Source organism: Cervus canadensis, chromosome 18 (genome assembly GCF_019320065.1).
Source record: "Cervus canadensis isolate Bull #8, Minnesota chromosome 18, ASM1932006v1, whole genome shotgun sequence".
Lineage (NCBI taxonomy): Eukaryota > Metazoa > Chordata > Mammalia > Artiodactyla > Cervidae > Cervus > Cervus canadensis.
This window is the reverse complement of record NC_057403.1, coordinates 62698417-62900430: the sequence shown is the minus strand read 5'-3', so window position 1 is coordinate 62900430 and position 202014 is coordinate 62698417. Positions and strand designations below refer to the sequence as shown.

General features: G+C 41.4%; 4 protein-coding genes, 1 non-coding gene and 1 pseudogene across 6 annotated transcripts; 4 read left to right on the top strand and 2 right to left on the bottom strand.

Moving 5' to 3' along the window:
- Nucleotides 1-23896: 23896 nt before the first annotated feature.
- On the bottom strand, nucleotides 23897-142655 carry GLG1 (golgi glycoprotein 1). Its single transcript, XM_043437732.1, has 26 exons — nucleotides 142185-142655; nucleotides 66808-66840; nucleotides 64929-65015; nucleotides 60701-60916; nucleotides 54412-54615; nucleotides 53448-53519; nucleotides 51927-52110; nucleotides 48964-49178; nucleotides 46596-46717; nucleotides 45013-45114; nucleotides 43055-43208; nucleotides 41954-42091; nucleotides 39696-39782; nucleotides 38382-38444; nucleotides 37554-37667; nucleotides 36617-36705; nucleotides 35574-35691; nucleotides 33896-33988; nucleotides 31409-31546; nucleotides 29955-30078; nucleotides 28970-29112; nucleotides 28677-28778; nucleotides 27657-27764; nucleotides 26239-26359; nucleotides 25532-25638; nucleotides 23897-24396 (listed from the first exon to the last, which is right to left on the bottom strand). Exons 1-26 carry the CDS (start codon nucleotides 142632-142634, stop codon nucleotides 24229-24231), a joined length of 3552 nt encoding a protein of 1183 aa, XP_043293667.1. The 5' UTR covers nucleotides 142635-142655; the 3' UTR covers nucleotides 23897-24228.
- LOC122421587 (40S ribosomal protein S3a) lies at nucleotides 54833-55705 on the top strand. The gene has a single exon (XM_043437734.1). The coding sequence runs from the start codon at nucleotides 54847-54849 to the stop codon at nucleotides 55639-55641; it is 795 nt and encodes a 264-aa protein (XP_043293669.1). The 5' UTR covers nucleotides 54833-54846; the 3' UTR covers nucleotides 55642-55705.
- On the top strand, nucleotides 69062-69168 carry LOC122421776. The gene has a single exon (XR_006263593.1). It is a non-coding gene; the product is annotated as a U6 spliceosomal RNA (small nuclear RNA).
- On the top strand, nucleotides 104274-104968 carry LOC122420411 (annotated as a pseudogene).
- On the top strand, nucleotides 113806-123544 carry LOC122421588 (60S ribosomal protein L7-like). The gene is made up of 2 exons (XM_043437735.1): nucleotides 113806-113810; nucleotides 122838-123544. The coding sequence occupies exon 2, from the start codon at nucleotides 122865-122867 to the stop codon at nucleotides 123489-123491; it is 627 nt and encodes a 208-aa protein (XP_043293670.1). The 5' UTR covers nucleotides 113806-113810; nucleotides 122838-122864; the 3' UTR covers nucleotides 123492-123544.
- Nucleotides 142656-161853: 19198 nt separating the features above from the next.
- RFWD3 (ring finger and WD repeat domain 3) lies at nucleotides 161854-195143 on the bottom strand. 2 transcript variants are annotated; one of them, XM_043436475.1, is made up of 13 exons: nucleotides 195010-195143; nucleotides 190037-190613; nucleotides 185114-185316; nucleotides 184244-184314; nucleotides 178169-178360; nucleotides 177978-178069; nucleotides 173678-173792; nucleotides 172954-173176; nucleotides 170436-170586; nucleotides 169480-169656; nucleotides 168625-168839; nucleotides 167176-167387; nucleotides 161854-164270 (listed from the first exon to the last, which is right to left on the bottom strand). In XM_043436475.1, exons 2-13 carry the CDS (start codon nucleotides 190609-190611, stop codon nucleotides 164127-164129), a joined length of 2370 nt encoding a protein of 789 aa, XP_043292410.1. In that variant the 5' UTR covers nucleotides 190612-190613; nucleotides 195010-195143; the 3' UTR covers nucleotides 161854-164126. The 2 variants fall into 2 exon arrangements, with proteins under 2 accessions (XP_043292410.1, XP_043292409.1); XM_043436474.1 differs by having other exon boundaries at nucleotides 194947-195095.
- Between the last annotated feature and the right edge of the window lie 6871 nt (nucleotides 195144-202014).

Here is a 202014-nt window from a genome sequence, read left to right as displayed (position 1 = left end):
GATTGCTGGGTCATATGGCAGTTCTATTTCCAGTTTTTTAAGGAATCTCCACACTGTTCTCCATAGCGGCTGTACTAGTTTGCATTCCCACCAACAGTGTAAGAGGGTTCCCTTTTCTCCACACCCTCTCCAGCATTTATTGCTTGTAGACTTTTGAATAGCAGCCATTCTGACTGGCGTGAAATGGTACCTCATTGTGGTTTTGATTTGCATTTTTCTGATAATGAGTGATGTTGAGCATCTTTTCATGTGTTTGTTAGCCATCTGTATGTCTTCTTTGGAGAAATGTCTGTTTAGTTCTTTGGCCCATTTTTTGATTGGGTCATTTATTTTTCTGGAATTGAGCTGCAGGAGTTGCTTGTATATTTTTGAGATTAATCCTTTGTCTGTTTCTTCATTGCTATTATTTTCTCCCAATCTGAGGGCTGTCTTTTCACCTTGCTTATAGTTTCCTTTGTTGTGCAAAAAGCTTTTTAAGTAATTAGTCCCATTTGTTTATTTTTGCTTTTATTTCCATTACTCTGGGAGGTGGGTCATAGAGGATCTTGCTGTGATTTATGTCGGAGAGTGTTTTGCCTATGTTCTCCTCTAGGAGTTTTATAGTTTCTGGTCTTACATTTAGACCTTTAATCCATTTTGAGTTTATTTTTGTGTATGGTGTTAGAAAGTGTTCTAGTTTCACTCTTTTACAAGTGGTTGACCAGTTTTCCCAGCACCACTTGTTAAAGAGGTTGTCTTTTTTCCATTGTATATTCTTGCCTCCTTTGTCGAAGATGAGGTGTCCATAGGTATGTGGATTTATCTCTGGGCTTTCTATTTTGTCCCATTGATCTATATTTCTGTCTTTGTGCCAGTACCATACTCTCTTGATGACTGTGGCCTTGTAGTAGAGTCTGAAGTCAGGCAGGTTGATTCCTCCAGTTCCATTCTTCTTTCTCAAGATTGCTTTGGCTATTCAAGGTTTTTTGTATTTCCATAAAAATTGTGAAATTATTTGTTCCAGTTCTGTGAAGAATACCGTTGGTAGCATAATGGGGATTGCACTGAATCCATAGATTGTTTTGGGTAGTATACTCATTTTCACAGTATTGATTCTTCTGATCCATTAACACGGTATATTTCTCCATCTACTTGTGTCCTCCTTGATTTCCTTCATCAATGTTTTATAGTTTTCTATGTATAGGTCTTTTGTTTCTTTAGGTAGATATACTCCTAAGTATTTTATTCTTTTTGTTGCAATGGTGAATGGTATTGTTTCCTTAATTTCTCTGTTTTCTCATTGTTAGTGTATAGGAATGCAAAGGATTTCTGTGTGTTGATTTTATATCCTGCAACTTTACTATATTCATTGATTAGCTCTAGTGATTTTCTGGTAGAGTCTTTAGGGTTTTCTATGTAGAGAATCATGTCATCTGCAGAGTTTTACTTCTTCTTTTCCTATGTGGATTCTTTTTATTTCTTTTTCTGCTCTGATTGCTGTGGCCAAAACTTCCAAAACTATGTTGAATAGTAGTGTTGAGAGTAGGCACCCTTGTCTTGTTCCTGATTTTAGGGTAAATGCTTTCAATTTTTCACCATTGAGGATAAGGTTTGCTGTGGGTTTGTCATATATAGCTTTCATTATGTTGAGGTATGTTCCTTCTATTCCTGCTTCCTGGAGGGTTTTTTTGTTTTTTTTTTTAATCAGAAATGGATGTTGAATTTTGTCAAAGGCTTTCTCTTCATCTATTTAGATAATCATATGGTTTTTATCTTTCAATTTGTTAATGTGGGGTATTATATTGATTGATTTGCGGATGTTAAAGAATCCTTGCATTCCTGGGATAAAGCCCACTTGGTCATGATGTATGATCTCTTTAATATGTTGTTGGATTCTGTTTGCTAGAACTTTGTTAAGGATTTTTGCATCTATGTTCATCAGTGATATTGGCCTGTACTTTTCTTTTTTTGTGGCATCTTTGTCTGGTTTTGGAATTAGGGTGATGGTGGCCTCATAGAATGAGTTTGGCAGTTTACCTTCTTCTGCAATTTTCTGGAAGAGTTTGAGTAAGATAGGTGTTAGCTCTTCTCTAAATTTTTGGTAGAATTCAGCTGTGAAGCCATCTGGTCCTGGGCATTTGTTTCCTGGAAGATTTCTGATTACAGTTTTGATTTCCGTGCTTGTGATGGGTCTGTTAAGATCTTCTATTTCTTCTTGGTTCAGTTTTGGAAAGTTATACTTTTCTAAGAATTTGTCCATTTCTTCCAAGTTGTCCATTTTATTGGCATAGAGCTGCTGGTAGTAGTCTCTTATGATCCTTTGTATTTCAGTGTTGGCTGTTGTGATTTCTCCATTTTGATTTCTAATTTTGTTGATTTGGTTCTTCTCCCTTTGTTTCTTAATGAGTCTGGCTTACTGTTTGTCAATTTTGTTTATCTTTTAAAAAAAACCAGCTTTTAGCTTTGTTGATTTTTGCTATGGTCTCTTTTGTTTCTTTTGCATTTATTTCTGCCCTAATTTTTAAGATTTCTTTCCTTCTACTAACCCTGGGGTTCTTCATTTCTTCCTTCTCTACTTGCTTTAGGTGTAGAGTTAGGGTATTTATTTGACTTTTTTCTTGTTTCTTGAGGTAAGCCTGTATTGCTATGAACCTTCCCCTTAGCACTGCTTTTACAGTGTCCCATAGGTTTTGGGTTGTTGTGTTTTCATTCGTTTCTATGCATATTTTGATTTCTTTTTTGATTTCTTCTATGATTTGTTGGTTATTCAGAAGTGTGTTATTTAGCCTCCATATGTTTGATTTTTTAATAAGTTTTTCTCCTATAATTGACATCTAATCTTACTGCATTGTGGTCAGAAAAGATGACTGGAATGATTTCAATTTTTTTGAATTTACCAAGGCTAGATTTATGGCCCAGGATGTGATCTATTCTGGAGAAGGTTCTGTATGCACTTGAGAAAAAGGTGAAATTAATTGTTTTGGGGTGAAATGTCCTATAGATATCAATTAGGTTTAGCTGGTCCATTGTGTCATTTAAAGTTTGTGTTTCCCTGTTAATTTTCTGTTTAGTTGATCTATCCATAGTTGTGAGTGGGGTGTTAAAGTCTCCCACTATTACTGTGTTATTGTTAATTTCCCCTTTCATACTGGTTAGCATTTGCCTTACATATTGCGGTGCTTCTATGTTGGGTGCATATATATTTATAATTGTTACATCTTCTTCTTGGATTGATCCTTTGATCATTATGTAGTGTCCTTCTTTGTCTCTTTTCACAGCCTTTATTTTAAAGTCTGTTTTATCTGATATGAGTATTGTGACTCCTGCTTTCTTTTGGTCTCCGTTTGTGTGAAATATTTTTTTCCAGCCCTTCACTTTCAGTCTGTATGTGTCCCTTGTTTTGAGGTGGGTCTCTTGTAGACAGCATATATAGGGGTCTTGTTTTTGTATCCATTCAGCCAGTCTTTGTCTTTTGGTTGGGGCATTCAACCCATTTACATTTAAGGTAATTATTGGTAGGTATGGTCCCGTTGCCATTTTGTTGTTTTGGGTTTGAGTTTATACACCCTTTCTGTGTTTCTTGTCTAGAGAAGATCCTTTAGCATTTGTTGAAGAGCTTGTTTGGTGGTGCTGAATTCTCTCAGCTTTTGGTTGTCTGTAAAGCTTTTGAATTCTCCTTCATATCTGAATGAGATCCTTGCTGGGTACAGTAATCTGCATTGTAGGTTATTCTGTTTCATTACTTTAAGTATGTCCTGCCATTCCCTTCTGGCCTGGAGGGTTTCTATTGATAGATCATCTGTTATCCTTATGGGAATCCCCTTGTGTGTTATTTGTTGTTTCTCCCTTGCTGCTTTTAATATTTGTTCTTTGTGTTTGATCTTTGTTAATTTGATTAATATGTGTCTTGGGGTGTTTCTCCTTGGGTTTATCCTGTTTGAGACTCTCTGGGTTTCTTGGACCTGTGTGACTATTTCCTTCCCCATTTTAGGGAAGTTTTCAGCTATTATCTCCTCGAGTATTTTCTCATGGCCTTTCTTTTTGTCTTCTTCTTCTGGGACTCCTATGATTCAAATGTTGGGGCATTTCACATTGTCCCAGAGGTCCCTGAGGTTGTCCTCATTTCTTTTCTTTTTTCTTCTCTGCTTCATTTATTTCCACCATTTTATCTTCTACCTCACTTATCCTATCTTCTGCCTCTGTTATTCTACTATTGGTTCCCTCTAGAGTGTTTTTGATCTCATTTATTGCATTATTCATTTTTAATTGACTCTTTTTTATTTCTTCTAGGTCCTTGTTAAACATTTCTTGCATCTTCTCAATCCGTGTCTCCAGACTATTTATCTGTAACTTCATTTTGTTTTCAAGATTTTGGATCATTTTTATTACCATTATTCTAAATTCTTTTTCAGGTAGATTCTCCATCTCCTTCTCTTTTGTTTGACGTGGTGGGCATTTTTCATGTTCCTTTACCTGTTGAGTATTTCTCTGCCTTTTCATCTTGTTTAGATTGCTGTGTCTGGAGTGGGCTTTCTGTATTCTGGAGGTCTGTGGTTCCTTTTTACTGTGGAGGTTTTACCCAGTGGGTGGGGTTGGACGATTGGCTTGTCAAGGTTTCCTGGTTAGGGAAGCTTGTGTCGGTGTTCTGGTGCGTGGAGCTGGATTTCTTCTCTCTGGAGTGCAATGGAGTGTCCAGTAGTGAGTTTTGAGATGGGTCTATGTGTTTGGTGTGACTTTGGGCAGCCTGTATGTTGACGCTCAGGGCTTTGTTCCTGCGTTGCTGGAGAATTTGTGTGGTATGTCTTGCTCTGGAACTTATTGGCTCTTGGGTGGTGGTTGGTTTCAGTGTAGGTATGGAGGCTTTTGGATGATCTCTTATTACTTAATGTTCCCTGTAGTCAGGAGTTCTCTGGTGTTCTCAGGTTTTGGGCTTAAGTCTCCTGCCTCTGGATTTCAGTCTTATTCTTCCAGTAGCCTCAAGACTTCTCCAACTATACAGCACTGAGAATAAAACTTCTAGGTTAATGGTGAAATGATTCTCCACAGTGAGGGACACCCAGAGAGGTTCACGGAGTTACATGAAGAAGAGGAGAGGGAGGAAGGAGATAGAGATGAGCAGGAGGAGAAAAAGGGGGACTCAAGAGGAGAGAGACAGACCTACACAGTACTCTGTTCCCTAAGTGTTCTCTGTAGCCCAGAACACCCACAGAGATTCACAGAATTGGACTGAGAAGAGAAGGGGGAGGGAGGAAATGGAGGTGATCTGGGGGAGAAAGCGGAGAGTCAAGAAGGGGAGAGAGTGATCAAACCAGTAATCACACTCATGAGTAAAAATGGGTACTGAAGGTTGGATTCTTAAATGTCCAAAATTGATATCAAATACTGAAAAACAAAGATTAAAAAATCTAGAATAGAGGTTAGACTCTTAAAACTACAATATTAAAAACAAAAAGAAAAAATTTAAGAAATATATATGAAGTTCGCTTTAAAAATAGGGTCTTTTTTTTTTTCAAGGTTATAGTGGGTTATGAAAATGAAAATTAAGGTGTAATAGAGGAGTAAGAGAGGACTTTTAAAAAAAGAAAAAAGAGAAAAAAGTGTTTGTTTGTTTTTTTAAATAAAAAAAATTATAGTAAAAATACATCTAGGAATTCCTCTGGAGCTGTTGTGGGCAGTGTGGGTTCGGTTCAGTTTCAGATAGCTCCTTGTTCCAGCTTACACTTCTCGATATCTATAGGCCCCTTCCAGTGTAGTCCGTGTTACCTACAGGGATTTTAATCTGTTGCACCGGTCACTTCTGAAGCGGTTCCCTGTGTTTATTTGGCTTCTGTTTGCCGGTCTCTTCAGTGTCTCATTTCCGCCCTGAAACAAGTTGGCGGAGGTGGTCTCTTGTTTAGGTTCGCTTGTTCAGTCCTGCTGTGGGGAGGGAGGGGCGCTGCAGACAAATGTCACTGGCGTGTGTGGGGAGCACTCGCTGTGTTCCGGCCACACTGGGTTTGCCCCCCGCTCGTGGCGTGTGTGCTTTCCCGGTCTACACAGCTTAGGCTCCAGGCTGCTCTCCAGGGAGCGGGCCCTGAGTTGGGTGCGGTTCCAGTTTTCAGGTACTCCACAAAAGCACAGACTTGGTTGAGCCTGCGTTTTGTGCCTTCCCCAGCCCGAGCAGCTCAGGCCGCCAAGAGCTTGACGAGCGCACTCTCCCCGGGTGCAGGGCGACTTCTCCCCTCTGCAGTCCCAGCCTTAGTTTCTGTGTGTGCCTTGTGTCAGTTTTGGGGAGCTGGTCTCTAACTGTGACCCTCCCGGCGGATGTCAACCATCCAGAATCTCAGGAAGTCTTTGGTTAGAAATTGGAAGCCTGTTTGCAGTTTGGTAGGGATGCCGTCTCTGGGGCCGAGTTTGCCCCTTTCCCCTCCCCCCTGCCTCCAGCGGGGGATGGGCCCGTCCGCTGCCAGCTAGCTCTTCTCTGGAATTGCTCAGTCCTTCCTTTGTTCTGCAAATGAGCTGGCAGTGTGTTCAGTTCGCAGGTTAATTTTCTCTCTCTCTCTTGCTATCCCACAGTTTAAGTTGCTATCTCACGTTAGCTCCCTCCGATTGCCCTCAGGGCATTCGGGCCTGGTCCTCACCTTAAGCAATGCTGCCCGCTCCTCTCCGTTCAGCCCCCACTTGCTGGTGGCAGATGTGAGCGTCTGGGGTACTTTTCTGCTAGGAGTTGCTTCTAGGCATGTAATCTGTGGGTTTTATTTACTTTCCCTCCCGGTTAGGTTGCCCTCTGAGATTCGAAAACTTCCCCCAGACCCGCCAGTGAGAGGGTTTCCTGGTATTTGGAAACTTCCTCTATTAAGACTCCCTTCCCAGGACGGGTCTCCGTCCCTAACTCTTTTTTTTTTTTTTTTCTTTTTTTTTTATTAGTTGGAGGCTAATTACTTCGCAACATTTCAGTGGGTTTTGTCATACATTGATATGAATCAGCCATAGATTTACACGTATTCCCCATCCCGATCCCCCCTCCCACCTCCCTCTCCACCCGATTCCTCTCGTCCCTAACTCTTTTGTCTCTCTTTTTATCTTTTATATTTTGTTCTACCTCCTTTCAAAGACAATGGGCTGCTTTTCTGGGCGCCTGATGTCCTCTGCTAGTGATCAGAAGTTGTTTTGTGGAGTTTGCTCAGCGTTCAAATGTTCTTTTGATGAATTTGTAGGGGAGAAAGTGGTCTCCCCATCCTATTCCTCTGCCATCTTCAGGCCGTTGATTTCTGCAGATGCTGCTGAGACGGCTGAGATGGTGACAGCCCCGCTGGACAGTGAGTGAGTGAGTGTGTGTTTTTGCCTCCGTTGGGGCAAGTGCCCAAATGTGATCCCCCGTGGTCCACCACCCAAAGACATTCTAGTCCAGGGAGTAAAGGCTCTTGGACTGACAGCCACTTTCTTTTTTGGAAGTCACCCTAGTCTTCTTGGGTAATCGCTAGCAGAGCAAATTGGGAATCCGGTCTGCTGGACCGGTCCGACCTCCGAGGCAGGATAAGATCTCAGCTCTGGGTGGGATCTTTGTCTTTGAACCTTCCCTGCTAGTCTGGACCAGAAGAGGAATCATTCACTCCATCCTCTGAGGAGCTCACCACCCACTCCCTCTCCGCGCTTCCTATCACATCGCCCTGTTTTCTTTCCTTTATAGAACGTGTCACTATGGTAGATCAGAGTTGACTGTCTTTCCAAACTAGTTGCAAAGGTTAGTTTTCATTCCAATCCTAAAGAAAGGCAATGCCAAAGAATGCTCAAACTTCCACACAATTGTACTCATCTCACACGCTAGTAAAGTAATGCTTAAAATTCTCCAACCCAGGCTTCAGCAATATGTAAACCATGAACTTCCAGATGTTCAAGCTGGTTTTAGAAAAGGCAGAGGAACCAGAGATCAAATTGCCAACATCCAGTGGATCATCAAAAAAGCAAGAGAGTTCCAGAAAAACATCTATTTCTGCTTTATTGACTATGCCAAAACCTTTGACTGTGTGGGTCACAAGAAACTGTGGAAAATTCTGAAAGAGATGGGAATACCAGACCACCTGACCTGCCTCTTGAGAAACCTGTATGCAGGTCAGGAAGCAACAGTTAGAACTGGACATGGAACAACAGACTGGTTCCAAATAGGAAAAGGAGTACGCCAAGGCTGCATATTGTTACCCTGCTTATTTAACTTATATGCAGAGTACATCATGAGAAACGCTGGGCTGGAGGAAGCACAGGCTGGAATCAAGATTGCTGGGAGAAATATCAATAACCTCAGATATGCAGATGACACTACCCTTACGGCAGAAAGTGAAGAAGAACTAAAGAGCCTCTTGATGAAGGTGAAAGAGGAGAGTGAAAAAGTTGGCTTAAAGCTCAACATTCAGAAAACTAAGATCATGGCATTCGGTCCCATCACTTCATGGCAAATAGATGGGGAAACAGTGGCTGACTTTATTTTCCTGGGTTCCAAAATCACTGCAGATGGTGATTGCAGCCATGAAATTAAAAGACGCTTACTCCTTGGAAGGAAAGTTATGACCAAACTAGACAGCATATTAAAAAGCAGAGACATTACTTTGCCAACAAAGGTCCATCTAGTCAGGCTATGGTTTTTGCAGTGGTCATGTATGGATGTGAGAGTTGGACTGTGAAGAAAGTTGAGTGCCGAAGAATTGATGCTTTTAAACTGTGGCATTGGAGAAGACTCTTGAGAGTCCCTTGGACTGCAAGGAGATCCAACCAGTCCATCCTAAAGGATATCAGTCCTGGGTGTTCATTGGAAGGACTGATGCTGAAGCTGAAACTCCAATACTTTGGCCACCTGATGCAAAGAACTGACTCATTGGAAAAGACCCTGATGCTGGGAAAGATTGAGGGCAGGAGGAGAAGGGGACGACAGAAGATGAGATGGTTGGATGGCATCACTGACTCAATGGACATGGGTTTGGGTGAACTCCAGGAGCTGGTGATGGACAGGGAGGCCTGGCGTGCTGTGGTTCATGGGGTTGCAAAGAGTCAGACACGACTGAGTGACTGAACTGAACTGAACCCTTGCACATGGTACCTAAATTTCATTCATGACTATGTTCTAGGCACTTAGAAGTGTGTTTGGCACAAAGTCCAGGAAAAATGTCTGAATAGACAGCAATCTAACGGCACAGGCTCAGCTGCGTTGGGGGCCACACTCGCCAGTTCCCATTCTTTGGATTCAAGGGCATCTCACCACACAAGGCAATTTTGTTTAATGGATGGCTTCTTGTGGCCAGGCGTCATGCTGGGTAATGGAGTTGCTTATAAAACCACTGTCCTATTTTCAAAGCGGAGAAGAGAATCTGGGAACTGAGATAAGGAAGACACACAAACATCTACAGAGTCACTCTCCATGCAGTGGGCACACGGCTGGGGGAGAAGCCCCGCTCCCCCCCCTACTGTTGCTGTCACCAGACTTGACATCTAGCCTTCAGTGACTCCTCGGTAAGAACCTGGTACTGTGCGTGTCCACCACGTACTTGTGAGCCCATGTCTGCGTGGAAACCGGGGCTCTGCATGCATTCCAGTTCACACCTGTGGGGACGGAGCGAAGCAGCCAGTGCCTTCAGCACACCAACCTCCACCCACAGATCATGCTGCAGTCTTGCAGTTAAACACCTGTATTTCACAGGGTCCCTGCAGGACAGAGTCATGTTACAGGTGGCTCCTGTGCCAGGCACTGCTCCAGTGCCCTAACTGCCTTGCCTTGTTGAAACTTCATCACAACTGTGTGAGTTGCAGGGGTCCCCAACCTCTGGGATCGAAAGCCTGATGATCTGAGGTGGAGCTGATGTAATAATAGAAATAAAAGTGCACAATCATTGTGATGTGCTTTAATCATCCAGAAACCATCCCTCCTACCCCAGTTGGTGAAAAAACCGTCTTCCATGAAACTGGCCCCTGGTGCCCAAAAGGTTGGGCATGGCTGAATTCCTGCACCTGTGAGGAAAATGAGGCCTATAAAAGCATATTCTCATGTTGCAGATAATGAAAACCAGGCCTCACATGTAATATTTACATGAAGTAGTAAATATTCAAGTCAGTGCTAAGAAATGTGGTAGAGACAGTGGTGGTACATTAGGACCACCTGGGGAATCTAAACGTGTATCGTCAGAATGAACTGGAATCAAGAAGGCTGAAAGACACATCAGGACAGTTCCTGGAAGTTCCAGGAACTTCCCTTCTATCTAGAAGTAGCAGTTGTGTAAAGCTTTGTGGATGATGTAGGGCTTGAGCGGGTTCTTAAAGAAGCTCTGTTCATATAAACCATAGGTGGCGCTGTGGCCTACGAAATGGGGTGTCCTGGGTTTAGCCAGCCCCTCATATGGAGGGCACTACATGGAGATTAGATAGAAACCCGTCAGACTAATAAAATCTCCGAGAGGTGATAACGCAGCATGGTCCCTAGAACACAAGAGCGACTGAGGAGTGGCTTCTTGGGGTGCTGCCTCCCAAAGAGGGGTGGGACCATCTCTCTGCTGTTCTTACCAGGAGAGGCTCTGTAGAGTCAGGGACCCTCAGACAGGTGGATCCCGGGCATCATCTGACTTGAGCCCCTCAGAGTCAGAGCTGAGAGAGTGGCTGTGCTGGTTGGTTAAGGGCACAACTTCGGGCTGACCTGGCCTGGGTCTGGATGCCAGCACTCCTTGGCGTATGATCTTGTGAGGTGTTACCTCCCCTGGGCCTCTGTGGGAGTTACCAACAAAGACTATATATAAAGAGAAAGAACCGACGGATGTGTATGTACATAGCGGGAGAGATTTATGTTGAAGCGACTCACAGGAGAGGGGTGCCGGCAGGTCTGGAATGCACAGGGCAGGCGGGCAGGCTGGAGACCCAGGGACCAGCTGCTCTTGGGGCCTCCAGCTCCCAGGCAGTGTGGAGACCCAACTGCTTCTTCCTCCACAGGAACTGTCTTCAACTGAATGGATGAGGCCCACCCAGGTACAGAGGGTAATCTGCTTTACTCAGAGTCTACTGATAAAACTGTTATTCACATCCAGAAAATACCTTTACAACAATGTCTGGACTGGCGCTTGATCAAACATCTGGTCACCATCTTCTAGCCAGGTTGACACATAAAATTAATCATCGCAGCCTTCAATTACTTGCTTGTAAAGTGGGCAATGACACATTTTTGTTTGCTTTTGCAGACTCAAACAACATGTATAGACTACTTGGCCCAAAATCTGTGAAACATTTCGTGCCACAGATACTTTTACTCTTGCAAAGTGAACCGCACCGCCTGGCACCAGAGGGTTCAGGCTGCGGGAAGTGGGGGTGACGAGCCAAACTAAATGACCACGGAGGCTGGTGACACGGTCCGAGAGCAGAGATCTGTGCCACGCCTATTAGCCTGATGCCTGTGGTGGGCGCTGCTGGGAGTCCCTAGGGGCCCTGGGGCTGATGCTTTGAGTGCCTTAGGACTTCTTATGAACTCTGTGGGCGTGGTGGAGACTCGCTTGCTCAGGGGGTGCCCTGGGAATCCAGTGAGCTTGTCTGCGTTCAGTGAGCTGCACAGGTATGGATGACCGGGGAGCAGCTCCACCCCGGCCTCCGGTGATCTTGGCTAACTTGGCTTCTGTGCTTTCCAGCTTTTTCCCTGCATGGCGCTGGGTGTTCACACCTACCATCAGTCACCTTTCAGAACTCTTCCCTTCCCCTCAAAGTGTGATGGAACCATTTCACGGCCGCTCCTGTGAACACGCTGGGACACTCGCACAGTTCTGTTGATGGTGTTTGACTGAGCAAAACCTGTTTGCCTCCACTGGGAAGCCCCACCCTGAGAACCTCCTGTCAGAGGAAGAGGAGACTCTTTCCTGAGCTGTTTCTCGTGTCTCTTCTCAGGAAGAGCTGAGTGGCTACACCCAGCCTTCTGAGGAAGACCCGATCCCCCAGAAGGCTCTCTCACCCCTCCCTCCGTCTGCTCACCAGTGCCCAGCAGGTCCTCCAGTCCTCTTCATCCTCTGAGCCCCAGGACATCTGCCCACCAGCCCGCTTCTACTTAGCGATCTGTTTGTCTGTTAGCAGACTCGTGTTTTCTTTCCTCAAAGATGCAACTAGAGCTGAGTGAAACACACTGAATACAAGGATGGAGAGCTGAATACTCTCTAGGAAGTAACTAATAAGAGAGGCCCAACCATTTCAACATCTTGATTGTACAACTAGGAGACAGTACTGATGGAGGCTCTTTGAAGTTCAAACCGACACCGGGATCCACCTACAAACTGCTATTACAGTTTTCCTTTTTCTCCACAGCTGAGTGAGAGCTACAGAAAACTCTCCACTCTGAGCCACGAGCCCTGCCCAGCTCTCTCTTCGCTGCTTAGAAGCAGCAACCAGAGGGGCCCCCCGCATCAGGCTTCTTCTGAATGCAGGTTCCTTTAGCGCTTTGGGGATTTACTGCTTTCCCTGACAAGAACAGCGGCTGGGGCAGTGGCTCCTGCTGGGTAAGCAAGCTGCTGTGAGTATGTTTTGAAAAACAGATGCCAAAAACTCGCACGTTAATGTTCCTAGCAATATTATGAAGCATAGTCAATAGGTGGAAACAACAGACGCCCAATCAGCAGATGAAATACACGATATCCGTACAATGGAATACTATCCAACAATTAAAAAGCAATGAAGTGTGGGTTCAAGCTGCAACATGGATGAACTTTGGAGACATTAAGCTAAGTGAAAGAAGCCAGATATAAAGGCTGCAAATTCTATGATTCCACTTGTGGCAAATGACCAGAACAGGCAGATCTATAAAGACAGAAAGTAGATTTACAGCTGCAAGAGACGGGGATAGGACACTAGGGAGAAAGAGGGGTGACTGCTGCTGGATATGGGATTTACTTTGGGGGTGATGAAAATGTTCTCATAATCGGTTGTGGTGATGATTACCCAACTCTGTGAATGTGCTAAACACCACTGACTTATACCTTGCATGCGTGCACGCTCAGTCACTTCAGTCATGTCCGACTCTTTGTGACCCCATGGACTGTAACCTGCCAGGCTCCTCTGTCCCTGGGATTCTCCAGGCAAGAATGTTGGAGTGGGTTGCCATGCCCTCCTCCAGGGGACCTTCCTGACCAGGGATCGAACCTGCAATCTCCTGTACTGGCAGGTGGATTCTTGGGTAAAGAACCCCAACTTCATACCTTAAAAGAGTGAACTGAAGGGAATGTGAGTTAAATCTCAATGAAGCTGTTTTAAAAAAACACTAGAGGCCAGTCTCTGCCCCCGGGGAGCAGGTGGATTGTGTTCTGTGGGCACCAGGCATGGTTTTCTGTGGGGCAGGGGCCTGAGATGTACTTGCAGAGCCTACAAACCATGGCTCTCTGAGAGAGCTGCAAGACTCTCTTACAGGAGAACCTTTGGTTCCCTGATTTTTGTTTGACATGAATCTAGTGCTCTGCCCCTCAGTCCACCTTCTCTGGAGTAGGAGTGTTTCAGAAGTGCTCAAAGGAAATGATTTTGATTTGTTCATTCATTGTTTGTCCTCTAACTCCCTGCAGAGGGCTGGTGCTCAGGAAGATCTTTAGGGAGAAAGGCAATCGGGAGCCCGGGAGAGCCCGTGCCTGGCTGACTCCATGTACCAGTGCCCCTCCCCACCCACGTTCCTCACGTGCACACTAGTGGGGCCAGGCCCCATGACACTGGCCCTCCCCTGCCCCACAGCCGTGGACTTTTCTAGAGTTTAGCTGCTCCCTGGAACATTCAGGCTGAATTTCTGAGGGGTCAGAAGGAGGGACCTGTGGCATAGCCACAGTCAGTAAACACCTGACAGCAGCTACTGGTCACGTGCGGGAGGCCTGCACAGTAATCAGTGAGGGCATCGAGATCTGAGGATCTGAGGACTTCCTGAGTGTGGAAGGTCTGCATGGTAATCAGTGAGGGCATCGCGAGAACTGGGGATCTGAGGACTTCCCGAGTGTGGAAGGTCTGCATGGTAATCAGTGAGGGCATCGAGATCTGAGGATCTGAGGACTTCCTGAGTGTGGAAGGTCTGCATGGTAATCAGTGAGGGCATCGCGGGAACTGGGGATCTGAGGACTTCCTGAGTGTGAAAGGTCTGCATGGTAATCAGTGAGGGCATCGCGGGAACTGGGGATCTGAGGACTTCTCGAGTGTGAAAGGTCTGCATGGTAATCAGTGAGGGCATCGCGGGAACTGGGGATCTGAGGACTTCCCGAGTGTGGAAGGTCTGCATGGTAATCAGTGAGGGCATCGCGGGAACTGGGGATCTGAGGACTTCCTGAGTGTGAAAGGTCTGCATGGTAATCAGTGAGGGCATCGCGGGAACTGGGGATCTGAGGACTTCCCGAGTGTGAAAGGTCTGCATGGTAATCAGTGAGGGCATCGCGGGAACTGGGGATCTGAGGACTTCCTGAGTGTGAAAGGTCTGCATGGTAATCAGTGAGAGCATCGCGGGAACTGGGGATCTGAGGACTTCCCGAGTGTGAAAGGTCTGCATGGTAATCAGTGAGGGCATCGCGGGAACTGGGGATCTGAGGACTTCCCGAGTGTGGAAGGTCTGCATGGTAATCAGTGAGGGCATAGCAGGAACTGGGTATCTGAGGACTTTCTGAGTGTGGAGGGTCTGCATGGTAATCAGTGAGGGCATCGCGAGAACTGGGGATCTGAGGACTGGCCTTGAAGCAGTTTTGGCAGGAGTTGATAGGAATTATGTGAATGGGAAAGACTAGAGAGCTCTTCAAGAAAATTAGAGATACCAAGGGAACATTTCATGCAAAGATGGGCTCAATAAAGGACAGAAATGGTAGGAACCTAACAGAAGCAGAAGATATTAAGAAGAGGTGGCAAGAATACACAGAAGAACTGTACAAAAAAGAACAACTGTACACGACCCAGATAATCACAATGGTGTGATCACTCACCTAGAGCCATCCTGGAGTGTGACGTCAAGTGGGCCTTAGGAAGCATCACTACGAACAAAGCTAGTGGAGGTGATGGAATTCCAGTTGAGCTATTTCAAATCCTGAAAGATGATGCTGTGAAAGTGCTGCACTCAATATGCCAGCAAATTTGGAAAACTCAGCAGTGGCCACAGGACTGGAAAAGGTCAGTTTTCATCCCAATCCCAAAGAAAGGCAATGCCAAAGAATGCTCAAACTACTGCACAATTGCACTCATCTCACACGCTAGTAAAGGAATGCTTAAAATTCTCCAACCCAGGCTTCAGCAATATGTAAACCATGAACTCCCAGATGTTCAAGTTCGATTTAGAAAAGGCAGAGGAACCAGAGATCAAATTGGCAACATCCAGTGGATCATCGAAAAAGCAAGAGAGTTCCAGAAAAACATCTATTTCTGCTTTATTGACTATGCCAAAACCTTTGACTGTGTGGGTCACAAGAAACTGTGGAAAATTCTGAAAGAGATAGGAATACCAGACCACCTGACCTGCCTCTTGAGAAACCTGTATGCAGGTCAGGAAGCAACAGTTAGAACTGGACATGGAACAACAGACTGGTTCCAAGTAGGAAAAGGAGTACGTCAAGGCTGTATATTATCACCCTGCTTATTTAACTTATATGCAGAGTACATCATGAGAAACGCTGGGCTGGAGGAAGCACAGGCTGGAATCAAGATTGCTGGGAGAAATATCAATAACCTCAGATACACAGATTGCACCACCCTCATGGCAGAAAGTGAAGAAGAACTAAAGAGCCTCTTGATGAAGGTGAAAGAGAGTGAAAAAGTTGGCTTAAAGCTCAACATTCAGAAAACTAAGATCATGGCATTCGGTCCCATCACTTCATGGCAAATAGATGGGGAAACAGTGGCTGACTTTATTTTTTTGGGCTCCAAAATCACTGCAGATGGTGATTGCAGCCATGAAATTAAAAGACGGCTACTCCTTGGAAGGAAAGTTATGACCAAACTAGACAGCATATTGAAAAGCAGATACATGACTTTGCCAACAAAGGTCTGTCTAGTCAAGGCTATGGTTTTTCCAGTGGTCATGTACGGATGTGAGAGTTGGACTGTGAAGAAAGCTGAGTGCCGAAGAATTGATGCTTTTGAACCGTGGTGTTGGAGAAGACTCTTGAGAGTCCCTTGGACTGCAAGGAGATCCAACCAGTCCATCTTAAAGGAGATCAGTCCTGAATATTCATTGGAAGGACTGATGTTGAAGCTGAAACTCCAGTACTTTGGCCACGTGATGTGAAGAACTGACTCACTGGAAAAGACCCTGATGCTGGGAAAGATTGAGGGCAGGAGGAGAAGGGAACGACAGAGGATGAGATGGTTGGATGGTATCACCAGCGAGATGTACATGAGTTTGGGTGGACTCCGGGAGTTGGTGATGGACAGGGAGGCCTGGCGTGCTGCGGTTCATGGGGTTGCAAAGAGTCGGACAAGACTGAGCAACTGAACTGAACTGAACTGATGGGGGTGCCAAAGCCCTACCCCGCCATGGGATCACTTCCCAAGTGAGACCATGAGTTAGTGAAACTGGGAGTGGGGCTCTGAACCTCTGAAGGGGCCTGCTCTGTTCAGTCCTGGATACAGCTGCTGCCCAACAAGTGGGGCCCTGCCTGCTGAGTGGCAGTGGGAGCGTCAGGAGGCCCCGACACCCACTCAGATCCCTGGAGGAGACACCTCGCCTTCAGGAGTCTAGGAGGCGTGAGCGAGGGCCAGCTTCTCCCCATGAAGGCCATTTCAGGAAGCTCCTCCCACCCATGAGGCAGCCTGACCACACTCGGTGCTTACCCAGAAACCAGACAGTGCAGGGAAAGGCAGACCCGGGTTCTAATCCCAGCTCCAACTCCGCCTCTGGCTGGCTGCGTGATCCTAGGCGAGAAAGTTATTCTGCTCTGAGACCCAGTTTCTTCATCTATGAAATAGGGCAGATATTTTAAAGTCATTTCCATAGCTTTGTACAAACAATGTTCATATATTTTTAAGTTTGAAATTTTTAAACTTATTTTTAATTTAAAATTCATCTAATTAAAACTAATGTAAGATTTATTTAAATCTTTAATTATATTCAAGTACATATTTACCTTTTGGAACACTTATTCTTCCATGTAGGATTCCTTTCGTGCAAGTCTCATAGCGATAAATTCTCTCAGCTTTTGTTTATCTGAGAACATCTTTACTTTAAAGGTTATTTTCATTAGGTAAAAAAAATTCTATGATGGAAGTTTTTAAGACCCCAGGGCTTTAAATAAGTCTTTTCACTGTCTTCCGATTTCCATCGTTTATGAGCGGTCAGTCATCAGTCTTAAGGTAAACAATACGAAGGTCAGAAAAAATTTTTTTTCATGTCAAGGTGTCTTTATTGGTTGCTTCAAATTATTACAAAGTAAGAACTGCTGTTGGGCCCCTGGTCTCAGTAGTAGAGAGAGAGCCTTAAAAACCTAGAGACCCAATTCTCCAAAATGCTTCTCTCAGAAAGTGTGTGTTGGCTAAGTTTATCTTCTGGTCTAGGATTACACACTGTGCTTAGTTATTAAGTCTCTCCGTAGTCTCCTTTAATTTGGAACAGTTCCTTAGTCTTTATCTTTCATGACTGAGTGAAGGGCAGTAATTTTGTAGAACATGGCTTGGTATGGGTTTGTCCAGTGTTTAATCACGAGAGATTCAGGCTCTGCACTTTTGACAAGGCTGCAGAAAGGATGTTGTGTTCTCAGTACGTTATATCAGGAGACATGAAATGTCCATCTGTTCCATTCTTCTTGATGTTAATGTGGATCACATGGTTTAGCTGCATTTTCTCCACTGTAACTTATTGTTTTCTCTCTGTATTTAACAAGTAATTTGAGAAGACACTGCTGTGCTGCAGGTTGTTTTGGGCAATGGAGGTGGGAACAAGGACCAAGGTCAGAAGCCCCCACTGGAGGTCTGTTGGGTTGGGCAGACTCTTGGGGTCAGGCCAGTGGCTTGTGCCCAGAGCTGGATGAGGGCTGGGGTCTTACTTGGTCACACAGGTCCCAAAGCCTGTGTGCCTGGTCAGAGAAAAAACCCATGGCAGGGGCGCTCATTTTGCTGCTAATCAGCTGTCTGAGAAGTTGCCTCCCCACCTCTGTGCCTCACTTTTTCATCCAGGTGAGAGAGCTGGATGGTCTAAGCGTCCCTTTCTGGCCAAGACCCTTTTGTCCTTAGCTCCTTTTGAGAACAGAAGCTAAATGCCTCTGAGCATTGAAGTTGGCCAAGGAGCCTTTACCCAAAAAACCACACACAAAAAATGTGGGTGCTGCACGTGCTAAGTCGCATCCAACTCTTTGTGACCCCACGGATCATAGCCCGTCAGGCTCCTCTGTCCATGGGGTTCTCCCCTGTGGGGATACGTGACAAGGAGCCTAAAACACAGCTCAGTCCCCCACTCACACAAAGCCTGGGGCCCTCCAGGACACCCGTTCAGGGTTGATGGCTGCCCAGAGCCCCCTGGACAGAGGAACAGTCACAAGTGAAGTGAAGCTGCTCAGTCGTGTCCGACTCTGTGACCCCATGGACTGTAGCCTATCAGGCTCCTCCATCCATGGGATTCTCCAGGCAAGAGTACTGGAGTGGGTTGCCATTTCCTTCTCCGGGGGATCTTCCCAACCTAGGGATTGAACCCAGGTTTCCTGCACTGTAGGCAGACGCTTTACCGTCTGAGCCACCAGTCACAGCTGGGGCTCAAAATGCCTCTGCAACCCCTCTGTCCTTGCTTCTACTCTTCACCCTCTCACAACCCCTCTGTCCTTGCGTCTACTCTTCACCCTCTCCCACCTCCACTCTACACTCAGGCCCACCATCTCCTAAACAACAGTTGCTGAAAATGGACTTGAGGAGTCCCGAGAAAAAACCCTGGGTTCCAGGTTACCCGACCTTTGGAACTGAATGACCCATTTCATTACTCGAATACTGGTACAGCCATTACTACTTCAAGAAACCTTTACTATCTGCAGTTCTTTAAGCTGTTACTTATTTTTAACACCTAGATGCAAATTAGCGTTGCTGAGCGCACAGGAGATAAAGACCAGACGCGGGAAGGGTGCCGTGAGGTCACTGACCCCAGGACTGGAACGGGGAGATGAGCACTGCCCGAGCGTGGACACAGCAGCGCCCGGAATGTGAACGGGGCCCAGCTCTGGGCCTGAGCGGGAGGGCAGCCGCCAGACGCCAGGTGCCATCCTGTGCTGCATCTGCAAGAAGGTCCAGGCATGTGTTCCCCGAGGAAGAAGCCTCGTGACATGGCTTAAGCACATCCGCAGAATGAGTAATTCTGGACACACGAGACTGAGGGTCAGAAAACCCGACATCTGGCTTCCACCTCTCCTATGAAAGGCCTGTGGTCCTACTCTGCTTGACCTAAGTAACCAAGGACAGGGATGTTCGAACAGTAAGTTTCTGAGCATCAGTGGCAAGTTAACAGCCAGCGCTCACCACTCTGGAGACTTCTACCAGCATAGCAGGTGTTTGAGGAGGGTCCTCCCAGTCACCACAGAGAAGATTTAACAAGTAAAAACCTGCAAACTCTTTATTAAATTCTCCCATTTCATCTGTACAGAAAAAAAATGCACATTATGTTCAGAATCTCGGTAACATCTCAAAATTACACAGCATGAACATGTAAAAACAAGGAACTGCCAGGATTTCATACATAGAAAGAAAAACCATTTACAAAAGAGGCTTGTTAATTTTACTTTTTTTCCTTCTTTCTTAAAAAAAAAAAAAAGTTAAAGGCCTAAGATCTCACACAGCATTTGCTGGACAGTCTGTCTTCCAGCCTGGATTGACCTGGAAACACTGCGTGGGGAGAGGACGTTCAGTAAGCCTCGGGCTGCCAGCCCTCCTGTCAGTCACTCCCTCTGACCAGGGAACCTGTTCAAACCACCAAGCGTGTGTGGCACAGGGCCTGCTGGGCTCTGGGGTCCAGGTGTCAACTCTGTGTTGGGGGGAAGGCAAAACAGAATATAGAGGCACTGTCTGAATTCCCTCCTTGCCCAGGGAGACTCCTCCGCCGCATGGCTGCCCACACCCCTACCTGTGCACTGTGGCGGATCTCGGGCAGGAGGACGGGAGAGACCACCACCAGGATCCCATCCCCACCAGCCCGAGCACAGTCCCACCTCTTTGCTCCAGCAAACAACAGCCCTTGGGTCGCCTCGGTGATCTCACTAGATGACGTGGAGGGGCCCATCACTCTGAAGAGTCAGACTGGGTTTGCTAATGACTTCTCTTTTGTCTGAGGTCTGGGCATGAAGGGGGATTGGGCCTTGAACTCGACTGCCCTGCCTGACATGTGACGCTGGTCCTAGGGGAGAGGAGGACCGAGGGGAGTTTAGCTGGAGATAACCAAGCAAAGATGAGAGAGAGAGACCCACTGATCAGAACATCAGCTCCGGCCCCTGATCCTCTGTGAACTGAAGACCAGTGGGGGAGTGGTGATTCAGGAGTGGTGTGTCCCCAAAGACCCATGGGAAACTCGGGGCACTGGAATTATGCATTTTATAAAACTACTTAGGTGCTGTCCAAATGGTGAGAATAAATAAAAGGAGTTTTGAGATTTTTCAAATTCCTAAGAATTGGAAATACAAGTAAACACACCAAAATGCACATGATTCAAAAAACCCTATTCTTTTTATTCTACGGCCCAAACTTAGTTTGAATGAGTCAGGCTATGTTGGATGGCTTCTAAGGGTCCCTACTGCAGGTTCCTTCCCTGTACGTGCTTGCATGGAATAAGCGATATGTGGAGAAAACTTACTTTTTGGTGGGGGAGGGAAAGAAATGGGAAAAGCAGAGGTTTTTTTCCTCAGAGGAACTTACGACCAGCTGAGAAAGGAGGTCCCACAAAGCAACCAATCCTTCCATGGGTAACTCACACCAGTGGGGATCTTTGGGACAGAAGTGGTCCCACAAGCCTGGGGGTGGTGCACACAGGAGTGAATCTTCTCCTGGGAAGGGGGAGGAAAGTCAGCACCCTGTCTGATGAAATTTAAACGGAGGCTGCAACTCTTCACTACGAGTTCCTCTTGGTACCTGACCTCAGGAAATGGCAAGAGATGAAATCTGATGGCAATTTCCTGTCACACCTTCTAGGAAAGCAGTCTCCCTCCTTCTCAAGCATCCCTGAGAAGAGTGAGCACAGGATGTGAGACAGTCAAGGACTGCAGTGAACACCAGTCAACACCTGCTGACTCAATCCTAGAATTCCCCTTGCCTCTTAAGGATGCACTGGCTCAGAACAAGCTGATGGGGTCACAGAACTGGGCCTGTAGGTGGTACCAGAGTGTGAGGGAACGCTAAGGCTAGGGGGGCTTTCCTGCTGGAGTGAACCCAGCCTGTCTCAGAGCATCTTGCTAGTAGACTTCTCTTGGGACAGCAGCAATAGTGGAGGAAGGCCAGGGGCACGCAGGGCAAGACCTCACCCCACAGCCACCTTCTGAGTGAGCAGCTCCGTGAGGGGGAGCAGTCGGCCTCATCCTGGGCGTTCTGCTCGGATTTCTGACTTCCTGTGCTGCAGGGCCGCCAGTCCAGAGAACTGACCTCCCGGCCCCTCTGGACTGCTGTGAAGATAGTGAGTCGGCATCTCTGAGACACGAGTGAGTGGACAAGGCCTGATGAGTGCCCTGGCTACTGTAATCTGCAGCAAGGGCATGGACCCTTGGCCTTGACCCAAAACCGTACCCACTGCTGATGTAACTGTTCCTGGATGGGCTAGACATCAGGAGATGAGACAGCATGAGGGCCGTCAGCTCCCCGACTAGGGCCATGGTTTCTTCTTGCCCAGTTCTTGCCTAGCTGATTTACTCAAGAGTGACCTATGAAGCCAGGGACCAGAGGTGGCTCAGAGCCTGTTTCTGTCACACTGAATGAGGTACAGAATGGATGCAGCTGGGCCGTGGTTTCTGATGGATGTATGAAACTGCTCAGTCATAGGAAACGACTCCAAGTTGGATGGTGAAATGCTTTCTGGCAACAAGCGATCAGATACCAGTAGTTATCCCTTCTATCTATTCAGACAGATCACTTCTCAAGGTGACAAACGTTTCAAAAATCAAACTCTTTTTTTTCACACTTCAAAATCCACTGCAGACAGCTGAGATCATCTCTCAGTCCAGAAAGAAGAAAAGCATCAAGACGCAGTAAGCTGTGGCGATATTTTACACACATGGGGAGGGAGACAGCAGAGATGGAGAATGGAAGCCCCCCATCAGATGGGAAGTTTTTCTATCCTGTGAAGCACGTCACACACGTCAGTGGGGGCCTGTGTGCATGTGACCACCCCACTCCTCGCTCTCAGCACCCGCCCAGAGCACGGGAAGAGACCCAGGAGGTGCACCATCCAGAGTAGCTCCATTCAGTGCAACACGGGTGGAAGGAGGGGTGGTGCTCCAACTCCAAGAGGTTCAAGTGTGATGAGACAGAAGACCTGCAGGACAGCTGCTGAGAATCAGGAAGACCTTAAGAGAGGACTGAGGGGGCCCGGCAGCTTGGAACCGCCCTTGGTGACTGGTGGTGCCTAGGCAGGGGGCGTCTGCAGCTGGCGTCTGGAACCCACTGCCTCCAGGAAGGGTAGCAAAAAGGAGAAAGAAGGAAGCAAACCACAGTATTCAAATATATGTCAGTCAGGGTGAGACAAGGAGTCACCTGGACCAGCTGACCCATTTGTCCTGAACACATCCGGGGAAGACAGAGGGGGGTGGGCCCACAGCGCATGTGGGCAGTGGCGAGGCAGGGCGGGGCCAGGCAGGGTGCATGGTCTATATGGACAGTTTTAGGCACGTGATTTATAATACTTTGTGGACGTCTAACAGGTTAATAAAATATATATTATATAAATATATCTCCTACTGTACACGCTGCCCTCTTGTGCAGCCACTGGATTCCGTGCCCCAAACTCAAGCCCAGGTACCCCAGGCGGAACCGTGATGCCGGCGTGCCTCCCTCTTGATACTCCAAGCCTGTCATCTCTACACTGGAGGGCCGAGGGATGCTCAAGAATATTGTTTCCACAAAGCTCAGACTCAGCAAAGACTGATGAATCATCCGAGTACAACATTTAGCCAATGCCTACTACCGTGGGGGTATGCAGTCAACGGACAGGAAGGAGAAACGGAGAAAAAGCCTCCATCTTTTACTGGAATCATGCTCCACGCCCTCCGCATGAAGAGGCATGAAGGAGCTGGTCTGGGAAGGTGGCCCTGAGCCTGTGCGAAGGTCAGGTGGGACTGCCATCCCTCTCTGAGACCAGGCTACATCTTCAGAAGCCACTGTCTCTGGCCTGCACTGTTGCCTGAAACATGAACCAAAGTGAGCCAATCCCGCCCCCACCCTGCTTCCTGCCCTGACCCCCTCCCCCCGGGTCACGGGTTCCCCTGGCAGCAGAGGACTTGGGGACGCACTGCCACCCGAGCAGGGTCAGTCCAAATGCTGATGAGCCCTGCACAGGTCTGGAAGGCAGGCCCCAGGGCCCAGCCTCTGCTGCACAGCAGTGGACAGACGAGCTGCTCACACCCCTGGGCCCCGCTCCAACCCACCCGCCCTCAGCCTCAGGGGCCCACCAACGCGAGGAGACGGCAGAGCGACGCGTGGCCGTGGGTCCTGACCAGCAGTGGCTCTGCTCGGGTAGGAATCGGAAGGCATCACTGTTTCAGCAGAAGAAAACAAGACCCAGAGTGGGCTGGTCAGTTGTTTCCCGCTACTCGGTGAAGTCCATGGCCCTGATGGGGCCAAAGGTGCTTCTGAGAGGTCAGCCAGACATCCCGGTTACTGCGTGCTGGGTGGTGTGTCTCCCCTCTAGCGTCCTGCCTTCCTTGTACACCGCCACACAGAAGAAAGAGCCCCATCGCTCAAATCAAGCCTGGAGGAGATGTGTTACTATATACATTTTTTTTCTTTCTTTAAAAATTTCTTTTTTGGTGTTTTTTTAAAAAAAAAAAAAAAATTCAGCTGAGTTGCAGGTCAGGTGAGTTGGTTCCGGAAGTACTGGTAGGTCCATCGGGATGAGAGACTTGTCTCTGAACAGGGAAGCCCGAGTCTGCCGACAGAGGCGATCCCCAAGGCGGCCGGCTGCTGCACGAGTGGTCGAGGAGGAGGACACCGCGGGCGCGCGAGGAGTCTGCGGCGGACGAGGCGGTGGGCACGCTGCTCTAGCGTGAGTGTTGGGGCCGCCGCGCAGGAGGGCGAGGTGAGGGGGTGCGCTATACAGGAGGGCTGTACAGACGGGGCGCCAGACGGGCAGTTCCTCTGCGGCTCCAGGCACCTCTACCTGTCCTTGAGCTCTCGTGTCACGCGCTTGGTGATGCGGCCACACATCAGGCCGATCAGGAACAATATGCAGATGCTCCCGCTGATCACAGACAGGATGTAGTTCTTGGACGGGGAGGTCATCACTTGCATAGCGAGGTCAGAGAAGCCATCCGCCGGGGCTACCTGGAAAACAGATGGTAGCATCGCCCTCAGGGAGATGTGGGCTGGGGCGGTGATCACTCGAAACTGCCTCCTCGGTTCCTGCCGTAACTTGGGTCACTTCTTTTGGGGGGAGGGGAAGGTGAGGGGCAAAACAGTCAAACACAGAGCTACAACTGGTTTTTCCTGATCATAGTGCTATATACGGCTGCTGCACAAGATTAGAAAATGCAGACAAATACAAAGAGGAGGCGGACTCTCAGAAGTCAGCAGAGCGACCACCGTCACCCGTGTAGTAAGAGCCCTCACACAGAGGACCTAACCACGTGTGGCAAAGGGCTCAACACGGGTCAATCATTTAGTCCTCACATGAGTCCGGGCATGTGGATTTCATGACTCCCACATCACAGGGGAAGACCCAGCAGCCCAAGGGGTGGCAAGGGGCCAACTGATTTGCACAAGGACACAGTCCTTAAATATTTTATTTTCTTCGCACGCTGCTGCCTTTTTAAAAACAGGAAAGCTGAGGTTGTGGTGGATGCTAACTCTGTCTTGACCTGTTTCCACTCACCATCAGCATCCCCTCCCCCACCAAAAACACCCTGCAGATATGACTTATGCTGACTGAACATACTCAAACCACCCCCCAGTCATGGCCACTGAGAGTCTGACCAGCATTCAGGCTCAGTGCTTTCTCCAGTGGCCCTCCGTGGCCGCCTGCTCTGGCAGAATCAGGGCCAAACGGCTCCCCAGGTGTGCACGGATCTGTTCTGCTGGGTCTCAGCTTAGCCTGGGGGCCCAAGAGGGTCCAGACCAGAGAGGTCTGGGCGCCTTCTGCACCCATCCGTGTACTGAGAGCGGCACGAGGGTCTTCAGATCGAAGTGATCTGAGCACCAACACGTGCCAACAGAAAGCAAGCAGTGGGGTCAGAGAAGCAATCCTCAGCGTCTCGGAAGCAGAAACCAACGAGGAAAGAAGAGATCAACGCGTGTCTCAGCGGTCCCATCTGGAGATGACGGCTCCAGGCCCACAGAGCCCAGGAGTGCCATAGGTGCACCGGGAGATGTTTGCAAACACACTGACTCATGACAAGGACAAGGGTGTCAGTGAAGCAGCTCAGAGAAGATGGCACTTCAGGAGATTCTCGAGGTTCATTACCTTTGCTGCGTAACTCCACATTTCAATCCGGTCATTGAGACGTTTTTTGCACTCTGGTTGTAACCTCACCCGCTTATCCTCCAGGGCCTCCATAAGGCAGGACATTTCTGTGCAAGGAAAGGGGTAGGAAGAGTCTGAGGCTGTACGGAACAGAGATTTCGGTAAGGCTGGAGAGAAGGGTCCCTAACACCAGGGAATTCAGATCTGGAGGCTACCCAAAGTGAAATCCCTTCAAGGACACTTAACCTAAGAGCTCACATGGAGAAGAACGTCTAAGATTGGCTCTCCGGACTCTCTCTTAAAACCTCTTGATTCTCAGAGGACACATGTGGGTCAGAAACAGCCATACCCTTGCCCAGGTTCCACCTCACACAGGGCCTGACCTCGGAGCCACTGAGGCAGCTGTCAGAGCCATTCGCTGGACCAGGCAGGGAAGAGGGCAGTGATGATGCTTTAACTTTTGCCTCCCTGGTAAGGAACTCAACTTTCTCTTGTCGAATTTTTACCTTTAGTCAGGGCTGTATCACTGTATACCTGCAGGATCACTCCTAAACTCACTTTTCACAGAGCATCAACCAGGCCCCCAAGGGTGCCGTCGATGGTTTAGCTGCAGCTACAGAACAGAGTCGCTGTAACTGATGTCTCAGCAGGATGTCTGCTCCTCCCAAGACAGCTCAGAAAGGGCCAGAGTGAACACAGCAACTTACGACGCCCTCGGCCAGGGGTGATGGCCGCACAGTGGTGTTTAATGTCCAGGGCACAAGCTGTATGAAGAACCGGGTCCACGAAGATGTCTGCCTTGCTTTCCTTCAGCATGTTTAACACTTCCTAAGGCAGGGGAGATCACAGAACGCACTCTTATAGAGGACACACAGCATATCTGTTGTCCGTAAATACTTCATGTACAAAGTCAAGAAGGGAAGGTTAAGCCAACATAGGCCACTAGGAGATTGGTGGCAATGTGGTGAGGATGCAAAGAACAGACATTGTTAGCATCCAATTTAATTCAGTAAATATAACTCGGGGCCCGAGTGTACGCAGAGCTGTTGGCTAAGCAAAGCAGGGCAAGACTAAGATCAGAACTGGGCTTTGGCATTCTGGTATACCATGTTATTAAATACTGTCGGTGTTTACACTGATTTAAAGCAGTTCTTGTTTCTATAGAACTCTGGAAATGTGAAGACTGAAAATCAGAGTCATAAGCTATATTGAAATTCCCCAACAGAAGAGCGCGTTTGTAAAACGTCTCACTTTATCTACATTACCCTCAAAAACAAAAAAAGAACTGATAGCACCTAACTTCTACTGTGGGAACAGTTCTTATGAGTTTAAAGATGTTCCCAACAACAGGAATACAAACGGAACTGAAATCAACTCTGCAGACACTGTTGTTAATGATGAAACTGCAGCAGACAGACAGTCCAGAAGTACTTTCTTATGTAAAAAGTAGTTTGCTCTCAACAGACTGTAAAACACCAATAAAAGCAAAGCAAAAAAAAAAAAACAACAGTATTGTTCAAAAAGTCCTCCCTGAAGTTAAATGAAATCATTTGATGAAGAAGTGTTTGCATGAAAATACACTGATTTAGCCCATGTGGAATCAGAAACATTTTTAGCAGTTGAAAATATTTGTACACAATACTCACACTGATTCAACATTATTGAAACACTTTTCCAAAAAGAGATAAAGCTTTTTACAAAAGATCAAATATATATAATTTTGCGTATCAATTTCATAAGACAATGTATGTTAACTATCATATTTTGATAAAATTTTTTATGTGATGTTTCTGAAATGAACTAAATTTTTAGTTTCATTGACTTTTATGAACGTAGTACCCTTTTTGGTATATTGGAATTGACATTTTTCTTCAGCATAGCACTTAAACACTGGTCTAGTCATGGAGACGAGACATATTCACAACTAATTAGTAGGCGTGTAAGAATATTTAAGTTATAGGCAATTAAGGGTCAAAAGCCAAATGAGTTTGGTAAGAGGAATAGACAGAATTCTTGGAAGGCAGGTTTCGGTTTTACCACCGAGATGTACAGTCTACAGCTTTCAGAGGAAGAGGAGGAAGAGGAGAGGAAAGCGAGAGAGAAGATGGAGACTGACGGTCGCTACCTTCTTACAGCCCTCTGTCTTGATTTTGAGCAGGTTGACCTTGAGGCACTCCTCCACCTGGCCGGTCTGCTCCTGGGCCGCTGCTTCTTCGGCACACAGACTGGCGATCTGCGCGGGACACACACAGGGCAGAGGGCAGCCCGGCTCGCGCCGGGCTCCTGGGCCTCTGCACCATCAGACTCACGGTCCTCCCACGGCTGTGCCCAGGCGCCTCTCAAGCGGGTTGCTGGTGGCTTTCACCCCCCTCCCCCACACGGCATGCCGGGCTCTGTCCTCCTCCACAAGGACTGGCAGAGAGCCGAAAAACCCGTCCACACACGCATCTTCATGCTGTCAACCTCCAGGCCTGAGTCAGACTTCCCAGGACTGGTCACAAAGACTACTGCCTGATTCCTCAAGAAGAAGGTCAGATAGCCAAGTAAAATCCTAAAAGCAAACGCTTGACATTCACAGAGCTTCAGGGTAAACCAGGCTGCATAACTTGGAAACAGAAACGAAGGGGTCCTGACACAAAGCCTGCAGCACAGATTAAAAATTTAGCCTACTTTTGGATAGCTTCATGAGTAAGCTTCTTTGAAATACCTTTAAAACTCATATCCATAAAACTGATGTACGGTGAACAAGGTTCTCAACATGGCCTTTTCTAGCTAGGAAGTCAACTTCCAAGAACAGGCCCTTCATTAGAGGTATTTATTACAGGAGCACTTCCATTTTTCTGGCAAGTGTTGGGTGTGTTCTGGGTTGACCACCGGAACAAGGAGAGGGAAGACCAAATTAGACATAGACAGATATAATAAACCTCATGTTCCATAGAGAAATATGGAATCAAAATTGAACAGTGGGAGGACTAAGGCCAAGTCAAATTCAGTGTTACAAAGAACCAGGAGCTCCAACAACGGAGAGCCCAGAAGAATCCTGGACTCAGGGCCGAAGGGAAAGAGTTAAGTTCTTTACTCTTTATCTCCAGTAAAACCCTCCTGGCCAGCTCTGTTCACAGCAGGTTCTGTACCCAAACCCTACCTCGTCCGAGCAGTGCAGCTGGAGCTGGGGGTCGAGTCGGTAATCCAGAGCAGACTCCTGGATGATAATCCGGATCTGGTCTTCACAGTCTGAAGAGAGGCGCTACGCGTGACAAGGGAGAGTACACCAGCCTGTTAGAACATGTCAGCTTTCCACTTGGGCCCTGGCTTGGGGAAGATGTGAGAAAGGGCTTGGGCAAAGTGGCAGTAAGCTAAGGACCTCCAAAGAAAATGCCGTCGGAACTAGTGGAGGCCCTGTAAGTACATCTCTGTGCAAAGCCCAGGGCAGCTTACCTGGTCTGCATATCTCAGCTTGAGGCAAGAGATGACTTGACCTTCTAACTCTGAATCATCCTTGGCCTTCGTCAGGATTCCATGACAGAATTTAGGGATGTCGGCTTTGCAGGCTTTCCTTAGCACAGGGTTTAAGCGGTAATCTAGAAGAAAGGAATAAGCACATAACAAAATATTCCACCTGGATTCACCAATGTTTTGAGATCCACTTACCCAAAGGGGGCAGGCATATTATGCCAATGACCATCAATAAACCATTAATTTCTTCATCCAGTAAATGTTTAATGGGCTCCTTCACTACACTATTTCATTATTTATTTATTTTTATTTGTTTTATTTATCTCCCGGTGGCTTGGAGGACCTTAGTTCCCCGACCAGGGACTGAACCTGGGCCGCACGAGTGAGAGTGAGAAGCCTAACCACTAGGCCACCCCGGCAACTCCCTCACAACGCTATTTTAAATCCTCAACATAACGTGGTGGAAGGGCAGATGTGGAGAATCCTACTTGCCAGCAGCTCTGCAGGGTCTGTGGAGACCAACATTCTAAGCAGTCCTCACAAAAATCATGCAGACATCAGTAACCTTCCCCATAATATATGTATTCGAAAACACTGAGAAGAGAATATCCAACTCAATTTGACCATTAAGTTACAAGGTCTTGCAACTTGGAGATTAAATTTCTCTGTTCTGAAACAGATCTCCCATGTATTCTCCTGCCACGTGCATGAGGTTTTATTCAACCTCCAGACTTTTTCAAACAACTCTAGCCCTAACTTGTTTTGGATGCCCTGTAAAGGCAGGTTTCCTGTGTTTTCAGCTTCCTCTTCCCCATGACTCTGTGTTCCTCTGGATACTCTTCAGAGAAGAAGTCATTTTGCTTATACATCCAGACTCTTAACAGTCACAAGCACCAAAGCCCCTTTAGTTTGATTAGGCAAGCGCCTCCCCAGCTCTACCAGTGGGACCAGGAAAGCAAGACGGCACCTGTGTTCTGGGTGATCTGGCGCTTGGTAATCATCTGTTTGCATTTGGGATCCATCAATTCACTGTTTTTATTTTGCTTCAAGCACTGCAACATAGTTTTGGAATCTGCTTCTGGACAGAACCTCTGCCAAAAAAAAAAAGTTTTATAAAAGTAGTTAATTGCCGAATGTGGCAGTTGACACCACATTTATCACTCTTACACCTTTTAGGGAGCTTATGATGGAGCCTAAAGGTATCACTTGGGACAAGAGAAACGGCAAGCCTGAATAAGCACCGAGCCTCCAGATCCCTTTTATCTATTCTCTACTGTACTTCTCACATTTCTTTCCACTTCCTGTTTCTTATTTTGCACAGGACTGACTCCCTACTTACATGGCTATGCTACATTACACAGCATCTCATGAGCTTACATATTGCTGACACATGAACGTAACACTGCGCTAGGTGACCATGTGGCCCTCAAACCGTATCCACCCAACTCCAGTGGGAGACTCAGGAATGACCCACCAAACAACGTGAGCAGGGATGTGGGGAAATGACCTTCCTGGTTCATCCTTTAACTCAGGGGCTATTCTCCTACCAAATCCTGTGGGCCAGATCTTGTACACTTGCTAGTGTCCTTGAAGTCAGAGATTCACTTTGACTAGTGATAAACTCATCTCTATCTGCTAATCTACAGTCCGTTAATTATGGTCCACTGGTCTTAATATGGGGATGCGGGTTGCTGATTGATTTTTAAAAAAGGCATCAAAAAATCTTACAAAGCTCCCTCAAATCACAGCCTGACATTTCCATTTTTACAGAGGGCTCAATTCTTCCAGACCCACCTAAAGAGACTTCTTACTTTCACAATTTTCTTTACAGTCTGTTTGACAGGGTGAGAAGTATCGCTTTATTTTAAAGGGAAGTTGAAATAATGGGTTAGCACTTTCATCTCTTTGTACGCGTGCACAGATCCAGGAATGACATCTCGTCACCCCTGCTGCAGGGGACGTTCACTGGAGACGTAAAAGAACCAAAAGAACTTGGAGAACAAAAAAGCTGCTGATGGTGGTAGACAGATAATCAGGACATTTGATGGTGACTTTCTCAGTAGACCTCCACCAACTGCCTCACAACTCATCATATATTCAGTGGGCCTCTATCTTCTTGTGTCTCAGGTCAAAGTGAGGTCATTCATCGTGGCTTAGAGGTTCTCAAACTGGAGGTGCCTTGGAACCCGTGGATGCTTGTGAAAACAGAAGCCAGCACTTGCAGAGACTGACAAGAGGTCAGGGTGGGGCCTGAGACTCTAAGTTCCCAGGTGGTGCTGGTGCTGCAGGTCTGGGCCAGAGTTGGAGAACCACGGCCTTAGCTATGTAAAACAGGTTGACACTGGAAGGTTATGTGCATTAGTCTGAACTGTGAGGAAGCTCGAGCAGCTGTCACTGTGGCCCTGGTTTCAGACCCCTCACCTTTATCATCTGCTTGCAGACCCTCATGAGCGTGTAGTCCAGCTCTGGGTCCATCATCTCCGTCTCCTGCAGCTTGAACACTTTCTGGTGGCAGCGCGCGCTGAGCTGCTTCTTGTTTTCTTTCAGACACTCAATAATCTAGGGCGTGAGAGTGACGGACACGTGAAGAGGTGGGTCAGGGGTTGGTAATCACACTTCCTGACTGAGGCATTCAGTCCTTATGCATCCCTCGTTTTTCTATCCAGGCATCCTCCAGCTCTCATTTCTAGGTAACAGGAATCAGGATTTCCTCACAAAGGAGAATTAGATTTACAGATCTACAACCTCGGGGCTAGAGGCAAACCACATGAATAAAAATGATGGCTGACGAGCAGGCTGCACTGGAAGTCTCTGGGGAAGGAAACCTCTCAAGATTCCTGGTTTCTTCTCCCTTCCAGGGCTGTTTCTTGCAAGATTTCTTTTGGAGCATACATCAGGCTCTCTGCCTTTCCCTGGAGCAATAACACTGACTCGACAGCAGGCACAAGTCAGGAAGTTCAGCTCAACTCATCATTTATCATATGGGAACAGAGCATTAGATGCCAGCTATGAACCAGATCCAATCCTTGCCCCTGAAGGGTGAGGGTTAGGGATGGCGGCAGAGACTCCAAGTCAAGGACATGCAGCCCCAAGTCAAGAACTGGAGCCACCAGAAGACAGACAAGGCAAGGAAGCTTTCAGCCCGGGAGCCTCCGGAAAGACAGCAGGTCTGTCAACACCTTGATTTCAGGTATCAGGCCTCAAAAACTGTGAAAGAATAAATTTGTTTTAAGGCACCCAGTTTGTGGAAACTCGGCAGCTGTACAAAACTAACATTCAGACGTAAGATTTACAGTGGACCTCTCATCAGAAACTATGCAGGGACTTCTTCGGTGGGCCAGAGGTTACGACTCCACACTACCCACGCAGGGGGTGCAGGTTCAATTACTGGTCAAGAAACTAAGATCCCAAAGGCTGTGTGCATGGCATGGCTTAAAAAACAAAACCAAAAACCCAAACAAAACAAGAAACAAAACTATGCATAGAAGAGTGTGGAGTGAAATAAAGCACCGTAAGACAAAAACAATCCACCAACCCAGAATTCTATACCCAGCAAATCTGTTCTTCAAAAATGAAGACGGGGGAAAAAATGAAGACAGACTTTTTCACACAAGCAAAAACTGAGGCAACTCATTACCCATACATGCACCTTGCAAAAAAGAAAACAAAACTGTTAAAAAAGAAGTTCTTTAGGCAGAAGGGAAAACATACAGGTCAAAACCTTGGATCTACATTAAGAAAGGAAGAAAAAAAAATGAAGGAAAAAAAGAAAATGATTTTTCTTATTTTTAGCTGATCTGATAATAGCCTAGTAACAATGTATTGGGGGGATCATGGCATATGCATTATAAAATGAATAATGTCAAAAGGGATGGGTAGAAGGAACTGTGAGTGCTCTTTATGAAAATGTTATTAAAATACATACATTAGGAAAAAAAGAAAAGAAATGACAAAATCCAACTGGTGGTCTCTCTGAAGAGCAGAACGGAAAGCCTAAAATGATAAATTATGAATCTGGGAAACAGAACTGAAGAACTACCTAAGCGTAGTATAGAGAGATCAAGGAAGGAAAAACGTGGAAGAAAAATGGACATGGAGGACAGCTCTAAATGTCTAACAGGAGTTCCAGAAGCAAGGATAAGAAAGGCAATTTTTGAAAGCACAATGTCTGAGAATTTCCTTGAACTGAAGTAAGACATGAATTCTGAGACTGAGCCAACAAGGATAATAAAAACAAAAACCAGATCTAAGTATAGCACAGTGAAATTACAGATCATTAAAGATAAAGAGAAAACTCAGAGGTAGATTAACTACACAGAACAGACTGACATTGATCTTTGCATCGCTCACGCAGATACTAGAAGACAACGAAGCCATCATCTCCGAGGCTGAAGCACTGTGGCAATGCCACGAACTAGAAGAGGTAGATCCGACATCAGAAGAACATTAAAACAAAAACACTTCACTGCATCTCATTCCTGATGATTCTGGCTAGGGCCCTGTTCTGTGATTTAGAGGGAAAAACAAAAAACCTCCCATGGTGGTTCTTATGTGACCTCCAGTTAAGAACTTCTGTGCAACAGGATCAAATGAGAGAATAACTAATTTTGGAGGTGCAGCATATTGGGAAAGCTATAGACAGGAGGAGGCATTGGAAGGATCACTGGGAGTTTACTAGGCAGGCAAGGTGGGGGAGGACAAGGTAACCAGAAAGAAGGAAGAGAATGAATCGGTGGCAAAGAGGAATGAAGGTGAGCAAAAGTACTCTGCTTGGGAAAAGTAGCCTGGTGTGGCTTAAGAAGGGATGATCAGGCTGGACAGGATGGGACCTATACCACCAGCAGAAAATTATTAAAAAGATACCTTCATACTACTTTTACCATCAAAAAATAAAAACCAAAAAGTTACCTGCGCATTTCCATACTGCACAGTGGAACAGTGGTTCTTGATGTCACCTTTGCAGGCTTCATACAGATCTGGTTCCAGGCGGATGTCCTCTGTCTGTATGAGAGAGCCAGCATGGAAAGTGAGCTTACTCTATGCTGGTGAGATAAATGTTCTACACATTTGTCGACTGGACCTCATCTGGTGGCCATAACTGCTATTCAGTTAAGCGGCAGCAGAGGCCACTGCAATAATGGGAGAAGGAGGACTGGATTTCAGTTTGGCCACTATCTAGCTTCATGGCCTTGGACTTTCTTTGCAAAATGAAATGCTACCATTCTACTCTGATCCCTTCACAGGACTGCTGTGAGATGAAATAATGTAGTATGATGTGGAAACCACTCTGAAAGCTAAAATCATTATATGGAAGTAGGATTCTACTTTTATTCTTGTTATTTTACTGAAAGAGCCAGGTTCACATCTAGGGACCCAAAGTTTCTATTATAAAAGGATGCGCAGGCCAGTTCCACTTAAAACATAATTATCACTGAATCACTACCTCTATATGTGGAAGCCTGGTCATGCAACTTTGGGGATATTGGTATTCTCTGGTGTTCATTACTAGTTATTGCTTAGACTGAGTCTTCTCAAGAAGACTCGAGAGTCCCTTGGACTGCAAGGAGATCAAACCAATCAAGTCTCAAGGAAATCAGTCCTGAAAGATAATCAGTTCTGAATATTCACTAGGACTAATGCTGAAGCTGAAACTCCAATACTTTTGGCCACCTGATGCAAAGAACTGACTCACTGGAAAAGACCCTGATGCCGGGAAAGATTGAAGGCAGGAGGAGATGGGGACAACAGAGGAAGAGATGGTTGGATGGCATCGCCGACTCGAAGGACATGAGTTTAAACAAGCTCTGGGAGTTGGTGATGGACAGGGAGGCCTGGTGTGTTGCAGTCCATGGGGTCTCAAAGAGTCGGACACAACTGAGCAACTGAACTGAACTGAGGTGAAACAAATACAATTCAAAATACAAAACATAAAATTAATACATATTTTTAGCTCTCTTAACATGGCTTGGGCCTCACCTCAAAAATAAAGTGGAAGGTGTCCTCTCACAGTGTACACTGTGGGCGCCTTCCCAACACCCACGTCACCTTGATCATCAGTAAGCCCATCAGTGAGTGCCTCCCCTGATGGGGGACGGGGCACAGATCTCAAACTACACAATCCAATTGGAGAGGAGGGCCTCTGTTTCATGCAGGGTCAGTTTTCACTTGTTCTGTTTTCCTGCTGGAAATGAATACTGGAGCAGGTGGCCAGGTCTTGTAGGCAGGCGTCGTGAGCCATGAGGGAAGCCAGCTTTAACAGTGAAGCTGGTGCCCAAGGACAGCAGAGTGGAGAGGGAGACCTTAACTTTTGAGGACATTATTGATGCAATGATTGGCATCACATGCTCAAAGCTTGTCTTACAGCTGGGCTTCCAGTTACATGTGGTAAAAAATACTTAATCAAGTTAAAAAAAAAAAAAAGGGAAATGAGAAGCTGTCCTCTGGTAAAACTTCAGCACGGCGCAGCTCTAAGTCTTAACCATCACGCTTGTGGCTAAAATCTTCCAATTTGCCCTCGCCCTTCACCCAGCTCTCTAAACCCTGCCCTGTGGTTCCTGGGACCAGAGGCTGTGCTCCCAGGCATTACCATCTCCAGCTCCTCCACCCGCAGCTGCTTGCGGCACTTCAGGGACACCCTGTGTTCCTTGACTTCCTGGAGAGTATCGTTGCGCACGGTGGTGCTCAGGCAGATCACCACGTCCACCCTGCGCAGAAAGAAGAGGCCTGAGCGGGGCTGGAGCCACACAAAAGAAGGCCGAGAACCAGGCTGGGGCAGGGCCACCCCAGCCCTCCAGGGCCCAGGTACCCCTTTACCATGCTCTGAATGCCTTTCCTGTTATGTCTCACTCTGTTTTCAGAGCGCTCAATGCAGCAATTTGACTGTACACATCACAAACACTGGGCCCCAGCCCAAATGCTGACAACATCCCTGGCTGGCGGGGGGGCCATAGAGGGGACGTGTGTGCAAGGACAGTTTAACGCTTGTTTTGTCAAATATGTGTTACTAGAGAGGAATGCCACTCCACTCGCAACTCTGGACAGTGTCTCTGCTACACTGTGAAAACACACTCTGAAAAGGACAGAAACCTCAGCAAAACGGGAACCCGGTTTATCTGAGGGGAAACGCGTTCCAGAAATTCACTTCTGCGAAGAGCAGCATGGAAGAATTCGGGAAGCCATGCCATCAAAGCTCATCGTTCTCCTCATTAGCACCTAGTTCTCAGATGAGTAAGTGTGTGTTTCTTTACTACTCTCTCACTCAGGGAAGGCCCGTGTGGCTTCCCTGAAGAGATGATGTAATGGGATGATGCCCGAGGACATCAGCTAACCTCCTGTTCACACTGCAACCTGCTCATCTAAGTACGCAAACCTGTATCTGCCTCAGCAGTTAGGTGGTCTGAACATGGAAAAATTAAAAGTCTCTCCATTTCACAACTACCACCAGGTGTGGCTCTCAGCTGCCATAGACAGGCTATGTCTAGGCAACCCCGGGGTTCGGCCGTAATACCAAAGGGGTGTGCAGGAGGTCAATCTCCCAGACAGCAGTCGGCCGCCTGACATCTTAGCTACTCATCCAGTAGCCAAGAGGGACCGCAGGGAGGCAGAACAGATCAGTTAAAAGCTACATACTTCTTCTTTATGTTGGGGCAAAGTTTCAACACGTCCTCCTTGCAGGCCATTTTAAACTTGTAAGAGAACCGAAAATCCTTCATCTGCACCTGAATAAGAGGATGGAAAAGAAAATCAGAAGCTCTGTGACAAGGCCTCACCGGCAGTGCTGCATGTAACTGTGCTCATATGCTTTTTGCAGCAGCCTGCCTCCCGGCCAGCACTCTGCCTCCCTCAGGCTCCCTGGCTTGCTGCTGAGCGGCATGCCGGGAAGCGTGATCTTCTGCTCCCAGGCACCCCGGCTTCCAGTCACAGAGAGGTGGGGCCTCTCCCCCGAGGTCTCTCCACGGCATGATGCCTCACTTCCTTGACACTTCCATTCAAACACCTCCGTCTCAAGTCCCTTTTTCTCCATCACCCTGCAGGCCTTATGCTGCTTTATTTTTCTTCACAAACTCAGCTGAAACTATATACTTATCAGTAAATGTCTTTTTGCATTTCTCTCACCAGAATGTACCCAGGTCACCGAGGGCAGGGCGTGTCTATTCTTCCCCATCTCCCAGTGCCCGAAGTCCAGAGACCCTGAGAACCACTCGGGGAAGCAGTCGGGGAGGCAAGTGCCCCAAGAAGAGGTCAGTTTTTCAAAGATGACTAGATTTCATCCTCCTGGGAAGGATGTGCTTGCTTTATTAGAAATACTTCACTTAGGCCTGGGGTAACTACGAAGACTATGGTTTAATCTTCTTATTCAAATGCCAGACCTGGGTAGCATGATTTAAAAGAAAGAAAGGCTTAGATCCTAGTGTACTGATACCCATCTGAACTGCTGCACTAAATGGGTATTTGGAAAAAATGACTTTTCACTGAAGAGATGCTCTGATGTCCTGAAAGAGGAAAGGGGAACAGGTTCAACAGCCTAATCGTTGGAGACAAAAAGGACGTGCCGGGCACTACTGACCAGCTGGAAGTGGGTGACTCCGACGGCGCACTTCTCGTTCATATCCTTCTGGTGTTTGTTCTGAATCAGACACTCCATCAGGTCCCCAGAGTCTATCTGGTTATCTGCCACATCCTGGGGAAGGCAGTGCATACTTAACACTTCATTTGTAACCATTCCTGAACAAATCCTGCATCCCAGCCCATGAAAAAATGCAAATGAGACTGATTCTAGAGCCATTACAAATAAGGCACATCAGAAATTATGTCCAAATAAGCCTGAGAAATGATGAAGGACCAATGTTCAGTGAAATAAAATTTACACAGCAAGTTGCCCTGCATGAAGCTCTAATAAAAATGCGTACTATGCAGTTCTTCTAACTCCTTTCCTTATATGGAGCGGGCAGCAGGCTTGGGGATAATATCTAACATTGAGTATGCTTTACTCCCACAATTTAGGTAGTTCAGTGAGTCATAAAGTAATAGAATTCCCTCAACATCAGGTAGATGGAGATAGCTGAAAGGGGAAAGACACCCTACTGTTAACAAATATTGGTTGTGTGTATTGAAGGCAACTCAGTCCTGCTAATGGGGTTCCCCTTTCCCCTTTCCTTACAAAGGGCATCTTGGCCAAGTGCTGCCAACCACCTATCTGGTCATCCATGAGGGGTCAGCAAATAGGGCTTCTCTGAATGGTGGACCCCTCCTGACGTTGTTTACATTTTCAACTTTAACTTGTTAAAGTTGGTTATCACTCAGAAACAATGTGGGCATTTTGAGTCCAACACACGTGGGGGCCAGAGCCCCAGTGAAATTGGTTCTAACCCATGTTCCTCCAGACATCACTTACGTGGCAAAAGTTCTGAATGATGGGCTCACAGGCTCTCATCAGCAAGGCTTCTATTTGAATATCCTGTAGAAAATTAAAACATTAGTAATTCTGCTTTAGAAAGAGCCAGGGGTGGGGGAAGGAGCCATTTCTTTCTCTGCATCAGTATCATCTGACAGGTAAGTAACCCAGTAAGTATATTTGGGAACTTTTCCAGCATTTCAGTGAGAGAGCCTCAGTGTGAACAGAACAAAGTTCTATGCTCCTCCTCTAATGTTCCTTCATGACACTTTGGAAGGCGAGTTTTCCAGAGGCAGATTCTCCTTGCGCTTCAACAAGAGGGAAGGCAGGATTAGAACAGTGGAGAGAAAAAAAAAAATTTACAAATAATGCTAGAGTATACAAAGCCTTTGGAGTTTCTCCCCAGAGCCAAGTAGTTCAAAAGGAAAACAGGAGTAACTGGCATTGATCACCCGGTCATCAGCCCAGACGACAAACCGCCGCCTCCTGGGAACCCGTGCTAACCGCCTTCAAGGGAAGCAACGGCTGCGCAGCACCAGCTGCTGAGATAACTTGTCCTTTAAAGAGCGGCACGCCCCAGAACGTCCTCATTAGCCCACAAGGACGGTGAGGATGAGACAGGAGCTGACAGCAGATAAAAGAAGGCAGCACGCTTTTGAAAAATAGAAGCGAGAAAAAAAAGACCCTGAGAAATATAATTTTACATATTGCAAATTCTGACAACTTAAATAGTTCTAAAAGGCTAATAAACAAAACAGCAGTTCCCCGTTTCCCTGATGTCAGACCCTACAAAACAACTTAAACATTTTTAACTGCCTCCCCTTCAGTGATAATCTCTGTATTTTGAAATGGTATGCCTATGCTTAGAAGGTTTTTTAAATCTCACTTTTTGTATTTTAGTGGGTTTTAGGATGGAACAAAGAAAAACACATGTAATCAATCTTCCATGTTTAACTGCAAATCCCAGGCTTTTATTTCAGTGAACACACATTACCAAATGATCTAACTGAAACAGCTAAAGGATGACAGAATAGGAGTGCTTGGGCTATCCTTGAATGTGACTGATACTGGTCTAGTCACTGTGTTAATTCTGATTTATGAAGCAGATCAAAGGGCTAAATGCTGAAGAAATGAGGAAAGGGGTTCAGGAAGCATCACAATACTCTTCTTGATAAAGCAAGCAGACAATCTGACAAAGTTGCTTTTGTTCTACAGAGAAGCTGCTCTCTCAAGAGTCTAGAAACAGCAGAACTAAGAAGGAAACAAAGGCTGCTAACAGGGCACTTTTCCTTCCACAAGTTGCAAACTGCTTACCTCGGATTCTAACTCAGTGAGGTTGCCGACTATATCTCTGCACTCCACAGCTAAGTCATCGAGATGATCCTGGAGGCATTCAAGCTCCTGCAAATAAAAAGGCAATCTCTTAGCATTTGTTAATTATATCAGTGATCAAGGGGAGATGAGATACCAGATGAGATACCTTCCTTTTCAGAGGTCTTTTCTTTTTAAAATGACTTCACTGAACAAAATGCTAAAGCTTTATTTGATTCCCTAAATTGGGATTGTTGAAAAGATAATGAATGATCTGATGTATCAGGGTGGTTAAGAGGGTCAAAGGGGTACAGCAACCATGCAAATCATTCAGAAGCCCAAACTGGTGAGTCCACAGAGAGTCAACATTCAGGTGTTCTCAGAGTCTAAGGATCTTACAGGCCTTCACTCCACTCCATCAACACCCTGCTAATCTGTATTTTCATGATAATCGCCGGACAAAATATTCAGTGAAAGAGATGGCATATTTTAAGACTCTTCATGGGCAAAGCAGGCTGGGGACACAGGGTCTAAAACACAGTAGAGAATGAGTAGCTCCTGCAAATCAAATCTGGAATTCTAACCTTGCCCGCATAAAAGGTCCTCGGAGGGCACCTGCACAACAGGTGAGCACACTAGAGCTTGAGTGTCTAGAAGCCACCCTGCCTGGGCTTTGGGAACGGAGCTGGAACTACCTTGTGACATCAGTCTATCATTAAACCTAGAGGTTTTAAGTTTTACACTTAGCCTACTTTCCCAAAGCACATGAACAGCTATTTCTCAGCAAAGGGCTCTGTTAAAGGATCAAGTTTAACCTCCTGACTATTCTGCAAGAATCTGTTTTGGAATCAGAATGGAAAGGGAGGAGAAGGAATGCAGGAATTATACAAGAGTCAGAAAGGGAGTGGAGGGGTGGGGGACCCTAAAGGAAAATGCATAAAACTTTTGGGAGTAGATAAGTGGCTAAGGGGAAAATCCCATTTGTGAACTCACTTCCTAAGTTTAGCTCCACAGTCACGGGCTGTAATGTGGTACAGCTTTCTCACCGTTCCTTTACAGAGGGTAAGAAAGGAGACTGTTTCGTGGGATTCCATATGACCATATCCCAGCTTCAGTAGACGGAGGCAGCAGAAAGCTAAATTATAAGGCATTTTCTAACAATAAACTCGACAGAATTACAGTAGGCCCAGGAAACAGATGGCCAAAAATGATATTCCCAGGCCAACAGATCTGAGTAGGCATTATGTTGCTTTTAAAAAATGTCCAATTCCTGCACATGTGACTTTTTATTAATTTAATCCCAGAGGGTGTTTTGGAGTGGTACAAATGGAACTGTTCCTGCCTCCTTCTAGTATTAATGGGGCTTTAAACCAGTAGCTGTTTCTCACTGCTTGGTTCCTTCACCTTGAGATAAAAGATAAGCAATCTTCCCACTTAATTTGCTGGAATGCAGTAACATATCTTACATATCTTCTTTTTTTTAACTAGGCACAAAATCCTAAACAAGCCACTTATAGCACGCACCTGATTGTTGGGACTAGTCCTTTTCTACACTTTCCTGAAGAGGTTATAATAAAATGCAACAAATGCCTGGCTAGGGTTATGAGCTCTGAGCAAGAAAGTCAATACACTTCATTTCTCTGAACATCAACTGTTATCAATTACTAAGTGGGAAATATAATTCCATTCCTACCTCTCTTTTAGATCTGCAGTAGGGCAAGCACATACACTATTCATGCATATCAGTATTTACATATCAGTGTACATGTTTATATCTTGCCTTCCCTCAAAAGGACTTAACGTACCTTATAAAAGTAAGAAAAAAAAAGGCAAGATAAAATAAATTAAAAATGAGTAAAAAAAAATAAAAAAAAAAAAACTTTAAGGAAAGTGGAATGAAGCCAGTAGCAAGTCAGTACACAAAATGCCTACAACAAAATCTTACACGCTTGCTAAAGGCAGGCTAAATCTTTGGCTTAAGGCTTTTTAAGAGGCAACACGAGGAGAGAAAACAATCAGTTATAAAATGTAATAACCATAACATTAAACCAAACTAACCGCTTAGGAGAAGTACAATTACAGAGACCAAAGAGAACCTTTTCCTCAGGACTTCTCATAGACAGAACGACGACTAACATAACGCAGCCTGTTTGTGAAGCTGCTGGAGATGAACCCTATGGTGCTTGCAGCCTCCATACAATGTCACCGTGAACAGCATCACTATTGTCCTCACAGGGTAAGCAGGCAGCTCCGCCACCTACCTGTCCAGCCTCTGTTTTTTCACTGCACCACTTTCCCAGATCAATCAGGCACTTGTCTTGGAGGGCGGGATCCAACTTAACATCCATGGCACGCTGGTGAAGGATCCTCTGGACTTCAGCTCGGCATTCCCGTGAGAGCTGTATGAGAAATAAGAAGCAAAATACTAACCAAATGACACGAGATATAGAAAATCTATCATCAGAAAACTGATGTAACTTTACAGTTATCTGAACCAAACTTTGTATCTCATCTCTTCCAGAAGAAAAAGTAAATGTTCTAGGAGGCTTCTAAACACCTTTACCTCTTGGAATGTGATGCTACATTCAGCATTTTCTAAAACACTTATGAAACACTCTCCTTTTCTCAGAGGATCCTGATAAAAGTGAGCTAGGACCAAATCACTACACTGGACACATGAAACTAATATAATATTGTAAGCCATATGTCAATTAAAATGCGAACTGGATTTGTTTGGATAAGGTAGAGAGTTTTTTGTTTAGCTAAATTAATGTGCCACTACCATATGAACGTAGACTAGAATGCTGGTCCTGATTTAAGAGAGAATAAACAGTATGGGCCCAGCAGGCAGCAAATGTTGCCAAGCACACACAGATATCCCAACAAGAGGCAGCACTTGTTGCTGCCTCAAAGGGCAGAGGAATACCAAGAGAGGGGGGAAGAGGCTGCAGCCCCCCAGTGCACTGCTGGAGAGGCCTCATCAATACAGGCATTACGGGTCCTGCCACCAAGAGCAGACGCCTAGCCCTCTATGTCTTGGCTAGGAGCTTATAATGGGTCTTTAAAGCTACATAAAGTTAGGGTAGCAGCATCTGTCTACTCGTCTACTTAGATTTTGGTAACATAAAGAAAAATTGGAAATGTCCTCTCACTTTGTTAAAAACATAAAATCAGATGGGAAGAAGCTGGTAGAACAACTCGATGTATACTCACTGCATGAAGAACCTTCAAGTAATAAAGTAACCCTCCTCGCCAGATACACTAACAGTTGTCTTAGGAGGAACAAGGATCACAACAGTTTGTAGCACACGAATTAAACAAAGGACCGACAGGAAGAAATGAAGGCAGTGTCGAGCGCATACCCTCCTGCCCTGCTCCTCAGTGCGGTAGGCGTGGCGGTACAAGCAGGAGAACACAGCCCCGGGGGGCATGAGCTCACTGGTCTCATTCCAGCCGTGGGTGTGGCAAAGACGCGACGCGTCTCCCTGGCATTTGCGGTACAGGACAGGGTCCAGCCTGTAAGGTTAAGAGTTAAGAGACAATTACTCTTACTGTACTGTCACTTCCTCCCAGTGACACGCTAAGGGGTTTTGCAAGGTGCTTGTCTGCATACCGGTTGACAATCACTTCTAGGGTAATGGAGACAGCAGGTAAGCACAAGTATATTTCTGAATTCTGTTCTTCAAGAATACACAGTAGTCAATCTGGAGAAGTTTAATCCTTAAAACAGAAGATTTAAGTTCTACCTCAAAGATGGTATCTTGCAGTGTAAGGCACACAACATTACAATAACAGACTCGGTATTAACATGCCCTGGTTGAAAATCGACAACAAGGGTTGTAGCTATCACCAGGCAATTTGCAACTTTTCCTTATCATTTTATTCCAAGTGTGAGTATAATTCAATCCTACTTGCTATACTAGATTCATTAAGATCAGAAAAGGACAAGATAAATAATCTACTCAAATTCCCTTCTAGCAGTTTCCCATGCAAGGTAAGGCAGCTGCATTCTTAGTTTACCTGGACATGTTTATCAATTTAAAAAACTTTTTTGACAGTTAATTTTGATTCTGGAGACAGTGGGTTAGGTGATGAGCCAGTTGCATTTCCAAATCAGACCAGTGGATATTTCATTCTGTCTACACAATAATGTCAAATTTGAGGGAGGGCTACTTAATGGGAGGAAAAAGGCTAATATTCAATTAGCAGCTTTAAAGATTGTGAAGCATGGGGTGGGAGGTGGGAGGGAGGTTCAAGAGGGAGGGGACATATATACACCTATGGCTAATTCATGTTAATATATGGCAGAAACCAACACAATATTGTAAAGCAATTATCCTCCAATTAAAAATATAAAGACTGTGAATGTGAAGCATCTTTTGATCATGGATGCAGGAATTACAGAAGAGAAAAAACCAAAAGACATTAGAAACCAAAACCCAAAGACATAATTTTTTAAGGTAATAGACTCAGTAAACTCTTTGCTATTTCAGTTTAGACAGCATGAGTAAGCATGGGGAAATTCCCACCCCACTTTCTGAAGTCCTTTCAGGAGCTAACTTGAGGAAACAGAAACACACTGAGTCTTCAAATAATCTCTTTTCAGTAAAGTATGTGGGTAAAACATATTATTCACCAGAAAAAAAAATAAAAATGACCAAAGCACAGCAGCTAAAACCAACTGAATCAAGAAGCAGCTCAACTCGGGGGGCCAGGAGGAGCAGCCTGGTCCAGAGGCAGGAAGGGAAAATAAGGTGCGGAAAGAGTGAGAGACTGCAGCCAACACAACAGTTATTCTGACCATGACAGGGAGTCCTCTAGTTCATTGACCTCCCTCCCCCCTTTTCTAACAGGATGAGAAGAGAATCAAGTTGTCATTTATTGATAAGAGCTTCTTAAGATAGAATAAATTCAATAACTTTGAATTAGTCACAGGAATAAAGTAAAATCCCATACCCAAGACAAATCAATAAAAATTAAAAATCACTGTTCTCTTCTTAGAGACGTATTTGAAGATGCTTCCACTGCCCCACAGGTGCCCAAGTTCTTTCCAGAAGGAGTCTGTGATATCAGAACACATGACCCTGACTGCCAATATAGTAACTGGTCGGGACACGGGGACGCCTGCAGGGGCTGGCTCTGCCTTTAGAGACTGTTCTGAAAGCAAGAAAGAGGTTTTTCTGGAGATCAGAGTGCCAGCTATCCCACAACTTAACAAAAACAAATTACTAGTGATTATTTTTTTAAAAAATATGAAGGATAGTGACTATCCAGGAGAACAGGCAGAGGCTTACACTTATTATGGCTTCAGAATACTCACTTCCAGTCTCGGGAGATGAAATACTGCAGCTCTAAGAGACGGTGTTCACAATCTTCCACCATTTTCTCTGTGTATAAATGTTCCATCAGGCACGAGAGGATCCTGGGCAGCAAACAGGGGTGAAATTGGAATGAGGGACAGTCCTGGCTCAGAACTCTCACACTAATACTTCCCTGTCTGCAGAAAAAGCCACTCAGCTATTTTCCTAGGCAATCAGGAACTTACTTTCCCAAGAATCACTCAAATTAACTCAACCTAACCGTGACTCTGCCTTCTATCAACTTCAGAGCCACTTAGCACTGAGGACTCAGCTTATACAATATCTGTGTGCAGCTGCTTTATAATGAACTGTTTATCATGAGAAACTTCCAACCATACAAGAGTAGAGAATCATATTATATCCATCTTCCCCTCCCATAGCTTTATCAATCTATGGCCAAGTTTGTTTTAACCCTATACCCCCTTAGATGATATTTTGAAGTAAATCCCGGATACCCTATCATTTCATTTGTAAATACTTCAGCATGTTTCTCTATAATATGAAAACATAATACCTTTATCCATCAAAGAAATTACTTTAAAAATCCTTAATATAATGAAATATCCTGCCAGCTTTCAAATTTTTCCAATTGTCTCATGCCTTTTCACAGGTCTGTTCAAATTAGGACCCAGAAAAGGTCTACATCCTGCATTTAACTGATAGTATCTTAAATCTATTTTATCTACAGGTGTTCCCTCCTCCCTCCCTCCCCGCTGCCTCCTTAACAGTTGACAGAGTTATTTTCCTATTGGTAAATAGTCAGTCTTAACAGTGTTTGTCTACTTCCTCCAACCTCCTTCCTTGTGGAAGAAGACCTTTCTCTAACATCTTACCCCAGCATGAACAGCTGGAGGGTATGCATAGCAGAATGATGAGAAACATGGACTGCATTTGTTTCACACAGTTGGGTACTGCTGGTTGCAGGCTATAAAGATTTTTGCAGAATGGGAAACCTGTTCTTTCTTGCAACCTGGTTTTAAGACCTGTTTGCATATCATACTGAATAAAACAATATGTGAAACTCCAATGATTTATCATAGCATTTTACAGCTTTCCTAGATCTTGGATACAACTTCAGAGTTCACTGTGTCCACAGTGAACCATTCCAACCACCACATTTTGTGTTTTATTTCAAGTAAAATTAATTACTCTCTAATACTTGTCAAGAAGCCAACGTATATGAGTCAATGTACAAATGGAATGAAAAGTATACGGCCAAACAAAGCATGTGTCATTTTATCCTGAGAGTTCCTCTTTTATCTGACCATTAAGCAGAATGATTTGGTGACCTAATGTCTAAGACTGTATGTTCTCAGTCACTGTCAACAGACATCACGACAAAGCTAGGGCGAGGTTCTCCACATCACAGGTGAGGCAGAGCCCAGGTCTCAGCCCCAGTACCAGTCTTAACAAAAGCTGGTATGTGTTCCTGTTTAGTGAGGTTTCAGTTGTTGAACCATCCGAAAGTCATTTGAGGATATGTTCCCCATGTTGCGCTGCCAGATACAATATGTGGATAAATACCACAAATAAAATAACCTACATTGGGTCTCCGGATCTTATGTGTTTGCAGGCTGTCTGTATTACAGATTCACAAGCTTCATTCAAAGCTCTATCAATGCGGTAATCTGCACCAGGGTCAGTCTCCTGAATCAGTGTTTGAAGCTGGGTTGAAAAAAAACAAGAAGGAAGAAAGAAAGTCACTTATACATTGAGGGTGAGCAGTGTCGTATCTTTAATCAGTTCTCAGTATGGTATATCACAATGTACTCTTAACAAAGTACTACGATTGTCACTGGCCAAGCTCAACAGCTCTGGTCAAATATGTTGCAACTGGTTCCTCTACTCTGCAGGATTATAACTCATTGTAGGGATAGCTTGCCTACCTATACGAACGATCCCTGGATATTTGCAAAACAAAAGAACCTTACAATATAAAAGCTGCCCCTTTCCTCACATCTGTTAATCAAATTATCGTAAATTTAATATTCAGTGCCAAGCTGAGTGGAGAAGAGTAAACAGAAGATATTTCCAGTTAGAGATCTGATTTGGTCTTAAAAATCTAGAATTTGAATTTTGCTGCAAAGACACTGGTATAAAACAAGTATACTCTGGTTCATTAAAAGGAGATTTCAGTTATAAGAAATATCATTTATAGAAAATAAGAATATAATATTACTTATAATTTCCTATTTTTTCTCAACTTTTTTTTATATACCCAAGAGATAAACCAGAGCTTGTCTATCACAAGTATACAGAAAAATATTTGTCATTATGCAGCTGAAAATGAGAATATGTTCTTTAACATTTACTTCTGCTTCCAACCTTTGTCATAAAATAAAGTGAAAGCATCAGAAGATGTGCCTCAGATTCTTTTTTTCCCTGTCTTTGAGGAGAAAGCAACTGGGGCACAGAAGAAAAAGCTCTAAATTAGGGATGAGAAAACCTGAGTTCTATTAATAGTCTGGCACTGCCAGATATTAGCTTTGAGAACAAAGACAAGTTGATTAACCTCTAAGTTCCAGTATTTTTTAACTGTGGAGGATTATAACAAAGAATAATATATAGAAGGTTGTGTAAGCTGCAAAGCTTTTTACAGATTAAAAATAATCATTATTACTACAGATGGGCAGCAGATGGTGTTTTGGGGTGGAAATCTTAAATAACACAAAGCAAATTTGAAAACTACAATCCTTCTGCTTGGGGCTCCCTTTGTTCCAAGTTAAAGAATTGGAGACCTTTTTGTGTCATGGATTTAGCCTCTGTAGGAGCCTTCTCTAATCCTCACACATTTCACCTACAGTCTTACAGAGGCTCACACGAAAGCACTGACCCCATCACATATCTGATCAGAGAACAAAGATCAAAAGAAAATGAAAAAAGAAAAATCCCAAATCTGTCTGTTCTCAAAGAAGTCAACAAACAAGATGAGAGAAATAGGAAAAATTTCCAGTTTCCTGGGATGGAAGTTATTTATACCAATTCTTTGTGGCAATTTGAAGAAGCTACAAAATGCAGTGGTTGGTCAGTAGGAAGATTATTACTACTGTCAAATGACTACCAATTTTATTTATTTATTTATGCTGATGAAGACCAAAATATTTACATCTTTTTTTGAGAGACTGTTATTAAGCATCATGCAAGTCTAGAAGTTTCTCTAAGAACTGTATCAATTAAATATCCATGACTGACAGGCCAACTCTGAGCATTCTCAGTACATGCACCAGACTGCAGGTTCTAAAAGACGACAGTGAATGCCCGACAGAACAGGAGGTTAACAGCTCAAGGGATCACCACCACACCGGAATCAGTGACAGCAGTGGGGGATGTCAACACTAAGAACGTGAATGGTTATGTGACTATATACCTATTCCTTCCCTGACTGGTTAGAAAATCCCGAGAAAATGCTTCCAAAAAATGATTAGTCTAGAAGACAAACAGCAGTCTCTTTGATCTAAGAGAGACTGGGCCCAGATTTGTTCAGTCACAGCTGAAAAGAATTTAAATTCATGTTCACAGAGTATTTGGAAGGGTATATACTCATTAACAATTATTCTGAAGCTTCACAGTTTGTTAACAGATCACTAAATCAAAGCCACCAAGCAGAAAACAAAGAAAATTAATGGTCAACCACAGACAAGTGTGGAAGACTACTGTATCAAGGAAGGAAACTTTGAGAAACAAATTACTGCAGAACATCCCTCCATCTGACTGAGGATAGATAATGAAGCAGACAACTAAGAACATTTTTTCCCTTTAGATCATCTATCTTCAGTTTTTGACTAGTTCTTAATACCTAAAGTTCACTGTGATGACACAGATGATCCAGATAAATTAGCTCAGGAAGAGGAGGTTCCTCAGCTGATAAAATGCTTTAACATCAAAAACGGCAGTAGAAAATGGGTCGTTACCGCTTGCTGGCAGTTCATTCCAAGGTTCCCTTTCTCCCCCCGAACCACTTTCATCAGACAGTGCAGGGTTCGCCCTTTCCGATGCAATCCAGAGCAGTGGTGCTCAATCTCCCCTCGACAGCTCAGGATGATCTCGGGGCTCAGAGAGAAGTCTTCCATCAGCATGCGGCGGTAATCCAACATCTCCCCCTGGCACTCGCTGCTCACCTGTCGCCCTGTGAGGAGGCAAGTCACAGCATCATGGACATCAGGATCAGAGACCACTACACATGAGAAGTACAAGTTTACCCCTCGACTACAATACACAGTCATGCTGTCATCCAGACTGAAAAGCAAAAGCTTTATCAGCATAAAACTCCAAGGACCAGGGTTTACCTCGTCAGTGTCTTACACAGATTTATACTACTGAACTAATAATGCATGTGTTTTGCCAACGGAAGTCTTATCAATATAAGATAACTACTAGGGTGAAAATGAAAGCCAGGAAAATCCCTGGCTTACAGCTTGTAAGCTTGTGGAAAAAACTTCACTTCAGATACTCACTATGGCTCCTCAACTCTTCCTTGAGCTGTCAACACCATCTGCAAAAACTTATTTAAAAAAAAAAAACAAAAACAATTTTACTGAGGTATGCTGCCATGCTGCGCCCAGTCACGTCTGACTCTGTGACCCCATGGACTGTAGTCCACCAGGCTCCTTTGTTTATGGAATTCTCCAGGCAAGAATTCTGGAGTGGGTTGCCATTTCCTTCTCCAGGGGATCTTCCTGACCCAAGGGTCAAATCTGCATCTCTTGCATCTCCTGCATTGTAGGTGAATTCTTTACCACCAAGGTATAAATGACATATAACAAACTACACTTTTAAAACATATAATTGGTAAGTCTGACATACATATGCATCAATGGAACCATCACCACAATCAAGATACTGAACGTATATCCATCACCTTCAAAAGTTTCCTCATGTTCCTTTAGAATCCCTCCCTTTCCTCTCTACCACTTACCTCATGCCCAGTCAACCACTGCTTCGCTTTCTATGACTACAGATTAGTTCACCAGTTTGCAGTTTTTAGAAGTTCATGTAAATAAGGTTCATATAAATGGAATAAGACACTATGAACTCCTTTTTTAGGTCTGACTCCAGACTTTTTGAGATTCAACCATGAATCAACAGTGTGTTCCTTTTTACTGCCAAGTAATATCATCCTATTATGTGGCTATACTACAATTTGTTTATCACCTAAACCACTTATGGACATTTAGGTTATTTCCAGTGTTGGGCTATTACAAAGAAGCTGTTATGAGCATTCACGCACAAGAGTTTACTTGGACATGTGCTTTCCCATCTCTTGGGTGAACATCTAGGAGTTAATGGCTGGGTCATGAGATAGATGTATACAGAACTTTTTAAGAAACTGGCAAACTACTTTCTAAAGTGGCTATACCATTTTAAATTCCCACCAGTAGTGGAGTTCCAGTTCTTTCACGTCCTTGCCAACACTCAATATGGTCAGGCGTTTTAGTATTAACAAGAACACTGGAGTGGGTAGTCACTCCCTTCTCCAGGGGATCTTCCTGACCCAGGGATCGGACCTGAGTCTTTTGCATTGCAGGTGGATTCTTCACTGTCTGAGCCACCAGGGAAGCCCAACGATCCATATAACTTCTATGAAGTATCTGCTCATATCCTATGTCTGTGTATTTGTGGAGTCTTTCTGTGTTTCCTGTTAATTTGCAGTCTAAGAAGATTATCTATTTTTTTTTTAAATACCAAATTAGATGTTATACTGTTTTATGATATGCCTTTACTAGTCAACAATCTCCACCTTTACATTTCAGGAAAATTTCATCAAATACCCAGACCATAATCAAAATTCTCCAAATTGCCTTCAAAATGTCCTTTGTTTGGTAGTCACTCCAAGACCATGCACTCTCTCTGGTTGCTATTCTACTGGCTTTTAAGTTTAGGAGATTTTAACTACCCAGATACCAAAAAAAAAAAAAAAATTCACCACAAAGTTCTGAGCTTTAACAACTGATCTTTTCCCACCTAACTTTTAATCACTAGTCAATTGTCCCAGCATGATTCATTAAGCAGCCAGAAACTTCATTTTTATAGCTTATAGTCCATATTAAAAAATTTAAAAAAAAACAGTATTTCTTAATTTTTTAGTTACGCCATGCGACATGTAGGAGCGAACCCTCACCCCCTGCCTGCAATAGAAGCACGGAATCTCAGCCACTGGACCTCCAGGGAGGACCCAAGAAATGTTCTTTCTTAATGACCCTGACCTCTAAACATCCTTCTTGATTCCTTTGTCAGGGATTCAGTCTTGGACTGAACAGACTCTGAGTCTGACCTTATGAGATAACCCTTTCTTCCTTTACTGTTTAATTTCTTGATAAACACTGTTAGACTAATAATACTACTTATCACTTATCATATGCTAAGTGCCATGTCAAGTGACCTCGTTCAGTCCTCAAAAGAACTCCTCAACACAGGCAATGTATTTTTGCTTTACAGATAGAAAAATGAGATTTAGACAGATTAAGAAACAAACAATGGTCACCCAGCCAGTTAGTTTGTTGAAAGAGTCATAATTTGAAGTCATGTCTCTCTGACCCAAAGCTCTCGTGCTAAATCATTATACTTCCCTGACTCTCCTCAAACTGCTGTGCAACAAATACTTTAAAAATTAAAATTTGAATCTGAAAAAAAAAATTAAAATTTGAATTTGAGAAATAAACCTTAAAAAAAAAAGCTGGGACGTAAAAAAAAACAGACTTTAAAGCCATTAAGAGGAAAGGCCTTCAACAAGACTTAGGGCCTCCAAGCCCTCAGCCTAGAGTTCTGCTTGCATAGATAGACTCTTGAGTCACAGAGACAGGTGTACTCAAAAGAGCTAACACAGGAGGAAAGATCCAAAAAGGAGCATAAAAGATAAAAAGAAATGAGCTCTCACCTCTATGCACAGCTGACTCCAGACACATCAGAAGGTAGGAGAGCCTGGCTTCCCGGGACCGGGGAAGGTTTTCCACGTTGCACCGGTATTTCTTCAAGTCACTCTTACAGGATTTGGCCAGTGAATAACTGACTTTATAATCCTGGGCAATCAGCTTCTGGCGGGTTGTTAGTGCTTCTCGACACTGAGGAGAGAGCGCAGCAAGAGAGCTGTGAGACTGCTCACATGGTCCAGCCGTTCACATGTACCTCTAAGATAAGCAGAGGCTCATGGCCAGGTACAATAAGCAACTGCAGTCGTTAGCAAAATGTCTGTGTTTAAGTTTGGTTAAAATCGAGCACAAGTGTGTAGAGTGGCAAGAAGGAGCAATATGTGAGTGGGCAACTCTGGAATTCTATGGTGAGCTGCTGATTCCTGCAGCAATAGCAACCATCTAAACACATAAATATTTGGTAGATTCTCATACATCAACTTGACAATATTCTTTTCCTCTTCAACAAATATCCCTAAAGTAAATTTCACCAGAATGAAAGTGGCAACTGACATAACACTCTGGACGTTCCACTCTGTACTTTTTAAACATAATTATTCAACAGTAAATGTGAGAGTTGGACTATAAAGAAAGCTGAGCACTGAAAAATTGATGCTTTTGAACTATGGTGTTGGAGAAGACTCTTGAGAGTCCCTTGGACTGCAAGGAGATCCAACCAGTCCATCCTAAAGGAGATCAGTCCTGGGTGTTCATTGGAAGGACTGATGCTGAAGCTGAAACTCCAATACTTTGGCCGCCTCATGCGAAGTGTTGACTCCTTGGAAAAGACCCTGATGCTGGGAAAGATTGAAGGCAGGAGGAGAAGGGGACAACAGAGGATGAGATGGTTGGATGGCATCACCAACTAGATAGACATGGGTTTGAGTAAACTCCGGGAGTTCGCGATGGACAGGGAGGCCTGGCATGCTGCGATTCATGGGATCGCAAAGAGTCGGACATAACTGAGCGACTGAACTGAACTGAAATGATATAAGGAACTGAAATTAAAAATAGTTTCAGCTGCACAGGAAAGTAAATGACAAGAAAGCAAGGCCCAAAATAATTACTTTTAAAAATCATAAGAGTCTTGCATGCATTGAGGGACAGAGGACTAACAGTAGTGAGAATGCTTAATGAGACAGCTGCTGAAAAATTCAATTGCTAATCACCTATGAAGCACATTGGTTTGGTTAGTCAAAACTTCCTGAGTACACAGAGATGGGTTCATTGTAGCTTTGATTAAAATTGATTTTACTTCCCAAATTGATTCCCCATTGACTTCCCAAAGTCCAGATATCATGAGAAGCTTCACTTTTTTGTTTAAATGTAATATGCTTTAGTTTCCTACTAAAGGCCCAGTATTTTATCTCTGAAAGGTTAAGCTGTACCAGTATTTTATATTTTGGTATGAGTTTATGTTGTTTGAGAGGATTTGAGAAAGGTTTTAAGAAAATGAATAAAATGCTGATCTGTTTCAAAGAAATACTTACTTTTTCACTCATGGACTCTTCAAATTTATGGTTAAAGAGGCACTTATATACTCTGCCTTCACCAGCTTGTGTCTGTAAGATGGAATACAACACCATCACCATCATCACTAGCTAAGTAGTTATGCTGGGCATAATCCATAATCTTATATAGGACTTTCTATTAAATTATTATAATGCTGACTATCTTTGAACACATGATTCAGCCACTTACAAAATTTAGCAGCCTTTGAAAGAAAACAATGATCGGGATAATTATGGAAAAAAAGTTTCCCATGGCGTTTGGCTCCTGTCACGTGTTCCCAGATGTACTCTTAATTAGTGAACCAAGAGAAGGGTCAGTGAGTCTCCTTCTTATAACTTAATGTTAGAGTCAACAAAACTCTGGCAGTGGCTCTGTTCAGTGGTTCTGATATGTTAATTCACAACAGCAGACAGAGTGGGAACATACACAAGACACTCTCAGTCCTTTGTGGTAAAGATGGAGATTATTTCTGACTACAGGGTTAGAAAGTTGTTCTACAGAGTATGCAGCGAGTAACCAAGGACTTGGTTTTAAAAGATAGCTGCCTGCTATTTCCTTCATCTCAGCCCAAACTACCTCAACATAAATATGTAATATGGGCAAGTTTTAGCCATGGAATATACATGAATGGGATTCCCTGGCAAGATAGGATTCCTGTATGTAAAATAGACTTCCATGAACTGAAATTGAGACGTGAGATAAAGTAGAAAGAACAATGCAAGGGAGACTGAAACCAAGTATTCCCTAGATATGACCTACGGCCTACGCAACCAGTACCCAGATAACTTCCTGTTTTCCTGGGACCTACCCCACCTTCCATTTCAGTGGCTTTTCTATATGTGACAGTGTTGGTTTAATTTTGGAATCAAGTATTTAAAAAAAAAAAAAAAAAAAACTAGGAAGAAAAGGAAGCAAAGAAGAACAGTGTCTGAGCTGACTCACATTTTCACAAAAACGTTCCCGATCATCTCGGCAGGCAAAATACAAATGCCGGTCTAAGTGAAAGTCGTCTGAGGACAGCTCAGCCACCCGGAGAATGGCTTTCTTGCAGAGTTCAGAGACTTGGATCTTAGGGTCTCGTTCTTCCGCTTCCTTCACCAGGCCTTTCTCCAAGCATGATACCACCTCGCCCTGTGAATGTGCGTCCTAAAATAGCAAGGATACATCATTTTAAAACTCTCACCAAGATGAGCTTCAAAATAAACATCATTTGGTTAAAACAAACAAGCAAAAAACAACAACAGAAAACCTCAACACAGAAGTTTACCAATGTTCTACTGAGACACAGGGTGGGGACCAACCTCACTGTGGAAGTTACAGAGGATGTCCTTGATAATCTTTGGTAAGAATGTTAATACTTGAGAGCTGAACTGCACCATGGCGGTCGGCAAGAACAAGCGCCTTACGAAAGGAGGCAAAAAGGGAGCCAAGAAGAAAGTGGTTGACCCATTTTCTAAAAAAGATTGGTATGATGTGAAAGCACCAGCTATGTTCAATATAAGGAATATTGGGAAAACATTGGTCACGAGAACTCAAGGAACCAAAATCGCGTCTGATGGCCTCAAAGGTCGTGTTTTTGAAGTGAGTCTTGCTGATCTGCAGAATGATGAAGTAGCATTTAGAAAATTCAAGCTAATTACTGAGGATGTTCAGGGCAAAAACTGCCTGACTAATTTTCATGGTATGGATCTTACCCGTGACAAAATGTGCTCCATGGTCAAAAAATGGCAGACCATGATTGAAGCTCACGTTGATGTCAAGACTACCGATGGTTACTTGCTTCGTCTGTTCTGTGTGGGTTTTACTAAAAAGCGCAACAATCAGATCCGGAAGACCTCTTACGCCCAGCACCAGCAGGTGCGCCAGATCCGTAAGAAGATGATGGAGATCATGACCCGAGAGGTGCAGACAAACGACTTGAAAGAGGTGGTCAATAAATTGATTCCAGATAGCATTGGAAAAGACATAGAAAAGGCTTGCCAATCTATTTATCCGCTCCATGATGTCTTCGTTAGAAAAGTAAAAATGCTGAAGAAGCCTAAATTTGAATTGGGAAAACTCATGGAGCTACATGGTGAAGGTAGTAGTTCTGGAAAAGCTACTGGGGACGAGACAGGTGCTAAAGTTGAACGAGCTGATGGATACGAACCACCAGTCCAAGAATCGGTTTAAAATGCAGACTCTTAATGGTGACAAATAAAAGATCTTATTTGTGGAAAAAAAAAAAAAAAAAAAATACTTGAGAGCTATAAGCAGAAATACCGATCCTGGGAAATTTAAGTCCATTCAGTTTGCACTACAAACAGAAACCTGACTTTCAGAGCTTAAAATGTCAGAATTTCTTTTTTTTTTTGTGGCTGCACCATGCAACATGTGGGATCTTAGTTCCCCAATCAGAGACTGAACCCGCATCCCCTGCAGTGGGAGCATGGAGTCAACCACTGGACCATCTGGGAAGTCACAAAACGCTGAAATTTTAAAGAATCTGTTCTTTTACCTCTAAGAGCTATGTATTTCTCAAATAATAGTGCTTTAGTCAAGTTTAAAAAATAAGACAAACCACGAAATTTAATGAGGAAATATGCTACAGAGACCCTCTTTCTCTATTTTCTATTGTCCATAAAGACCCCCACTTTTAGAGTAATGTTCACTTTGATGTTTCAGATTTATCTTAATGTGAGTTAACAAGATTACCACTAAGTATACAAACTGCTTTTGAGAGCTTTCCTTAAACTGTCCAATTATCTTTAAGTATACATTGCATCAACCCCACAGCAACCACAAGCACTCATTCACTCCAAACATGAAAAATTTTCCCTAAACATTTTCAGAGTCCTAATCTTCTATACTCAGAATATATGCTTCAATAACTTGAGAGGTATATCTATAAATATAGCAAACCAAAGCAACAGAAAATAGACACACATATACACACACAGGCACATAAAATCTCATTATAGTAAAATACCACATTTATGAGGTCATCTGTATATAAGACTCCTAAAACTAGGTAGGGAAACACCTTATTTTACTAAAATTTCAATTCAACAAGAACTACGTATTTTTCCATTTTGCTGTAATAGGGTTTGTTCCATATCTAAGTACTTTCTAGAAAATGTTCATGCTCTCTGCTAATACACCTGTGAAAAGGGAATAAGAGCTGTGATCCCTAGAGTGCAGTTGAGTAAACACAGTTGCGGAACATCAGGCATCTAGCTAACAGTCCACCATTGGTTTTTTTTGGACCCTGGCATTCCATGAAACTGCTACAATTTCTATGTGGGTTATGTGTATTTTTCCTGGGGAAAGTTCATAGCTTTCATTAAATTTCAATCCAAGAAAGATAAGGAAGCACACTACACTGGCATATTCTTGTGCCTTCCTATTTTCTTTCTATACCTCAAGCTTTGTCACTAGCTTGAAGATTCCGTCCAATGCTTAGAAATCTGAGATGACCAGAAAGTATTATTAGAGTAACTCCGAAGGGAGAAAAAAAACTCTGATGGACAACTGGAAAAAAGATGAGGAGAGAGAGGAAAGTGGACACAAACCCCAGAAATGCAGGCTTATTTTTTCTTCTCAATTTATGAGTGACACTCAAGTTGGTCTATGCAAAGAGATGACTCACTGGAAAAGACCCTGATCTTGGGAAAGATTGAAGGCAGAAGGAGGAGGGGGCAACACAGGATGAGATGGATGGGTGGCACCATTGACTCACTGGACATGAGTCTGAGCAAACGCTGGGAGACAGTAAGGACGGGGAAGCCTGGAGTGCTGCAGTCCAGGGATCGCAGGGTCGGACACGACTGAGCAACTGAACCACAAGTCTGTCTAACCTTGTGCTCACTTAGAAGTGCTCTACCTACTTCCACTTCCCAAAAGTAAAAACAAACCTGGGATGACGAAGATTTGGAGACACATCAATCACTTATTATTTACAGTTTACAAGAGATTGATACACATGATTTCATAGTATAAAGCAATGTCTTATACCAAAGTCGAGTAGCTCATGAAACACCTTACTGAGATGGTCACTAGCAATTAGGCCACAATCATACAGGAGAGACTGAAAATAACAGCACGCTTGTCAGTTCTCCATTTAGACCTAGCCTTAAGTTCTGGCTTCACAGGGTAAAGAAATTATTTCCCTGCAATGAATCTAAATGCTTCTCTGTACGCTTAGGGTTCACAACTGTTTAAACATAGCAGCGTCACCATGTGAGACCCTCTAAGGAATGTGAAATGTAATTTTAATTACAGCAATTATAGCACCACATACTGGCATTAAGCCATAACATCACCTCCATGAGATGTTTTCTTTTATTATTATCATAACTTTAGATAATTTTTTCAAATAAAAGATTTTTCAAGAATTCTTCTCAGTTCCCCAGAGTCTCTGAGCTTTCCAGGTCAGCCAGATTCAGTTACAAAACTCAAATATATGCAAATATTTGATAAAGAAGACTGCAGGGTTATTACTGAATACAAATGAAAGCAAGGGACTGTACACCAGCACATAATCTACAAGAAATGAAGTTACTTTGGCTTAGATGTTAAGAAGGTAACTTGTTAATATGCAAGCTTCACATATGCATATCAAATGATCCTATAAATGGAGTTACAGTGAATTTTTAAAATTCTACTGTGGTGAGACAAATGTCAGGCTTAAAACTAGTATACAGTGTCCATGTAATTGTTCAGCAGTTCGGTAGGTAATATTTTGTCTTCCATACACCTTGTGCTTTAAAAAAAAATATTTTCTTGGAAGACCAGAGAGTGACAACACAAATCAGAAAAAGGGGCAAGAACTCAGTTTTCATTTCTGCTATTAATTATCCTCCATTTCAACATCTGTGATTTTTTTGTGACCTACCTGCCTAGATAGAGACAAAAAGAATATCTGAACTATTCACAGTAGTTGGTTTTAAAAGGAGAGAATGACAGAATGATACAACTACTGAGTGAAAAGTATAGAAGCAGTAATAAGGAGGCACATGTCCACAATAAGTTCCTGTACTGGACGTCACACTCTGCTTTCTCTTCAGATGATACGAGTTATTTACATTTACTTTCAAAGATCTGCTTTTTCTTTTTAAAAATAATTACTTAAAAAATATTTATTTAGAAAATTCCAAGTTTTATTAAATATATAGCCTTTATTTTTAAATTTTACATATAATAATATTCTGAAAAAAATATAGTTTTGAAATCATGACATTTAAATGTTCATACAAAAGGCAGTGTACTAACAGATTAACCATGACCCCTCTTCTCTGACTTTTGGAGGTCAGTTGAAAGCCAGTCACAGAGGAGACTGCAAGCTTCAGGGCAACAAATTTAAAACTGATGAGCATGTTCTCTTCTGTGGTCAGAACCTGATTTATTAATTTTCAGAATAATTTTCTTATCTAAATAACTTGACTTCAGAGAAGTCAACTATATTTAGAAAAGGCAAGGGAGGGCTGCAGACAGACTGCTATCATTTTTAAACTTGGCTGCAGCATTAGCATGAGGGGCCTGGAGAGCTACATACAGGGTCACAGAGTGTCAGACATAACTGAGCGTGCATGCGTGCGTGTGCACGCACACACACACACACACATGCGGGAAAGAACATACTTTTTCAGAAGTCCATCTAGGGTGCTAAGGTGAGGGCCTGGCATAAAGAGAAATTCATCTAACTAGCAGGTACAACAAAAGATGAAAATTACAAAAATGTGCTTTTGGATGCCCCATGTAACATTTTTTGTTATTCTTAACAAAGCCGAAAAAGCAACACTCACTGTCACACCTTTGGGCTCTGGCACTAGTATTTTCTGCCACTGTTCAAGTCAATACCGATTTAGTAACTTAGTAACTTATACATGCAGCCAAAATCAGGTTTTATCTGGACAATCCAGATTGCTATTGGGAAGCTGATGAGCAACTATCTTGGTGGGCAATGGGGAAGAACTACTACAGGGAGAGGTGGACTGTAATGGTCTGTTCTACAGCATGGACCACTGACCACAGGTATGACAATGTGTCATCATGGACTCCTGAAAAGTGTGTCTGGAACACTTATGTGACGATTTTTAAGAGTGACATGGAACTGGATATTAATCCTCAGCACTATAAATAAAGTCACCGGAGCTTCTGAATTATCAGGGTGACTTAAGTGCTTTTGTGCCATTTCTAAAATGTGTTGGGAAAGCCAAGAATCAGTCTTCTTCATGGCCTCTCATGAGCTGCCTGGAAGCTGTATGCCAGCGCACAGAGCTCTCAAGACCAACTCAGGGGCCCTGGGAACGGGCCAGAGCCATGCGCTGGTGTGGAGCAAAGGGGACTTGGTGACAGCCAGACAATGGCCAGACCTCAAAACCTCATCTGAACTGGTGTGCGCAGCTCCAGAATCCTACCACCACGTCCCGGCCGAGGATGGAGGCCTGCAAGCAGGGCTCTGAACAGAGGGGCTTTGCTCTCACACTCCCTAAACAGCAGGTTAATGAGCAGCGGCAATTAACAGCTGATGCCATCCACAGGTCTCAGCTGCCTCTCCCACCGACACCTACTACTTCTCAGGAGCTTTCACTTCTGCTGAGCAAACGGATTAGGCACAAACCTCCACTGTGACCTTCTGGACCACAGACCAATGAAAACAAAAGAAAGATCAGATATAATTAAGGAGAAAGAAGCTAGGGAGTTCTTTTCTTTCCTGTCTTTACTAAAACTAGTTCTGACACAAAGATAACACATATCCTATTTACAGAGTACCTTTCTTTTGATAAGCTAGAAGTACCCTTCACATATTTTAAAATTTTCTACTATTTAAATATGCTAACTTTTGTACTGGTGAGTTTATTAAGTAATTTTTTTTAGACAACAGTGAGGTATATGCTAAGAAAGGTTAGAGAACTTGAGTCTCTCCTAATGCAACTACTTTTCCCTCAAGACTACAGAAAGCTTTTCCAGAGGAACGTTATAGGTAAGAAGTACTAGCTGGTTTTGCATTTTGAAGATAACACTAATCTTAGCAGATATTAATTCCTCTACTTCCCCACACAGTACTGAAACATTTGGTTACAAACAGATAAAGTGCATCCACAGGCAAACTAGCCTTAGGTACCAGGGCTGTCTGGACCTCAACTTTGAGCCCAATGCCAGCTCCAAATCTTCTCCATGCCAGTTATACAAAGCTGCTCACTCATCAAATCTGTAAGCTCCCTCTGGTGAAGCCAGTGAAGTAGGATACCTTTTCTCCAAGCCGAACGCTCCCACACTTCAGCACGTTGATGTCGTTTTTACAGTCGTCCATGAAGCCGCAGATGAGCCGGTAGTCACTGAAAATGATGGCCGTCATCTTGGTGACGTACTGGTGGCACTGGTAGTCGGTGATGTTGCCTCGGTGATCCACCAGGCAGGAGACCAAGTAGCCTTTCCCAACTGGCTCATCGGCACACTCCTTGATCTGCTCAAAGCAAAGTGGCTGTTTTACGAAAGCATTCTACTCTCTTACCAAACAACCTTTACAAAAGAGACAGTGATATCTTCTTGTTTCTTCTTGAAAGAAAGAAAACACTGAGAAATGCTTTAGTTGTGAAGAAAATAGTGTGCTATGTTATTAAGACTTCTGCACTTTCTAGGAAATACCTGATTAATGTGTTTTGCAAGAAAATACATACATAAACAAATGGGTAGGTAAAATCCAGGTTTAAATGAAGTAAAACAGCTTTTTAAAAAAAATTTCAGTTTATTGAGAAAATTTCTTAAAATGTATTTTATTGAAAAGAGTTTTTGACAGCTCTTTTTAAAATGATTCTACTGAGAATTACCATTACCCATGCAAAGAATGTGATAAGATTAATCTAAGGCATAGGTCTGAGAAACAGGTGCAGGACTAAAGTCCAGTTGCATATCTCAAGCCAACCTACACAGCAAACTATTACTGTTAAATAAACCTAATTAATAAAGGGGGGGGATTGTACTATTTTACCTCTCAACATGACATTAATGTGTTCTGAATTAACTATGGGTTTGGGCTTTTTTTTCTTCCCCCGTAGTGCTAGTGTACTTAGAAAATAGGTAAGAGAGAAGGAAAACATGTGGGGGATTTAACTCCATAAAGAGGCAGATTATTTACTTTCCATTTTTAACGTCTGGCAAATAAATTTCAACTTAATGTGTCTCTTCAGTTGTCATCAACAGCAATTTGTAAATAACACTGAAAGCCTAACTAATGGAGATGAGCAGAACTAGAGTAGAAAAGAAAGTGGGCATGTTTTTTAACTGAGTAGACTCCCAGCGTCACCACTGCGGTCTGAAACAGAAACACGTTTAAAAATGATGTTCAGTGCAGTCTGGCAAGAAGTCTAGGAAGGGGAAGGCCACTGCAATTCTAATTTGGGCCGTTCAGACATATGATCTAGTGGATCAAGCACAAAGTGGCCCCACATGGGTAGTGTCTCTGCAAAGTGCATCCAAAACCACAAGTGCTAAAGAAGGAAATTAGCCTAAAAGTGTTGAAGTTCAATCATAAAAAGTGAAATCTACTTAAAGGGTTTTAAGGTTGAATTATAAAGCACAGAGGGTTGTTTGGAAAACGCCTACTACATTTGGAGAAATTAAAAACAAACAAAAACGGCAGTTTTGACAAGAGGAAGCAGCCAAATGTAAATGTTTGTTTTTAATATGAATGAGAAGGGAATGTTTTGTTGGTGTTTTCTAACCAACAGAGACCATTCTCCACTCTTACACCACCTCTGGTAAATATGTGCACTTGATAAGACAAATACAACCTCCTTTTCCAGCAGGCACAGGGTGAAGGACACACCACACACCAACAGTCCTATAAGCCACTGGGTCTCTTCATGTCTAACCCCAGTATTAAACTCAGAGCAAGTCAAAGACTCAGTTCAAGAGAGAAAATCCTGTTTATTTTCAAAGAAGCAAACTTGGGGAATTAAACAGCCTCACACTGGCTTCTACAGGCAGCAGAGATCTTCAACAGTCAACAAGCTGAATGCAATTCTTTCCGTTTAACCTTGGGCTCTTTTTTTTTTGATGATGCCTAAGAAGAGGGCCATAAATGTACTTCCAAGAAAAGGGTTTTTTGTTTGTGATTTTTTTAAAAAGTAAAACAGAGGTAAGTTTCAAAAGTAAAAGGAGAAAAAACTGCTTAAAAATCTCAGTGTTTATAATTCAACTAATGAAAAAAGCCCTGCATGAAAAAAAAAAAAAAACAGGACTTGTGGAAGACACCTGGGTTTTTAAAACAATGAAGAGCAAGTATTCAGACAGGGTCTATTAGGCAACCAATGGTTTAAAAATCTGAAGACTGCTAGACATTTTGAATTGAAGCCTGAATAAGAAATTAAATGTATATTTAGCTTCAATCACCTGAGATTTTACTGAAACACAGAGATGTTGTACCTATTTGTATTTTGGTCCACCACCAGTTACAACCAGATGTGGTATCTGAATTAAAATTTTATGCTTTTTTCGAACCACTGTATTGGAGAGAAGTTTAAAAACAACAACAACAAAAAACTTATAAGAATAACAATGTAAAACAGCATTAAATCATCAATGTATTTATGAATGGAAGTAAACTCTGACGTGGCTGGGGAACAGATTCTTAAGGAACCATTAGAAAAATGCTACAGTCACTCTACTTTTGACATAATCGAAGAGAAAAGCAGGCAATATCTGACTCAATCATGGAGAGTAAATAAAAAAGTCCAGTTTGCAGTCTTCAGTATTTTTATGATGTTGTTTTCCTCCTTGGAAGAATAACTCCGAAATTAAAAAAGAGGGAAATGTAGAATAAAATGTTTAATTTTTCCTGATAATTAATTTTTCTGACTCCAGTATGACTCCCTCTATAGAGGGTGAAGTACCCCTGTTATATGAATCTGTTATAAAACCACAACATCCTCCAAAGATTACAAGAGGGCCATAATATAGCACACACATTACAAGGAAGCCAGTTTTATTTACTTCCTTATTTGGCTATGCCCAGGCAGCATGTGGGATCTCAGTTCCCTGACCAGGGACTGAACTTATGCCCCCTGCAGTGGAAGCACAGTCTTAACCACTGGACCATCAGGGAAGTCCCAACAGTTTTACTTTATAAATACAGACAGATAAAACCGACAAAGGGTGAAATTACTCTGAGGAATCTGCGTACTCTCTGAGCTAAATCTTCACGTGGCACTCAAACTGGTGTGTGTAGTTAGCCACACAGTGAGCCAAGGGAGTTTGAGGCACGTAATACTGAACCTAAACGCTGAATATCAAAGTTTTAAAGTAGGCTATTCTATTCTGAAGCCCCAACATATGTGAAGAAGGGTCACTGCTTTAGAAGAATAAAGCACATCTGATGCAGCAGTAGAAGGTCTGAGGAAGAAACCAGTTTCTCCAAGATCCCATACAGCGCCAAGTGAGGTACATGAGCTGAGGACTCCCCTGGTTGGAGTAGGATGCTCTTAAGAGCTCAGAAGAAGATGGTCCTAACGTAAGTCATCAACAGGGTAGTGAGGGGACTTCCCTGGGGGTCCAGTGGCTAAGACTCCGAGCTCCCAATGCAGGGAGTCCAGGTTCAATCCCTGACCAGGGAACTACATCCCACATGTCACATCTAAAGATCCCACAACAAAGACCCAGAGCAGTCAAATAAATAAACATATTTTTTTTAAAAAAAATAGGGTAGTTTGGGGACAAATCTATATGATGCAAGACCTCTGATTATTAACTTTGAGATAGAAAAGCAGCAATTATTTCCTTTGTGATTCTTTCAGTATGTAGAAATCCCCAACTTCATGAAATTTCTACCACTAATTTTATAAAAGAAAATAAATTACAATGTTCAATACCACAATTTTCACTAATATCATTTGATATTTATACTGAGCCAAGAGAAATAATAGAAAAATATCACCAATTAGCATACATGCAATATTATACATATTTTCAGTAATTATTTTTGTCTTTATATGCAATATCCATTTATAACAATATATATAACCTTTTCACTAAACCTTTCTAATGCTAACTCCTATTATTTGGAGCATATGCCTCTGTGGTTCAACTGGCCCAAGTGCACAGCCAAAACACTCAGGACTGCTTACGAGCCTCCCGGGTAAACCACCGTGACACGCCCCAGTCATAAGCAGGCTGTACAACGTGTGAGAGCACTCACTGAAGATAGGAGTGACTGTACTCTCCATCTGGGGACAGAAAGAGCCTGATTTCCAAGCTGCCTGAATCAACAGCAGCCTACTGAGTGCAGATTAAGAAAAAGAAGTCTAATTACACACCCCCCTCAACCCGAGTCTATCTCTGAACCAAGATATATGTGAATTCCAAGAAAAGTAGAGTAACGGAATCACTCGTTTCTCCCTCAATGACTGGTCTGGTCAACAGATGTAATTTTCTCTTTCAGGTCATTAAAGATCCATGAAATTCTTTCTTTCACTACCTACCTCTGATATTGTAGATTTGCAAACTTCTCTGGCCACAGATTCAAATTTTGGATCTGTAGTTAGGTTCAGCTTATAATTCCATAACAACTAGGTACAAGAGAAAAGAACACAAAAAATAAACAAACAAAAACTTAGAATAGCATGAAATTTAACATTAATGGTTACTATAAATGATACAGTTCCATTATACAGTCAGATAAAGCATATTTACACTTCAGTTAATGAACAAAAAGTAACATTAAAATGTCACTGTATTTACAGATAAAAGAGAAAAATGTGGAAACAAAATAAAGCACTACCATTCAAACATACACTTTTTTCTATTTTTACTTAAGGACAAATTTTTTTAAGTCAAAAACAATTAAAATGAAAATCCCTGATAAGAGTTTTTCCAAGAAAATATAAATAGGTATACATGCAAAATTCTTCTTAAATCAAAAAGTCTAACGCAGAAACTGAGAACTGGAAGGCTAAGTTGCAGATTTCACAATCAACCGTGCTTTTCACATGCTTTTTATGAAGGCGTGTCGTCCAGAGTCTAATTTCCAAGTGTATCTTTCTTTATTTCTCTAAAACCCTCAACTTGACAAGTACATGATAAGTTCTGTTTTACACAACTGTTTCAACGGTTCAAACTATGAAATCTCTAAAGCCATTACTATTCACATGTGAGAGCTCAATATTACTTTATCTTTGCAGCTTCAGTTAAAAAATTTCAATACATGATTCAATTTCTGGAAAGTAGCAAAAATGAGCTCTTAAACTCTGCTCAGATGGAGAAACAGAGCAGGAGCTTTCTATGATGTAGGACATGGAGAAGCCTTTTTCTCAGACTGCTTCACTCCATGACTAAAGAATACAATCACTCATTCACTGATTCATTCAAACATCTGCTTAGCACTTCTGAAGACGTATCACACACAGTCTAATCTGAAGGGCTTCGCGGACTATTACAGGAAACAGAAGCAAATGTTTGAACACATACTGAGTTAGGAAATGGAGGTTAAAACAGGAGGAAAAAGATAGACTGTATCTTTTTTTTTTAAAATAGTTTTTGAGGTTGTGTTATATTTTAAAAACCTCACCCCCGTTCATATTTTCTTCTACTGTTTTTGTGGTGTTTTACTTTAAATCTCTGTCTTATCTAGACCTTACCTAGAATAAGTCATCAATTTAAGCAGCCAATCTGCTTCTCTGTTCTTGCAATCTCCCATTCAAAATACCAAATAATGAGGAGGCGGAGTGATTTCTTCCAGTACTGTCAGATATATAACTACTCCTCTTTGCAGACACAACTCAAGTATCATCTCCACTATTAAATGTTTCTGGACATCAACCCACCAGGGCAAAATTCACTTTTGTGTCCCCACTGTACTGTAACAGGCTTCTACCGAAGCATTCAGCACTTTCTGCACAGATGTGATTTCACATCAATTCCTTTTAATATTAGATTTTAGACAATATGTAGATACAGATACAGATATGACACTGAATGCATTAATCGCAGTTATCTCTGGAGCTCTTATCTGCCAACTCGAATGTCTCCATCTTCAAGGTGTTTAATTGTGTCCAGTTTCTTTCACAGTGTCTGGCACACAGTAGATGACTGCATGATGACTAAATGAAATAACTTTAAAAGACAAAACTCTAAAATCGTAAATTTGACATGCAAAGAAACAATTTCATATGGTAGCTGTAACTGAAGAAAAAGTTAAGTTTACAAATATTATTTGGCCAAGCCTGCTGGTTTCTACAATGGAGGACTATTTGTAGATTTATCATGGCCCTTAGATAAGGTTAATTATTCTCTTGTTAAGATTAAGTGCATTTAAGAAAACATTATAACACATATGGCGAATTATGGAAAATCCATACTTACATGATTGCAGTCTGAAGAAATTTCATTTTCAGGCTAAAAGAAAAAAAAAGAAGAGATGATGTTAAAAAAAAATCCTCTCAAGTTTTTAAATGCCACCAATAAACTCAAAACAAGAAATCTGAATATCCAACTGATTGTATTTCCTCAATAGGAGGAGCAGGTTTTTAGACTGCTGAGGAGAATATGCCAGAAGAGGAGATGAGACACGGTCCCTTTGCAATCTATGGTACAGCCTGGAAGTTGGGGAAATGGAGAGGAACGTACTAAAGAGAGAAAGCAACACTGACAGAAGGATCCTTTCACGATACTTCGTAATTCTGAAAGCTAAAGAGGATCAGGCACAATACAGGTGTTCTTGCTTTAAAGAAAGTTAGCTATCTGAAAAAAGCAGGCTTACTAAATAGAGGGCAAAAAGGGTCTGCCAATGACGCACAAATTAGTCTCATGTCACCACCAGGGGAAACGAGGCGGTGGGCACACAGGGTCTCCCTGTGCTGTATTTTTAACCGTAGAGTCCGCAACCTTGCAGGTCCATGATTAAAAATATAATATTTAAAAAACTATTTCTATATTCCCGTGAATACATTTGCTCATAAAGCCAGGCACATACAACAGAGAATAAAGGAACTTCATTTCTGTGACAAAAAAGTAGATGAGGTTATGCTTAAAACTGCACAGCTTTGCCGTACACTTCTTTAATTTCCTTGTTCATACTGGTAAAGGAGACACAATTGTCATGCTGCACACAATAGTAAAGTTCTATTTACTTTGAGTTTCCACAGCTTTCTAACCAACTCAAGCGAAGTCAATTCTGTCTCCCCTCTATGAAATATTCCTGACAAAGGTTGTAAATGATGCCATTTTTCAAAATAAAAAGATTCTCCCTATTCAAGGAAAGAAATAAGGCAGTACAGAAAAGAGAAAATGTTAGCAAACTAAACAGACACACCTAGCATCACTTCAGGAAGAAAAAGGGTTTCTAAGGAACTATTCATTCCACTATAGTATTTAACAGGCATTAATTCTAACATACAAACTCATTTCTGTATGTACATATAAAATATTAAATTAGAATTGACTTAGATTGCTAGGCAATTGTGAGATTACAACACACCACCTCTGAACTTTCTCCCTTCTTGTCTAGTAAGAATAGACATTTTAATGCCTTTCTGAAGTGTCTTTCTGAGTCTCAGAAATCTGCCTCCATACTGTGAGTTAATCTAGCTTAATTCTGTTCCCTTCATTTCAATTCCAAGTGCTTAATTTATAATGCTTAACAGTTTATTTGAAAGAAAGCTTTCTTTTGTTTAGGCAGTTTTCTATCTATCCCCTCTTCATCTATACTTTCCACTTTTCCCAGTCAATCAGCAATTCTACCTCTTCCTCAAAGCCCATATGGCAATTAACATCACTAGCATCTCTACTTGTGTTCATTTCCATTAAACAATAACTTTGGTTTAAAGAGGCATTCTTGAAAGAAATTCAGAGCATTGGAGAATTTTCAAAGTAGTCAAATAAGGTTTAAGTTACTCATGGGGAAAAAGTGCTGCCGTGTTTATAGTTCACAAGACTTACATCAGCAAATCAATGGCTGTTTTAACTTCCTGCCTCCCTACAGTGGTAGACCAGATTATTTCCCCCAGTCTTCCACTCTTTAATAGGGTTTGATATCCTTTGCCCCTTATCCTTGTAACTCTGCACGGCCTCCTGCTGTGGACTGAGTATACGCCCTGCTCCACTGATGTCAGGCCAGGCTGCTGGCTTGCTCTGGCCAGTGAGACGTGAGCAGGCGTGTTGCGAGCAGAGGCTTTAATGTGCTCGGGTGGGCTTGTACTCTCAGGCTCTTGCCATTCCCCACGCGAAGAGCATATACAGAGAGCTGCAAGGACAAGGACATGGACAAGGAGAGACACGAGAAGCAGAAAGCCCTTGAAGTTCTGAGGGTGTTTGTAATGAAGAAAAAAATGACTAACAAGCCTATCAGGAAAATGAAATAATAAAAATTTCAAAACCTTTAAGTTGTCATTAACTGCAATGATCTAATTTAGTGAATCATATTAGTAAGTACACAGTACTGCACCTTTTACGAAGGAATGACGCAGTCCACAGAGATGTAAGTGAACTGCAAATCTGAGACCAGTGTTTGGTTTTCTCTCTCTCACTGTCTTGATTTGCAATTGACAATATTTTTTTTTCTTTATAGATTTAGTTTTTCTATTCACAGAGAAGATGACAATATAGGAATGCTATGAGAGTGCTTGCTTTGGCAGCACATATACTAAAATTGGAACGATACAGAGACGATTAGCATGGCCCCTGCGCAAGTATGACACACAAATTCATGAAGCGTTCCATATTTGTCTATTCAAAAGTCTACAAGCAATAAATGCTGGAGAGGGTGTGGAGAAAAGGGAACCCTCTTATACTGTTGGTGGGAATGCAAACTAGTACAGCCACTATGGAGAACAGTGTGGAGATTTCTTAAAAAACTGGAAATAGAACTGCCGTATGACCCTGCAATCCCACTCCTGGGCATAAACACCGAGGAAACCAGATCTGAAAGAGACACGTGCACCCCAATGTTCATCGCAGCACTGTTTATAATAGCCAGGACATGGAAGCAACCTAGATGCCCATCAGCAGACGAATGGATAAGGAAGCTGTGGCACATATACACAACAGAATATTACTCAGCCATTAAAAAGAATTCATTTGAATCAGTTCTAATGAGATGGATGAAACTGGAACCCATTATACAGAGTGAAGCAAGCCAGAAAGATAAACACCAATATAGTATACTAACGCATATATATGGAATTTAAAAAGATGGTAACTATAACCTTATATGCAAAACAGAAAAATAGACACAGATGTACAGAACAGACTTTTGGACTCTGTGGGAGAAGGCGAGGGTGGGATGTTCTGAGAGAATAGCATTGAAACAAGTATGCTATCAAGGGTGAAAAAGATCACCAGCCCAGGCTGGATGCATGAGACAAGTGCTCAGGGCTGGTGCACTGGGAAGACCCAGAGGGATGGGATGGAGAAGGAGGCGGGAGGTGGGGTCGGGATGGGGAACACATGTAAATCCATGGCTGATTCATGTCAATATATGGCAAAAACCACTACAATACTGTAAAGTAATTAGCCTCCAACTAATAAAAATACATGGGGGAAAAAAGGGAATGCTATGAGAAAAAGATTATGATGTTAAGCCACTGAGATTCATTGAACAGTTATAAAGAATTTTAAGTGTAATTACAAATAATTACTCTCATAAATTTTAAAAAGCCTATAGAATTAAAGGACAGAGTGGTTGTTCAGAAGAACAGAACAGAAACCTGAAAAATACAAAATACAAAGTAGTAAACCCATAATACCAGCACAAATTAACTCTAGAGAAAGTATTTTAAAAAAAAAAGGAAAAGAAAATGCTACAGTTGAGCACTCAGCCATTTGATAAGAAACGAAAAGACAGAAATCTCAAGGAAAAAAAACAGATGTGGGGGCTCACACAGGTGTGGTTCTGAGCCTGCACCATTGCCATGAGGTTACAATTGAGTTACTTCATCAGAAAGCACATCTACTTCTGCAAATCTGTACACACAGATAGGCCTGATGATCTTTAACCTTAGGACATGAAGAGTGTGGGGACTAACACTGGAACTATTAAGAAAGGAAGAGGCTGAAGATGTTTTTCCTTTTATTAACAGTGAAATAATAATCTAAATAAAATGATCCCAATAAATCAATCAAAAAGTAAATACTGAATACATATGAAGTACCCAAAACTGTGCCAGGGATTGTTGTGGGATTACAGAGTAAGGCACTGTCCCTAACCACAGGTAGTTTACAATCCTGCTGTAGAAATAAAATGGTGAGTTCAAGCAAATGAGCAAAAGCAGACTTGAGCTGGACCCAAACGCTTAGACAGGCCCAGGGGCTGTTCCAAAAGGGATGCAACTGAGACGATTCCCTGGAGCTCAGGAAGAAAATAATTGAAGCTTTCTCTTTTGAAAAGCTCATCCTTTAATTTATACTTTCATGTTTTTGTAATATATGTTAGAATAATTGATATTTTATGAATAACACATATCTACTAGGGTAAGCTTAGTAATTTTTTCAAATAATAAGAACATGATGAAGACAGAAAACTGAGCGCTGAAGCCTCTTCTAACCAGTTTAGGAGTCCTCCACTCAAATCCACCCCTTCAAATCAGAGGCAAAGTGAAGGCGCCTAGCCTGTGGAAGCAGCCAATTAGAGGCTAAGCTTTGCCACAGAATTAGCTGCTCTCTACTACTCTGGAGATAGAAATCTGGACCTCAAAAAGTCTCCTACATCAAGTGTTTCCTCATTGGAATTTAAAAAACTGTTCTCTTAATAATGGAAAACTGGGGGGAGACAAATTTACAAAAACTCTCACAAATAACTTTCTGTTAAATTAAGGATCAAATTTTGAAGAAGAGCCTGCTGAAGCAGCAGATGTTGGTGTCAATTAAAAACATCATGAGGAATAGAGGCAAGGGAAAAAGACGACGTGAGGCAGCCCCGCCCCAACGGCAGTGATCAAACAGAAGGAACACAGTTCATGCTGGGTGAACCATGTGGGGGAGTCCGCCTGGGCACTCTCTGCAGCAAAGAGTGCTGAGAAAGCCGCCTGACTCCAGTAACAAACGAGACGCATGTAGCAGAACATGGTGAAAGTTGTCACTGGATGGAGCCAGGTGCTACATTTACTTCTTACAGCAAGATGGGTGGCTATAAAGAAAAACGGTACCATGTCCAGTGTACAGAGAAAGATACTGACATTCACAGAAATCGACTCACATAATCAAAGGCACATCGCCAGAAGGCAACAGAAACTGAAGTGTACTTACGGATACTACATGGCAACCAAAGCTTATTGTGGTGCTTTCTGTGAGCACAGTGATGGGGGGCCTTTGGGAGGAGCACGAAAAGGAAAGGTAGACAGGGGACTTTCCTGGTGGTCCAGTGGTCAGGACTGTGTGCTCCCAATGCAGCGGGCCTGGGTTTGATCCCAGGTTAGGGAACCAAGATCCCACATGCCTCATGGCCAAACAAACACCAAACAAACAAAACAATAAATCAAAGCAAGGTAGATAGGGTGAAGGAACGGAACAAGTGCTCTAGACTGATTTATGTGAGGAATTCAGAGGCCAGCAGCCTGGGTAGAAACTGGTAGTTAGATCAACTGTGGATCAGGCCTGTGGCTTCCCCAGTGTCTCAGTGGTAAAGAATCCGCCTGTCAATGCAGGAGACGCAAGTTTGCTGCCTGGTCAGGAAGATGCCCTGGAGAAGGAAACGGCAACCCACTCCAGTATTCTTGTGTGGAGAATCCCATGGACAGAGGAGCCTGGGGGGCTACAGTCCATGGGGTTGCAAAGAGGTGGACACAACTGAGCACACATGAAAGGGGATCTGGATGAGCCCTTCAAACAACCACAACAGGTTATAAAAAACTTTGATTAGTTCATCTGACTTTTCTAAATCAGTGATTCAAATGCTTGGGATATTGCTATATTTTTAATCTCCTAACTGGGGTAAGTAAGACAAACTGAAACAGTTGGTTTTAAGGTTTAACACCCCTAACCCTTCCTCCAATTTCTGTAAACTCAGAATGGGCTTTTAGGGATAGAAACTGTGTGTGTGTGTGTGGGGGGGGGTGTTGGGGGGAGGAAACCCAACAGATTAGCAGTGGTGTTACCTACAGAAGCTCTGTGATTTTAGATGTGTCACTTCTTCAGACCCTAGAGGACAGGCTTTGGAATAAAACAGGGATTTCATCACCTAGGATTCATGACAGACTCAGGAGTAAGATTGTCTTGAAAAATAACACAAACCTCTGTGCAAGTATGTTTTCATGAGAAGAGAATCCACAGCTGTGATCATCATCTCAAAAAGATCCGTAAGTAAGTCAGAGAGAGACAAATATTGTGTGATTATTGCTTATATGGAGAATCTTAAAAAAAAAAACAAAGACACAAGTGAACTTATTTACAAAACATAAACAGACTCACAGACTTAGAAAACAAACTTATGGTTACCAGGGAAGAAGGGTGAGAAAGAGGGATAGTTAGTGAGTTTCGGATTGACATGTTCACACTGCTATATTTAAAAGGACCTATGGTATAGCACGGGGAACTCTGCTCAGTATTATATAAGAACACAAATGGGAACAGACTTTCAAAAAGAATACATACATGAGTATGTGTAACTGAACCACTTTGCTGCACACCTGAAACTAACACAACACTGTTAACCATGCCCCAATATAAAGTAAAAAGTTCAAAACCCAAACACGAGACAGGTTTTACACGTTACTACAGCAGTCTTCAGAATCATCATCAAAGTTTATAATCAAACTCATGATGCACTGCAATACTGCTGACCCTTGAGTGACATGGGTTTGATCTGTATGGGTCCACTTATATTTGGATTTTTTTAAAATAAATGTGTACTATGGTTCTTTTAAAAAGAAGCATTTATCTAAGATGATTGAGATTCTCTCCAGCTTTCTGAGTCTATAAAACCTGAGATGTGGAACTTAAAAATAGCAGTATTTGTTGAATTCCACATCTTTTAATGCAGGTAATTTGATATTATAATTACAATTTCCTACTGCTTTATCTTAATCATTCTCTGCTGGTCAAAATCAAAACAAACAGGTTTCAGAATATACTGCTGGAAAGGTTGAGTGTGAATGTTCTCAATTAATTCAACCATCACATTCACTTAAGAGGATGATTTTTACAGAGAGTACAAGTCTGGGACTATGATTTCCCCAAAGGCAAATAGGCTGAGTTAATGAGTCTGGCAGGAAAAACTAAAGGAGTCACAAAACTAACTTGGAAGTTGTCCCAGTTTCTAAAACAGAAATGCTTGGGAGTTAGACTGTGTCTAAAACATGAAACATTCTATAATCACATCTACTCAAGTTGAACTACCCACCAGATCATACCTGATACTAAATGAAGTAGCAATAGACTCCATGTATTAATCACCAAGAGAAAACAAATCAGTAGTACTTCTGCATTCATGGCCTTGCAAAAATCCGAAGGCTAGGAAACAGCCTGATGCCTCCTTCTGATTAGGAACATTCTGAGGCAGCAGTAGATAAATTCTTCTTCTACAAATTTATTCATGAAGGACCCAGTAAACTTCCAATCATATAAGCAATTCATTTATTAACTAGGCCCAACCACTTCCTTCATGCCCACCAAAAAAGCAAACTGAAAATACAGCTGGTGATGATTAGATAAACTCAGTCTTTTAGTCTTGGTAAACCTCCCCTGCACAAGTGTAAACTGAGTATTTACCCTCAGTCAGATTCATAACTAAATTCCTCTTAGTGCCTTTATTCTGGCTCAATCAGAATTATTTTTTATTTGTACCCAGGGATAGCTGCTAAGTATTGTTTTACCAAAATAACAGTGATCAACATAGGCTTTGTGCCCTCCAGCAATGCTCTGATTCACTAAAGAGCTTTGCTTTTATATGATTCTTTAACATTCATCCATTTTTTCAGAAAGGATTTATGAACAGGTTCAGTGGAAGGTAAAAAGAAAGGAAGACAGAGTTACAGATGGCTGGCTCTCAAGTACATATGATAAGGGAGGTAAAACATGAGTCTATACCTAACCATCATACAAAGTTGAATGTGGAGTTGAAGGAGATAACATTTTAAAGAATGAAAGAAGTACCACACCCTGCGTGAGTTAGGATGACAGAAATCAGACAGACTAATAAAGGAGGGAACAAATAAGTGCAGTCTAACAAGGTGATTTGGTGATATGATACTGTGTGTAGGTTGAGGCAGAGGTGAGGGGGCGATGCAACACAGAACACTAAGGTGATGAGGAGTCAGAGGGCAGAGATCTGAGCGCGGAAGCAGGAAGCACTGTGGGGACCATTCTGAGGCGATGGTGAAGGGCTTTCCTGGTGGCTCAGTGCTAAAGAACCTGCCTGCAGCCGATGAATACAGACACAAAATCCTTAACAAAATTCTAGCAAACAGAATCCAACAACATATTAAAAAGATCACACATCATAACCAAGTGGGCTTTATCCCAGGGATGCAAGGATTCTTCAATATCTGCAAATCAATGTAATACACCACATTAACAAATTGAAAAATAAAAACCATGATTATCTCAATAGATGAAGAGAAAGCCTTTGACAAAATTCAACAACATCCATTTATGGTAAAAACCCTCCAGAAAGTAGGAACAGAAGGAACATACCTCAACATAATAAAATCTATATATACAAACCCACAGTAAACATTATCCTCAATGGTGAAAAATTGAAAGCATTTCCCCTAAAGTTAGGAACAAGACAAGGGTGCCCGCTCTCATCACTACTGTTCAACATAGTTTTGGAAGTTTTGGCCAGAGCAATCAGAGCAGAAAAGGAAATAAAAGGAATCCAGATTGGAAAAGAAGACGTAAAACTCTCACTATTTGCAGATGACATGATTCTCTACATAGAAAACCCTAAAGACTCCACCAGAAAACTACAAGAGCTAATCAATGAATATAGTAAAGTTGCAGGATATAAAATCAACACAGAAATCCCTTGCATTCCTATACACTAACAGTGAGAAAATAGAGAAATTAAGGAAACAATTTCATTCACCACTGCAAAGAAAAGAATGAAATACTTAGGAACATATCTACCTAAAGAAACAAAACACCTACATATAGAAAACTATAAAACACTGGTGAAAGAAATCAAAACAGACACAAATAGATGGGAGAAATATACCGTGTTCATGGATTGGAAGAATCAATATAGTGAAAATGAGTATACTACCCAAAGCAATCTATAGATTCAATGCATCCCTATCATGCTACCAATGGGATTTTTCACAGAGCTAGAACAAATAATTTCACAATTTGTATGGAAATACAAAAAAACCTTGAATAGCCAAAGCAATCTTGAGAAAGAAGAATGGAACTGGAGGAATCAACCTGCCTGACTTCAGGCTCTACTACAAAGCTACAGTCATCAAGACAGTGTGGTACTGGCACAAAGACAGAAATATAGATCAATGGAACAAAATAGAAAGCCCAGAGATAAATCCACGCACCTATGGACACCTTATCATTGACAAAGGAGGCAAGAATATACAATGGACAAAAGACAACCTCTTTAACAAGTGGTGCTGGGAAAACTGGTCAACCACTTGTAAAAGAATGAAACTAGAACACTTTCTAACACCATACACAAAAATAAACTCCAAATGGATTAAAGATCTAAACGTAAGACCAGAAACTATAAAACTCCTAGAGGAGAACATAGGCAAAACACTCTCCGACATAAATCACAGCAGGATCCTCTATGACCCACCTCCCAGAATATTGGAAATAAAAGCAAAAATAAACAAATGGGACCTAATTAGAATTAAAAGCTTTTGCACAACAAAGGAAACTATAAGCAAGGTGAAAAGGCAGCCTTCAGAATGGGAGAAAATAATACTAGCAAATGAAGCAACTGACAAAGGATTAATCTCAAAAATATACAAGCAACTCCTGCAGCTCAATTCCAGAAAAATAAATGACCCAATAAAAAAAATGGGCCAAAGAACTAAACAGACATTTCTCCAAAGAAGACATACAGATGGCTAACAAACACATGAAAAGATGCTCAATATCACTCATTATCAGAGAAATGCAAATCAAAACCACAATGAGGTACCATTACACACCAGTCAGGATGGCTGCTATCCCAAAGTCTACAAGCAATAAATGCTGGAGAGGGTGTGGAGAAAAGGGAACCCTCTTACACTGTTGGTGGGAATGCAAACTAGTACAGCCACTATGGAGAACAGTGTGGAGATTCCTTAAAAAACTGGAAATAGAACTGCCATATGACCCTGCAATCCCACTTCTGGGCATACACACTGAGGAAACCAGAACTGAAAGAGACACGTGCACCCCAATGTTCATTGCAGCACTGTTTATAATAGCCAGGACATGGAAGTAACCTAGATGCCCATCAGCAGACGAATGGATACGAAAGCTGTGGTACATATACACAATGGAGTATCACTCGGCCATTAAAAAGAACACTATTTGAATCGGTTCTAATGAGGTGGATGAAACTGGAGTCTGTTATACAGAGTGAAGTAAGCCAGAAAGAAAAACACCAATATAGTATACTAACGCATATATATGGAATTTAGAAAGATGGTAACGATAACCCTGTACATGAGACAGCAAAAGAGACACAGATGTATAGAACAGTCTTTTGGACTCTGTGGGAGAGGGCGAGGGTGGGATGATTTGGGAGAATGGCATTGAAATATGTATATTATCATATGTGAAACGAATCGCCAGTCCAGTTTCGATGCATGAGGCAGGGTGCTCGGGGCTGGTGCACTGGGACGACCCAGAGGGATGAGATGGGGAGGAAGGTGGGAGGGGGTTCAGGACGGGGAACACATGTACTCCCATGGCAGATTCATGTCAATGTATGGCAAAAACCACTAGAATATTGTAAAATAACTAGCCTCCGATTAAAAGAAATAAATTTGTATTAAAAAAAAAGAAAAAGAAAAAAGAACCTGCCTGCAATGCAGGAGACATGGGTTTGATCCCTGGGTCGGGAAGATTCCCTGGAGAAGGAAATGACAACCCCCTCCAGTATTCTTGCCTGGAGAATCCCATGGACAGAGGAGTCTTGGTCATGGGGTCTCAAAAGAGCTGGACAAGTCTTAGCAACTAAACAGCAACAATATATGGTGTGTCTGTGTGCTCGGGCACTTGGTCGTGTACAACTCTTTGTGACCCCATGCAGCATGCCAGGCTTTCCTATCCTTCACAGTCTCCCAGAGCTTGTTCAAACTCATGTCAAATAATGGTTTGTCTTAGTCCAAATTAATACGTTTTGCTAAATACAGTGTAGAGAGTGGTGATTCAATTTATTATTATTTACTTGTGTGCTTCCCTTGTGGGTGGTGGGGTAACAACTGGGAAATAACGTGCAATTACTTTTTTAAATAATCTTCAAATATTTTATTAACTTTGAAGAAGGAATAAGAACAGCTACTTAAGAAACTGAAGACACTTAGGCACTCATCTATTCATAGTTTTTACATAGCTCAAGATGTTTACATCAAATGGGGAAAAAAACAGTAGTGAAGACCAGTATCCTATAAACAGGTAAGATTCAGAAAAATCCATCTCTAGAAAGCAGGTCATATGGACTCATAGACTTCACCGGATATAGAAGAATCAAACAGCAGCAACATAAAGCCTTCTGTTGAGGACATAAAGGTAGGAGCCAGGCCATGGTGTCAAAGAAAAGATCTTCTTCCTCCTAATCTAAATGTTTGCTTCCAGTCTGGGTTCAGAACAAGTTCCTGATCATTTGAACTGATTGTTAGTCAAGCTCCCTGTCGTGTTTGCTTCCTTGGTTTCCAGTTCAGCCAGTTCTTGTAATTGCCTGTTGCTCAGGCCTTTGCATTCCAACTGTTTTCCAATCACTGTGCATTCTGTGCAAACAAGGCAGCAAATTCCCTAGCCTCAATCTTCTCTTCCTCGTCCCCAAGAGCAGACACATGACACAGCTGAATGTGCCCATGTTTTCAGTCTATCTGGTCATTATTGCCTTCTTAGGAGGCTCGTGCTTCTGAGATATATATATATATTTCAGTTCAGTTCAGTTACTCAGTTGTGTCCAACTCTTCGCGACCCCATGGACTGCAGCACGCCAGGCTTCCCTGTCCATCACCAACTCCTGGAGCTTGTGCAAACTCACATCCATCAAGTCAGTGATGCCATCCAACCATCTCATCCTCGGTCGTCCCCTTCTTCTCTTGCCCTCAATCTTTCCCAGCATCAGGGTCTTTTCCAATGAATCAGTTCTTTGCACCAGGTGGCCAAAGTACTGGAGTTTCAGTTTCAGCATCAGTCCTTCCAATGAATATTCAGGGTTGATTTCCTTTAGGATGGACTGGTTTGATCTCCTTGCAGTTCAAGGGACTCTCAGGAGTCTTCTTCAACACCACAGCTCAAAAGCAGCAATTCTTCAAAGCTCAGCTTTCTTTACAGTCCAACTCTCACATCCATACATGACTACTGGAAAAACCATAGCCTTGACTAGACAGACCTTTTTCAGCAATGTCTCTGCTTTTTAATATGCTGTCTAGGTTGGTCAAAAGACTAGCTTTTCTTCCAATGAGCAAGCATCTTTTAAATTCATAGCTGCAGTCACCACGTGCAGTGATTTTGGAGCCCAAGAAAATAAAGTCTGTTTCCACTGTTTCCCCATCTATTTCCCAGGAAGTGACGGGACCGAATGCCATGATCTTAGTTTTCTGAATGTTGAGCTTTAAGCCAACTTTTTCACTCTCCTCTTTCACTTTCATCAAGAGGGTCTTCAGTTCTTCATCGCTTTCTGCAATAAGGGTGGTGTCATCTGCATATCTGAGGTTACTGATATTTCTCCTGGAAATCTTGATTCCAGCTTGTACTTCCTCCAGCCCAGCGTTTCTCATGATGTACTCTGCATATAAGTTAAATAAGCAGGGTGACAATATACAGCCTTGACAAACTCCTTTGCCTATTTGGAACCAGTCTGTTGTTCCATGTCAATTATAATGGTTGCCTCTTAACCTGCATACAGATTTCTCAGGAGGCAGGTAAGGTGGTCTGGTATTACCATCTCTTGAAGGATTTTCCAGATTTACTGTGATCCACACAGTCAAAGGCTTTGGCATAATCAATAAAGCAGAAGTAGATGTTTTTCTGAATTCTCTTGCTTCTTCTATGATCCAACGGATGTTGGCAATGTGATCTCTGGTTCCTCTGCCTTTTCTAAAACCAGCTTGAACATCTGGACGTTCATGGTCAGATACTGTTGAAGCCTGGCTTGGAGAATTTTGAGCATTACTTTGCTAGTGTATAAGATGAGTGCAAGTGTGCACTAGTTTGAGCATTCTTTGGCATTGCCTTTCTTAGGGATTGGAATGAAAACTGACCTTTTCCAGTCCTGTGGCCACTGCTGAGTTTTCCAAATTTGCCGGCATATTGAGAGCAGCACTTTCACAGCATCATCTTTCAGGATTTGAAATAGCTCAACTGGAAATCCATCACCTCCACTAGTTTTGTTCATAGTGATGCTTCCTAAGGCCCACTTGACGTCACATTCCAGGATGTCTGGCTCTAGGTGAGTGATCACACCATTGTGATTATCTGGGTCATGAAGATCTTTTTTGTATAGTTCTTCTGTGTATTCTTGCCATCTCTTCTTAATATCTTCTGCTTCTGTTAGGTCCATACCATTTCTGTCCTTTATTGTGCCCATCTTTGCATGAAATGTTCCCTTGGTACCTCTAATTTTCTTGAAGAGATCTCTAGTCTTTCCTATTCTGTTGTTTTCCTCTATTTCTTTGCAGTGATCACTGAGGAAGGCTTTCTCATCTCTCCTTGTTATTCTTTGGAACTCTGCATTCAAATGGGTATATCTTTCCTTTTCTCCCTTGCCTTTCACTTCTCTTCTTTTCTGAGCTATTTGTAAGGCCTCCTTAGACAACCATTTTGCTTTTTTGCATTTCTTTTTCTTGGGGATGGTTTTGATCACTGCCTCCTGTACAATGTCACGAACCTCTGTCTATAGTTCTTCAAGCATTCTGTCTATCAGATCTAACCCCTTGAATCTTTTTCTCACTTCCACTGTATAATCGTAAGGGATCTAATTTAGGTCATACCTGGATGGTCTAGTGGTTTTCCCTACTTTCTTCAATTTAAGTTTGAATTTGGTAATAAGGAGTTCATGCTCTGAGCCACAGTCAGATCCCGGTCTTGTTTTTGCTGACTGTATACAGCTTCTCCATCTTTGGCTGCAAAGAATATAATCAATCTGATTTTGGTTTTGACCATCTGGTGATGTCCATGTGATGAATATTCTGTTGTGTTATTGGAAGAGGGTATTTGCTATGACCAGTGCGTTCTCTTGGTAATACTCTGTTAGCCTCTGCCCTCCTTCATTTTGTAGTCCTAGGTCAAATTTTCTGTTACTCCAGATATCTCTTGACTTTCTACTTTTACATTTCAGTCCTCTATGATGAAAAGGACATCTTTTTTGGGTGTTAGTTCTAGGAGGTCTTGTAGGTCTTCATAGAACCATTCAACTTCAGCTTCTCCTGCATAGTAACGCAGGTTGGGGTAAAGAGTTGGATTACTGTGATACTGAATGGTTTGCCTTGGAAACGAGCAGAGATCATTCTGTCATTTTTGAGATAGGACCCAACTACTGCATTTTGGACTCTTTTGGTGACTATAAGGGCTACTCCATTTCTTCAAAGGGGTTCTTGCCCATAGTATAAATATAATATATATATATATAAATATATTTATAATATATAAATTTCATTATATATAAATATATAACTATAAATATATAAACATATATGTATAATGTATAAATCTAATTATATTTATATATAATTGTATATATATATACAATGTATATATACAATATATACACTATATACAAGATATACAATATATACATATATACAATATATGTATAAATATCATACACAATTCATATATATATATTTTAAATATAAATTTATATTTGTAATAAATATATTATATATTTATATATGAAACACATATTTCATTTTCTGAAAACCCTGGCCAAGCTTGACTACTACTGCATCCACAGGGGAGGTCATGGCAGCATTCTTCAGTTGGGACTGGTAGGAGACTAGCAGTCTACACTTTGCACATCTCTTCCTGCATGTCCTTTAACACCTCTGGCCTCTAAGGACACACAGGTGTCTTCATCTTGTGTTACAAAGCTTGTGGGTATGTTTGGCACCACAGTCACGTAGGCCAGCCCTGGGGACTCATGGGTAATTTCTCTGCCAGTCCAGTGCCAGGACCATCTAGCAGCATGAACAGCAGACATCAAGGGGCTTCTCACTGTCATCACACGCCAGCCCCCACCCCTATTAGAGGTGTTGGAGTGGACTACTGACTAGAGCAGTAGGTGCAGTTCAGAGACACAGCCCAAAGACACAATACGAAGAATAATGTAGAGTTATTATATACACTTCTATAGGAACATGATGCAATTTAAAGGGATAGTAGATAAATAGGCAAGGTCCCCCCACAAATTAGAGCCCATTTATCCCTGCTTCTTGGACAGTCAGGGTATTAAGATGAGGTCAAGACTTACTTTCTTGTACCTTTAAAATGAAAATAACTTCAATGGTCTTTAATCATATATATATATATATATATATATATATATATATATATGTATATAATATATATAAAATAGCAGCAATTAGCAAAATGGGTCTGCTCAAGTTCAGATATTACTTACTCATATAGAAAAAATATTGGCAAAAGACTTGCAGCTTTGTCAAGTGCTAATTCATTCACCTTCAGTGAGGTTTTAGCCCTATTTTTAAAATATGAAAGCATAATAATGTAGCTCTTTACATAAGAGCCCCCCCAAACTGATCAACTCCCGACTCACTGATAGAAGGATCCATACCCAAGAAGATGCTATGTCTCAAAATTTAATTCAAGAAATCAAATTACATCTTATTTTTACTTAAGAAAACTCTACACTAGTTAAAAATAACCAAATGGAAACACTCAAAATTAGTCAAATTTATCTATCTTCTGTGCCCAGAGCAGGGAATGGCAGATATGGATATAACAATCTAGTTACTGAACACAAAATGCATCACTGCATTATGGCCAAAAGGATACATATTTGGTTCTGGCTTTACAAATCTTAAAGTTTCTTAGAAAACATAAATTACAAAATCAAGTAATGTTCTATACCCTAAGAAATACTGTGAACTCCTTCCCCATCTCCCCCCATTTTACTACTCTGAATTAGAAAGAAAGGTACCTATAAACTATATGAGATAGGTCATCCACCAAAGATGTTTAGAGATACTTCTTTTCACCTATAGAGCTCACTCAATCTTTTTCATCAGCTCTCCATGTGGGACCACTTCACTATGGAAAATGAACAAGTTTTTCTGGAACGAAATCATCTGCATGAGAGCCTATAATCAGCGAGGAGGAAAAGTTACCGCCTACTCACTCATTTTTTTTCTCCCTAGAAGACTTAGAAATTTAGAATCCAGTTTGGTCCTAATTTTGGGGGAAAGAAAACAGAGTCAAGCATTCTATCAAATGCTTGGCCAGATCCCCCTTTAAGCCCCACGGGAAAGAACCTTAGACAAGTGTGTCAACATGGCTTCCAGCCTCAGCAGGCACACAGCTGTAAAGAGATAAAAGACCTTGTTTTTCATCGTCCAGTTCCATGGATAAAGTCAGTTTTGGTGCCCATGTTACAAAAGTGACATGTAGAGCATTATCATTCAGTCCTCAAGTGATAACATCTATAAATTATTCTGTAGACAATTCATCAAAAAGGACACACTCCGCTGAACTGTGAGGGCGTAATACCACTACTACTGCTATACCACCACTATAAAAATACAGCATCAAAATTCTTCTAAAATGGCTACTCACAGTATTTTCATTACCTCATAAAAATAAACACCATCAGGAGATCCCCTCATTTCATCATGTTTGAGAGGCAACATGGTAGGATGAACTAGGATCCAGAAAAATTTAAGCTCTGATTCCAGTTCTGTTGCATATTCATAGTATAACAAGCCTCGATCAAGTCACATAATTCTTTAGGCGTCAAATTTCATGTCCACAAAACAGGTAACTCTTACTTTCACATACTTCACAGGGCAGTGGAAGATAATACTGGCCTTTCCATCTCTGCACATAATAAAATCAAATAAACACCAAAAGCAACATAATTCATGGAGGCAAAGAATAAGAATTCAAAATCTATGACATACATATTTGATTACATCTGTATATATTATCTCTGAAAGGACACATACAAATATTTTTCAGTATACAACCTTTTGTACTTTTTTATTTTTGTACCACATGTAAAAAAGAAAAAAAGGAAAACCAAAGATAATTCTATTTTAAGACAAACATTTTTGAAAATATTCAGAATATATCTTCATGTTTGGGGCAAAAAGGAAGTTTAATGACATACTCTTCCCAGTCCGTATTTTTCTTTTTCCTCTTCCACTGTCTATTCCAAATCAGGTAGTGGTAGGGAGGAAACAGGCAACATCCATATCCTCTCTAGAGTGGATCAAGTCCCCAGATGATAATATCCCATTCTCCAGACTAGGATGATGGAGATCATAAGAGGGGGTTGATAACTAAAACCAATTCTGTCAATATAACTTAGGACTGTAGACCACCTATGTTAAATATACATAATTGTTTCAGAAAATCTTTGTCTAGGAAGTGTTAAGTCACTCAGTTGTGTCCGACTTTTTGTGACCCCATGGACTGTAGCCCACCAGGTTCTTCTGTCCATGAAATTCTCCAGGTAAGAGTACTGGAGTGGGTTGCCGTTCTCTTCTCCAGGGGATCTTCCCAACCCAGGGACCAAACCCGTATTTCTCACACTGTAGGCAGATTCTTTACCATCTGAGCTACCAGGGAAGCCAACAAAACTAAATTAACACTGTTTGATTCAAGGAATTCCTAGAGATAAATCTGTCAGAGACTTGAATATTCTCATCCAAGCAAACAGCCTATTTACAAAGCAACAGATTATGTATCATGAATTCAAATACACTCAGACCTTACAACAGTATCTTAAAAATTTTGATCATCACAATTATTATTCTTCAGAAGAGTATTGGGAAATCTAATGTCTAAAATACAAGGTCTTGATTTCAGGTCTCTTGAATCTTAATCTACACTAGAAACATAGAAAAGAAGGATCTATGACTAGAGGCAAGTTCACTATTTCAAAGAAAATATTCTAAATTCTGACACGTGATATTAATACAAATGAAATGCCTCATGGACCACAGAAAAAGGACAGACCAAGTAACCAGTAAGTGAGCCTCAGAAAGGACCTAAAAGCATTTTCCCAACTGAAATCTTACTAAATAATCCACATCACAGAGCTTGATTGTGGAAAGGCTCTCTGCATTAGGGAGAGCATAACTGTATCTACTCAGAAGCAAGAGCTAGTATCTAACAACCCCAGACATAGTTTTCTTTCAGTTTCAGAAGAAGGAAAAAAAAAAGACTGGGGCGGGAGGAATAATAGAAAGTCAATTTTGGATTGCTCTTTCTCTAAATAGCTTGCTTTTGGTGCCAAGGAACTCTTTTTTATCTTCTACCAAGACTCTCTATGATCTTTATTTTCACCTCAGTATACAAGAAGAAAAGCTTCAAGCGCTTATATATAAGACTTCTCTCTGTAATATACACTAAATAAAATTCACAAAATGCAACATTCTAACATGTATTTAAAATGAATACTTTAACTGTAAGCTGTACTGTACACACCTTTATACCTACTCTGAATCATTTGTCTGGTTAAGAATCTTACAATATTATGAAAGTGGTGGCTACTTATGCCATTAACATAAAGAATTCAGAAGCAAAATACGTGATCCATGACAGATTTTTTTTTTTAAGTTTAGTACATAATTCACACGAAGATATATATCATCTAATTAACTTACTAAAAACTTTTCCCTGGTGGTTCAGACGGTAAAGAATCTACCTGCAATGAAGGAGACCTGGGTTCAATCCCTGGGTCAGGAAGATTCCCTGGAGAAGAGAATGGCAATGCACTCCAGCATTCTTGCCTGGAGAATTCCATGGACAGAGGAGCCTGGCAGGCTACAGTCCATGGGGTTGCAAAGAGTCAGACATGACTGAACAATTAACACTAACTAACTAAAAACTTTTAACCAGAATTTTAATTTTTAAACTTTATCTCAAAATTACCAAATACACATTTTAAAACATACAATAATATGGGATAGTTCAGGCCAAACAGCAAGTTAATAAAGTTTGAAAAGAAAGTGAAGGTATTAATATTTCCTTTCCAAAAGGCTTGACACTGAACAAATGACCTCAACATCCATGACTTACCAAGTAACCTATTAGACTGGTTACTAAATTGTTCCTGCCTCCAAAACAGAGAAACAGGCTGAAAATTGACAACTGAAAATTGACTTCCCTAGTTTAAAACAGTCTCTTATACGTTTATTTTGGCAGCATTAAAAATGCCTAAGTTTCTCTGACAGCTCATGCAACTCAATAACAAAAAAACAAATAAACCAATCAAAAAATGGGCAGAAAACCTAAACAGACATTTTCTCCAAAGAATAAATACAAACAGCCAATAGGCACATGAAAAAAATGCTCAAGGTTACTAATTATTAGAGAAATGCAAATCAAAACTACAATGAGATATCACCTCACACCAGTCAAAATGGCCATCATTAAAAAGTTTACAAATAACAAATGCTGGAAAGGCTATGGCGAAAAGGTGTATTCCCTCCTACACTGTTGCTGGGAATATAAGCTGGAGTAGCCTCTGTGGAAAACAGTATGGAAGTTCCCCCCCAAAACAAAAATCAGAGATGCTGTATGATCCAGCAGTCCTACTCCTGAGCATACAGCTGGACAAAAATATAATTCGAAAAGATACATACAAGAAAAGAAAAGATACATACACCCTTACGGTCACTGCAGCACTATTCACAACAGCCCAAACATAGCAACAACCTAAATGTCCATCAACAGACGAATGGACAAAGACGTGGTACATGGATACAATGAACTACTACTCAGCTATAAAAAAAAATGAAATGATGCCATCTGCAGCAACCGGATGGACCCAGACATTAAACTAAGTGAAGGAAGTAGGAAGAGAAAGACAAACACCACGTGATATCACTTATACATGGAATCGAAATATGACAAAGAACTTATCTACAAAACAGAAACAGACTCACAGACAGAGAGAACAGGCTTGTGGTTGCCGAGGGGGAGATGGATGGGGGAGGGAAGGATTGGGAGTTTGGGGTTAGCAGGTGCAAATGATTATATAGAATGGATAAACAAGGTCCTATTGTATAGCACAGGGAACTATATTCAACATCCTGTGATAAACCATAATGGAAAAAAGAATGGAAAAAAGAATGTGTGTGTGTATATATATGTGTGTGTATATATATAAACACACAGAGATATAACTGAATCAGTTTGCTGTACAGAAGAAATTAACACAGAATTGTAAACCAACTATACTTCAATTAAAAAACGTTCCTAAATGTTTCTGGCTTTATTTTGCTTCCTTGCCCCCCTGGACGTGGTAGTACCTCAGTTAAAAAAAATAACAAAAAAATTCCTAATAATGTTAAGTTACCTCTTTAACCTTTACCCTGTTTCACCAATAGCTTATTCAATATAATTATACATCTTCTCTAAAAATCCCAGGGAAAAAAATAGAAAAAATGAATAGCAGATTCTTTTTTCCAAAGATGACTAATCACTTTCGCCTTTGAATTTGAGATTAAGGAGATCTAGCCTACATAATTAATTGCCATGAAAATAGATCAGACACAACAAAAGCATCTCACATCTGTGTACTGGCTTAAGTTATAGTTTCCATTAACGACAAAATTCAAAACTTTTCTTTCACATTTAGCTTTCTTTTTGCATGGTGAGTAAAGCAGCTAAGACTGTGAAATTTGTTCATTCCTATTCCTATTGGGGCTTCCCAGGTGGCGCTAGCGGTAAAGAGTGAAGTGTCCGACTCTTTGTGACCCCATGGACTATAAGTCCATGAAATTCTCCAGACCAGAACACTGGAGAGGGTAGCCTTTCCCTTCTTCAAGGGGTCTTCCCAACCCAGGAGTCAAACTGGGGTCTCCTGCATTGCAACCACCTGCCGATGCAGAAGTCGTAAGAGATGCAGGTTCAATCCCTGGGTCAGGGAGATCTCCTGAAGAAGGAAATGGCAACCCACTTCAGTCTTCTTGCCTGGGAAATCCCGTGGACAGAGAAGCCTGGCAGGCTACAGTCCATAGGGTCACAGAGAGTTGGACACAACTGAAACGACTTAGCACACACAAGCACACTCCTGTTTTACCAGTTAACTCATATGATGATTTGGGAGAAGTCAATCATTAATCCCATCCTATGCCATTATAATGCTCTAAATTTTAACTATGATGAAAAGAGAAAAACACATTTTTTCAAACCTTTCTCCCACAAAAATTAGAGCCATACCTATGTAAAGTCATCTGACAATTCTGATAGTATAATCACTACCTCACAACTGCTAACATCTGTGAGAAATACCCACTTCTTATCAACAGAGGGATCATTTAATTTGTCTCTGATAATCAAAAGTTGTATTATGATATATATAAAATATTGATCTAATCCACTGAAGGCAGCTTAAATTTGCCTTTTAGAACAGAAAAACAATTCAGAATGGAAAATCCAAAGTTTTAAATCAATAAAACTGATATCCCAGTAACAGTTTCTGCATGAGAACTGGAGGTCTTCACTTGATCCTCTATTCTAAAAATATCTGTGGCAGGATACCTGTATTCAATCTGAAATTGAATAAGAATTTCAAATCTACTTTCTGATTCTTATTTGGTGCAACCATGACATCACAGAGCATGCAGTGAAACATAATTTTTGGCTCCAAGTTGTACCTATCCTGAAATTCTCCCTAAAAATATTGGAATCCTAATAAAATAAATTCTTGGTTGATCACTGCTGCTGCTGCTGCTGCTAAGTCGCTTCAGTCGTGTCCGACTCTGTGCAACCCCACAGACAGCAGCCCACCAGGCGCCCCCGTCCCTGGGATTCTCCAGGCAAGAACACTGGAGTGGGTTGCCATAAAACCCCCGCAAATCTCTGGCAGAATTTTTCTTCTTAAAGACAACTTACATTTAAGGAAATTCCTGGAAGGCAGTAGCTACATCCTGGGCTACACAATATTAGGCACACACTGGCATTGTACACACATTTGTTACTTGGTTGACAGAAATTCTATTTGACCTCTAGCCTTCCAAAGCTGTCAATCACTGGGGTCACAATGAAATGAAGAGCTCCTCCCAAAGGTTTTCCTTTTTGCTGTTTTCGCAGGTCTCTCGTTTTAACATCATCCCTAAGATGGCCCCAAATTAACCCAGAAGTATGAAATGACTTTAAGATGGACTAGACAAGAAAATATTAAATAAGGATGTTAAAGAGCACTATTCTCAGAAACCTAAATCCACTATTTTGGCTTCTTGATGGAACAGTAAGGATGGACAAAGAGCTATCAAGAATTACACTTCTGGAGTTCCACTGCATGCCTCTAAAGGAATTCGTCACCATTATTTAATTAAATCCAATACCTTCAGGAGAAACTGCTCATCCTACATGTGAAGCTTTTACAAACGACTAAGAAAAAAATTTCATACAAATAAACACCAATGGATTAGATCTGGAGGAGGGATGGAGGGGGAGGGGGAGAGAACTAAGGGCAAAAAACGATCATGTCCCTAAAACAACACGCAAAAATAATTCAAGAGGGGAGAGGAAGCAATGGCAAAGTCATCTTCTAGACAGAAAGAAAAACCCGTTTCCTCAGCTTGCTTTCCAGCTGCTTAGAAAAGACATTTCTTGCAAGCTTCTACTGAAGTCTAACAATTCATTTCTAATTTCATCCCATGTTCCACTCTGTTCTTCACAAATTTCACTCGGTCTTTGTGATCTGAGTACCCTGAAAATCTAAGTCAATTCTATACAAAACTTAAAATGCTCTTTATCTAACTAAAATTTGCTGCTAAATAAAAGAATAAAAAGGAACTTTACTCTTTTGTAAAGTCATAGACTTTTACTCTTTTGTTTACTTACTAAACAGGAAATTGCCTCTACCTGTGTTAAACCCACTGTAAATAGACATTCAATTTGCTATTCGAGTACCAATTTTGTTTTATGGGAAAACTGTAAATTATTCTTCTACAGAAAATGGAAAACTTTACATAGGGTATATGGGAGTGGGAAGGTAAAAGCCAAAAGAATCTTTGTTTTAACCTTAATTAGAAAGGAATTGTAAGAGGAAATACCGACTGTTACATTTCTTAAGAAACATCGTAGAATCCACTGATTTTTTAAAATTGTGTAACTTTTATTAACAATAAAACTTTAAAAATAAAAATAAAGTTAAAAAAAGTTGATAAAAAGAATTCTGAAATTTGTTAAAGACAATATTGTTACTACAAGTGTGCTAGGTTTATTCTTGTGACTCTAAATGGATGAGAACTGACTACACTTCCTGTTAAGGTCTGATCTTACTTAGAATCTCTACAGATTCTTGACCCAAACCACAGGGCATACTTACACTACCTAAATTGAGGTTGACTGTACTCAGTGTAGGTGGTATCGAGAGGCTGATTTCAGAGTTGGTAACTTACTGGATGGTGAGGGAAAGAATGAAGGATGATGGCTGCTCTGCGTACAGGCTGGGGAACAGAGCGGGCGGTGGGACCTTCACTGAGAAGTGAAATCGAAGCCCAGCAGGCGTGTATGAGCTGCCTGTGGGCAGCACTGCAGGAGTGGTTAGTTAACAACACGTGTCTGGAGCTCAGAAAGGAGGCTGAGGCTGGTGACAGAGATGTGGAATCACTGCATTTAGGCTGGTCTGAGTAGGAACAGAACCGTGACATTCAGGCCCCCAGCAGAGGAGAAGACTGAAACAGGTAACCACAGGCCGAAAGGGAAGCCACAGAAATGTTTTCAGAAGGAAGTGGCCACATATTGATGATTCCACTTACATAAAATGTCCAAAGATGCAAATTTTGAGACATAAAGTAGGTTAATGGAGCCTAGTATGGGAATGAACAGGGATTAATTATAAATGGGCATGAGAAATACTTATGGGGTGATAAAAATGTTCTAAAACTGGTTTATGGTGATGATTACACCACAAATGATGGTACAGTTGCTAAAAAATTAACATAAACTTGAAATGGGTGGATTCTAAGATATGCAAAATACACTTCAATAAAGCTGCTTTAAAAAAAAAAGATCAGGTTGAATACTACATCTTCCACATGATGTGGCTACTGTTCCTAGTATGAGACAATGTTTGTGAGATTTATAAGATGGTTAGACAACATCAGGGACTCAATGGACACAAATCTGAGAAAACTCCAGGAAACAGTGGAGGAGAGAGGAGCCTGGCATGCTACAGTCCATGGGGTTGCGCGGAGTCGGAGACGACTTAACGACTGAACAACAATAGTAAACAAAGCTATAGGCTCCTGCACCAAGCCATCTGGAACCCCCTCACTGATATCTAAGCATGTACTCTAATTTTAAAATGAGAGAGAGATGCTGTATTTACTAAAGGTCAGGGCAACCCTCTTAAGTTCAGAAAGTAAAATTTGATACACATGTACAGAGAACAAAAGTACTATGTAATAAGGAGATGGTCAATTCCCAACCAGGTACATCTGAAAATGCGAAGGGATTTGTTTCTTTATCACTCCAACTCGGGAAGGGGAGCAACGCTAGCATTTAGAGGGCAATGTTTTAATTATGATTCACTACTTTTAAAAACAGAAGATCAGAAAAACATACTGGTCTTCACTTAGACTTAACAATAGCTGCCTCAGTGGTTTTGGGTCAAACAGTTGTAAGCAGGTATTCAACATTTTTTAGGAATATAAAAAATACAAAAAAGGCTGTGTATACTAAATGTTTTTCAATGTATGGAGAGTACTGCACAAGGAGGAATAATTCCTCCAAAATACCAAAAGCATTCCTGTTGAAAAACACTGATTTAAACCATAGTCCTATCAAAAGCACCTGCTGATTCTTATTTTAGAAATTCAAACATGAGGCATGTGCATTACCATCAAAATACTTCACCATGTTCAAATTAAAAATAGAATTCCTCAAAATTTTAACTGAAAAGTCACACATGACTATTAGTTGTTCAAATTATAGAAATAACATAACATATTTAAAGCTATATGTAATTTTTCAGTTATTTGTCACTTAGCTTGAACCAGCCTTATAAATTTCTCTCTGAGCTTTCCTAGACATATACCCTGAGGAAGCCAAAATTGAAAAAGACACAAGTATCCCACTGTTCACTGCAGCACTATTTACAATAGCTAGAACATGGAAGCAACCTAGATGTCCATCGACAGATGAATGGATAAAGAAGTTGTGATACATATACACAATGGAATATTACTCAGCCATAAAAAGGAATGCATTTGAGTTGGTTCTAATGAGGTGGATGAACCTAGAACCTATTATGCAGAGTGAAGTGAGTCAGAAAGAGAAAGATAAATACCGTATTCTAACGCATATATATGGAATCTAGAAAAATGGTACTGAAGAATTTATTTACAGGGCAGCAATGGAGAAACAGACATAGAGAATAGACTTATGGACATGGGGAGGGGGGAAGAGAGGGTGAATGTATGGGAACAGTAACATGGAAACTTACATTGCCATATGTAAAATAGATAGCGAACGGAAATCCGCTGTGTGGCTCAGGAAACTCACACAGGGGCTCTGTATCAGCCTGGAGGGGTGGGGTGGGGAGGGAGACGGGAGGGAGGTTCAGAAGGGAGGGGATATATGTATACCTATGGCTGATTCGTGTTGAGGTTTGACAGAAAACAAAATTCTGTAAAGCAATTATCCTTCAATAAGAAAATAAATTTAAAAAAAATTCTGAGCTTTAAATACTTTTTTGACAGACCAGGCAATAACATTTATAAGCACTTCATTGCAATGTGAAAGTTTTATATTTTCCTTTGAGTCTTTACAAATTGTAACCTCAGAAGCTGCCTCAAGATACAACTAGAGTATACTGTGTATCTTTCCAGTAAAGCATTACACTGTATTAGAACCTGCTAATCTATTCCTGGAGGGTGGAATTTTGTCTATTCCACATACTCAGTGCCCAAAACAATTAGCACAGTAAATGCTTGATAATATGTTTCAAGAATAACTATGAATAAATAAAGTTGTTGAAAACTACAGACATACTCTATATGATGAACAAAACTTAGCTGTCTGCCTTTACTTTCAGAAGAATTAGCTAATTTTCTACTGGAAAGCCTTAATGGTGACTTTGTAAGGTTACAGAAATGCTTGGATGAAGGTTACAATGAACTAAACGGCATCCCCAGCATAAAGAGACAAAGAGGCAGAGGGCGGTCACTTGGAGAACTCAGCACACCTACTCAACAAAGGACAAAACACAGAAGTGAGCAGAGAAGCAGTTACCGCCTTCTCCCCGTCTCATTCTGAACTCTTTCTGGGGACTTCCGTGGTGGTCCAGTGGTTAAGAACCTGCCTTCCAATCCCTGTCAGGAAACCAAGATCCCACATGCCTCGGGGCAACAATGTCCCTCTGTAGCAACTGAGATCCGAGGCAGCTAAATAAATAAATAAAACAAAAAACAAGCCACGTGTAGAAATAAGCAAGCAAACTCCTTCCATCATAAAGAACTACAACTTTCAGGCCATCTTTCAACACCTAAAGATTAATATTTGCAAAGTCTTATCATTCTGGGTATCTCAGGGGAGCGGGGTGTCAGGAGAGGAAGAGATTATCATCAAAAGAGGAGACAGCTATGGAGGGAACAAGCAATTAAGTTTCAGAACTAGCACTGAAACGTTTATCGACTGCATTCTAAAAGGTATATATTTTCCTTTCTTGCAACAGTCATTCAGAAGTTTCTTTCTGAGGTTGGGTGACAGAGTCCGTAAAGTTTCCAGTAGTGTTTGTGTTTTCATAACGGTCAAATGTTAAAGCAGGAAAAAGGGCTACAAGACTCAACTGATAGGATATCCTGGAATCTTAATACACATCCTGGTCAATACGCTGGCTTAAAGAGATAAGCACGTGGGGAGGAGCAGCTCTGCTTCACGCCGGGCAGTGTCTCCACGGGGTGTGGGTCTCCTCGTGTGGCAGCAGTCAGACCATATGGTGCTGCTTTCACTGGCATCAGCAGGACAGAAGCTGCCAAAAACTGAATGTGCTATTTTGGTCCGTAAAATGTGATAATTCCCAAATTTAAAACATAAGCATTTGAAAATTAAAAATGATTTTTTAATTTTAAGATTTCAAAAATATTGGACTTTCATAACTCGAGGCTCCACTGGGTAACAGCTCTCAGCCTTTGAAATAAGACAAAGATTCAAGCAAAGGTCGAAAGATGGGGAGTAAGCTTGGCAACAATTCTTTTGAAAAAAAATTTTTTTTAAAGATTTAAACAAAATCTCTCCATAGTTCTATTATAAACATAAAGATGCAATGTACAGAAACAGCTTTTGGAATACTACGCTGTGACAACGTCAAACAAGGGCAGTTGATGTGAGAAGCTGAAAGATGGTTCACCAATGTGATGGATTCTCCATTTTTCTCTAGCCACTCCTCCAAGTTTTTGCAGTCACACACTTCCAATTTCTTAAATAAGCTGATCTAAAGCTTGAAGTTAGAACAACCTTGGAAACATTCATGTTGAATCCATAGACAAATTATTTAACCCACAAAAATTCAGCCCTGGATCTGAGTAACTCAGTTCAAGATTCTAAAAACAGTTTCAAATGCTATATTGAGGCTGCTAACATTGATTCCAGAAAAGCAACTTTTGAGCTTCTACACTTGTTTCAATGCTGCCCAGCCCCCCAAGCCTGCTCCTTTTTCATAAATTAGGTTAATTATATGTAATAAAAATAGCTTTCAGTTTGGCCTGAGTTGAGAACATGGATTTTATGAACTGCTTTATACAAGGCAAGAAAAAAAAAATGTGTGTGCCATCAGTTTATTGAGGAGAGGGTCCCTTGAAGCACTGTGGAGGGGAGGAAGTGAGACGGGGAGCCAGGCAGGACTGTGAACGAGCAGGTGGGTTAGCCTTCTGGGCAGCCGGAGTGCACTCCCGCGGGCACCTCTGGAAGAACATAGAGATCAGACCTCAGGAGTGGCCTCCTCCAGGAGTGAGAAGGCTGAGGACCCTGACTCACCAGTTTTTGTCCGCCACTGGCGAGGGGCTGCGGCCAGGGGTGTTAACTCCCAGGCCCCTCTGGCCCCTTCCACGTGAGTCAGCCGTGTTCCCAGGGCCTCCACCGGGGTTTGAAGAAAGCCGCCTGCAGCTAGCACTGAGACCGTGGGGGCAGGGGGAACACGGACAGGGCTCTGCTATCCTCTGCTAGCCAGCAGAGAGGAGGACCGCCTGGGCGTTAGGGAAATCTGAACGTGTAACAGCATCAAAGGCAAGAAGAATCTTAACATAAGGACCACATTGAGTCAAAACTAGGAGAACTCCATTTTCCTGCCCATTCAGTTCCCTGAATGACAATAAACATGAACTATGCAGATGAAGGTGAATCACAACCGCAAATACCATTCACTGAAAGAGGGCTTTCGTCCTCCTCAAACTGCAAGGAGATCAGCACCTGCGAACTCCCGGGCCTCCTGAATCCCCGTCCTGACCAGGCCTCCGGCGGGGTGATGAGAGCTGAGTCCCGGCACCACCGCGGTCACAGAAGCCGGGCTTCTGCCGTGAGAAAGACAAAGGAGCCAAACAGAGCACAGCGGCCGGAGGCGGCAACTTCGGTCTGTTCTCTCACACTTGCTGCTGTGATGTCTCGAGAACGTTAATGCCTAGAAGTTGTAAATTAACCAGAGGACTATGACAGGAGGATCTAAGAAATGCTTTTAGCGTTTTATAGGACTGTACTGTCTCATCCCTTCAAATGCTTTTTTTTTAAGTAAAAGAAAATACAGCTTTAAAGGGTCAAGTGGTTGATTTGTGTGCACATACGTGTTTGCGGGCACAGGCTTGCCTTCAGGTGTCATGCCAAAAGCTATCATGATGTTATACAGGTAACTTCAAATGTATGAGGTAAATCATGTACCAGGAGAATTACTGGGGAGAGAAGAGGGGAAGTATCCTTTTTAAAATACTTTAATCTACAGGCTGTTAACAAAATTTTACCCAACCACCCAAGTAGGCACAAGAGAAGTCAGCCTACCTAGATAGACTAGGAAGCAAGTTACAACTAGAGGAAAATGGCAAAAAAAAAGAGAGGAAAATGGCAAACCTTTCCAGTTCCTCTTTTCTATATTTAATGCTTCTGAGGAGTTAAGTTTTAACCAAAGAAGTCTTAAGTGTGTATAGTTTAACCCAGAGCTATGATCTAGTTTGGGGAGTGGAAATGGGCTATATAAAAAACCTCCTGAGCAATCGAAAGCAAATGGGACATTTACTGGAGTCTTAATATTGTCTTTTATGGGATGGATCACCATGTTTTCTTTGAAATGTCTTGATTTGGAAGATATGAACTCTGCTTAAGTTATAGGTTCTTTTGCCCAAGCCACTGTTCAGTTTCTGCCTTGGTTCTAAGTTCCTTTACCAGTTCTGGAAACATTTTAGTTTAGTACAAACACTAGCTTGTACACCAAGGAATTAAACAGCATGTGGAAGAAGACTTTAAGAATAGCTGTCATCTGAGCTGGGCCTTGAAAGATGAGGGGAAATTTCAATAGATGAGAAAGAAGAGAGACTTCCGGCTTAGGGGACAATGCTCAGTTCTTCACAAAGCCTGGGTTTCTCTGAGGTAGCTGCTGCAGACAGTGTCCATGGAGAGGCATAACATACTCTATTTGGTAAATGTCGATCAAAAGCAGCCCTAGGGGAATATGTAAACACATAGTTTTAGCCTTGTTTCAGTAAAACTTTACTTACAGAACATACAGCCACTCTGTGAACCCAGGTTGGTAAGTCTATCTTTCTGACAACGCCATGCTGTCCTGATCCCTTTACAGTACATCTTTATAACAAGTGCTGAAATACAAGTAATGCAGACCATCCAATTCTGTTCTTTTTCAGCGATCTAAGCTACTCTAGTTCACCTGCATTTCCATATCAATTTACTCAGCTTGTCAGTCTCTATCCCCCAGCCCCTCAAAAAGTCTGCTGGGATTCTGATTGAGACTGCCCTGAACTTATCTGAGGTCTTCCACATCCAGGAATAATATAATACTGTCTGTTTCTGTTAAGTTGGAGCTTTACTGTTGTGGACAAAGAATACGGCCTATCATTCCAGTAAATAGCAAATGTGGCCACCACTAAGCTATCAGCCGCTGCAGCACGCACGTGCACAGACAAACACAAACACACAGTCTGCTATAAGGGAACTCGGGACGGAGGGAAAACAGGATCCGGGCCCTACACATAAGATGCCTATTTAACGAATAATCTCAGTGAGCCCAAACTCTACCATATCCTCATACACAGAAAAGCAATAAAATCACTAATTTGAAATGTCTGTTTTTTGTGATTGGTAGTCCATCTTTTGATGTTCAACATGATTGCTTTTTAGCAAAAATTCCTATATATCCTGGCATCTTGTTGAAGGTGGAAAAGAGAAGTGAAAGAGCAGACTCAAAACTTAAATTCAAAAAACTAAGATCATGGCATCCAGTCCCATAACTTCATGGCAAATAAAACAGCGGGGGGGGGGGGAATGATTTACTTTCTTGGGCTCCAAAATCATTGCAGACAGTGACTGCAGCCAGGAAATTAAAAGACGTCTGCTCCTTGGAAGAAAGGCTATTACACACCTAGACAGCATATTAAAAAGGAGAGATGTCACTTTGCCAACAAAGGTCCACATAGTCAAAGCTATGGTTTTTCCAGTAGCCATGTACAGATGTGAGAGTTGGACCATAAAGAAGGCTGAGTGCCAAAAAATTGATGCTTTTGAATTGTGGTACTGGAAAAGATTCTTGAGACTCCCTCGGACAGCAAGGAGATCAAATCAGTCAATCCTACAGGAAATCAACCCTGAATATTCATTGCAAGAATTGATGCTGAAGTTGAAGCTCCGATACTTTGGCCACCTGATGCGATGAGCCGACCCAGTGGAAAAGACCCTGATGCTGGGAAAGATTGAAGATAGGAAGAGAAGGGGGCAACAGAGGATGAGATGGCTGGATGGCATCACCAAATCAATGGACATGAGTCTGAGCAAGCTGCAGGAGTTGGTGATTGACAGGGAAGCCTGGCGTGCTGCAGTCCATGGAGTCGCAAAGAGTCAGACATGACTGAGCAAGGAAAACAACATCCTGGCTCCTGCCTTACCTCTCTGGAACAGTCTCTCAAAGCTATCTAAGAGGCTGTCTCCTGGGTTCTAGTCCTCGGTAAGCCCCCAAAATAAAACACAACTTGCCATTTTTAGGTTGTGCACTTTCCTTCAGATGACACTTTGTTTGATCAAATTGATTCTCATGGACTGTGTTTTAAGGCAAATTTTAATATCTCCTAACACATGTAAACAAAGCAGAGCTTACTCTTTGTGATACCAGCTCCCAGATTCTCCTGTACTAACTGGGTGTCAATCAACTTAGTGCCTATACTGTGAAATAAAGCTCAAATCCTATGGCAAGACAAGAAAAAATTAAAACATAAAAAATTTTCTCTGCCCTCTGGCCTCCTCTCTCCCCCACTACTATGCATTGTGTATCTGCATTAAGCATCAACCAAACCACCCGATCGGTAGAAATACCCACTGCACTGAAAAGAGTCAACAAGACAACTCCTTAAAGGATAACACTCCCTCCTGATGGTCTAAGGAGCCATGCTTAGATCTGCATTGTGTAAACTGCCAATAACATGTCATTTCACGTACAGTCCTCTGTCTAAAAAAGCTCACAGTTCTCAGAGCCTGCTGAGACTTCTTCCCAGGATGTAATCCTCAAATGTAGCTTGAATACAATTTTCCACTTCTTTCATATACTGACTACTGATTAATTTTCATTGTCACACTAACTACCTGACCCCACAAGTTAAGGGCTTGGTTTCATAAGACTGCTCTTACTTCAGATGTCAGTCATGACTCTCAGGTCCCAAGGACACTTGTTAATTCTTCTGTCTGACTTGGCTACAAACTTAGGGGTTCCCATGACCCCCTCCTGAAGTTTAATAATTCTCTAGACCAAATCACAGAACTCAGGAAAACACTTTATGTGCATTTAGCAGTTTACCATAAAAGATACAACTCAGAAACAAAGGGAAGAGTTTCCATGCCCACTCAAGACATGGCATCTTGTTTGTTCCTGGCATCTTGATCTGTTCACCAACACAGAAGCTCCGCGGGTCTTCTAGTTTGAGTTTGTAAAAAGCTCAGTCTCCAGGGAGACATCCCATTCCATCCTTGGAGGCTGGCAGGTCAGACTGAACGTTCCAAACTTTCTAAGCACTCCTTCCAATGACCAGCCCATCCCAAGGCTACCAAGGGGCCCCCTCTTAAATCACTTCATTAGCATAAACTCAAGTGTACTGAGTGGGCTTGTTATGAAGTAACAAAGGAAATCCTATTACTTAGGAAATTCCAAGGGTTTTAGGAGTTCGGTGCCAGGAACTGGGGATAAAGACCAAATATATTTTTTCTTATACCACACTCAAATAATGAGGAGGGAAATCTGGTTTCTTATATAAATATACCACTAATTTACCAGCGTGGTAAATTAGTGTATGAGGTGGATTGCTCAGTCTCTACAACAGCATTTTTTTAAAAAAATATAAACTAGGCTGGGTCACTTCAAGCACACAGGGACCCAGAAGAATATGAGTAGCTTCACTCGGGATTTGCCTTCAGTGTCCCCAGCAGGCACACTTCAGCACAGTTAGCGTGGGCTACAACTAAGAGAGAATCTCCATTGTCCCAGCTAACTCACCAAATCCAGATTTTACTGCCTCTACTGGAAGAGAGGAATTTTCCCTTTTAATTTGTATTTAAGTTCATGCTTGCGTTACAGGACCTGTGTTTTATCTTTGTTCAAAATTTGATTGTCTGACAGATTCTAGCTTAACAGTATTAGCAATATTCTGGAACATTCCTTTTTTTTTTTTTTTGGCCAGGCTGCACAGCTTGCAGGATTTTAGCTCCCCAACCAGGGATCAAATCCATGCACCCCCTCAGTGTAAGCACAGGCTCCTAACCACTGGACTGCCAAGGAATTCTCTGAAAGATTTTTTAAAATACAGACTCTACAGCAGCTTCCATTCCAATTCTTATTATACTGTGGCATTATTTTGGTCTTCTTGTAGCTGTCAAAAGCTGAGTTTTCACTGTATATCTAAATTCCATAATTTGGTAATAGCTTTTATAGAAGCACCCATCAGATAATACTTGGATTGCAAGGAGATCAAATGAGTCAATCCTAAAAGAAATTGGTCTGAATATTCACTGGAAGGATTGATGCTGAAGTTGAAACTCTGATACTTTGGCCACTTGATACGAAGAGCTGACTCACTAGAAAAGATCCTGATGCTGGGAAAGATTGAAAGCAGGAGGAGACAAGAGAGGATGAGATGGTTGGATGGCATCACCGACTCAATGGACATGAGTCTGAGCAGGCTCCAGAAGTTGGTGATGGACAGGGAAGCCTGGCATGCTGCAGTCCTTGGGGTCACAAACAGTCGGACACAACTGAGCAATTCAACTGACTGATCTGATAATAGTTGCATGCACATATACAAAGATGCAAATTATCAATCTAGGTTTATTATGGGATTATTAAAAATCCTCAACCATGGGAATTCCCTGGAGATCTGGTGGTTAGAACACCCCGATTTCACTGCAGTGGGACCAGGTTCCATCCCTCCTTGGGGAACTAAGATCCTACAAGCCAAAAAGTAACTTCAACTAAAGCATATGCACACAACATTCTCACCCACGGCAACATAGTTTACAACAGTGGTAAACCTCAGTAACAGAAGTCTTTTAAGAACCAGATACAACACAAAACAGTCCTTTAGAAGAGATACTTGGGAATTACTATTCGCACAAACATAATCTTATCGCACATAGTCTTAGGGAATAAAAATCAATTGGCACAATTCCTTAGTACTATTTAAATCCTACTTTGTTTGAAAATTAAGACAGAATTTCTTTAATAAATGGTTTTCTACACTTTTCTAAATATATTACTGCTAAAAATCAGTTGGTCACTAAAAGTCATATGGGACATCATTAAATCATGATGAAAATGAATAGTCAGAAAAAGAACTGTCATACCCAAGAACTTCAGCAAAGTGTGTGAATAAAAATATCTCTTGACAGATGTATCTTATTAATTTCCTCAGCTTGCAAATTCAATGACATCACTGTTTTGTCACTTTAACTAGCTCTCTGCTCAATAGTGAACCTACTAACAGATACCCCAATAAAGATGAGATGCTAATATAAAAAGATGTAACTTCCTTCAGTTTATTTTATAGGATTCTGGGGTAAAATGGAAAAAAATAATTTAGAAGACCAGTTATGGGGATTTCCCTGTTGATCTAGCGCTTAAGACTCCACACTCCCAACACAGGCGGCGCCTGAGCCCTGGTCAGGGAACTAGACCCACACGCAGCACCTAAAGCCTGCAGCAAACTAAGACACGGCTCCGCCAAATCAGCAAGTTTAACACACAGATGGGCCTCAGCACTCACAGCCTGATTTTCACACACTACACACCTACGTACCTAAGAGGTTTGTACATGTTGATTTTAAATTCTATACTTACCAGCTGGCAAACTTGTGACCTATGGAGTGGAGTTACTAACAGCCCAACAATATTTCATCTTTGGCAGTATCATTTCTTAAGTTTTATCTTTGTGAAATTATTAGAATATTTTATTGGGCTTAGAAGGGAAAAAAGAGAGTGCTAAATACTAGAAGTATTTCAAATTTAATTTATTATCTTCTGGCCTAAAACCAGTCTTCCGTATGTTCAATTATAAAAGATGAATAACAACATGAAAGAGTGTGCATAAATGTTTGACTATATTATTGAAGGCTGTACCTAAAAGGTTAAGTTAGGATTTTATAATATTTGCTAACTCACTGAACACCTGCTTTATAACATGCAAGTTTAACTTTAACCAATATGACTTTTATCCTTGCATCCATGGATACACATTCATAAATTTGAGTACCTGAGAACCTCAAGACATTTTTAGAGGATGTGAAGAATCTGCTTTCTCTCTTGGGCAAGAGTTGGGGGGTGGGGAGGGACTTGCTTTTCCCCTTAAGAGTTGAGGAAAGTTTTATATATTAGTTACTTTGGCCCCACTTTGGGACTGGAGTAGTCAGAAGAAAAGGGATGTCCCAAGAGAGGTAGATAAAATACGGTTGACTCTGGATCACCTCAGAGGATTTAGAGGGGCAGACCCTCCTCATTCTTCTCTATCCCACCTTTTGGCTTTCTGCTGTTTTCAACGTTTAAAAAACAACTCTCTCCTCCTTAACCTTTACCTTCTTTAACCCTCCATCCTCTCTTAGTTTTTGGACAGTGACACAAGATTATGTGTCAACCCAACTGGGCCAACAGGTGCCCTGATAATCTGGCCAAACATCATCCCCATCCGGGATTTAGTCTGATCTCCTTGGCTTCTGTGTTTCTAATGACCTGACACTTTTGAGGAGCCCGGTCAGGTGTTTTGCAGAATGTCCCTCAATTTGGGTTTGTGTGATGGCTTTCCTCATAGGATAAACTTTTGTTTTTTACTTAAAAGATAAATTCTTTCGGGGAAGAAGTGCCATTCACAACACGTCACATCAAAGGCATACATGCTAATGATGCCAACTTTGGTCACCTGGCCAAGGGGGTGCACAGGACTCCCCTCCACCTTTTCAGTCCACTCTTTGGAAGCAGTTCCCTGAGTGCGGGCCACACGCAGGAGGGGAGTGGGGAGTGAAGCTTTACCTCCTGGAAGAGGAAGTATCTATATAAATTATTTTTAATTCTTCTGTATAAAAGATCTCTCTTCTTTCCCATTTATTTATTTAATAGAATCAGTTTTTGTCCCCAAGTCAGCTCCCCTTTCCACCAAGGCATCATCATTCCCCAAGTAAGCAACCCCCACACACCCAATGGAACTCCGGGTTTACTTCCAATTCCTTTTTCTCCTGCGAGTCCCCTAAATTAGTTCTTTTCCTTAGTCAACTGTTTTCCGTAGTGCTTCCCTCTCCTCCTTTCCTTGTGTCTTTGCTTTAGCCCAAATCCTCATTTTCTAGATGACAATCTCTGAGCGGGTCTCTCTTTTTGGCCTCCATACCTTGGTCTGCTCCAATATGCCTTTCACATATCATTCAGTCATGCTATATGAGACAAAAATTTCTGGAGAGACAGAAAGAGTATCCTTGATTTGTATGAATACCTAGAATGTAGAATATGGCAAGATGCTGCGTGCTCAGCCATGTCCGACTCGTTACAACCCCATGGACGGTAGCCCACCAGGCTCCTCTGTTCATAGAATTTCCCAGGCTAGAATACTGGAGCGGGTTACCATTCCCTTCTCCAGAGGATCCTCCCGACCCAGGGATCGAACATGTGTGCCTCTTGTGTCTCCTGCAGCACTGGCAGGCAGGTTCTCCACCACTAATGCCACCTGGGAAGCCCAGAATGTAGAAAGTACATTAATAAATGATTATTGGGGAAGTGGAAGATAACAACAAAATTTTTCTTCACCAGTTTGGTCACCATGCTAGAAAAATAAAAACATCCCGCAGAAAATTAAAGAAACAATAGAAATATTTAAATGTTAATTATTTTAAACAATACATACTGCTGAGATTTGAATGAAATATATATATAATACAGGAAGAATGTAAATGTCAGAGGACAGTTTTAGGTGCTGCAAAACTATAACTAACTAAGAAGCTAAGAAAAGGAAAATGTCCCTGTCCAAGAAAAGAATCCAAGGAAATCTTTCAGACTCCTCAATGGTCTCCTCAAATCTGGAGTTTTGAATTTGCTACAGGAGAACATCTTGACTAAAATTACATATCCTGTACCACAAGGATCCAATCTCTTGACCTATGAGCTAGAGATACTGTGATGGAGCTTTTCCAACTATTTTAACATATGAAATAAAAGGTGGTAACAGTGGCAAACAGGGTAGGGGGTACAAAGGGGACACATCTTACTTCTGTTGAGAAAATAAAGTGTGACTTACCCAAATGTCATTTACTTTTCTTTGCTTTTACAGATTGTTAGTAACACTTCTGACTAGAAAAGGTTTAAATTTATTTTTAATATATGGAAACATGATTGCACAGAGACTGAAAATTTTAAATCAGCGAAACACCAAAGCTTTACTATAACGTTCTCAGAAACAGCCAGGACCTACAGTTGTCGTGATGGAACCCTGGCCCTGCCTCTGACCGAGAGGGAGCAGTGCGCTCGCCAGGCTGCACGCCTGCTCCTCATCTCCTCTGCTCTGAGTTTCGGTGGAAGGAACACAGTAAGTTCAATTACCTGTAGCAAGCAATCTCCTTCAGCTCCAGCCTGGCTCCCCACGACTGCAGTAAAGTTTACAATGCCAACTCTTTGAAATGTGAAATAAGCAAACTGACAAGTATCTCTTTATTCCAATGAAAGAAGTGAGTTCAAAACACCGGTTTCCCAGGACATAGGGCTGTTTTTGATTTGGGTCACTCAGAAGTAAAACTCCCGGGAATGATCATCAGTGGTTCAGGGACGTGGATGATGACAAACAATAAAATAAGTGCAGACAATGCGAGCACAGATGGAGGTGCCGGGAGAGGCTCCTGGGCCACCTTGCCGCCGCAGGGAGGCTGTGCGGGACGCCAGCCCAGCAGTGCACAGCACCAGGGGACCCGGTCCAGCTGGGAGGACGGGCCCCGGATCGACTCAGGCCCAAAGCCAGCTGGTATACCTCATCTTCAGTTATATGAAGTCAACTCTCTTTTTACGTTAAACTCGTTTGGGCCTTTTTTCCCCTGGCTGGCAGCGCAGAGGCCGCACAGTGCCTGGAGTTACTGTAAAAGACGTAAACCAGCAGGAGTTCGTCAGAGCTTGGGCAGCTTTCCTCAAAAAGTCCGGGAAGCTGAAAGTCCCTGAATGGGTGGACACTGGCAAGCTGGCCGTAGGGAGCATAAAGAATGTGCTCCCTACGATGAGAACTGGTTCTACACACGAGCTGCTTCCACGGCACGGCACCTGTACCTCCGGGGTGGTGCTGGGGTTGGCTCCATGGCCAAGATCTATGGGGGGCGTCAGAGGAACGGCACCATGCCCAGCCACTTCAGCAGAGGCTCCAAGGGCGTGGCCCAGCGGGTCCTCCAAGCCCTGGAGGGGCTGAAAATGGTGGAAAAGGACCAAGGTAGGGGCCACAAACTGACGCCTCAGGGACAGAGAGATCTGGACAGAATCGCTGGACAGGCGGCAGCTGCCAACAAGAAGCATTAGAACAAATGATGTTGGGTCAATAAATTGCCACACTCGTGTTAAAAAAAAACAAAAACACTCGTGTGGATAGGACCTCCTGTTACTACAAGACAATCACAACTCCTGACATAGTGAGGAACATATACTTTTTACTTAAATCTCACTCTGATAGAGGCAAAAGAAACAATAACTTACTACTCTTTAATCTAGTCCACGTAATAGAACTGCCATATGACCCAGCAATCCCACTTCTGGGCATACACACCGAGGAAACCAGAACTGAAAGAGACACGTGCACCCAATGTTCATCGCAGCACTGTTTATAATAGCCAGGACATGGAAACAACCTAGATGCCCATCAGCAGACGAATGGATAAGGAAGCTGTGGCACATATACACAACAGAATATTACTCAGCCATTAAAAAGAATTCATTTGAATCAGTTCTAATGAGATGGATGAAACTGGAGCCCATTATACAGAGTGAAGTAAGCCAGAAAGATAAACACCAATACAGTATACTAATGCATATATATGGAATTTAGAAAGTTGGTAACGATAACCCTATATGCAAAACAGAAAAAGAGACACAGATGCACAGAATAGACTTTTGGACTCTGTGGGAGAAGGCGAGGGTGGGATGTTTTGAGAGAACAGCATCAAAACATGTATATTATCAAGGCTGAAACAGATCACCAGCCCAGGTTGGATGCATGAGACAAGTGCTTGGGGCTGGTGCACTGGGAAGACCCAGAGGGATGGAGTGGGGAGGGAGGCGAGAGGGGGGATAGGGATGGGGAACACATGTAAATCCATGGCTGATTCATGTCAATATATGGCAAAAGCCACTACAATACTGTAAAGTAATTAGCCTCCAACTAATAAAAATAAATGGTAAAAAAAAAAAATCTAGTCCACGTTTATTTAAAGTTGTAATGACAGCACAGTAAAGGTCTCTCTTTTTTTTTTTTTAAAGAAATGCAGTAGTATTATGTACACCATACGTTAAACGCGATGAAGTTACCCAGTGAAATTTAAGGAGATAGGAAAAAGGAACATGGTACTTTTAAGACTTTTTTTTTTTTTAATATTCTGGCAAACGGGCCTGTTTACTTCCAAAGCACATTAACAGCAACTTCTGTCTTATATCTTCCAAAAGTAACAAGACACATTTTCATACCCATTATCTATTTAATCTCAATGGGATCTGTCAGCCTCCTAAATTACATTTTTCAACAAGGCCTACAAGAGTTACTAAATTTTCACCTGCTTACTTGTTAGTCTCATTTGTTTTTTAACAGGCAGATGGCAAACTACTAAGTTTAGATCTCAGTATTAAATACATTCTATTAACAGATCCCTGGCTACAGCTGTAGGGCACCGAAACACTGGAGGGGATTTCAGAGACAGATTCACGGCAAAACAAACAAAATCAGAGTTTTGTGCAACTATTGCAAAGAAAATGCCTACCTCTCTGGAAGGCCCATAAGCTGATGACATGTAATTAGCTCTGGAAAGAAGTCATCAAATTTGTTTCCTTAAAGACAAAAACCAACCAAGAAACAGAATTTTGCTGCCGTTGGTTTGTAGCAATTGCTGCTACAACTACTACAAGAATGCAAAAGCCAAGAGAGAAAACAAAAAATAATAAACAAAAAGACAAGTGCAGGAAGAGAACGTGCTTATGTTTTCATAACAATGGTTCTAGATCTACAGCCTGGTAAATACTAACATACTCAATTTTGTCATTCAAAGCATTCTGGATTATTCAGTACTTGGAATAATTCCAGTTTGACTTTATCGTGACTTTCTCAGGTGACAATGAAACTAGACATAATTCACTATGCAAAATGGAAAATATCAGTGTTGACCTTAATTATGATAAACCCAAGTACTATGCGTGAGCATGTTACAAGGCGCACAGTAGTTAAATCACGTAAGGGACAACAGTCTCACTTTTTACAGCACAACTACATTTATTAATTTATTTCTTCTATCACCTGCGTCATTTATACAATATGAGTAGAGACACAAGTACCAGCGACTAAGCATCCGTTCACCATTACACGAGCTTGATTTACCTTCTCCCAAGTCTCTGACACACTGCTCTAAAACATTTGCTTTGCTGTTCAAGAAAAAACATGTCTAACTTGAGACCACTAACCTCAAGACCCAAGACTCACAGCAACAGCCTACTGTAAGTTACCAAAATATTTGATCTTCGTACAGTATTTAAATACCTTAATTCCTAGTTTGTGTAGTCCAGAACAACACTATAAACCACATTCTTTTTTTTTTTTGGTCATGCTGTACAGTTTACAGGGTCTCAGCTCCCCAACCAGGGACTGAATCCAGGCCATGGCAGTGAAAACACCAACCACTAGACCAGGGAACTCGCATAAACCGCATTCTTAAAGAGGAGTGACAGACAAAGGCACTTGTTAAGTGTCAAGAAAAACTGTTATTTCCTTAGCAACAGAGCTTGTAAATACAACAGAAAATAACTGAAGAAAATGTGGGTTTTGGTAGAAGGAAACAAAATAATTACATCAAATTCTTTTACATCTCATCTGTAGATTTTGACTAGAGAATGTCAAATTACTACTGCTTTGCTGTGTATATATAAGGCAGCTTAGAAAAATGACTCACTATAAAAAAATTGAACCCTAAAATAAATATCCTTAAGCTACCTTCCAAATAGGGTTGCCGTAAATGTTTTAATGTTACGTTTCCACTAAGCATGTCACACCGAGTATGAGGTGGGTGATCTTCTGTCATCCAGGCACTGCAACAGCCATCAATCAGTGTCTTGGTAACCACTTTTTAAAAACACACCAAGGCTGAATTTCTACACTGGTAACACTCAACTTCCTAGAGCCACAAATATATCTGACTAACTCAAAAACCCTAAAGATAATAAAAATATTTTGTTTCGTTGGGGAGGGGTATATGTTTAAACTGAAATGCTACACTTGACTTTAATGACTCTTACGTTTCCCCTCGTAAACTATGGCTCCCAGCTATTAAGCTACTGCTTGATCAATAGTATCCTGAATCAAGTATACATAAAAAAGCTTTAAAAAATATGTAGGGGTATAATCCATTTCTGGTAATGGTAGGCTAGATTTTTTGGAACAATCCTCAAATTATAAACAACTAAAAATGTTGGAAGATAAAAATCCTCTTAAAAAAAATCTTCTAAAAAACAATAAAGAGGTAACAAATGAAAATGAAGGTGAAAGTGTTAGTCACTCAGTTGTGTCCAATGCTTCGCGACCCCATGGACTATACAGTTCATGGAATTTGCCGGGCCAGAATACTGGGGTGGGTAGCTATTCCCTTCTCCAAGGGAGGTTCCCAACCCAGGAATCGAACACAGGTCTCCCACATCGCAGACAGATTCTTTACCAGCTGAATCACCAGAGAAGCCCTAACCTTTAGAATAATAGAAAAAAATGATCATTTATCATTTTTATATTAAATACTTTATGGAAAATATTTTATGAATAATGTAGGGTAGAATGAAATGAAAATTCTATCAGAAAGTGAAAAATTATATTAGAAATCTTAATATACATTTTAACAGAATAAGCCCAAATATTTAGTCTATATTTTCCTGAATTTGAAGGTATACATATACCCAGATGCCTATCAACTGTTAATCACAAACCTAGAACATATCCACCATTCCAGATTTCAAAAACATCTTTAATAGATTCTAACTTCTCATTGGTTCTGATTTTTTTTTTGCACTTGCATCATGAAAATGTAATAGTTTTGAAAATTTGATACCTCTGACAGAGGATGAGATGGCTGGATGGCATCACCGACTCGATGGACATGAGTGTGAGTAAACTCCAGGAGTTGGTGATGGACAGGGAGGCCTGGCGTGCTGCGATTCATGGGGTCGCAAAGAGTCAGACATGACTAAGCAACTGAACTGAACTGAAACTTGTTGAAAATAGGATTGACTCTGATTCATCGTTGCAAAACATTTTCATTTATACTGAACAAGAGAACACAAATGAACAAGAGAACACAAAGACAAAAAGTCTGTCAAGAAGCCATAGGAACTAGCTGCTCAGCAGCAACAGTGAAAGCCAAAACCGTAGAAAGAAAATGTGCTGCAAGAAAAAATATTCCAAGCTAAAATACTAGACTGCGATTGATTTTTTTAAGGCCACAAATCCTTCTCATTTGTCTTTTTTTAAATTGGAGTATAGCTGGTTTACAATGTTGTGTTAGTTTCTACTATAAAGCACAGTGAACCAGTTACACGTACACATATATCCCCTCGTTTTTAGAGTTCCTTCCCACTTAGGTCACCACAGATCACTGAGTATAGAATTTGCTGTGCTATACAACAGGTCCTCAAGAGAGGGAATCTAATCTCTCCATTCTTTGGAATGCGGGCTTGGCCATCTGACTTGCTCTGGTCAATGAAATATTTCAGTTCACTTCAGTTCAGTTGCTCACTTGTGTCCGACTCTTTGCGACCCCATAGACTGCAGCACACCAGGCTTCCCTGTCCATCACCAACTCCTGGAGCTTACTCAAACTCATGTCCATCGAGTTGGTGATGCCATCCGACCATCTCATCCTCTGTCATCCCCTTCTTCTCCCGCCTTCAATCCTTTAGGATGGGCTGGTTGGATCTCCTTGCAGTACAAGGGATTCTCAAGAGTCTTCTCCAATACCACGGTTCAAAAGCGTCAATTCTTCAGTGCTCAGCTTTCTTTATGGTCCAACTCTCACATCCATACATGACTACTGGAAAAACCATAGCCTTGATTAAATGGACCTTTGTTGGCAAAGTAATGTCTCTGCTTTTTAATATGTGTGCTATTTAGGTTGGCCATAGCTTTTCTTCCAAGGAGCAAGCATCTTCTAATTTCATGGCTGCAGTCACCACCTGCAGTGATTTTGGAGCCCAGGAAAATAAAGTCTGTCACTGTTTCCAGTTTCCCATCTATTTGCCATGAAATGATGGGACCGGATGCCATGACCTTTTGAATGTTGAGTTTTAAGACAGTTTTTTCACTCTCCCCTTTCACTTTCATCAAGAGGCTCTTTAGTTTTTCTTCACTTTCTGCCATAAGGGTGGTGTCATCTGCATATCTGAGGTTATTAATAATTCTCCCTGCAATCTTGATTCCAGCTTGTGATTCATCTAACCCAGCATTTTGCATTAAGTACTCTGCATATAAGTTAAATAAGCAGGGTGACAATATAGAGCCTTGACGTACTCCTTTCCCAATTTGGAACCAGTCCGTTGCTCCATATCTGGTTCTAACTGTTGCTTCTTTACCTGCATACAGATTTCTCAGGAGGCAGGTCAGGTGGTCTGGTATTCCCATCTCTTAAAGAATTTTTCAGTTTGTTGTGATCCACACAGTCAAAAGTTTTGGCATAGTCAAAGAAGCAGAAGTGATGTTTTCCTGGAACTTTCTTGCTTTTTCTATGATCAAATGGATGTTGGCAGTTTGATCTCTGGTTCCTCTGCCTTTTCTAAAACCAGCTTGAACATCTGGAAGTTCACGGTTCATGTATTGCTGAAGCCTGGCTTAGGGAATTTTGAGCATTACTTTACCAGCGTGTGAGATGAGTGCAATTGTGCAGTAGTTTGAACATTCTTTGGCATTGCCTTTCTTTGGGATTGGATGAAAACTGACCTTTTCCAGTCCTGAGGCCACTGCTGAGTTTTCCAAATTTGCTGGCATATTGAGTGCAGCACTTTTACAGCATCATCTTTTAGGATTTGAAATAGCTCAACTGGAATTCCATCACCTCCACTAGCTTTGTTCATAGTGATGCTTCCTAAGGCCCACTTGACTTCACACTCCAGGATGGCTCTAGGTGAGTGATCACACCATCGTGATTATCTGGGTCATGAAGATCTTTTTTGTATAGTTCTTCTGTGTATTCTTGCCACCTCTTCTTAGTATCTTTTGCTTCAGTTAGGTTAATACTGTTTCTGTTCTTTATTGAGCCCATCTTTGCATGAAATATTCCCTTAGTATCTCTAATTTTCATGAAGAGATCTCTAGTCTTTCCCATTCTATTGTTTTCCTCTAATTCTTTGCATTTATCACTTAGGAAGGCTTTCTTATCTCTCCTTGCTATTCTTTGGAATTCGGCATTCAGACATATCAGAAATAGATAATTGATACCTAGACCCAGCAAAAATATCTTTTAAGAGTAGGAGAATAAAGACATTTCTAAACAAACAAAACCTGACAGCTGGTCAGCAGGAGACTCTCACTAGAAGATATTTTTTTTAAAATGTAGGCAGAAGGAAAGTGGTCCTAGACGGAACCTTAGAGATGTAAGAAGTACTGAGGAGGAAACAAAGCACTACAGGTAAATCTATAACAATTTTGCTTCTATAATACATAGTAATAGTATCCTTGCCAGCAACCAATTCCAAACATTATGATTTATTTATGTGAGACTTCTGGGTATTTTTTAAAAATCATCCTAGGTACAACTAGGGTTTAGAATCACTGACAAATTAAAAAGCTTACGTCTGTATATTTATTGTTGGCATTAATCCCCACCTTCCTCCCCTTTTTACTTGGCTTGCCTTTTTTGAAGTTACTGACTTGTGACTCTGCACTAACATTTAAGGTTTTAAAAAATGTATTGTCTCTGTAATACAAAGTGGCTTACTTTTGGATGTAAAAAGGCCTAAATAACAATTAGTATATAATTTCTAATTATTCAACATTTCCCATCAACAGAATACTACTATGAACTCACAGGTACTTCTCAGCTGCAAACACCCAAGAAAACCTCAAGTCAGGCTAAAGCTAAATTGGTTTTCTGGTTATTCTACAGTATATTCTACAGTATATTCAGCAAAATTGTAACCAACACAGAAGACCAGGCTGCAGGCCATTTGTTAACAGACAGCAGCAAATCAGGATACTGGGCTACTCAAACTGTTAACTGCTCATTTTCTTAAATTGTTCTGTTACTAAATATGGATGATGGTGCTTATTATCTTCCTAGTTGGTACAGTGCGAAAGAATCTGCCTGCCAATGCAAGAGAGGTGGGTTCGATATCTGGGACGGGAAGATCCCCTGGAGAAGGAAATGACAACTCACTCCAGTATTACTGCCTGGAAAAACCCATGGCAAGAGGAGAGTGGCAGGCTACAGTCCATGAGGTCACAAAGAGTGGGACACGACTGAGCACGCATGCACACTTATTGTCTAACTTAAATTACAAATCTCAGAATTAAAATAAACCCCCAAATAAATCCTTTAAAGGATTTTAGATCTTCAATCTTTAAAGGATTAAAGATTTCCAAAATAATGAGTTTGGCTGCAATATCCAAATAAGAAGGGGTGGAATCAATATAAGGAACAAGAAAACAGTGCACCTAACAAATAATGTAAATGAATAGAATAGATGAACCATGCTTTATTGATTTTATTATTTTATTTACCACTGGGGGGGGGGCCACTGCCAACTATAATTTTGTCATAAAATTTAAGATACATGTGATTTCCAAAACGTTAAGGTAAGGAACTTCCCTGGTGGCCCAGTGGCTAAGACTCCAATACAGAGAGCCGGGGTTCAATCCCTGGTCAGGGAACCAGGCTCCACGAAACACAACCAAAAGAGCCCGCATGGTGCAACTAAGACCCAGCACAGCCAAATAAATAAATAAAAGTATTTTCTAAATGTTAAGGTGAAAAATATGTTTTAGATTCAATAAAATATGATAAGTGACAAAGCATTATAACCAAATTTTTTTCTTCTAAAATTCTTTAAAACTTTTCTATTCAAACTGCCAACCAAACCAACCACACCACCCAATTTAACATCAAAATACAGCCTCAAAGAAATAACACACTCTATGAAGTAGGCAAAGACTACTGGGCCCCCGCTGGCCACAGCTAGACAGCCTGAGTTCGGCAACAGAGACCCTGCACAGCCAAAAATAAATGCACAGAGTAATACACACGTGATATACTGAACAATGAGAAAACGTTCTGCATGTTCTGTGAAGAGACACACAGTATTTGAGGTTTTGCTGTACAAACAACCTCCACAATCGTGTAGTGTCTTCTTTTAACCTTTTGAAAACTGGAAAGACAACTCTTACCTCCAGAGACACAAAACCAGGTTGTGGGCTGGATTTGGGCCACGGGCTGTAGTTTGCAATCTTCAGTCTAAGATACTAATGAGCATGAATAGGTGCTTCAAAAGACAAGGCTGTGAAGAAATTAGAGAACTAATCTACTCTAGATCTTAATTTAATAGCTATTTGGTAATGCTTTAACAAGACCTGCTAAGCCGAAAAAGCAAAGAACCTTACTGAAGGTTACATTTTTCACTTAAAATGTAAACTTTGACAAGGTTTACTCATGATCCTGAATGAGTACCTGAAGACATATTCTATTTTTATTTTTTGGAGGAAGTCATGTACTGATTCTAATTTAGAAAAACAGACATTAAGATCTTACTGAGGGCAAATCATTTTTTTCCAATGACTTATCATACTTTATACATGGGACCCTACTCTCCATAAACCTGGGCTTCAATATAAACACACAAAAATAACTTTCAAAGGATCATCCTAGTTTTCTTTTGCTGATACCAAAGCCTACGGAGGTTCTGATAACCATCAAGAAGGAGAATTAAGTCTCCAGGACTACTAAAAAGCTAAGCCTAAGGCAAGAGTTTTTGTATTTGTGCTGCCTAATATACCAGCTTATCAAAGGGTAAATAAATTTACTGCTGAGTTTTATACAAATAGTGTTTTCAGTAGCTATTAAGAGAAACTTAGAAACTGGATGCCAATTCAGGAGATGTCTGTCAAATGATCCAGACGTGTACCCTAAGCTCTTCCTATGTAGAGTATAAGAAATGGAATAGTTCAAGAAATGAAGTATGTATGTCCTGCCATATCAGTAAACAAAGATGTCAAAGTCATCAGCATGAGCTGCTGAGCCCTGAGGAAACTCAGGAAGGAAAAAGGGTACCTGCCCTCTGAGAGCCATCAGACTGCAGTCACTCCCTAAGGTGAGCCCCAAGGAAACTCAGCAAATGAAAACACAGATCCTGGCCCCAGCGTGGTGAGGTGCATATCAAAGGAACGATCAGTGAGCCCAGACTCTCATCTTCCCATACATAGAAAAGCACTGAATTCCTAAACTTGACTATCTGGCTTCTTTTTTTAGCAGTAACCTTTTACTGTTCCGCCTGCCTTTTGTTGCAGAACTCCTATATATCCTAGCTCCTCCCCTCGCCTCCTCGGAGGGGTTTCTCAGAGCTATCTGAAACGCTGTCTCCCAGGCAGCAGCCCTCATTTTGCCTACCAAGTAAGTTAAAATTTAACTCCCAACTTTCACATTGTGCAATTTTTTTTCAACAGGTAAAACTTTTCCAAATTTAAGAACCAGACCCACACAAGTAAATCTATCCTGATACTGTTTGAATCACAAAGGAAATCAACACCAAAAAGCAGGTTCTAAAAATGTCTTTTAACAAAAGAACTCTGCAGAGTTAATACTGGCCATGACTGTGGACCCAGAAATGCAAAAGAAGCATAGCTTTCTAAAAGACTGTAATCCATAACAGAAAAACAAAAGTGAACATTATAAAACACAAAGGGGAGAATCAATAATTTGCTTGAAGTATTCTGACCTCACACTAAAACATTCTTATAGCCATGACCTAAACTTGCTCCCCATTCTCTGTTAAAGCTAAAAAAAAATGAGTAAGACATAATTTTGTGGGGCTTTGTAGGTTCTTTTCATTTCGTTTGGTTTTTGTTTGTTTGTTTTTAACTAATCAGACCTAAGCAGCAATGAATTTGATCTCTTTTTTAAAAAACTGTTTGTTGATTACTCAGGATTGATAAATGAGCCTGAGACAAGAAGGAAATAGACCAAAATTGATCTCACTAGAGTAGGTAAAAGCTTTCCGCAGGACTTGGCCAAATAATGCCGCAATCCCAAAGCCACTGCCTCGCATGGGTCCTGTCTGTGGCGCAGCACAGTCTGCTCTGCAGGAGTCCACGCTCTACAAAGTCCAGCTTCAGAGCAAATACAGTTGTGTTTTATGAGAACTAAATATAAGTCGTTTGTAAGAAATCAATAGACAACGTCTAACAAAAAAAGAACCTAGGTATTCTAATTAAAAATCAGATAAATACAAGAATACAAGAACTAAAAACAGTTCAAAGTAGGGAAAGCTAAAATAGGATTTAACAGTTCTACATTATAAACTTGGTTGTACTCTGATCTTAATTTTTATATATTAAAACTCTGTATGTACTACTGAATAAAAAAAGAAGGGGAAGAAACAAAATGCGCATGCCTGCCAGGACACAGGCATCGATGCAAGCAGGGGAGAGCTTTCTGGAGATGCACTCCTATTCTACTCTGCTGTGCTTCGGGATACACAGAAAGCTATCCGGTCCAGAGATGCTGGTACTGCTTTAACTCCCCCAAAATACTGTTTGCAGGGATTATCCTGAATCATCCAGCTAAGACAAGATTTACGAAAAGATCTCTAAAACAATGTTTTTCCAAGATAACATAGTCTAAGGAGGCATTTCAGTTATCTTTAACTAGCTGAAAACAGGTAAATGTGTCCTGAAAGTTCTGCATTGAAGAGCCAGCCCTTAATAAGGGCTTCCCAGGTGGCTGAGATGGTAAAGAATCTGCCTGCAATGACGGGAGACCTGGGTTCGATCCCTGGGTTGCGAAGATCCCCTGGCGGAGCAAATGGCAACCCACTCCAGTGTTCTTGCCTGGAGAATTCCTAAGGACAGAGGAACCTGGTGGGTGGGCTACAGTCCATGTGGTCACAAAGAGTTGGTCACAACTGAGCAATAAGCAAACAGCACAGCACAGGTCTTAATAATCCACATAAATGAGTTGGTATCCTAAATCAGAGTATTCGAGGCTGCCCCAGGAATGCTGAATAGCAATACTATACCAGGTTTGAGATAGCAAATGCATAAATTGTTTTAAAAACTCAAGAGATCTTCCAGAATAGTTGAATCTTATGCTGCACCACTGTTCCAAACAAGTATGTAAATCCTAAAAAGCTATAAAGATGCTAAATCAAACAACTAAATTGAAAACGTTGCTTTAAATGGGATCAAGAACAAATCCCAGGGACTTCCCTGGTGGCCCAGTGGTTAAGACTCCATTCTCCCAAAGCAGGGGACACGGGCTTGATCCTCGGTCAGGGAACCAAGAGCCCACATGCTGCATGGTGCAGCCAAAAAAAAAAAAAAAAAAAAAGAACAAATCCCAGTGAGGTTTTTCTGGGCTACCAGGAAAATGAGAGATCCAAGGGTGGGGTAAGAGAAAAGCAACCGTTCATCATAGGAAGTCCATGAGAAGCAAACCACACTAAGAATAAATTCAATGAGGTTTCTGTTTGTTTTTTAATCAGGGACCATTTTGTCAAATTATAAGTACAGTTAATAAATTTTGTTTAGCTCTTTTTTCTAACGAGTGACAGGCCTGTACTTCATTCACATCATTTGCAGAGATGTACATGATATAATCTTTTCCAAAAAATTCCAACTAAGAATTACTAATTAAGAAAAATAATTATGAAGCATATACAATGTTTTGTGACTTAGAAGCAAGCAGCTAACCAATCTGAGATAAGGAGATGTTTCCTGTTTTACTTTACCATGCTCACTTGTAGAACAATTCAGTTAGGCGAGAGATTTTTCTGTCAGGTCACATCACCCTGTAGTAGTACCTGGCAAGTCCTTTATTAAGAGATTTTTGAAGAGATCAACTAATGTTTGTGAACAACAAAATGTACAAAACTTCAGAGATGTTTAGTTTGTTTTGAACTTATATGCTGTTGGTGCAACAACAAAAGCCAACAATACTGCACTTGCAGGAATATTATCTCCAACAATAAGAAACGACGTATGTGTGTGTGCTGAGTCCCTCAGCCAACTCTTTGCGACCCCGTGGACTGTAGCCCAACAGGCTCCTCTCCATGGAACTTTCCAGGGAAGAATACTGGAGCAGGTTGTCCTTTCCCTCTCCAGGCGACCTTCCTGACCCAGGGATCAAACCTGTGTCTCCTGCACTGGCAGGCGGATTACCACTGTGCCACCTGGGAAGCTGAAACTACCTAAGTACAAGACTATTCACTGCAGTATTGCTTATAACCGCAAAGTCCAGGAAAGAAACACTCAAGCACAGGAGAGTGGCTGAATAAACTAAGGAAGACTGCTATGAATTGATATATACAAAGTATAAACTAAAAACTGAGACTGGCTACTCCAGCAATGGGAAGGAAAGGGTGGGAGGATGCGAATGGGGTACAAGGTGTAGCAGGGAAGCAATTCTAGAACCATGTTTTTACTGACTCAAAATTTTAAAAATAAGAATGAGGGGAGGCAAAAATGCAATCCAAAGAAAAGCAAATGAACCTAACTGGATTTCAAATGAACTAGCATAACCATAGGAGAAGGGAAACGGAGGAGGGAGGATTCACTTGGGTTGCTTATGAACACTGATTTTTGACTTTATAGCTTCAGTCCAATGACAAAAAGAGCTACAAACAAATACTGAACCCTGGTTAGTGGGTTTGCTTTCTCATAATGACATAGTTTTAGCATTCTGAAACTATTTCAGTGTCTTATATGATTCAGCAATCAAATAATTTGTAGAAAGAACTAAGTTTTACACTGTCATAAAAGGGAATTATAAATATGGAAAGGGAAAAAGCTAAAATGAACCTTGTGGTACAGAAGGCATCAATATGAATCTAAATCAACTTTGAATGTGTTGACTTATGTATGTACACATAGACATGAAGAGATGTCTGTATACACACATGTGTGCGCATACATATACCTCTGTGTACATGTGTGTGCATACATCTATACGCATGCATGTATATAAATGCACACACACATCCTCTGGCTCTGTCTGCTGAAGCAGTGACAGCTGAGTAGCAATGAGCACATCCAGCATCCAGACCTTGGCTTCTAAAGACCATTCTCCCCAAAAAAAGAAACAAAAGTTCCTTACAGAAGTGGTTGATTCCAGGTCTGGGACTGAAAAAGTACAAGATGAGCCTAGAAAACTTCTGGTTTCTGGTCTGACAGGGAGAGAGCCTGGAAATCATCATTCCCATCCTCACAATGAGAAAAAAGCTGAACAAACTGAAAATCAACAACTCTTCTGAAATCCACCAGACCTGAAGTCACAGGGCAAACCCCTGTCCCAAAACTGGAGGTGGTGAAAACAGGAAACCACAGTTTACTGGAAGCTAAAGCCCAGGAGCAGAAGCCCAGAAACTGTTATTGACAATCACACTGGTGTGCACAGAAATGAACCTTAGCATATTTGGTCAAATGGTTTTCAACAAGGGTACCAAGATCATTCAACGGGAAAAGGACAGCCTTTCAACACATAATGTTGGAAAAATTTAACATCCTCACGCAAAAGACTAAAGTTGGATCCCTTATCCTACAGCATGTACAAAATTAACTCAAAATGGAGCAGAGACCTAAATTTAAGAGCTAAAACTATAAAACTCTTAAAAGAAAGCATAGGGGAAATACTTTGCGATGTGGAATTTGGCAAAGATTTCTTGGATATGTCGGCAAAAGTACAAATGAAAGAAAAAAATAGATAAACAACACTTCATCGAAATAAAAAACTTCTGTGCATCAAAGGACACAACTGACAGAGTGAAAAAGCAACCCATGTGATAGGAGAAAATGTCTGCTAACCTGACATGAGTTTAATATTGGGAATTCATAAAGAACTCCTACAATTCAACAACAAAATGCAACCTGACTAAAAAAAGGCCAAAGGACTTGAGTAGACATTTCTCCAAAGGCGGAATACAAATGGCCAATAAGCACATGAAGATGCTCAACATCAGTGAAAAATCAGGGAAATGTAAATCAAAAGCACAATATCACTTCACATCCATTAGAATATTATTTTTAGGACTTCCCTGGAGGTTCAGTGGTTAAGACTCCATACTTACAATGCAGAGAATGTGGGTTCAACCCCTGCTCAGGGAACTAAGACCCCACATGCTGCACAGCATGGCAAAATACACACACACACACACAAACACACACATATATATATTTATGTATAATTTTAAAAATTAAAAAATAGGAAAGTCTCTGGTGATCCGGTGGTTAGGACTCACTTTCACTGCTGCGGCCCAGGTACAAGCCTGGTGGAGGAACCAGGATCCCATAAGATCTGCGATGTGGCCAAAATAATAATGTAATAAACAAGTACACAAACAAGTGTGGGAGAAGATGTGAACAAACTAGAACTTTGTCCATTGCTGATGGGAATGTAAATTGGTGGCAGCCGCTGCAGAAAATAGTATGGCCATACCTCAAAAAATAGAATTATCATACGATCCAGCAATTCTAAGCCAAAAGAACTGAAAACAGAGTCTCAGATACTTGTAAACCTATGTTCATTGCAGCATTATTCACAAGAGCCAAAAGGTGGAAGCAATTCAAGTTGATTGATGGCTGAATGGATAAATAAAACATCGTCTGGACATACAAATATTATTCAGCTTTAAAAAGGGCAATTTTGACACATGCTACAACATGAATGAAACTTGAAAACACTAAGTGAAATAGGCCAGACACAAAAGGACAAATACTGTATGCTGCTGCTGCTGCTAAGTCACTTCAGTCATGTCTGACTCTGTGCGACCCCATAGACGGCAGCCCACCAGGCTCCCCCATCCCTGGGATTCTCCAGGCAAGAACATTGGAGTGGGTTGCCATGTCCTTCTCCAATGCACGAAAGTGAAAAGTGAAAATGAAGTCGCTGAGTCGTGTCCGACTGTCAGCGACCCCATGGACTGCAGCCTACCAGGCTCCTCTGCCCATGAGATTTTCCAGGCAAGAGCACTGGAGTGGGGTGCCTTCTCCGCAAATACTGTATGACTCCACTTATACAAGGTACTAGAGGAGTCAAATTCAGAGACAGAAAACAGAATGGGGGTGCAGGGGCTGGGGAGAGGGAGAGTGGATAGTTAGTGTTTAACAGCTGCAGCGTCACTTGGATGATGAAAAGTTCTGGAGACAGACACTGGTGATGGTTTCAGAATGTGAAGACACTTAATTCATTTTGAACTGCAGATCTAAAAAAAATGTTTTAAGTGGTAAATTCTATGTTATGTATATTTTACCACAATAAAAACTGGGGAAAAGTGGATGGCACAGTTTGGGGTTGTTTTTGAACTTGTACATTGAACTGGTACAACAAAAAAACAAGCAGTTTGGTAGATGCCAAGGTTGAAAACAAACAGTACAAAAATCAGATACTCCTTGTTTGCATTAGTACAGAGAAGCTTAAAACAATTAAGTTTCTAATTACTCATAGCCAATATAATGCTACTTTCTCTCTTCATCCGGGACTCACTGAGCACTCCAAGAGGCACTGGGCTCGCGGGCCTGCAACAGCCGGGCTGCTGTGAGCGGGCACACGCCCGGAGACTGAGGGGCCAGGGGCCACCACAGACGCGCAGTCGGCTGACGGCCTGAGAGGGTTCCGGCGCTGCGCGGCGTCCTGAGACACTGCTAGCGCAACAGAGGAGGCTCCCTCTTGGCGATCCTGACGTTTTGTATTCTTAAAGCTGTAATTCTTTACAGGAGCTACTTATGGTGTTTTTCCCAACTGTTCTGGATCTATTCCAGAATGGCATATATACCACTGTTTGTCTCCTTTCCTACAGGCAACTCAGGTTGACTAAACATTATTTGTGGGGCACAAAGCCCCCGATGTTTGGCTCCACCTCAAAACTACCTTGCAATATACTAAACAACATGATGACTATTCAGTAAGTGACTACATAATTATTTTGGACAGTAGGGATAACATCTCTATCTACTTTCACTGAAATTTAACTTAAGAAGGAAACAGTTCTGCAGAAGGAAAAAAGAAGAAAAGCAAAATAACCTTTACTCTGTGGGACATAAGTTAAACCTAAATGAGGAACTTTCATGGTAACTGGTAAATTCTGTGAAATTCAGAGTTATAGCCTTTAAGTTCTCCAAAAAATTACAAATCATGTTTTCTGACACCAAATTGATTTTATTCTCCTTCTCCTTTCATTCTTCATGAGCATTTATAGTCACCTTCTTCCTCGCCAGCATCTCCTCTCTTTCACCTTCTACTGGCTCCTTTCTCTTTGCCTTTAAACTGAAAAGAATTTCCTTAACCTTGAAAAATATTTATTTAACTGAGACGCCCTCTCTTCCAGATACTCTCACCTGTCACTATCAAACTTCTGAAACAGACTAATAGAGTTTCAGATAGTCCAAACTCCGGGTTCTACAGAATCTATCTCTGCTTCACAAAAAACCCATGCTCCTTTCTCGTCATTAAACCTTCACTGTGTTCTATTTACCCTAGTGACTACTACCACCTCCTTATGAATGTCCCTTTCCTCGGTTCCCACAACTAAAATTCTCCTCCTTGGCTTCCACAATTAAAAACTCTTCTAAATCTTCTTTTAACTCTCAACCATTCCTTCTGTTCCCTCTAATTCTCTCAACAAGCCTCTTCCCAACCCTCAATTGTGAGCATTCCCCAGGGCTCAGTCCTTGGAACCATACTCTATTTATACATTCTTTAAGAGGGCTCAACCATTTTCATACCTCCAACTATAGCTTTTTTAAACTGAGTAACTAAAATTTAGATTCAGCTCAAGATCTATTTCCAAATTTACACCCTCTTACTGGAAATTGCTTGAAATGCCTGGCTGTCATTTCAAATTCAACACCAGCTAAGAATTACGTAATTTTGGAGGGAGCCTAACAGTTAAAGACTTTAACCTCTCTCCACTTGGTTAAATTCTACTGTTCCTTCAGCTCAGTCATCATTTTCTCAGGAAAATATTTCCAGATTCTCTGATTAGCAAAATGTACATGTAGCTCTCTTTCAAAGTTTTTATCGTACCTATAATTTTCCATTTATTTTGTGATTCTTTAACGGCTATCTCCTCCACTAGACGGTAAGCCCCATGAGAACAAGGACCATGCCTTTCTGGAATGGGAGGTGAGCTATATAATAATCCTCAAGTTCCCAGCACCTACCACTAAATTTCAGACATGTAGTAAATAACAGTTATCCAATATCTGGCAAATGAATGAACAAAAGCACTCCCAATTTCTCCTAAGTAATGAGTCTCCCTTCAATCCCATTGCTATCTCCACTGCTACTAGTCCACTGTGGTTCACAGTTTAACGATAAACACAACTTATTCAATAAGCTCTCTCCACATTCACAAAAATAATTTCCTTAACTATTTTATTCTCTACCCAAGAATTTTCAATGACTTCCTACTTTCCTTAAAAACAAATCTAAGCTAATGCAGACATTTCACTGAAGAGCTCAAAATGCCAAGAACAAATAATGCAAGTTGCTCAGGGCAAACGTCTCGCTGGCCATGGCTCTGAAAAACACTGACTAATTCTTCATTCTAAGTTCCTTGCAGACCTCCACCAGTAATATTACCTTGAAAATGTTACTATTAGTTGCGTCACAAATGCCACACATTAACCAAGTTTTTTGGCAATACATTTACAAACTCTTAGGGTGTTTCCTACAAGGTATGATTAATACTATTATTTGTAACATTCTTATCAATTAGAACTTCAGGCAGTTGCATTTTATAAATTTGTCCTTAAATTCTAATGCTCACAGATTCAGAAATTTAAAATAAAACTACAGCAAGCGCGCATGCGCCAACTTCCTCTTTCCCGGCTGGAACCATGGAGGGTGCAGAAAAGAAGAAAAAGAAGATTCTTTCTGTGCCAGAAACCCTTAAGAAAAAGTGAAAGAAAAAAAAAAAAAAGAAAAAGCGAAAGAATTTTGCAGAGCTTAAGATCAAGCTCCTGAGAAAGAAGTTTGCCCAAAAGATGCTTCGAAAGGCAAGGAGGAAGCTTATTTATGAAGAAGCTAAGCATTATCACAAGGAATACAGGCAGATGTACAGAAGTGAAATTCGAACAGCTAGGATGGCACGAAAAGCCGGCAACTTCTATGTACTGGCGGAACCCAAATCCGCATTTGTCATCAGGATCAGAGGCATCAACGGTGTGAGCCTGAAGGTTCGAAAGGTGCTGCAGCTCCTTCGCCTCCGGCAGATCTTCAATGACACCTTTGTGAAGCTCAACAAGGCATCAATTAACATGCTGAGAATTGTGGAGCCATCCATTGCATGGGGGTACCCAAATCTTAAGTCTGTAAATGAATTGATCTACAAGCGTGGTTATGGCAAAATCAACAAAAAGCGAATCGCCCTGACAGACAACACATTGATTGCTCGATCTCTTGGGAAATACGGAATCATCTGCATGGAGGATCTGATTCATGAGATCTATACCGTTGGAAAACGTTTCAAAGAAGCAAACAACTTCCTGTGGCCCTTTAAATTGTCTTCTCCACGAGGTGGAATGAAGAAAAAGACCACCGATTTTGTAGAAGGTGGAGATGCTGGCAACAGGGAAGACCAGATCAACAGGCTTATTAGAAGGATGAACTAAGGTATCTACTAGGATTATTTTTGTAATTTGGTCCATTAATAAACAATTGAAACAAAAAATAAAGAAATAAAATTACAGCAAATAAATTTAGCCAACTAAAAGAACAAACAAACTCTGGTTCAACATTAGGAAAAATGTATTAAAATCATATACCCCATTAAGAAACTTCAAGTTTCTTTTTCTTTTTTTTTTTTTTTTTCAAGTTTCTTTTTCAAGGGATAATTTCTGTACAAAATAAAATTTACAAAACATGTACCTAAAAATAAGAAAAAAGTCAACCATAATATGCTATGATATGATATTCAAATTGTTATGAAATAGTTATGTAATACAAGAAAGTGTCTTAGTTTCTCTTCTAATTTAGGTCCAATTATTTAAACTGGATTTTCTAATGGCAAGTACAAGACAGATTATTCACATCATTTATAGCAAGAGCCACACAGAACAAAATATTAACAAACTTTCAAGATTCTTTATTTTCAAAACTTATAACACTTCTAAGTGATTTAATCCCATGCCTGCAGAGTTTTACGAATGTTTCAATACAAAGAACTTCCTGAACTGAAAAAGGGCATTATTAGAATACCCCTGAATCAGAAAAAGCATAGACTGAACAAGTCGGGAACACAGGGAAGGTACAGAGAGATCGGAACAATTATCAAGTCATTATGATGCTGCCCCTGGTGAAGAAGAGCTACCCAATCTGAGGACAGAGATGCAAGAAGAACCCCCACTGGTTACATTCAATTTGAAAATTTTCTTTCAGTGATGACCAAAGTCATGTTTCATCATTTCACTGATGACTGAAGTGATGACTGGAAAAAAGATACAGACCAATTTTGGAAGATATCCTTCTTCATGCTTTTGAGGTATTAGATCCAGCTAAACACGGGTTTCTTTCTAAGGAAGAACTGATCAAGCAAAGGACTAAAGAAGGTGAGCCTTTTTCTCAGGAGGATACAGAAGAAATGTTGTCTGCTACAACTGACCAGAATCGAATTCAATTCATTACAAGGACTATCTAACAACAATAGTGATAAGATAAAAATGTTGGAGAAGACTCTTGAGAGTCCCTTGGACTGCAAGGTGATCAAACCAGCGAATCTTAAAGGAAATCAGTCCTGAATATTCACTGGAAGGACTGATGCTGAAGCTCTAATACTTTAGCCACCTGATGAGAAGAACTGACTCACTGGAAAAGACCCTGATGCTGGGAAAGACTGAAGGCAGGGGGAGAAGGGGACGACAGAGGATGAGATGGCTGGATGGCATCACCGACTCGATGGACACTGGTGATGGACAGGGAAGCCTGGCATGCTGCAGACCATGGGGTCTCAAAAAGTCAGACATCAATGTGTGACTGAACTAAACTGAAACACTCTAAAGACTTCATTTTTAATTGAAAGGATAATTTTAAGGACTGCTTGTCCCTGTTATTATAATTTCACATTTTATCTTATAGTTCATACATATGCCGATTAATGCCTTCTAACAACACGTTCAGGATATTTGGTTTTCAAAGGTGATAACAATTGAAAACAAAATTTAGTATACCTGGCCTTATGGAACGACAGACTGCTAATTATTTTTAAAACTATTATTTATTTTTGGCTGCACTGGGTCTTTCTTGCGGGTGCAGGCTTCCCTAGTTGTGATAATGTGGGCTCAGTAGTCGCTGCGCTAGGACTTAGTTGCTCGAGACGTGTGGGATCCTAGTTCCCTGGCCAGGAATCAAATGGGCATCCCCTGCACTGGAAGGCGGATTCTTAACCACTGGAACACCAAGGAAGTCCCACAAATTGCTAATTATTTTTAAACTATTCTTAAAACATTCAAAAAGAAAAGAAAGGACTTCTCCAGTGGTCCAGTGGCTAATACTTTGCGTTCCCAATGTAGGGGCCCCGGTTTGATCCTTGGTCAGGGAATTAGATCCCACGCCACAACTAAGAGTTTGCATGCTGCAACTAAAGTTCCTTCATGCCACAACTAAGACCCTACACAGTCAAATAAGTCATTAATAAATCAATATTTTAAACAGAAAACATATGTATACCTATGGCTAATTAATGTTGATATTTGACAGAAAACAACAAAATTGTGTAAAGCAATTATCCTTCAGTTAAAAAATAAATATATATTTTTTTTTTAAAGGAAAGGAAAGAAAAAGTACAGACAGTTGAACAAATAGGTAGACAGGTACTTCACTGCTAGAAAACCCCAAGTAAATGGGACCCAAGTCTTGGAGGAAAGGGAAGGCTATCACAATGTCTTGCTAAATACAGTGCTTAGAGAGAATTAAGTGGACCTCAGCTCATGATTAAACGCAATTTAAAAAAAAATCTTAGCAGTAACACTCCTTCAACTTTATAAAACAGTCCTGTCCTCACACCACATCTAAACTCAAGAAGACAGTAAGACTTTTACCACAGCGTTTAAAACTGAAGTATAAAAAAAAAAAAAAAAACACACACAAAAAAAAAAACAAAAAAAAAACTGAAGTACAGATGGGTACAATGTCTCAGGTATACACAAAGGATTCAGTTATTGAATCCTTTTTGAAAACAAAATTTAGTATACATTTATCTTTCAGATTCTTCCCCATGAGAGGTTACTACAAGGCACTAAAGATAGTTCCATGTGCTTTACAGTAGTTCCTTGCTGTTTATTTTATATACAGTAGTGTGTATCGGTTAGTATCAAATTTGTAATTTATCCCTCTCCCACCTTACCACAAATTTTAAAAAAGGATTTCAACTTGGTTTTTCAAAAGGAATTTAAACAAGGACTCCAACTATTCTGTGTTTTACCTCCAGTATTATATCCAGAGACATTAGGCAATTTGCTCAAAACTAAATGAGGGAGAAAGGGTGTAAAATGACAGTGGTATAAACAAAGAACCTGTTTAAAAATGGTACTGAGTAATTACCCAGGATAAAGGTTTAAAGTAAATACAAGGTCAAGGCCCTCAAGCTAAGTTAAATGGTGAAGGTGCCTAACAGCAGAAGGTTTCTATTACTACGTTTATTCATTAACATAAAAAGCAGCCTATGAAGCCTAATCCAAAGTATCAAATCTAATCCAACTTTACATACAAATATCAAACTAGCTATTCATATGTTAACGGGAATACTTTCAAATTATCTAAAAACAACGTTTAAATACTTGTTCATAAACTGTTCTAAACCTTGAATAAAGGAGCCACAACTCTTCCCTGGGACACTAACCTGACATCAGGTAATCCGCTGACCCCACAGGACAGCCAGACCAGCAGCGTTCCTTCGAGCGCGCTCAGACCCACGCCACCTCAAGCCGCCGTCTCCCACTGCTCGGCTTCCGCAGCTAAGAGACTGGAGCCTCCCATCAGCCTGAGCCAGCACCGACTTTCCAAACTAGGCTGCGCGACTCGCAGAACCGGGTACCAAGAGCCCATTTCAAAGGAGGGAGTTTAAGTGCCTGCCCAGCAAGTTTTCAATTTGCTGGTGGGGAAGACACCAGCCATCGTCCGAGTCCAGGAAGCATAGGCAACGCACAGCAAGAATAAACCCGTGTCTAGACTTCAGCATGCCTACAGAACTGATTTATCATCACCAAATCATCCAACAGAGAAACAAAATTTGGAATTTCTTGAAAAGTAAACTAAACATAGACATATCAAAAGGTTAACAACATCCTATACAGGCTATTATTATTATAACTAAGTTACTAAACAACTATTTTGAATGATGGACAATACTAGTTCCGAGGAACCCATAATCTGCACTTCTGCTACACTCTACTTGTATGTTCTAATTAATCTAAAGAGTGAATTTACTATTATCTCAAAATAATGTATAAACCACCAATTACACGGCATTGTTAAACTCACAGGAAAATAGCAAAAAGTTCCAGCACTTGTCAATTTGCATTGCCACGACAAGTCACAGGGTCAGCCATTCAGGAGAAAGCTCAATTTTCCAGGCTAGGTATACCCTGAATCCTGGAATTCCTTTTCAGTAACATAAACGGATACAATAACGGAAAGGCCATATCTAGAAAAAGATGACTGTGAAAATAACATCTTTAGAAACTGAGGGAAAAAAGCAAAGTCTAAGGATTCTGGCTCATCAAAGCAGAATGAGAAGACCTCCTTCAGAAAGACACTGTCTTTCCCAAACTCTTTGAGGAGGGGGGAAAAAGACTAATACAAAATAAATACAGTTGCTTTTAACTAAGATGCAAGTTTTCATTTTTTGACTTTTTAAAGTTCTGGCAGTAGGAGAGTGTTTTGTTTTTATTAAGCACAAGAAAAGCTATGAATTAAAACTGACATGGAACATAATTTTTTCATACAGCTTACAGAAAATGTTTAAAACATTTATGTGATAAAGCAAATATAGTAAAATGTTAATGGTGAAATTTTAGTGGGTGGGTATATGAGCGATCAATGTAGGAGTTTTTAAAAAAGCTTTCTGTATGTTTGAACTATTCCATAATAAAGTGAGGGCTAAAACTGAATCACCTCTTGCAGTAACAGTGGTGATTAAGTAAAATTATGTACACAAGCACACAGCAGTTGCCCAATAAACGTTAGTCTATTTCCTGGTCCCTTTTGAACAAAGTCATTTATCCAAAGAATGAGCTGCCTCAAAAGTCACGAACTTCAGGTTCTAGAAATACATGTATGTTCAGAACTTGAAGTCTTTGACAGTAAACACGAAGTTCTTTTAAAGGCACAGATGAACTCAAGAGAAAGAGGAATCCCCTAGGTGCCAGGAAAAGGAGGGAGGGAGGATTAAAAACCAGAGGGCCAGAAACAAAGGAAGGAAGAGGGGAGACTGCTCCATTACCTCAGGGCCCGGGGCTTACCACCACATAGGACGCAAGGTCCGACAGTTAGCAAGTGTAAAACTGGAAGTGGGGTCACCACACAAGGCTGAGACTGCGTCCACAGTTCAGTCAAAGAGACTGTTAACACCAGAAACCGATCACAAGGAAGTATCTCCACACACTTAGAGCACAGCAAAGAGAAATCTGACTGTTCATCAACAACTTTCACCTTTCCTAGAGAAAATGGGAAGCAGCAGAACTGCTCCGGTGTGACAAACCCAAGGCCGGCACACGAACCTGAGCTGACCAGCCCAGGCAGCTGAGGAGCGCGCCGGCCGGCGAGGACTGTCAGGAGCGCCTCGCCCAGCCCCCTGCGCTGCGCGTGAGCACTTCTCACCAGGCTGACGAGGCCAGGGCTTTTAAGAACTTGTGGTGGAAAGGGTGAATTCTATGGTGTGTGTGAATTACAAGAAAGGAAGGGTAACAAGGAGTTTAAAAAAAAAAAAGCAGCAGGCCAGGGCGCCTAACTCTCTTGTCTGCCTGAAGGCAGAAGCTTCTGCCCCACAGCCCCAGGAAATGCAACCACAAATGGGGAGGGACCAGGTCTCCAGGTCACCAGCTAGTCTTCACGACCTCTCTTGTGTTAAGCCACTGTGTTTTGGGGTTTGGCATAATGGCAGTTAGTTTTGCCCTAAACCATGTATTAAGGAAATGTTTTATCTTCTAAGTTGGTAAAAGGTTTGGCTCAACCCAGGTACAAACAAGCTGACCTTGACACAAAATGAAATTATACCTGTGGAACTCTCATCTAAGGTAGTTTTGTCAACATGAGTAATGGAAAAAATATATCTTTATCTTAATTAAAAATAAAAAAAAGTTAAATAGGTAACACATACATAATAGCTCAAATGTTTTTTAAAAAATCAAAAATATAGGGAATTCCCTTGTGGTCCAGTAGTTAGGACTTGGCATTTCCACTGCCATGAGCCTGAGTTCAATCCCTGGTGGTGTAACTAAAATCCCAAAAATCACATCACATAGACAAAAAATAAATTAAAAATATAAAAGAATAAATAAAAATAAAAGAATATAATGGAAAGTTTCCCACCTATTTTTATCCTCCATTAGCCCTAATTTCTTCGGTATCCTTCTGGAGCATTCTAATGCAAATACAAGCAAATATTGATAAATACTTTTAATCTTATTTTTCCTGTTTGATTACAAAAATGATAGTATACTATAACAAGCAATAACTTTACTTCCCTAATTTAGTAACAGATCTTGGAGATCTTTCCATACATGACATAAGGAGCTTCTTTTCCACAGCAATACAATAGTTCATTGTAAAGATGCACAGTAATTTATTTAATCACTCCTTTATTGAAGGGTGTTACGTTGTTTCCAATTGTTTGCTATTACGGAAAAAAAAAAAACAAAGCTTCAATTTAATACCTTCTACATATTGACCATACTGTTATGCATAAATTTTCAGAAGCAGAATTGTCAAAAGATACATTTGCAATTTTAATAAATAATTCTCAATCTCCTTTTCTAACAAATTCTCCTAATTTCCTTTTGAGATGTCACAAGTTAAAACTCAAGGGATGGTGATTTCTACTCCAGCTCATGAAGGATTAATTACCACAGAAAATGCCATCGTAGTAATTAACAACTGGGCACAATATATGAAATAAATTTCAGTCGTGGGACAACAGGCAGCGTAAGCCTAAAATGAGGGAGAGAAGGGAGACACCGTGAGCCTGCCGGTTACCCAGCTTACCGCCAGGAAGGGGTTTCCAGACGGCAGCACAGGGAGGGGAACCCAAGTAGACTCCGGGGTACTTGCTGAGCAGAGAAGTCAAAGCGCAGGGGCTCCAAGGCGGCCAAAGGTTGCAAGACAGAGCGGGTAAGGGACAGGGGCTGCACAAAGAGCCGAGGAGAACGTCAGAGGGGTCTCTTGAGTCAGGTTGTACCCTGCGCGCCTGCAGTGGGAATGAGACTGGGAAGCCAAGCCGCCACAGAACTCTCGAAGCTCACGCAGGGCAGGGAGCACGTTCCCACCAGCCAGAAAGGAGAGCCCTCACACAACCCGGGAACTGAGGAGGTTTGCATCTCAGAGCAGATCAAATCAGGCCTGGGCTATAAGGCTGCTCTGGACTTGCCTCAGCAAAGTTTAGAAGTCTCAAAAAGAGTCTCTGCATGTAACCTGTGTGCCAGACAAGAGCCAACACTCCTCAGGAATTCAACAAAATGCAGCAGAGATGTAAAATACACAATGACCAACACTCAGCCAAAAACAGAAGAAGAAAAAACACCACGCAGGCAAAGGAGTAGAACTGTGAGCACCAGAAGAAAACCTCATCAGTAGAGAAAGACCAAGAAATGACCGGTGATAGGATGAGCAGATAAGGACCTTAAAACAGCTGTTACAAAAAGCATTCAAGGTTGTAAAGGAAAATATGAACACAAGGAAGACAGAAATGGTATATATCAGATACATATCAAACTTCTACAGATGAAACTAGAGTATCTAAAATAAAAGATACACTGGACAGCTGGCATTAATAGCAGACCGAAAACCACAGAAGAAAAGATCTATAACCCTAAAAAATACATAGTATTTAGTATAGTAATAATGCAAATGAAAGATGGCGGGGGGGGGGGACCAACGCACTGCTGGTGGGGAGAGGAGGGTGAAGAGCAGAGCCTCATGGCTGAGATGACAGCAAGCAATTCAACCACTCTAACCTATGTAAGATGAGTGCCCAGGAGAGGAGAAACAGAAAAATGATTTGAGGGACAGAAGCACACAGCATGTTTTCAAATATTCCTTGGCATATTTAAATTAAAATGGGCTATAAAAATATGAAAACATATCATTTATATAAATGTGAAAATTATCAGAACAATAATTGTTGTGGTAATACACAACAAAAAAAAAACAGATTTTAAGTTTTAAAAGACTTGGATTTTAAAATTTAAAACTTCAAAAGAGTTCGGAAGTCTAAGCTCCATATCTTAATACTTATATGACTTGGGCAAATCACAACCCATCTGATTCTTGCAGTGTTTCTGCCTATAAAATAAGGTTGGTATCTGTCCTATCCACTACATACCATTATCAAGAGCTCCAAATGAGATTACAAGCATTCCATAAACTAAATGTTAGACCACAATTTAACTCAGAGTAATTCCGTTTTTCAAAAGCAAGTGTATTTGGTGAGTCCTCTGACATTTATACCTAGTTCCACATCTCCCCTATTGTGAGAGAAGTAAGAAAAGTTTTTCAGAACACATTATTTTTTAAGAAACAAAACTCTCAAGTCACCTTTTCTAAATGCCAAAAAATCATACTATTTATTAGTTAACCCATATAGTGAGTGCTCAGTAAATATTTCACAAATAAGTAAAAGTATAAACAATCTACACTGGTTCCCTTCTTTTAACCTTAGGGGCAGATAAACCAAAAGAGAAGCCGGGGAAAACAATTTCAGGAAGATTCCCCAGATGAAAGTCCTACACCAAAATGACTAAATTTCTCCTATCCCCTTGCTTTTAACTCTTGATATTAAGATGATGGACTTCCCTGATGGCTCAGATGGTAAAGAATCTGCCTGCAATGCAGGAGACCTGGTTTGATCCCTGGGTTGGGAAGATCCCCTGGAGAAGGGAATGGCTACCCACTCCAGTATTCTGGCCTGGAGAATCCCATGGACTGAGGAGCCTGGCAGCCCAAAGTCCATGGGGTCACAAAGAGCCAGACACCACTGACTAACACAATACTTTAAGATGATACAAAAAGAAACAATGAATACTGCCACAGAAGCAGCTACTATTTACTCAAAATCTGAACAAGGATTAACAACTGATTGAACCATATGAAGCTGCTTTTTATAAACATGATTGGTTCAGTTCAGTCACTCAGTCATGTCCGACCCTTTGCAACCCCATGAATCGCAGCACACCAGGCCTCCCTGTCCATCACCAACTCCCGGAGTTCACTCAAACTCATGTCCATCAAGTCGGTGATGCCATCCAGCCATCTCATCCTCTGTCGTCCCCTTCTCCTCCTGCCCCCAATCCCTCCCAGCATCAGGGTCTTTTCCAGTGAGTCAGTTCTTTGCATCAGGTGGCCAAAGTATTGGAGCTTCAGCATCAGTCCTTCCAATGAATATTCAGGACTGATTTCCTTTAGGACAGATGGTTTGATCTCAAACATTAGTAATTCTTATGGTTAAATCTGCTAGTAAAAACAAGCCAGAAAACAACGCTTAAAGGAGAGCTGGTAGTGGGGAGGGACAGTGGGCTGGTGCAAAGGGAAAGATAAGGAGCAACAGTCTAGGGCTGAAACTACTCAAATCACTGAATGTAAAATCTTTGCCAACAAACATATTTACATGAAAAGCCTGTAAACTCAACAGCTGTAACTTGGTACTCTCTGGAAGCCATGAACTACTCGGCAGAGGAGGGGTAGCAAACAGTAGGATGTCACAGAGGGAGCTAGTGTGAAGCAGAGCTGGAGAACGGAGAAGCAACCTGAGACCAAATTTATTTCCTAAAGAGGAAGGAACCATACCCATCTCCTGACTTCTGCTTTCACTGCTAATTTCTTCTGCATCAGATGATATTTCCAAGTTGAAAACCAATAGACAATCCTATAAATTCTTGAAACTTCTTATAATGATTTAAAAAAGAAAACCAGCAATTCTACACACTAAACGTTTTTATCTATACACACGTCAGTCACGTCTTAATCTAGCAAATAAATTTTAAAAAGAGATTGTGGAATTCTAGCTATTTTGAAACTATTCACAACTAACTCTACTACCTAATAACATCAGAAAGAAGGCTTACATACTGAAAATACCTTGTGCTGTTTTTAATGTATGAGTAACTTATGTATTTATACTTTAATATAGACTGTTTCACAGGCCAGCGAATGTTCCCAACTTAGCAATTTATAAATCCTTCCATTTTACTTTCCCTCTGAAAAGTTGCCAACTTGCAGGAAAATTTATGCAATTTTTATATTTATCTTGTTTTACAAAGGGCAAAAAGATAAGGATCAATTCCTTCTGTTTCTCAGCTGATAAAACAGCTATTTAGTCATTCCAATCTACAGAGAGAGGATGTTTTAAGCAGTACCGTCTTAGGAATAGAATGTTTTTTTCCCCCTCACATCTGAGAACAGAGATTGCCTTTGTCTTGATAGGCAGTATATCCCAAATTTTGGCATTATTTAGGCCTAGAAAATGAAAGAACACTTGGTAGAACTGAATTCCTTCACTCAAGGAATTCACTCCTTTACCTCCACAACCTCAAATTGTATACATTTTAAATACCTGGTAAAGGCTCCATAAAAGTTTTTGACCTTACTGCTCTTCAACTACAGCCTTTGTAAAGAAGTCCTGGATGGATTATATAAAAGGTACAGCACATTACAGTTCACATTTCTCCTAAGACAGTGAACATACAGCCATATCTTGAAGGGTGTCATCTGCAACAACAAAGGATCACTGATGAGCAAGTACAATCTGATGAATATTTAAATTTTTTTTCATTCTCATCATAACCCTGTGGAAGTAGGTTTTATACCTCAACTTTACACATAAGAAAAGTGAAGGCTGAAGAGAAATCTGTCCAAGGTCACACTAGGTATTAAGTGAGCGAGGATTTGAATCCAGACTGTAGTTCCAGAACCCACTCTTTTCCCACTCATTCCACAGCTTCTGCTATGAAGAGCGTCACATGTTGAAAGGACCCTGAAAGATTATTTCATGTGCAGTAGGTCTGCTCAGCAGACGGCCATTAGTTAACAAACGGCGGACTCTATGCCTGATTAAAACTCTCCATTACGTCCCCTTTTCCCTTCTCAAAGTTTTTATTCACTTCGTATTGTTCATCACATTGCAGAGCTGATTTGGCTGGCGTAGGAACTGTGGAAGTTCTGTGCGTGACTTTCTAAGCTAAATTACAAACGAAACCTTTCTAGACATCAGAGCATTTTCTTTAAATATGATTTTTTCTTTTTCTTTTTTTTTTGTAATTCTGCATTTAAATTGATTTATAACATATGTACATTCTCCTGGTTAATTTCTCTCATGTATTTTACTTCACTGTTTATCTTATGATTTAAAGTATGCATCACATATGTTTTTTATTTATTTTTAAAGGAACACAAAAATGTTTTAAAGAATTTGTTCTATTTCACAAGGATATAGATCCAGTACCCATTTTCACTATGACTCTCCCTACATAGAGTTATAATGTTATTCAATCCTCCAACAGGAGAATTTATAGGTTACTGTAAGCACCATGCAGTTGATCTAATTTTCTAACTTTAGTAAAATTATTAAAGCTGAGTGAAAATAAATGCCTGGTTCTCTTAATTCATTGTTTTTAGATTCTAGTCCACACTTCTTGTTCTCTACACTCTATTTTAATGCAGATACAAGGGTAAGTACTGGCACAGTTCTGAGGACCATCACTTGAGATTCTTTTTAAGTTTTAAATATATCTAACTCAACCAAATAAAGATGAGTCACTTACTGACTTTCAGTTTTATGAGTTTAGCTCCTCTCAATCTGAAGGAGCTATTGTACCCCTGACAACTCATAAATTCAGCATGAGGAAGATGACATCCATCCATTAACCAGATCAGCAGGCATTTTAAGGTGGCTAAATTAAGAATTTCATGATACGAACAACAATTTAAGAATGAGAGCACTGACGGGCTTTATACGGATTCTCCCAACCACTTTCTCTACCATATGCTCATAGAATTTAATTTATTCTTCTCTTATGGTACTTACTACTTTATAACTTGCATTATGGTCTTAATAAAGATATCTTTTACTTCGTCCAGACTGGTGCTGCCCAATAGGAATATAATGGAGCCACATATATTATGTCTTCTAGTAGTCACATTGAAAATTAAAAAGTAAAACTGGCTTTAATGTTTTTAACTTAATATATCCAGAGTATTATCATGTGAACACATAATCAATATAAAAAGAGATGAGACTCCCCTGGTGGTCCAGTGGTCAGGACTCCACGTTTTCACTGCTGAGGGCCAGGGTTTGATCCTGGGTGTGGATTCCCCAAGGCGTGCAGCATGTCCCCCGACAAAAACTGAAACAGTTTATTTTCCTACGTGTGCAAAGTCTTCAAAATCAAATGTGTATTTTACACTTACAGCACATCTCAACTCAGACTACTCCTACTGCAACTGCTCAGTAGCCACATGATTACCATGCTGACTGCCCCAGGGATGGGCAGGGGTGTGAGCCATTTTACAGTTGGAGAAGACTTGCTTTCAGATCTTAATTCCACTGTTTACTGGCCCCGAGGCAACGCCCTCATTTAAAAAATAGTAATCATTAAAATAATACTAATGACACATTTTTCATAAAATTAAATGAGATACATAACACCTAGAAAACATCCGGTACCTCAGAATAAGGCAAACAAAAATCCCTCGATAAATGCTACTATTATCACACATTTGTAACCTTTAGCACAGTGAGTTGCACATAGTACGCATTCAATAAATGTTTGCTGAAGGAAGAGAAATTACTTTGCACGACATTATACAAGTCATCTTAATGGCTTCTCTTTAAAATACATTTCTCATATAAGCAGGAGAAGTTTTCTGGGGGGATCGTTGCTGATGAAATTTGTTTTGAACACATTAGAAGAAAAGTACAAAGAGAATGAACCATCTCATCTCTTGGACTGTTCTTTATTTTCTTCCAAAGAACAATGAATTATTAAGCACCTATTTGCGGGAAAGCATTCTTATCAAGAGACTTCTTAAAAAGTTCATTGCCTAAGTGACAGTGCTATTTTACAAGTAACTCAATTATGCAGGAATATTTTTATCTCAGGTTGGGATAAAAACACACCCCATTTCTGGGCTTTACTTGAAGAACAATGGTGCAAGCAAGACCCTTTATAATCTGAACTCAAGAAATTCTCAAACTCTCTACTTGAGTCAGTACAGTCCTTTAATTTCTCAAGCATCTTTCCTTTTCACTTGTGCTTATGACCTCCTTGCTTGTGTTTTATAGTCCTACAGATGACAGAATCACAGAGTACCAAAGCCGAAAGGATCTTAGGTGATAACCCAGTCTTCCAAAGCATGTACCATAGGTGGTAAACAAGATGATTTCTAGTGGTATGTGTTGATATTGCCTACTTCAATGGTCACATATTTTGTTTAATGTAAAAAAAGAAAAATATAACTAGCACATCAAATTCAAACTCATGTAGGGAGTTCCCTGGTGATCTAGTGATTAGAATTTGGCGCTTTCACTATCATGGCCCAAGTTCCCACTGGTTGGGGAACTGAGATCCTGCAAGCCATGTGGTGGGACCAAAAATAAAATAAAATTGGAAGGAAAAAAAAAAGGAACTCATGTATATGTTCACTTACAACAGGGTTAAACTGTCCCTCAGTTCAGCTCAGTCCAGTCGCTCAGTCATGTCCGACTCTTTGAGACCCCATGGACTGCAGCACGCCAGGCTTCCCTGTTCATCACCAACTTCCAGAGTTTGCTCAAACTCATGTCCATCAAGTCAGTGATGCCATCCAACCATCTCATCCTCTCCTCTTGCCCTGTCCATCACTACTTAACTGTCCCTACTTAAGGGTAAAAAAAAGTGGTGGTATGATTTTTAAGCCAAGAGTAGCAGAGCTGGGCTCCATCCAAGTCTAAATCCTAGTTCTGTGCTCTTTTCATTGCTCTAAAGGATTCACTGCCCGTGTCACATGCAGTAATGAACACTCTCTTATACAACTGTTTCCTGATCACAATCCCATTTATCAAACCAACTGTAAGCAATGCTGGTATCTTAAAATACTAGTGCTCTTCCCCTATGGTAAGTGCATAACAGATCAATAACACCTTGATTATGTGGTTAGACTGCTTCCAACCACTGAGAGTCAGCACAGGAGGCAATTCCATGTTGGCCCAAACAAAATCATAATATATCCTAAAGTCAAACAATGTTTGGATTAATTGCTGTTTGCATTATTCATTTCACTATTTTCACCCATGAATGAACAAAATGGTACACACATAAATTCTACAAACTATAAAATACATACAGACAGAATACAAAGAAAACAACTAATACAGAACAAATAAAAGGGGTCTTGAAAACTGTTAATTGTACACGTGAGGAAACTGAGACTCAGTGGTAAAATGACTGGCTCTCCCTGGCGGCTCAGTGGTAAAGAATTCGCCTGCCAATGCAGGAGATACGGGTTCAATCCCTGGGTCAGCAAGATCCTCTGGAGAAGAGAAAGGCAACCCACCCCAGTATTCTTGCCTGGGAAATCCCACGGACAAAGGAGCCTGGTAGGCTACAGTCTATAGGGGTTGCAGAGTCGGACACGACTGCTGAGCACACACACACTTCCAAGCCCAGTCCAAGCTTGGAAAACTCTAGTGCAGTCCTCTTATCTTCTCTTTTCCCATCCGATGGCTGGATGCAGTAATCATCCAGAACCTAGAGGGACCTGGGATGAAGGAGAAGGGGCCTGGTGCATGAGTCACTAAGAAAGAGCATAAAGTGTTGCTGCATGAATGGGACGGAGAAAGAGTCCTACAATTAGTTAACAGCAGTGCCAGTTCTAGTCCTAATTTACTCTTCGTGGTGTTCCATTGATTCAATACAAATAGTAGGGGAACGCATCTAAATTCTTCCATTATACTTGTACAAAGTGTGCTTAAGGTAACATGGAATCTGCAAATCTTCTCATGAAGCAGAAGCTCTTGTAATGGACTCAGATTAATAATTAAATTAGCTTTGTCTAATGATGTTGGTCTGTCTACCTGAGAAATCTATACAATACTCCAATGCTAAGATGCTACTGTTACCCAACTGTTCTTGGTAGTGAGGAAAAGAGAATTCTAATTCCAGGCTACTCTTCTCACTTTGTGTCCATTTATGAACCCCTGGCATTCTCAACAGCCATATACTAATTTTCCTAGCTGCAATCATCCATGGTGGATTAGAAAGAGTACAATCTTTGAAGTCAGAGAGAACTTTCTGAATACAAGCCTTACCACTTAGGTCAGGATAGAACACTGGACAAGTTAACCACTTAGGTCAGGATAGAACACTGGACAAGTTACTTCATCTCTCTGAGTCTGCTTCTCAACTAAGATAATAAGATAACACTATTCACCTCACAGGATAAATACTACAGATACTGTGGCCTACTATCTTAGGATAAAGTTAAGAGAAAGACTACGAATAGAAAAAGAAACTGTTCACCTATGAGTCAAAGCAGGTTTACAGTTTGTAATGTAATTCCTCTTCAATATATATTACAGTCCATCTTAAATGAATATTTACAAAGCATTCACTCTGTGTATAGAAAGTGGTAAAAAATGTATAACCTGAAACTGATATATCAAAATAAGGTACCAAGAAATTCAGAAGAAATATTCATAATGCTTTTATTTTGGCTGAGCTGTGCAGCAGAGTTCTCAAGCCAAGAATCAAACCTATGCCCCTGCATTAACAGTAGGGAGTCTTAACCACTGGACAGCCAGGGAAGTCGCCATAATGCTTCTAAATACTAAAAAATAACAATCAGGTTCTGGTTTTATCTTGTTTTAAGTCCTTATCAGAGACTTACACTGAAGTATTCATAAATGAAATGACATAGTGTCTGGGGCTTGCTTTAAAACTTGGTTGCCATTCTCCCAACCCCTGTGATTAAAAACAAAGTGGGGACAGTTTAAGCTGGGTGATGCGTACAGGGCAGGAAGTCGTCAAACTATTCTTGCTACTTCTGTACATGTATTAGAAAGTTTTTGTTTCTTTTTTAAAAAATCTAACAACAACAAAAACTAAGAAAAACTATGCACATCATTAATAAACTTCTAAAGAATCAAAATCTCCATGTGAAACTTCTGTCATTTCAGCCAAAAACATATAAAGTATTTTAAAATTACTCAACATAAAGCATGTCTTTTTTTTATCAAACACTAAACCAGACAACAGTACCTTCTCTTCCTTTGGTATTACTTTTCCTCTAACTGCCAGAACAGCCCAGGGTGTATTTTTCCTTTTACTTATACTAGAAAGTATATGTATGTGAACTAGTTATATGTTCTTGTAACAAGAACTACTGCTAACTACATACAGAGACACACACGTAACCAGGACTACTATTCCATCATTACTGCTAATATACCCACTATGTAATGGCAGGCCCACTGGGTATACTTGACCTTTTAAAAGGCATGACTCATCTGAGAGGGTTAAAAAAAAGAAAGAAAAATTCCTCACAACATGTATCTTCAAAATAGTAACCAAAAAAAAACAGAAAATTTGTGAACTAATCTTAGTCTATATGCTGTTTAACTTATAGGTTACACACAAAATTTTAATTTGCTGGCATACCACACATTAGACAAACTGTAAGTATCCATTGAAATTATTTAGAGGTAACTATAAACACCTTCAAATAGATTCTGTAAGCGCATTAATGCATAACTTTGAACACTAAAGGGAACCTTAAAATATCTGAACTTAAGACTTAACCTAACACCATATACCCATGCTGCTTCAAAATAAAAATATGGTTTACTACCCTACCATATAAAGAGTCATATGCTTTGCATTTTCGAAATACTAACAGCAAGAACACAGAGAACAATCTTCCCCCAAATAAGTATCCAAAGCAATAAAGCACAAATGTCTACGTTCCTATCAAACAGTCCTACATACCAAAAAGCACATACAAAACACGTTCCATACTTTCATTTCAAACGTGACTAGTTTACTTTCTTATGTGCGTTCACACGCATAAATTAGATCTAACTAATTCTCTAAGTGGAGTAAAATTTCTTTTTGCTGTCTTTAAAGGGAAAAAAAAGTTTAAAACTAGTTGCATCTTTTAAAGAATATACATAGTTGTTCGTGGTACTCTTCTTTTAATTTTTATGTATATAAAATAGGAGAAAAATTAAACTAGAAATTTGGAAAAGCCCCTGCCCTCCAAAAGCCCCCTCCTTCAATTTACATGACATCTTTTCTTCCATAAAACAGACTTCATTAGTTTACGTCACCTTCAATCAGTCAACACTATTTACTGAATCTAGGCACTGAATTAGGTACTCTGGAAAGCTACAAAGGAAATACAGGACCTAGTAACTACCTTCAAAGAGTTTAAATAACATCCCCATAAAGGAAGGAAAATGTAGTTACCGAAACAATAACCCTGCTGAGAGTCTTACACTCAAAGGTGGAACTACAGGAACTACACTTTCAGGCCAGGTTTTTTACAGTATGTAATGCAAGAAATACAGTATCTAACTAAACAGACTCAAAAAGTGGTCAAATCTGTTATTTATGGATTATACACGCTGCTACAAACTTCTACAAGTATGACAGAGGAAGACTGCTCCTGTGAGTGACAGAATCCCTAATACATGACATGTCCCTAATACATGTCAAGAAAGATGTACTTCTAGAAAGGGCCACTTTCCCTAATAACATCCTGTTTCTGCCACATACTCACCAAATGTTTGGTCTTCAACATTACCATCCTAGTTTGAGAGAACAGCATGTATTTTACATCCTCAATGGCCAAACAGAAAATTTCAAGAAGCTTGACACAGTTAAGAATCTCAGCTCTATTGACTAGAGGAGTAGGTGAAGAATAAAGAACAAGGGATTCTTTTTCTAATTTTCAAATTGTAGATGAGCCATCTAAAGCCCCACATTTCTGGTGGCTCTAGAAATTTCCTTTCTCTTTGTCCCCTGAGCATGCATATCTTTTCCTCTTGTAAATTACTCTGTATGGACTACCAGAGCAAATATCACAGTGGGATGGGGGGGTGGGGAGGGGAGGGAACTGCCAAGACTAACCTTTTTCTACAAACCAATGGTCTTCCTGTGACCATGAAGATCTTAGGCAATTCTGATAACAATTTCCCAAATAAAACTGTATCAAGCAGTGGTTTCATTCTACTCGTCAACTTATGGGCCTTTTATATGCTTAAACGTTGAGGGGGAAAAAAAAGTGCCCCTACGAGATCTGCTCCCCAACTTTGATAACTGTCAACAATGCACTTAACGTCTGCAGCATTAAACCTAGAGAAGAATTCTGTGTTACTAAACTGAATGGCATCAAAGAACATCAAAGCAAGACGGTATTAAGAGATACAGTCAGACAGGCAAAAAGATCAGAAAAGCAAAGACCTCACAGCCCAGCTTCAAACGTTGCCTCAACTTTTCAAGCTTTGGGACTCTAAATCACTCGGAGTAACAGCTTACACTTGGGATTCATTACAAATTGACCAAAAGACGTGAAGAAAAAAAAGAAAAGCATATATTAGTTTCAGCAGCTGGTAAATAACAGGAATTTCTGAATTACAGAAAAATAGGGTATAAACAGTAAATCTGGCTGCAGACTACAATACACATCAGAACAGAACCCGAGCTGTCTAAACAAACATTATCTACTGCCAATAAACAGCAGGGCATTCTTTACCAGCTGAAGTACGCCAACCATTTTTCACGTTTTAAAGAGCTGCTACAAATTACCCACATCGAAAAGGGTGGCAAAATCCTACACAGATCTTCACCGAGGAGCCACCGCGCTTAGAGCGTCACACAAAAGACCGGAGCAAACATAGACCCGCTCTGGGCCTCGGCCGACGGCCGCCGGGAGCCGGGGTGGGCGTCCCAGACCCCCGCCCGGGAGCGAGTGAGGGCTGGGGGTGAGGTCCCCTCCCCGGAGCGCGCCGGGGAGCGGGCGGCCGCGCAGAGGAAGCGAGAGGCGCTGCCGCGGCGTCAGCGGCTGCCCAGGCCGCCCGGCGTCCGCGGCGGCCAGGCCTGCGCGCCCGGCGCCCGGCGCCTCACCTCTCGCACGTCTTGTAGGCACTCCAGCACCGCCAGGTTGTTGCTCCAGGTGTGTTTGGGACACACGCGGCTCACGTCCTCCCGGCAGGACTCTTCCTCCGCCAGCTTCCAGCCCCCGCCAGCCCCGCCGGGCCCTGCTCCGCCCCGCCGGACCGGAGACCCGCCCGCGGGGAACGGCGGCTGCTGCTGCTGCTGAGGCGGCTGCTGCTGCTGAGGCGGCGGCTGCTGCTGCTGCTGCTGCAACTGAGATGACTGAGGCAGCAGGAGCTGACCCGGCAGCACGCCGCCTCCCGGCTGCGCCCCGAGGGGAAGAAGGTTGCTCCCCGGGCCCGGGCCCTGGCCGTGGCCGCCCAGGCCCTGGATTTTCTGCTCGCCGGCCGCCGCGAGCAGCAGCAGCGGCAGCGCCGCCGCCAAGCGGAACATCCTCAGTACACGTCCACACGCCGCCATCTTGAGTCCGCGGCGAGCTCGACGTGCCCGCCGGCACCGCGTATTTAAATGAGGGGGCGGGGCGGGGCGGGGCGGGGCCCCTCCGAACCCCTCCCACCGCTGGGCGCCCAGCGCGAGCCGCCGCGCTCAGAGGGCCCGCGACAGGGACCTCGGCCGGCGGGAGGGGACGCTGGGCGTCCCTGGCGCTCCTTCAGATCCCTGGGGAGGGCCGCTTTGTCTAATTTCCTTGGTTGTCCGTCGCCGAAAAATTGAAAAAAAAAAAAAGGATTGTGATTGCCACAACCAAGATGGCCGGTAGAGTGTGTCACCCGTTCTACGACTTGAAAGAAAAAACTTTATGTGTAGAGGTGAGCCTTACACGAATACGGTGTATTCCGGTATCTAACAACCTCTTCTGGCACTTCTCCCTGCTTCCTTCCATCTGCCTCAGAAGCTTCTCTTACCCAGAGAAGAAGGCAGCGCTGAATCAGGGATAGGAGCACTGGTTCCAGAAGAAAGAGCCCGTTATTCTAGCTCTTGGCAGACTAGACAAATCTTCTAAGTTCTCTGAGCCTCCTCGTCTGAGAAGGCAGAGGAGGAACTCTAATGTAAAGTATAATTGTGAAGATAAGAAATAAAGTGCCTGGCCCACAATATGGGATTCAAAAAGTTATAGCCAATATTATGAATAAACCAGGAAACTCTTTGTGTCTGAGCCAGATTTTAAGCCAGAATTTAAACCCACATTTGAAGGAGGAAATAGGAAAACATGCTGAGGTCTCAGGTTAAGTTTGTGCCTCAGTAATTGGCCTGTTGTCCTGCATGCAGCATCTTTAGCAGCACTATAGGTGGGAATGGCTGTTTCACTTCTCACTAGTCTCCCTCCTCCACAGGAGAGATGATACCTTCCCAAAGCATCTTCACATCTATTGTGTCATTTCAGCCATGCATCAGGCCTGAGTTGGGTTCTCACGCAACTGAAGAACAGCAGAGATGGTAACAGTTCTGCACAGCAGGGTTAAATATCCTGCCCAGGATGAACTTTGCCAGCCTGGAACCAGAACCCCTGGCCTCTCACTTGGTGCGGTGCACTTTTATCCCATCCTGCCGATACATCGTCGTGGGGAATGAGGGCAGCTTGGGACATGTGATCCCCACTGGTCATCCATGTTCACAAATGCAGCTTCTGCTGTCCTGACCCACAGATGGGCAGTGAAGACCAGACAAGACATAACTAGAACCTGAGAAATTGGGTGGGGGTTCATGGACTCCATAAGGAACCACTGAAACTGAGAATATTCTGGGGGTACCAACTGCCCACTATGGCTGACACAGGCCTCTATTTTTAGAAATGAGGGCATGTCCCCGACATTTCTACCAAAACTTCCTCAAGCTACTGCCATAATGTGGTCCTAAGTGTTAGTCACTCAGTTGTGTCCAACTCTTTGCGATCCCATAGACTGTAGCCCACCAAACTCCTCTCCGTGAAATTCTCCAGGCAAGAATATAGGAGTGGGTTGCCATTCCCTTCTCCAGGGGATCTTCCTGACCCAGGGATTGAACCCAGGTGTTCTGCATCACAGACAGATTCTTTACCATCTGAGCTATGAGGGAAGCCCCAGGTGGTCCTAAGGCTATGGCCAACTTTGAACATTGACTAAGATAGTCCAGGGTAGACGAGATAAATGTCCATGTTCCTTAACAGATAAGTGGCATAGGTAACTCTCAGGCAGGCTAGAGACCTGAAGTTCTTGAAAAGCCACTAAGGGTCATGACTTTTTTGGGGGGGTTGGGGGTGGGGAGGGAGGCATGCCATGCCATTTGTGGTATCTTAGTTCCCCAACCAGGGATTGAACCTGGGCCCTCAGCAGAGAAAGCGCTGAGTCCTAACCACTGCATAAGGGTCATTGTTGTTCAATGATGGGTCTGCGTGTCCTCAAACAAATGAGAGTTTATTTTAAGCCAGTTTAAGAAACCGACCATCTGCTAAGAGAAGCCAGCAGTTCCCTGTCTCACAGCCTGCACTGAGGAAACCCTGCACCCGGCCACAGATTTCCTCTGGAGATAGGGAGGAGTATATGTGCCTATCTTGAAATCACAGTGACCAAGAAGCAAAATCAGGGAACCTGGCCAGCTCAGGCTGTGTTAGGCAAGTCAGACTTTACAAAAGGCACAGACCACAAGCCAATGGGAAGAGGGTTGACCTAACCTGGATCTCCCGGACTCTGTTTCAGTAAAAACAGACTATCTCTACCACAAGCTAGGAATTTATTTTACCCTGTACTGTACTCCTTGTTTCTTGATCCTCACTTCCATAACTCATTCAATAGATATGTGTTGAGAATTTAATTAATATGCCACACACTGCTCAAGAACTGGTGTATATTAGAGATAATAAGACAGTGAACAAAGATCAAGACAATTTCAGATACTATAAGTGTTTTGACAAAAATAAAACATATGGGATGATGGGGGGAGGAGCTTTTATATAAAGGCAACTAATGATCATTGAGCTATAAGTGAATTGGCATAAATTTATTTTTTAAAAAAAGGAGGGCAGAATCTAAAGATGTCTTAGTCTGTTTAGGCTTCTATAACAAAACAGCACACGCTGTTTTATAAACAAATAGAAGGGTGGTTTATAAACAATGAAAATATTTCTCATAGTTCTGGGGGCTAGAAATCTAAGATAAGGGCAGCAGCATGGTCAGGTTCTGGAAAAGGCCCTCTTCTAGATTGCCAACTGTCAACTTCTGTGTCCTCACGTGGTGGAAGGGACTGGGAGCTGGGTGGGTCTCTTTTATAAGAACACTAATCTCATTCATGAGGGTTCTACTCTTATGATCTAAGCACCTCCATCCCTAATACCATCACAGTGGGCATTAGGATTTTAACATATGAATTTAGGGGGGACAAAAACATTTAAACCATAACAAGAGTTCTAAAAGCAAAGGTTAATGACAAGTTCAAGACAGGGGAATAAGCATTCAAAATGAAGGCCTATGTGGCTGCATTCAAATGAGGAAAGAGGGGACTAGAAGAAGGATCATATAGGCCAGATCATATAGGCCCCGCAGGCCCTACATATACATGAAAATGGGGAGGATTCTGATCGCAAATATGAGTACAAATACAAATATGTATTTACAGTGAAATAAAACCATAAAAACTAGATAAAATATATAAAGTATCTTTTGAGGGGTTAGCAAGTAACTAATGTAGTGAGGAAATGAGGGAACTACAATCTTTGAGAGAAGGAAAGTACGTAGTGGAACTCCAGCCCAGATTTCTTTTTCTGAGTGGACTGTCCAAATTGTGGCTCAGAAGAACTGAGCCTATGAAGACAGCAGTAATCTTATTGGACTGAAAATTACACAGTGGCTAGGACTTAAGGGTCAAAATATCGGAGAGAAGGAAACCAAAGAGAAAGAGCCCAAACTTTGTGAACAAAGTTCTCTTGAGTGGCTGACTCCTAAGCTGTACATGCACATAGTCAGACTCCAACAAGCCCAGAAGAAAACGGTACCTGAGACAGCAGTAAATTGAGAGAGACTTCAGCACCATGATCCCTGGCACAGTAGTAAAGAATCAGCTTGCCAGTGCAGGAGCTGCAAGAGATGTGGGTTCAATCCGTGGGTGGGGAAGATACCCTGGAGAAAGAAACGGCAACCCACTCCAGGATTCTTGCCTGGGAAATCAGAGGAGTCTGGCAGGCTAGTCCATGGGGTCACAAAGAGTCAGACATAACTGAGCACACAGCACAAGCGCACAGAGTGCTGGGGAAAGAGAAGCTAGAGCTTGGACCCTACCATTGTGTAGGCGTCGTGGTAAACACCCTTAGCTATTTTTTTTTTTTTTTTTACTGGGGTGGGTTTCCATTTCCTTCTCCAGGGGATCTTCCTGACCCAGGGATCAAACCCACGTCTCCTGCATTGCAGGCAGACACTCTACTGTCTGAGCCACCAGGGCATCACCCTTAGCTTTTAACTGAGGCCTCAGAAGGTTTACACCCTAGAAACAAAGGCCATGCTGCAGCAGAAAGGACAACACCCCAGGGTAAGAACTTGCTCTAGAAGAAAAGGCAAAACTACAACACGACACCTCTAAAAAAGCTTAAAACATGCCGCAGTGGGGCCAAGGTGACCCTCCAGTGCCCCGACTATAAGAAGAAAACTTAACCTCTTTGGAGAAAGATTAATACCATCCAGAGCGTCTATAATGTTTAATCTGCGTGATCCGACAATGAATCAAAAATCATGAGGCATGCTAAAAAGAAAACAAAGCTGAACTAAATAACCAAAAACAAAAAGCAAAAACATGGTTCAGATATTGGACTCATCAGATGGGGACTTTAGAAGAACTGTGACTAGCATGTTATAGAAGATAAAAGATAAAATGGGTGAAAACAGAAAATTTCAGTAAAAAATTGGATTTTATACAAATGGACATTCTAGAACTGAATTAAAATTCATTAGATAACATTTACAGCAGACTGTATTGGGTTGCTTTAACAGAACACCAGAGGGAATTCCCTGGCTGTCTAGTGGTTAGGACTCCATGCTTCCATTGCTCGGAGCACAGGTTCAATCCCTAGTCATGGAAATAAGATCCTGCAAGCCGTGCTGTGCAGCCAAAAAAAAAAAAAAAAACACCACACTCACAAAAACAAAACAACAAAACCCAAAACAGAATAGCATAGACTGGGTATTTTGTAAACAATAAAAATTGTTTTCTTACAGTTCTAAAGGCTGGGAAGGTCAAGATCAAGGTGCTGGCAGATTCAGTGTCCACTGAGAGCCCACGTCCTGGTGTGCAGACAGCATTCTTCGTGCTGGACCTTAATTGGTAAATGGGAGCCAGGGAACTCTCTGTGTATCTGTTATAAAGGCACTAATCCCATTCATGAGGCATCCATCCTCATGACCTATTCGCCTTCCAAAATCCACCCGCCATCAAATACCATGACACTGGGGGTTAAGATTTCAACATATGAATATGCTGGTGGATACAGATATTCAGTCTATATCACTGGGTATATAAGAAAGCATTCCTCAGTGATCAGTGCAAACAAATAGAGGAAAACAATAGAATGGGAAAGACTAGATCTCTTCAAGAAAATAAGAGATACCAAGGGAACATTTCATGCAAACATGGGCTTAATAAAGGACAGAAATGGTATGGACCTAACAGAAGCAGAAGATATTAAGAGGTGGCAAGAATACACAGAACAACTGAACAAAAAAGATCTTCACAACCCAGATAACCATGATGGTGTGATCCCTCACCTAGAGCCAGACATCCTGGAATGTGAAGTCAAGTGGGCCTTAGGAAGCATCACTATGAACAAAGCTAGCGGAGGTGATGGAATTCCAGTTGAGCTATTTCAAATCCTAAAAGATGATGCTGTGAAAGTGCTGCACTCAATATGCCATCAAATTTGGAAGACTCAGCAGTGGCCACAGAACTGGAAAAGGTCAGTTTTCATTCCAAGCCCAAAGAAAAGAAATGTCAAAGAATGCTCAAACTACCGCACATTTGCACTCATCCCACACACTAGCAAAGTAATGCTCAAAATTCTCCAAGCCAGGCTTCAACAATACGTGAACTGTGAACTTCCAGATGTTCAAGCTGGTTTTAGAAACGACAGAGGAACCAGAGATCAAGTTGCTAACGTCCACTGGGTCATCCAAAAAGCAAGAGAGTTCCAGAAAAACATCAATTTCTGCTTTATTGACTATGCCAAAACCTTTGACTGTGTGGGTCACAAGAAACTGTGGAAAAATTCTGAAAGAGATGGGAATACCAGACCACCTGACCTGCCTCTTGAGAAACCTGTATGCAGGTCAGGAAGCAACAGTTAGAACTGGACATGGAACAACAGACTGGTTCCAAATAGGAAAAGGAGTACATCAAGGCTGTATATTGTCACCCTGCTTATTTAACTTATATACAGAGTCCATCATGAGAAACACTGGGCTGGAAGAAGCACAAGCTGGAATCAAGATTGCTGGGAGAAATATCAATAACCTTAGATATGCAGATGGAACCACCCTTATGGCAGAAAGTGAAGAGGAACTAAAGAGCCTCTTGATGAAAGTGAAAGAGGAGAGTGAAAAAGTTGGCTTAAAGCTTAACATTCAGAAAACTAAGATCATGGCATCAGGTCCCATCACTTCATGGCAAATAGATGGGGAAACAGTGGAAACAGTGTCAGACTTTATTTTGGGGGGCTCTAAAATCACTGCCGGAGAAGGCAATGGCAACCTACTCCAGTACTCTTGCCTGGGAAATCCCATGGATGTAGGAGCCTGGTAGGCTGCAGTCCATGGGGTCGCAAAGAGTCAGACACAACTGAGAGACTTCACTTTCACTTTCCACTTTCATGCACTGGAGAAGGGAATGGCAACCCACTCCAGTGTTCTTGCCTGGAGAATCCCAGGGACAGGAACCTGGGGAACTGCCATCTATGGGGTCACACAGAGTTGGACACTACTGACATGACTTAGCAGCAAAATCACTGCAGATGGTGACTGCAGCCATGAAATTAAAAGATGCTTACTCCTTGGAAGGAAAGTTATGACCAACCTAGATTGCATATTAAAAAGCAGAGACATTACTTTGCCAACAAAGGTCTGTCTGGTCAAGGCTATGGTTTTTCCAGTGGTCATGTATGGATGTGAGAATTGGATTATAAAAAAGGTTGAGTGCTGAAGAATTGATGCTTTTGAACTGTGGTGCTGGAGAAGACTTTTGAGAGTTCCTTGGACTGCAAGGAGATCCAACCAGTCCATCCTAAAGGAAATCAGTCCTGAATATTCATTGGAAGGACTGATGCTGAAGCTGAAACTCCAATACTTTGGCCACCTGATGCAAAGAGCTGACTCATTTGAAAAGACCCTGATGCTGGGAAAGACTGAAAGCGGGAGGAGAAGGGGACGACAGAGGATGAGATAGTTGGATGGCATCATGACTCAATGGACATGATTTGGATAAACTCCGGAAGTTGGTGATGGACAGGGAGGCCTGACGTGCTGCGGTTCATGGGGTCACAGAGAGTCGGACATGACTGAGCGACTGAACTGAACTGAACTGAATGGCAGAAGACAGAATTACTGAATGGAAAAAATCAGTAGAAAGTATCCAAAAGAAAGCACAGAAAGAAAAAATATTTTTTATAGAAGAACAGACAGTAAGATGTGCAGGACACAGTCAAAAGGTCTAACATACATATAATGAGATTAGAGTCGCAAAAGGAGAGGAGAAAGAGAAAGGTGCAACTCAATGTTTGAAGAGACAGTGCTTTGAATTTCCACAAACTGATGAAAGAGATCAACCTACAGATTAGGGAAGTTCTGTGAACCCCAATCAAATAAATACAAAGAATACCTCCTCTAGCATGTCATTATAAAACTGCTGACAATCAAAGAGAAAAAAATCTTGAAAGCAGACAAAGATGCATTATCTTCAAAGGAGCAATGACACATATCTGATTTTTTCAGTAAGAAACTGTGGAAGCCAGAAAACAGTAGAATGACATAATTTAAATACCAAAAGAAAAAAAAAATGTTGCTAACCTAGAATTCTTTGGCATTGGAATGAAAACCTGATCTTTTCCAGTCCTGTGGCCACTGCGGAGTTTTCCAAATTTGCTGGCATATTGAGTGCAGCACTTTCACAGCATCGTCTTTTAGGATTTGAAATAGCTTAGCTAAAATTCCATAGCATCCACTAGCTTTCTTCATAGTGATGCTTCATAAGGCCCACTCAGCATGTCTGGCTATAGGTGAGTAATCACATCATCATGGTTATGTGGGTCATTAAGATCTTTTTTGTACAGTTCTTCTGTGTATTCTTGCCACCTCTTAATATCTTTTGCTTCTGTTAGGTTCATATTGTTTCTGTCCTTTATTGAGCCTATCTTTGCATCAAATGTTCCCTTGAGATCTCTAATTTTCTTGAAAATATCTCTAGTCTTTCCCATTGTTTTCCTCCATTTCTTCGCATTGATCACTGAAGAAGGCTTTCTTGGAAACTCTGCATTCAGATGGATATCTTTCCTTTTCTCCTTCGCTTTTCGCTTCTTCTCTTTTCTCAGCTATTTGTAAGACCTCTCAGACAATCATTTTGCCTTTTTGTACTTCTTCTTCTTGGGAATGCTTTTGTTCACCGCCTCCTGTACAATGTTATGAACCTCCTGTCCATAGTTCTTCAGGCATTCTATCAACAGATCTAATCCCTTGAATCTATTTGTCCGTTGAATCTCTTTGCCACAGGACTGGAAAAGGACAGTTTTCATTCTAATCCCAAAGAAAGGCAATGCCAAAGAATGCTCAAACTACCGCACAATTGCACTCATCTCACACACTAGCAACGTAATGCTCAAAGTTCTCAAAGCTAGCCTTCAACAGTAAGTGAATCGAGAACTTCCAGATGTTCAAGCTGGATTTAGAAAAGGCAGAGGAACCAGAGATCAAATTGTCAACATCCACTGGATCATTGAAAAAGCAAGAGAGTTCCAGAAAAATATCTACTTCAGCTTTATTGACTACGCCAAACACTTTGACTTGTGGATCATAATAAACTGTGGAAAATTCTTAAAGAGATGGGAATACCAGATGACCTTACCTGCCTCCTGAGAAACCTGTATGCAGGTTAAGAAGTAACAGTTAGAACTGGATGTGTAACAATGGACTGGTTCCAAATTGAGAAAGGAATACATCAAGGCTGTATATTGTCACCTTGCTTATTAAACTTATAAGCAGAATACATCATGCAAAATGCCAGACTGGATGAATCACAAGCTAGAATCAAGACTGCAGGGAGAAATATCAATAACCTCATATATGCAGATGATACCACCCTTATGGCAAAAAGTGAAGATGAACTAAAGAGCCTCTTGATGAAAGTGAAAGAGCAGATTGAAAAAGCTGGCTTAAAACAACATTCAAAAAACTAAGATCATGGCATCAAGTCCCATCACTTCATGGCAAAAAGATGGGAAAACAATGGAAATAGTGACAGACTATTTTCTTGGGCTCCAAAATTACTGCAGATGGTGACTGCAGCCATGAAATTAAAAGATGCTTGCTCCTTGGAAGAAAAGCTATGACCAACCTAGACAGTGTATTAAAAAACAGAGACATTACTTTGCTGACAAAGGTCCATCTAGTCAAAGCTATGGTTTTTTCAGTAGCCATAGAGTTGGACCATAAAGAAAGGTGAGCACTGAAGAATTGATGCTTTTGAACTGTGGTGCTGGAAAAGACTCTTGAAAGTCCCTCGGACTGCAAAGAGATCCAACCAGTCCATCCTAAAGGAAATCAGTCCTGAATATTTATTGGAAGGACTGATGCTGAAGCTGAAACTCGTATACTTTGGCCACCTGATGCAAAGAACTGACTCATTGGAAAAGACCCTGATGCTGGGAAAGATTGAAGGCAGGAGAAGGGGACAACAGAGGATGAGATGGTTGCATGGCATCACCAACACAACGGACATGGGTTTAGGTGGACTCCGGGAGTTGGTGATGGACAGGGAGGTCTGGCGTGCTGCAGTCCATGGGGTTGCAAAGAGTCAGACATGACTGGGCGATTGAACTGAACCTAGAATTCTACACCCAGGGAAATTGTACTTCAAAACTGAAGTAAATTAGGGACTTCCCTGGTGGTCCGGTGCTTAAGACTCCACACTTCCACTGCAGGGGGCACTAGTTTGATCCTTGATTTGGGAACTTAGATCCCCCATGCCTCACAGCATGGCCAAAAAAAATGTAATGAAGCACTGATATACACTACAATGTGGGTAAGCCTTGAAAATGCAATACTCAGTGAAAGAAACCAGAGACAAAAAGGCCACCAATTATAGAATTGCATTCTTCTGAAATATCCAGAATTGGCAAATCCATAGCAACATAAGTAGATTAATGGTTTCCAGCACATGGGAGGGGAGAACTGAGAAGTATGGGATTTCTTTTGGGAATAATGGAAATATTCTGGAATCAGATAATTGCAATGAATCAGATAATCAGAACCATAACATTGTGATTATATTAAAACCCACTGAATTGTGCCTTTAACATTGTTAAAATATTTGAGCTTATGTTATGTGAATTTTACTCAATAAAAGTTTTTTTAAAATGCAATTCAGTTCAGTTCAGTTGCTCAGTCATGTCCAACTCTTTGTGACCCCATGGACTGCAGCACACCAGGTCTTCCTGTCCATCACCAACTCCTGGAGCTTACTCAAACTCATGTCCATCGAGTTGGTGATGTCATCCAATCATCCTCTGTCGTCTCCTTCTCTGGCCTTCAATTTTCCCCAGCATCAGGGTCTTTTCAAATGAGTCAGTTCTTCACATCAGGTGGCCAAAGTATTGGAGCTTCAGCTTTAGCATCAGTCCTTCCAATGAATATTCAGGACTGATTTCCTTTAGGTTGGATCTCCTTGCAGTCCAAGGGACTCTCAAGAGTCTTCTCCAACACCACAGTTCAAAAGCATCAATTCTTTGGCACTCAGCCTTCTTTATGGTCCAACTCTCACATCCATACACGACTACTGGAAAAACCATAGCTTTGACTAGAAAGACCTTTGTCAGCCAAGTAATGTCTCTGTTTTTCATATGCTGTCTAGGTTGGTCATAGCTTTTCTTCCAAGGAGCAAGCATCTTTTAATTTCATGGCTGCAGTCACCATCTGCAGTGATTTTGGAGTCCAAGAAAATAAAGTCTGTCACTGTTTCCATTGTTTTCCCATCTATTTCCCATGAAGTGATGGGACTGGATGCCATGAGCTTAGTTTTTTGAATGTTGAGTTTTAAGCCAGCTTTTTCACTCTCTTCTTTCACTTTCTTCAAGAGGTGCTTCAGTTCCTCTTTGCTTTCTGCCATAAGGGTGGTGTCATCTGCATATATGAGGTTATTGATATTTCTTCCTACAATCTTGATTCCAGCTTGTGCTTCATCCAGCCCAGCATTTCGCATGAAGCAAAAATGCAATCGGATTCATTCATTCTAAAAAAGGTGAAATAAAGACATTTGCAGACAGACTAAAGCTGAGAGAGTGAAGTAATTCATTGCTAGATGGCCTGCACTACTCTAGGCTGAAAGAAAACGATCTCAGATGGAAGTAAGGGACTGCAGGAAGGAATAAAAAGCACAGAAAGGTTAAACAGGCAGACAATATGGTTTGGAACAATGATGATGATAGATTTTTAACACATGTAATAGTGAAATATATGACCCCATAGGATATTAAGGATGCAGAATTGTAATTGCCAGGCCCTGGAGTCTAGGATAAACACTAAAAGAATACTTACAAGAATGTGTAAGTGTAAAGGATTTGATTAATCCAAAAGTGGGCAAAAAGGGTGGGAATAAAGTAACAATGGAAACGTGGGATAAATAGGAAACAATTGCATTAGGTTTAAGTCTACTTAGATCTAAGTGCATTGGGAAGCTGTTGGAGGCTGCATCAGCAGGGGTGTGGTTTAATCCCCAAGCAAGAGCTGAAAGTCTTTAACCACCTCACAACCACCCCCAGGGCTCAGTGTGAGATTGGGCACACAGAGGGCAATCATTCATGAAGCCTTACTGAACTGCAAGCTGCTCCTCCCCCTGCTGAGTGGCTGAAGTGACTTCCCAGAAGACCTCTAACCGTTCGTCTCATTGGGCAAGCAAGAGCACTTTCTTCCCCTGACTTCTTGCCATCTTTTCCATGTGAGGACTATGGCAGCTTGCAAAGTACAGGAATACTTTTCCAACCATGACTGTGCCGCTGGATCACCTGGAGCGATTTTCAAATATTTCTGATTATGGAATCCAGGACTATGCTTTCCCAACAGCTAAGGCAGCACTGCTCCCTGCAAGTCTTTGGCAACTTTCTCTCTACTTCAGTGGCCTTCCATTTCCTCAAGCACTTCCTGACCTTGCCATATCCAAAATTTCAAGATCATGTAGACGTGACATTGACCCAGGAGGTTCCAACACTTTCTTCTTAAAATTTTTCTTTTCCTTTAACGCTCAGCTCAAAAGTCTCAACATTTTTGAAGCCTCCTTAGAAAAATTAACCCCTTTCCAACAGGCCATTTTTAGATTTATGTATAATTCAACAATTCTTTTCCTTCTATGTACTTCCTGCCTTGGGAATAGCACTGTAGTTAGAAGAACCAGCCTAGACTCTCTGGGTTTCATTATCTAATCCACCATTTACTTCCTAGTGGGTTATTCTGGGTTCTATGAGAAGCAATCTCCAGACAGGGTTAGCTGTGAAAGAAACTTATTAGAATTACTGTAGAAATAACTCCAGAAAGAATGAAGGGATGGAACAAAGGCAAAAACAATACCCAGTTATGGATGTGACTGGTGATAGAAGCAAGGTCTGATGCTGTAAAGAGCAATATTGCATAGGAACCTGGAATGTGAGGTCCATGAATAAAGGCAAATTGGAAGTGGTCAAACAGGAGATGGCAAGAGTGAATGTCAACATTCTGGGAATCAGCAAACTAAAATGGACTGGAATGGGTGAATTAAACTCACATGACCATTATATCTACTACTGTGGGCAGGAATCCCTTAGAAGAAATGGAGTAACCATCATGGTCAACAAGAGTCCTAAATGCAGTACTTGGATGCAATCTCAAAAACGACAGAATGATCTCTGTTCATTTCCAAGGCAAACCATTCAATATTACAGTAATCCAAGCCTATGCCCCAACCAGTAATGCAGAAAAAACTGAAGTTGAGTGGTTCTATGAAGACCTACAAGACCGTTTAGAACTAACACCCAAAAAAGATGTCCTTTTCATTATAGGGGACTGGAATGCAAAAGTAGGAAGTCAAGAAACACCTGGAGTAACAGGAAAATTTGGCCTTAGAGTATGGAATGAAGCAGGGCAAAGGCTAATAGAGTTTTGCCAAGAGAACCCACAGGTCATAGCAAACACCCTCTTCCAACAACACAAGAGAAGACTCTACACACGGACATCACCAGATGGTCAACACTGAAATCAGACTGATTATATTCTTTGTAGCCCAAGATGGAGAAGCTCTATACAGACAGCAAAAACAAGACCAGGATCTGACTGTGGCTCAGATCATGAACTCCTTATTGCCAAACTCAGACTTAAATTGAAGAGAGTAGGGATAACCACTAGACCATTCAGGTATGACCTAAATCAAATCCCTTATGACTATACAGTGGAAGTGAGAAATAGATTTAAGGGACTAGATCTGATAGACAGAGAGCCTGATGAACTATGGACAGAGGTTAGTGACATTGTACAGGAGACAGGGATCAAGACCATCCCCATGGAAAAGAAATGCAAAAAGGCAAAATGGTTATCTGAGGAGGCCTTACAAATAGCTGAGAAAAGAAGAGAAGCAAAAAACAAAGGAGAAAAGGAAAGATATTCCCATTTGAATGCAGAGTTCCAAAGAATAGCCAGAAGAGATGAGAAAGCCTTCCTCAGCGATCAATGCAAAGAAATAGAAGAAAACAACAGAATGGGAAAGACTAGAGATCTCTTCAAGAAAATTAGAGATATCAAGGGAACATTTCAGGCAAAGATGGGTTTGATAAAGGACAGAAATGGTATGGACCTAACAGAAGCAGAAGATATTAAGAAGAGGTGGCAAGAATACACAGAAGAACTGTACAAAAAAGATCTTCACGAACCAGATAATCACGATGGTGTGATCACTCACCTAGAGCCAGACATCCTGGAATGTGAAGTCAAGTGGGCCTTAGAAAGCATCTCTACGAACAAAGCTAGTGGAGGTGATGGAATTCCAGTTGAGCTATTTCAAATCCTGAAAGATGATGCTGTTAAAGTGCTGCACTCAATATGCCATCAAATTTGGAAGACTCAGAAGTGGCCACAGGACTAGAAAAGGTCAGTTTTCATTCCAGTCCCTAAGAAAGGCAATCCCAAAGAATGCTCAAACTACCACACATTTGCACTCATCTCACACGCTAGTAAAGTAATCCTCAAAATTCTCCAAACCAGGCTTCAGCAATACGTGAACCGTGAACTTCCAGATGTTCAAGCTGGTTTTAGAAACGACAGAGGAACCAGAGATCAAATTGCCAACATCCGCTGGATCATCAAAAAAGCAAGAGAGTTCCAGAAAAACATCTATTTCTGCTTTATTGAGTATGCCAAAGCCTTTGACTGTGAGGATCACAATAAACTGTGGAAAATTCTGAAAGAGATGGGAATACCAGACCACCTGACCTGCCTCTTGAGAAACCTGTATGCAGGTCAGGAAGCAACAGTTAGAACTGGACATGGAACAACAGACTGGTTCCAAATAGGAAAAGGACTACGTCAAGGCTGTATATTGTCACCCTGCTTATTTAACTTATATGCAGAGTACATCATGAGAAATGCTGGGCTGGAAGAAGCACAAGCTGGACTCAAGATTGCTGGGAGAAATATCAATAATGTCAGATATGCAGATGACACCACCCTTATGGCAGAGAGTGAAGAGGAACTAAAAAGCCTCTTGATGAAAGTGAAAGAGAAGAGTGAAAAAGTTGGCTTAAAGCTTAACATTCAGAAAACGAAGATCATGGCATCTGGTCCCATCACCTCATGGGATGACATGGGATGATGTGGAAACAGTGTCAGAATTTATTTTTTTGGGCTCCAAAATCACTGCAGATGGTGACTGCAGCCATGAAATTAAAAGACGCTTACTCCTTGGAAGGAAAGTTATGACCAACCTAGATAGCATATTAAAAAGCAGAGACATTACTTTGCCAACAAAAGTCTGTACAGTCCTTAAGCGGTCTGAGAGGAAAATTTTCATAATCATCGCATTCCACCCCTGTGCCCTAGACTTCCCTCCACAGATTTGATGAGCAGCTCCTCTACAGTTTCCACGGATCTCTTTCTCAGAGGGAAAAACTCAGAAGAGAGAGGTTAGTGAGTAAACTAACGTGCATTACTGCTGGTGACCTCAGGGCTACAAGTGGTAGCCTCTTTACTCCATTTGAATTTCCTTTACCCTCAGCTAGCGCCTCAGAAGTCTTGGTGGCTTACCTGGAGATATGCCCCAAGCCTTCATTCCTGGGGTGGTGGTGGAGGTGGGCATCATAACCTTCTCAACCTGCTGTGGTACTCTTGCACATGTCTGCCAACAGTTAGAGGCAACAGAGCAGCACCAGGAGGCAACCCAGTGGACCACCTGGCTCTTCCCCTTTGCTCCCATTATGTACAAGCAGCTCTATTCTCCTGTCGATCAGGGTTTGTTACCACTGCCAATATGGCGATTCCTCTTCTCATGTACTGGTCCCTGGGCACAAAGTCCCAAAGTGCTCTGGTAGCAGCCCTAATATGTAGTTCTGTGGGACCCTTTGTGTCCTCTGGCAAAGTGCACCCCTGTAGGAATCCAGGACCTTCAACCATGTGGAGCCCAGGTTGCTGGGATGGGAAGTATAAAAACCACCCAGGTCACTGGGAATGACAGTAAGTGTAGCCACTCCTGTTTCCCCATGTGGTTCCTAGACCCATGTATTCTTCCTACTGGGGAAATAGTACCAACAGAGGTCTCTTACTTAATACCGCATCGTGAAGAATGACACCCTGTTCTTTCCAAGTGTTGCTTCTTAGCCAGTGCTTCATTATCAGTATTCTGTTAGCTGGCTGCTTCTGGATGGTACAGTGTTATATGACAAGACCAACAGACCCCCATGGTCATGGATCCTTTTCTGCAATGCCTTCACTGGACAGTAGGTCCCCTGAGTCAGATGCTATACTGTGCAGTAATCTGTGCCTCAATCTGGCATTCTGCCGACAGAGGCTCTGAGTAAGGAAGTTAAATTCACGCCCACAGTAGGTAGGTATCTATTCCCATAAGGAAGAACTGCTGGCCTTTTCAAGAGGAAGGGGCCCATGGTAGCTGACTTGCCACAAAGCAGTTGCTCGATCTTCTCTAGGAATAGGGCATATCAGAGACTCAGTGTTGGTCTCTGTTGCTGACAGGTTGGACGTTCAGAGGCACCCTTGGTGAGTGGCAGTCCACTCTCCAAGACAGAAGTCGGTCCTCTACGTAGCCTCCGTCTCTGCCGCTAGGGCCACTCCATTCATGGGCCCAGCATATTAGGTCTGTAGCGGCTGAATGCTGGCTGTCAACTGGTTGTCATTGAACTACTTGGTTGTTCAGTGCCTCTTCCATGGTGGAGGCTTTCTGGTGGGCATTGTTTTGAAATAAAAAAATTTCTCACACATTGTGACTTCTCCATATAGCCCAACCACATGCCATTATCCCAGAACAGTCTGTTGGACCCTGCCCGGGCAATCTGTTTATATTCTCACCTTAAGCCACTTCTTCCGCACACAGTGGAAAGACCAGGGCACAGCTTGAAGCTCTCCTCACTGGGATATCTGTCACTCTCCACCATCTTTCAGAGTCCTTCTTGCATCCTTTAGATTTTCATAGTGACACTAATCACCATCCTCCAACCTCCATCCCTCAATAAGACCTTGTTTTTGTTTTTGGTTATGCCTTGTGGCTTGGAGGATCTTAGTTCCTTGACCAGGGATTGAACCTGGACCATGGCACTGAAAGTGCCAGTCAGTGGCTGAGAGCCGTTTCCAAGGTTTACATTTGGCCTTTCCTGTCATAACTCTTACCCCACAAGCCAGAAACACGTCGCTAGATTGTTTTCACAATAACTTCCTGTCTCTAGACTATTTTAGATCCTTTCCAGTTACATATTTGGGGGCTGGGGAATGAGCACTGGATGCGTTCACACTAGTAGGGCCATTGTGAGCCATAATCTGGCCAGGACTCTTATTTATAGTACAGGGTCCCCACGGGCCAGGGGCCTATGTTGATAATTTTGGTCTGATACCAAAGACAACTCGATCAAATATCCAAAAAGCCTTCAAATATATGGTTATTTCTCTTGTCAGTGTATAGTCCCAGGTAAATGGCCATGAGTCTCTGGGGAAAAGACTGAAGGGATCATACACTTGGGTGGTGTCATAGCGTCTATTCCTAGGTCCACAGCTACTTGTTCATCAATGGGTTCTGAATCTGAAAACTGGCTCAGGTCTAAAAACTGAGCAAAGGAACATGTGCTGTGGGGATGACCAACTTTAGCCTGCTGTTTCTCCTTTCCCGTGGACTTTTTGTTTATAGACCTTTAAAAGCACCCTCTTTGGCTGTGTCTATTCTGCTCCCAGGGATGCTATCTTTTATTGGCTCTCTCTCCCTGGTCCCCTGATGGTCATTTGGTCAGTTCTTCAGTCTTGCTGGTAATAATGGTAATTGTGGTCTCCTGGCTTCTGAAAGCAAAGCAATGCCACTTGGTCTTTATTATTCTTGGGCCTCAATCATCCCCATCTTACCACATTTCCTGGAACACTCCTGGCATTACCTATGTTATCTAGGTCTACCAGGAAGCAGAAAACCAAAGAGGATTAGGCATCAACAAAAAAACCAAACAACCCAATTTAAAAGTGAGCAAGGGACTTGAGTAAACATTTCTCTAAAGAAGATATACAAACAGCCAATAAGCACATGAAAAGATGCTCGACATCACTAATCACTAGGGAAATACAAATCAAAACTACAATGGGATACCACCTCACACCATTCAGATGGCTACTGTCAAACAAACAAACAAAACCCCCCAAACAAAAAACGGAAAATAAAAAGAGTTGGAAAGGATGTGGAGAAATTGAAACTCTTATGTATTGTTTGGCAGGAATGTAAAATGGTACAGCTGCTGTGGAGAAACAATATAGCAGTTCCTCAAATTAAGAACTGAATTGCCATACGATTCAACAACTCCACTTCTGAGTATATACCTAAAGAACTGAAAGCAGGGTCTCAGAGATATTTGTACACCCTTGTTCACAGTAACATTATTCACAATAGCTAAAATGTGGAAGCACCCCACCTGTCCACTGACAGATGAATGGATAAGCAAAATGTGGTGTACATGTATACAATGGAGTACTGTTGTCTTAAAAAGAAAGGAAATTGTGACACATGCTACAACATGAATGAACTTGGAAGACATTAGGCGAAGTGAAATAAGCCAGTCACAAGAAGACAAATACTGTATGATTCCACTTAGATCAGGCCATTAGAGCAGTCAAATACCCAGATATCACCCTGTGTGGTGATTCCAGCCTCAGCACCCAGAAACCCAAGACAAACGAGGGCACTTGGAAGAACGTAAAATGTCACAAGTACATGACTGTCTGCTTTAATTGTGAATGCTAAGTATAGAATATGTAAAGTAAGTATAGGATATGTAAAATTTAATCAAACGCCACCTACATGTTTTCTCTTGAACTTGACTTTTAACTTGTTTCTTCTATATATTGGAATAACAATATTTACTCCACAACATTGTTTAAAAATGAATGTATTAGAAAGGGGCTGTGTAAACTACAAAGGGATAAACAAACAAGAGATTGTTACCAACAAACAAACTGATTAAAGGACAAGGACACACAAATGTTTATTTTTATAAATTTCACTTACAGTCAACCACTGAGATGGGAAACCAAGGAAAGAATACTATGGAAGACAAACAGTGGTGTTAGGTTTCTTAGTAATTTGGGGTTTACTTCTTTACCAGGCACTTTTTACCTCTTTTTTTATTGGAGCACATGGCTCCATGACAATATTAAACTTATGGATTTAGTCCTCCTGCGATCTAGTATACTCTGTTTGCTGTTCAGCTGGAAAACATTTTCATCCTTTCCAGTCTAATCCCAGAACACCATAATTTACAGCAAAAGGAATTCCTGAACTGAACAGAACAAAGAAATTGAGGCAAGTGGCCAGAGCTGTGCTGAGCAGAACCCCAGGCGTCCACACGTGCCCAGTGCCGCCACCATGGCCGAAGACTGGGAGAAAGAGAAGAGGAAGTCCTCTCCTCCCCACACAGAAGAGTCTTCTGGACTTAGAGACTAACAGGAAGCCAGTAAGCAAATGTAGTTTGCAGGATTTAGACCCTTGAATCTGAGAGTAAACAGACAAGTGACCAGTGCTGGGGACTTAAGAGGCAACAGTAAAAGAGAATTGCCAACTACTGCCTCAACTTACTTCATTAATTTAAATAAGATGTTTACTTTCGATCCAAGGGCCATCCTGTGTAATTCTGACCCAGTACTACATGAAATGAAGAAATCTACAAGGCAGTCTGGGATTAGACCCCTTTTCCAAAAGGCACACAGATTCCTGCCTCTTAGCATTCAAAGAGACAAAAGACATCAGGAGCTGAAACATATGGTAAATGCTTTATTTTCATATTTTACATTAAAACATAAAACACAAACATTAAAACATAGGACATGAATAGAGATCCCACTGTCTGGTTTTCAAAGCAGGTACAAGGATACAGATAACAAGAAAATATTTTTGAGTCTGTTTAATTCCAAACCCTCAAATGGGAAAACAATCTCAGAGACTGGATGAGGGAAGATGGTGGGGCAGAGCCTGCATCGATAGATGTCATCTCCGCTGCCAGGCGGAGGGGAGCAGGAATGAGGGGAAGTTCTTCCATTGGAGACATCAGTCACAGTCACAAAAATTTTTGTTTCTCAAACATCTAAACTTACTAGGGGAATGCAAGGACTGGTAAGGCATGAGATTCTTCCAACTTCTCTAATAATACAAGTCCCTTGGTTCCTACGCTTGGGGGTGGGGATGGATCTCAATCAGCATCAGCTAAGTGTACTTCAACTTTAGCCAAATCCTAACCCTGTGCCACATTCTGCCCTAGCGAAAGACTATGGCAGCCAGGGCCTGACCACTTGTTTCCTCTCTCTTATCATCTGCTGAAACCAGATTGTTTTTTAATTCAAATCCTTTTCTGCTCCTGAAGCTCCAGGCCTGGGCAGTTAATCTTAATTATCAACGTATCAAAAGGTTATAACTCTTCTAGAAACGGGAGGTCTTTCCCAGGTTCTGGAAACTGGCTTTTTGAAAGATGTCCTTAAATAGAAGAAGGCCATTCTTTAAAAAACACAACTAGAACATGGAACTCTGGGGAAATCTACTGCAATAAGCCCCTGCTGGTGAGAAATGCTGGCAACAGCTCAGGAGTTGACAGATCAGAACTGTTTTAAAATAAAAATGATAACATTTCTACAACAATTATTTAAGAAAATCACAGTTAGTCATCCTGCTCCCCAAGAACAGGGAGCACGCCTTGAGACATGTTCTGTGGTGGAGAGTAGTTTAGTAGAGCAGCCTTTTGCAAAGCAAACAGACATAAACTGAACCCTCTACTGGAGAAAAATACAGCTCCAAAAGTGGGACAATCCAGGGTTGGAATGAAAGCTGGTGGGCATCTCCCTGCAATCCACGCAGGCCTCCAACCACTGTTATCTTCCTGAGAAAAACTATTTTACTAAAAACATTTTCTTAAAAAAAGTTAGGGAAGGAGGCAAATCAGAGGAATCTGGAATCAAACATCAGATTCACCCGGTGGCAGGTTTTAACCTGGGAGTTCTAAACAGGCTCAAGAATAGCTCCTTACTCCAAGGGGTGGACTTTATTCAGAGAGAAACTCTTTAAAAATTCGAGACAAGTCCTCTTCTGCTTTCAACAGCAGTCTAAGCAGCTTCTCTTTTGTAAGTCTCTCTTGGTTAGCCCCTTGCTCCTGATCTCTCATACTAGTAAGAGCTTTGACATATGCTCATCTTTTCCTAGTGAGCACAAAGAGTGGCTTTCAAAGCACTGGCTTATATAAAACCAATCCTGAGATCTTAGCTGGCTAGAAAAAAAGTGAGTCTTCCCCACTGCTCAAACAACTGGTCTCTCTCCTTGACTGGCACTTGTGATGAACCCCATACACCTGGCATCAGCTGCCGTCATCACTGGGTTTACCACTGTTCTGGCACTGCACCCCTGAACTAAGCTGTTCCTGCCACAGAGCAGACCAGGTGAGCTCTACCACACAGTCCTGTGGGGACGAGACCCAGTTACCAAAAGGTTATCAGCCTACACGGTCAGAAATAGGTCGAATCCTTCAGAAGACTGTAGAGTGCCCTCCTGTGCTCAGCTGAAGACTTCTGCAGCCACGCTGCCTCCAAGGAGCATCAGAATGGTTAGTCCCAAGTCATGCAGTCAAGTGACAAGACAACTCGGTGGGTGTCACGTCCGGAGATGCTCGGAGTGCATTCACATCCTAAGGGGCTGCAGGGGGGATGCTCTCCAAGGCCCAGCAGAAAGTCTGGTCAAACACACTGATTCTCAACAAAGACTCATGAAGGCTTTTTTTTTTTTTTTCATGAAGGCTTTTAACCCAAGAAATGGGTAATGTTGATGGAGCACCCGTCACTTACTCTTTTGATGGACCCTGAAGATACACCATCTATAGTGTTTTGTTGACCTGGAATCCCAGGATCATATTAACCTAATGGAACCATGATCCCACAAGTTCTAGGCCACAGACAATAAGCACAGATCTTGCTCAGGGCTGTGAGGTATTAGCAAATAACATGTATCATTAACCAGCAACATGATTGATAAGTTTCAAGACCATGGTCACTCCCACCTATACATGTGGACCGTCTTTTCTGTTAACGTAGCCAAGTAGCTGTTATGATTCACCTCAAATGGGCAGATGTCCAAGACAGGCTGATCGGCCTGCAGATCCTGAAGCAATGAGCCACTGGCAGCATCCCACAGCTAAAAAAGAAGAGATAAAGGTCATGAGTCCTTCAATTCAACTCGGGACTTGCAGTCTTTATCATCAGACAACTCTGAAAGCACTGCAGAGACAGCACTGCCCAGGGAGTAAAACAGAATGTCCCTAACCTTCACAAGGTTGCACAAAAGCAGCACATCTGACATAAGTCACGCACGGCCTCACCTACTGTAATTCGCAATTATGGTCTACCTGTGAGTGGGTCTGAAAACCAAGCCTAGCATTCTCCCCTTCAGTCTATGTGCCAAGAACTCTCTTAGGAGAAACAAGGATCAGCAAGACAATAAGTCCCTATCTCTGCCCTCACGGAACCTGTATTCTAACTGCTGCTTTCTTCTCCTTTAAAAAATTTTTTATTATGGACAAAAAATTCATGTAATAAAAAGTGGAATAGTACTATGGGTCATCACCCAGATGACTAAGTTTTACCATACCTGCTTTGTTTTTTTTCTGTGCTGACATCATGTCATTTTACCCTTATACACTTAAGTATACATTTCTTAAACACAAACAAACATTTTCCTACATCTCAATGTCACTATGCCTAACAAAATGAACAATAATTTCATAATATTCTCTAACATACAGTGCAAAATAAAAATTTTCTGATAGTCTCTTTTTATATTGGTTTTGTTTGATTCAGGATTCAAATAAGGTCCACATTACCCTTGGTAGTCATAAATTTTAATAAGCCTCTCTTAATTTGAGCAGATCCAACCTCCCCACTCTTTTCTCCTTCTGCCACTGACTTGTGGAAGCAGGATCTGTTGTCCTACAGAACGTCCACAACCTAGATTTGTTTGTTGCTTTGTGTGCTGTTACTTAACTTATTCTCTTATCCACTGCAATTCCATAAATAAAAGCACTAGACTGAAGAGCGACACTATCCAGTACGGCGGCCATTAGCCACATGCACCTCTTTACATTTCAATTACATAAAAATTTAACAATGAAGTTTTTCATTCACATTAACATTTCAAGTGATCACATGGCTAATGTGACTTAACTGGGCAGTGCTATTCTATGGGTTCAAGGACATCTAGGCATCATGTACTTCATTTTGCCTTACACCAAGAGGCAAATTATTTCTGCTTAAGCCACTAACAGTGACACAATAGTTGATCATTTATTCAGGTGGTAACAGGCTGACCCCTCCACTGTAAAATTCCCCACCAACCTTTCATCTGTTACTGTCATCTTGAATTGATCAACTATTTTTATAGAGGTTTCAGTAGTGCCTTTTTCCCCCTAAAACATATAGCTATATGTCTATCATCACAAAACTTTGAAAGCATTGCAGAGAAAGCACCCCCTGGGGGGTAAAACTGCCTGTCCCTAACCTTCCCAAGGTCGCACAAAGGCAGGATATCTGACATAGGTCACGTAAAACACGACAGCTCACATGTAAAGAATGATGTCAATCTATAGATATTGGTATGGAAAGATAACCAAAACAGGAAGTTAAATGGGAAAGCAGTATGTATCGGGTTGGCTAAAAAGTTCCTTATGTTTTTTTTTTCCCTTATGTTTTTAAGTAAAAATAAAAGACCATTTTCATCAAGAACTTTCTCAAACGTTTTGTTATACTACCTTCTGCCATTTTTCAGGCAACTTCATAACTTTATCTTCCAAGAACTTTTTATCTTTTTGAGCAAAGTACTATTCTAAGTGCTTTTTACAGTCTTCCACAGAATTGAAACTTCTTCCATTAAGAGAATTTTGTAAAGACTAAAATAAATAAATGGAAATACAAAGGTGCAATGACTGGTGAATAGAGCGGATTAATAAGAACTTCCTAGCCAAGCTGTTAACAATTTTTGCCTGGTCATCAAAGAAACACACAGTCTTGGATTATCCTGATGGAAGAGTATGTGTTTTCCGTTAATTCTGGACACTTTTCATTGAGTGCTGATTTCAGTTGGTCTAATTGCGAGCAGTACTTGTTGGAATTAATCGTTTGGTTTTTTGGAAGGAGCTCATAATAGAGGACTCCTTTCCAATCCCACCACATATACAGTATCATCTTCTTTGGATGGAGATGGCCTTTGTTGTGGTTGATGGTGGTTCATTTTGCTTGCCCCAGGATCTCTTCCATTCCACATTAATGTACAGTATCCACTTTTCACTGCCCATCACAATTTGTATTAAAAAAGAGAACATTTTCATTACATTTCAGTAGAGAATCACATGCAGAAATACAGTCAAGGTGTTTTTAACTTAACTTACGTGGAACTCAGATACCAAAGTGATTAACATAATCAGGCTGATATAAATGATCTTCCACACTTGATTTGGATATTTTGAGTATGCTGGCTATCTCCTGCATGGTATAATGTTAACTGTTCTCATTTAATGTCTCGATTTGATTGCTATCAACTTCAACTGACCTACCGGACTGTGGAGCATCGCCCAGTGAGAAATCTCTAGCACAAAACTTCGAAAACACTTTCGACATGTTCAGTCACAGCACTTTTTCCATATACTGCACAAATCTGTTTCTGCATTTCAGCAAAGTCTTTACCTTTCTTGAGATAATAAAGCATAATATGCTGAAAACATTGCCTTTTTCCCTTCCACTGTCAATATTAAAATGGCTACACAAAAATTCACCAATTTTGACAAGTCTTATTTTTAATACACACTGATATGATAGCTGTCACAATACAATCTAACAAAATTGTTTCAAATGGAGTTAAAGACAACTATGTGCTACTAGAGCCACCAACAGAAAAAAACAAACTTTTTGGCCAACCCAATAAAGTGTGACTTCTATAAAAAATAAACTAAGCAACCACACATATACACATATGAAGGTACGTGCAATTATGGAGAACTTTGGTTTTTTGCTTTATACACATCAGTATAAAAAACTGACTGACTACTCACCAAGGCCGATTTTGATGCTTCATCCCCAGTACACACCAGGATGCTGCCATTATTCGCTGGATTTTGGAAAATGGCACTCTTGGTTAGCAATTTGCAGGAGGGTCCCCCAAGGAATGTTTGTACAGGATGGCAGGAGCAGATGGACTCTCCAGCATTATCCAGTTTATAGGACATCTCCATAAGCACACTTCGTAAGGTGTTGTGATTTTTATCTAAGAGAAAGAGAAATCAGTATTGATCTGTAGGGATGGTCCAAAGAAATTAAGCAAGTACCTAAACTTGGTTGTAACTCAGTTGAGTAGAAAAAGCAGTTTTACCAAACCATCATAAATAGCTACCAAACATAGTAAGAACAAAATAATATAGCACAAATCAAATTCAGAACTCTGGGCTATAGGATGAAGTAACTTATCTACAACAGGTTTTGTCTATGAGGGAAACAATTCTGAGAACGAGCTAGCCTTTTTAGGAAAATCACTGTATCCAGCTGGACTTCTGTTTGGGTTTTTATCTTCCTTAAGGGTTCGGGCTACAAGGTCTTTCCCTTCCCCCAGTGAGGACCCCACTAATACCCAGAACTGTACAAATACAGTGAAAGCATATTATCACAGAAGGGGAAACGTATCACTGTGGTTCTGCTGAGAGACAAACAAAAGCCAGAGAACAGAATGGGATCTCCAAGCTTTCTACATATCATAGCAAATCCGTGGAGATAGACGACCTAGGAGATGGGTCCAAAAGGGAAAGGAGAGTCTGCTGACACAGCTTCTCAGCTCAAGCAAAACTTAAAATGATTAGGTCAACCCACAACTAGCAGAAGGATGGGCACTTTAATGACTATTTCTGACCAAAACAGCCACTTGACCATCAATGTAGCTCACCAGATTAGACTCATTATCTCTCAGCTAGAAAAAAAACCTGTGTATTTAAGCACAGTGGGTCAAGGGTTGCAGTCCTGGTTCTGGAAGCTGTGAGAAGTTCAGCTGGCTAGGGCCACCATGGTTGTCCATCTACTCCCCCACTTAACTTTGGGGCCCCAGATAAGGAAGAACAGCTAACAGCTTAGCGTCTGGGCCCTCTACATGACTGCTTTCATCTGGTCCTTCCTTGTAAGTGAACTGAGTGGCAAGCAGAAGACATGAAACTGATGTAAGGGTAGCTCAGAGGCTGGAAGGGCAGGTCTCCTCATTCCATCACTGTCCTAAGTCAGAGAGGATCCTAAAGCAGCTAATTCCACTTCCAAGGAGTACCTGGCCAAGTATGTCCCAGTTCACACAAGCGAGGGACAGGGAGGCAGGCTCCACAGAAGCTCCCTGCAGGAGCAAGAGCTGTTAGTCCGTGAGGGGCTGACCAGCACCACCTGAAAGCTAAGGCAAGCTCTCCTTTCCTCCCCTCTACCAACCTGCTTCCAAACCAACCAAGCCATGAGGACACCCCAACAATACTCACCAGGCCTGTAGGTCACAAGACAGTGGCCGGTGCTGCTCTCTACCTGAAAGTCTACGCAGCCCCCAGGCTCCACGGGCAGCACATGAGGCCAGTGAGTAAAACCCATTTTCAGCTCCCAGAAAGAGGCATTCTCCAAGGTTCCAGCCAACACCCCACCACATGGAAATGCAGCAGACGCAGCTCTGGGCACATATGACAGGGACACCAGCGGGCACCTGAGGGGAAGAAAGGACACAAAGTCTCACCTGCCAATATGTGAGCTACTTCAGGCCCCACTGTGAGGAGTCAAGGACATTACTACCTCTATGGAAGGAATTTTTGTGAGTCACTGTCCTCTGATATCTGGTAAAAACTACCAACCCACTCTGTAGGAACAAAAGGGCATATATAAAATATTTCACACCCAGATTCAGAGGAGATTCTGCATGCTCTAAAAGCAGTGGGGAAAAAACGGAGTAGGAAATTTAACAGTATAAGATTACAAACACAAGGTAGCCTGACTGCTGTGGAGCTTCTGGAAATGGGGTTAGACACACACACACACAAGAAAAGTCAGGAAGGAAATTCAGCTCATAAATGGTGGAGTTGGGTTCTGAACAAAGTAGTTATTTTATTTTGGCACACTGTGACATGTAATTCTATGAATCTGGTTATACTTGGTACAAGGACTTTCTGCCATTGTCAACTATCATGAACACAAACTCTAGGATCTTACTGATTCTGAAGTGAGAACAGATCAGAGGACTCAGAGATCTGCCCTCTGTGAGAAATTCTGATCAACTGTGAAACACTAGTAAAAGAGAGGATTAATATAATAGTCCAAGAGAAAGCTGTTACTTTCAGGTGGCTCCCTACCTAGCTCTCTGAGGTACTAACTCCTGGACATGAGAGCTTGTATTTCGAAGGTCATACAACAGAATTGAACCGTTGACCAGTCCAGCATAGATGTAATTGTTTTCATCGAGACACCAGCAGCAGCTCCAGACAGGCCGCCCAGCATTGTAAGTCTGGACCACCGTATTTGTTTCCAGGCTGTAGAGTTACAAAAGACTTTTACAATTATGCATTACAAAAATCAAATACAGACAAAGATGTAAAGATAAGAACACACCCACACACCAAAACTATATGGATTCCCAATTTGCCCTCAGGTCTGCGGACAGAACTCCTCTTAATTCCACAGTATTTGTTTTGGAGGATACAGATTTTCCTCCTAAGCTGTAAGGAAGAATAAGATAAAGGGACAGATAAACTGTACATTCCTTCCCCTGATCCTATATCCTTCTCCACGGCTACCTATGACACAGGTATTCAATATTTAATACTGAAAAATTAGAAAACACATATAAGAAAAATAAAAAGTTATAAGCCAACTATACAGAGGTAGTCACTAATGACACTCTGGTGTTTAACCTCTCTTTTTTTCCTTCTATTTTTCAATACTACTAAAATAAGTCATAGCATATATATAAAACATAACAGAATTGATACACTGAGTTTTGGGGTAAAATTAAGCCGAAGCATTCTTGAAAAGTCAAAAGATATGTATTTGCATGGTTTAAGATATATTTTGTAGCATATATAATTTTAAAGAAATGGACCACCACATATTCAGTTTTGCAATAAGCTGTGTCCACTTCTTAAAGCAATACATTTAAAATTCAATGAACCTGGATCTGAGAAAACAATGCCTTGGACAACTCCCATCCCATCCCCACCCCAAAAGCCAAGGTCATCATAACACAGACACTAATTTCCAAGCTATTCAACACTAGGCATCCCAAGGCCCATCTTCCCCACAAAGCACTCACCTGGTCAGTTTAATTGTGCTGTCCAGGGAAGCAGAGAGAAGTAAGCCTTTGGATCGACTGCTGAAAGCCAGTCCACGTATTTGTTTGCCATGCATAGGAATATACTGACTGCTTTTCATGTTGGCAGTACTCAACATCTTAACACCAAAGCCTGCCAAATTTATGAGAGTGAAACACATCACTGCAAGTCAATTTAGGGCAAAGGAAACTACCATTTCAAGCAACACCTTTGTTCACCTCTCTTGGCATGTCAGTTTCTGGGGAAAAACTAGTCAAACAAAGAAAATAACTCCCAGGTTATAATTTAACAAGTATATTCTATATCAAATGTCTATCAAGTATACGAGAAACCATCATATATACATACAGTGGAATACTACCCAGCAATAAAAAGATAAACTACTGACAGACATAATAATATGGATAATCTTTATAAAGTTATGTTGAAAGAACCCAGACAAAAAGAGTAACACTGTATGGCTCCAGTCATGTACAATTCTAGAAAATATAAACTAATATATCGAGATAGAAAGTAGATGCCTTGGGATGGGAAGAGAAGGGAAGAACAGGTGGATGATGGATTACAAAGAGCCTGAGCAAACTTTCAGGGCAACTGATATGTTCATTACCTTGATTGTTACGATGGTTTTAGAAGTGTATACATATACTGATACACACATCAATACTCACTAAATGGTATATCACATTAAGGATGTGCAAGTTTACTGTATATCAATTTTACTGTAATAATAAAGCTTTTAAAGGAAAGCAAGACTAGTCTTTCTGAACCACAGAGACTCAAAAATGTAGATGAGAGAGTGAACAACAAAGAATGGAGATAAGTAATTTCTGTGTCATGTGGTCAAGACGTTACATTTTTCTGAAACAGAATAAAAATAGGTAAAATCAAGTATCTTAATGTACATCATTCCAAGAGGGGAAAAGAAAGCCAAAAACTTGTCCTTTTATTTGTTACTCTGTTCTCTTACCACATTTATTTTATCAAGTATATATTTTATCTGAGTTATACACTAACAAAATTTGTCAAATCTTAGATTTAAGAGATCCTTGAGGGACTTCCCTGGTGGTCCAGTGGCTAAGAATTTGTCTTGCAATGTAGGAGATGTGGGTTCAATCCCTGGTCTGTAAACTAAGATCCCACATGCCACAGAGCAACTAAGCCCGTGCACTTCAACTACTGAAGCCTGTGCACTCTAAAGCACGCTAGTCGCAACTAGAGAGCTCAAGAACCGCAAGGAAAGATCCCGCATGATGCAACTAAGACCCAGTGCAGCCAAATAAATAAGCGAGTTAAGACACTTGAAAAAAAGATAGCCTTGAATCACACTTCTCCTTTGCTAGGGAATCAAGCGAGAGAAAGTTTATTGTGATTTATGCTAAAACAGAAATAGCAGAGCCAGAGAAACAAACATGGAAACCATAGGTTTTAAATCAACAAGGGAACTTGAAATTTTGCCTAGTTAATCATTAAAGGAAATAAGAAATTAGCATTATCAGTCTATCAGGAAGAGCTGGCTGGGCAGGACAGAACAGACACACTAAGAAATAAAGGAACAGATTACACCCAAATAGGGGAACAACTGGAATAAGTATTTTTCCAATTAATGGGGAAGGTTTCACTTGAAGATAAACCTTTTTATTAAAACTGTGAATGGAATATAGAAACATCATGAAAAAAAAAAAAAAAGAAACATCATGAACAATCCTTTTACTTTCCCCTCAATTGGAGCCTCCTGATAGCCTCTCAGTATCAGTGAATAGACAAATATATGATATTCAAGAGATTCCATTACAAATCCTGTACATACCTAAGTATGGGGGACATAGTTTTGAAGCATTTGAAAGGAACTTCTAAGTGGAGAGACACTAAATCAGGCAGAAGCAAAGGGACCTTACAGTTGGCAGAAATTATATGCTGAAGAGAGCAGGAAAAAACATCTACAACATTGGGCTGTGAGGTTTGGTTTTCAACATTAAGACAACCTAAAATGAAACTTGAAAAGTGCACAAAAAGAGAAAATCAGTACAATATTAATAAAATAATAATGTTCCCAAATTCATTTACTTGGAATTTGTCAATGTGCACACTACTGAAAATAAGCATTGAATCTTGTTTTAACTTGAATTAGACCTTGGAGTAGTGTTTTTTCAAACATTTCTAGTCTAAAATTAATCTGTATTTTAGCAGGACATGCAAGCAATTATAGTCCTTATCCTTGGACAACTCACACTTCTAAGTACGTCTTCTCTCACTTTACCATGGTTCAGCATCTCTGCCCTTCTGGTGAACAAATTTAAAGAAGTGAAACAGACAGTACAGACATCTTTGTAGTACCCTCAAGTATCTATATCAAGGAAACTAACTAAGAAAAAAGTGATCTGGTGGGCTGTGGACAGTGTTCACCTACTAGTGAGTCCTGGATTATCCAAAAAGGGAGGAAATAAATAAATAGAGTCCAACAATGAACTATAAAAATTGAGGTTCTGGACTATTCACCTGGAAGGAAGGCGGCCTGAGGAGAAGGTTGTGACACCACCAGGCAGCTCAAAGCATCACAGTATGTTATGACGCGACAGTTTCCTGTCTGAGACACTGTGAATGTCTTCTGGAAATGGTACTTCTGTTGACTCTGGCTGGAGGGCAGGCCACTTAGGAAATGTGGTTGGGAACCCCCAGGCAGTTGTGAGATCTTATCCTGACCGATAAGTTTTTGCAAGTCCTAAAACGAAAAAGATTTTGAAGATATAAAGCCATTTCATCTGGTATTACCCTCAAATACAATCCCTTAATCTAATACAAGGATATTTATCCTTTACATGAAAATGTTAACATGAATTCTAAAGAATTGCTGCAGTTTTCACAATATTTCAACAAGCAATTGAAATAGGGAGAGCACAGAATCATAAAGAGCTTAAAGTCTTTAATGATTTAGACAAGTCACTTTATCGGTAGATTCAAGGAAGTGAAATGACCTAAACAAGTTGTGAATTATCAGGTGGCTGTTCAATTTTTTTTTTTTAATAATTCAAGATGCAGTAGAATTCATCATAAAGCACATATATAAGTTCTCATAAATAATAAAGTTGATCATGTTTCCTTCCTGAAAAACTTGGTAAATCCTATTTGGTAAATCCTATTTGTATCTGAGTGAAACTAAATATTTAGATGCCTTCTTAATTCCTATTCCAACAGGACTTTGGGTTAGAAAAGGCAAACTTACCTGAACACGACTTTGAAGCCTGGAGCATTCATCAGTGAGGGCTTGAAGCTGTAGCCGACACTGTGCCGAGTCTAACTCAGCCTTCTTCCTTAGCTTCTGCTCCTTCTGTAAGGAACTAAAGTGGAAAAGCCAGCAACAGGTAGAGATTAGAAAGGCTACAAGACTTCTCATCAAGATGCACGGTGAATTTATGCTGTGATAGACACACTTTGACTATAAATATGCCATGAGAGGGAATAAAATATAACAAGAGAAAAATCTCTCAAACAGAGAAACATCACAGAATAGCAGACAGGGCTGAGCTCATCAGCCTACTGGAGTGGGTCTCACTGTGTGAGGCTGTCAGGCTAACGCCATGACAGGCAGCCTAGATTAGGAGTAGGCCTGGTTTCCCGGGGTAACATAATTATCAGGCCTCCTGGAGCCAGCCAATCAACATATGCCTAGCAAGAAAAAAGGGAACCTATCAGGGGAAAGCTGAAAGCCCCATGTTGGGCCAACAAAAATTGCCTTGCAACTGTGTAACCAATCCCAACTACCCACTGTGTAACCAATCCGCTTGCACCAACTACCTGCTGCTTTTTTTGACCTAATAAATACCAGAGAGAACTGGGGCTCCGGGCCTTTTCCTCCTCACACCCTTGGTGAGGGCGGGAGGCCCTGGCTCGAGTCAGGAATAAATTCCCCTATTGCAAGTTGCATTGTTTGGAGGAGTCTTCTTTTCCAACCGGGGACTCGGACTATGGGCAGAACAACTGTTGAGTTAGGCAAGGACCAGGAATTTGGCTCTTACTAAGGAATGGGGACATAAAATGCAAAACGAGGGATTAGAGCCAAGCTCACTGCCTGAGTTAGAGCCAAATTAAAAAAGAGTAAAATGACCTGTTAAAAGACAAAGATCATCTACCGGATAAAAAGAAAATCAGCTATTGGATGTTAATGAGATATTCAAATAAAGAACACTATAAAAAGAGGTTGTTAAAAAAAAGTATACACCAGGGAAATGCTAGGGAAAAAAAAAAAACTGATCACAATTAAAAAGGATGGATAAGCATAAAGAGGAATAATGTACAATGAAAGGCCACATTCATAGGTATGAAAATCATAAATTCACATTTCAAAATATGAAACGCAAATAGAAATTTCCACTCCAATTAAGATAGGAGAGAAAAAAGATGAACATTGGAAAGGAAGGGAAAAAGTGGCTCTTATTTATCTTCATAGAAATTTCAAGAGAATCCACAAGCTATTAAGAGTTTAGTAAGGTTACTAGAGTTAAGATCAAGAAAATTAGATCAACAGCATTCCCATATACCAGACAGGTGATTTGTAAATGTAACAAAAAAAAATTCTTTCAAAATAGCATTCTAACAGCAACCTAGGAATAAAGTTAAGGCCTTTAAGAAGCAAAATACAGTTATAAAAGACACAAGGAAACAGTGAATAAGTGAAAGGATATTATATGTTGATGGCTAGAAAGACTAAACTGAAGCACTAGAACTAACAGATCCTAGAACAAAAGAGTAGTCCATTTATAATATAGAAAATTTAGAACAGAAGTAGCAATTAAAATTTATAGACAGAACATACTTCACTAAAATTAAAAGCTTTTTCAACAAAGGATACCATAAACAAGTCAAAGAGACAAGTCAAAAACTAGAAGATGGCATGTGCAATGTGCACAACCAACAAAGAGTTAGTATAAGGAAAACAAAGAACTATAAACCAGTAAGAAACAAATAAATAATATATTTGGCTCAATATAAATGAGTAAAATATTTGAACACAACTTACAGAAGAGTATGTTCAATCTCATAAGCGATTGAGAAAAAACCTCATAAGAAAAGCAAACTAAAGTAAACGCTATTCCACTCCATGAAACTGGCAAAATTAAGTCTGATAATATAAAGTAGATGAAGGGATGAAAAAAATGAGAAATCCCTTACATTACTGCTGCTGGTATAAACTGGAAAAGCCTCTAGGAAGAGCAATTTGACAATATCTAGTAAAGTTGAAATCATGTACCCTATGATAAAGCAAATCCATTTCTAGACATAATGAAGCTCTCACCCATTTCTCTGCAGCATGGCTTACACTAATGAAAACTGGAAACTACCTGTCTACCAATACAAAATTACATATAGGAAAACTACAGAACTAGAACACTTTATAGAAATTAAAATGAATCAACGAGAGCTAAATATATCAACCAGGATATGTGCCTCAGAGTAATAAACAAAATCAAGCTACAGAAGAAAAACTATAATCCAATAACATTTGCATAAAATGTGAAAACTTTCTAAATCACACTGCATGTGCTTTATGGCCATAGATCATCTGAGGAAAGAGATGGAGTTAAGAAAAACTTGGTGCACAAGGAAGTCTCTTTGGTATTTATAAGGATATATTTCTTTTTTAAAAGACCCAAAACAAATACGGAAAATGTTAAGATTTAATAAAGTTGAGCCTGTGGGTGTTCATCCTATTAGTCTCGGTATGTATCACCATTTTGAAATTCTTCTCAAGAGGCTAAGGAGGACACCGATTGTAGTAATCAGCAAAGTTTTAAATACAGTTTTAAATACATGCATTACTAGCCACCCCTACTGGTTTTGCCTTTTCAAGAAAATTTCCACCACGTACCTGTCATTTTAACATACAACAAATAAATATTCGTTGGAGTGAAATTAATACATCTGTAATTCCACTTTACAGTGACTACTTATATGTTTTTTCCAATTTGCAAAAAGATAATCACACTAACAACATGCTTTTGCATGACAACATACCATATATACTTTTTTTTTTTTTTTACCATATGTACTTTAACATCAGTTTTAACCAATGTATAGTGTTTTATCACATGGATATGCCAGAGTTTACTCAACCAATCAATCTTCTGGATTGGTTTGGATTATTAACTAAATGAAAAGCCTGATTAAACACATTTTTGTACATATCCTTAATCATTTTTTTAGAATGCCTAAAGCAGAATTACTTTTAGACTTCTGAATTATATTGCCAAGGGCCTCTCTAAATGTTAATATTTATGTACATTTTTACCAGTAATGCATGAGCGAACCCACATCCCCGTACTCTCAATGCAGGGGGGGTTTTTTTGGCTGCTGTTGCATGGCATGTGGGATCTCAGTTTCCTGACCAGGGAACAAACCTGCCTCCCCTGCATTGCAAGGCTGATTCTGAACCACTGGACCACCCGGGAATTCCCTATCTTTACTGTTCTTAAAGCATATTTTATAAGTAGTGTTTTCAGCAACTGTCCATGGGCTTCCCAAATCCCAATAATTTCTTTCATTGTATTGCTTCAGTTATGAGACTTCTTTGTAGAATACTGTGGCAGGAGGTCTTAGGGACACAAGAAGCAAAAATTCTCAGTTTTTTAAAAAAGTATTTTTAAGCCTAAGCCTATTCTAATGACAAGGAGGTTGAGACTTGGAGTGTGTTCTAGGTGGCCGTGAATTGGCTACAATGAGTAACACAGGGGATTCCCTGATTCAGTGTTCACCGAATTTAGTGGCAGAGGCAGGCAGTAAAGGTAATCCCTTAGGGAAGAAGCTGGACAGGCTACCAAAAAATCCAGGCTATCTTTCTGTGTGGGTCTGCTGCCCAGCTTAGGTGTGAGGTATTACTATATGGCTAAAGGTTTCTCTATGACTTTTGATTTTAGGAGGGCTTACCAGACCATGTCTTGGCCTCCCCAAGTCATATTACCAAAGACTTAAGTCTTAGCGCTGATTCCAAGGTCACAGGAATGCCAAAGTGCTCCTGCAGAGCCACCTGCTCTGATCAGCACACAACCCTCAGGCCCTGAAAACGGAGGCTACGAGAGGTGCTGAGCGCACAGATGAGCGCAGCAGTCTACCACCTGCTGCTCTGCTTTCAGCCCCCTGTCTTTCAAGAAAGGAGATTTTCATCCTCTACTTCTCAGCTCTGTTTTCCTATGCATTGACTTCATTTTCTGATAGTCTATACTAGCTTTTTTCCCTGAAGAGTTCAAGCAAAAGCCCTGGGGCTTACATTCATTGAGCTAGGTGAAGTCACAATAATTTGTTACTCCAGATCATCACTTTTAATCCTATATGGAGAGTAAACCGTGCATCATGTGATCAGACATGTATCATAAGTCACAATGTTAGATCGCCAACAATCCCCAGATTCCTAGTCACAGTTCAAGGAAAGCCTCAGAATCACACTAAGAGTGACTCATACCCCCTTTTTCAGATGAGCCTACAAAGAACCAAAAGGGAATATTCCAGCTAGGTAGACTCTTTCCACCTACCTCTTCATGAGCTCCTGCTCACTAGTGTCCAAAGCTCTCAAGGTCCGGGCATAAAGGACAACGATATCACTTTGCTTGGCTTTCTTGTTGCACTAAGGAGCCCAACAGGACATAATTAGTGTGGTTCTGGGAATCCCCCTGACTTAACATGTTGACTGTGCACATACACAGTTCTTAACTACAGTCTATACCTGGGGACATTTTCGGGTCTGTCCTTTGAGCCACTTCGAAATGCATTTGTACCCAAAGAGGTGACCACAGCGCAATGCAGAGAGCCGGTGATCCCCAGCATTGGTCCACTGTTCCAAACATATTGTGCAAGTGTCCCCTTCTTCCTCATCCACAGACGCAGAAGTTAGAGAAGGGTTAGACTTCTGGGGAGACTGCAGGATGGAAACCAGAATACATTCAAATAGAGAAAATGCAAAATCTGTCTTGAATATGTGAAACTAACAAATTAACAAAAATCACACAAAAATGAACAAGCCCAATTGAAAAATGCCAAAGGAAAACCCAGTACTCATGAATCACTTCCCATTCTTTCCAGATTGCAATCTTGTCAAAGATAATATAAACCATGAAAATATTATCATCATCCTTTGAACTCACGAAATTCTTGATTTTTTTCCATTCAAATGACAAAAAGGAGCTATGTTTACAAAGATATTAAAACCAAACAAACCCAGAAGTGACCCAGTTAAAAAACAACAGGGAATATTAAGTCTTTTATACATTCGAAATTAGGTTCATAATTCAAGTAGCTATAAAATATCTGGTTCATGTGAATAAAGAAAAAAATACAAGGGAAAAGAGAAAGGAATATAAACAGCTCACACAAAAATACAAATGGTTAGTAAGTGTTCGGCTATAATTAAAGAAACAAAAATTAAACTGTTTTTACTTCTTTTCATCTATTAGATAATGTCTGGTAACACGAAGCACTGCGGGTGAGGGAGAAATGGGCATGCTTACATACCGCTGTTGCAAGTAGAAACTGGCACAAATTTTCCAGAGGGCAACTTGGCATTGTCTATTAAAACTAAAAATACAAATATCCTTCCTTTGATAAAGCAACCTCTCTGGAAGAAACATATCCCATGAATATAACCATAAATATTTGCCAAGACAATAATGCAAAGATGATCAGTGCAGCATGATCTTAGTAGGAAGCAACAATAGTGCACACAGCAAGGGAAGAAGTAACTAAAAATTTATTCGTATGTAAAAACACTATGCAGCTATTACTACCAGTAAGAATGAGATTCACTTTTATGTTGGACAGTCACTAAGTCACTCTTTGAGACCCCGTGGACTGTAGCCCACCAGGCTCGTCTGTGCATCGAACTTCCCAGGCAGGAATACTGGAGTGGGTAGCCATTTCCTTCAATTTTATGTACTGACAATAAAGAGCTCTCCAAGAGAAACTTCCCTGGTGGTCTAGTGACTGGGAATCTGCGTTCCAATGCAGGGGACATGGCTTTGATCCCTGGTGAAGAACTAGGACTCCACATGCCACAGAGCAACTAAGCCTAGGCCCTATGATGACTGAGCCTGTGCACTGCAGGGCACAGAGAAGAAGAGAAGCGTGTGCTGCAACTAAGGAAGCCCCTGCGCGCTGCAACGAAGACCCAGCACAGCCAGAGTCAATTAAAAAAAAATAAAAAGATATGGCAAGGATCAAGATTAGTTGAGCAATTAATCACACATTTAATCACCTAGTCCTACAATAAAAAAAAAAAGCTCTCCAAGATACAAGTCAGAGGGAAAAGAAACAAGTCCTGGAACAGGATAGTATGTAATCTCTCTTGTGTAAATTTTAAAATAGAGCATTTAAATGAATTCAGTAAAGTTGAAGGATACAAAATTCATCTACAGAAATCTGTTGCATTTCTACACACTAGCAACGAACTATCAGAGAATTAAGAAAATATAATCCCATTTATGAACCGTATTAAAAAGAATACAATAAACTAGAATTAAATCTAACCAAAGAGGTAAAACACCTGTACTCTGAAAACCATGACACTGATGAAAGAAACTGAATATGATACAAACAATTGGAAAAACACATTATGCGCACTGGAAGAACTGGAGTGGAAGAATTAACACTGTTGAAATAATCATATTCCCATCAAGGCAATCTACAGATGCAATGCAATCCCTGCCAAAATATGAACAGCATTTTTCATAGAACTAGACTAAATGATTTTAATTTATATGAAAACAGCTTTAGCATTAGTCCTTCCAATGAATATTCACGACTGATCTCCTTTAGGATGGACTGGTTGGATCTCCTTGCAGTCCAAGGGACTCTCAAGAGTCTTCGCCAACACCACAGTTCAAAAGCAGCAATTCTTCTGTGCTCAGCTTTCTTCACAGTCCAACTCTCATATCCATACATGACCACTGCAAAAACCATAGTCTTGACTAGACGGATCTTTGTTGACAAGGTAATGTCTCTGCTTTTCAATATGCTATCTAGGTTGGTCATAACTTTCCTTCCAAGGAGAAAGCGTCTCTTAATTTCACGGCTGCAATCACCATCTGCAGATATTTTGGAGCCCAGAAAAATTAAGTCAGCCACTGTTGCCCCATCTATTTCCCATGAAGTGATGGAACCAGATCTTAGTTTTCTGAATGTTGAGCTTTAAGCCAACTTTTTCACTCTGCTCTTTCACTTCCATCAAGAGGCTCTTTAGTTCTTCTTCACTTTCTGCCATAAGAGTGGTGCAATCTGTGTATCTGAGGTTATTGATATTTCTCCCGGCACTCTTGATTCCAGCCTGTGCTTCATCCAGCCCAGCGTTTCTCATGATGTACTCTGCATATAAGTTAAATAAGCAGGGTGACAATATATAGCCTTGACATACTCCTTTGCCTATTTGGAACCAGTCTGTTGTTGCATGTCCAGTTCTAACTGTTGCTTCCTGACCTGCATACAGGTTTCTCAAGAGGCAGGTCAGGTGGTCTGGTATTCCTATCTCTTTCAGAATTTTCCACAATTTCTTGTGATCCACACAGTCGAAGGCTTTGGCATAGTCAATAAAGCAGTAGTAGATGTTTTTCTGTAACTCTCTTGCTTTTTTGATGATCCAGCGGATGTTGGCAATTTGATCTCTGGTTCCTCTGCCTTTTCTAAAACCAGCTTGAACATCTGGAAGTTCACGGTTCACATACTGTTGAAGCCTGGGTTGGAGAATTTTGAGCATTTCTTTACTAGCGTGTGAGATGAGTGCAATTGTGTGGTAGTTTGAGCATTCTTTGGCATTTCCTTTCTTAGGGATTGGAATGAAAACTGACCTTTTCCAGTCCTGTGGCCACTGCTGAGTCTTCCAAATTTGCTGGCATATTGAGTGCAGCACTTTCACAGTGTCATCTTTCAGGATTTGAAATAGCTCAACTAGAATTCCATCACCTCCACTAGCTTTGTTCGTAGTGATGCTTTCTAAGGCCCACTTGACTTCACATTCCAGGATGTCTAGCTCTAGGTGAGTGATCACACCATAGTGATTATCTGGGTCGTGAAGATCTTTTTCGTTCAGTTCTTCTGTGTATTCTTGCCACCTCTTCTTAATATCTTCTGCTTCTGTTAGGTCCATACCATTTCTGTCCTTTATTGAGCCCATCTTTGCATGAAATGCTCCCATGGTATCTCTAATTTTCTTGAAGAGATCTCTAGTCTTTCCCATTCTGTTGTTTTCCTCTATTTCTTTGCATTGATCACTGAGGAAGGCTTTCTTCTCTCTCCTGGCTACTCTTTGGAACTCTGCATTCAAATGGGAATATCTTTCCTTTTCTCCTTTGTTTTTTGCTTCTCTTCTTTTCTCAGCTATTTGTAAGGCCTCCTCAGACAGCCATTTTGCTTTTTTGCATTTCTTTTTCTTGGGGATGGTCTTGATTCCTGTTTCCTATACAATGTCACGAACCTCCGACCACAGTTCATCAGGCACTCTGTCTATCAGATCTAGTCCCTTAAATCTATTTCTCACCTCCATTGTATAGTCATAAGGGATTTGATTTAGGTCATACCTGAACGTAATTATCAGGGACATGCAAATTAAAACCACAAAGAGATACCACCTTACACCTGTCAGAATGGCTATCATCAAAACAACAACACACAGTAAGCACTGGCGAGGATACGGAGAAAAGGAAACACTTGTGAACTGTTGGTAGGAGCATAAGTTGGTGCAGCCACTAAGGAAACAGTATGGATTATGGACAAATACCGTATGATCTCACTTAAATGGAATCTGAAAAATAAAACAAGAAAAAACCCGCAGACTAAGAGACACAGAGAACAAATGGGTGAGTGCCAAAGGGAAGGGAGTGGGGGTGTATGACAAAACAGGTTGAAGGGGATTAAGAGGTACTAACTTGCACTCATCTCACACGCTAGCAAAGTAATGCTCAAAATTTTCCAAGTCAGGCTTCAACAGTACGTGAACTGAGAACTTTCAGATGTTCAAGCTGGTTTTAGAAAAGGCAGAGGAACCAGAGATCAAATTGCCAACACCTGTTGGATCATAGAAAAAGCAAGAGAATTCCAGAAAAACATCTATTTCTGCTTTATTGACTACGCCAAAGCCTTCGACTGTGTGGATCACAAGAAACTGTGGAAAATTCTGGAAGAGATGGGAATACCAGACCACCTTACCTACCTCCTGAGAAACCTGTATGCAGGTCAGGAAGCAACAGTTATAACTGGACATGGAACAACAGACTGGTTCCAAATAGGCAAAGGAGTATGTCAAGGCTGTATATTTTCACCCTGCTTATTTAACTTATATGCAGAGTACATCATGTAAAATGCCGGGCTAGATGAATCACAAGCTGGAATCCAGATTGCAGGGAGAATTATCAATAACCTCAGATAATGGATTGCACCACCCTTATGGCAGAAAGTGAAGAACTAAAGAGGCTCTCGATCAAAGTGAAAGAGGAGAGTGAAAAAGCAGGCTTAAAGCTCAACATTCAGAAAACTTAAGATCATAGCATCTGGTCCCATCACTACATGGCAAACAGATGGGGAAACAATGGAAACTGACAGACTTTATTATCTTGGGCTCCAAAATCACTGGAGATAGTGACAGCAGCCATGAAATTAAAAGATGCCTGCTCCATGGAAGAAAAGCTATGACCAACTTAGAGAGCATATTAAAAAGTAGAGACATTATTTTGCTGACAAAGGTCCGTCTAGTCAAAGCTGTAGTTTTTCCAGTAGTCAAGGATGGATGTGACAGTTGGACCATAAAGCTGAGTGCTGAAGAATTGAGTGATGTTGGAGAAGATTCCTGAGAGTCCCTTGGACTGCAAGGAGATCCAACCAGTCCATCCTAAAGGAAATCAGTCCTGAATATTCATTGGAAGGACTGATGCTAAAGCTGAAACTCCAATACTTCGGCCACCTGATGCGAAGAACTGATCATTGGAAAAGCCTATGATGCTGGGAAAGATTGAAGGCAGGAGGAGAAGGGCACGACAGAGGATGAGATGGTTGGATGGCATCACCAACTTGATGGACATATGTCTGAGCAAGCCCTAAGGAGTTGGTGATGGACAGGGAAGCCTGGCGCGTTGCAGTCCATGGGGTCTCAAAGAGTTGGACACAAGTGAGTGATTGAACTGAACTTCCAGTTATAAAATAATAAACCATGTGGATGTAATATACAGCATGAGGAACGTGGTCAATAATACTATAATAGTTTTGTATGGGGACAAATGTTTACTAAATTTATTGTGGTGATCACTTTATAATGTATGCAAATGTCAAGTCACTTTGCAGTACACCTGAAACTAACATATGTAAACTATATTTAAATAAAGTAAAAAATTATACACGTAAGTAAATTTACATGAGCTAATTTTTCTAAAGAGAATAAATAAAAACAGAAACATCCAAAAAGTGAATCAATGATGTTTCCAAACTGGCAGGGTCCACAGTTTATATAAATACATCTCATATTAAGGACAGTGATGTTATTTTTAAAAATAAAAACAGTTTATCTCATAGCAAGCATTCTGCCAGACAGTTCATAAACTGCACTCATATTGGCTGCTTTAATTGATACATAACCTTGTTAGGTGGGACAGACAAATATTCAAACCTTCCCCTACCCTCTGTTTTTTAAACCTAAGGGTAAGCAGTCACACAAATAATGAGTAACATATGGGCCCCCTGCCTACAAAGTCTGTGAGTTTTCCATTTTAGCCTGCCAGTCTCCTTTTTAAATGTAAATACAAATCTAAAAGGATGTTCATATTACCTGTTTGTGGAGAGTATCTTCTCCCCCAATACATGTAACTTCTTGGTCTGTTGAGATATCTTCTAGTTGCTCTGCCAAGTTGTTTCCAGAAATGATGGGACACGTAACATATAAAAGAAGACATAAGTCAGGTATGAGGCTAGCAGGAGAGCCTAACTCACCACAGCTTTCCCTTTTACAGCAACACTAGAAACGGCAGGGAGAGCAGATTCAGTCTCTGGTTGGGGAACTAAGATCCTGCATATCAAGGAGCCAAAAAAAAAACCAAAAAGAATTCATTGATGCTATTTCAATCTAAGACCCTATGAATACATTCATTATTTTTTTTAATGCTCAAATTGCCCCAAAATGCTCAAAGTGCCCTAGGCCACTAGGTTCTCTTTCAAGGTTGCACCTATGCCTACTGACATAACTATGAGACAGACGGCTTTGCTTTCTACCACAATAAAATGCCCTAGGCTCATCTTGTATATCTCCTATCACAGACTTGGAAAAAAGTGACCAACTCAGTGGGTCACAAATCACATAAAACTGCAAGCCAGATAAAATCCTTTCTGTATAGTTATGGCCCGTGTAAGCTCATGGCATCACTAACTCAACGGCCACGAGTCTGAGTAAACTCCGGGAGCTGGTGACGGACAGGGAGGCCTGGCGTGCTGCAGTCCATGGGGTCGCGAGGAGTCGGATATGACTGAGCGACTGAAGTATCTGACTGACTGAGTGTAAGCTCTGCACTATAAAGCAGTAATCTATGACATCCGGCGTGAAAAGGAAAAGTATCAAAACACAAGTCTAGAGCTTCTAGCCTTCTGGAGCCTAAGCATGTCGGCTGCTGACCTCGTGAATGAAGTCTGGAGAAAGAATACTCACCTTCTAAAACAACAGCTTCAGGCTCCTCTGCCTGGGCACCTCCCTCCTCAAACTCTGTGGAGCTGTCACTGTCGGAAGCAGAACTGCCTGATACCTGCAAGTCATCAGAGACAGGATTCCTAGTCTCTGAATCATGAGAGGTGGCTGACGAATGAGGCTGGGTCCTGCTCGCTTGAAAGAAAGCATCCAACGGTGCTCTCACCCTATGCACGGAGAAAGGCAACAGAATTCTAGTACAGCACACTAACATCGCAAGAATAATCCACAGTAATCTGGAGGTAAGTCCTAGTCATTTTAATGCATCACCAGGCCATTAAATGTTGAAGTAGGAACAGAGATTCAGGCAGATGCTGACTGGACTACATATGCTCTTTCTATTCAATTATTCCATCAGCTCACACTGAAGCTTGACCCTTCTGCTAAAAGCTAATCTTACTTTACTGGTACTTCTTTTGTCAGTATCTTTTAAAGACATGACTCATTAATACATTAAAAGAAAGAGAGAGAAAACTAACTTAGCAATTTGTCTGCTGATATTAGGGGGCTGAAAAGAGTGGGCAAGACAAAAAAACAGCCCTATTGATCAAATACAGCCTCATGAAATCTGTTGCTGCAGCTACTCAGACCAAGGTCTTTGGGGGTATCAAGTCTGGCTACAGTCATTATTGTTTCAACTCTCACTTTAAGCTGTTTTTCTTTTCAAGTTAAAAATGCTTAAAAAAAAAAAAAAGTTAAAAGTTCTCTCTTTTGCCAACTCAAACTTTCTGTTGAGCTCTCCAGTGATTTTTTTTTCCATTTAGTACCTGTATCAACTCCAGTATTTCTACTTTGTACATTTTTATAACTTCAGTCTCTTTATTAAAATTATCTATCTGGTGACACAGTGTTTTATCTTTTGCTTTAGTTTTTTAAATATATTTAAATAATCTAGTAAGTTCAAAATTTTGGTTTCTTCATAGTTTTTTTTCCTGTGTAATGACTATACTTTCTTTACACATCTTATATTTTCTTGAAAATTGGACATCTCATAAAACATAATGTGATAACTCTGGAAATGAGAATTCACTGTTCCCAGGGTTTGTTGCTGTTATTTCTTATAGTTGCTACTGTTTGTTTAGTGACTTTCTGAAGTAATTCTATAAAGTTTGCACTCTTTGCTATGCATGCTGTTTGGTTAGCCTTGTGCTCAGTTCATGACTAGACAGTAAGCCTCCCAGTCTTTGCTGGGGTATCTGACGTGTGTGTTGGGGCACATCAGTAATCAGCCAGGCAGGTGACAACTCTACGTTAGACTTCATTTCCTGCTTATGCAGAGCCTCACGGTCAGCCAGAGATGAGAGCTCACTGCTTTAGTGCCTTCTCAGGCCTTCCCTGAGCGTGGGTACAGCTGCACACAGCCCTCGACGTGTATGTGGCCTTTTAGATTCCCAGGAATATGTCAGAACTTTTAAAAACCCCATATGAAGATCACATTCCCTAGCTTTTCCTTTTAGGCTTTTTGGTTAGTCTAATGTTTGCCCCAGTGACCATCCACTGCCTCAGACAGATCCTGGGGAATAGGCTTTAAGCTTTTAGGACTAAGACAAGCCAGGAATAACCTTTCAAGTGGCATCTTCCAGGAAATCACTAAACAGGTGAAAAAAGAATTCTTTGGTATTGAGGTTTCAAAGTACCTCCAATTCCATTCTACTCTCTCTAGTTGCTTCTAGGCTACTGGCCTTTCACTGTGATTACAGGCAGTTTTCAAGACTACTATGGAGCTGAAGAGGAGAATGGGAATAGGGAATGCCACAAAGCTCACAGTTCTTACTGCGACTCAGCTGGCTTTCTTTGAGACTCACTCACTGAACTGTTACAAGCACTGGATAATTTCCAGAATACTGAAAAAGTTGATTTTGATAAATGTTGCCAGTTGTTTCACTGATTCGATACAGAGGATTTTTCTGAGGTCCTTATTCTGCCATTTGCACTGATGTCACTCAGGTTTGCTTTTTTAAGAAAATGCTAAGCAAGTTTTAAAATTTATTTTTTAAGAACTGTGCATGAACAGCAGCTATAGCTACTCATGAAAATAAGCACATAAGAGCAGCACTGCCTAAGAACATTTGAACTAAATGAAACATATAATAAAGTTAATCTATTACATGCATAGGGCTTCCCTTATAGCTCAGTCAATAAAGAATCTGCCTGCTGCAATGCAGGAGACCCAGGTTCAATTCCTGGGTTGGGAAGATCCCCTGGAGAAGGAAATGGCAACCCACTCCAGTATTCTTGCTTGGAGAATCCCATGGGGTCGTAAGAGACGGACATGACTTAGCGACTAAACCACCACCATTACATGCATATCAATAGCATTCTGCATAGAAACCAGTAAAAATTAAATGATTAACTTTCTTTAAAAAATCACTCATTAATATTGCTTTTATTAGCAAATAGGCATTTCCAAGGTCAGGAGGGGACTATGAAAAGCAACTGGGAAGCAGTGCTTAGGAGTACAGTCATAATTCTCCTCTTTTCCTGCACTCATCATCTCTGGATTAAATAACAGTAGAATCAAGTCTTGCCCCTTGCTTACCCTCTGTAGTCCTAGATTCCATAAGCTCCATGAAAACTGGTACCCTGATCTGTCCTGTTCAGATGTATGTATCTCCAAGGCAAAAGTTCAGTCTTTCACATAGTGGAGTGTTACAAATATTTGACGAATGAATGATGATGCTGACAGTCAGAATCAAGCAGCCTCAAACAAAGAAATAGGAAAGGAGTTTGTGACCTTGATTGAGAAGTAGTTGGGAAAAATATCCCATTAGGTAGGTTTCCCCAATGTGGTGGAGCCTGAGGCAAAAGCGTCTCACCTTGGCCCAGGCTCTCAAAACCTGGCGCAGGGGTAGTGTCAGGTGAGTAAATGCCACCAAACACCATAATGAGAAATTCACTTCAAGATATTCAGAAGGTATAAGCAGTCCTGGGAAAGCTCAGACTTCTGTGTGAATTTAGTGTGGAATTAATTTACAACACAATATTTAACGGCAAGAAATTTTAATGTCTCCTTTATCAGGCTCCAGAATCCATGTTCTCTGCACAGTGCTTTGCCTTGAAGGTTTATTCTCTTTGTGGAGACAGACAAACTGACATCATTTAACATCTAAATTCTGTAGCTCAATCCCTGAGCACAGATTCTACATGCATCAAGAAATTTTCTGATTATAGAGTCTGGCTTCTGTGTGTCAGTACCCTCTAGGAGAACCATGCTGACAATGCCAGAGAATCTGGTCTCTGTGCTGTTTCTAATTTTCTCTGTAAATTGGCATCTGGTTTATAAGTGTCACTCTCCTGTGAACTCATTACACTAATGTCCCCAACCAAGTGCAATCCCCTCACCCACTCACCCAATGTATGAACAACCAAGCCCGAGGACAATTTAAGAGTCCACTTCACAGTTCCAGAGGACACCACTCTCAACTCTCAGCCCCCTTATTATTTCAACAGGGTCCCCAAATTGCACTACAAGGTACCTTCGTCTATGACACAAATATATGAAATCCTACTTTGCTTTGAAAATCAGCATAAATGGCACCTTAAAATAACAGAGTAGCATGGACTTGCAACTCCTGTCAACACAGAACGAGGCTCTTCTCATCCAGCACTGACCAGCCATTAGAGACTAAAGCCACAGTGACAGCAACCCTGATACACTAACAGCAGGATCCACTGAAAAGGATGCTGAAATCCAGAATCAGAAGGCACAACTCCAACTCCAGAGTCATCTCAGTCAAACCATAAATCACCCTATCATCTTCCTCATTTGCAAAACACAGGCAACAGATGGCCCAGCTACCACTTTTTAGTGCCATCTCATTCTTTTCGATATTTATTTTGTATTATTTATTTGTTTGGCTGTGCCGGGTCTTAGTTGTGGCACGCCAACTATCACTTGCCACATATGGGATTAAGTTCTCTAACCAGGGATTGATCCCAGGCCCCCTGCATTGGGAGTGCAGTCTTAGGCAGAGGACCACCATGGAAGTCCCTCATTATTTTCATAGTGTTAGAAAAATGGATCTGATTGAAGCTTCCTTTATTTGCTTTTGTAGACAACAGTCAGATCCAGGTTCCAACATCAGCTCTAACCTCCTCTGTACTGTCACTCTGAGACCCTGAATAAATCAATCTCTCAGGGTCCAAGTTTCCTTCACATTTAAAATGAAAAGGTTGAATTCAATCTCTTTCAACATTATGAAGACATTTAGAAAGCCAACTATGGAATTAAGTATTTCAAATAAAGCAGGAGAAGTTAAAAAACAGATTAAAATATAGACAACTGTTATTCTTCATAATAACTGTCAAGACTTGACAGCTAACCCCTTCAAGAGGCAAGTTGAAACCAAAACCTATGGAAGAAAATTATTTTTAACTCTGCAACACAGTATCAGGTGAGGAAGGCTAGAATGTTTCCCACTAAGTCAGATAAGTTTTATATTAATTCACACTCTACTTTTCACAAGGGTTCTCTAAATTCAGCCTGCCCATCTTACAAAATCTACCATACCACTTAAGTGGAGTGCCAATGAACAATGAATCTCAGGCAAGTGGAGTGGACTTGCAAGTTAAATATATATGTATATATATTTGATGTACAAGAGACAAATGAGCGAAAGAAAAGCCAGCCTCTACAGACACCACTGCCAACAAACTACCAACAAGTTTCAAAACATATCTGTGTACCTTATCCTCTCCACTACTTTGTGAAGTAAATAAACCAATAATTTTATTTTCATCTGATTTATGAGGTACTGGGGGTTCAGAAAGGTTATGCGACTTGCCAAGTCACAATGCCAATTCCTGGCAGCACTGGGGCTATCATCAGGGCCTAAGGTTCATAATTCCCAATCAGGTACTAATCCCACTATTTACACATCTATTTACCTGGCACTGTTTGTCCTCTGGGACCCTCCTGTTCTTGTCCTCCGTGAAGCAGAACTCCTCCTACTCCTCCTCGCTCTCATGGGCCCCACACCGCGGTCTGAAGTTGGTCGCAGGAACTCCAGCATGCCATGAAGTCTTTGCAGCCCACTGATGAAGCTGTTCACTGAATCCAATGAAGGCACTTGGGGAGCGTGGTTAGCACCAGATCTCGGACTAAACTCTAAAACTCCTGGATTGAGGCTCCCCACAGTCTCTGTTCCCGAGAGCTCCACTTCCTCTGTCAAATCAACAGATATCTGTGGAATAGGTGGAAGCAGCGGCACTCTTTCTGGGCTGTTGATCACCTCCTCAGGAATGGGTTGGAGCAGGGGTGGTCCTCCTTGGATGCTGACCACCTCAGCAAGTACAGGACGCAACACGGGTGGTCCCTCCTGGCTGCTGACCTCCTCAGTATGAGGAGGCTGGAGCAGGGGTGGTCCCCCTTGGCTGCTCACCACCTCAGCAGGAGCAGGCTGTTCTGCAGCACCATGATCTAATTGCACCTGAAGATCATATTCCACTGCTTCACGAGCCATCACTGAGGAAGTAATATTTGTAAAAAGTATTAGTAAAATGTATCAGCTATGTGGCATGTTTTATCTAATTATGTCTATCATTTAATGTTTCTGTTTAAGATCATTCTTGACAAAACTGGGAAACTTAAAAAGATGATTTTAGCTCTTTTCCTATAATAAGGACTTTTAACCAGTTATCCTGTTTACCCTTCGAAAACACAAAGTCATGTGATCATAGCACTGGTCTTTAAAAGAATCTATAAAATAAGAGAATTGAACTATTGAAAATGATCCCTCAGACCTCTTGCAGTTCTGTCATGACCTGTATATGGACTTTTACTACAACAAATGCATACAATGCTATATTTAATTTTAGTAGGCAATATTCACCTTTCATGGCACTAAAGTGCAAAGAATAAACACAGAAAGAACACGTCCACAAAATAACTCAAATAATAACTCAAAATAGAAATTTACCTATTACCCCCCAAAACGCTGAGCAACCTTTATTTACTTCAACTTTTTCATTACTTTTGTTTTCTGTCTCTAAGTCCATTTGTTAGTCCGTTCAACAAATATTTATTAAGCACTAGTTATGTTCCTTTCATTATTTGTTTCCTGCCTCTACTCCACTACATTAGTCTATTTTTCAAGAAATATTTAAGCATCTGTCATATAGTCAAGACTCTTCACAGAGGCAAACAGATAAGTAGATAAGACCCAGCGTAATACAATTTACATTCTAACAAATGAGAGAATAAACAAATCAATGTGAAAATTATATATTGTGCCATTTGGGTTTAGGAGTGGAGGGCAAGACACAACAGTGAGAGGCGGCCTCTTATAAGTGAAAATTAAACCAAGACAAGGATTAAAAGAAGTTGGCCACATGAAGAGCCAAGAAAGAGTTTCAGAAGAAAATCAATACAAGGTGTCTGCTAAGTATGGGTTTAGTGCATCAGAGAAACTAGGAAGCCCAGCATAACGAGCACAATAAGAAAGAGCAGACAGTATGAGGTTTAGTATGAGGAGTGAAGTTGAAGATACACGACACTTTCACTAAAAGGGCTTGGTAAGGAGTTTCTTCTGTGTTAGGAATGGACTGTAGGGGAGGAAAAGTGCAGGCAAAGTGACCACTTTATAGGCTATTATGGGAGTGTAAACTAGTGGTCACAGAGGCAAGAATAGTAGCAGTGGAGATGGAAGAGTAGACAGCTTTAAGAATCCTCAGTATAGTCATGCCACTTAAAATCTTGGGATAGATAAACTACCTAAGAAGGAACTGAGATAGAAAAAAAGCAGGCCAAGGACTAATACCAGAGACCTTAACATTAAAAGTATAACAGCTTTAGGAAGAGAACCCAGAAACCAAAACCATGAGGTAGGAGAAAACCTGGGAGAGTGTGGTGTCTTAGAAGGATGATGCAAGGAGGGGGCAGTCAGGTGTGTCAAGTGCTACTGAGGGGAAGAATAGCCACTAGATTTAGCAATGTAGAGGTGATAGATAATCTAGAAAAGAGCTGTTTCCCCAAAGTGATGAGTAGAGGCCAGACTGGAGTGGTCAGCATAAACGCAGAGAAGTCCAATAAACACAGCAAATGAAGTATGTTTTTCTTTCTTAGTCATTCCTGAAAATCCATGAACATGACCCCCATCCCCTTGCAAGAAATAGCAATAAAAAAAGAATAAATCACAAGAACAAAGCAAAGAGAGTATGAGACATACAGTTTTCTGTACCAATAACTGGTAGGACTGTGTGCTATTGAAAAGCAAGCTAATTTCCACTGAGGGAACTGTAGAAACTACATATCACAGAAGATAGCATTGAAAGATGGAGATGGACAGGAAGATTAGCTGAAAGCCTGTGACAGTAATCTGTTCCTCTAGGAAACAATAAAAAAACACCTCCCCCGATGCTGCAGAAAACTGGAATTTTGAACCACACAGACTTAAGACCAGCAGCAAAAACAAGGAGTTAAGTGAAATTCTACAAACTTTCACAAGTGTGAAACACTTCCAACCCTTCTCCCCAGCTGCACAAATCCAGAACGCAATATTCTGGTTTTTACACATTCTCTATGCCTCAAGGCAGGAGATTAGAGGACTGTTCTCTAGAGAAAACCAGCTGAAGAGAAAAGATCTATAAATACTCTCACTTGTAAATCTCAAGAAAATGGCTGGGTCTCTGTCCTTATATCTAATGGTTAAAGTCCCTTGGTTGGTAAGGTTCAGTCATTCATATAGAGCTTTCAATCTTTTCTGAGGGAAGTGAAAGTCGTTCAGTTGGGTCCAACTCTTTGCGACCCCATGACTATAGAGTCCATGGAATTCTCCAGGCCAGAATATTGAGTGGATAGCCTTTCCCTTGTCCAGGGGATCTTCCCAACCCAGGGATCAAACCCAGGTCTCCCGCATTACAGGCGGATTCTCTACCAGCAGAGCCACAAGGAAGCCCTTGTGTCCTTATATCTAACGGTAAAAGTCCCTTGGTTGGTAAGGTTCAGTCATTCATATAGCTTACAACCAGTTTTCCGGCGCGCGGGGGGGGGGGGGGGGGGGGGGGGGGAGGGGGCGGTCCTCTCTGCAAAACAAACAGCCAAAGAACAACTGACATTCAAGAAACGCCTCCAACATGAGAGGAAACCAAAGCAGACCAAGAGAAGAAACTTGGAAAAAAGAAATGTGATGCAAGAAATGGTAATAAGTAAGTAAATAAAATAAATCCAAACTTAAAAAAATGCCAAGGGAAAAAAATAAGATAAAATCAGAATGCAAGAAAGAGCTCTTAGAAATTTTACAATCAAAATAAAAGCTTTAATAGAAGGACTGTAAGATAAACCTGACGAAGTCTCAGAAAACAAGACAGTAAAAATAGTAATATTAAAAGGTTAAATCAGAATACTTGACTAACTGAAGTACAAGAATGAGAACTCAAAATGGAGAAAAAAGTGAAGCAAAACCTCTGGTCAAGATGGAACCATAAACTCTCTTCCAACTAAGAATACCAACTCAGTAAATTTCCTCAAAAACTATACTGAAAAGAAAAAAGCAGACTACAGATGAAACTCCATTATTAATTCCATCTTTAGGGCACTTAAAAATATGCAAAACCACACTACTATATGGATTTATAAATATAAGGTAGTATAAAACAAGCCCAGGCATGAAAAATACCCAATTCAGGAGAGGGAGGGTGCTGGGGTACACACGAGGGGCTTTGACTATAGAATTTATTTATTTAAGAATAAGAAAGGAAGAAAAACTCTTATCAAAAGGTCAAAGTCAAGATTTGTTAGATAGGGGTGGTGAATGCACGAATCTTTTAAAAATTATTCTGTGCACTTTTCAGTATGGTTAACATTAAAAAGTGAAATTTCTTCCCATGATATGCCAGTTCTGATTAGAGAACAAAAGTTCTGATGAGATGTGAAAGGCCCAGAGCCAAATCCCAGCCTCATTCATCGGTGTATCCTACACAAGTAGTACACAGTAGATGCTAAATACTTACTGAATTACCCACCATACATACACCTAAAAACGCAAGACCAATCAACTTTTAAGAACACATCAGCACCCAATATTGACAGACAGAAGAGGTAGAGAACAACGTCATCCTGGAATAAAGTTCTCTACACGGCGCTGTCCTGGAGCAAAACTTCCCCATCAATGTGGGCCAACACAGAACCCGCCAGGCCTGGGGTTGAGGAGGGGGGCGTCGGCAGGCCCCTTCCATGCCGTGAGCAGCCCAGTCCTAGACATCCTGTGGCTTTCCCAAGCTTTCTTACTCAGATTTCAACCAATGTCCACGCTGGGCGCGATGAAGACTCCAAATTAAAAAGAAGACGAGGCGCGGGCAGGAGTCGCGCCAACCTGGGTTCGAATCCCTGCTCGGCCACGTCCTACTTGAGGACCTTACTTAGGACGGTTGCCCAGCTTCCCTGTTCGACTTATTCGTCTTTAAAATGTGGGCCTAATACAAGTATTTACGTCACAGTGCTGCCAAGAGGTAAAGCTGGATAGAACGATAGGTCTTTCGTTCAACTTGAAAGTGAGGCAAGCAGCGGGCACTCCGTGGGACAACAGTTATTTGCACATGAAGAGTCCGAGGTCCCTGGAGAGCGACCAAGGACCTCTGACTCCGGGCCCGCGAACTCTGCTCCTTCCAGGAATCCGGAGTTCCTTCCGGCCCCGCCCCCACCCGCACCTCGGGGGCCGCCCCAGCAGCCGCGAAAGAACGGGAATTTAGGCGCCTCGGCCCGGAACGTTGGGGCCGCCCGGAGCGGCCGAATCTCCTCAGACCACCGAGTTCAAGCCCGCCCTTGCCCCCAGCCCAACTCGGGCCCTGCGTCCACGTACCCAGGGGAAGTCGTCCCGGACCCAGACGCCCAAGGCCTGGGGAGAGGCAAGTGCCCACCTCACCTGAAGCCAGAGCACACGGTCAGACTCCCCAGGTCGCCAGAGGCGCAGCAACCCCCTTAGAAAAACTTGCCGGACTGGCTACTATAGCCACTTGCAGCAGCTCAAGCTGCCCGCCCGAAGTGCTGGCTCGGCCTGCTCCTATTGGGCAGCAGTTCCAACCGGTAGCCAATAGCCTCTCTTCTTCTTTCTTTGGTCGCCGGATGACTGAAACAGCGGCGCTCTCATTGGCTGACTCTTCGTAAACGGGGTAGGCAGGACCATGCGCAAGGAAGCCTCGTACAATTGGTAGAAATCAACGTCCGTCAACACGCGCCCAGCCCCCAAAGAGAAAAACGGAAGAAGGAATTTTACCGCTCTTTATTTGAACTTTGTGGCGGGAGAAAGTCGTAAGGGAAAGATTTCTTAGTCCATTTTGAAAAGATGAAAATATTAAAACTGTGCCTCATGCTGTTTCTCCTAAAGTCTTTGGTGAAGAAGATGCCTGTCACCAAAGCCAACCTTAGCATTTGTACTTTTTTTTTTCATCTTCCTGCCTTTAAGGGAGCTTTACTGAGCGATGGAGAAGGAAATGGCAACCCACTCCAGTATTCTTGCCTGGAGAATCCCATGGACGGAGGAGCCTGGTAGGCTACAGTCCACAGCGTCACAAAGAGTCGGACACGACTGAGCGACTTCATTTTCACTACTGAGCAAGGTTAATATGAGGAGAAAGGAATTTTATTTTGTAAACAAATACAAATGTTATGGAGTAGAAAGAAAAACATTTTGAATGATTCTCACTGTTGTATAAGTAATGGCAGAGGAGCCTCTAGGGAGCGGAACCTTCATGTGCAGATTAGACAACATAGAAGCAAAAAAGAAAAATTATCTCCAGAGAAGTCATTGTTAACTCTTTAAAATCTTCATCTATCTTAATATGGATATTTAAATATAGATGGAATTGTTTTAATCTTAATATATCTTGAATTGCTTTCCTTGTCAATGAATACGTAGGCACATCATCAAATACGGAATGATCCTTTAAAATTTTTTTACATTGAAAGTTAATAGGTAATACACAGCAAAAAATTTTGGAAACAGAAAGAACAAAATTTGGACAACTATGAACAGTTCTGAGAGTATATTCATTTATGATCCACCTAATGGTCATTTTTACTAATTAGGAGAATAAGAGAATAAACACACAAGCCAGAAATTTATAGTCTTGTCTTCAACCTCCAAAAGTTTCCTATAATTAGAGGACAAAAGTGTTGGTTGTGTTCCATTTTAGGGGAGAAATTCCTGTTTACAACTTAGTGGGTGATTACTTACAACACCAACCCCCCTGTTACACTATGCACCACTTCACAGAAGAGTTGTTTAGAGGTATGTCTTTTTTTCCCCTTCACCAAAAGATATAACTAATGGGTGCCCCGAAACTACATGATGGTAACTACTGTTAGGGATCTGAATGTATAAATAAAATAAAAAATTTGGAAGAATTCTCAAGGTTAAAATATGCCAAAGAAACTTAACACTTGTGGTAAGCCTTCTCCCCAGGCTCTGGGGAAAGCCATTAGTTTTTCTGTAGCATTAGGAGTACCATCATTCATTCATTTTCTAGTCCATTGAGTCAACAAATACTTTATTAAACCACTACTTGAATCTCAGCTCTGGTCTATATGGTATATTATATATATGCTTAGTGGTTCAGTTGTATCCAGCTGCGACCCCATGGACTGTAGCCTGCCAGACTTCTCTCTTCATGGAATTCTCCAGGCAAGAATACTGGAGTGGGTAGCCCTTCCTTTCTCCAGGGGATCTTCCCCATCCAGGGATCAAACTCAGGTCTCCTGCATTGCAGGCAGATTCATTACCACTGAGCCAGCAGGGAAGTGGGATATGGTATAGAAAACAGAGATGACTCTTGACGCAGTGGAACTTACATTCTACTAAGTGGGGGTAGATCATAGACCAATAAACAAGAATAACGTAGGTAATTTCATGTGGTAAATATGAGGAAAGAGGAAAATCCTCTTTTCAATTGAAGGTTCAAGAAAGGACTCTCTGAAGTACTGATATTAGAGCTGAGATCTGAAGACCTCAGAAAATGTTTGAGAAAGGTGCATAGTCCATAAATGACTATAATAAAAACAGAGAAAGGTAAGTGCTGTGATGGCCACGTGTGACGGGATAGGACTTCAGTACACCTGGGTCCTGCCTCTCCTTCCCGATCATTGCTACTATTTTACATGAGGTGCTGCCCATTTTTGGACCTCATTTTTTGCATGGCAAAATGAGGTAGCTGGACTAAAATGAAAAGTTGTCCCTGTTTGAAGTGCCGCAAATCTAGAAAACAACAAAATGTTGCAGAAGTTCAAAGCAGGTTGAGGGGAAGAAAATCTCCTCTACCAGATATTAACAACTAGAACAACAGTGGTCTGAAATTTCTCTGAATCAGCCTTTTGGAATGCTATGGGAATTGAAGTGTGCACAGGTGATATTAATATATACCAGGAATTTATTCTCCATGTCACCACTATTCTACTAATATAGCATGAGGTCCCAGGAAGTAGCCTTGAGTGGATGCAGGCTTCATGGGGCTTGATGCTTAATGTGGAGGAATCTCTTAAAGACTAAAAAATTAAGGACTTCCCTGGTGGTCCGGCGGCTAAGAATCTGCCTGCCAATGTAGGGTGCATGGGTTTGATCCCTGGGCCAGGAAGATTCCATATACTTTGGAGAGACTGAACCTGTATACGACAAGTGAGCCCAAGCTCTAGAGCCCGCAAGCCACAACTGAGCACATGTGCCTAGAACCCATGCTCCGCAGCGAGAAGCCACCACAATGAGAAGCCTGCACACAGCAACGAAGACCCAGCACAGTCAAAAATAAACAAATATTTTTTTAAAGGACTATGCAATTTAAAATATAAAATTACTTCCAAGAAAGGCCAACCATCTCCCGTTAGGCAAATCCTTTAACAGAAAATAAAGAAAAGCTCTGGATAAAATATTAAAAAAAAAAAAAAGCTACCTGGAGGCACTGGAAAGCAGCTAAAGGCAGGTAGAAACTAGAAGAGCAAGGTCTATAATTGGAAAAAAGAGACAGCAGTAGGGGAATCTCCTGCTTTTTCATGGCTTTTATCCCAACGGTAAGACCCCATCAGCCCATTTGCAGTGGCTAAAACTTGGAGAGAAGCTCTCAGTCTAATTTGGTTGACAATCAGAGGACAAAGTTTGGAGCCACCATAGTAGTTAGAAAGTGAGAGGGAAAATTCAGGAAGGGAGAAAGCCAGAGAAGAAAAGCCTCAATTCTGTATATAATCTCTGCTCAAATCTCTATCTTACCTCTGAGTTAGGCATGTGTGGAGCAGACTTCAAGCAGCCAGCTAAGCCTAAAAGACGGCACAGCGATTTCATAGGTATGCAAGTAAAGGGGAGACACAGTTTGGAATTTAAGTCCAGCCAAATTAATTGTCTGTTAAAAAATATTCTTTGAAAAACTATGACACAGTCCATACTCCCTGTAACTATCAGGAAAAGTATCCAAGAAAAATTCCAAATTACTGGAGGTATGAAGATACTTGAAACATAATCCATAATCAAGAGAAAAGTCAATCAGTGGATACTAACCCCAAAATGACCTAAATGTTGGCTTTAACAGACAAGGGTTTTGAAGCAGCTATTGTAACCATTGTCAAGGATGTAAAAGAACACATGTTTATAATGAAGGAACATGAAAAAAATCTCAGCAGAGAAATAGAAATAACAAAAATAGGACCAAATGGAAATCCCAGAACTTAAAAATACAGTATCTCAATTTAAAAACTGACTGGATGAGCTTAATGGAAAGTTGGAGACAAAGAAGAAAGAGTCGATTAATCTGAAGCTACAGTAATAGAAGTTATTCAGTCTGAAGAACAGAGATGAAAAAGTAAAAGAACAGACCTTCAGAGACCTATGTGACAATATCTAGAAGTTTAATATACATGTAATTGGAATCAAAGAAGAGAGAATAGGGAGGAAAAAATATTTGAAGACATGATAATCCACACCTTGCCCTCAATATAAAATTAGCTCAAAATAAGTCATAAACTTAAGTATAAATTCTAAAACTATAAAATGTACAGAAGAAACCAGGAGAAAAACTTCATGACCTTGGGTTAGGAAAAGATTTATTAGATAACTCCTAAAGCATGATTCATGAAAATAAAAACTGACAAGTTGGACTTCAAAATTAAAAACGTATGCTCTTCAAAGGATGTTGTTAAGGTGAACTGAATCCTGGTAGAAAATACTTGCGGGACTTCCCTGGTGGCCAGTGGTTAACATTCTGTTCTTCCACTGCAGGAGGCACAGTTTTGACCCTAAGATCCTGCATGCCTTGTGGCATGATCCACTCCCTGCCCCCCAAAAAAATGAAAGCTGATAAAAGGCTTGTATCCAGAATACTGTATATAGAGAACTCTCAAAACATGATAATTGGTAAAACTAAACAACCTATGAGCAAAAGATTTGAACAGACCAAAAAAAGAACCAAAGAAGATACATATAGATGGCAATGTAAATGAAAGGATGATCAACATCATTAGTCATTCAGTTCAGTTCAGTTCAGTCACTCAGTCGTGTCCAACTCTTTTCGACCCCATGAATCACAGCACGCCAGGCCTCCCTGTCCATCACCAACTCCCCAGAGCATACTCAAACTCATGTCCATCGAGTCGGTGATGTCATCCAACCATCTCATCCTCTGTCATCCCCTTCTCTTCCTGCCCCAAATCCCTCCCAGCATGAGGGTCTTTTCCAATGAGTCAACTCTTCGCATGAGGTGGCCAAAGTATTGGAGTTTCAGCTTCAGTTTCCAATGAACACCCAGGACTGATCTCCTTTAGGATGGACTGGTTGGATCTCCTTGCAGTCCAAGGGACTCTCAAGAGTCTTCTCCAACACCACAGTTCAAAAGCATCAATTCTTCAGCACTCAGCTTTCTTCACAGTCCAACTCTCACATCCATACATGACCACTGGAAAAACCATAGCCTTGACTAGAAAGACCTTTTTCAGCCAAGTAATGTCTCTGTTTTTCATACGCTATCTAGGTTGGTCATAGCTTTTCTTCCAAGAAGCAAGCGTCTTTTAATTTCATGGCTACAATCACCATCTGCAGTGATTTTGGAGCCCAAAAAAATAAAGTCTGACACTGTTTCCACTGTTTCCCCATCTATTTCCCATGAAGTGATGGGACCAGATGCCATGGTCTTAGTTTTCTGAATGCTGAGTTTTAAGCCAATTTTTTCACTCTCCTCTTTCACTTTCATCAAGAGACTTTTTAGTTCCTCTTCACTTTGTGCCATAAAGGTGGTGTCATCTGCATATCTGAGATTATTGATATTTCTCCCGGCAATCTTGATTCCAGCTTGTGCTTCTTCCAGCCCAGCGTTTCTCATGATGTACTCTGCATATAAGTTAAATAAGCAGGGTTGTATGACAAAACCCACTGAAATGTTGTGAAGTAATTAGCCTCCAACTAATAAAAAAAAAAAAAGTTAAATAAGCAGGGTGCCAATCTACAGCCTTGACATACTCCTTTGCCTATTTGGAACCAGTCTGTTGTTCCATGTCCAGTTCTAACTGTTCTTCCTGACCTGCATATAGGTTTACTCAAGAGGCAGGTCAGATGGTCTGGTATTCCCATCTCTTTCAGAATTTTCCACAGTTTATTGTGATCCTCACAGTCAAAGGCTTTGGCATACTCAATAAAGCAAAAATAGATGTTTTTCTGGAACTCTCTTGCTTTTTCGATGATCCATTGGATGTTGGCAATTTGATCTCTGGTTCCTCTGCCTTTTCTAAAACCAGCTTGAACATCTGGAAGTTCACAGTTCATGTATTGCTGAAGCCTGGCTTGGAGAATTTTGAGCATTACTTTACTAGCGTGTGAGATGAGTGCAACTGTGTGGTAGTTTGAGCATTCTTTGGGATTGCCTTTCTTTGGGATTTAATCATTAGGGAAATGCAAACTAAAGGCTCAATGACATAGCACTCATAATATACCTATCAGGATCACCAAAATTAAAATCCTGACTGTACCAAATGTTGACAAGGATATAGAGGAGCTCTATATGTACTCGTGGAGTGGAAAATAGCTCTACCATTCTGGATAACAGTTGGACAGTTTCTTAAAAAGTTAAATGTACACCTACCACATGATCTAGCTGTTCGTTTTTAGATATTTATCCAAGAGAAACAAAAGTATATACCACCTGAAACTATCACAACATTGTTAGTCATCTATACTCCAATATAAAATAAAAAGTTTTTAAAAAATTTTAAATAACATATATTCAAACAGACTTGTACATAAAAATCCATAGCACCTTTATCTGTAATAGCCAAAAAGATAAACAACTCAAATGTTCATCAGCAGATCAAAGGATAAATAAATGGTTACACTCATACATTGCCATAGTTTTCAACTATTTTTCAGCTAGAAAAAGGGAATAAATTAAGGATACATGTGATTACATGGATGAATCTCAAAATAGTTATACTGAAAGAAGGCAAACATCATATATCATATGATTACATTTATATAAAAATTAAAAAAACAAACTAATCAGTAGTGATAGAAAGCAGGTCAGTGGTTGCCTAGGGAAATGGGGGTGGTGGAGTGGGAGGGAGGGATTATAAAGGAGCATGAAGCAGCTTTGGGAACTGATGCACATGTTCATTATCTTGATTGTGGTGGTGCATATATACGTCAAAACATCAAATCACACATTAACATGTGTAGTCCACTGTGGGACAATTATACCTCAAAAATGCCATTTAAATCAGAATTGTGGGGCAGGAGTGAAGAGGGGGTTTGACTGTATGCACACAATAAGACTTTTGGGCATGATGGTAATGTTTGTCATCTTGATGGGGTCTGGATCAGTCATGTGTATGAATTTATTAAACTCCTCAAATGGTATATTTAGGATTTGTGTATTTCACAACATGGAAACATTACCTTCCCCCATCA

Bases quoted from the DNA above. Each gene is read 5' to 3' on its own strand.
- LOC122421587 (XM_043437734.1), top strand. From the start codon at position 54,847: ATGGCGGTCGGCAAGAACAAGCGCCTTACGAAAGGAGGCAAAAAGGGA.
- LOC122421588 (XM_043437735.1), top strand. From the start codon at position 122,865: ATGCTTCGAAAGGCAAGGAGGAAGCTTATTTATGAAGAAGCTAAGCAT.
- GLG1 (XM_043437732.1), bottom strand. From the start codon at position 142,634: ATGGCGGCGTGTGGACGTGTACTGAGGATGTTCCGCTTGGCGGCGGCG. The intron at 38,445-39,695 runs GTAAGCAGTTTG...AATTTTCTACAG, and splicing joins TCACTGAGTTAGAATCCGAG to GATATTCAAATAGAAGCCTT. The intron at 25,639-26,238 runs GTAAGTTGCTGT...TTCCTTGCACAG, and splicing joins CACCCCTGGCCGAGGGCGTC to AAATGTCCTGCCTTATGGAG.
- RFWD3 (XM_043436475.1), bottom strand. From the start codon at position 190,611: ATGGCTCGTGAAGCAGTGGAATATGATCTTCAGGTGCAATTAGATCAT. The intron at 173,177-173,677 runs GTAAGTTTGCCT...TTTTCGTTTTAG, and splicing joins GGCTTCAAAGTCGTGTTCAG to GACTTGCAAAAACTTATCGG. The intron at 164,271-167,175 runs GTGAGTAGTCAG...CTTCTTTTTTAG, and splicing joins AAGCATCAAAATCGGCCTTG to CTGTGGGATGCTGCCAGTGG.